This window comes from Prorops nasuta, unplaced genomic scaffold, assembly GCF_024137725.1.
Source record: "Prorops nasuta isolate Cenicafe-Biocafe unplaced genomic scaffold, Cenicafe_Pnas_1.2 PNAS00005, whole genome shotgun sequence".
In the NCBI taxonomy this organism is placed as follows: Eukaryota; Metazoa; Arthropoda; class Insecta; order Hymenoptera; family Bethylidae; genus Prorops; species Prorops nasuta.
The window spans coordinates 9,272,122-9,547,196 of NW_027116802.1; the positions used below are offsets into that span (position 1 = coordinate 9,272,122).

Genomic DNA, 275,075 nt, shown 5'->3' on the forward strand with positions numbered 1-275,075 from the left:
GAACGAAAACCTCTGCTCAATGCGTTCGTGTGTACGGATGAGAGAGCTACAGCTTTATGCATGCAACCTTAAATATATTTGCTGATCTTTCCGGTCCATTTATACAAAAATTCGTGCAGCCTTGAACCAACAAGGTGATTTTTGTCGAGCCAGAGGACGAAGGAGAGGAAGGAACCGGATTGGATAATGAAAATCTATTGTTAGACCTTTTAATGCTGATTTTTAGGTTTGCCCCCGTCTCTCCAGGGTAAACTTGATACTTTTATATATGTGTATAATTAAAAATCCGTGAATATTTCAATGAAAAAATTAATTTTCGTATAGTGCGCCAAGACGAGTAATAAATATATATAGTTGTATACCGGTAACGAATCTCGAATAAAATAATCTTTTATTCTTGATAACCTTTCGATGGTAAGAGCCGAGTGAAAAACATCATAAGGATTTGATTGTTAAAGTCATTCTCCCGTGAAGAATTGTGATCGATTTGGCACGAGTTAACTGGACGCCTCGTTTGGTCAACAAGGTGATTTTTGTCGAGTGCGCGAGAAGGAAAAGGAGGAAGAAATCAGCGTTGATAATGAAAATATAGTAGTATTGGTGACGGGGTGCTAATGGAAAATTAGGAGGTAGTGCGGAGGGAGCCATTAGTGAAACACGCCTGGTGCACTCGTAGATATCCATTAATCACCGACATAAGCGCTCGGCTCGGCTTTGCTCGACTAATTGTTGGCTTTAAGTGCGAAAGGCATGACAAAGGCGAGTCCTTTTATCGCTGTCAGGATATACGTATGCTCCCCTTTCGAGTGAAATCACGCTGTGAAATGCGATTTCCATCGGTTTCGCGCCAGGAAGTGATTGGCAAGTTTTCTTCGCTCTCCTTGCCTTACCTGCAGCACTTCTATATCATTATTCAGAGTGTGTGCGTGAGAGAGAGAGAGAGAGAGGTGTCTGTTTGACTTTGGGATAGTCAGCTGGTATTGGCAAAAGACCAGCTGCGGAGAGACGCAGCTCGAGTAGAACGAATGAAAATCATTAGTGGTGTTGAGCGGACAGAATAGATGACCTTGTTGCATGGCTTTGCATCGACGAAAGCTCAATGGGAGAATCCGCTGTGATAAGAGGAAGAGGAAAATAGCAAAAGGACGGAGCTGATCGAAAGCTTTCTAGCAGGATGCGTTGACGCAACGAAACGAAAGTGGATGACAGATCGTCTCTCTGTCAGATGCGAATAGGCGTGCGATGATAGATCGTCGAGCAACGCAACTTTTATTTTATCTGATACTCCTGCTTTCTCTCTCTATCTCTCTCTCTCTCTCTCTCTCTATAGCATTTAGAAAATAGCAGAAGCACGGAATTCTTTCGTTGTAGCGTTAACGAAGAAAAGTTTGCGGCGTCTCGTTGGAGGAATGGAATCGCTGCGCTCGGAGGCTCGCACGGGTGTAGACTGTATATAGGTATAGGTAAGAGCATAATGGCTCGGAGAATGGAAGCGTTTCACGCTTAGTTAAGCATAGTTGGGCACGGCCACCGCTTGTACAGAGTCGGAGTATCGCATCGCGCGCGCATAGGTGTCAACTGGCGTCGGCTTCATTAATACAAAGCTATTCCCAGCGCTCGCGTGGTCCCGTCCAGACCAGCGCGCGTCGTCCAATTTTCAGCGGTCGACTTGATCGCAGATAAAAACACGCCACGCGGCGTGCGACGCTTAAGCGCCGTTTTAATAACATTTCACGGGGATTTTTTTAATAATATGATAATAAAGCGAAATGAAAGAAAACGCTCGAGGGATTATGATCGTTCTGTCACGGGGGCTCCATTCCTTTCCATCTGCCTCCTCGTCCCCCAACCCTCGCTCGGCTTCAATCCGCCACGGCGCGCACCAACTCTTCTCTAATTCTCGTCCTTTCCTTTCTCTCTCTCTCTCTCTCTCTCTCTCTCTCTCTCGCCAAATTCATCCTTCTCCAATCTCTAATTAATTTCCATCGATCGATTGACAAACGGATGACATTTTTTTCTCTTCTCCAGGTTCGATGTATCTCCTGTAGCATAATGCTCCAATAGTTCATACGGGACCATTAGTCAAACGTCCGGACCTGTGAACACGAAAAGACAATTTTCCATTTTAAATCGCTACATTTATCATGCAAGCAGGCGCGTATGACACCACACTGATTTTATTTTATTCCTCGCAACCCTTTTTTCACTCTCCTAAAATTTCTGCCCCACTCGCGCGCGCATACACCTATACCATTTAATTTATCCAGAAAAATTGTCAATTTTTATTCAGCTCCGTAACAACATCAGCCGAAGCTAATATAAAAGCCATACCAGTCTCATAAAGCACGCTTCCATTCATCCGCACTCGTAAACACGCCATGAGAAAATAATAAAAATCGGCAGGCTGCAACATAATATGGCGCAATATGGACCAATATATTTCACTTATTTCTTTCCTACCATAATATCGACTGAGGTATTAGCAGTTTCGCCTTGAACGACCATTTTAATGGCGACCTGGGCATTTTTCTTGAAACTATGGACTACCGGAGTGGTGAAAAAGAGTGTGTTGTTAGTCGAAAGATACGACGGAAGAAATAAAATATAGCGATATGTTGAAGCCAGAGTAAATAATGGCGTTGTTTTGCCGGGTGGGTGAGGAGGAGTGGGGAGGGCTGCTGTGACGCTCGTGGATGCATACGCGTGTAATTTGCATCGTATAAATCGTGTTTCCGGTCGAGCACGCAGTGTAAACACGCCCTTACATTCGCGCCCTTGTCCCTCCTCGCTCACCGGCTCACTGGCAGGAGGAACCAAAGCACGCGGACCATCAGAAAGAACGCTTTACAGTTGCCCAGCTTTGTTGCACGGGCATAATTTATGATTCGATAAATAAATCAGACTTTGCTCGGCAGTGTACGCGCGCGCGCACACTTGTAAGATTATTTTCGGGGGTTACGCCCAGTTTACCACCGACCCCTTTCACTAGACACGGCCTGTGCTTGCTTGCCTGCTTCTCTGCCTGCCTGCCTGCCTGCCTGCTTGCCTGCCTGTTTGCCTGCACAGCCGTTGTGTCCTTTCATCCCTCGTCTCAGCCTCTTTACTAACATTGGCAAATACCAATGGAAAAGTCAACGCGCGTCTCTTACCCGCCAATAATGGGATTTATATTTCACAGTGGCTTATGATATACGCTGGATATTGGCAAAACATGGCATCAACTTTTTATGAGGCCCCCAGCTAACAGAAGCTAATCTAGAGTTGGCCGATGGTGGGGAATTAACATAATCTACGATGCAGCCGTGAATCCACCGCAGCTTTAGCCAGCCTCCCCATAAAATTAGTCTCCTTTAAATTACTTAGTGATTCGACGAGGCTCATTTCCCATGAGTCAATGTATCCGCGTGCCATTCATTTCACCGACGAACCCCTTCACGCTCACCATTCTTCACGGTAGCATCCATATTTTCCATAATTCTCCATGCTATCCATACAGTCGCTCCCTCCTCAATTCCTCCTGCCTCTATATATACATTTATATACCGTTGCTCTAAAAACATCATCAAAAATTATTCATTTTATCCTGAAAAGTTCTCAAACATTACCTACCTGCTCTCTGCTCAAGCTCAGACTCCAAACACGATATTAATATCCTTCCAATGGAGATTGTATGTTGTGACAAGTTTTGGGGGTCGGCGGGGTTCGATTGTGCGAAATGTCGCATCCCCACATCTGCCATTCTCACACTGGACCAACGACACGCTTGAAATTTTGACAAATTACCATTATCAATTTTTAAGACCTTGCGATTCACACAATTTTACTTGCTCGCTTCCCCCTTCGGTGGCCATTCAAGAGACATTAAAAACTTGTCACCTGGGATCTGAAACATAAGAAAAGGTAGAACGTTAAAAGTAAAAATTTATGGAGAAATGGGTTAGGCGTTGCCGTTGGTTGGCGAGGCCGCCGAAGGACGAGGGAGGACGACATTGGAATTGAAAAATACAGCCTTAGGCTGCTGTCGCTCAGACTGATGGCTTCGTGACAGCCAATGTAACGCACGAATTAACGAAATAATTGATTTTCATACCGTTTAAAATAGACGCCTTGCACAAAGGTTGACTCGTTGCCGATCACCGATGATATTTCCATTTCCTGACCCCGGCCGTGGCACAGCTTCAACGCTACTATTAAACAAAACATTCCCCTCCTCCCACCCTTTCTTTTTTCAAAAATTCACGTCTTCCACTTTTCAATCACCAAAAATCCCACAAATGAATTTTAACTTTTCCATTATTCTGCCGCGCTCTGAAAGCATCACGCGTATATACCCACGGGGACATGACCATTCGCTTACCCGTCAATTACAATAATAATGTGGAGTAGTAAACAAATTGTGAAATAATATATATGTATATGTATATATGTAGAATTATAATAGATATTTGAACGATATCATTGGCCAGGCGATGAATGGCCATTGGGATTTATTGCTTTATATATATATGATTCGTTATATTGCTGGAAGACGTGAACACACACACGCACACACACATGTAGGAAGCACGCTAGTCGTGTCCCATAACCTTAATGGAAGAGGATATTCGCGGCTAAAGAGGAGATCAGAAGCACGATGAACGATAAGCGAGAGGAGATGAGAAAAAAGAAGGAGCAACGTAAACTGGAGAGAAGGGGAGAGAGAACAGATTTATATTTGAAATTAGATTAAGCTTCTGCGCTTGAAAGCTATATAAACGCCCTTTACCCCCACCTTTCCAAGGCGTACCTCCGCGTTTCGTAATCCACCGGGAGGAAAGACTCAATAAACCAACCACTCACTCTTTCTTCCACCCAGTCTCCCTCCCAGTTCCTCTTTGCAAGCCACCACCACTACTACCACCACCACCACCACCACCACCACCACCATCACCAGAATCCCCTGACAGTACGTCCTCCTTTCCTCCTTCATACTATAATGGCCACGCCATCCTGCCAGAATACTCGTATGTACGTGAGCTCCCGTACAAACTACCGTAAAATCTCCACTCTTAGAATTCAGAACAACAGAAATGAAAAGAACACTTGCGAAAAATCATTATTATTCCTTTTTTATTAATCGCAGGGGATTCACATAGGAGTTTGCAACACTCCCGCACCAATTCCATATCCATAGCCTTGTGGTCCAAAATTTCTGATGTAGCATTCTAAGAACAGCAACAATAAAGAAAACTCGTTTATTGCATAACTTCCCAATAATGTTCAAAAGGAGAGGAAAATCATGAGCTCACGTTTACAATAAATCTCTCCGCAATTTTCTTGATAAGTGAGGGCTTCCAAGGGCTTTCTACAGCAGAAACAACTGAAGCAAATATTGTGATAAGGTACTCCGGAAGCTATCTTCAAAATTAAAGGATTCAGTTAATCTTAAACAATTGATCATTCCGCTACAAAGGGAATCATTACCTGCATCTCGGCTTGATATACTTTTCTACCGCAACGTTGACAGTCTAAACCTCCGCCGAAACATCCGCATCCTGGTGAAAATTTCGATTGACAAGCATTGTTTCCTCGATTCTGACAGCATCCGGAGTTATTCCTGCGATCGATCAATACGAAATCGGTGATATTGACATGTGTTTGGAAAGAAATATTCTTTACCGACTGGAGGCAGTACTATTGCACGTAGGAAGAAAAGATTTGTAACATGGCTGCTGGGTGGCGCAAGATCTAGGCGAGCAGCATGGGGAGCCACGAGTAGCCGGTGGATGTGACCTGCAGGAAGGCAACGTGCACGGCTTCGTCGGCATGCATATTTGTCCTGGTTTACCACACCCGCCACGACAGCCACTACCGCAACAACCGCCGCCTCCACAATTTTTCTTTTCACCCATGCAAGGCGGCCAGCATCTTTGAGACTTTTCACAAATTGGTGCCGTATCCGCTGCTGGGCAACAGCCTACTCGCCTATTACTCTCTCTCGATGGACATGGACTTCTGCCTCTTCTGCTGGATCTGTCTGAACCTGGACAAGAGGACGGTCTATCCTCGCAGCTTCCACAACCACCGCGCATACGATCTCTCTCCGGAAAATTTTCCTTGGAAACATTCATCTCTGTTCGACTTTTCCCTCCTGCAAATTTGTCCTCTTCCTGCCAAGGGACTAAAGAGTCCTCTGGTCTTTCATATGCCAAATTTGATCGCTCATTATCGTCATTTTTTCTTTCTTCCGCATCCTCACGCCGACTGTAGCAATTTTTCTTTTTGATTCACGCAAAAAACTGGAAGGGTAAGAACTACATAAACTGCGGAAAATTGATCAATTACATTTTGGCTAAATTCACTTAGTACATGGCATCCGGCGTGAAATTAGCCGAAATGTAACCGTATCAATTTCCTGCAGGTTAGATCGATGTTTCTGATAAAACAAACACTTAACATGATCAAGCGGCAAACACCTTCTCTGCAATATGAAGAACTCTGACGTGACGGAAAAATTTTCTTTTCCTCTTTTCCTCCCCCACGAAGCCTCGGCTTTTGCTGGCTGTTTATAATGGATTCCTTACAACTGTAATCATTTTCTGTAGAATATGAAAGGGAAGTGTTCGTGGACAATGACGGAATACTATCAGATTCTGCCGGTTGCACTCTAAAGGACGATCGGCTTGGGGGAAAAAGGCGGAAATAACAGTATTTGCAGTACAAATCGTCCTCGTGCGTTGTAACCGTACAACTGTCCAGCAATTTTCTACAATTACCTGTAAAATAAACCTCATGAAAAACCTTATAAACATAATTTATTAACAAACAGAATTTAAAGCACAAGACACGCAAAAATATTACTAACGACAAGAGAAACAAAAGTAGTGCCAGACTTTGCCAAGGGCGAGTTTTTCTTCGGCAAAATATACTTGGTGATTGCAGCGTGGACAAACTCCGGGCATTTAGCGAACAATTCTAATTTAATATTTGAATGAATCGTCCAATCATCATTTTCCTGCCATTATCGGTAACTTATACTCACTCTCTCCTCTCCTCTCCTCTCCTCTCTTTCTCTAAACCGACTTGTTCCCCTTGAGAAGAAATGAAGCAAGGAAAAGAAAAGATAACGATAAAAAAAAGACAATCAAAATAAACACATAAATCAGATAGAAAATATAGAAATTTAATACGAAGGATACACACAAAACACAATATATGTAAGTCAGTGTGGGTAAGTGTCTAAAGCTAACGACGAACGTTGCCCCTGACTTGGCACTTTGCAATTTGCCGTCAGTATATTACACATTGAAATATTATTGATACTATTGACAATACCAACCCGACCGAGTCATCCGGGCCTGTGTGTTGAGACTGGGCTGTACTGTCATGTATCCAGATCTCAGGTTAACAGTTAGCGGAGAAAACAGGCAGCTTGTTCGAGCGCGCGCGTTCGTATGTATGTGCACTATGCGTCAGTGTGCGTAATGCGTGTGGCACATGGAATATGGGAAGCTTATAGGTTAATTATCTCGGGTAAGAAATTGATTTTAACATCAATGAAGTATGACTAACAGTGATCGTAAATAGGATTTTTAATTGTCGGACAAAAGTGTCATTTGGATACGGAGTTTTTACTTTAATAAACATCTTGGATATCATTCGATACTTCAACCCCCAGCAACAAGGGAGACAACCGAGATTGTCTCAGATTCAGATCAAATTCAGCAGCAATCAGCAACGACAGCAACGTCGACAATCCGCGGCAAACGTCAGGTGACAAAGGCGACTGACTGGCTCACTGGCTGGCCGCCGTACTCCAGGCCGATGCGATCAGCTTCAGCGATATCCACAGAGCCACGGGCTGACAGGCTGAAAGGGGTTAAGTTATCTTGTCATGGCAGCGATAAAGGGCCTTGGTAGGAACATTCCCTACCTGAGGCAGCAGTTCGCTGCCCTCTTAGGAAATACCAGCACTAGCGTGAAATTTATATGTGTCGTCGTCCTTCTCTCCTATTGCCTCTCCTTCTCCGATGATGCGGTTCTTGCCTTAAGTGTCACTCCAGGTTACCTACTGCCCCCAGCTTTCTGGATTTGGACGGCATTTACTTTTTGTTTTCTGGAGATACATTTCTGGGAGGTATGCGCGGACATCCTCACGGTTGGTCTTTGTGGAAAACTGATTGAACCTCTTTGGGGTGCTATGGAAATGATGACTTTCTTTGCCATTGTAAATTTCGGCGTTGCCGTCCTCTCAGCGCTGTTCTACCTGTTTCTCTATATGTGCACAAACGATACCGAGCTTCTTTTTCATATTCACATTCATGGATTAGCAGGCTATATTGCAGGTATGAAATTTTTTTTATTTTGCTTCAAGAATGACCAAGTTTTCCTCTTAATCTTCCTATTTGTCTCTTCAGGTGTACTTGTCGCTGTAAAACAAATTATGCCAGATCACATATTAGTAAAGACTCCTATTGGTAAGATTACTAATAGAAACATACCATTGATGGTATGGTGCATAGGTCTTATATTATGGCTAGTCGGCCTTTTTGAGGGTACCCATCCTACTATGTTCTTAAGCGGCTTGTTAACTTCATGGATCTATCTGAGATTTTACCAGAGGCATACCAATGGTACCAGAGGAGATATGGCTGATAATTTCACTTTTGCTAGGTATGATGCACTATTGGAAATTGTCTGAAGCCAAGTTTTATTTAATTATTGTTGCAGCTTTTTCCCAAATGTTCTACAGCCACCAATAGCGGTAGTAAGCAATACTGTACATGGATTCTTTGTACGAATTGGAATATGTAAGAAAGTAGTTAGGAGGTTTGACATGTCAAATGCCCCACCAGGTTTAATTATCAATCTTCCTGGAATTGATCCACATGACAGTGAAAGACGCAGGTCAGATATCATTCTGACACAATTTCATATATTTGTCAGATTTTGAAGTTATTGACAATTATTTTAATTTACAGACAAATTGCTTTGAAAGCATTAAGCGAAAGATTGAGCAAGGACCATGCTAAGCCATGGCAGCCTGAAAGAAATAAAAAACACTCTCCAGTACCACCGGCAATTTCAATATCAATTCCGGAAAATGCAACACCTAAACCACTTGCATCTCCACTCATTCCACAATTGAATGTCAATATTCACAATCATCCATCTACAAGTACGTGATTAAGTTAGACCGACTGATTTCAATAGCTGTGTATATAATATTGTAAAAAATTTTAAAGAACGTTTCTTTAGATAATTACACTAGATGAATTAATATGGCATATATTCGATAAGATTTTAGAATTCTTTAAAATTATATTTTTTATACATATATATAATAAAGCTTTCAGTTCTTCTAAAGCCAATTTGGCATAAATATCTTTGAATAACAATCAATTTCTTTTTCCTTTCTCTTTTCAAGGGTATTATTTTAAGAGAAAACATGTTTTTCTTTAATAAATGTTTAACCAAATGTAAAGCATTCCCATTGTATATCTCATGAATTACGATTGTATACTGTACAAATGTTATTCTTTTATATTTAAAATTATAGTTAGTATTTTATCTTATTGTATATTATGCCATTTTCAAGTTAAAACTTCAAGAAGCATTTGAGATTCTTAGTCTCAAAATTATTGACCTCTTATTTTATATTAACATATATGACATTTTTTTAAGCATCTATCAGAAAGTATTTTTGTAATAATTTATCATATCCCTACAAAGGGATTCTACACAATGACAATGTATTTCTTAAAATATAAAATTTCAAAATATTTAAATTTAAAAATAATGACAATGGTATTATCAAAACTTAGATCTTTATCGAGGATAATCATGTATACAGTATCTATTTAGTTTCTAAGCTGCATATGTTTATTGAAATCAGTTATCTCTAATATACAAACTTAAAGAAATTATAAAATGTTTGCGACTCATTCGTGATCAGTGATTAAACGAATATTTCATAATCATTTGGCACAATTGTTAATTTAATATTATCATTAAACCTGTATGAAACACTAGTCTTCCAAAAGAACATTTTGCAACCAAAATATTTTGTCAGATCTGAATTATAGACTTTATTCTGTTAAAAATCCATGTTTCTTTAGTACTGTCATGCTTTCCCACAAATGTTGCATGCGAATGAGTTGTAAATAGGAATAACAATTGTAAATTAAGTGCAATATGTGAGAAAAGGAAGGGAACAAGATATTCAAAAGATGCAGTGATTATACTACATAACGATATAGATGTGTTGGCTTAAGATTAAAAACTATTTTTATGTATGATAGAGGATGTTCAAATATATAAAATGTTTGTTATGGGTAATGTGCTGGTCCTGTTCTCAACTCGCGTTAACGATGAATTCTTTAGGTTTATACTGCCGGAGATTTTAGTCAATTAATATTTATTATTGTAAAGTGATGCTGCATGAAGGGAAGGATCGCTATTACGTGTACGAGTGATGATTATTTGACGATTTCATCGTAAAATATATATAGATATATATTCCAAGAAATTAAAATAATTATTCTAACATTCTATGTACATGTTATATATAATTAATTTTGTACATAAGTTATAATCGTTAAAGCCTGTACAATATTAAATTCTGCCAAAAAACTAAGAATCTTTTATTTATTTAAAGATCTGTATGAAGTTCAATGTGGAGCTCATTGCACCAATGTTAATCAGCCATTTAATGTACAAAGCCTATTGCATTAATACAGAGTAAAATGAGTATAAAATATTTACATAATTTCACGTGTCATGCAGATTGAGTAATTTGCAGCAAAATAAAACAAGACTTAGTATTAAGAATAAGTTTATCACAATGCGTAATATACAAATCTTTACAAATTAATTGGAGAATAAAAAATAAAATACATTATTTTTATCTATAAAATTGTTGTTGATGTTGTGACCACTGTGGTTGTGGAGGAGGTGGCGGTTGTGGAGGCGGTGGACCGTACTGAGGGTCCTGCATGTATCCGGAAGGCGACGGCCTTAGGGAGGTCGGCGTTGAAGATACGTATTGCTGCTGTTGAGATTGTGCTACATATGAAACTTGAGCTGGATGCTGTGCCTGTTGATAGTACTGCTGTGTTTGAGAAACAGGTGGAGGAACATTATAGTTACCATAATTCACTTGGCTAGGATGAGGAGGATAATAATGATGGCTTTGTTGATTGTGAATATCGTGAGATGAAATGGTTGTGTCTTGGATCGGTACGGTTATAAGATTTGTTCGCATTGTTGTGTTATTTGGTGGAGGCGGAGCCGAGTTTTGTGAATAATTCTGCATGTTTAACATAGACTGAGGTCTGTGCTGCTGTCTGTGCTCTCCTGATGATTGATTCACCATTGAATTAACTCTTGGGTCATTTCCCATTATTGGCTGGATTATATGAGCTTGAACACCTTTTATTCTAGGATTCTGCATTGGTGCTGTTGGCACTTTTGCAAGCTGAGATTCCATATCTGATTTTGAATGTGTATACTGAGGAGGATCTACTTGCATACCTTGTACAGGTTGTGTTGGAACAGATACATGTCTGTGATTAATATGTGCCTAAAAAGTAAGTTAAGCTATTAAAATATTCTATTCACTGCCTATTATCTTATATTCTTGTGTTATGCCTACTTGTAAGTCTCTTTGGCTTAGATAAGTCCTACGACAGCCAGCATTACCATATCGAGTTCCTCCATGTGTGCACATGAAAACTGTACCCAAACCTGCTTGTTCTACTCTACAAACTTTTTCTGTACAACGTGGGCAAATTTTATCTTCTCTTTTGGCGCAAGATAAACAAAAAACATGCTTGCATGGTATCTAAGTAAAAATAAAAGAATGTTAAGAATAACCTATACAGGGTCAGGCAAAAATATCGAATTCAGAATGCAATATGTCATGGAAAAGTTTTCAATACATTTAAAAATCTATCAGGTGATATCTTTTGTTTAGCCTTGGGTGCAGTGTTGATGGCATTTAAACTTCCTCCTAAATTTTTAAATGGATAGATATATTTCTAATTACAGCCTTAAAACATAATACTCTAAAGGTTAGTATATTATGTACATTAAAGCATTTATAATATATTTAGATTTAAAATCATATATAGGTATGAATTTGGTAAGTACAATATATGGCCGTAACAAACCCAAAAATTTCATAAATACCTAGATTAAATTAGTACATGAAAAAGTATTTTGTGTGTGTGTAAACACTTTTAAAAACAATCAAATAAATATGTTATGACAATTACAGGATTCCAATTAAAATATTTAAATTGACCTAAATATGGCCATTAACACTTCAGTAACACATGATAGATGCTTAAAAAATCTAAAACTATATCCATAACAAACTTCTCTTAAATGTTTAGCTTTTATGATAGTCAATCAGTTCAGATTTTTTGCTAGACCCTATATTTATGGCATAATTTAATAAAAACATATAGCTCTCACCATACGTCCATAAATTAAAATTGGTTTTAAACACTTGTCGCAACAGTGTATCATAGGATTTAAAACTTTTTCTCCTATTAGATTAACTCTATGATCCCATCTCAAACGGAGCATAGGTTCTGGAGGTCCTCTATTGATAGTGGTAAATGTTGGAGCTTCCAACTGAGAGATATCAGCCTCTAAATCAAACTGCTGTTCCATAACTGGTTGTGGTATAGAGGCTGATTCTTGTTCTTCCTGTTCCATGCTGGAATTTTCAGGGGGAATATCATCGGTTGACTGGAGAATATCTTCTTCATCACTTTCAATGACCTATAGAAATTTCAATTATCTCATCATCAATGTAGCTTTAAGAGTGTTTCTTTAAGGGCACACTTGCCTTAGTCTGTTTCTTGGTTCTTCCCCTTGTCCGACCACGGGCACGTCCACGAGCCCTACCCCGCGTTCTACCCCTTATCTTTTTATTGCTATCCTCGTCCATAATTATAATCGATCAGCGCTACATAAGTCCACAATATCTTAATAAACATGCACTTAACAGGAATGCCTATACCGACCAAAAGGACTTCGCGTTTGATTCGGTCTTCGTTCGGGTCTTCGGCAAATCGGTCGGTTGGCTTCGGTGGACTTCGGTACAGCTTGAAGTAAGCTCAAGTAGCTGTTTTTGCTTTATGTGTTATTGCGTGGGTGTGTGATTTCATGTGGGTGTATTTATATGTATACATCAATACATCTGTTATATCTGTATAGTTTGGTTTGGTATCCACGGAAACGATACAAATATTATGATTTACGATACAAGATGGAAGTGATAGAATATAGAACGGGTCGTCGAACCGTTGGAAAATAAATAATATTTCGAGAAATTGACTAAAGATACTTAATTATTTATGTAAAATTACATAAAACCTGTGAATTCGTAAAAATAACCTCTGGTAAAATTAAAAGTATATAGGAACATTAATTATCTTTCACTTGATGTTGCTTTGCTCGGTTAGAATGGTTGAATCATGAATTGTTGTGTAGCTGAATTCATAGTGATTCAAAAGCTGTGCTTTGCCTTTGACTACTTTGACTGAATTGACTGGCTTTGACTCAATTTAATTAACTTAACTCATTGACTACTATTGAGTGTTGATTGATTCACTATTCATTCACTAGTTACTAGTCGCAGACTCGCAGAACGCAGAGTCGCTGACTTCGTTGACTGTTTATTGACTCAAGAAAGGAGAGTCAAGTTCTATCAAACCAATCAATCGAGCCGTATTTAAATTTCGAAAATCCTGCCTCAGAGTCAATTTCCTAATTGTGACTGGGAGTTTTAGTATTTTTAAATATTTATTTAGAGTAGTTTTACTTGTATAAAAATGCCTTGCTGCGGACAGGATGATGAAAATGAACAGAGACCAGACTCTACCTGGGTCAGAGGATGTACTGATATATTTTGGCTATGTCTTTTTATTGCATTCTGGTTTCTTATGGTTTGTAAGCTTTTTGATATTACAAAAGTATTTTATATTATTGTTTAATTGATTTCATTTTATACCTACCATTTTCTTTTGTTAATTAATTAAAGGGTATTACAAACTTTTATTAATGAAATTAATGAATTTTATGTACTGTGTTTATAGATTTTGATTGCAGCTTTTGCCTTAGTTTATGGCAACCCTATACGTCTTATAAATGGATATGATAGTTTTGGTAATGTCTGTGGAATGAAAAATAATCAAAAATTTGGAAGTATGGAATTATCTGGCCAGGACACCAGTACCAAGCCGTTAGTGTTTTAAATATTTTTACTTATTTTATTTTTTGTAGTAAATTATTTTAATGTTTTGTAATTCTAGGTTCTTATTTTTCCTGGATGTAAAGAATGTTAAGCAGTCATTGAAGATTTGTGTGAAAAAATGCCCAAATAGAATGCTCAGTACGATGAAAGATATATGTGATTTTTATGATGACACTGGCTCTCAATTGTGTCATGATAAACCAGGGAGTTCTTTCAGTGTTTGTAGCAGTAACACTGCCAATAAAGTTAATAAAACAGGCTCTTGCCCTGAACTACCAGTATATGAAAGTATTCCTATTCTTAATCGCTGTATACCTAAAGCTGTTAAAGAAGTTAGTGAAGCTATCATAACAAACTTGTATGGTTTTGTAAATTCATGGGATGTTGTTGAACAAATTTTAGGAGATATTTATAAGACTTGGAGAGAAATTTTAGCACTGTCATTTTTAGCATTTGGTATTTTAATTTTGAAATCAATTATCCTTGAAATAAGAGAAGAATAATTCAATAATTAAATCATATTCTTTTTCCAGTTTTATCACTTTTTATGATTGCCATCTTCCATTTATTAATAGCTGTTGTAACTTGGATTGTAACAATACTTGTCACTATATCTTGTATAGGTATAAAACTATAAATAATTCTTTTTTAAATAATTATCAAACAATGTGCTCTATTTTGCAGGTGGTACAGGCTTATTGTGGTGGACATATGTGGATATTAAGAGAACATTGGATCGAACTAACCCAAATGAACTTTTAGAAGAGTCTGTAAGAAACGAAAGAGCATTCCTTGCTTTTGCTATTATTGCGACTATAATTACTCTAATATTACTATTTCTTATAATTATATTGAGAAAGTATAGTTTAAAGCGTATGACTGCATTATTTAAAGATAGTGCAAAGTGTCTAGCAGAATTGCCTGGATTATTTTTCCAGCCAATATTGACTTTCACAGCTCTCATTTTATTTTATTCCTTTTGGGTGATGATTGTGCTTTGCCTTGCAACAGCAAGTATGTTTTAGGATTAAATTAAAAGTATTAAATGTTTATCTGTAATAAAAAATATCTTTTTCATCTTTTAGGTCATCCTGGAACAAAATATGTACAAATGTATAAAAATCATATATTCAGTCCATTGAATTTAAGCTCAGTTGATGGAAAAGAAGTACTAGTTGAAGAAAAACAATTAGATATTTCTCTTGAAAGTTTTAAAAGTACAATTCAACTTTTTTAAGAAAGCAGTTTATAGCTGTTATACAGTGTGTAACAAAAACATCCATATTAGTCATTCTCTTAAAAATTAATCATTTTAAAATGAAATCTATCATGGATGAGCTTTTAACATTTAAGAATTTAACAGATGCTGTCTTTAGCTTAACCTTGAAAGAATTGTGCAAAAATATAAAGGTCAACTTGAATTTTTTAAGTTAAATAATAAGTTTTTCTTTGGATGTATCCATTTTTAATTGGTTAGAAGATATTGTTTGCCACATTTGCGTGGAACCCTTCGTATAATTAAAAAATTATTCATTATTTCAAACTTAGGCCTTGTTGGTACTTGATCATGAAGTAGTAAAGCATATTAAAATTTCAAAGAATATAGCTGGAAAATTTTTTACCAAAGGTTGAGAGAGAGGGATGGGGAACTCCTTAAAAAATGTGTATCTTGTAAATGCTTAGGTTATATGGTAGATTTATATGGTATTCTCGAGAATTCTCGAGATCAGATTCAAAAATATAATAATAAAAAATATACTTTGCAGTATAATAATTGCAAGGTAACTTTCATATTCCCTTTAAAACTTTTCTCAATCTTAAACCAAAGACAATATCAGATAGATTCTTACAATTATTAAAAGTTTGAATATAATGGATACTTTTGCTAAAATGCTAGTCTTTCAGATATTTGATTCGTATGGATAGTCTGTTAAACACTGTACTCTGCAATTTAATCAAATTTATTTAAAATGTTAATAGCATTTACTATTGTGGAGTATATTGCTGCTACGTGGGTGAAGTATATGTGGTGGGTTTACATCTTGGGACTAATTTGGATCTCTGAATTCATAATTGCTTGCCAAGACATGGTGATATCTGGTGCTGTTGCACATTGGTACTTCAGGTACTTTAAGTCAGCCTTGTAATAATTTTGATTTTTTAAAAACCTATTTATACTTATGCATTAAATCTTAGAGGGAAGAATACCAGTGCTTTTCCTGTTTGCTCTGCTATGAACAATTTATGTAGCTACCATTTAGGCTCTGTTGCTTGTGGATCACTTTTAATTACAATCTTTAAACTACCACGCTTAATATTAACGTATTTACTCACAAAGTAAGTTTACACTATACAATTTAATTTTTTAAAAATAGCATACCTTTAAACTTAATGTCTAAATTGCTTTTAAGGTTTGAAAAGAAAAAAGAAACATCTCCGTGCGCCCAGTGTGGCTTTAAATGTTGTATCTGTTGCTTTTATTGTTTAGAACGATTCATTCGATACATGAACCATAATGCCTACACTGTTATTGCAATTGAAGGAACACACTTTTGCAATGCTGCCAGAATTGTAAGTTGAAATAAAATAAAATAAAAATGATAATAAATAATTTATTATGTTTTAGGCATTTACCACACTAGCTAACAATGCTTTAGATTTAGCAGTGATTAATGGTATTGGGGATTTTATTCTATTTTTGGGAAAATGTTTTGTTACTGCTGCTACTGGCAGTGTCGGGTTGCTTTTTATGAAACAGGATCCAAGATTACACTTCTTTGCAATACCCATTTTTGTTACTTGCGTATTTGCATTCTTTATTGCACACTGCATAATTTCATTATATGAAGTAAGAAAAGATAAATCTGAGCTAAATGGCAAAATATTTTCACTAATAAATTATTTCTTTTTTTAGACTGTAATAGATACGTTATTTTTATGCATTTGCGAGGATAAAAATTTAAATGGAGAAAATGGAAAATGGCGTGAATCGGCTTTAGCACAAATTGATTCAAACACTAACTCCAATGGGCAACAATCACATGAATTGTCACCAATGAATGAATGAACTAATTCATACATTATGTATTTTTATAGATCTATTTTTAATCATTATTTTTATCAATGAAAACTCAGTGACAATTTATAGTAGTTTTTTTTCTATCTGTACAAAGATTTTTCAAATCTCATGTTTATGCACATTTTATCGAGATTTAAGGAATATTCCTCAGTTGAATACATTATTTTTTTTACAAATCAACTAAAATATTGCTTCCACAAATTCTTTAAGTGATCAACAGTATTTTATATATATATATATAAACATTTTTAACTGGTGCTTTTTTTAGTAAATAATATACTTAACCATTTAAAGAAATTAATTTTGGAAAGTTTTAAATGTAATGTAAATATTATTTACAGTTAATTTATGTTGCTGATAAATTTATAAGGAGTTGTTTATCTTAATTATTTTTTTAAATAAGTTGTTTATTATAAGCCTATTTTTTATACATTTACAAATTGCACATCACGCAAGTGTCTTAGCTATAATATGAAAATTTTTGAAGAAATGCAGCTGTTATTTTGTATAAGATTTTAGTATTATTAAACTGTATTTAAAAAGATATAAGTACAAAGATAAAATAAATTTGTAGGTATAAAATTAGAATAATCAAGTTATTTTTATTTCATTTTATTAAATTTCACCTTCTTTTTCACAATTTTACCCAAGCCTGTTTTCTTTCTTTTCTTAGACTTATTAGCTATTTCCATTACCGTCTTTTGGGGAGCTGATTCTTTTCTCTCTTCCACTTTTGCTTTCTCTAATGGATCTCCTTTAAATAATTCATCTAGAGGATTTAATGCATATGATTCTTCTGGCTTATTTGCTTGTTGGGCTGCCTTCTGTTCTAGCCTATTGACATATTTTCCAGCAGCTTGTTTGTTTAGTGTTTGTCGAATCTAACAATAGTAATAACATTAGATAAATAGGGGTTTTTCTTCTAAAAGCAAAAAAGTTGCTGATTTTATGTTACTGGACCATAATACTTCAATATTTTACACTTTATTTAATTAAGTATTAGTGGAAACAAATGTCTTTAGTTGTGAAAAAATGATACTTATAACGAAAATTGAATGTTATTGAACTAAAATGATGGAGAATTAGTGCTTTTCAGATATCATTACACATAATAGTAGAAATTGCTATACTTAAAGAAATTAAATGCTATATTCCATCATTAGAAAAAACACTGTTGAAAAAATTACAAAAACTGTCTTAGATCTATAATAGTATTTTTACATTACCTTAGCAGGAGATATATAATTTGGGTTGTCCCACAAAGTTTCTCCTCCAAAACTATTAGTAAAGATTTTCACAGGATTTAAAACAAATCTTGGTCCAATTTCTGCTAATCCACCATCCTCAGTAAGAATTTGAAAATTTCTAAACCATATCCTATTATCAAGGATACTGAAAGTATATATATGATCAAAGAAAGGCTGACTTTTAGGGTAATGATTCGGTACACCAAATATTTGTATCAACAATTCTTTCAACAAAGCATAGTGCGGATGCTTACTAAAATTTTCGTCAAAAGAAAGCAAGGGACGAGAACCTTTTAAACAATTTCCTGTCATTTTTAATTCTCCCATTGTATAAACTGCAAAATTTAAAAAGAAATATTAATGAAAATTACTTAATTGTGAAACTAAAATCAATTTCTTAGAGACTTACTATTTTCCACAAGAAACTTAGCACATGGTCCAAGAGGGACATTTGAAAGCCAAAGATATAAATCTCTTTTCTTTCTACCTTCAAAAAGTATTGATTTATTACAATTTTTTGTATTACAGATTTCATTAATTACTTGCAAATCTTTAACACGTTCCATTTTAGACTCAGGTCTATGATGAGGCATTAAAGTTTTAATATCTTCCATAAGATGACGATGCCTATATCCAATTCCTCTTGTACCAAACACCAAAACTCGTTGCTTATTGGTCCACTTACCCTAAATTAAAAAATATCTTATGATAATTTTTATATTCTATAAAAAAATTAAATGAAAATATAAGTAGAAAAAACCTCAAATTACCATCGTTGCTTGCGGTTACCGCTTTGTTGCTGTAGCGTGCTGTAGCAGAGGCTGTAGCAGCGTTGCCAAGTCCGCCATTTTGAATTACACTACGCTGCATAGTAAGTGGCGAGAACAAAATATACTACTCTACGTGGTATAGCAAGTGTCTAGACTACAAACTGTAGTTTCAACTGGAAGTATACCTAAGATGCGTTCGAGAATGAATGACTAAATATGATTGGTCAATTTGGAAGGACGCTGACCAATCATGAAAAGTCACTTGCAAATTAAAAGATTTCGATTACCGTACCTGCAAAACTGATGATTTGTGCCGAAAATCGTATGCCAATTAACTGAGTACACATAAAATCATATTATTAATTACTTAGGATGAAGAGTAATGTCTTTTATGGAAGTTTCAATCGAGAAAAATTTATCTTTGTTAAGACTTTGATAAGCTGAAATTCCATTTTAACAGGATCGGTCTTTGGCGTCTTGGCTAGTTTCGTTGGCTGTATTAGCTGCTATTTTCGTCATTAATATGATGATGCATATAACAGAAACTCAATAAAATAATAATATGATGTATAGTTTTTCAAAGTTTAGGAAGTAACATAAGCTCTCATTTAAAAATTATTCAACCGATCTTGAATAAATTTTCAACAGTGCTTCATAATATTAATAATTTTTGTATGAAATCTAGCTATTTGTTTTTATATATTTATAAATAAAATATTATTTTTATGCAATGAAAATGAGATGAAGAAAAACATTGTAAGAATAAACATTATTTATTTAAAAGCATATAACTTTTTTACAAATTTAAAGAATTTTCAAATATCGAAGATTCAAATAAAAACTATAGATTAAGTTACAAATTTATATATTCTTTTTAAATTTAAGATAATAATTGAAATATCAGTAAATTACGCAATTTTGAGAAACGGGCGTTACATCAGCATAAAGTATTCTGAATCTTCATCGGAAACACCTTCATTTTCATGATCTGTATTTGATGTATTAAAATTGTACATGCTTTGATTGCAATGATCTATCATATCTGCGGATGGTTCAAATAATTTACAAGTACCACTATTCTTAACACATTCCCACGCAGTCAAATTATTTTTTAATGTAGTTGTCTTCATTTTGTTCCTGTTTTTCGTTTTCGTTAAATTAACTTTACTAAAAAGTCGTTCGCACTCAGCGTTTGAATGAGGTAAGCAAAGCAAGTTTAAAACAAATTGAGATAAATTCGTGTACTTTTGTAGGTCCATAATATCATCATAATTTAATAATTTAACCGAAAAAACATCTATTAACTTTTCATTTGTAATGTCGAGTGGTAGCTGTGCGAAAGGTAGTAGACGCCATTCATCATCTACTGATTGCCTGGTGAAACAGGAAGAATCTAAATTACGAGGAAACATTTCAAAAATAGAAGTTAATGTTGGTACCGTTACATGAAATTGGGGATCAATAGATTTGTGAGGAATAAAACATTCCAAATCTCTCAAACGTAAATCATTAAAATCAAAACGTTTTTATAACTCTTTGCTTGCTTCTTTCAAAAAATTAAACGTATTCAGACGAAAATTCTGTACATGTTCCGCTTGTTGTATTATCTCGGGTTTCTGCAATTCGGTATTTACCTTTAAACCTAAATAAATTTCATTTATTGGTAGAAAATGAAGCTCGTTATCAGGATCTATGTCCTTCACATTCGTGCTGAGAACATAGCTATTGTCCATATAACAAATTAGAATATCTTTAAATAATGCTGCTGCTTGATTGTAAATTAATGGAATAATAACTTTTTCAGACTGAAATAGTCAATTAAATTTTGTAAATTTTGGTAATACCCATTTTAAGAACAAATAATAACATTTCACGAATGGATGAGTAAATTATCTCTGCTGCTGGTAAATGCTGTTCTTCCCACAACTGTGTGAAATACATTTGAAGAGGCTCCCATTGCTCTAAAATTCGATCTACAACTGCTTTTAATGAAAGCCATCGCGTTTGAGTACTATATAACATTTTATGCACTTCAGCATCCAACAAAATGTGAAATTCCTTAAATTGGTGTTGCCGCTTACTACTAAGTTTAAAAAAATTATAAATATTGCGCCCTAAATCTTCACATTCACGTGGTAATGTTTTACAAGCATAATTCGCACATAAATGTGCAGTATGACATATGCACTTCAAAATAGTAATATTAGGACAATCATTTCTAAATCTAGACGCTACTGAATTATGTGAACCCATCATACTATTGCATCCGTCTCAACCAAATCCGGTTATATTTTCTGAAGGAATGTTGCAAACAGTGAATGAATTAATAATATTGTTATATAAATTTTCTGCTGTTTCATTGCTATCTTCATCTCTATAAATTTCAATTAAATCCCATAAGGCGCAACGAATACGTTGTATTTCTGCATCGAAAAATCTAACAATAATGCAAATTACTTTAACATTGGAGACGTCTGTACTTTCGTCTGTCATTATACTGAATTTGCGTTTTTGTAAAGTAATACATAATTTATTATTATACGAAGATGCTATTACACCTGTCATCGCGGTTAATTTTGTTCTTCCCAAACGTAACATTTTGCAAACATCTACATCCTGAAAACAATGTTTTAATAGAGGTAATAGATGATCTACTATACGATACACTATGTTATGTTCTGCAAAGAATCCTGTCAACATTAATTCAATTCTTGTTACTTTTTTTTTGAATTTCTAAAGCAGTTTCCATGGTGTCCAAACTATTCGTGCTACTTGTACGCCTCATCAAATCCAAATGTTTCTTACTTCGAGCGTGTTTTCGTAATGTATGATAGTGTGCTGAAATGGAAGATTCGCACATAGAGCATAATGCTTTCTTGTTGGAAGCGTGAGGCTGAAGCCAATCTTTCAAAGCAGGATCCGTTTCCCAAATCTTTCAATACGATTGACCCCTGCTTTCAGACAGGGCATTTACTGAAAATTCTTGCTCAGCTTCCATTATCAAAATACTTTAAAGAAATATCAACGAAATTGTTACAAATTTAAAAATTAAAGAATGTTAGTAGAAGCGACGAAAAGAGATTTTATGTAACAAACTTACCCCTATTTTTCTGATATATGCTTCAAATGTATTTCACAGATGTTATTGATAATCCACTAATCGAACACTTATTTAATTCGAACAAAGGACGGTTTTACGATACTTTGCTTTACCGCTACAGCTCGTTTTAATCTGGGGATTAAACCATAAACCGTATTTCTTTGGATTACAAAGAGATTTTTATTATTGATGATTTGTATATTCGAGATACCGTCTGTGTCACTAAGCGTAATTGGAATGAAGATGGTAGTTGAATGATGTAGTTTAATTTAAAGCTTATATTTTGCTTTATTTATCACTTTTACTATTTTTAAAAATGTTTTCACACAATTACACTAAACTTCACCAAAGAAATCAGTAAATGAAGAAATTAATTTAAAATAATTATCGATTTTCGCTGATACGCTTAGAGCAAAAACTTAAAAAACAAGATCAAAGACGAAACAGACAAAAAGACATTGCCTAAGGGCTAACGAGGGCTTTTAATGAATTATCCCTCCTTGAGAAGAAAATGAAGGGGTCCATCGTCCACCCTGTGGACCAATCAGATCTTCAGTTTAGCGAATGTTGTTCCTTTGCTGAGGAAATTTTTGGTACACCGAGTAGGGAAGGCTAAGGATATTTTTTCTGGACGGGAAGTACTTCTTTTACGTCACAGGAAGATTTTTCCCAAAAACAAAGTTGGCGATAGCAGGATGTTTGCATCGCAGGATGGGTTTTCGTAGATAGTCATAAAAAAAGAGAAACTCCCGGGTGGCTTATTTGCACCGCAGATGGATTTCCCCGTATGTAAAAAAAGATGTCTGAAAAGGGTAAATTGTATAGACAGTTCTTGGTTTATTGCTCTATAAGCGATAATGCAGGTAGAGAAGGTATAGGGATGCTCTCTTTGCACCCAGGATAGGAATGTTTACTCCAATGTATATTCTATTTAAAATCTATGTTTTAATATAGTTATATCAATAAGTTAAGTTCAATGTCTACCTGATATTCAAATATCATTGCTTTATTTTTTATTTCGTCTAGCTCATATATGGTGATACTGGAGAGTGAGGCAGCATGTAACATTCCACACTTTTCGTTATTCCTGTATATATAGATACTTTATTTAAAGAAGTATGACAATTATTAAGGTGGAAGAGTAATTTACAAATTGTTTGTTAACAATTTTTTATTGTAAAAAGATTCTTTAACATGTGAAGAATATATTCCCAAAGTTTCAAGTGAAAAAAAATAATTTAAGAATCTTTACAAATCTATCGAAGCTATACTCTCAAAACGCATATATGAGATGAAATAAGAAAACGAGTTCGCAGTTTTGTCTTATGCCTTGTTTGGCCTAATAAGCTTTATACATAATTTGCTATTTGAATATTATTCAATACATATATGTACATGTACGGCAAACAGATTAAACTTTGATAAGGATGAAATTCATAAAAGTGTTAGTAAACAGAACTTTTAAGTCCAAAAACTTTAAACGCGTTTTTCTCAAAACGTTTAATTTTTCGCGTCGTGAAATGCAAATAAAAAATTATTTGTCTAATTTACTGGAAATTTTGCAAATACATTTTTTAACTTATTGGCCTCAGCAATAAGCAAAGTATACCTCAAACTTCATTAAAAAAACCATTATAAATAAATTTTTTCTCCTTTTGTTTATAAAAAAAAACGACATTTCTGTTCAAAACAACCTTAAATTTTAATTTTTAGACTTTTTTTTGTTAAATTTCACTATATTGTTATGGGTTTACACTGCGATAAGCATATTCAATCACATTGGTACAACTAAATTTATTCTGTCCTCGTAGAGTTATTTTACAATGTTGAATAGTATAAAATAAATTGATAGGAAACAGGTAGTGACCTCTCCCTTGACCTTTTTATCTAGGTCCTTCTCGAGGTCCTTGAGCTGGGCGCTGAGGGTATTATATGTTCGTTGAGTTTACTTAGTATAGTGTGGAATCGAGGTATCTTGTTGGTGTCCGCTGCATTTATGCTGTTTTTGGGATCAATTGTATTAAGAGAAAATTTATGGCTTGGAATATAATTCCTTCACTTGCTTATTTTATAGGTTTGTACGGTTTCCAACATAAAATCAGTAGCTGTTAACAAACAATTATTATGTAAATAAATCGTTCCGGAGCCCACTAATTCTATGCTGAACTTAGGTTTGTTTTTACAAATTACTTCTAGAATTTCTTTATGCGGAGTTGTAAATATCCATAACGATGGATTAGTCATTGGCATCAGCATTGGGTGAATCAGCAACTTTTAACTTTAATATTAATTAACATGCACTTTACGGCGAATCAATAAATATTTTACTCTTCTTGTAATAAAAATTCTTTAAAAAACAACGTTTTACAGGAGTATCACCCCTTAATAATAATTTACAGGAAAAAGAACTCAGTTGACATTTACATAAATTTATAATCTCCACAACGATCATTTTCACATAAATAAAGACATTTAATTTCAATAAAATTCATATAAACAAGAAAAACAACTATTTATTATACAAGAGTAATAAATTTTCATACTTTTTAAAATTCTTAAAAATTATAAAAAGGATAAACTTTTTACAGCATTATTATAAGGGATCATTCATCCTCGGGATAAAATAAAAGAATAAAATTATTTATTTAATAATGACCAACACGATAATTAAAAATTTATTTAATTTTCAATTTACTAGGTAATTATATATGCATATAAATGCATTATCAGAACAATTTTCACTTCAATATTCTTTACAATGTTCAATAATAACAAACAATTCTAGATAAACTGTCAAAATACACGAGGAAGATAGAAGTATTACGAAGTATTGTTCGTAAGACTATTACTACATTATAGAAAACTAATATACTAACAGAAATTATAGTGTCGTACTACACATCTTATAGCGTAGTATCCGAAATACTGCACATCCTATAGCGTAGTATCTCAAATGCTACATATCTTATAGCGTAGTATCCCAAACGCTACACATCTTATAGCGTAGTGTCCGAAAGGACACTACGCTATAGGATATGGACACTACGTAGTGTAATTACACTACACTTGGCAACGCTGGGCTGTAGCGTAGTCTGTTACGTATTATGCACTGTGCAGTGTGCACTGTGCTGATGGTGCTGACAGTGCCTAACACTGCTGTACTGCTGATCCTCAGACTTCGACCTCAACCGCCATTTTCCGCTAACAGTTAGTTGCCGCTAACTTAGCAGTTAGCACTTCAAACTGTAGTGTTGGAAAGTAACCAGCTTGCATATTACAGTAATCGCCAGGTATGGCTTTCCCATAATTTTTCGATGCTTTTAGGAATCGCATTAAAAAGACCAGCTCTTTTACTTCGCGCACCTAACTCATTCGCTTGCTTCGTTCGTATGTATATACTACACTATAAATTGAATCGTGTGTGCTTTCAGCTATAGTGTATGGTAATCATTTTCCATGTTAAATTACAGAGTGAAGCTAGCTGAACCACACACGATTCAATTTTCCACTGAATTCCCACTGTGCAGTGTGCACTACATACACCATAGGAAATTGATTCGGCGACCTTTCAGTTAACTTCACTTCGTACTTTCTTTACGAATTTCAAAGACGGCGATCAATTTTCCACAGTGTCTATACACTATTAAAAAAACTTATAAAAAACTTCGCCTGAGCTCGGTAAATTTCGTTATACACGTCAGATGTAAGCGGGAACTATAAATAGTATAAATGCAGACATTTGTTTAACAGAACATCATTTATTATAACATGCAGATGTCTTAAAATATTTATTAACTACATTTTTTATTGTAAATTAATTGCAAAACAGTATATATAATGACGATATTCACTTACAAAAGAATTATTTTTAAACGGCACTACGTGACACGAATTTTTTAAATGTCACTACACGGCGTGGAATTTTTAAACGCGCATTCATTTTAGAATAAGATCGTCTAATGTATAACAAATATTATTTTATTAAACTGTAGTGAGTTCATTTTATAGTTCATTTAACTTCAAAATAAAATGATGAGAATTATGGGTTAAGAGAGTCCTTGAGTCTTCTACTTTTAATCGTGCAAGCACTAAACACGCACACGCGTGTGCTGCACACTGATCATTTTTACGAGTTTTCTAATTATTACACTTCTTTTACAAATGAAAGCTTTTATTTTCATCACATACAGTATTCCATTAAATTATTGTATTATATAAAATCAATAATAATGAATGAAAATTTACTTAAAATTAATTAAACTGTAACAAAATAATTTATTTTAATTAAATTTACATATATTTATTAAAGAGCGGTAAAATTTTATTAACATAATAATAAAATAGCACGTATTTGATGAAAATAAAACACTACATTACTTTTAATCGCGACTAATGCGAAATAAATGTCAGTGATTATAAAAAGAAACAGCGCGATTTTCTGACAACTCATACGCGGAAATTTGATAGATAAACTGAAACTCGCGCTTCAAAAAAATACCATCCGGGACAGGTACTACTCGTTAAGATTCTTTTTCATTGGCTTTTAAAACGCTAAATTTGCCATATGATATAAAATTGTTAACATTGCAATGTATTAGCATAAGTATTTTCGAAAAAATGGTCAATCCGTACTTGGCAAAATAATCATTTTAAAAGTTGGTGAAAGAGATCCTACTCATACCGATAGCAGTCGCAACTGATTTGCGGAATATCTCAAATTGCAACCAATCAGGTGCGATTGCTAATTAACCCGCCCACAATAAGCGATACCTGTTCCGCATAGCCCTCTCGCGTAGCGGGTATATCAACTCAGTTATCAATTATCCGCGTATCGGTCGTCAGTAGATCCCGCGTTGTAGTTTTTCGTAACCACTGAGTACTGACATTTAGTTTAAATTAGTCGCGATTAAAAATAATTTAATGTTTTATTTTCATCACATATGAGCTATTTATTTTATAATATTAATAAAATTGTGCCGCGTTTTATAAAATTTAAATAAATTTAATTAGCTTTTATTATTTTTATACAAACAATTTAAATTTATTTAACATTTTATTAATTATTATTAATTTCTAAATAAATTTAAAATTCTGGTTAAAATTTTTTAATAGTGTTGTGCAATTATAAGTATTCGGCATTGGTGACGATAAATTGTTTAAAAATTAAACTTAACTTTTCTATAGAATTTCCGCATATATAATTATGTCAAGAGGGAAATTTAAGTAATGCAGTTGGGATATTTTAATAGAATATATAGTAATGAATGCAGTGTGTGATGAAAATAAAAGCTTTTATCTGTGTATAATTCGCGTAATAAATAGAAAATTTGTGACTACAGTCAGTGCGGAGCGTGTCTATTGTGTATGTGGGTGTGAGTGCTGCAGCGAATAAAGACAGAAGCCTCAAAGACTGTTAAAACCTGCCAGTTTTACTTTAATTATATTAAAGTTAAATAAATTAAAATTAACTCTATAAAATTACATGCAATAATTTATTTCTGTTACGGTTAGCGACTTCAATAAAGAGTGAGAGAGCGTGTTTAAAAATGTCACGTCGAGGAGTGTCGTTTGAAAAATCCGAGTCTCGTAGTGTCAGTCGATAAGTGCTCGTCGTGGAGTGCGGTTTTCCCGCGTATTATATGTTGAAATAAAAATCGCGCCGAGCAGTGCTGTTTGAAAAATCCGAGTTTCGTAGTGTCAGTCGATAAGTGTTAGTCGCGCAGTGCGGTTGTCCCGCGTAGTATACGTTGAAATAAAATTCGCGTCGCGCAGTGCCGTTTAAAAAATCCGAGTTTCGAAGTGTCAGTTGATAAGTGTTCGTCGCGGAGTGCGGTTGTCCCGCGTAGTATACGTTGAAATAAAATTCGCGTCGCGCGCGCATACCGTTTGAATAATCCGAGTCTCGTTGTGTCAGTCGTGAAGTGCTCGTCGCGTAGTGCGGTTCTCCCGCGTAGTGTACGTTTAAAAGAAATCGAGTAGCGCACTGCTACTTTAAAAATCCGAGTCTGTAGTGTCAGTCGTGAACTGCTCGTCGCGTAGTGCAGTTCTCCTGCGTAGTGTACGTTAAAAAGAAATCGCGTAGTGCACTGCTGATTTAAAAATCAGAATTTGAAATGACAGTTGTGAACTGCCCGTCGCGTAGTGCTGTTCTCCTGCGTAGAGTGCGTAGTGTACGTTAAAAAGAAATCGCGTAGCACACAGCTGCTTTAAAAATCCTAGTCTGTAGTGTCAGTCGTGAACTGCTCGTCGCGTAGTGCGGTTGTCCCGCGTAGTGTACGTTTAAAAGAAATCGCGTAGCGCACTGCTACTTTAAAAATCCGAGTCTGTAGTGTCAGTCGTGAACTGCTCGTCGCGTAGTGCGGTTGTCCCGGTATTGTACGTTAAAAAGAAATCGCGTCGCGTAGTGCCTTTTGAATAATCCGAGTTTCGTAGTGTCAGTCGTGAAGTGCTCGTCGCGTAGTGCGGTTCTCCCGCGTAGTGTACGTTTAAAAGAAATCGCGTAGCGCACTGCTACTATAAAAATCCGAGTCTGTAGTGTCAGTCGTGAACTGCTCGTCGCGTAGTGCAGTTCTCCTGCGTAGTGTACGTTAAAAAGAAATCGCGTAGTGCACTGCTGATTTAAAAATCAGAATTTGAAATGACAGTTGTGAACTGCCCGTCGCGTAGTGCTGTTCTCCTGCGTAGAGTGCGTAGTGTACGTTAAAAAGAAATCGCGTAGCACACAGCTGCTTTAAAAATCCTAGTCTGTAGTGTCAGTCGTGAACTGCTCGTCGCGTAGTGCGGTTGTCCCGCGTAGTGTACGTTTAAAAGAAATCGCGTAGCGCACTGCTACTTTAAAAATCCGAGTCTGTAGTGTCAGTCGTGAACTGCTCGTCGCGTAGTGCGGTTGTCCCGGTATTGTACGTTAAAAAGAAATCGCGTCGCGTAGTGCCTTTTGAATAATCCGAGTTTCGTAGTGTCAGTCGTGAAGTGCTCGTCGCGTAGTGCGGTTCTCCCGCGTAGTGTACGTTTAAAAGAAATCGCGTAGCGCACTGCTACTATAAAAATCCGAGTCTGTAGTGTCAGTCGTGAACTGCTCGTCGCGTAGTGCAGTTCTCCTGCGTAGTGTACGTTAAAAAGAAATCGCGTAGTGCACTGCTGATTTAAAAATCAGAATTTGAAATGACAGTTGTGAACTGCCCGTCGCGTAGTGCTGTTCTCCTGCGTAGAGTGCGTAGTGTACGTTAAAAAGAAATCGCGTAGCACACAGCTGCTTTAAAAATCCTAGTCTGTAGTGTCAGTCGTGAACTGCTCGTCGCGTAGTGCGGTTGTCCCGGTATTGTACGTTAAAAAGAAATCGCGTCGCGTAGTGCTTTTTGAATAATCCGAGTTTCGTAGTGTCAGTCGATAAGTATTTGTCGTGGAGTGCGGTTGTCCCGCATAGGACACGTTAAAAAAAATCGCGTCGCGCACTGCTGATTTAAAAATCAGAATCTGTAGTGATAGTCGTGAACTGCTCGTCGCGTAGTGCGGTTCTTCCGCGTAGTGTACGTTTAAAAGAAATCGCGTAGCGCACTGCTACTTTAAAAATCCGAGTCTGTAGTGTCAGTCGTGAACTGCTCGTCGCGTAGTGCAGTTCTCCTGTGTAGTGTACGTTAAAAAGAAATCGCGTAGTGCACTGCTGATTTAAAAATCAGAATTTGTAATGACAGTTGTGAACTGCTCGTCACGTAGTGCTGTTCTCCTGCGTAGTGTACGTTAAAAAGAAATCGCGTAACGCACTGCTACTTTAAAAATCCAAGTCTCGAAGTGTCAGTTGTGAAGTGCTCGTCGCGTTGTGCGGTTCTCTCGCGTAGTGTTCGTTAAAAAGAAATCGCGTAGCGCACTGCTACTTTAAAAATCCGAGTCTGTAGTGTCAGTCGTGAACTGCTCGTCGCGTAGTGCGGTTGTCCCGGTAGTGTACGTTAAAAAGAAATCGCGTCGCGTAGTGCCCTTTGAATAATCCGAGTCTCGTACTATCAGTCGTGAGCTGCTCGTCGCGTAGTGCGGTTGTCGCGAGAAGTGTACCTTAAAAAGAATTCGCGCAGTGCCGTTTAAAAATCATTTTTTCGCGAGTGCATAACGTCAGCGTCCTCATCTCCATCGTCATCATAAACGCCATATTCATCGCCATCAACATCACCATTCCCATCTTCGGTATTATCGCAGAATATGTATGAATTATGGCTGGGAATTCGCTGAATGAGTGAGTCCCACGGGTAAAACCGTGGAAATTTTTTTTATTAACTAAAGAATGACCAAAAACCTATCAGTAGGTTACAGTTGGCCATTCTTCGGTTAAAATCATTTCTTGTTTTGTTTTTAATGTTTTTCAGATCCTCCGTATCTTCTATTTCTATTTTGCGCGTATTTTCTGTTTTTCATTAGGTTTAGATTGGCGTTATATGTAGGCTCTTTAGCTTTGTGAATTAGATAGTCATTATAGTTTTCGGTATTAGGTAGGGTATCATTTTCAGGATTGTTAATTCCTTTTAAAATAAAGGGAATCACCTCAACTTCATTTTCCACGGAGATTCTATCTTCCCACATGTCCAGTTCAACTAATAAAGGCACATCTTAATTGAATTAACGTTCACTCTCTCGAGAGAAAGATGCATCTCAATTAATAACTAGAATCAAAATACCATTTTCCCTTTTTTTTTAAAATCGTATGTTTTTGTAGAATCTTCGTATTAAATACCATTTTTGCCAGTTCTTGAAATTCCAAATTATAAAATGAAATATGGAAATATTTTGTTTGAAAAACCTTCCATATTTCAGGTTAAATACTCGTTTTTTCAAAGTTTATTAACATTTCTTATTTTCAGGTGGAGTGGAAGAGGACTATTCCTAGTGGCAAAACAGTCCAATATCGATATATATTCGATATGGAATTCATACCAACCCTGTACCCTTTTCTCCATCAGTTGGAGAAAGACAAACCATTATTTGGAGTCAAACCGTCATCAGAGGAGGACGTACTGACAAATATCCTAATTATTTTTCTACTTTTCATACTTGCTTAATTTTTTTAAATTTTAAGAGGGACAAGTATAGGGCAAGGCTGTCAACGAGTAAGGCTTAATTACCAGTCCGTTTACTTAAGTCCACATTTATTTAAATAATTTCAAGGATAGATAAATTTAATCTTATTATTTTCATTCATTGTTAATTCAAGTACAGCTGTTTATTGAGAAGTGGACTCTCGAGTGTCAACTGGCTCGGGCTGATCCTCCTTCAGCGACTATCAACCCTTACTTACTTTGTCCTTGTGGACTCTCGACGTTGGCTCATTAAGTTCACCTAATAGGGGTCCATCTTTATTGATGTGTAAATCGTTTCCTCGACGTAGTAGTTCTTCGTGTGACAACTCGGATCCACACCAAGGGACAAAGAATGTAAGGGTAATTAGTCACTGAGGAGAGTATCAGTCATGATCTGGTTGACCTTTGTGTGAATTAACATTCACGCTCGAGAGGAGGAAGCTTTTCAATTAACAGCTAGAAAGAAGTAACAATTTAGTTAGTTTCCCTATTCATTCACTTTTTGTAGCATGCTTTATTAATTTATATCTTTGTCTGTCTTTGAAATTCCTAATTAGAATCTGAAATGTGGGAATATTTTCCTTGAAAATCCTTCCACATTTCGGGTTGAATTCTCGTTTTTTTCCAAATTTATTCTAATTTTTTTGTTTGTTTCAGGTCGAGCGCTAGAGGACCATGGATAGTGACCCCGTATCCAATAACGATATAAACCCTATAACGAATCGACACCAATCATGCGCCATTGCCATCCTGGGTTGGAGTGAGTCAAACCATCATTCGGAATCGAGCCGTCGTTGGAGGAAGACGTACAGGCAAATACATTCTTTTCTTATTTCTCATACTTGTTTAATTTATTTTATGTTTTAGGAAGGACGCTTATAGGACAAGGCTACCAAGGAGTAGGAAGTAAACACTCTCCATTTACTTAAGTCCACATTTATTTAAATAATTTCAAGGATAGGCAAATTTACTTTTATTACTTTCATTCATTGTTAATTCAAGTACAGGTGTTTATTGAGAAGTGGACTCTCGAGTGTCAACTGGCTCGGGCTGATCCTCCTTCAGTGACTATCAACCCTTACTTACTTTGTCCTTGTGGACTCTCGATGTTGGCTCATTAAGTTCACCTAATAGGGGTCCATCTTTATTGATGTGTAAATCGTTTCCTCGACGTAGTAGTTCTTCGTGTGACAACTCGGATCCACACCAAGGGACAAAGAAAGTAAGGGTTATTAGTCACTGAGGAGAGTATCAGCCGTGATCTGGTCGACCTTTGTGTGAATTAACATTCACGCTCGAGAGGAGGAAGCTTCTCAACTAACCGCTGGAAAGATGTAACAATTTCGTTAGCTTCTCTGTTCATTCACTTTTTGTAGCATGCTTCATTAATTTATATCTTTGTCTGTCCTTGAAATTCCCAATTAGAATCTGAAATGTGGAAATATTTTCCTTGAAAATCCTTCCACATTTCGGGTTGAATACTCGTTTTTTCAATTTTATTTTTGTTTTCTTTCTGTTTCAGTTGGAGCGGGAGAGAGCCATGGATAGTGACCGCATTTTCCCAATATCGACATAAATCCAACACTAATCATGCGCCATTGCCATCCTGGGTTGGACCAAGTCAAACCCTCACTTGGAATCGGGACATCATCGGGAGAGGACGTACTGGCAAATAATTTATTTTTTTATTTCTCATACTTGTTTAATTTATTTTATGTTTTAGGAAGGACTCTTGTAGGACAAGGCGGTCAACGAGTAGGGCTTAATTACCAGTCCGTTTACTTAAGTCCACATTTATTTAAATAATTTCAAGGATAGATAAATTTAATCTTATTATTTTCATTCATTGTTAATTCAAGTACAGCTGTTTATTGAGAAGTGGACTCTCGAGTGTCAACTGGCTCGGGCTGATCCTCCTTCAGCGACTATCAACCCTTACTTACTTTGTCCTTGTGGACTCTCGACGTTGGCTCATTAAGTTCACCTAATAGGGGTCCATCTTTATTGATGTGTAAATCGTTTCCTCGACGTAGTAGTTCTTCGTGTGACAACTCGGATCCACACCAAGGGACAAAGAATGTAAGGGTAATTAGTCACTGAGGAGAGTATCAGTCATGATCTGGTTGACCTTTGTGTGAATTAACATTCACGCTCGAGGGGAGGAAGCTTTTCAATTAACAGCTAGAAAGAAGTAACAATTTAGTTAGTTTCCCTATTCATTCACTTTTTGTAGCATGCTTTATTAATTTATATCTTTGTCTGTCTTTGAAATTCCTAATTAGAATCTGAAATGTGGGAATATTTTCCTTGAAAATCCTTCCACATTTCGGGTTGAATTCTCGTTTTTTTCCAAATTTATTCTAATTTTTTTGTTTGTTTCAGGTCGAGCGCTAGAGGACCATGGATAGTGACCCCGTATCCAATAACGATATAAACCCTATAACGAATCGACACCAATCATGCGCCATTGCCATCCTGGGTTGGAGTGAGTCAAACCATCATTCGGAATCGAGCCGTCGTTGGAGGAAGACGTACAGGCAAATACATTCTTTTCTTATTTCTCATACTTGTTTAATTTATTTTATGTTTTAGGAAGGACGCTTATAGGACAAGGCTACCAAGGAGTAGGAAGTAAACACTCTCCATTTACTTAAGTCCACATTTATTTAAATAATTTCAAGGATAGGCAAATTTACTTTTATTACTTTCATTCATTGTTAATTCAATTACAGGTGTTTATTGAGAAGTGGACTCTCGAGTGTCAACTGGCTCGGGCTGATCCTCCTTCAGTGACTATCAACCCTTACTTACTTTGTCCTTGTGGACTCTCGATGTTGGCTCATTAAGTTCACCTAATAGGGGTCCATCTTTATTGATGTGTAAATCGTTTCCTCGACGTAGTAGTTCTTCGTGTGACAACTCGGATCCACACCAAGGGACAAAGAAAGTAAGGGTTATTAGTCACTGAGGAGAGTATCAGCCGTGATCTGGTCGACCTTTGTGTGAATTAACATTCACGCTCGAGAGGAGGAAGCTTCTCAACTAACCGCTGGAAAGATGTAACAATTTCGTTAGCTTCTCTGTTCATTCACTTTTTGTAGCATGCTTCATTAATTTATATCTTTGTCTGTCCTTGAAATTCCCAATTAGAATCTGAAATGTGGAAATATTTTCCTTGAAAATCCTTCCACATTTCGGGTTGAATACTCGTTTTTTCAATTTTATTTTTGTTTTCTTTCTGTTTCAGTTGGAGCGGGAGAGAGCCATGGATAGTGACCGCATTTTCCCAATATCGACATAAATCCAACACTAATCATGCGCCATTGCCATCCTGGGTTGGACCAAGTCAAACCCTCACTTGGAATCGGGACATCATCGGGAGAGGACGTACTGGCAAATAATTTATTTTTTTATTTCTCATACTTGTTTAATTTATTTTATGTTTTAGGAAGGACTCTTGTAGGACAAGGCGGTCAACGAGTAGGGCTTAATTACCAGTCCGTTTACTTAAGTCCACATTTATTTAAATAATTTCAAGGATAGATAAATTTAATCTTATTATTTTCATTCATTGTTAATTCAAGTACAGCTGTTTATTGAGAAGTGGACTCTCGAGTGTCAACTGGCTCGGGCTGATCCTCCTTCAGCGACTATCAACCCTTACTTACTTTGTCCTTGTGGACTCTCGACGTTGGCTCATTAAGTTCACCTAATAGGGGTCCATCTTTATTGATGTGTAAATCGTTTCCTCGACGTAGTAGTTCTTCGTGTGACAACTCGGATCCACACCAAGGGACAAAGAATGTAAGGGTAATTAGTCACTGAGGAGAGTATCAGTCATGATCTGGTTGACCTTTGTGTGAATTAACATTCACGCTCGAGAGGAGGAAGCTTTTCAATTAACAGCTAGAAAGAAGTAACAATTTAGTTAGTTTCCCTATTCATTCACTTTTTGTAGCATGCTTTATTAATTTATATTTTTGTCTGTCTTTGAAATTCCTAATTAGAATCTGAAATGTGGAAATATTTTCTTTGAAAATCCTTCCACATTTCGGGTTGAATACTCGTTTTTTCAAGTATATTTTTGTTTTCTTTTTGTTTCAGGTGAGGCGGCGCCGCCTCCCTCCCCGACGGTGTGCCACCTTGTCGTGGTGGGGGGGCTCACTTCTACAAGATCCCTTCCGATTAGTAAATGATTCAAATTAATTTTCTGATCTTTGGGAATCTTGTAGAAGTGCCAAGAGCACACCACACCTTAACGGGAATCCGTATACCAACATTACAGGGCGAAAACTATTTCGCATGCAGCGTCGTCATTTGTTGACGGATTGTAAAGTTATTACAGGTTTTTGGAAATGCCAGAAGCTTATCTACTAAGTTACGTTAGGAAAATTAACAAAAAATGAAAAAAATTTTTTGTTTAAATAAATATATTAACATTATTGAGAAACAACAATTAAATCGCAAAATCCCCCAACGTACTTTACTAGATAATGTTCATATGTTTCCAAAAAGTCCACAAAAATGCAAATCTGTCAAGAAATGACGATGCTGCATGCAAAATAAATAATGGAAGAATTTCGTGTTGGCGACTTCCCGAACACGAAATTCTTCCATTATTTATTTTGCATGCAGCATCGTCATTTCTTGACAGATTTGCATTTTTGTGGACTTTTTGGAAACGTATGAACATTATCTAGTAAAGTACGTTGGGGGATTTTGCGATTTAATTGTTGTTTCTCAATAATGTTAATATATTTATTTAAACAAAAAATTTTTTTCATTTTTTGTTAATTTTCCTAACGTAACTTAGTAGATAAGCTTCTGGCATTTCCAAAAACCTGTAATAACTTTACAATCCGTAAACAAATGACGACGTTGCATGCGGAATAGTTTTCGCTATGTAATGTCGGTATACGGATTCCCGTTAATTATACTATAGTTTTCTTTCCCGGGTTGAATTATATTATTTAATTCATTACTACACTATCTGATGCCTGAGCTACATATGATTTAATTTCCCATTGTGTATATACGAGATAAGCGAGGATGAGTTATACATAGGCGCGCGTATTAGTACTACATAGTACACAGTGGGAAATTGAATCGTGTGTGGTTCGGCTAGCTTCACTCTGTAATTTAACATGGAAAATGATATACTACACTATAGTTAAAAACACACACGATTCAATTTCCCACTGTGTATGTACATACATAGTAAGAGCGCTGGTGTCTTTTTAAAGCAGTTCCTAAATGCATCGAAACATTAGAAAAAGCCATACCTGGCATTGATTGTATCCCGCAAGGACAGAAACTGTAGCGTAGGATCTCGCAGTGAACAGAACTATAGCGTAGGATCCCGCAGGGAACAGAAACTGTAGCGTAGTATCCTAAGGATACTACGCTATAGGAAAATTATACTACGGTAGCAAGGTTGCCAAGTCCGCCATCTTGAATAGTACTACGCTCTATAGTAAGTGAATTTTGATATAAGGAATGCAGACTGCACAAAGTGTACTGCCAGCGGAAATACGTCAGTAGCCATCTTAAATGCAGAACGTAATATATCAAAAATTATATATATTATATTCACAGCCTGTCACCGTGAACGGCGTGAACGAAGACAAATGTTAGTATACGGAAAAATAAAGTGTAATAAAGAAATATTTGATCTATCTGACAGCTGATGTACTTATGGTATAAGTGAATAAATAAAATAAAAATGCTTTTCCTAAATTGATTTTTAATTTTGATAAAATGGTCAAATGTAGCCATTAATAAATTAGGGTGAGTCCGACCAACTCATTTTAATTTAAAGGGACATTAAAAAGTATCACCAACCTTAGAAAAGGAAAATAATTTTATGTTTTAACGTTTCCAGCTTGCACAGGTTATAGTATAATGAATAAGGAATAAAGGAATACAAAAATTGGACCAAAATACCAAATTACCATAGAGGTAAACTTCAACAAGTTATCACTAACTCCGAACCTCGTCATTCCAAATAGTTTTGCTTTTAAGGTAAGTTTTTTATTTTGCGTTATATTCTAAAAATAATATTTGTCAACAATGATAATTTTTTAAAATAAATGTAAAACAAGTTTACGTCAGAAATATAAGCTTATCTTTGAGAATATTTCATAGGATTCCAATTTGAAGCAATTCTATCTAGAAATTGGTTAAAAATTGATTTTTTGAATTTTTCAGAGTTGTATGAAGAATGGACGATTTCAGAGAATATGTTTCAAGATTCTTATTCGAAAATGACAATGCAGAAGAATATTCTAGCGTTGAAACATTTCAAATACATAGAGAGATGATAAGAGATTTATATTGTAGCAGAATCGAAAATTTTGAACAATACATTTCAAGATTTATATTTGAAGATGATGATGAGGAATTTACTTATGCTCAGACATTTCGAAGACCCAGAGTAATAAGAGAAAGAGTTAATTATTTAGAAATATATGATGATGTTGATTTTAAAAAAAGATTCCGCTTATCAAAAGAAAATGTATGTAATTTGTTATCAGTAATTGGACAAAAATTACTTAATAGAACAGAACGGTAAGTAAATATGATGTTAACTTATAGATAGGTTCTGCTTATTGATATCACCCAAGCGAAGAATAAGAAAGTTTATACTTTTTCTGTTTTGTGATTGCAACGTAATTTTCGAACATTCTCAATTAATGAAATTTAATATTTTCAGGAATAATGCAATCCCACCGATAATTCAGCTTCTACTAATGCTTAGATTCGCAGCAACTGGTTCTTTTTTAATGACAGTTGCCGATTTTTGCGGTATTAGTGTAAGTAGTGCTCAAATGATTGTACACAAAGTTACCGCCGCAATTGCAGCGCTTCATACAAAATTCATCAAGTTCCCTAATAAGTCTAATGATATTTTAAAAAGTAAAGCAAAAAATTTTAATCTATCTGGATTCCCCCGAGTCATTGGTGCTATTGACTGCATACATATAAGAATAAAATCTTATGGTAAAATAATGCATTCTATTATACACATTGTATGTAAAAACGAATAATGCTTAAAATATGCTCGTTTTATTTCAGGTGGTGAGGACGGTGAGATCTATAGAAATAGGAAAGGCTTCTTTTCTATTAACGTACAGGCAATAGTAGACTCTAGTTTAAAAATACTTGATTTGGTCGCTCACTGGCCAGGATCGACACACGACGCTACAATTTTTAATAATTCATTTATAAAAATGCGTTTAGAAAATGGCGAATTTGGTAATGGAGTATTGTTAGGGGATTCGGGCTATCCATCGTTACCGTTTTTATTAACACCTCTGCAAAACCCACAAACAGCAGCAGAGACATTATATAACGAAGCACAAATCCGAACTCGATCGATGGTGGAGAGAGCGTTTGGGATTCTTGGTAAACAGTTTCCTGTCCTTACACTTGGATCACGTTTTCGTACACCTGAAAACACTTTACCTTTGATAACTGCTTGCGTAGTATTATTCAATATAACGAGATCAAACGAGGAAGATGTGAAGGATATTAATGTTGATGCTTATAATAATATAGAGAGAGAGCTACATCAGAATCTTACTGAAAACGAAAGAGAATATTTCATTCATAATTATTTTCAAAGGTATTAGTATACAGGGTTTTTCTCTAACAGCGGAACATAGGAGATTTCGTGTTATTTGACTATAGTAAATTTTACTATAGTGAAATTACTGTTTTCCATTTAATTTAAATATTAAACGTAGTAACCAAGATTAATTGAGTAAAATGACATTTATAATGAATAATAAAAGCAATTAAACTAAAATAACTATTAAATTGTAACTATCTACGCTTTTATTAATTATAATAATGTATAGTAAGTGCTTCATTGCTATAGTTAAATAACAATCCTATGTTCCGCTGTTAGAGAAAAACCCTGTATCTCTTGTTTTAATATCTATATTAAATGGAAGTCTCATATATTAAAATGTAAAGAGAACTAAGGATTAAATTTAATCTTCTATAGCCAATGTAACAAAACATTTGAAATTGCAGGCTGTTGTAAGAAAATATTGTTGAACCAAATTCATGCAGATGAGTGAAGGGAACTTTCAGATTACAAAGAACAAAAATGAATGAGAATTTTAGCTGAAGGATGGAACAGTTAATTAAAGTGAAATAGACTACTGTTCGCTGTATATATGAAAAGATAAATGCAGATGTTGAATGGTAAAATATGCAATAATTGTATGAATAACGAAATAAAATTATTAATATTTTAATCTAAATCAGTTCTTTAATCATTAAACAAGAGAATATGAAACTTTGAATAACATTATTAATTTTAAATATTAACTATAATATCACAGAGCTTAACCTTCACTTGATATAATTAACATATTAAGTATTTATAATATCACAGGGTTTAAACTTTAGATCATATAATTAATTAACATAGTAAACATTATTAATATCACTGGACTTTGGTAACAACGAGAGTAAATGTCACATGCAAACAAATTTTAATCGATATCAGTCATAACCTATACTCCTTCGTCCTATTCAACATGTAACTTTTCGTGATATTCATCTCTGGGAAATGCAGTCTAAAACACAAAACTTAAGATGAAAAATACATAAACACCTGTCTTCAATTACTAAAATTATAAACAAAAAACTATTACCAGTGTAGTTGAATGCATGTTTGCTGATTCTTTTAGTTTGACCTCTAACAATTTTACTTGCAATTCTTCCTTTTTCAATTGCATATTTAGAATTTTTTTCTCATAATTTGCTTTTTCTAGTAAATGCTGTTTCATTAAATGAGCTAGCTCTAGTTTGCTTTCTAATAGCAGGTCTCCTTTTATTTTCTTCTTCTTAATCGTTGAATTAACAGCTATTTTATTGCTCAATGGTGGACTTATAGGCTTCTTTAATTGATTTGGAGACCATTTATCCCACTGATTCACTTCATTTTCATCAATTAAAAACTAAAAATGAAATTAAACATGTTTTAATAAAAAGATTTATTAATTTACATATGCTAATTTATACTACGAAATAATAAGTTTTGTCTTACTTGAAAAACTGCATTATCCGCATCATCTGGATCATCAGCCTCTTCTTCAAAATAATTTTCAACTGGAGTATTAATAGAAGACGAAAAACTAGTATCCGAGTCAAATGGGTTATATAAACCATCTACTGATTTTTGTATTATTTCATATGCTTTCTCATATAGTATGTTTGGCTTCACTTCATTTCTACCACCACCTGAAAGAATTGTTATACGTAAACTAAGAAAAATATTATAATTGTTTAAACATTTTAATTACCTGTTTTATATAACTCTTGCTTTAGTTTTGCATAATGTTTTCTGGTATTCGTTTTTGTATTTACCCAGAATGTTCTTAATGACTCACTGTTTATGTGTTGTCCATGCATTCTATAAAATTTTGTACTGATTTCATCCCACGATTTATTTTTCATAGATGTGCTTACAGCATCTGTTTTCTTGTTTTCTATAACCGCCGAAAATTCTTTTATTAACTCTATTATTGTCAGTTTCTTATCAAACGTTAAGTATTCTTTTTTCTTGCTTTCATATTTTGTTCTTAGCTGTTCATTAAGTTCCATCACTACTAGCACATCCAGTTTTATTTACTTCACCAAAGTCCTTATGTATAATAAAAAATTATCATTGTTGACAAATATTATTTTTAGAATATAACGCAAAATAAAAAACTTACCTTAAAAGCAAAACTATTTGGAATTACGAGGTTCGGAGTTAGTGATAACTTGTTGAAGTTTCCCTCTATGGTAATTTGGTATTTTGGTCCAATTTTTGTATTCCTTTATTCCTTATTCATTATGCTATAACCTGTGCAAGCTGGAAACGTTAAAACAAAAAATTATTTTCCTTTTCTAAGGTTGGTGATACTTTTTAATGTCCCTTTAAATTAAAATGAGTTGGTCGGACTCACCCTTAGATTTGGTAATAAATACAAAAAATGCGTTTTATTATAACAAATGAGTTGAGGTAAAATAAACTCAATGTTTTTATATTAATCTGTTAATAAATGCATTTTTTTATTTATTATGGAGTCCAATAAATTAATGGTTATTAAAAAAAAAATTCCTTGTAATGAAAAAAGAAATGAAAAAATTTTAATCTTCACCAAGACTCGAACACGAGCCCACCGCATGATAAACGGCAACCTTACCGCCTGCGCTACAGCGCTCACTTGATGTACCAAGAGCAAAACAGGCTTTTAAAGACTGACTACAATTCTTTCACTAACTCGTCATAAACGATTAAGAATTAGCTGTAATAATAAATACATTTATCTACATAGCATTATTGTACTAAATTTATTGTTTTTAATTTGAAGCATACATTTTGCATGAAGATATGATAATTTAAAACCATTCAGTACTCTATATACAAAACTATTCATATGCTCAACTATCATAAATTAATTAAGTAATATTATAATATTTGTTATATGTAGTCGAATAACTATGATAAACCAGCATATGAATAGTTTTGTATTTAAAGTATTGCATGAACATCCTTAAAGTATCGTATCTTCATGTAAAATGTATGCTTCAAATTAAAAACATAATAAATTTAGTGCAATAATGCTGTGGAGATAAATGTATTTATTATTGCAGCTAATTCTTGATCGTTTATGACGAGTTAGTGAAAGAATTGTAGTCAGTCTTTAAAAGGCTGTTTTGCTCTTGGTACATCAAGTGAGCGCTGTAGCGCAGGTGGTAAGGTTGTCGTTTGTCATGTGGTGGGCTCGTGTTCGAGTCTTGGTGAAGTTTAAAATTTTTTCATTTTTTTTTTCATTACAAGGAATTTTTTTTTTAATAACCATTAATTTATTGGACTCAATAATAAATAAAAAAATGCATTTGTTAACAGATTAATATAAAAACATTGAGTTTATTTTACCTCAACTCATTTGTTATAATAAAACGCATTTTCTGTATTTATTACCAAATCTAATTAATTAATGGCTACATTTGACCATTTTATCAATATTACAAATCAATTTAGGAAAAGCATTTTTATTTGCTTTGAGTTTTTAGGTAAACGCAGCACCACTTCACACGGATAACACGTAAAAATGTCACGGTTAGCGGTAGTCGCTCTTCTTCTAAAGCCAATGTTGCCTGAAGTCCAAATCACACCTATGCTCTCCAGGCATAGTTGTGTTTGTACCGCTTCCCTTTAAATTTTCTATACTCCTGCTGGCTAGCGCTTATCTTCATTTTTGTTGCTAAAAGCTTGATTCTGGCATCACTGCCGTGTGGAACTATTAGTTTGCTAATAAAAGCAGAGGCTTAATTTTAAGAGATTGCAACATATAGTAATTAATATAGATACAATTGTAAAAAGAAAACAAAAATTTTATTTTACATATATTAACTTTAAATAAAATCCCACAAAGTACTGTAAAATATCTAACATGTTATATTATATATCTAATCTGTCAGCTTCTTTATTTTAATATTCATCTCAATTATCACAGTTTGATCCTCAGCGATGACACAGTAACCACATTATGGTGAACCTATTCTTTTTTTTTAATGTTCGATCCACATAGCTTCATCCTCAGCAGTGATACAGTAAACACACGTACATTACTATAATTTAATCTGAAACAAAATCCCACAAAGTACTATAAAACATCTTACATTTTATATTATATATCTATTCTGTCATTTTCTTTATTTATTATTGTATTTACCCAAAATGCTGACTCATTTATTTTAATGTCTGTCTCAATTAACACAGTTTGATCCTCATCAGCGATGACACAGAAACAACATTATGGTGAATCTATTCCTTTTGTTTTAATGTTCAATCCACATAGCTCCATTCTCAGCATTGACATAGTAAACACTTTACAATAATTTAATCTGAAACAAAATCCCAAAAAGTACTATATAAAATCTTACATTTGAAATTACAAATGTAATCTGTCAGCTTCTTTATTTGTATCGTATTTACCCAATGTGTTGACTTGTTTATTTTAATATTCATCTCAATTAACACAGTTTGATCCTCAGCGATGACACAGTAACCATAATATGGTGAATCTATTCCTTTCATTTTAATGTTCAATCCACATAGCTCCATCCTCAGTAGTGACATAGTAAACACATTACTATAATTTAATCTGAAATAAAATCCCAGAAAAAACTATAAAATATCTTACATTTTATATTATATATCTAATTTGTCAGCTTCTTTATTTATTATTGTATTTACCCAGTTTTTTCACTCGTTTATTTTATTATCCGTCTCAATTAACATAGTTTGAATCTCAACGATGACACAATAACCACATTATGTTTAGTCTATTCCTTTATTTTAATTTTGAAAATCTGCATAGCTCCATCCTCAGCACAGTGACATAGTAAACACATTACTATAATTTAATCTGAAATAAAATCCCACAAAGTACCACAAAATATTTATATCTTACATTTTATATTATAAAATTTATTGTTATACTTATCTAAAATGTTCAGTCCTTTATATACTTTTAAAAATTATTTTTATGTACATTTTACAAATTTCGTCACTTTATTTATTCACTTATACCATCAGTACATCAGCTGTCAGTAAGATTAAAACTGTCACTTTATTTCTTTATATTACTTTATAACTTGTGGTATGTATATACTAACATTTGTCTTGGCTCACGGACCATGCATTATGTATTTTGAAATTAGTAATTAGAAATATCTATATTGCGGTCCCTCTACAGTCTCTACCCTCTGACGTATTTCCGCCGACCAGTAGTATCAGCAGCGACTATAGCGTAGTACCCAAAATAGTACTACGCTATAGGATATGTCGCTTTTGGGTACTACGGTAGTACCGAAAGTACTACACTTGGCAACCTTGTACGGTAGTAATACTACACTTGGCAACGCTGGTAACGAGCTCTCTTTTTGAGAGAATATTGAACGTACTGAACTGGAACAATACATTTGAAGTATTTGAACGATTTGAACATTTGGGCATTTACTTACAGGCATTTAAGGAGGAGCGCAGTCCAGCGCAGATATAGAATTTTAAAGCTATGATTGGAAAGTGTGTGCTATCGTGATTTTGTATAATTCTGTGTAAAGTGCAAAAAGACGATTAAGTGTATTAAAAATATTTATTTATTATATTTGTCTAAGTTTAAGAAATAGTAAATCTATGAAACAGTGCATTTAAATAATAAACCGGTAACGCCCCTTCAAATAGCAAAAATTAGTCACCTATGGAATGACATTTAATACATACGAAGATTTAACTAAAAGTAGCTTAATATTTGTATAAAGAGATTATTTAACATGGATAGCAAAGGCAGAAAAATTATAGTCTGTGATAATGGAAGTGGGGTAAGGTTAAACATGTGTAATTAAAAATTATTAAAATTATTCATAATTTTTTAATTTTTACATTAAATATGTTTTACTCATTAATTTACTTATTCTTACAGTTTGTTAAATGTGGTTATACTGGTGCTAATTTTCCAGCACATATATTCCCATCAATGGTTGGTCGTCCCATTATTAGAGCTGTTAATAAAATAGGAGATATTGATGTTAAGGTTGGTTACTTATGTTTAACATAATAAAATATTTGAATGTATTATACATATAAAACCTTAATATAAGTAAAATCTATATATAATTCATTATTCTTATGATTTCCTTATTTAATGAAATATCGTCAACTATTTCACCATTTATAAAGCTTTCATAGGCATGTTATTGCTTCTGTGTAATATGTATGCAAATTGTATTTTTTGCTCTTCAATATAATTAAAAAATTATCAAATTTTTGTATTTTCATAAATTTTTACTAAAGTTTGCAATACATGATGCTAGATCCATACTAGATTACATGCTAAATTTGGAGTGGTGATCGTTGATTAGCTATCTGCATTATTATAACCAGTTACCAGTCAGCATTTCAAATTCAGCAAGTAATTCAACACAGATTCAGTATCTTGTGTTGCCGGCTTCACTTTGCTAATGTTTAAATAAATTTTGTAATAAATATATCACCAGAAATGTAAAGCTAGCTTCTTATATAACATGATATTTTTTATATATTTTTATGTGCTTTTTTAATCACTGAATTTTATTTTATATATTTATTTTTATTAAAATTTTTACAAAAGCTAAAGAATTGCTTTTGCTTGTATTTTTACGTATAAGAATAACATTCAGTGTGCCAATTATTTTTTACCAGCTTTATACATTATTTGCATCATATTTAAATTCATTAAATAACATATTTCTTATGTTTGATTTTGCTATCAATTTATATTTATTTTTTTAAAATGTATTGATTGACCTATAGGTCATATAAAAATGATTACTTTTTATAATTACAAAATTAGTAATGGAAATATTATATTTTCAGCAAGAATATTGCATTCATGTAAGTGGGTTAAATAATTAAACAGTTTGTGAAGGATTTTTTTGTTCTTTTTAAATGTATGAAAGTTCATAATAATATTGATTAACCATCTAACAAATATTTACTTATGAATATAATAATAATTTAAAACAGTTATTAAAGTAACCGTACAGTAATTAATTTATTTTTACAAGTAATAAAGAGTAGATGGACTAAACGCATTTGATTGTGTATAACAAAAATTGGTAACTTCTTAATATTCAGATAAACCTAAATAAGACATATTTTCCAAAAATAAACAATAAATTTTACAATGTTTTTATTCACAAAGTTAAACTTATGTTTTTAACTAATATTACTTATAGTTTTCACAGCTAATAAGTAATAAAACTTATGCTATACAAGACCAACTATAACATGTTAAAAACATAGAGCATGTATCATTTAAGATATTGAAGATAACTTTTATATAATCTTCAAAGCACTTTTTGGTGTCAAATTATAGTCTAAAAGACTTTTTTTGAAAAATGTTTCTCTAAGAAGCTTATTTTTCTAAATATTTTGAAATTACAAGCTGGATAAGTTTCGATTTATATGGTTTTTTTAATTTTATTAGTAGTTTTTATACAAATTTCTAATATATTTGTATGCTTTCATTTGCTCTCGTAGGATATGCTTAACATGCCTGTAAGTTTGTTTGTTGCTAAAACTATTTAAATGTCATTGCATATTATCAATTCTTTTTTTTTTTTTTTGAGTAAAATATGAATATGTAATTATTATAACATATTTTTTTATTTATAATATTTTATTTTATTGTAAGTTTTCATGATATTGAAAAGTAATTTATGGTTTGAAAAATGCATCTAATTAACAATCATAACAATGGAATGATAAAATGTTAAACTAAGAAAATATTTAACAGTTGTATTTATTTTAAGAGTTATTTTATTGTAACCAATAAGGATGAATGCTTGTTCTGATTGAAAATTGATTTTTGTAAGGACTATAATTCATCTTTTTATTATAATAGGATTTAATGGTTGGAGATGAAGCTAGTAAACTTCGATCTATGTTGCAAATAAATTATCCTATGCAAAATGGAATTGTGAGGTAATTTAATAATATTAATAAAGAGTAGTTATTCTTGGTATTAATATTAAGAATGGTATTAATATTCAAATGTTATCAGAAACTGGGAAGATATGTGTCATGTTTGGGACTACACATTTGGAGAAAAGAAAATGAATATTAATCCAAGAGAATGTAAAATTCTACTCACAGAACCACCAATGAACCCACTTGCAAATCGTGAAAAAATGGTGGAGGTAAAATATTTTAATGCACTTATATAATATTCATAAAGCTATTCCAATTATGAATTCTATATTATTATTTCTCAGGTGATGTTTGAAAAATATGGTTTCTGTGGTGTTTATGTGGCAATTCAAGCTGTACTTACTCTGTATGCACAAGGTCTAATAAGTGGTGTTGTAGTAGATTCTGGTGATGGGGTAACTCATATATGCCCTGTTTTTGAAGAATATGCTTTGTCTCATCTTACTAAACGAATTGATATTGCTGGCCGTGATATTACAATGTACCTTATTAAACTACTTTTATTACGGGGTTATGCTTTTAATCATTCTGCTGATTTTGAAACAGTTAGAATGTTAAAGGAGAAGCTCTGTTATGTTGGCTATAATATTGAAATGGAAGAGAAACTGGCATTAGAAACTACTGTTTTAGTAGAATCCTACACAGTGAGTGAAAATGAAATAACATCTTTGATAAAGATAATATTACTTTTACTTAAAATCCTCTTTCAGCTTCCAGATGGGCGTGTTATAAAAGTAGGAGGAGAAAGGTTTGCAGCTCCTGAAGCATTATTCCAACCACGTTTAATTAATGTTGAGGCTCAAGGAATTGCTGAAGCAGTATTTAGTACTATTCAAGCTGCAGATATCGATATGAGAACTGAGCTGTACAAGCATATTGTCTTAAGTGGTGGTAGTACAATGTATCCTGGATTACCATCTAGACTAGAACGAGAAGTTAAACAGTTATATTTACAGAAAGTTTTAAAGAATGATGTTTCTAAATTAAATGTAATTATAATAGGTTTGTTTATAATATTTTAGAAAATAAAAATATATTGTTAATTAATAATTTTTATTTTAGAAATTTAAGATTAAAATTGAAGACTCTCCACGACGAAAGGATATGGTATTTATGGGTGGAGCTGTGCTTTCAGAAATAATCAAAGATAGGGATAATGTATGGGTTATGAAGGAAGAATACGAGGAGCATGGAATTAATATAATAAAAAAATTACATTCATATAAATCGCAGCAATAGAAATCTGTAATGTCTGCAAGCTGTTCAATAAAAATAATTCATAAAAAACAAGGTTACAAATAGTAAATAGTAATTGTATTAGAAACTATTACTTCAGTTATTATAAAAATAATAATCAAGCAAAAGCAATTATAAAATGCAAGGTTGATCTTTAAAATTTATTATATTTACTTTGTAATTTTTACTAAATGTTACTCTAAAATAACATGCCAAGTACATTTTGTAATGGCAACATATAAGAGATTTCATATTATTTGTCTACAGCACTCATACAGAGTTACTATATGTGATTTAACTTGGTGTTAAATGTAATGGACAAAAATAGTTAAAAAAAAAAATAATAATAAATTTTGAAAATTATTATTGTGAAAATCCGATAGAAAACCAGTCCTTTCAGCTTAAACTAAACATGAAAAATTGTAAGTGCGAAAGTCAAATAACATACTCATATGTCATCTTTGGAAAAAACCCAATCCGCAAATCTAGTGTAAACACGACATTAAATCAATATTCAGTCAATATTAGTGAATTTAATTTTGAAAATCATAAATAATAATTATTGTAGGCTTATGAATAGATTGAAAATTTTAACCAGCTATTGTAAAGCTCTTGTAAAGTCGTGGCTTCAAAAAAGTACATAATGTGTTGTACTTTATATTTATATTTATACAAACGTAAATTTACTTTCCAAGAATGTAAATACATAAGTAAATTTATAAAATAGTACACTTACTATTTAAAGTTTCATTATTCAGTATAAAATCTAAATACATATGGTGTAATTGTATTTATTCTCACACAAAGTTTAAAATTTTAAGTGAATATAGTGCTTCTATAGCATTGATTAACTCAGATTCGAAATTCTTAACACAGCTATTTTTAAATTGTAAATTGTCGATCATTGGAGTTTGAGTTAGATTGGTCAGAAATCTGGAATATTTAATTAATTTAACTCACATTAAAACGATTCCTTTCACTGCAATATAGAACAATATTTTCTTCAACAGTAAAGACTGTCAGTTCTGTATTAAAACATTGTATATATTTATCTCAACAATATTTTGTAAACTTACTATTAAATTTTTATACTTTATAACTTATAGTAAAATAATAATAATGTAACCCAATCCACATTTGGTGGTATACATACAGTATTGTAATTTCAATATTGTACGTGAAATAAAGAACTATTTCTTTATCATATATATAAAAATGTAATTATAAGTTAACAAGTAGTAGTATATCATTTTGTTTCTTATATTATTAAATTAGATGCTTACGTTTTAATATACAGATACAGTTTCCAAATTGCAGGTTTCTTTTATATTGTTTTAGGACATTGCTTATACGAGAAAAAGAAAAGTAAAAATAAATCTACAACAGTCTTTATTACGTTTCTTTATATGACGTTAGTATTATATGACAATATACAGAAATCGGCATAAAAATTGTCCATAAATGATCGAAAACGTTTAACATTTTATACTAATTTATACAATTCGTTAAAGTGAATCAACGACATTAATATTAATAAATTCAAGACATTGGCTATGCCGATATGTGCATACATTCTTATTTGTATGTATGTATGTATATATATATATATATATAGGTAGATGGAAAGATAAAAAACAATATTGTTGATATATTTATAGTCTTTCAATTAATTAATTTAACGAAATTCATAAACGCATATGGACTAAAATAAGTTCTTTTATATTTGTACAATTTTAATTTCAAAACATGTTCAACGATCTAGTTAAACATTAGATGAAGAAGTGGTAATAATTTTTAAGCACTGACATCTTATGATTCATAGTTCATATTCACACTTCAAATGTATACGATATCGATGTTTTTTTATATTAAAATATTTTTACAGCTCACATCATACTTGTAGGTCCGAAATATGTTACTTCAAGCACACGAAAAAGTAGCATACAAACCATTATATTGCATTTAATTAGAAGATACTTTCAAAATGTCCACAAATGTAACATTAATGTTCTTGAATAGAGACACACGCAATAATTTTGTCTAATAAAAATTTTAAATTAAATGGATATAGATTATATTTTATTTACACCAAAATGTTTAAAATGTGATTGGTTTATGTTTACATTGATCGATACAAAAATTAGTAAAGCGCTTAAGAAACTTCGGGTATTCTCGTTTATATACCGCACGTAAAACGGATGCAGGTGCCCATCCACCGGGATTGACTGCAAAAAATTTGAAATTAATAACTAAGTCTTAAAATACAGTGTAATGCTGATAATTTAACCTTAAGATAGATATTCACAAAATTATTAACAAAAAATTCTATATAATTTTTTCTTATCTTGCATTGGCGTTTAGATATACTAATTTTTAGTTTAACAAATATCGCAGCACGTTTAAGGAAAGAGCAAGAGGGTGAAAATGCAGACTTTCTATATAGCCATTCTGATCCTCTTTTCTCAACCTTAACTTGACTTTACACTTTGTGACTTGTAATTGGATAAACAAAACAGTATATTTCAACAATCGAAAAAGATAGGGGAAAAAATTTCTAATAAATAATTTTTTATGAGTAGGTTCATGAATAGTCCATGCTTAAAAGAATGGTTACTCATATCAAACAATACACTGTTTGTACTAGATTAAGGAGAAAATTAATGGAATAAAAATTACAAACCGACAGAGCAATAGGTTATTTTGCATGTAAGATTTTCCCTTGTGATTTCTTCTTCTTCTTTAGGGGGGTCAATAAATGTTTGGCATACTAAACAGACAGTTAGATATACTCTTACGCATTTCCCAGTATTCGGCTAAAAATAAACATTTAAAATAAGATATTGTAAAGAAAAAGGGATAATAATAGAACACACACTAACCGGGTAATCTACATGTTCGGTGCTATGATTGCACACTATCCATAGATCTTGAGCATCTTGATCTTGATCGTCGGAAACTCTACGCATATGTGACCAAAATAATGCATCCCTTTGACTAGCTGGCCAAATACGCTTATGCGTCTGAAGGAAAACTAAAGTATCTTTTGAAATATTTTCGATAACTGTCATATCTTCGAGCGTCGCTTCCCATCCACTTCTGTATTCTGGACTAAAGAATATTTCGCATACTTCATGACCAGTAACTCCTTTAACCACGTGACATGCTTTCAAAGGATCAACTACTAAGCCATCTGCTTCTTCTTCTCTTCTATACATTCGCATATCACCATCTTCAGCAAATAATTGCCATCCGCCTGCGCCACCAACACCTAATCGCGCATAATGCAATTGTTGCATAGTTACTTTTTCAATCTACAAGTAAAAATTCATAATTACTTAAAGTTTGAAAAATTATGAAAAAACATGAGAACGAAAAGTAATAATACAATTACCTCTGGCCATAATTTATGTTTTGTTACTGTTGTGGTTGGCATATTTGTTACAGATATAGAAACAGACTTCTGTTTCAAGCGATCCCTTAATTGATTTTCTTCTTCAATTTTATCTAAACCAGTCTCTACTGCATCGTAAAATTCCTCATCACATAACGCACTATGTGGGCCTTCCTTAAAAATGATATAAAAAGATTGTTAATATATATATATATATATAAAATTGATTTGTTTTGTAAAAACAATTTAATAATACAAAAGTATAAACTTTCAATAGATTCTTTTTTAACTTAAAACTCATGTTGAACATATTATTTTAATTGATTTAAATTCATTTGTTTTTTTTCCTAACATTACAATGTTTACAGCTGCTAAAGTAGAAGTGAATATTCGGAATATGATCATTGATTTTAAAGAAAAGGTAAAATGATTTGAGCGGGCTATGATTGAGGGGGGGGGGGGGGGTACGAAGTCTCCCTTATCACGTTTCCACCAATTTCCCTGGATAATCTCTGCTACTGGTTATCTCCACCAATTTTTTTTCTCAGCTCCTTCGGAGTTGAAGTGTCGACCGTGACTAATATAATCCGCGCGTATAATAGATAGGTAAAGAAAAAAACAATACACCGTACGCGAAAAAAATATATACCACGCGCCATATGAAAAATTGTAGCTTCTTCAATTGGAATTTGTTAGTATTAATCTATTTACATATATATATATATATATATGATTTTACTAGTCGAATGATACTAAACATGGTATATATCGAATAATTTTTCATTTAAATAAAATATAAACAATTTAACTTAGAATATTTTGTTTAAACTAAAAATTACCCTATATATGCCGTTTATTGTCATTTGACTAGTGAAATAGTAGTAATGAAATGATATTAATAATTTTAATAATAAATGCTATCGACTTAAAATCTTTTCTAATCATATTTAAGAGTGCATAACTAATGTATAAAAATATAAATGAACTGGTAATTTTAGAGGGTTTAATTTATGAATATATTTATTTTAACATTTTTGCAAAACATTTTGGGCTGTTGTCACAATTAAAGCAGGCAAGTTTCATGTACACCCTAACGGGCAAAAATCTCAAAAACTGTCAATCGAAATTTGCGTTTCCGTATTTTCACCCGTTATGTTTTCTATAAGGCTTGCCTGATTCTACTATGGACAAATAGCCCTTTGAGAAAATAAAAAGATTTGAAATAATAGTAGATTGTTCAAAGTCAAGGAAGAGTTTTTGAACAAGCCTTCAAAATATATTAATAAAAGTCTTATCCACAATTTTTTCCCTCAAAATATTAAAATCAGATATGTATTTAAGAAAATACGGTTGTTTAAAGTTGCAAAACAAAAACAAAATTTGTAAAAATAGAGGGAGGGTCATTTACATCTAATGTGTATACATAATATTCCAGAATTAATGGCTATACCTGAAACACTAAATAGAAAATCCGATTCTAAAAAGGCAGCACTAATACAATTTTTTCGAATTTTATATAAACATGTTTAGCCTCAGTCTCTGCATAAAATATTATGCAATATGGTAAATATTAATAATAATAAAAAATTGTATGAGTTTTCGGTAGATATAATAATAATGATAAAAAAGTTTAATAAGTTATTTTCATATTGCTAATATTTTTCAAATTACATAAAAATCCATCAAAGTATAAATTAATTAAGTTGATGGCCTATTAAGATAATTATGTAATTTGTTAAATATGAGCAATATAATGAAGAGTGTGCAATAGTTTTTCATGAATATAATAATTGAAAAAAAGTATAATAAATATTTTTCTCATTATTGTTATTTATTGAGTTACATAACAATTTTTTAACGACATACATTGCTATGTAACTTCATAAATACTAAATGTATGAAAAAATTCAACAGTTTTTTTGTTGCCTGTTTAATATTCACAAAAAACTGTTGTACATTGTATTTGATATTGTTCATATTTAACGAATTACAAATCATTTGTGTAGGCTATCAACCAAGCAGATTTAGACCCAGATAGATTCGTATGTAACACGAAAAATATTAATATTATAACAAAAATATATTCTACTGTTTTTATTATTTTTACTATATCTAAAAAAATTTATAAATTTTTTTAATATTATTAATATTTACCAACTTGTATAACAGTTTAAACAGACTATTAGATAAAACATAATTGTTTAACATGGTAAATATTAATAATATTAAAGATTATAAGTTTTTTTTTCAAAACTAGGTCTTTTAGGTTTATGGATTGGCCATTATTCAAGAACATTTTGTATATATAATAATACGTCAATAAAACATATAATTTTAGTTTCTTCCAGAAAACAATCAGTAAATTATTTTCAATAAAATGTATATTTTGAGTTTTTGCTTTTCATTTTTTGTCCTTTAAAATTAAAGAAACTAAAATTAAAAAAATATATATTTTTACCAAAACTGATATTCTCATAAAATACTGAACCACAAACGAAGAAGCTGAGATTTCTACAATGAATTTTTTTCTTATTTAACTCTATTCATTATTTATAGGTATTTTTCATTGTAATGAACAAGCTTAAAAATATGTTATTGACACACACCGTACATGATTATGTGCTGAGTTGTATGATGTATATGTAATCTTCTTTATAGTTAATGCAAAGTTTGTAATAATAGTTTTGTAAGATCTAAAATAGCTCACTTCATAATCTGGGCCTCCATGAATCAGAACTCTGGGTCGTGAAAAGTCATTTTGATGCAGAGCGATTTGATCCTTTAGAGTTTTATAAAGTTCTTGCATTTTTTTCTTTTTTTCAAACTCTTTCTCCCATCTTTTTCTCCATGCTTCTTCTCGTTGCATCATTAATTCTACACAATGCTGCAAAGTTGCTAAGACACCTTCACTAGTTGCTTTAAATGTAATTGCTTCTCCCTTAAAATCTACAGATTGCTCAGCTGGATTAAAAGAAAATTCAGCTTTATTATCTAAAATAAAAAGTGATAAAATAATTATATTAGTGTTAACAATTTTGGAAATGATTTGAAAAGAGTTCTAACAACCTCTTTCTTTTTTCACATTTCTAGCATTTTCAGCACAATTATCAAAATATTTTTGAAGAGTATCTACTTGCTTCACTAAAATATCTCTAAATGTTTCAATTTCAGCCAATTTTTCTTTCAGTCCTCTTATACCACGTTTGCTAAGACTACCAGCACTGGCAGTAGACTGTGTATTTGATATAAGTGAAATGGCACTACCATGACGTTTTAAACTGTTCTCACTTCCATAACCAGATTCCGACTGAAGAAAGTAATATTAATGTAACAAGAAAACTTATTTTGTATATTATTTCTTATTTCATATGTATAGTGTTAAAATTTAATATCAATACCTTATAAGACTTTAAAATATCAACCCATCTTTGTCTTTCTTCTGGACTACTAGCTCTCAAATACCAGACTAGACAATCATTTACAGATACGTCAAATCTACATTCATCGAATTCATGGGCCTAGAAAAAATTGTGTTGAACAAATATATAAGGAATAAAATCAAAAGTATCAAGTTTGTAACATGGACACCAAACCTTAATTATCGCTTTATATAAGCTTATGGAACCTCTGCAGCCAAAACCACTGTCCTGTTCAGATTTATAATAAGACAGTGTACCATCTTTGAGAACAATAAATCTTGTTTGCCACCCATGAATATAGTTCGTCCATTTTGATAAAGTACCTTGTAGTTCTGGTACAATAGCCCCATCAGAGCCATCTTCGTCTACATCTTCACTGTACATCTCACTTTCCAAACATTCAGTATCTTCATTATTAAAACGAATAGTTTCATTTTCATCAGCCATTTTTATAAATATCTTTATTCTAGGTATTAAAAGATTGGAGTTTTCTCATAAAAACATACTCCCAAACTTTTAGCTAACACAATCTAACAGATTGATAGCTAATGTTTAATTAGCTATAAAAAATGTTAAGTTTTCTGAATGACTGTGCAAAACACCTCTGACAATTTTGGAAGACATAACCTTGCTCGAATGGTGTTTCAACGTACTTACTATTAATTAGTGACAACTTAAGTTTTATAGTAAATAATTTTAAATTGTGCCAATCATTATAAATATTAATTTGGCAAGTACGACAATCATATAATTACAACTCTTTGGAAAACAATGTCATGTAATTTGACATAGATTTAAAGCAATAATAATGTTATTTTCTTGATCAAAGAATTCTCTTTTCTGTTAAGTTTCGATTTTATCCACCAACTGTCGATAATGTAATAAGAATTAAAAAGCTTGAGAATTGAGATTATATAGCTTTACATTACTTTTCTTTATTTGATTAGAAAAAGATTATGGAAAAAAATGAAAGAATATGTATTAGTAAATAATGTAAGTATCAATCTATATGTATATATATGTATAACCAACATTCACATATTTTACATTCATCCATCGGCCACATGCATCTATCGTATGTACATACATACATACATACGCAGCATACACTGACCGGACGTCACCCGCCCGCATGCGCTCCGCCAGCTTCGTATGTTGTGTTTATATGTATGTATATGTATGTATCAGTTATGTAGTACTCACCCCTTCTCCACTCAAATTTTCTATACTGCTATTGTATAATGTGTTTATGGGTAACGGCTAACTTCATGCAATTTCATTGCGAGGGCAGGGAGACTGGGAGGAGTGGGAGGCTTGATTCAGCTTGATTCCTCTGGGATCTGGCATCACTGGAGTGTTGTGCAACTGTTAAGCAATTCTTTTTAAACTCCTATTACTATTGGATAAAACTGTAAGATCTAAAAGTAATAGCTAATAACATACCTTGTTCTCTCAACAGTTGTTTCTGTTGAATGCCACCACTGAATGTTACGCTGTAAGCTATTATCGAATATCGCTGTTACGCAGTATGCAACGAATTAGAGAAATCTAACCTTAGTTTAAGTAGTTGAAACGTTTCGAGATGCTTAGAGATGTCAACGAAATTTGTAAGTATTGTAGTATTATTCATTAGTATCACATAAAAGTTTTTCATATACAAATGAATTTTAAACAAGGTTGTGCATAATGGAACTAATACGTACTTGTACCGGCTATAACTCGAAATTATTTCTCAATATATCCAGAAAATGCTTTAATAATCAAACAAGATTTATCAGGTATTTGTATGGATTTATATGTATATAAAACATTTGAATTCTATTGATATTCCAAAAGTAGAAAGATTCAATAGAACACTTGAGCTTTTAGATTAGCAGAAGTTGGAAAATTGGAAGCTCCAAAACTACAAGGAAAGTATGAAACTGGTCAGTTAATTTTACACAGAGTATTTGGCTACCGTGGTGTAATACTTTTTCCATGGCTGGCTAGAGTATATGACAGGGACATACCAAATAAAAAAGAAGGGTATGTTTATCATGTTTTTACCAATTAATATTTTAGTTTATCTAACTATACTTTCATTTTAGTAATGAGAGAAATTTTAACAGTGTTGGTAAAGAGGTAAAGGGCAGAGCACACACATTTTATCAAGTTCTAATTGATCAAAGAGACTGTCCATATATCGTAAGTAGAATTATTAACAATTAATGAGACATGATAGAATATTAGATCTTTTGTAAAAACTTCTGTTATTTTTATAGAGAGCACAAACAGAAGGAGTTACATTTTTGGGTAATCATGAAAATAGTCGTAGTTTATATGCCATACCAGGATTAGATTATGTTGCACATGAAGACATTCTACCTTATAAAACCAATGAAAAATCTGCCCTTCAACATGAACTTTTTGATAAATTTTTAAGCTATAATGCCGATAGAGATCCTCCATTTATAGCACAAGACACTCTCTTGGCATGGCAACAAAAAAATCACCCGTGGCTAGAGCTTTCAGATGTTCACAAAGAAACTACTGAAAATATTAGAGTTACAGTTATTCCATTTTATATGGGATGTAGAGAAAGTCAAACTACATCGGTTTATTGGGTATTCTTAATGATTATTTTACTTTTCATTCTGTTAGAAATAATCATTCTAAAGTAATAATAATATTTATATTACAGTGGCGCTATTGTATTCGTTTGGAAAATTTAGGTAGTTTGAGCGTGCAATTACGAGAACGACATTGGAGAATATTTAGCCTCTCTGGTACCTTAGAAACTGTTAGAGGCAGAGGAGTGGTAGGTCAGGAACCAGTCTTATCAAAAACTTTACCAGCTTTTCAATACAGCAGTCATGTAAGCCTGCAAGCTCCTAGTGGACATATGTGGTACTTATTAAAATAATTTTTCAATATGAAAGATTTTTATGATTGATCTACAAAAGTTGAGTAACTTGATATTATAAATGGATAATTAGTACAAGTCAATACATTAAAAATAATTCAGTGTTTTTAACAGGTCACTCAATTTGAGTGATGAATATAGAGTATGTGTTCATAAGTATCCAGATAGAGGTATCTTAAAACTGGCTAAAGATACAAGAAATATTTATACAGCTCTTCATGAAAAAGAAAATGCAACTTACAAAAAATAGAATTTTCATAACATTTGTGAGCCATGGTAGTCATTTTCAGTTTTTTAAATTCAAACCTTTATTTTTTATTGGATATTTTTTTAGCTCACCTCAAAACCTCTCTAAAACTCTATTTTAACTTTTTCATTTCATCCAGTCATTAATGAAATATTTTAATTTGAATTTGCATTGAAGTGAAAACTTAACTGAAGTAGTGTGTGTTGTCACTTTGCATTGTTGTTCACCTACATATTATTTTCCATTTAAAATATCTCGTAAACAACTGAATAAAGTGGAAAAAAGATTTTGAGAAGCTCTCAAAGCAAGCTACAAAAATTTGTGATAAAACGTACAGGATTCATTTAAAAATCTCAATGTGACTTTTGTATCTCAGAAATGTCATAAAAATTCTAAATTTTGTAAATTACATTTTGTTCATTATGAAAAGTCATATCAATATTTTTGATGAAAATTCTCGTATCTTCAGCTAGTTTTAAGATATTTGTCTTAACGTTATATACAAACAACTTATATAATGTTACAAAAAAGTAAAATAAATATTGGAGCCATCAGTATCCTAAGATGGAGAAATACTTGAATTACTCAATGGAATGGTTCTCTAGAGTATGTCATCCATTTGTTCATCATCATAAAACGTCTATTTTGATCAGTCTTTGAAAAATATTAATAATAATATTGCACAAATTTCGTTATAGAAACTAATTACTATTTCTTTTTAAGTTGCAATAGAATAATAAATTCATGCTGAATCGTTAGTTTTTTGTGCCTTAATGAGATGCATAATTTTGCGAAATATTTATGATTCGAAGTTAACGGGATCCTTCATACCGACATTACATAGCGAAAACCGAAAATGTATGTCAACGATACGGCGTTATGTAACGCCTAATTTTAAACACATTATAATATTTCAGTGATGTCGCGATCTGCCTTTTCTAGTAAAATAATAATATTTTCAAAGAAACAATTTTATGTCCAAAAAATTATTTATAAAATAATTTTTTCGTTTATCTTTCAAAAATCTGACTATTTTATCAAGAAGAGCAATTTGCGACATGTCTAAAATGCTATAATAATTTTGAAATAGGTTTTTATATAATACTATATCATTGACACGCATTTGTACTTTGTAACGTATGTATGAGGGGCTTCGTTAATATCATACATTTTTAAATCTGTCAATTAAAATAACAGCAAATTGCACGCATATTCTAGCAACATTTTATTAATTGTGTTTTGGTTTTGAATACCGGTATTATACAAAATTACAATGTTATGCAACTTTTGTAGGATCGATCTTAAACATTTTTTCAAAATATTATATATTACATTAATTTTCTAAGGGGTACATTCAGGATGGAGCGAGAAGATGGATATGCCTTTGATTGCCGAATACCTCCTTTTTCTTTAGAATCTAAAACGGATGAAACAACTTCTTCAAATATTGAAACATAATACTGATGAATTATTGTGGTTAAATTACAAATATTGCTTATTTCAATTTTGCATGGCAATATAAATACATATTAATTAAATAACACAAGTGATATTTCGTAGATTTTATTTATGTGATATAAGTAATTTTAAATGTAAAAATTATATATAATAATTTATAGCTAATGTATAGTATCAAACTATTAGATGTACATTACTTACCTTAGAAACTTCCTATAGTTGAAAAAATTTAATAACTTTTGAACAATTAAATAATTAAATCAAATTTTATTAACGAAATTGCGGGTACGTATATAAAGAAAATCAGTATAAAATTTATTTTAATCATTCTTTGCTAAGTACCTATCAATATAATGAAGTAATTCAAAACCTACTTCTACCATAATTAATAAAATGATCATCCATTCTAATCGAATATGGTGGCGATCGCTCAGGTGCGTTGACAATAGTTCGATAAGCTCTAAGCAATGATTTAACTTTTCATTCATAACCTGTAAAACAAATGAAGCCATTGAATATTATCTAAATTTATATTGATAATGCAATTTGTATTTTTAGCTTACCCGTGTTCGTTTAGCGATACTAAAATATCCACAAGTTGTTTGATATAATTGCTCCAAATCATCTCTTTCCCAATAAATATCTGGAGTATCAAGCAAATCTGATCTTAAGTTAATCAAATGCCTTAAAGCAAATAACTCTCCTTGCTTTCTTAATACTTCCTGGCGGGTCAGCCTAATTTTTCTACCTAACTTCAAATCTTCTGTTATAAACTCAATAGAATTTACATAATGAAGCAGCGATGCTTCCCATATTCCCAATTTTACTGACTGAGCCATTGCATTGGAAAAAGTGTATTTGCTTAAAGTTGAATCTGTATTGCTCAATATGATATCTCCATTTTTCAAATAACTCTTTTTTCTGAAATTTGGTTATATATTAACTTAAATCTGCTTAACTCTTATTTATATATTTTTAATGAATAAAGTTTTATACCCTGAATCGTCATAACAGTAATTCATACTTTCACTCTCGGCGTCGATTAAATCCGAATTATAACTATTCTCTTCGTAAAACTTAAGCATGTCTATAATATTTCTGCTTTCCCTGTCTGACAAATTCCACATAACAACGGCCCCTTCTCGAAAGAAGAAAATTTCTCGTGATTCCTCATTTCCCTCCAAAGGATTAATCACAGCATGAATGACATCCTGTAAAGCTAATGAGCATAAAAAATCATATGTTTTTAAGTAATCATATATTAACTTCATAAACTTAATATTTCTAAATAAAATTTAACTCTAATATGGTCATTTATTTGAACTGATCATTTTGTTGACAACTCAAACAAAGTTTGCTTATGTAATATAAGGAAGGGAAAACAAACAAAAATACATTTAACTTTTTTTAATATAAAATTGTAATTTTGTAAGTATTTTCATGTATATAAACAACTAAGGAATAATTAAGAGCATTGTTCATGGTACGCATACCCGTATTTTATAAATCTACCAGAAATGGACTGTCGTTTGCACCGTCGCCAGAGGAAACACCGCCTTCATTGGCCGTTTCTAATTTTGTTCTATGCAAATGACCAGCCTGTTTATTCACAAAAATTTCATTTTTATTGCCTAAAATGACACCAAAAATCCCCAACTCTGATACTAATTGCTCTAATTTAATCTCTTGACGGCCTGGTACTATTCTATAATTATTTTCTACAGGTGGAAAGATTTTATCCATCAATATCCAAGCTGTCCTTTCTTGTGAATTTCTATTTAATGTCAAGAAGTCTTTTATCTCATTTCCATATTTATTATTAGAGCCTCCCTCCCGTTGTGGCTTTAAGACAAACTTTTCTGGATTGGCAATTGCCATGTCTATTGCTAATTCTCCTTCCTCATCAAAATCCAATGCATATAATCCTAAAAGTGTCAAGCATTGATAAATCATATTTAAGGAGATCCATGACTGAGCAATAATTTCAATCAAGAAAATCTTCTAAACCAGTGAAGATATGTTTTTTTCTACTAAGGAGTAAATTTACTCTACTCTGAATGTTTAAGGGCGCTATAGAGTCAGTTTTTCGAAATTCATAAAAACAAAAGAATTTTACAATATTTTTTTCCTTTTAAATAATTGTGAAAAAGTTAGACTATAGTGTCCTCGGGCAAACGTCAACGAGTTATTGCATGCCAATATAAAGAAAATACTCTTAAAAATTTTGAAGGTATTCTTGACTGACTAATTTAGCTCTTACATGAAAAAAATTATTTTTTTTATTTCCAAAAAAGAAGCAAGGTTTTAGCATCATTATGCGCAATAAACTAAATATTTTGATGAATGGGGAAATTGTTTATTCCCTATATTTTATATTTTCTCAATTCAAGCTCTGTCTCGATCATGGATCCTCTTATCCCTTTGCACTCTACTATCCCATATTAGGGAACATGATATTCTCTGTATGGAACCAGAGTGCAAAGGGTTAAAGTTCTTTAATAATATTCTTTCTTCAATTGTTAAATGTTACAGATTAAAATTCCTACCAACAAATGTTTTTTCAATTTGCTTTATAGCTTTGTCATCCTTTAAAAATCTGACAAGCACACCAGGCTTTGCAAGAGCTTGTTGAATCTTCTTAGTACCAGCTAAATGATATTGTATAGATGGACTTTTTATTGCTTTTGATCTTTCTATGAGTAACCTAACATCCCATTCTTTTTCAGTAGGATATTGAATCGGATCATATCCACTTCTATAGTATACTACTGATATCACAAAATCATCTACTATCAACTCCTTCTTATCATTTAATCTTGCAACACTAGACAATTGTGTCAGACTTTTACGAATAACAGTAACATTAATATTCTGTCTTCTTATTTCAAATTCATGAAAACGCTGATCACAAATATTATATGTAACATCTTCAACAACAAATAAAATTGCGGCTCTGGAAATATTTCATCATTAAGCAAATCCAATTGCATAAAAATGGAATTTAATTTAACAGAATTAGATAAACTAATTTCCATTGTAATAATTTAATAAAATAAAACTCTTACTTAAAATTTCCATATATTTTCCAAGCTTCCAACATACCAGAACAAATCTCTTGCAAAGCACTATTGATTGGAAGGTTCTTAATATCTGTTGAATATCCAAGCTCTTGAAGGATATATTCATGCAATTCTCTTGTAGCTGGTCCAAGCCAGCCACATCCTGAGGCAATAGTATTAATTTCCACTTGTTTACAGCAATAATCAGCTTGAGAATCTTTATTCAGCATTAAATCTGATCTTAGTAGACCCAAACTGATATCTTGTATTAGTCCTTCTTTGTATACAGTTTCATAGATATCAAATAATTTTTTGGTAAAATTATCAACTAATGTAGTTGGCTTTAAAGTTTCTCTTAAAAATTCATAATCGTATGCTACCCTGTGCATAAGAGTATTGACAGAAGTCTGAAGTTCGCAAACCATTTCAAACACTTTTTTAGGAAAATAGGATGGAAAAAGAACAAAAGAGACATGTTGCAACATATATGGCTTAAAATCAGTCTTTGGTCTCATACAGACTCCATTCAACAATGCCCAATCAATAGCTCTGTCTACTAGATCATTAAATTGTTCCTTTGTTAATGAGATTTCTATATGAGATCCCATCAAAAATCTCTTTCTGTGATTCATAATTATTATATAATTTTTGAAATTATTAAATCCAAACACAAGTGTGACCCTCTCATATAAAATCTGATATTTATACGAGAATTTTTATAGATGGCTTAAAAATGCGAAGATAATAAAATCCGGAAACTGGATAAAATTAATAAATAATTCTTCAATGATGCCACGCCCTTAAACTCACAATATCCATTTTAAATAAAAATTAATAAATTTCCCGGACCATTAAAAACAGCATGTCTATTCAACGCTATTGATAATTGATAGCACATCTGTTGGACTTTTCGGAAATGACTAACTTTTTGGTTGGTAACGTGTATAAATACAAACGACTTGTATTATGAGGTTTATATAAGTTTCCTTTCCTTATTTACGTTTATATACACCTTACAGCTTTATTGCCACACATTTTTTTCATATTTTTTAAGAATGGTATTATTCTTTTTTGTAACACTTTCCAGATTACCCTTGTACGTATTTATGACCGTTTTTTAAATTCAGTTATTTGTGATAGATTTGTAGAGGAAACCGTGATGTTTTTGTAGAGGTTATATAAGGTTAATTTGAATTAATATTTTTAAATAATAAAACTGGCTAGATTAATTATTTTCGCACATTTTGTGAGCGTTTCTTCAAAATTATTCATTGCTAAAGGTTTGCAGTAAAACAAGAATTTAGGCAATTTATAAAGCTAATAAAACTAGTTTAATTTTGTGAAATTGGTTGATTAGATTTACTTCAAATTATTAATCGATAATATAATAAAAAAATAACCAGAAATGAATTAGGGTGCATTCCAAATTATGCAAAATCGCACTAATAATATCACGCATACCATGCGCATGAAGTATACAGGGTGTTTCTTTAACGGCGGCAATATAGTATAGGATTGTAGTTATCAATTTTTAATGAGTAGTGTAGTTTAATTATTTTCATTGTTCATTATAAATGTCACTTCTTCTCAGCTTTTTTTGCTTATTACATTGAATACTTAAATTAGGGTGAGTCCGACCAAAACCTGTAAGGTAAAATTTTACCATGTAGGATTGCCAATTTGCTGTGAATTAGCCAATCAGCATATGTGTTTTCGAAAAATTGGCAATCCTACATGGTAAAATTTTACCTTACAGGTTTTGGTAGGACTCACCCTTAAATAAAATATGGTAATTTTGCTATAGTTAGATGATAAGAAATATCTATATATACTTCCGTTAAAGAAAACACTGTAGAATGTAAGTAGTTTATGCGCGCATATGTGTAATTTCAAATAGACTCTATAGTTTTCATAAATTTGTACAATTTATAAATGTAAAATAATTTCATGGTTTAGTGATATTAAATTAATGAAATATAAAATGTTATAATACTGACTAATAAATACAGAAATATGATGAAGTGTAATTATTTCAGACCATTAATGGAAGAAACAGAACAAATCAAGGTGCCTCTGTAACATATATAGATCAATTTTAAATAGGCATTACTAATAAAATCAATGTCAAAAATATGAAGTTTACTATTTAAAGTCCTTCATTGAGCTGTTTCTTTTTTAAACTGACTTAAAAAAAATTAACTTACTATTAGAGCTAATAGTAATTTCCTTAGGTACATATAAGTTATCGTTCAGGAAGCTTTGAATCAAACGTTCTAAGTCATATTCTTCAGCAGTTGCCAATGCCTTTACACTCCATTGCTATAATAAGATATTTAATTTAGGTAATAACAATATTAAAATATTGTCTATTAAAAATAAAATACAATTTTATTTACTGTACAAATAGCTGCATGTTTCTGATCAGTCACTGTTAATCTCTTTCGAAGTGGTCTCTTTTTGATTTGAAGCGAAGAGATTTTATTTATATCTTCTGCCTTTTGATTTAAAGAAAAAACTTTAGTATGAATTCTATTACCAATTTTATATGAACCATTTGTTAACAATTGTGTTGGCAATAGTTGAGTTTTAGTTTTTAAAATTGAACAGCAATAACTTGCAAAATTCTGGCTTATTTTAAAATCAATATTCTTATTATTTTTTAACAAGAATAAACGTGGTATTAATGAAAAATTCATTTTTCTCAGTTTAACAACTTCAAATTCACGTCAAACTCTACTAAAGGTTTACTTAGAATTAATTAGCTTTGTTTCATTTAGAAATACTAATCAGAATAGAAAGAATTTCTGACACTTCTAGTCAAGACATGAGAAGACTATTTCAGAATTTTATAATTTGTTACGTTTTTTAAGTCTATGCTAAATTATTTGTGTGTGCGAATTCTAATTAAAATTTAATGTAACGTTTAAGATATCTTCGACTGTCTCTCTGACTCAACTCTTACTACACGTAGCCATGTCGTTCATGTAGGTTAGGATAGATTGAGATAGATTAGGTGGATTAGGTTCAGTTCACTTTCTAGTTACATGAAAAAACGGTTTTTAAGGTTCTTTTTTGGTTTCGTTTCAATTTTATTTTAGTCATGATACACTACTACATTTTTGTAGCATATAAGTCCTGTTCTAATACATATCATAATTTATTTTAATTGAAAAAGTAATAATAATAAAAATATGTATACAATTTAAGTGTACAAAAAGGTGGCAAAAAATCAAAGATTTTTAGGTCACTAATTATTTTGTCCTTGTCAACGTTTTCAGACATTATCAGCTTTAGCTGTTTTATCATTAATAAAGAGTAAGTTTTTTAAACCTCTTGCAGTTTAATTTTTATAGTCAAATGTGCAACCTTATCAACCAAAGGCTAACCTTATATTCATATAGCAAAGGTGAATTAATATCTATACAATTATTGTATTGCTTACAAATTGAAATCCTAGTATAGCTTTTAGTAATAAAAACAGTAAAAATATACATAATTTTTTTAAAACAAATATTATTGCATACCCATAATTCTCTATTTCTGGTACCGACTAGAAAAACAGAAACTGTTTGGCTAGAAATTATTAATCAGGAAACAACTGCAAGCAGAGCTTTAATAATGGTAATAATTGGCCTTATATTAATTAAATAAGATATATAAACAATTTAATAAGCAGCTTGCAATTTTCAACATTTTAGGTCACATTGAGAATTTTCTAAAACTGTCTTACTCTATCTCTATTGACTATTTGCTTCTAAGTCCATATCTGACCATACAGCTTCAGTTTCACTTTCGTCAGGTGCTTCATCATTGTCATCTGTATCATGCAATCCGTCACCAACATCGTATGTAGCTTGTTCATCGCCAACAGTTATATAATAAGATGAGTCTAGTTTACTTGATGTACTATCTAGACGATGCATACCTTCCAAAGCCCTTCTAGAACTTGGATCCAAACTATTATTAAACAAAAAGAATATAAATTAATAAAGAAAACTTAGATGAGAAAGAGAGAAAGAGGGAGAGAGAGAAAAGTGAAAAAAGGCAAATAGGCTACAGTTCTTACTTTAAAGCGACAGCATAATGATCTAAAGCTTTTTCAACGTTATTAACTCTTGACCAGAGATCACCTAGCATTTGATGAAGCTTGCAAGTTGGCTGAATCTCCACTTGTCTCTCTAATAATTCTATTGCAGCTTCCAAGTTCATTTCTTGCTCATATATTTCAGCTAACAAATATACAGCAGGTAAATAAACCTCGTCTTGAGACAATGCTTCTTCTAAAAGATTTTTGGCTTTTCCTACTGATACAGGGTCCTTCATTAAAACAGAGGCATATAGCTGTAATGAAAAAAATAAAAGAAATCAATAACTGTTATTATAATAAATATTGTTAATATCCTATGAATAATTACAGTTAAAACCCTAGGAGTACGCCCTAGTTGTTTGCAAGATCCACTTGCAATAGTTAAAGCTGCTCTAAGCCTGTGCATTCCAACTAAACAGTCCACCATACCTTTATGAGGCTCGTACCTATATGGCTTTAATTGAACTGCATGTCTAAAGAAAGATAAAGAGTCTAGATATTTTTTCTGTTCCATAAGAATATTTCCTCTAAGAATTGCTGCTTCAATATCATTTGGATTTAAATTTAATGCTTGTGCTGTCAATGTGTTTGCTCTACTAAATTTTCTCATAGCATACAAAGAATAAGCCATGGCTACATAGATTTCTCCTGTACATTCACTGTTTACTGTAATCACTGGAATTAATCTATCCAACTCTTTTATATGATGAATCTTACATAAAACTGCAGCATAAATATCTACTCTGAAATTTTCAATGGATAATTATATAGATAATATATTTTTTTTTTTTATTATTAGTTTAAAAACATTTACCCTTTCATCACATCTGGTTCAATAATCCTAGCTCTTCTTAAACATAATAAAGCATTTTTATCATCTCCTGCATAGTAATAGCATTCTCCCATTGTTGTTAATAAATTAAAATTATCTCTTAGTAAATTAACATTATCTAAAGATCTCAATGTCGTCACAGCATGATTATATTCTCTATTATGAATATGAGCATGTGCTTTGATCCAAGTGTTTAACCAATCTAAATTTAATGTATTTGATGCACAGCCAATAACCAAGGAACTGACTTCAATACCTTTAACTCCTAGAGATAACAGTCCTTCTGCTGCTTCCAGAGCTAAAGGACATTCCCTTAATACTTCCTTGTAAGTTGTAATAGCGGATCGTTCCATTCCTTGTTCTTGAAACATTTTAGCCAATGCCATATTGACCTGTGTATCACAATAACCTTATAGAATTATTTTCTAATATTTTTTAATCTTTTAACTGTACCTTAGCAGTTCTTTGTTTCCCAGGAATACTTTGTAGTACTTGGAGTGCTTCTTGAGGATTTTTTATTTTTATTAAACATAAATGAATCTGATATTTAATATCAATGTCAGATGGTAACTCTTTTTGGTTATCTTGTGCTGGTTTAGCAGTATTTTTGGTTTTTAAAAGACATTTCCTAAACTGCAATGATTTTTTATACAAAGATTCTGCTTTCTTATACTTTCCCATATAAAAATATGAGTCTGCATAGTACACAAAAACATGGAATTTGGCATGTGCTGGTAATAACTCTGTATTGTGTTCACTAAGTGACAAGACTAAATTTGCCTAAAAAACAAGACAGATGTTCAAGTTAAAGATATAAAAGTGAAACCTCAAGTTACAGTATATATAAATATAACTTACCAATGAGATAACATTTGAGTATAAAGATTGGTCATATAAAAGTTTTATCTGTTCATATAACCCTGACATTGCTTTTAGGATTTAGTAATATAAATAAATTATCATTATAAGTTTTGAGTTTTCTCAAATATTTAAACGTCGTAAATAATTTCAAATGTTGGCTTGTGATGCTCGCAATAATTATTTACGTAGTAAAAAATAGATATTTACATCAATATTATCAGGCATGTAATGTAAGAAGGCGAAGCAAATTGAAACAAACTAGCAAAGGAGCAAATAACATGGTAGCATTCAGCATTTCAGTAATAACAAATAGTTGTGCAACTGTTAAGCAATTCTTTTTAAACACATACTACTATTGGATAAAATTGTGAGACCTAAAAGTAATAGCCTATGAGCTGTGTTTCAAAACTCACTACTAGCCCATACATTGTCATACATATACATATACATAGTACCTTACAGCGCTGGTGTCTTTTCAAAGCGGTTCCTAAATGCATCAAAAAAGGGTCTTTTCCTAACGGCGGGACATAGGAGATTTCGTGTTATTTGACTATAGTACTTTTTACTATAGTCAAATTACTATTTTCCGTTTAATTTAAGTATTAATCGAAGTCACCAAGATTAATTAAGTAAAATGATATTTATAATAAATAATAAAAGCAATTAAACTAAAGTAACTATTAAAACTTAACTATCTACGCTTTTATTAATTATATTAAAGTATAGTAAGTGCTTCAATGCTATAGTCAAATAACACAATCCTATGTCCCGCCGTTAGGAAAAGACCCTGTAGTATAATGGTTGTAGCATTCAGCAGAGACAAATGTTGAGGGAGCGGTGTATGTTATTGGCTATTACTCTTAGATCCTATACTTTTATCCAATAGAAGTAGAAGTTTAAAAAAAAATCTGGTAACGTTACTGAGCAGTGAGCTGCTACCTCTGCTGAATGCTACATTAGGTGCTTTCCTTTTACACCAAAACTCAGTTTTAAATCTCAGTTATGTGACTCAGTTGAGTATAGTTTATGTTACTTAAATTGTATACAAATGAGTCGATCAGACTCACTTTAGGAGTAAAAGGAAAGCAACTATTATGTACCAATTTAAAGCCGGTGCCTGTCGCCTAACCGGGGAACCTGGGGAGTGGGGAGTGGGGATAAACAAGGACAAATAATGAAGAAAAAAACATTGATAAATAAAATTTGATACATTGCTTCTTTTTTATTATCTATGATTTTAATTTTATGTGAAATTTGTACAAAGGTTATTTGTATACATTAAGCATTTAAATAATGACATTATTTTTATTACTGTATCAATTTTATCGATCAAACGTTTTCTTAAGTGGTTTGTTTAATTAGAAGAATTACCAGGTTGTTGTGAAATTTGAATGATCCGTGATCGTCGTATGTTGCAGAGTTTTAGACTTATTTGAACTGATTAATAGATTTAATTAATTATTATTTAGTTTTATTAAGGAGCTATGGTTAAGTTTTTTGATTGATTAATATAATTTTGTTAAGTGTGGTTTTTGTTCATTACTGATGAAAATATAAATTTTCAGACTACAAGTTATAGAAAACCTGGTGCAAATAGTAAAAAAAAAGGCATGCCTAAATTTGATTTGACTGAGGAGGAAAAAGCTGATATTAAAGAAGCATTTGATTTATTTGATCCTGATGGAACTGGAAGAATATCTACTAAAGAATTGAAAGTAGCTATGCGAGCTTTAGGATTTGAACCAAAAAAGGAAGAAATCAAAAAGCTAATAGCAGACATTGATCCAGATAGTACTGGCAAATTATCATTTGATGAATTCTTAAATGTAATGTCTTCAAAGATGGCTGAGAAAGACTCTAAGGAAGAGATATTAAAAGCATTTAGACTCTTTGATGATGATGAAACAGGAAAAATAACACTGAAGAATTTAAAAAGAGTGGCTAAAGAACTAGGAGAAAACCTTACTGATGAAGAGTTACAGGAGATGATAGATGAGGCTGATAGAGATGGGGATGGAGAGATATCTCAAGATGAATTTTTACGGATTATGAAAAAGACTAGTCTTTATTAATAAGTTAAGATATTTTATAATTATAATATTTAAAAATAATGAAATAAACATTTTTCTATGTATCAGTTTTTATTTTAGTTTAAGCTTGTTCATTTGTTTCTGCTGAACATACAGCAGTTTCAATCATGGATCTTACCTGTTGAGCTCTTTGTTTGGATATTGCTAAAACGTTAAAGAGTAGATTGTGAGATATTGATAAGCCACCTAAAACAGATAAATTATTAAAAAGATTCCTAAATTCTTAAGAAATCATTTAAAACATACCAGGCTTATGAATACAACAAATGTTATCTTTATTTGTTACAACTACCAGTGTTGCTAAAGCTAAAGACTCTTCTTCATCTGTTGGATCCACAACTAATAATTGACTATCAAAAAAATTTTAATTAGTTATTTGCTAAGAATAAAATTTTTATATAAGAACAACAAAAATAATGAAATATATTTACTTTTCGAATAAAGCAAAGCTTATTGAAACTGGACATGCTTCAAATGGAAATGGTAGCCTGTTATGAGGATAAACAATACTGCCTCCTGTTTCGATTTTATAATCCACTTTTGGTAAAGTAACTAAAAAATTATTCTTAATCAAATATATGTAAAAATTTTATAATTATACAATAAAACCATATTTTTCTTACGTGTTTTAAGTGCTGCTGTTAAAGCACCCATGCAAGCATCCAAAACAGATCCATCATAATTTATACACAATAAATCACAGTATAGTGCCCAAACTAATTTATCTTTACAGATACATAGATTTTCCAGTTTAATTGCTTTAGAATTTAACAAGATGTTGTTAATAAGTGTTGTAGCAACTTGAGCTTTTTCACTAGGAGGGCCTGGACGAAATTTGGGAGAGCACAATGGTGAAAACTCTACATTTGGTATGAGATATCCTTGTCCTGGAGTTTCTGGCTTAGGCACTGCTAATTCCTATGGAATATCATCAAATTGAATCCCTAACAAAAATTCTATAATGTAATACTCAAAATAGAATACTTACAGCTTTAATCCCACATACTACTGTTGTATTACCAATTTTAAATATTGCAGAAGCATCTGCTTTTATAATTGATGAAACATTTACACGTAATGGACGGAATGATATAAATTGCCTACCATCTGGCCTGATGTTATTTGCCTTAAACATATAAAAATGAGAAAAAACTGAAAAATAAATTGTAATTTAAATAAAGCATAGAAATATATATACTCACTAGATGCTCATTTAAATATTTTACAGGATGAATTGTTCTAAAAAGAAAAATGAACAGTAATATAATAAACAATTAAAAATTTAATAATACTTAGATATTTTTGAAAAATATTTTATTTACTTGTATTGATTATCCATGGTAAATCTAACAAAGTAATTTTCCAATCTAGTAAACTAACATAATATACATATAAAATGTCACATTTGTTCACTGTTCAAAATTGAATCATGTTACATTGTAGGGTGCGTTCACGGAGACGCTATTAGCGTTATTTGGCACTATTGCGCAGAGAAAATTGCCTGCGCATTAGCGTTGATAGCACTCCGTGAACACACCTTGTATGTATGTATGCGCATTGTGCATACGATGCATACATATGTATATACATGTACATACATACTGGTCATAACTCATATGTATACTCTCATACTGGCACTTGGCAGCACTTATGAGTTGAGTTCGGAATTAAACTCTTTTCACTCCGACGGAGCTTTCCCTAGAATTCCCTATTCACTCCGTCTAGTAATTCTGTGTCCGGGAGCAAGTTAGAGAGTGAATAGGGAATATGGAAGAGCTGTGATAGCTAATTGCTATTCTATCCCCACTTTTAAAAGGAAAATAGGGGTAAGGATAAATAAGAAATATTAGCACTAATTGGGAGCTCCGTCTGCCTAGTTTAAGCGGGAAAGAAGCAAAATTGACAAATGTTGGTTTCATTATTTTGGAATTAAATTTCAAACGTTTGTTTATATAAATCTAAGGGCCTGATAAAGTAAGTGAAATAAAATTTAAAATAATACAATATCGTGTATAGTTAAAAAATTAATCTTTTATTTCTTTTTAACAGTTGTTATGAATAATGAATTTAGTTCGTGTAGACTCTACCAATTTTAATTTAATTTATTTTGATAAAATAAAAATGGATGTCCTACTGCAAGAAAAAAGTAGTGAGTAGTTTATAAAATTATATTAATATATGGAGGGATAAAGTTGCTACTGGAATTTTTCATTTTTGCTGTACTACTAAATTATTGCAATTAATTGAAAGAAGACAGTTATCAAAATAAATTAAATTAAAATTGGTAGAGTCTACACGAACTATATTCATTATTCATAACAACTGTTAAAAAGAAATAAAAGATTAATTTTTTAACTATACACGATATTGTATTATTTTAAATTTTATTTCACTTACTTTATCAGGCCCTTAGATTTATATAAACAAACGTTTGAAATTTAATTCCAAAATAATGAAACCAACATTTGTCAATTTTGCTTCTTTCCCGCTTAAACTAGTCAGACGGAGCTCCCAATTAGTGCCAATATTTCTTATTTATCCTTACCCCTATTTTCCTTTTAGAAGTGGGGATAGAATAGCAATTAGCTATCACAGCTCTTCCATATTCCCTATTCACTCTCTAACTTGCTCCCGGACACAGAATTACTAGACGGAGTGAATAGGGAATTCTAGGGAAAGCTCCGTCGGAGTGAAAAGAGTTTAATTCCGAACTCAACTATGGTGGCAGTGGTGGCACTTGGCAGTAGTGATGCTCAAGTCATCCAATTATATCGATATTTCATATCATTACGTATTACGAACAGACCTATCGATATATGTTATGTATCGAAGTCAATGTATTGATCTTCGATATATTAGTGCATCAATAATTAATATTTTGTCCACGGCAGAGCGCGACAATCGTTTTTCTGTGAAAGCTGTAAACATATTGAGGTTATTGGAATAAAACTTCTACCATTTATAGATAAGTATTATTTATTTATTATATATAAATCAAATAAAAGAGAACAAGATTCTTTGTTGTTTATATTTTATTACAGATGTCATTTTCTAAAACCCTAGAGATTCTGATCTACATTTAAAGAAGCATACCGAAGAAGAGACACTGATAGCCATCTGCAATCATAGAATATTTTACTTTTCATACAACAGAGGCAGCAGTTAATTTAAAGAGAATACATAAAATATTATATATATATATAAATGAAGTTAACATGTTTTTATGAAATCCAATCTTCTACTGGTAACGAACCTAAAAATAATAATTGTTGCAGGTGTTCGCTACTTAAACGATTCCTGCTTTCTGTAATAATCCTTCCAGCTCTCGAAAACAGTCTTTCACATGGTACTGATGATGCAATTGCTGCTAAGTACCTTTGTCCCAATTTATTCAATGGAGAATTATTAGATTGCCAAAATTTTATAGGGCATGCATCCATCTCAATAGGAGGTTGACTTAAATAAAATTGTAAGTCATCAGGAATTTTATTCAAATGTGCACTAACTTTCTCTTTTGATTTATGTACCAAATTTAGGTGATGTAACCAAAAATTGTTAACATTATTATTTATATTCACACTGACAGAATAATTTTCATCTTTTATATCTGAAATTGGACTATTGTTAATTAGCGCTGCTATATTCATTGTCACTTTAGAGCAAGCTGTTTTGTCATGGAAGTGAATGGATTTAAAACGTGGATCTAAAATCGTTGCAGTAGCCAAAATAGTGTCTTCTTCTATGTTTTGAAATCTTAATTCAATTTGTTGTAGCAAGAGTTGCTTCATATTATTACCTTCCACTGTTTTAGGCTCAGATTGGCTTATAGCTGCTTTTAATGTGTTCACTATAGGTATTGCTTTACTGGCAGTCATATAGTACTCTCCACATATAATCATTGTTGCATCCTTAAACGGCTTCAGGAGTTCTACGAACTCCTTTGAAGTTTGTAGCTCTGTAGCTGTTATCATTGATGGAGCTGCAGGTAATCGTAAAATCACAGAACCAATTTTCTCAGATAATTCAATAAATCTGACTAACATGTCATGTGTTGAATTCCATCTAGTATCTATAGATTGTATCAATTTTAAGTCTGAAACAGCTCGCAGGTTATCCATTGCAATCACCGACTTCTTAAAATATGCTACGATAATTTTAACTTTTCTACAAATGTAGTTAATATTATCGCTTTCTATAACTTTAGAAGGAATCAAATTTAAGGTATGCGCGAAACAAGATAACTGCGTTTCTACGCCAAAAGCATCTTTAACTGCTTTCTTTATATTTGCACCATTATCACATACTATAACTACTATATTAGTAATATTAATTTTCCACTCTTTTACAACGTTTAGCAACCACATTTCTATATATTCAGAGCTATGTCTTTCGGTTAACTCTGTTACTCCAATTGTTATTGATTTGTGTCTATCTTTTTTTATAAAATGAGCAGTCAGTCCAAGAAAAGATTTTGTATTCAAAGGTTCAGTCCATATATCCGTAGTTAAAGATATGTTATCAACATTAGAGAGTTGCACTTTTATTAAATTTGATAAAATGTTGTATTTTTCTTCCATGAGCCTTGTCATTGTACATCGACTTGGAATTTTATATAACGGAACCAATGAATTTACAAAAACTTTAAATCCTTCTTTTTCCACCGTTTGTAGTGGCATGTTGTCTTTAGTTATCATAAATAAAATGTTATTATTTATTTCTATTGCTTTTTTACCACCTTCTACAATCAAATAACAGTAATACCATTACTATATAAATATTTGAATAAAGCACATTTTAATTCTAATGGGGGGGGGGGGGGGGGACATTTTTTATAAACTTTATATTACCTTCAAATGATTTCTGCTTTATTATTTGATTATCGATCCTTGGCTGTTTCCTTTCTAAATTTGAGCCCGATGAAGATTGTATATTAGTAGTATTAGTAATGTTTGCTTTATCCCAATCTGGATCATCTAGTTCCAATGTATTATCCTCAAGCATCTATTATATGTTAAAAATAGAAATTAGATACTTCTATATTAATATTTGTCCCATAAGTGGAAAAGAAACATGAATGTTACCATTATGTTCCTCTTAAAACTTGTATGGTTATTATTTGCAGATGAGGTTTGTATTTCCTCCATATTAATATTTTGATGATATCGTTGAATATGAATTTTCAGATTAGTAGTGTTGTTCCCTTTTACATTTTGTTGACATATTTTGCACTTGCCCCCTGTACTACTTTTAATGAAAAATTTCCAAATTGAACTTCTTGGCGGCACTAAAATAATATATTCAAATTCAAAGAGTTACTTATTATAATTTTATTACAGCATTGCCAATTTACTTTTCTAATTATAGGTAATTATAAGCAGTATAAATAATAATAAAATATAAAATGGGTATAATAGATAAAATGGATTAAATCATACTACTTAATAAGTTAAACAGCTGTGCTAAGGACAGCTAAGGATTAAAGAAAGGAATATTAAGCTGGTGTTAGGAATATATTATTAATCCTGCTGAAAAATGTAAAATAATTTATGTTACAAGATGAAAAATATTAAGTTAATTAATGTAATTACAGATAATTAATCCTCTATCCATATTTACCATTTCAGTATACCTTTGACCTTTATTAGAATGTAATTGCTTAATTCTTTATCTAGTAGTAATATATTCACGAGTGGCAATAAGGCTAATAAATTAAGATTTTTTTATATTTTCCAATTTACTCAGTGTTCGACAGAGTAAGAATTCATCCAAAGTTGGTGTGAGAACAAATAACCTAAGATTCCTAATTATAAGATTAAGCGTTAAAAATTTGATATATTCAAATTATAATATTGATATTCACTGATACAACCAAGTAAAGAATCGATACAAAATATCGATATATTAACATAAAAATATCGATTTTATAAATATCGATATTGTATCAGCATCACTACTTGGCAGTGCTTGGCAGCAGTGTGGCCAGATCGAGGACGTTTCTGTGCGCACAGCGTGGTGGGGACTGGGGATAGAAACCGTCCCTCGATGGCCACACTGCTTGGCAGCACTTGGACTTGGCAAATGGCAGTGTTGGCAGTGAGTGAACCACCAGTGAGAGAAGTCAGTGAACTCTGGAACACGGCCTCAATCAGCTGTCAACGTAAATATTTTTGTTTCATGTAATTTGCATGAACGGAATGGAAGTTTTATGGAATAAGCTTAATATAAGCCGACCACCAAATTGTAGTTGGCGGATGTCGAAGAAAGATTGTAGTAAGTAATATGTACTGACCTTATAATATCACTGTTAACAAACTTCCAATATCTATTAAATTATTCATATTTATTTGACTGTTTTTAGAATTGGATATTAAAAAATTTAAAAGAGTATTAGAAGGGTCAATCCGAAATTTAGAATGTCAAGAAGCTCTGCATACAGAAGCAGCAATATTAAGTAGACTTATTTATCGTATGAAATGTAAATTCAGAAATGACAAGGGACTTAAAAGCATGGAAAAGCTTAATCGAGCTTTGCTTATTTACTTATCGTTAAATCTTGTACAAGAGTATAAATATGTTTATGATTTTATTGACGCAGATGAGAAAGATTATATTTTACCTAGTAAACAAATGATTCAATATCTTCTGGTAAAAGTATACGGTTTTATTAAATTGATGTTACATGTAGAAGAAGTATCTAGGGAAACAGGAAATTTTCTTAAAACAAGAATATCAACAGGACATGCATGGACTTTATCTATAATTGCATATGCAATAGTTAGTAGGATTTGGTAAGATGTTATTGTTTATATCATTTAGTAATTAAATCTTGTTTTGTCCAAGTTCTCATGTATTTGTTTATTTTATAGGATTCTTTCATCTCAGTTGATACAAAAATCGCATGAGTCATACAGAAATCTTGAACCTCTTTTAAAAGAATTTAAACTTGTTGGTACAGTTTGGTTACCTTCAAATTTCAGCTTACCTTATAATTTATCAGAACTTAATAATCTACCATGCATGACCAATATGACAACTAAGTATTAATACACTACTTAAGTAATTAAATAGTTGTTTAAAATACATAAGCTTTAATATCTGTTGTTACTTTGGCAGGTCATTTCCACACAAGAACTTACAGAGTATATTATTTAAATTAATTCAGCATCAAGAAGAAATTTCAGAAAATAATTCAACAGATATAAATACTAACGTTTCTTTAGATGCAACTCATAATATGGAAATAGAACAAAATGATCAAGATACGATAGAGATTACAGATGAATGTGGAGGTGAGCTTGAAATGTACACATTTTGAATGATATAATAATAGCATATTTTATTTTTACTTTTTCTGAATATTTCAGAAATACTAGACAGGAATATTTTAGTTGTAACCAAACCTGTAAATAATAATCCACAAAAGATTAAAAGAGAAACAAAAAAGGAAAAATTATCATTACCCGATGATCTAGATTTTGTAGATGATTGTGGAGAAGCAATAGATAGAAATGATTTTAATAAAAGTAACACATGTTTTATGGAGAAAAATTTGAATACTAGCAAGGTGTTAAATAATTATACAAAAAAATCAAGGAAAAAATCATCCATGGAAATATTAAATGTGAAATCTACATCAGATTTGAGAAAACTGCTTGATTATGAGTCATTGCCAAATATTGATAAGCTGCAGTGGAATATAATAAAAAATAAAAGCAAAATATTCTTAAAGAAAATAAAAAAATGCACAAATGAAAAGGAGAAAAAAAAATTGGTAAAACATGCAATAAACTGTATAAAAAGATGGACTAATGTTAATGCAATTGTAAAATAAAGAAATATTTATTTTTAATGTATAGCAGCAATTTTATTTTTTCACCTAATATAAGTAATATAATAGTAGAAATTAATCTAACAAATAAAAGCGGTTTCATCGTTGTTTCAAGATAAATTTTTATTTCAATATACTTACAATAAATACATTTATTTTGATAGACTAATATTGATATCAATAAATTTTTGATTACTGAATACATTTGAATAGAAATTCCTAATGAATGTTCACGCGAAATGTACTAAGTTCTTGGCCATATACAGATTGCATATTATGAAATGAGAAAAATGATAAGGCGTAAATCAATTTTGTAATTATACATATATACAGTGATAGATCATTTACAATGGAGAATAAATTTGCAAAAGAATGATGTGTTATGTAAAAATGATCCCTGAGTTTTTACCGATTCACATTGAAATAAATTATTACAATACTTGTCGAAGCTATCGCTCATAAAACGAATTCACTGAATAAATACAAAAAAATCAGATTCAGCTTATTAGATCATTATAATATATGTGTTTTTTAAATTATTAATAATGAACAGCTGTTGTTGTATTAAAGAATATACAAAGATTTAGCATCAATTTGACTTAGTTATGGATTCATGGGTACTTTTATTTATTGTACAGTAAGCATCTGTGATTATGAGTTATAATCAGAATTTACATGAAATGCATATCTTCGGGATCTTACCAAAAACTTGAGGCCAAAATTAGTCTGCCGTTTACGCATATTGTTGAAGCAGCAGGCTCGAAACTGACGAGTGCCGCAAGTATCCGCACATTCGCGACCGCATTGGTCGCAGGAAAGTGTTTCGCCAAAAGTCCATAAGGCGCAAACTAAACAAAATGTTTTAATTCTCATAAAATTATTCAATTCTTTCGTTTATTAGAATCTAAATATTTTTGTCATGCTACTTGTATTATTTTTTTGTACAATTTAAATAAATACATGCATTCGAATATCTATCTATAAAAAAATTTTCGAGTGAATAAATGCCAATCATTATTATACATAAAAGAAAGATTAAATCAGATAAGAGTATATTTTTATCCCTTAATTGTAAAAAGTAATAATTAAAGGAATAATATGAGTAAAATAAGGCTCATGCATTTATGTATATTGTAGTGGGATGCCTTGATATCAGTAATGAATGTCAATCAAGCAATTATAAGTTATCCTTCTTATCTTCAGTTAACTCGATCAACGCAAAATTTTCTCCCACTTGCTTAAACTTAGGAAGCATGACTTGAATCATTTTATACTTTATCGTTTGTCAAGCCGGTGATTGTAATACATTAAACAGCAAAATTATCATTTTATCTCGAGTTTATTATTTTTCCCTTTTATCACATCCTGTAGATTCGACCAAAATTCAACGTACAATATTAACGAAAGCTATTTCTATGCATAATCCAAACACGTCGATGTAGCTAATATCTTAAATAATGTATACATGAAAATGAGAATGTTTCCTTCAGTAGTATATAGTTTGAAAAAGAAAGAGTGTAGTATCATAATTATAATATTTATAATAAATACGGTACATTAATGGAAAAATAAATTTCAATAATATATAATAATAATTTATACTGATTGTACAATGACTAGCATCGATTTTGCTTCCGAGATTAGAAATAGCATGAGAAATAGAGATTGTCTAAAACACTCTAATCGTCAATTTTTCGGCAGAAAAATCGATGCAGAACAGTGTAACGTCATTCATAAAATAAATAAAATTAAAGCAAAGTACTTTATTCATATGGCAAGGTATTATCAATTAAGACATTTTTATTTAGTATATATTTAGTGAAAAGATATTCTCAAGATTAGCTATTGTTTAAATTTATTGTAAATGGTAGTTTCAGTGATTAATATTAATTTCAATCACAATAGAAAGCAATAATAGTTGATTATTGCACGGTCTGATCAATTAAGTGACAAAGACCAATGACAGATCCGTCGACCAAAAATAAATTTATGGTGGGTTAATCGGCTTTTCCAGTGATAGAGATATTATAATAGTTTACATTAAATATGCAATTTTTTATTATAAATTCAGTATTGTTTCGACGACTTGAGTCAGATATTGGAACAAAAAAAAAAGCGGAAAATATTAGATATTGAATATTTATTCAGAGAGAAGAAACATTGTACAAAAATGAACAGCAAAACCTTTCTAATTTCCAATAATTGCGAAATTCCATGAGTTCGACAAATCTAATATTTGTGATTATAAATCGGGAATAATTGTCCTAAAGCAAGATCAATATTGAAACTTTAATAATTGAAATGAAAAATAAAATACGTATTATAAAATTAAACGATTGTGTGTGTGGTGCTATCTTTTCAATTTCGTTTTATACTACTTCACATTGAAATTAAGAAAAGAGAAGCAATGCAGAGTTAAAGAAAGACATTAAAACAGGCCTCAGATTATAATAAAATAAGTTCTTAATAGATTGAAAGAGAACAATTTTTTTAATATACACACATAAAAATGATAAAGCATTGTTTACCCGTCAAAAATATAATTAAGTAAAAGTGCCCCATCATACTTTAGCTGCCCTCTTCTTCAATTATATCGATCGATGTAAATCTGCTAAAAATATTAAATGAAAAGTAATACATTTTATATACATAATAATAAAGCTACCATTAAGAATTTTACTATTGAATTCAACTAAGAGGAACATTTTTTCTATAAAATATTAATAAGTTTAAGGATTTGTAATGTAAAATGTAAGATCAAGTAGAGCTAAGAGGAGTAACTAAATATTTGCTCCAAATAATCAAACAATTTGACACTATTAATCACTAATCACATTCGTCAAATCTTATATATTTAATTAAGTTTAATTTAAAAATAGTAAAAAAGTTATAATCAATATTTATACAATTCAATATTGATTGAGTAAAACATTGGATAATGAAAAGAAAAATTCAGATTGCTATTAATAATTGTTTCGACAAGTGGGTTGAAGTTTTAAGTTAGAATATTGGCAACGAGAGTACTCACCTACCCTTTCTTTCACAGGGAAACGTTGAGATGCAAATGACAATTTCCTCTGGGGTATTGCCTGTTTCTCTCGAAAAGATCCTTCCCCCACCAGTCAGCTCGTTTCGCCCTTCCAAAGAACACGCAAACGCATTCGGGATACCTAATATTTCGATCTTCTGGATCCTCCCATACTAATACTGATGAAATTTACTTTCATTCCTTATGTTATATATGACATAGCAGTAGGTGTAAGGCAAGTAATATACACATATCCAATATAGGGTTTTGCACAGTTTTTATTTCTAATTAGAATTTAAATTTTTGTACTGTTTAGGTATTCATATTTTTAGTCATATACATATAATATATTCTATTAAAAAATATGCGTAGTAATACGCTTTGAGTTAGGGGGATGAAGGGCTAGTTTTCAAGACAATAAAATTACTACAATTTATCGTTCATCATCTTTAGTACAGGAGTATCAGTTTTAGAATTATTATAACATCTCTCTCATAAAAGAGGACGTTCTTTTTCTATCGGTGTACAATATATATATATATATATATATTAGATCAGCTTGAGAAAGCTGTATATTCTATATAACGATTTGTTAAATGCAACATTAAATGCTCACACTGATTAGTAGAGAGATATAATCAATAAGAATTTATTCCTCTCCTTTAGGATAATAAACGAGCCTCTTCCTACGTCTGTACTCCGTTTCGGGAATCGATATCTCGCAATCCATAATAAGAGGCTCCTCGGAATTAGGGATGATCGTCTGGTAAGATTCCCGATAGCGAAAGAGGTGGTCGTTGTAGCGATTGCTAACTGTGATTCTGATTTCATTGCTGACAATTTCCTGTTCTTGAACGTAAAATGTCAAATGGGGACGCGGCCATGCGTCCGTGGCCACGCACTTTAGTCTTATGTGAGTCTCGTTGTAAGGACTCGCGTCGATTGTTAAATTACTCTCCGGCACTGAAAACAAACGAGCAAGATTAATCAAACGAGTCGCAAGGTGTTTCTACACAGAAAAAATGCTTTATTCAAATAAATCTTTCATTTAATACTCCCAATCAAATAATTTACTTAGTTTCAATATTGAATAAACAGAGAATTGATTCGAATCAAATTTAATCCATTTAATTAAAGTTTATTATTATCAAGTAAATAGTTTAATTTGGATAATTCAAATTATAACTTATTCGAAAAAAATATGTATGTTCTATACAATTTTTCTTTCTCTTACGTTTTTTCAAATATTCTTACCGTAAACTATCATTTTGTTAGTCTTAGTCACATCTTCCATTGAAGTGCAAATACTACAAACGTATTCTCCACTCATTTCAATGGTAACATATTTCAAGTGAATTATGGAATGCGAGTAAGGTCGATTAAGATTCTCCGGGGGATATTCCGCCACTCCTCTCAAGATCCCTGCGTCTTGGGGTGGCACTAAAAATACATTAATTTATTCAATAAATATAGCTATGTATATTTTTATACAGCTTTAACGAAAGACAAATCTTTGATACTCGGTGGGATCCATTGGTAAATCTGATTTTGATCGTGGAACCACTTTACCACCAACCCCCGATGGTGTTTTGGAATTTCATAGTTGCAAATGAGGTCCACTGGTCCCGTTCCATTTCTCACTACCATAGGAATGTCGAGTTTCTTTATCGATGTCGTATGAGCACCTTGCAAAACGTCATTAAAAAAATTCATCAATATTTATAGACGGAGGGAAGGATTTAATTTTTCCAGTATATTTTAGTGGTAGCAATGACAACTATAATATTACAAAAGAGGGAGAGAGAGAGAGAGAGAGAGAGAGAGAAGAGCGCGGTACGGGACGTTTCGAATCAGTTTGGAAAGATGCGAGCGTTTTACCTTGAAGGAAGAAAAGTAACGTAGTGATCCATTGGAGATGAGGGGTCAGCTGATCGAAGACTAACATTTCCTTCGAAGCTCTCTTTTCAGACTGATGCACAATTAAATACAGTTGGCCTATCTTCACTCGACTGATGTGACATGAAAGACTGCGCAGCCTCCGATATACAGGCTGGATATACTTCAAACGGCACCTACATATATATCTATTCATATTATGAATGTGTAACAAACGCTAAATTATTACCCCCTCCCTCCAGCCACCGCTATAAATTAGCGCGCCGAGATTTGCAAGAAGAGGGCTCTGAAAAGTCTCAGCTATTCCTCTGTCAATAAAAACGATGAGACTTTTCCTATTAGGAAAATTATACTTTGGGAGAATCGCGTGATGCATTCACTTATTCGTTGTTGAAGAACCGCAACGAGACAATGGATGGAACCGGTATATCGTAAACGATCATGCTTCTGGATAAACCGTGAATAATTAGTGTTTAAACGGAAATCCTTATTAGAATCGATCAAATCGCGTGGAGGATATCGGGGCTCGTCATTTTGGGTAGTCGAATATCGAAGCTATAAAATTGTAACACTTATATATAACAGTAACGCATTGCTTCAGGTGTAGAGAGATCGGTGAAAATCCGGTTCTTTCAGTTGCATGGCTTGTTCATCGTTGAAGGATCCCAAAGAGACAATGCTTGGAACGGTATATCATAAACGATCTCGTGTTGCGAATAAACCGTGAATAATTAGTGAGCAGATGACAATCGTTATTAAAATCGGCCAAATCACTCGGAGGACGTCGAGGCTCGTCATTTCGAGTACGCGTATATTAAACTTGCTAAACTGTAACACGTAACACGTGTTTCAAGTGTACGGTGATCAGCGAAAATCCGGTTCTTTGAGACTCGCAGGAGTATAAATAACAAGCGGCATCAAATAATCGACGCTTATGCAACTTATCACGTAGTTGTTGAATGGATAAGCTCGTAAGGCCCACGATACAAAGATTCAAGCCGACCTTGCTGTATTTCAGCAATGATCATCCTTCGGGATTGTTATTACAGTGCATGGCACTTCTTTTTTCTCGTGTGTCGATTTTTGTCATTTAGTTATGCACGTGGATCGGTGGGTGAAAATCATCTTTGAACTTTGTAATCGATGCTTTGTAGAATTCTGTTAAGATATTCAGATCCAAGCAACTTCTTTGAATACATTTTTCCCTGAACCTTAGATTTCCCCATGTTTCCTTGTAATGTACAGTGCTAAGTCGCAGGACACGTAAGATCCAGTCGATAGTTGGCATCTGTGCAAGTTATCGCGAAACAGGAAAAGACTATAGGAGCTGCCTAGACTAATACTCGGACGCTTACCGGTACTTGCTCAGTTTTCATCTAAACCGAATGCGGAAAAGAATACACAGTACCGCTTGATATAGAATTAATAGTAGATATTCAAGAATATTAATTGAAATCAGTCAGGCGTTTTCATCTGCTCTGGAAAGATGCCAAAGTTTCTCGGTGTTTGCCTTCCGGCAATTTTTGCCCTTTGTTTGTTCTCGGGTAAGTTACATCGTGTTCTTAACATCAGTACCCTTTTGATCTTACTTAAGATTTTTAAAGATAAAAAAAAACAATTTTATTATTAAAAGGTGTGGGTTTTTCTATTTTTATTCGTTAATCGACTAAAGCTTCTATGTAAAGAAAACGATATTTATTGGATAAGCCGGATAAAACAATTTAGTCTATGGACATAAAATTTTCTCTAACTTTTGAACCGCGAGAGGTATCAATTTTTTACATAAAACCTTATCGTAGCGTCTTCCGATTTACTGTCAAAAAAGTCTTTGTACAAAAAATTGATATCTCTTCTGATTACAAAGATGGACAGAATTTTATGTCCATGGTTTGGGTAGTTCTATCAAGCGGACCTGTATATATATATATATATATATATACTCTTCGAGTACCTATATATACACAAGAAAATCAAGATAGACGATAAATTAATTCTTGCATTTACGGGAAACAAATTGATTGTGTTGTTTATACCGAGTAAATTATTAGCTTCGTCCGGTTTTCTGCAAATTCTATACTACTCGTTGTTGTAGCATAGCATTTCCCGAGACGCTTATACGATGACCATGAACAGACTTTTATTTTTACATGAATCCACTCGTTGCTATTATTAGTCTCCTGTCAAAGTTGAGAAAGTGTTATCACGCGAGCTATCGATAAAATCTGTATGACTTTATTGGAGGGAGAAATTTTCGATTAATTGAAGCGAGAGAAAAACTTGTATTGGAAAATTGCTGATAGATTCTTTAGGAGGAAAATTTTGACGTGATAGCATATATTTCCTTGTGGTTTTCTCCTATACGCAATAATTAGGTTTCTTTGATAACGAGACGTTATCTTAAACGGGAAGAAAGAATTTCCTCTGTTAAATTGTATCGCAGAAATAAATTGGAAAAAATATAATGCTTCTTTAAAATAACGTCCAGTAAATAGTCGGTAAAACTCTGATTTCTCGTAGGTTTAAAGGCCCAAGAGATCGAAATGACGCCAAATGTGAAAGAGATGGTGTTGGAGGAAGGAAATATTTTGCAAATAAAGTGTACTGGCGATAGTCCGATCGTTATGGCTTATCCAGTGTCGAAGGAAGATTCCGTAAGGTTCATCAATTTTTACAGATATTTTTCAGGTTATTGTTGTTATTATTTCTCAGGTCGTTACTTCTCCGGTGCAAGTGAAGAAGAGTGCGCAGGAGGGGAAGTATACAGTGTCACTGGCACGACTTCGCACGGTTGCGGGGGATACGGGGTGGTACGGTTGTACCTTTGATACGAATGCGTTGGATGACAATGAAACGATGTCGAACCAAAGTGCACGGATCTACGTATACGTCAAATGTAAAGATCTTTCTTAAATGAAAGAGCAACAAATTTCATCATTAATAATAAATACTGATTCTCAACATTTTTTTATCATGCAGCTGCACAGATTTTATTTGCTCAATTGCCAAACGTCGTAGAAACATCTACGGGAGACAACGCGATTATTCCGTGTCGTCCCACCTGGCCAAACGCTACGATGAACTTGACGAGAAACGACATAGAGACACAACAAGTATTCTAGACAAATTTCGGAAAGAAAAAATAAGCTGCATCATAATTCCTAATTTAATTATTTTTTTAGCTATTATCACTAAGCGCGGAAAACATTAGCTACGATCCAAAAGTTGGCTTTACTATTTTTGACGTCACTGTCAACGACACTGCATATTTTCTATGCTCTTTAATGTTCAACGGAAAAGAATACTCCGTATCTTATTTCCTCATAGTTTTGCGTTAGTATAGATATTTTTTGTTTATTAAACTCGTGAAAAATTCAGCGATTTTTTCCCTATAGATAATTCTTTGTTTTTAAATACTAAATTTTACAGAAAAGCCAATTATAAGATTGACACCTCTGGCCAGTTTTTATGAGCCGAAGCAACTGGCAAAGTTTAATTGTGTATCCAGGGGTTACCCCGAGCCTCTAATAACGTGGAAATTTTTGAGGTGTCCCAATTATCCTTCGTTCAACGATTCTTTGGAAATCGAGTTGACTGTAAATAGAGTTTTATATATTTTCTTCATTGTTGTTCTTATGGTTTAAATTTTATAACACACTTATCGTATTTTAGAACTACACGTCGGAGCCCATTACTTGGATTAAAACTCGACCAAATGTTGGATCATTGCTAACATTTCCTATAGAAGTTTCTGGTGTAATGACTTGTACATCTTGTAACACAGAAGGATGTATTTCCACGAGCAGTCCTCTTCTAGTTTCAGGTATAAGTAATACACACGTTTACTATATATCTAAAACGTTCAAAAATACAGATTTTTATATCGAAGAAAAAAAAAATTGTTTTATTAGATGGGAAGGGAGCTTTTGGTATCATAGAATCAGAGAAAGAAATTATCGAGGGTGACAATTTGCAAATAATATGCGCCGTCTCCGTATACAATTATACAAACGACGTTCAGTGGGCGAATAAAGACAACAATTTCCTTCAAGAAACTGGTATTTATTAAAGATTCCTATCTCTTGCATGATTCATATTCATTGGTTTTTGTAGGAAGATTGCAAGTAGCCTACGAAGCCACCCCATTTACTTACAGATCTATTCTGAATATTACAAACATTAGTAAATTAGATTCAGGCATCTATATATGTAGCTCCACGATGCTTCACAATAGTACTATTAAAAAAGAGGAATATTATTTGGAAGTTCAAGGTAAGAATATAAAATTTTCTTGACTTGCGTAGAGAAGTTTAATCAATGATTGATTAATTCAAAGATCCTGTGAAGCCCACGCTATTAACAAACATGAATGGAAGCGTTATAAGTATAAATATTGGTACCGACGGACACACAGCTATGGTATTCAGATGTATCAGCGAAGGTAGGCCTACTCCAAATATCTCCTGGTACAAGGTAAATCAAAGTAATTAATCGTTTGCCCGCAAAGCCATTTCTTGTTTATTTTAACACTTTACAATTTTTCTAACAGGACGATAAATTAATAACAACGAACGACCAATACGTATTATCGAAAAAAAATCAAGAACTTCAGATTAATTATTGGTTAGAGTACAATGCTGGCACGTATAAATGTCGTGCGGAAAATCGTTTTGGACGTCGAGAGGCTTCGCAGCAAATATCAATAACAGGTATATACGCAAATAATTCTGGTAGAAATGCAAAAGAAGACCCTTAACAATGAGATACCATTTTGCAACATTTCAGGCAACGAGTGGACTTTGGAGCTGATCATTCCAAACGTTCTTTTGGTAATTGCAGTGATAGTATTGTTCATTTTCGTAACTATCAGGATTCGTCGTGAGAAGGTACTGGTGAATTTTGTGTATCTCTAATGTAAAAGTGGAGAGTAGCGGGCATTAATGAAATTTTTTGTAGAAACTGAAGAGAGAGTTAAGAGAGGCAGGCTTAATGAACTTCGAGGAAGGAGCACTGCTTTCTCTAAATCCAGATTTGTGCGTAGACGACCAAGCCAATCTGTTACCCTACGACAAAAAATACGAATTTCCGAGAGATCGACTAAAATTAGGTTTTTATTCATTTTTTCATTATATACCAATCAAATTGATATGCTAATGAGCCTTTTGTGTAAACAATGAAATTACAGGGAAGCAACTGGGTGCAGGTGCATTTGGCGTTGTGTTGAAAGCGAACGCTTTGGGAATCACCGAGAAAGAAGCAGTTACGATAGTTGCTGTAAAAATGGTGCAAAGCACTACTGATCCAATGTACATCAAAGCTCTCGCCAGTGAATTGAAGATACTGATACATCTTGGGAAGCATTTGAACGTCGTTAATCTACTTGGTGCTTGTACCAAAAATATCATTAAACGTATGACTAAGTTTTGATCGGTATATTAAAAGCTTTGTTGCGCGCGATTATATAAATAAAAATAAACTTTTTCATATAAATAAACTTTCGTTCAACAGGTGAATTGTTGGTAATAGTGGAATACTGTCCTTATGGAAATTTGCACAATTATTTGCTGAAGCACAGAAAAACCTTTATAAATCAAATTGATCCTGAAACAGGAAAATTGAATACGGATATTGGTCGTGAAACGCTCGAGAAGTACAATAAGATAATGAGGTATTAATTATAATATAATTAAATGTAACCTTTATTGTTAATCAGGCATCGAGAGTTAAGTGTCGCTTACCCTTAATTGTTATCTTCCCATGAAATTCTTAGAGAGAATCCTGATGCGATTTTGAAAGATTCTGCCAATTCGAAAAGCGGAAACACAGCAACTTATGTATGCGTCCAAAGTTGCAATTCCGATACTGTGCTACTGAAAAAGAACGAGCCTTACGCGCCAGCCTCTTTATTATCCCAACTTGATTTGAAGAAGCAACCAGGATGGCGATCCAATTATAGTGGAGACTATAATCTTAAAAATTTAAAACCAATTTGCAGCCAAGACCTCTTATCCTGGTCGTTTCAGGTTGCTCGAGGAATGGATTATTTAAGCGCACGAAAGGTGATCATTCCGCTTCGTTTTATCTATCGTTCCTTCGCAATTCTCTAAGAAAATAAATAATCGACAGAATCAAAAACTGATATAATTTTACAACAGGTTTTACACGGGGATTTAGCAGCTAGAAATATTTTGCTCGCCGAGGATGGCGTGGTGAAAATTTGTGATTTTGGTCTGGCTAAGAATATGTACAAGGACGATAATTATAAAAAAACAGGAGACGCACCTTTGCCAATAAAGTGGATGGCGATTGAGTCAATTAGGGATCAAATATTTTCAACGCAATCCGACGTGTGGTCCTTTGGAATTGTCCTGTGGGAATTTTTCACTTTGGCAAAAACTCCTTATCCTGGTATGGAACCTATTAAGCAATATCAGAAACTTTTGCAAGGCTATAGGATGGAACAGCCAGAGTTTGCTACGAAAGAAACGTATGCTTTATAAATTAACAGCAAATAGTTCATTCTTATAGAGTTCTCAGTCTTAATAATCTTTTTAAAAATGGTCCATTCTTATACAGATACAACGTAATGTTGGAATGTTGGAAAACTAAACCGGAAGCTCGACCAAGTTTTCCAAAATTAGTGGATGATATCGGTGATTTATTGGAGAAGAGCGTGAAAACGGTAAGAAGCTTGCTATCTCATTATGAATTATTGTGATATTATTAATGATTTTTTTTTGTTTCTTATTAGTATTACATCACGCTAAACGAGCCATACATGGACATGAATCGAGCCAAATTCGAATCAGGTCAAAATGATTATTTGTTGATGATGTCCGCGCCGGATCATTCGGCTTTAACTTCGATGAAAGAAGACAGTCGTCATTCGACCTTGGAAAGGAACACTTCGAATTTAAAGGATGCTGCGGAGATACCGATGCTGAGAAACTCTATGGATGACTTAAAACCAAATGCTATAGATATTCAAGAAAACGCTGACAAGTTACAAAAGGTCCAGTCGAAAACGAATCCGCCACTTTTTAAAAGGCAGGATACACTCAGCTTGAAAAACGAATCGCCAAAATTAAATTCCAGCTCTAATCTATTAATGGATTCGACGAGTTCAAACATGAAAATAGATTTGCCTGTAATGAATCATTATGATGATTCCCCAAGAAAGAATCACAAAGTTCTAGTGAATAACGCGGATCAGTTGGAAAATGGAATTGGCTTAGAATCATCCGATTTGGAAAATGAGATGGAGCATACGAATAGACCTAATTATGCAAATTTTGAGACACCAGTTGATCTTCCAGCACAAACGATAAAAACAACTTATGTTAATATTCCTAATCAGACAATTAATAATGTAAGAGCACCCGTCACAATTAATAATTCAAGCTACTTAGGAAGGAGCGATAACATTGTGCAACAAACGAAGTTGTAGTTTCTTTATAAATGTTTACTTAATTTTGTATAATTATTATCTTTTCTGCGTTTGATCTCAATTCTTACTATATTCGATAAAATCGGTAATGCTCACGGATGATACAAGTTTTAATTTATTTTTAAGTATTACTCTATCGAGATTATACTTGTAGTCGATAATTCTTTGCCTTGGACAATGATTCTTATCGAATGTCAAGTTGATAGACTATTATGAGCAAAATTCTAAGAGTATTATAACGCTGATTGTGATACCCTTTAACTTATTTACCTCATATAACTATTAAAATTCAGTTAGTATTATCTAGCGAGTAAAATTGAAAAATCAGAAAATGCGGTAGCCATAGAAATATTGTTTCACACCAAAGCTTCTTTTACCTATGGTAAACTTTTATATTCTCATTGTACTAAATCAATAATATTAATCATTATAAATATAGAAATAAAATTTATAACAATTTACTGTGTTTTTATTCCTTTTTCAATATAATCGTCGTACAACTTGATTAAAGACACTGGTGTTCGCGGAGTGACGATGGATAAAGCAGCTTTGAAATGCTCCTTTGTAATTACCGAAGCATCCAGGTCTTCTTCGAGAGCTTTCATAGCTGCCTCGTCGCAAATCGCTTGGATTTCTGCCCCGGAGTATCCATCGGTGAGCTCGACTAAGTCTTGCACAATAACGTCTTCGTTGACTGGCATATTTCTTAACTTGATTTCAAAGATTTCTTGTCTTGTCTCGAAATTGGGTAATGGCACATAAATAATTCTGTCCAACCGGCCGGGTCGGAGCAAAGCCTAAATAAAAGCATTAATAAAATAACTATGGTATTATGAAAGAATAATTTTATTAGTGCACCTTGTCAATCCTGTCCGGTCGATTAGTGGCAGCTACCAAGGTTACATCCCCTAATGCTGTTACCCCATCAAGTTCTGTTAACAATTGGGCTAAAACACGCTCTTGAACGCTGCTTCCATTTCCATTTCCCGAAGACCTTTCACCACCAATTGCATCGATTTCATCGATAAATATTATCGAAGGTGCTACTTGTCTAGCTTTTCTAAAAACATCTCGTACAGCCTTTTCAGACTCACCAACCCACTTTGAAAATAATTCTGGACCCTATATCATTGTACAAAAGTAAATTTCAGCTTCGTGAGACAATTTATAGTTGCTACAGTAATACACAATATAATGCTAGGAATCGTCTCACCTTGATATTTAAAAAGTTCACTTTACTTTCAGTAGCCAAAGCTTTGGCAATCATAGTTTTTGAACAGCCAGGTGGGCCAAACATCAGTACACCTCGAGGTGGTTTTATACCCATACGTACAAACGCCTCCGGGTGCCGTAAAGGCCATTCCACAGCTTGTTTTAACTTTAACTTTAAGGTTTTCTGACCACCAACATCTGTCCATTTTACATTAGGTACTTCTACCAAAACCTCTTTCATGGCTGATGGCTTTGTTACTTTTAAAGCATTATTAAAGTCTTCTAATGTCACTAAAGTATTATCCTTTACTGCATCTGTATCACCCTTGTGACCTCGCTTTACGGCACTCATTATAGCTTCGGAACATAAGCCATATAAATCAGCACCAACGAATCCATGAGTTATAAATGATATGTGTTGTATATCATCTTCCGATAAGTCATTCGGTACTTTTAATAACAATTTCTTCAAAATTTGAATCCTGGTATTAGGATCAGGGACATATATCTCAAACTCTTTATCCAACCTTCCTGGTCGCCTGAGCGAAGTATCTACAAAGTCAGGTTTTGAACTTGTAGCTAAAATAAAAACATTATCACAAGTGCTTTGAAGCTCATCAAAAATTGTTACGAGAGTAGCCAGTACTCTCCGTTCGTGATCTGTACTTGATGTACTTCTTTTTGGGCATAGTGTATCGATATCTTCAATTAAAATTATACTTGGCGCTTTCGACTTCGCATCGTCAAAGATTTCAGCCAGTTTTCTCTCTGTTTCTCCAATTGATTTGCTATAAATATCCAAGCTATGTACCAATGTAAAATGAACATTGTAAGTTGAAATTATGGCTTGGGCCATCATAGATTTTCCAACACCAGGCGATCCATACAAAAGAATGCCCTTATTGATGTGGAAATTAGCAAAGCCTTTGCACTTATTAAAGCCAATATCAAAAATATCCTTAATATCTTGAATGAGGTGATCATAGCCTCCAATATCCTCTATTTTATACTTAATTCTATTAACAATTCCATCTTCTTCTTTCTCAGCTGAATCAAGTATAACCCATTTAGTTGAATACATTGCTTTGTAAAATGTTGTTTCTGTTTGATTATCAGCAGATAGCTTAATTCCCTTTAGCATATCTGACAATTCTTCCGTACTTTCTTTACTCTGTACATTTTTCCCCTCTGATATAGCTTTTACAATTTCATAAATTAATTTCTTTCCATAATAGGGTATACTTATTTTATTACCACAAGCAAATATTTTTCCCTCATTAAAATTTTTTATCAAAATATATAATTCTGTGCTTGCTTGTGATTGTGACATGGAATGCTTTCCAATACAACGAATGGTGAACTCAGCAGCAAGGAAAATTGGTGCATCCAGTTTTTTTATCATAATTGGACCCTCTAAGCTATATAATTCTATTGCTAAAGTCACAAAATGAATTAAATATTAGCTATGGAATTATGCTTTTTGAATACTTTCCCATTTTGTTTACTTACCACTTTTGGTTAGGGAAACACTTAGTAAGGTTTTATCACTGGTTGGCCATGCAATTTTTATTACAACTGCATTCTTTGCATTAATAATAACTGAATCTCCAATGCCAATATCGCATAGTTGTAAGGCTGGCTGTGACAGAAATACCAAGTCATTTAATTGCCTATCAGATAAATTCTTTGGTGGAGCTGTGTTCCAAGAAAACAAAAATATTAGTAGCTACAAAATAGAAATGAATTATTCCATATAATGAATATATTTACCTTGTGACGTGTATGTTTCAACAGTACTATATAAAACATTATTTAATATAAAGCTGTGATTCCAATTTGTAATGGATGGACAACCATTCTCATGAATAACCGAATCTTTTTGCATAAAAAAAGCTTGACACTTCTCGCAAGTGTTCCATTGTGATAAACTTTTTCTTTGCTTTGAAGACATGTCAAAAAAAAGAATTGAAGATAGTCAAAAAGAATGTATGTAGAAAACTTTACGGGAATACATATATTAGGTTATGGGCATGGCTATGATTAAATGGCTATAAATATAGCACTATGTAAATATAACCTTAAAAATTGGTAACATAAAAACTCACAAGTAGTGACTTGATTATAGTTTAGTTAGGTGAACTACATTTTACATTTAGCGTTTAATTGTGATCGATTGGTCTAACTCTGAAAATAAATAAAAGTTAATATAAATTTTGTATTCAAATAATAAATATGATTTAAATTTTTAACACAAATAACGATGAAAAGATGTCACTGCTTAATAAGAACGGGAATATTTCATTTTCTTGAACTCTTCTATTTACGATTTTATATGAAACAATGTACTTAATTTTTATAGTCGACTGTCGTGCTTAATGTTATTATGAAGCAATTTCTTTAGACTTATGGAAGTGTAAGAGAATTTTTTAATCTCTTTTAAAGACGAATTAACAAAGTGACGGATTTTCCAGAAACAAACTAATTGAAAAATGTTAAATTGACAACATTCCACTTATCATTTTTATACATTATACTAGTAGTGTTTTTTCTTTCAAATATTTCATAAAAAAAATCAAAATGTTTGGTAAAGAAGCTATTAAGCTGATTCAAGAATTGGATCTATTTGAAGATATTCGACCTTTCAATGTATGAATACTTTTATTTTACAATATTTCTGTAGACTAAATGAATACTTTTTAATTGTTTATAATTTCAATTGTACTGTTTATTTTATAGGAAATAGCAATGCGAGATGCACTTGAAGAAATGAGAAACCTCTATCAAGCGAACCTGGATGATGGGTATAACAAAATCTTTTAAATAACTTTCATTAAAAAGAATATTATTTTAGTAATTTAAAAAAATTTATTATTATAGTCAAGCTATAACAAATGAAAATAATTTAACATTAATATCGTCAGTAAGATTTCGACACACAGCACTGCTAAGAAACAAGAGATGCGTACTAGCATATTTATACAATCGAATGAAAAGATTAAGACAAATGAGATGGGAAATAGGCAGCATTTTACCACCAGAAATTAGTACAAATTTATTAAGTTCAGAGATTCAGTGGTTTAATAATTACAATAAGATCTTAGCTACTTACATGAGAAGTATTGGTGACAATCATGGCTTAAATCTAACTGCGAATATGACACCACCAAAATCTCTTTACATAGAGGTAAAAAAAATATATAAAAAAAGTAAATTATATTTTGTATCACAATACCTTTATAATGTTTCTTTTTTTTTAAAGGTAAAGTGTTTATCAGATTTTGGTAAATTAGAAATTGAGAATGGACAAACTATTACTCTAAAAAAAAATACTTACCATCTGCTGCCAAGGGCAATGTGCGAACCTCTTATTAGACAAGGAATACTGGAGCATCGTGTTACTTAATATATATTTACAAAATTTGCATGAAACATCTAAATTATTTACAAAACTCTTTCTCTGTATGTTAAATATTTCTCTTTAGTTTGTATAGTTATAGCTAAACCTCTCACTATACATTCCATGATTAAAAACTGAAATAAGGGAATTGATTAGCTCTAGATAACTATATAGTTTTCTTTTAAAACTTACTATAATTTATTTTGTAATTTTCTACAAGTTTATAATCAGTAATAATATAAAATGTGCAAGAAAATGAAAAGTGTTTAATTTGTTGTTTAATTTTTTAAACAACTTTAAAAAGAGTACATGTTATCATTAGTGACTGATTATAGTTATACGGCACGCTGAGGAACAATCGTCATAGATAATTCTAAATGATTTCAGTTACAAAATTTGTTCTACATACGTATATTGCGATAAATGTTTATTTTGAGAACACGTGTGTGTAGGGGTAGACCCTCCCCCTTTCCGCTCTCAGGGTACCGTTACAAATGGTTGTCAAGGATAAAAGGGATTTCGGATACATAGGTATGGATTTAAAAATTTATGAGCCTGCATCCATATGCTGGTTAATTAGGAATTTCCCGCCTGAGCTCCAAATCCGTCACATAGTATGACACTACGTGCAAATTTGGAAATTTTGTTAACCATCGATTTCGTTCCAGTCTATACGGCAAAGCAGTCTTCATCCGCTTTTCGAAGGGTCTACCAGCCGACACATTTGGCTCAATCAGTACGTTTCCTTGGTAGTATTCTTATTTTCTACTGTGACATCTCATAGTTAAAAGCTCAAACCTTACATTTATTTATCGAATTAAATGTAACTGTGTTTTAAACTATATATAAACAATTTTTTAATTCCATTCTGCCTAATTATTACGTAGTGATAAAGTCTTTTCGTGATATTCAGTTACTGATAAGCAAAAGTTTTTCGTCGTGTGCAAGAAAATACGCGCTGATAGTCTGTGGAAAAAGAGAGTTCAGGCAGGACAAGAAAAATAATACTGCTCATCAGGTGACACGCGGTTTATCAGAACGCTCGTGCAGGTAAGCGTTTTACGACATTTTTTTATTCCTATTTCTTTCATTTTTTTGCAAAAAGATCAATTTATTTACTGCATTATGTACATTCACCATTAGCCTCGCTTTTTCCTGAAATGTAGTCGCACACTTTTATCCTATATCGTATTATTGGAGGCTGCAAAATCAATCAAGTGCGATCTGTTAGGCAGTTTGTTCAAATTTAGCAAAGTAAGAAGGGTTGATGTAAAGGACTAGACAAAATATATAGACAAAATGTGATATTTTTGTGCCTGATTATTCGAATACGTCGATCGTTCCTTCAGACTTTAACGTGATGTGCGTATCAGAGTAAAATGCATGGATTGATGGAAAAGTCGGGAAAAGCTTTAGCTTCTTGTTACAATTGAATACTTTTTTTGGTGCGACACTGCGACAGAGTAATGACTTTCCCTATTCTGTTGTCATTGAGTCAACGTACTTCCCGGTTTCTTGTATGCGATTTCTCAATGTATTAACGATTTTAGACATACGTACACGCGCTCCTTTCTCAGGTATAATTAAGACAGGCGTGGATTCCTTAAATAATAATCTCAAAATGAGAAATTTATATTTGTCAGTAAAATAGCAATTTTAGGTTGAATTGGAAAAAGGTCATGCAAATTTGCTAAAAACGTGCATAAATAAAAAAGAGAAGTGTTTATTTGAGATCGATGAAAGTGGGATATCGCATGAAAAAACCCAAGTATAATCAGGCATACTAATCCGTCCGTATATGCAGTTTGCCCAAGGCGGGACAAATACGTATATCTCCTATATATATCTTCACCAAATGAATAATTCTAGTACAGCGATAATGAAACTGGTCGTCTTTATCTTCTTTTAGGGCTTACACAGATAAGCGCGTGAGAACAACGTGTATTTTGCATTAAACTTTTTATTCTTGATTAATATTTATGATAATAATTCTGTTATATATACTTTTCGATCAAAAGTTTTATTTTTGAGAAATAGTATATTTACAAAATCTTATAAAAGTTTATTGACCGATATTTGTATTAACATATGACTTAAAGATTTCTCTCCTGATATCACCGGTGCATTTTGAATTTAAAGACAACTCGGCACGCTTGAAATGGGGAAAAGCCGGTTTCTATGAGTAGCTGAAAACCTGTAGTATTTGTTGAAACTAGAGCGCCACATGGACGGTCGAACAATACACTTTAAGTTGGAGTAAACAAAGGAAACCTGGAGTCACTAGAATATATAGAATTATCCTTTTGACGTTTATATTTTGACAGTCTTTCAGTTTTATTATCTGATCGGTATACATAAAGTATACACAGTGCAGGTATACTACGACTGACCATTGTCATATCAATAGAGATAGATCTATCCCAAGCCCATATAAGGGAAAATCCCAGCCCCAAACAGTATTAGACCATATTAGGTTAAGACAAAGTCTTTTGTAAAACCCAAAGAATTGATAATAATCAACTAATAGTTTCAAGGCTTTCGAACAATAATTACGGAAAATCCCAAATTTGTATAAGACTTCCGTGTATAGTTTGATATAATAGTCAAAATTTATACTGACCTCTCGTCCGAAACGTTCCCTTTAAAATTTACCATTGACAAATTTTATGAAATTTGTACATTAACCATTTTTAATACCGATTATTATTAGCTGTCATCGGGATTCCCAATGATTTATCATCGAAGATAGAGAGAAAATATTTGTAATGTAATTTCTCTTTTGTTTTTCTTTTAAAGAATATTTCTTATTATTCGATTCTCAAGGTTAAGTGATTATTACGTTACGTGTCGAAAGAATAGCTGAAGAAAAATTCTCGCATTGAATTTCGCGCTTACGGCAACTGTGGTGCAAACTTCCAATAAGATAACGCTTTAATACGTAACAATATTATAGTATCTTATTTCAAAATTTTATTATAAGGAGTTACTCTATATTTAATTCTCTACTGCACACATACGGATTATTCATTTCATTGATAAAAACAACATGGTTATTCACGGTTAGACTATATGTAAACAATAAAATTTACTCATTTAATTTAATAAAGTTATCTAAAATAATTGTAATTAAAAGAAACCGGTAGAATGTGTTATCTTGACAATGATATTGTTTTTTAAATTTAAAATATACATATGAATTAGATACAGTTAATCAATAGAAAATATTTGGTATAAAAAAGGAAAAGAAATTGTGTATCTGTGGAGTTCTTCATCTTCTCGTGTATATTAATAAAAAAGTCTATTTAAACTGTTGACCAATTTCAGAAAAAGTAGGTAGAATAAAAATGTATTGTTTAAAATGTGGAACGTGATCTGCGTTAGATTTTAAGAAAAGGGCTAAGGAAAGGGGTTGATAATATATAAACAATAATAATAGTATTGTATACACATTTTAAATGCAACATATGCAAGCGAGTTAACAGGAATCCGTATACCGACATTACAGGGCAAAAACTATTTCGAATGCAGCGTTGTCATTTGTTGGCGGATTGTAAAGTTATTATAGGTGTTTGGAAATGCCAGAAGATTATATCTACTGAAGTACGTTGGGCAAATTAACAAAAAATGAAAAAAAATTGTTATTTAAATAAATATATTAACATTATTGAGAAACAACAATTAAATCTCAAAATCCCCCAACGTACTTCACAAGATAATGTTCTTACTTTTCCAAAAAGTCGACAAAAATGCAAATCCGTCAAGAAATGACGATGCTGCATGCGAACTAAATAATGGAAGAATTTCGTGTTGGCGACTTCCCGAACACGAAATTCTTCAATTATTTAGTTCACATGCAGCATCGTCATTTCTTGACGGATTTGCATTTTTGTCGACTTTTTGAAAAAGTAAGAACATTATCTAGTGAAGTACGTTGGGGGATTTTGAGATTTAATTGTTGTTTCTCAATAATGTTAATATGTTTATTTAAGTAACAATTTTTTTTCATTTTTTGTTAATTTGCCCAACGTACTTCAGTAGATAATCTTCTAGCATTTCCAAAAACCTATAATAACTTTACAATCCGCCAACAAATGACAACGCTGCATGCGAAGCAGTTTTCGCCCTGTAATGTCGGTATACGGATTCCCGTTAAACCAATTCGGAACGGAGTAATAGGGGTTATGCTGGGTTTTCCCATTTCCCTCTCTTCTTGGTGAAGCTCCAATGAGAAGCGAGCAAGAAATCAGCCTGCGCATGCGTGGAATTCTCGTTTGATCAACGAACGAAGGAAAAAAGTTTTTTTCAGTTCAGTTCAGCTCGATCCAGCGTGTGTCAGTGTGGTATTAGGTTTTCGAACGTTCTTTTCTACTGTATTATCGAACGAGTAAATTGTTGCCAATAATAATTAATTTTCGAGAAAGTGCTATAGAGTATATCGGATTATTTGGGGGGGATTGTCTTCGTGTGATCGAGGATAGAGGAAAATTGGAGAAATGAAGGATAACGAATAAAGTCAGCACAACGAACGATTCCGAGACGAGAATACGAAACGATTAAACATAACCTAGAAGCGAGGATTTTCGGATACCCGTCCGTAGGCAGTCTGGAGCTGTCATTCGATTTCTCGGTTTGTCAACATATGGGGGAGAAAGTTTCAAGGGAACGAAGAGGGAAAAATTGAGGCTTTTGGCGAATTATTTTGGCGGGATTTGAATTTGTTAATACGTGGCATCAAGGACAACAGACAATGGAGGAAAATGTTGCAGGAAAGTGTCAAAAGCAGCAGGAGTCAAGTCACATCGATTCAGGCTTTATGTCAGGCAGCAATTTGCAGTTTAGTTCTGAGATAGTTCCTGAAGAAAGCAACGTTGTGGTTCAGGAACGAATGAGGGACGACAGCTTAGTAGATCTTGGCCTCAGTGAGAGCCTAAGTAATCTCACCCTGAAAAAAGTCAATCTAAATCCACTGTCCATCGAAGTGGAATCGGAACCCATTTATAAGCTGGCAACTCTCAATAGCAAATGTGAGGATGACTCTAAGATCAGGGAGCATATCTTATCTCGACTCACCGATGAACCATGGCAGCTTTACTATGCACAAGACGATGAAGGCGATACGTAAGTGTCAAGTCTACGATTAATAATAATTACTAATAGCTTTTTTTTCTTTACATTGATGCAAAATGCACCTATTAATAGGGGATGAACGGGTAATGATGGTTACTCATAAATACACAAAAATACATATTCCATAGGCGTTTACCCACTTTCTTCGTCTTGCTCTGTACTTATCAAAATTATTGGTAACGACACGTATCATTAGTCGCTTCGCAATTCAAATTTACAGCTGTGTTTTAGTTTCGTGTCTCGTTGATATAAGATTTCATCGAAATAAAATAAAAGATAAATGCCAAATTTCATAATGTATTTAAACGAGAATTTTATGTGCATTTTGCCTAATGTTCAGGATAGTAATATATAACTTTAATTGTGATAATAATTTCTATTTTTTTGTATATATATGACTGTTTACTTGTTAGTGCATTTGAGCATAATGAGAGTCAGGTGAGTCCGCAAATTAGCTGCGATAGAATTGATTACCTAATAATTTATAGGTATTAATATTTCATCCAAAAACAGAAAGAACATGTCGAACTTTCCGAAAGACTACTCGATCGTCTGGCTTATAACGGTAGGATAAAAATGTCTATTATATCGCCTAAAAAAAATCGGCCTCGCAGAGCGCTCTGAAGCCGCTCGCAAGTCGCTCTGAGAGTGCTCGCAGTTGTGTTGGATTTAGGCTCGTATTGTGTCGTTTTCGGTATTATTGCGAGCGGATTACGAGTGCCTTGCGAACGTCTTGCTAGCGACTTACGAGCGACTTACAAGTACATTGCGAGCGCCTTCCCTTGCGAGCGAATTGTCAGCGTTTTGAGGGCGTCTTGCGAGCGCATTACTAATGCGAGCAGCTCGCGAGACGCTAGCAATAGTACCGGAAACGACACAACGCAAGCCTAAATCCAATATAATTGCGAGCCCACTCAGAGTGGCTTGCGAGCGGCTGCAGAGCGTTCTGCGAGGCCGATTTTTTTTTAGGCGGGATGCAATGAATTCCGTAAGAACAATTAAATGCAATACCCCGATTAACTTCATGTAGGCTGTAGACTCATGTAGACTGCTGTGGGTGATACACAGAAAACTATTTTATGTGTTTACCATGCGTATTCTGATTACATACAGGGTGATCACCATTGCCCTAATGTCTGCGTAAAAAGTTATAAATCTGTGTCTTTTCTGAACTATTATTATTTCCAAAGTTGATTGGGAAAGTGCTCGAAAATGATATCAATTCATAGTTAAATAAGTAAATTTTGATATTAGATTGTTACAATAAAGATTTTATTTGAAAATAATTTTTTATTTTAATTCTCGCTTAAGTGACTCCTATTACCCCTTTCTCCCCTAATTCCTTAAAAAGGTAGAAGAAAATATCACAGATAATTATGTCGCAAAAGAGTTACGTCTTGATGAATACTATTATAAGCAATTACGAAACGTTCCCATGTGTGTGTGGGACGAAAAGAGAACAAAGGACACGTTTCTTTCATACTGCAACGAAGTTGTCACGACGCGAAAACGTTAAACAAACTAAATATCCATCTTCTTTACGCTTCAAGTGAAATGAATGTATCCAAATATCTGGTTTTGATAGTGTTGATAAATATCACTGTTTAATTCAATGAAAGGCGCGTATTTCATGCGCATAGGAAGGATCGTGCGAACGTAAATTGTCCTTGGGCTAGATCGAAACGCTGCTCATACTAATGTAAATATTTACTTGCACGTGTTTATCACATATATTTGCATTTTCGCTTACTGCTTGGAACTTTTGACTGTCTCGCTATAACAGCAAAGATCGCGGCGACTTCTCTAGCTCCGCTTTTATACTTTCACTACCTATATTTAAACAAACCTTTCTCATACATCGATAAAATCAATTTTTGTCAAGAAATTAATGCCTTGCAGTAAAATTATGTACTATAAATTAATTAATAGGAACTTTACATATGTTTGTGTGTGTGTATCCAATAATGTCAAACTCTAGATTGATGAGATGACATCGATGTAGATTGCATAACGATTGATAAAAGTATACTGTTATCTTTAACCAGATACTGCAATTAATGTTAAAGATATTATAGCTATATAACATAAATTATCAGTTGAGAACAAACTTAGAGAATTACCACACGCCGCGGTGAGCTACAACTTTATCATTAAAAAAGGACTACACAATTAAACTTTGGATATACGAAACCTATAGCCGAGAAATATTGCTCGCATCTGATGTAAGACGTAAATATTTGCTACATTTTTCTTAAACGAATGAATAATGCTGACCTTGCAGTGTAAAAAGTCGAGCAATAAAAAAGTGAGGATTTTGGGCATAAGGAATGAAGATGTTGGGAATTCCCGAGAATATTTATTTCTCTCGGTTATTCTCAGCTGTCGCTCTGTCGTTTATGGAGATGCGTTCCAATTGAAAAGCGCGAGTTTCTCTATAACTATAAATACTAGTTTTAGGTTGTAATTAAATCAAATAGAAATAAGCGTTTGATAATTAAGATAGACGCAAAAACGAAGGTTTAATTAGTGAGGATTTTTAAATTGGATCGAAATAAAATAAGTAAGAGGAGAAAATGAAGAAGGACGCTTTTTCTGTTTCAGCCAGCTTCACATTGCGATAGTACAAGGATTAGTGGAGGCAGCCATTAGTTTGATCAGGATGGCGCCACATTCGTGCCTGCTGAACATCACGAACGATGATAAGCATTCACCACTGCATCTTGCAGTCCTCACGAGGCAACCGAGGATCGTGAGGGACCTAGTTCTGGCAGGAGTGACTCTAGCACTGAGAAATTTCCGAGGAAACACGGCGCTTCACCTGGCCTGCGCCATTGGAGATCTCGCGTGTGCCAGAGCTCTCACCGAGCCATTGTCTCCTATCGAAAGGAACAACTTGCAACACACACCTGGCAAGAAAGTTCCCGCGCTTCCGCAGAATCTCGAGCAGAGGAACTACAATGGTAAGTTCCCCACAGTAACGCCGCCAAGTCTTAAAAATTCACTCAACACTACGATAAACTTTCTTCATTCAATTTCGAAAATTCGTCATACACACTGAAAACATTTTTCAATCGATGAACAATTCTTTATAGGTGTTGAAATATTTCTCTCAGTGTATGCATTCAGTATACGTAATTATTATAATTTATACCTGCGTGCTGAGTTTATATTTCGCACGTGCTTTTCTATAAAATTAATAACAAAATTCTCCGTTTATTGATGGAATTTATATAAATCCCTTGATTTTAATATTTCCTCTGTATTCCTCTAAAGCGTTGGAATTTATTTTGTATATAGTGTACGCAAATGGAATTTTCATAACGGTTCTCTTGCGAAATCGAAGGGGAATTTTGATACGACGCCTCTGTTGTGTCCGAGACTGTTGTTTGTCGAACCCTGTGAATCCCGGCGAGAAGGATGACGCTATGCGGGAATTCCGAGGGTATTAAAAAGACGTGGAGTTTCACGTTAGGAGATCGGCTGGCCTGGCCCGCGATTGGAAAAGAGAAAGACGTGGAGAAATGTAGCTTCTGTTTGGACTGCGATTTTAGGAAGAAAGTAAGAGAGGGGAGGAGAGTTCGCGAAGGATGAGAGTTTATGCGAAACCTGACGTCTTCGTAAATGGGAAAGCCTGCTGACTACACACTATTCCTCCCAACCGAATGAAATTCTTTGAAATCCGACTGGAAATAACGTAAAATCGCGCTGGACTTCTTTGTCCCAGTCGTTTGTCTTCTGTATTTCGCTAATATCATTATTTATCGAATGTCTCTCGTTATAAAATACACAAAATTATCAGAAGAAAACCCCTGGATATTTGCAAGAATCTGCCAAGCACTGAAAGATTTCGATTAGAGAGTAGAGATAATTTTATGCAAATATTGTTTTTTTCTGCAGATTGTTTATTCCATGCCAAAGTAGCTCAAGATCTTTCTTTTTGCAGTTATGAAAAGTTTCGAGTTGACGTAGTCGTTTGTTTTTCAATCGCTGAACGTGAGAATGCTCACTTATCAGACGACGTATTTCATTATGCGTAAAGGCTTTAGGAAATCCCCGAGTGACAGTCTGCTTAATGCTACCATCGCGTGATCGATTACAAATCAAACTGATTTTAAAGAAGAGGCTACGGTAAACAAGTGCAAGAATGTTTTCAAGAAAGTACATATACCACTGATACTTCAATATAAGATATAACGCTTTCCTATCTCGAAAGAGATCTGTTAATTGGAAAATAATTGGATAAATATAATACCAATTGTTTCTTCCACTCTTCATAAACCCTTGGTCTGATCTGTATCCAAATTACTACTTTAATTTTCACTTATCAAAATTTCTCTTCTACCACACTGCATTATGAAAATTTTATGTGTGTGTACGTGTGATTTAACAAATTCTTGCAGATGAATTCACAGTGAAAAAAATGTTTTAACCAATGAACAAAATTCGTTTTAACAATGAATTCTATTCTTTGATGTAACGAAAAGTGTTAATTGGACGAAAAATTTTTTCAGTAGAGGAGCGACGTTGATGCGAAGGTTTTCATGACGCGAATTGTCAAACGAATGATGGGAAGGTTAGATCGAGTTTGATAGAATCGAACCGGTTGATAGTTCGAAAGTATACTATTTATTTGGTTGTGCGACAAATTTGTACGCAATGGAATTTAAACGGTTCGTCTGCGAATGCGTCGGAGAGCAGAAAGGGTTACATCACTCGGTGGCCCGTGCTCCAAGAGAGAGAGAGACGCTCGAAACTGTTAGCTGGCTGAGCTAGCAGATGTTTTTCATATATAAAAATACCGTCGGGACTATTCGCGCGTCGCGATATTCTCGCCTCGCTCGCGGGAAACCCCACATTGGCGTAGACACACGCGCGCCTTACTCTTCGTGCTTTCACCCTTAATTCATTCACAATTTCCTGCTCCACTCTCCAGCCAATGGGTATTTCCGAGACATTAAAGCTTCTACATGTTTTCTCTACCCATTCACTGTTCCCCGTCATAAATTCACACTGCACGCATACATATAGACATATATACAAAAACCTAACCTTTCTCTCTCTCTCTCTCTCTCTCTTTCATTCTATTGCAAAGTCTGTGAATTATCTCTTATATCTTATATTTTCCTTGACCAATCGTAACTTCTCTCAAGTGCTGCTTCTATTTATCTTGATTATCATACCTTTTTATACTCTGGTTTTTTTATCAATTTTTCCTACTCTTGTTTTCCTCTTTCACAAAATTATCCGTATTCGTAAAATTTATCGGGTATTTCCAAGCGATAAATGTACGATTCTTAATTGTCAATATATATCTTTATTGAATGATCGTTTGCGTATTTTCTATAATAGTCTCTATTCAGTCGTGAATCAGCAGCCAAATATTTTTCCTGTTTTGCTTGGGAGCGAAAGGGATCGAAAAGTATTTTAAAATGAGTCTGACGTGATTTCTGGTCAAAATTCTTCTTAAATGCGCTTTCAATACCACGTAAGAATTTTTATACTACGTGAGATAGTAGTGGTTATCTTTTAACACCTTATGCATGAGTGAAAACTCACAAGGTTTTATTGCAATGAGCTCATTTTCTCAATTGTACTCTTATGAATTGTCATTAAGTATTAGCAATAGCAAGGAAGAATTATTCCTCGAGTCTCTAATTCTCGGAAAGATACGTAATTTTACTGGTACACAGTTGCCAATGAACAAACGATGAAAGCGATCTTCGAGTGTTTTATTTGTTGTTTTAAAATAGTTTTCGATGATTCTCGTTAATCTCCATAATCTCCTAGCTATCCATAGTGCAAATACGACCATGATTCATTACTAAATTAATAGGCTTACTCATATATCATGATACTCCACACTCGATGCATAAATTGTTGGTAAAAAAAATGTATTCATTATTCCTGTTAATTTATTAGTTTCTTTCGCACTGTTTTTATCTCGTCTGTACGTTTAAGGAGATAAGCATTTTGAAAGTCAATTATTGAGATTCAAAGCTTCTTCGTGGTTGAAGCAAACGTTTTGCTTAGAGAATTGATCGTTAATGAATTCCACCAATGAAGACGATTTTAGTGGTTACAGGGGGCAGGCCAGTTAAATTTAGTAATCGCTTAGATCGGTACGAACCTAGTTTGGACCTTAGGACGCCAGCCAAATCTCCGGCAATGATTCACTTTGGCTTCCTAGTTCTATCTATATCTTACCGAGGCATATATGACGTTAAATATTATTACTAAAAATATTTACGGTTTGATACGAGCTATCCGAGCTCGACCATGCGATCATACAATTTATTATTATGGGATATACAGATAGATATTAATTTTAAGGGGCGTCCAGCGTGGGAAAAAGGAAACTCGCAAGTAGTTTTACGTACATTCACGATTTCCCCATTTGCAATTTCTTTTAAATTCGCAGATATGATTTTTATTTTGCAAAATTTCATTTGCGAGTCTATTTATAACACTGTCTGTAATATTTTAACCCCCTAATAGAAAAAAATCATATACTGTTTTGTTAATTGGCTGGATGAATCGGTGGCCCATTTAATCTACAATTATTATGTTGTTGCCCGCAAGTAATAAAAATATTTTATGATATATTAGAAGAGTTTATATGTTTATTATTTTAATTAATTATCAGTATCATATTAGACCTCTATTCCAATCATTTCAGGCCTATAACACTTTGCAAGCCCTTCCATCACTCGCATATGAGAGCGTGGCCACAGTATTACACGCGTGGTTATAATCGCAGGTAGAGTCGCAGATAATATCGTAGATAGTGTTGTAAATAGACTCACAAAGTAATGCAATTTTGCAAAAGTAAAAATCATATCTGCGAATTTAAAAGAAATTGAAAATCAGGAAATCATGAATGGACGCAAAACTGCTTGCGAGTGTGAAAATAATTGGAATAATTTGCCGCGGTTTGCATAGATAAAAAAGATGAACATGTTCAAGTTGTTCAGTAGCCCAGTGGGTAAAACTTCAGTTAGCTGAGTATGAGGATCAATCGGTTCCAAGTTCGCGTCCCATTGCAGACAAAAAATAACATTTATGCATTAAAACATGTGTATATGTGTTTAGTTTGTTATACGTAGGAATAAATTAAAGTAAACAAATTTGTTTAAATTTTTTTTTGCGATCGGAATTAGAATCGCAAATAGAATTACAGATACTGTCGCAACTAGTGTCGCAGATAGTATTTGTTAATACTCTCGCGGCTTGTAACAATCTGCAATACTAATGCAAATATTATTGTTTTATAGGCTCGTGAAGTATCGCAATTGAGAAATCGCAATATAATTTCGGTGATATCCATACAGCACCAAGTGCCTTTAAGTCATCTTTTAGACCTATTTTAATCAATTGAATGACTAAAAGATGTCTATAAGATAACTTTTAGTTAAGTGTACTGTATGGGTAACTATTTGCGATCGCTCGCGACTGAATCGCAAAACAATTTGCGAGTCTTTTTTTTCCACACAAAATATCTTATTTTTTTTCGAGAAACGGCAGAGTCTAATATTAGAAATTTTATTGGTTGCAGGTGAAATGTGCTTGCACATCGCATCCTCGGGAGGCCACGTGGACTTGGTCCGGCTCCTTTTACGAATGGGTGCTGATTTGGAGGCTCGTGAAGCTCTTTCTGGAAAAAATGCATTGCACTTGGCAGTGGAGCAGAATCGACGATCCGTGGTGACCTTTCTCCTGCAAGAATGTAGGCCTTGCTTGGACGCTCCAACTTATGCAGGTTTAACTGCTTACCAGCTTGCTCTGTGCCTTGACCGGCAACTCGCTAGAGAGCTTGTTAGGCTTGGTGCAACGCCCAAGCCGTTACCAGAGTCCGAATCGGAATCCGAATCTGAACCTGAAAATGCATCCGAATCCGACCCTGAGACGGATGTCAGCAAAGACAAAGACTCGAAATATTTACCTGGTATCAATAGGCTTTGTCAAAATACTGTTCAGCTTCGAGCCTAAAATTGTACCATAAGGATCTTTTGCTTACTCTACACACTGGCTGTAATAGTTAAAGGATTTCGTGTAATTTGAGAGTATTTCACAGGATCGTTATCTAAAATAGACATAAATTATGAAGAAATAATCTTTGACACAGTACAAGCAGGCGATTATCAATTGTCTTTGACCTGTTGAAACGTTAAATTGGTGAAACTGTAAATTTAACAAGAACCAAAACATTCTAAAATTCTTTTTATCATTGTTAAATGTGGGCCAGTATAATTTTTTACTATTATAAACAGTGCTATAAATAATAAGATATAGCATTGTAAACCTTTACGAATAACGAAATCCTAAAAATAGAACCAGCGAAAGTAAAGGTTAAAATAATTAATATTGAGGTTACGAAATTATATAAGAGATGCGTGTCTCGATGTGTAAATATATATAGATGCAGCAGTTGAATCGTTAAATCATGAATAATAGAAGCGAATTTTATACATTTCATGATCTAAGTTAAAACAATACTTTTGCTTCACAGTAGTTGAAAGATATATATGTGTATATATTTAATAATAGGAGAAATTAGAAATAATTCTACAATTATAATATTTATGCGCGGATTAAAAAAATGTACGAATTATTTGTATTAAGAGTATTCATTTACCACCAGTCCTATGTACATAGCCATTATTCGTTATTTGAAAATTGTATATTATTGATACTATATGTAATAATAGCTCTATATTATTTTAATATATCTATAACGTATGCCCGTTTCCATTGCTATACTCGCTATTTAAATTTATTAAGTGATGTATTAAGATATTATAACGATAAAATGTCATACAAATGACTACTAATAAATGTGAGACTTTGGTATTAAATTGGATTATTTATATTATACACGTTGTAAGAGATTTGACCCGGTATGTATTCCAAAAAACGAAGTCAAGAAAGGTTGAAGGAAAGAAGGATCAGAAATAGATTGCGCAACCAAAGTTGTATACGCAAATTGGTTATTTGTAACTCTATAGGAGAGCAAGCGAGCAAGGTCTTGGTTATAATGTGAAGACAGTGCCATTAGTGCCAATGCACTCCAAAAAGGTAATAGGGAGCAGGGTCCCTAGGTTGGATGAAGTCATGAGAAAGGGACCTGGCGAATGGCTGGCGGCGGTTGGCGCGGCTCGCTGTCTTAAATATATATCAAGCAAAATTTAACTAACGAGAAACGCTACGCGAGTTAGCCACCTGGCGGCGTTGCGCCGAGCTGTGAAGAGGAAGAGAGACGGAGAGTGCGTTGTCGACGTTGTCGAGGCGCGCGAGAAACACGAACTGTTCGCACGAACACACCTCCAATCTTCAACACACGTATATCAAAGGAATTTGTAATTATTTTAAGTCAATTAATTATTCTATTAAATTATAAATTATTATATGATATCTATTTATTTTCCTTTACATTTACAAACAAATACATCACGAACTTTTGCAATAATTATCTAATTTCAATTTTCTAATCATTTAGTTGGAATAAATTAGACTGAGGTTGATTTGAGCTTTATAAAAAAGAATTTCCTGATATCACGGTATTGCAGACATAAAAATGTAGAGCAAGGACCTGCTAGCCGCTATTTTAGGCGCTTAGCCTGCAGAGCAGACTCAATATTCTAAGAAGTCTACAGACTTTTTCCTTTTTCGGCTAGTCGTCTGGCTTATGTTTTACTCTGGTTCCGGGATAAATTTAGATACGTCAAATGAGTGGGGGTCTTATGGGAATCGTCTAAGTCTAGTCATTTCAGGCACGTATCCGAGAAAACTTATTATAGCGGTCCAAAAAGGCAACATTTATAATGGATCTCTGGGAAAGCTTCCTTGCTATTTTTTCTAAGAAATTTCAGTTACAATGCATCTTATAATTATATTCTTCCAATTGTTAATTGTAAAACTTGAATAACCATAAATTGAATAATTTTTATTATTATTTTCAAAGGACAAGATAATAATTTTGACCCTATTTTAGATATTTATTAATGTAAAATTACTATTGTAAATATTGATACATTGGTGAAGAAATTGGTAAAATGAGTAAAAGAAACACAATTTTCTTAAAAATTTAAATTTCCCGCTTTTAATAGATGGCGCTAATGTTTTATTCAGTATAGTCGGTGTATTTCACCATGATTTTAACCGACTTTAATCCAATAGCTCAAATCAACCGCTTTTCAAAATTTTAAAGTTACACCACCTTAGGAAAGGAAACTTCAAACTGATTTTGCTTATTAAGTTTTTTATGATGTCTGCCAGACTAGATGAGCCAAGAGAGATTTTATCTATTTTAAATTCTTTGGGATTCATTGGAATAACAGCCCCTCAACTAAAAGCATTTATAAAAGGTAGTTTTCATTGCTTATAAAGTTTAACTCTTTATGTTTAATTTAATCATGTCATAAAAATTTAAATGATAAATTTTTGTTATTTAAAGATCTAAAAACTTATAGAAAAATTAAAGAACGTGAACGTCAAGAATGGAAAGATGAAGCAAAGAAAAAAATACTATCAGCAAATCAGTGTGATATTAAGGATATTATAAATGTTATAGGAAAAGAATGCTCATGGAATTCTGAATACACAGGAACATCTGATTTCTCCAATAATTGTGATGAGACTTCATTAATTGAAGTCAATATACAGTGTATTCCCAAAAAGGAAGAGCAAATAATAAAACAGTCAAGCTGTACAAAAGCAGTCCAAGTATGTACTAAATCCAAACAAGATGTAAAACATTCACCTGAAGTTAAGCTATATAACCAGAGCAAGACTGATATACAAAGCACTTCAAGAAATATTGATGGTAATAAGTTTAGAATACAATGCAATAGTTTAAATTCAGTGGAAAATAATTCTCAGAGTAATAAGGAAAACCATTTGAGAAACAGTTCACCTGTAAATAGTAGAGTTAAGCCAATAGATTCTGGATACAAAAGTGTAGCTAGTGGTAGTAATTTAAATGGAAAGAGCAGACTTCATTGTAAGAGTACATCGTCAGATTTACACGATGTTAATAGCATACCAAGTATTCCACCTATCTTAGTTTCTTCTCGTCCTAAATCATGTAAGCTTAAAAATAATAACTGATTTTAAAGGAAAGATTGACAGAACTTTGTACTTAATATTCTGTTAATAGTTATAAGGCCATGGAGGTTACAGAAGGAAGCTCGTAAAACTGCTGTTAAAAAATGCGATCCTGTTGCATTGTACCATAAATATCAGGAAGAATGGAAAAAAATTAATTTTCCTGGGGAAGAGAAATATGCAAATGTAAGATGGGCTATACGTGAAAAGATGCTTGGAGTTGATCCTGCACCAATGGTAAATGTTAAATAGTTTGGAAAAAGTAAAATATATTAATGGGTGATGATAAATAATCCAAATCTAATTCTGTTTTTAGTCACTTTCAAGGAGAAAAATAAGTACAGGCACAATTGATAAGAGATAATTAATGTATTATTGTAGATATTGGAATTTATTAACAATACTTTATAACATAAGAAATGACAATAACCTTACTAGTTGAAGATTGCAGTACCTGTTAAAATGAATAAGCAACTCTATTTTTTGAATGGAATAAATTTAATAGTTTATACAGAAGAGAATGATTTTTAATAACTACTTTATAAAATAGGAATACTTAAAATTATTTTATTGTTGATTGACCCGGAACTTAGCCATTAGCTTACAGCTATCCGTTCTATGCAATTGGAAGAGAAGTTTATCTTCAATCTCTCTTGCTGCTTTTTTTGTTAATACTAAAGTATTATGCTTTAGCATGCTATAAACATTTAAACCTGCAAATAATGCATTTCAAATGTAATTTCAGAGATACAAATAAATAACAAAAGAATAAAATATGCATACCATATACTGGCATCAAATTTACATGACCTAGATCATTAGTAGCAACTGTTATATTTCTTGGCATATAATCATCTACATCAATGAAAAGAACTGATGGTCCCCAATTTCTCTCTTGAATCAGTTGTTCTATGTAAGATTGGTCATCAGTTGGTATTTCCAAATCATTTATAATATGCAAGTCGTCTTGTGCAAGTTTAACAGATAGAGTCGTTATTAATCCATAAACACGGGTATAAAATGGTAACATATAGAACCAAGTTGTAGGATTTCTTCTACCAAAACAGGTTCCACCTTTTGACCACAATGGTGATCTTATACTTCCATGACGTGCTCTACCTGTCCCTTTCTGTGGCCAAGGCTTACGACCACCTCCTCTCATTTCAGCTCTAGTTTTGTCATTAGCGAAATTCTAGAAATGACAATGTTGTATAGAGAAAAGAAATTGTTGAAATTATGATATCTAGCTACTCAAACTTACCACTCTCCTGTAGTTTCTTTGCCACCTAATATTTAGAAAAATTAAGTCTATTCTAGGTTGAGCACCAAATATATCAGAATGTAGAGTAACGAGTCCTAATTTATTCTCTTGTATTGTGTCCAAATTCTCAAGCCAAAGTTCACGTGGTTTTGTCAAAGGTGGACCTTTATAAGGATATTCTTTTTTAGAAATGACAGGCGTTATTTCCTTTCTTACAACTTCATTTTCGATTGCGGTACAATATTTTAAGGTTTGAGGGAAAGATGTTTGCATTTTACTAAATAATTGTCTAAGAAGAAGAGCCATTTTATATATTATTCTTTTTTAACACTTCTCCATCAAATTTTACATAACCCTACTTTGTTTACCAATATCCCAATCACGAACTACACTTGAGCAGGGACGCAATGTGAAATGAAAGGGTTTCGGAATTGTTTCGGGATTATTATAGCTTCTCCATAGTTATATTACTCTAGATGGAGCTGCTGAGCTTGTCGAGTGTCGATATTATCGACAAATGCCAGAAATTTATATAAAAACACTTTAGAATGAACGCAATACGCGCTTTCCTGAAACAAATGAAGATTTTTTTTTTTTAATTATAAATATTACATGATATGTTAACTTATAAAATATTCCCTAATCAAGATACTTAAAAATTATAAAATGAAAAACTCTTTGTAGCTCGTACTTTATTATTAGAAGAGAATTTAACACAAAATTTATTACTCCAAAACATACTTTTAATTAGAAAATGATTTTTTTAAATTAAATTGCGTGTGTGTGCTGTAAGGTAGAGCAGTAATTACATATGTTACAATGGAAGATATCAACACTTAATATATTTTTATTACATTTTGGATATATGACCCATAAACCAAATACTTTTTTAGGGTAGAATTTAAAACAAAATAATATTCTTTAAGGGGAAAACGTTATGTTTTAAGTACTCGAGGTTAAGAAAAATTACAAGCTGAAAGCTCGCAGGATAAAATGGTTGAAAGGAAGGAAAAGCAAACTTATCAAAAAGATAAAAGGTCCGCAGTGGAAGAACAGGAAAAGGAAATGGTACGGTTTGGAAGGTCCGATGATATAAAATGTATGTATCGAAACAGATATATTTACAGATTTACCTGGCTAAAAAAGAACGAGGAAGAGAGAAGCATGAAAGAGATTTCGAAATGGTTAGAAGCCAAAAACGGAAAGGGCTGACATGAAACATAAAAACTTATTCTAGGTGAAGTATGGGTGGGGAGCGGAGAGATATCGAAAAAGATAGAAATGGAAGGTATTTGAAATTCGGTGAAATAGATAAGGGATAGTGGTAGCAAAAGGGGGGGGGGGGGGAGTGAGCTTTCGGTAGGGTGGTATTTGGTAGAAGGGGTGGGGTTATCGGGGAGAATGAGAGCGCGGGGTGAGCATGAAAGAGAGGGAGAGGGAAGGATAAGGGATGTTCGGGGCAAGCAGAGGGAGGAGAGGGAAAGAGAGGATGAACGGGGCCAAGGGGTTCGAAGAGGGTGGTTTGGGCCGGCCGGCCAGTCGTGCTGTGGCGCTTACCACGGCAGCTTTCGCAGCTTCTCTGCTTCCTCGCGAATCTCGTGATGTTGTTAAACAAATTTCATCAGTAACTATGCGACTTGTCTAAATTGTCGAGCAAAGGTAAATCACTATATATCATAGACTGGGGGATAACATAGGGTAGAAAGCTTACATTGTTTTTCTCTCTCTCTCCCTCTCTCTCTCTCTCCCATCTTTCTCTGTACGAAACAGTGATTAATAATTGTGCACCGAGAAATCGGTTTTTCCGAGTTCAGACCTGAAACAGTTGTTTGATCTCCCTTTTGTCAGAAGAGATGTGTGGTGCCTGATCTCTCCCAACGAACTGCTGTGAATGATAACGAGCCACAAGCTTCACCAATCATCAATAAACACTCCTTTCGACCCATTACATCGTTCATAGACTCTCGCTATATAATATTCTTATTCGCCAATGCACATCGTGTACGTCCCCGTTGTCATCGTCAAATTCATTCGATTTTCCTATAAATTTTCCTCCTGTACTCCCATCCACCGAAAACTCTCTCTCTCTCTCTCACTCACTCACTAACTGTTATGGTCCTTCGGTTCATTCGATTTCACTGTAAATTTTCTCTTCCTGCCCTCAAAGGTCTACTGTACCTTGACACAATTTCCTACGGAATTGCTAGCCGCTCTTTTTATCTCTTTCCCCCTATCCCTCTCTCTTTCTTTCCCTCGTCCTCTCTCTCTCTCTCTCTCTCCATCGTACCATCTTTTTAACGAAATTAGTCGAGGATTCTGGTGCATCAAGAATCTGTGTATACAATTGCAAAAATAAGATCTGTAGTAATTTTCTCATTTTTCCATTTTGCGTATATCCTGGTGACTGAACGAAGAGCCGGCGACGACGCCTGTAAATTAACGATCGACGATTCGATCAGATAGGAATTTGCAGGATAGAAATTGTAGCGTACCTTTTCTATTTGGGCCATTGGAGAAATTAGGATGTGCGATAAAAACACGATTCTTCGAATAGACGGGATTTTAATGGTGGGTATTTCAGCGATTGCTTGGCGATACACGAGATTGATATAGAAATAGCCATTAATTCCTCATCCATAGTGAATTTGTTGTCAGCGAGGCAAGATAATCGAATAATCTGATATAGCATATATCTATGTGGTTTGGTACAATTCGTTAAATACGAGTTAGATCGATCATTCGTCCATCTTTATGGACAAAACCCAATCGAACGTTATCTTAATTATATTCACTCGAAACAATTTCTATCGAAAGTGTGCGAGTAGAAAATAAGTGATGGAGTGAGGGAGGAATGGGTGGGGGGGGGGGGGGGATAACGTTTGCTGCACTAAACGTCTTTTAGTATCTCATCAAGCCATTCATGAAAAAGTAGTCTTGCTATTTTCCAATGATGGGGATCTTTCAGCGATGCTTCCATGAACTTTCACGGCAATTTCCAGCAAATTAACCTGACCTTTCGGTATTACCCTAGCAAGTGTGCCAAGAGTGACGCTCAGAGTCTGAATAAAAGAGGAACAGAGAGAATGCGCGATACTTTATCAACACGTAAATTTAGAAAAATACGAACGATACTCTGCAAGAATAGGATAAAAATAGAAGAGAATTCTTGAGAAATGTTGTACGTATCCGAAGGCCTTCTCGAGCTTTAGTGGTACCACACGTTTAGCAAATAGACCCTTGAAAAATTGTACGTTGCGTTACAGGTGAACGTAGGTAAGGAGGAAAGAGAGATTCGACGGGTTCAAGCTGTTCGAGAAGTAGCAATTTCCCGTTTTATCTCATTTTTTAAATAAGACTTATAAACGAGCAAATCTTCGTCCTTGGAACATGGATATACGTGAAATAGATCTTTGTAAAATTGTAGATTACGTTACAGATATAGACGTAGGTGCAGGAGAAAAAGAAGTATAGGGGTGGAAACTGTCAGAGAAGTAGCAAGTTTTCGCTCAACTCTGTCTTTGGGACAAACCTATAAACGAGCAAATCTTTGTCCTTGAAACATCTTTATAAATGGATCAGATCCCTGACAAATTTGACGTTACGGGTAAACGTAGGTACAGAAGAAAAAAGAAAGATTCGAGGAGTCGAAGCGGTTTGAAAATTAGCGAGTTCTCGCTTCACCCCGCGGCTTTTAGATAAGACCTATAAGCGTGCAAACCTTTATCCTTGGAACTTGGACATACGCGAAATAGATCCTTGAAAAATTGTACGTTACGTTACAGGTAGACGCAGGTGAAGAAGAAAAATAGGTGGAAGGAGTTGAACTGTTCAAGAAGTAGCGAATTTTCCCTCCCCCTGTCTTTTAGATAAGACCTATAAACGAGCAAAAATGTTGGTCCTTGGAAGTTTGATAATATACGTGGATCCCTCGGCGTAATCGGATCCTTTGCTCCGGTGGAAGAAATACTGGGCCTAGGAGGGACGGTTCGTTATCGATTTTATTTCCATACTGCTGTATACAGCATATACTACGGTGTATATATATATATATATATACTTAGCGATTTGCATGCAGAATCATGAATGGGAAAATTGGTGGGACCAGGCGGAATCCTCGTGTTCGCGCAGACTTTTAATCACCGAAATCATCCCTGTCAGGCTGGATCGACCTGAATTCTCGACGGCTATAGCTATAGCTGGAAGATCCCTGCTGGAGTGTCTCCTAAATCCTTTGGAAATTTCCTACGGGATTTTGTCATATTCCAGGCGGATGGCACGTGAATTCCCTGTCGAGTGGGCCATTAGTTACGAGACGATCCACGCGCAACAAACTGGTATTACGCTCTTAGATTATAATTAACCACGTATATAATCTCGCCAGCTGCCAACTTTTGACTGACCGAGGGAGAGAGAGAGAGAGAGTACCCTTTCTACTCGTGTGCTAAATCCAAATGCTCCATACGATGTATTATATATCTCTGCTCTCTACTTCTTAAAGCTCGCTGTACCGTACCTCCTACCTCGCTTTTTGTCTTTCAATTCCTGCTAAATTTGCTGCAGCCCGTCCTTTCGCACGGTCCCTCTTTAAACGATGATTGATCGTTCGTGTTCCTTTACGCGAGGTCTATGAATTTGCACTATTTTACCGTTATGTGCAGCGAACGCATTATCGCGAACCGGAGAGAAATGAGTAACGACCGAACTGTGCATGAAAAATAAGTCGTGCCTCGTGTGTTTCGTGCAGCTAGCTTTCGAAAAAGTATATGTGAGTGCATGGATTCTTTCGATTTAGCAAAACGTTCGGAGGAAAAAAAGGGGTGCGCTTCGGTTTATCCGTCGCGAGCTGACAGATGCGAGATTATGTTCGAGTATATGAGAGAGAGAGATTACAGTAGACAATGAAAGTTTTTGGAGAAACGCCCTGAGGGAAATAGGGAAGAAAGGTCCACGAGGATACCCAAGAGAAGATATTGATTTGTTTTTGTTGCACACAGACCCAGTGAAACCTCGGTTGGCAAATCTGTGTCAGATGTATTCGGCTATTGCGTCAAATCGGTGTTCTTCTAAAATCGCCACGATGAGCTTTTCGTTTATTTTTCATCACCCCCCCCCCCCGCCCTTCCCTCCTTTCCTTCTCTTCTACAGCACCCGATCCTCCCAGTACAAGTGAAATCCTCTTTACGGTAACCGCCGTCGACTCCTGGAATTCATCCCTCAGAAATGATCAATTTGCAAAGGATCATCGACGGAAACTCGTTGAACAGTCGGAAGAAAAATTGAGAGCTAGAAAATCATAGCGGAGAGCTAATTCATTATTTTCTGTTCCACCGACATTCGTCTATTCATAAGATAATTTCGCTTGCATCATTAGTTGCTATATATATTTCTTTTATCCTTCCTTTCTTCTTTTGATGTTAACCTTTTTAGCCTCCGTCCATTCTCGTCCTTTTGAAGAGGAGAAAAAGCTTGCTTAATTCCTCAAGAGCATCAGAGTCAAGAGGTCGTAATATTTTTTCTTTCTGACAAATTTCAGCTCCAGGCGTGACTGGAATGAAGAGGAAAATGGAACTGGAATTCGCATGGTTTTGTCATCTACCGGCTTATTACCGGGAAACGCATAAATCTGGACGGGGATCGGTGCTGGTGCAATAATGGTATTATAGAATTTTCTTCTTATACATATTTTGCATAGTTCCTATATATATGTATAGATAAGAGAAAGATCGAATAAAGACAAAATTTCGAAATATCGCGTATCGTCTTCGTCGAGGAAGTTTGCAGCGATCCTTCGTACGTGATGAATGAAGAAGTAGCTCGCTTCGGAAGGGTGAACAAAAGCCGTGGAGATTGATGAGCCTTCCGGTTGGGGGCGATATTTGAGCCATGCTCTTTTGCCTGGCAAAGCGACTAATTAGTAACTTTGCGCTACAATAACCACTTTGCTCAATAATTTACCACTCTCCCACTGCAATCGAGCCACCTCAATTTCCACAATTTCAGCAAATATCACTCCGGTAGACCTGCGACCGTACGGTTGACGTTCTATGCATTCAGGTGAGACGCTGTTTTCAATGCGGATTTACCAAGACCTTTTAAACGAGATAAATTAAGTGCATCTAAGGTGGAATATTAATGATTCGAGGCTCTCCCAAGGATCGCAAATAATTAATCGGGCTCGCGGAAAGCAGAGGTGACGTTGGCTCAGCCAGCTTGTTAGACTGGCAGTAATTAAAATTTATTAATTATTTTTGAGTGGCGAATGGAAAGAATATGGGAAGAAAAGAGAGATGGTCGTTGTTAAATGAACAGTGTTGAGGGGAGGAAGAAAAAGAGGAAGAAATGTGCTGGGTTTAGTGCTGCACAAGTCTGGAGTAGAACCGTGCAACGTGAGTTAGAACTCATTTTCTAAAGTGTCGGTTACGAGTTACTTTGAGCCTCGTGAGAGATTCGTCTCAAGATTCTCTCGTTTCTTCGGTGAATGTGAGAAAACGCGAAGAGAAGAAAGGTGAGGGTCGTGTGTTTGCGTGTATGTGTCAATGAAGCCTGCGGGAAGGGAAAAATGGTGAATCGCGCGGGAATCATGCATCGACGAGGAAATAATGTGAGAGGGTGCTAGACGGTGGTAAAAATTAAAATTAGAGGTAATTCGGCTGTAAAGAGGGGTGGGGCGAATAAACGAAGAAGAGGATGAAGAATATGATAAATACCATCAGTATTGGGAAAGAAGCATATATGTATACATCTGAGAGAGAGAGAGAGATAGCTATTAGAAAACCGAAACACGGTGAAAAAAAGTCAAGAGATATTGTTAGGAGTGAGGAGTTTATCGAAGAAAACAAAAGAAGAGTGTCACGTAAGGACCGTGGATGCAATATAGTCCTCAGTTATTGGCATTTGAGCATTGACAGAAAACGGATCGATCTTCGCAGACTGAATGGGGCGAGAGAGGGTGAGAGAGTAAGTGGTTAATAAGAAAAAGGAGAATAGGATCGAGGGAGCTGAAAACTGATTCGAAATCTGTGAATTTTCCTCCATCTCTGTAGAAGGTATTTTAATAACTATATTAGTACACAAATTATCTCCAAGGTGTTACATTGGTAATGGCGGTGCCGTTGAATATATCGCATAGCCGTTTCCGCTTTTCGGACTAATAATTTTGCGGACAACTTCCTGTCTATGATTGCCGAGGAAACTATTACCAAACTTGCGTCTTACATTGGCTGATCGATCGTGCTTTCTATAAGCGTCTACAAAGACATTTTGCGAATGGAATTTCAAGCGTTTATAATCGTGGGATTTTCCAGCGAAAGTATATATATATATACTGTCTACAATTTAAGTACCAAGAGTCAGTATCGACGTCATCTTTCTCTCTCCCCCCCCCCCCCTTAACCTGCATGCTTGGCCGAAAAAACTATCGCGTATTTCCACGTTTATAAACGTATTTGGAAAATCCGTTTTAACCGGAGGGGTAAAGCCTGTTTTACAAGCTCGCCATAAACTTTTAAGTTAGTTTCTCTCAGGCAGCACGATACTTGATTACTCAGTCCAGAAGCGTAGTCCTGAAATCGAGTTTAAACGCGCTCGAACCCGTCTGTACCGTGACATCCCTTTCCCCTTACGATTTTTGCCGCGCAGCTTATCACCGATTCTTATTTCGCAATCGGGACAGCAAGAAAACTAAATGCGATTAACTGGAATGGTTTTTCGCAATTTTTTCAAGAACGGAGGAGGGAGGAACGGCAAAGCTAAGCAGAATTGATTTTTTCGCAATTATAATCGTGCTGGAAACCGTCTATATTTTGACATCCCTTCCCCTTACGATTTTGCCACGCAGCTTATTATCGATTCTTATTTCGCAATTGGCATCACGAGAAAACTAAACGGGATTAAGCGAAATTGATTTTTTCGCTATTCTAATCGCGTCCGAAACCGTCTGCATCTTTACATCCCTTTCTCCTTACGATTTTTATCGCGCGGCTTATCATCTATTCTCATATCGCAATCGGAGTATAGCAAGAAAACAAGAAAGAATTAAGCGGGATTGATTTTTTCGCAATTTTTTCAACAGGGAGGATGGAGGGGGGCAAAGTTCACGCGACAATGGTACTCGGAGCCTGGAGGATTGGCTGGGGAGGGTTGCAGGGTCGCGAAAAGAGCGTTTGTCCCAAATTCCATCCCTCCGTCAGTCACGGCAGTGGGTTGAAACGTCGAGTGCTGCGAGGGGGGAGGGAAACTCTTTATGTATACTATAAACATGTGTGTGTGTGTAAGAGGAAGAATACGTAAAGGTCGTAATTTAGGAAGTATAGGGAACAAAGCTCACGAGTGTTCCATTCCATGCTTATTTCTTTACTGGTGCAGAATATATATATATATACATATACACACCGTCCTATATAACTACCCCTATAATTAAACAATATGTCCTGTAATTACCCCGTCTAGCGTTAATTATTAATTACTGCCAAATATATATGAATTATATATAAATGACAAATAAATTCGAGCCCTTGCTCACTCTGTTGTCAGCGTAGAATACACACCCTCTTGGAACTTTACCCTTATAATTAAATGATTCGTCTTGTAATCACCATTTGGCGTTAATTACAAACTACTACCAAATATTCGTTATATATAATATAAATAAAAATTAAATTCGCATTTAAGCAGAGATTTGCCAGGATGTACAGGGTGTTTCAGAGTTTTCTTGTGTTTTCAGACGTGAATAATTCTGGAGTTTGGACGAGTTGGAGAAACGATGAAATGACACGAGAATACTTATAGCAGCAATTAGCCTAGAACGTGCCCGTAGCCGATCCAGTAGCTGTAGAGGGGTGGAGGGGTGCGGAGGGGTGGAGGAGAGGACCGAGAGAGAGAGAGAGAGAGAGAGAGAGTGTGAGAGGACCAGCGTAGGATTAGAGTGTGGAAACAGCGCGATGTAGAGTAGAGTGCAGTAAATGACGAGACTACTACTCGCGGGAGGAAGTTGGGAGCTGGTTGGTCCCTCCAGGACTCGGCGCTTCAGGCTTGAAGCAATTCCGGGATTCCCCGAGCCAATGCAAAAAGTTGTTCCATTGTACGGATTAAGCGAGGCGTTGGGGATTCAGGAGACGATTCTTTCTCCTCCCAGAAGGAGCCGGAAGTGAAGACACGCGCACGATTAATGGCAAATCTCGATTCTTCCAGTCACAATAGTTTCTCGTGACCTCGCAGTGTCTCGCGCTGGAATCGATAGACGCACAAGGCAGCTTTCTGTGCGTACTTCTTCATATATATATATATATATATATATATATGTATAGTATATTATACGTTCTTCGTCCTGTCCTCTCGCAATAACTCCATCGAGTTTAGCCTTGACGGCTGCTTCCTTCCGTCTGCGACCTCGCCACCCCTCCCCATACACACGTACATGCACGCCCATACACAGAAAGCAGAATAATCGGCCGCGACTGCTCCAAGAGCGTTGCGTGATCCACTCGACTTCTGCATGGCGTGAAGCAACGACTTCATTCACTCGGCCAGCCCAGCATCGAGCGCAACACGGAAGGACTTCCGGCGAATTTCAAACACCTACAAATTGCTTGGAGAACCCTCTTCGCCAGATTCGAACCAATCGACTCGTTACTCATCGTCCCTCCCCATCCACCCCTCGCATAAATACAGACCTACATAAATATAAGAGGAGAAAGAGTAAAAAACAGGCAATTAACTTTATTATTTTTCTCCCGATTTCTCGCGCGGACCGGTGTGCTTCGGAGACTCGAGTTATTCCTCGACAAGAGAGAAGCCGAGCTGCGGATGAATAGATTATTTTTGGAGAAGCCTGGTGGAAAGGATTCCTTTTAAAGAGAATGTTAAATCTGGATATTGCGGAGGGGGGAGAAGGCCGACTGCAGAAGAGGCGTTAATTTTTCATACGACCTGGACACGGTGCAGCGCTCCACATAGAGAGCAGGATCAATCTTAATTTTCCCTGTGACGTCTGGAAATGACTGGAAATAAGATTTTAGGGGAATTGAAGCGACGGGAGTAGGTACGGCAGAGCTTTGTCGAATGAAGTGGCTAAAAGTGGATCGCGAGTTTATGCCTCAAGTTTCTTCTGTCTAGACGTTTGAGAGGACGTTAAAAGAGCTTGGCACTAATGAAAATAAAGTCAAAGATCCGGGGAGATAAGGAATAAAAACGCAAAGGGGTGGAAAGGGCCGATTGCTAGATCGAGGGGATAAGCGAGAGGCAGCTCCTTCCTTGGGCTATCAGTGGAACAGGCTGCCACCTGGCTCGATAATCCCCCAAATCCTGGAAATGAAGTTCTCCGGAAGATCATCCCGAGTGAGAAATTTGTTGGTGAGTGGAGAAGCTTGAAGAGGCGCGACGGCCTGGAAGAGGAGGAGGTGGCTAGGGCTGCTCCGGAGAAGAAAGGGAGCAGGGAGAGGTTTGAACAAAAATGTACCACCATTTTATCAGGATGTTGCTGCTGCTGGTCTCGCTTGCGGAGCTACCGGGAACGATACGCTCGAAAAGTCCCGTGGAACGTGAGGCCGTTCTGATACCAGGTGACCTTGTCTTGGGTGGGCTTTTTCCTGTTCATGAAAAAGGTGGCTCTTCCTGCGGACCCAACGTCTACAATCGCGGGGTCCAACGTCTCGAAGCCATGCTATTCGCCGTCGATCAGATTAACGAGGAACGAAAAATATTGCCAGGTATTCTTTCTTCTTTATATCCATTATGTATACATTATCTTGCTTTTTCTTCATCCGTCATATTTGTCTCGTCTTTTCAATTCTGCTATTGATTCCATCGCTGTTTATGCCACAGTGAAATAGCTATTGTATTAGTCAGACGTATTTTAAATTTCAAATAAACAAAATCTTGATTTATATTTGAATAAATTATGCTGATTTGTCGAATAATGACGGAGAGACGATATATAAAAGAAAATATTTCACTTTTATATTTGTATTATGGGACATTTTATTGTACCTATATTTTTTATTCTGCTTTTCGAATTTACCTTTTCTCCCAAGACATTTTTATTTTCCCTCCATTTTATTTTCCTCGGAGTTGTATTTTAGTCGTTGCAATATAATCTAGCAATGTACCATGTTGGTGGTTTTCATTTATTTCAAGATACTAAGACACTCATTTTTCTCGTATAATCGATCGTTTTGTGGTAATGAGAACAAGTTCATTTTTAAGCAAGTTAAAAACATTACTTTAAAGAAATCGAAATGGCGAATCGAGTGAAGTATATTTTAATTATTAAGGCGACTCTTTAAATGATAACATTTTTTATAAAATGTAAATCAGGTTCAAAATCATGAATGAAAATATACAGATAATAAAATGATCTCCGATGCATGCATATAAAGAGAAATATTTTCTTTTACATCATGTTTTAATCATTATTCGATATATGTTTCAGCATAAATAATTCAACCATAAAACAGGATTTTGTTTATTTCAAATTTAAAACACGTTTGACTAGTACATTAAATATCTTACAATATGTATACTCTATACTACCTTAACTCGATGAAAAATAAAATTAGGCTCATCTAAGCAGTACACATATAATAAATGCTCCTCTCCAAATTTTCCATTTCGTCGATTCATAAATTATTGTTAAGCACTCATCTGTGTTTATCACTGCAACGATGACTAATGGCCTGAGAAATTGAAAGATTTTATTCTCCGTTATAGGAATTTTCCTGCTTATTTAAAATCACTCGTCTTATAATTCTTTCAAGAGGCATCTGACTTTTGCAGGTCAATCCTCGTTAGATGATCCTAAAGCGTCGATATTTTCATATTTTTACAGGAAAGCCTCGACGGCATTTATCGATTGGATTTTTCTTTTTAAGGAAAAATTTTTGCACGCTTCGGTTGTTCATCCCGCATATTTTCCCTGAAAAATATTTCAGTTTTTCTCCATAAATTATTCATGATGGAGTCGTTACAATCGCGCGAGTTTAGCATAAAGCAAAAGTTAATGAATGCTGTGGATGATGACAGGTATCAGTGTTGGGGTGCACATTCTCGACACATGTAGCAGGGATACCTACGCTTTGAACCAGAGCCTGCACTTTGTCCGTGCGTCCCTATCGAATTTGGACATCAGCGTGCTAGAGTGCTCGGATAAATCGACCCCGCGTGTCAAAAAGACTGCCACTGCCGGTCCAATTTTCGGCGTGATTGGAGGTTCCTACAGTTCCGTGTCGTTGCAGGTTGCCAATTTGCTGCGACTATTCCACATTCCACAAATTTCACCCGCTTCGACCGCAAAGGCCCTCAGCGACAAGACCAGGTACTTCTCTATTAATTAATTTCAAGCCTCGCGTCCCATTTTCATCGAACGAATAATCTGTTAAAATTCCTCATCGTAAATCTATATTATAATACCAAACCCCCCTATATATATTAAAAATCTAAAGAAAGCAGTGTAATATATCCAGAATAGAGAAAGAATTTAATACATTATATCCAGTATAATAAATCCTGACGCGAACGCGATTCGCATTAAATTAGACGAATCGTCGTATAATGTTTGTTACTAGGAACTTTGGTAAATAAATTTACGCTATAAATAATATATAATATAAAAAAATATATATAAAGAGAGAGAGAGAGAGGGAAAAAGGTTTTGAAATAAGGTGTGAAATGTTTGCGGGTAGGTTCGATTACTTTGCGAGGACAGTGCCACCGGACACGTTTCAATCGATCGCACTGGTGGACGTGGTGAAAAGTGCAAACTGGTCGTACGTGTCGACTGTTTATTCGGAGGGAAGCTACGGAGAGTACGGAATCGAGGTGTTTACACGAGAAGCAACCGAGAGGAACGTGTGCATAGCGGCTGCGGTAAAAGTGCCGAGTGCCGCGGACAGCAAGGTCTTTGACGAGATCATTCAGAGGCTGAGTAAAAAGTCCAACGCCAGAGCCGTGGTCCTATTCACGAGGGCTGAGGACGCCAGAGGAATTCTCGAGGCAACCAGGAGGTCCAATCTGAGCCAGCCGTTCCAGTGGTTGGCCAGCGATGGCTGGGGCAAACAGCTGAAGCTCGTGGAGGGCCTCGAGGAGGAGGCCGAGGGTGCCATCACGGTCGAGTTGCAATCCGAGAACATTCCAGGCTTCGACGAGTACATGGCTAGCTTGACACCGGAGAACAACAGGAGGAACCCCTGGTTCGGCGAGTACTGGGAGGAATTGTTCGGCTGTGTCCTAAAGAAAAATCTCCCGCTGGTCACCAACCGTAGCCTCACCGTTTGCTCCCCCAAGCTCAGACTGATCCCCTCCATGGGCTACGAGCAAGAGTCCAAGGTCCAATTTGTAGTTGACGCTGTCTACGCCTTTGCACTGGCCCTGCACAATCTTCAACGGGACACGTGTGCCAAGAGCGAGGCTCTTTGTCCCGCGATGGCCAACTACGACAGAGGAGCCTTCTACAGGAACTATTTGCTGAACGTGTCCTTTGTCGGTAAGTCCTCTTAGGGATATAGATAATAACGCGATTCACCCCCTTCTATCTTTCAACCTCGGACTCTCCTTAAAGCTTTCGCCATTCTTAAAATGACACGCGCGAATCAAGCAAAGCGTCAATTTTGTTCTTCGATCAACCATATATTTACAGGTTTTTCTTTAGTTACAGCGGAGATTCTTGGAGGTATTCTTCATGGACAAATCTTCTTATCGTTTTTTCGTATTTCAAACTGCTCTATTCGTCACTATAGGTTTCCATTATGTTGATAATACTAACGTTTTCTATACTATCTTTGCTGCACATCGTCAACCGAAACAACGAACTGTTACTTTATTTCCAATCATATATATATACACACATGCATAAATGGATGGATATATACTTTGATTTAAATATATGCGCGTTCCTTCCAAATATATATATATACACACTATGTCTCGTGTGTCTTACTTTACTTTTCTCTCCAATTATATACATATGTTCCTGTGTTCGATTACAGAGACTCTATAAGAACCTTTTTAAATCTTCATCTCGATCCAGTATTTGCACCAATTTAATATTTCACAATATACGTTTCCATCACGTAGATGATATATCCATTTTTTATATGATTCTTGCCTCGCTTCGTCAGCAGAATTAAAGAATCATCCCATCTTTCCCAATTATCGATAATACAATTAGACGATAAACACAATTCTGTCTTAGTATTCCATGAATATGTCGTGTCCTTTATCGATAAACCCTCCATTTCATTCTGAGAGTCCTTGGAATTTCGCAATCTTTCTAAAGATACACTTTGTCTTGTGTGTGATTCACTTTACTCCTCCAATTATATTCATATATTCCTGTATTCGATTACAGAGGTTCTTTCAAGTCCTTTCTATATCTTCATCTCAATCTAGTATTTACACCAATTTAATATTTGGCAATACGTTTCCATCACGTAAATAATAGAATCCTTTTGTATACGATCCTTGTATATACTGCGCCTCGTCAAACGAATCAACGAATCATTCCATTATTTCCAATCATGGATATAAATGGATGGATACGTATAGTTTTGTTTAAATATATGCAATCTCTTCAAAGATGCACTTTGTCTCTCGTGTGCTTCACTTTACTCCTCCAGTGATATTCATATGTCCTAGCTATTTTCGATTACAGAGGCTCTTTGAGGTCCTTTCTAAATCTTCATCCTAATCCTGTATTTACACCAATTTAATATTTGACAATACGTTTCCATTACGTAAATAATGCATCCCTTTTGTATACGATTCTTGCACTGCAACTCGACAACCGACTTAACGAATCATTCCATTATTCCCATCTATCGGTATAAGCGAATGGATTCGAGCTTCTATGTTTAAATAAACATTCGCAATCCCTCCAAAGACACACTTTGCCTCTCGTATTTCATAATACTTCCTCAATTGTTGGAGTATAGCGGAGCCTCTTTGAGGTATTTTCTAAATCTTGCTCCCGATCCACTATTTAAATCCGTTTAACGTTCGACAATACGTTTCGTCAAGTAAATAATACAACCCTTTAGTATACGATCCTTATACCGCATCTCGTCGACCCACTTAAGGAATCATCCCATCACTCCCAACCATCGATGCAAACCAACAGTGACATACATATATATATATATATATGTACCTCCCTTCAAAGATCAAGATTGCAATTCCATGGCGAACGATGTCGTAAAATCGTATAAACGCCAAAAAGCATGAAGGAAACGATAAAATACTGAAATCGATTAGGGGCGTTTTTAGCTGAAGGCTTCAAATACAGAGGGAAATATTGTTTTGCTTGACATGATAGCGTGACGTTAATCGATTGGTTATAACGTAAACTAATTCTCCAAAAATCAAATATAATCGGAAAATATACACGACCGGATGTAACGAGTGAAAAAACAGAAGTCAATTTTCATTTCCTCTGGTAAATAGAGAATAGGTTAAAAATATTTCCTATGAAAAATCGGACGTGGTTTTAACGTTGTTTTAATCGATCAAAAGTGTCGATAAACACTTGGAGGGTAATGTAATGATTTAACGAAGAGAGCGCGTCTAAGTATTCGACTGGTAGATAATTAACGTCAACCAACTGCAATTCACTCTCGGTCTGGGCAAGCTGCTTGGAGGTATCGTTGCGTGGGATGAAAGTACCGCAGCGTGTCTATCAAAAATTATAGTGCATCACGAAACTGAGGACGTCCATAAAAGAGACGCGTGCGCGCGGTACACACGAGGAGTTTTCTTGAAACAAACGGGCCAACGTTATACCAGTCAGACCAGTGTGTCACGAAAGCACAATTAAGGGGAACGATGCATTTGCTGTATCGATTCTTGAAGAAAAAAAATTAAAAAAAAAAAGAAGATAAAAGAAAGTATAGAGCATGTTTTTACGCCAATAATGGCAATTGCGTTGGCACGATAAGAATTAAGGACGTTACGTGTATAAATTCCACGAGGATTTCCAGGCTACAGGAGCCGTTGTACACCGATATCGTCGTGCAATCGCTTTTTCTATCGATCCGCGCGGAGCTTCCGTTGTTTCTCGTTTTTTCTTATCCCCCCCCCCTCCCCTCCTCTCACCCCCCGAAAATTCCACACACACAGATCTCTCAAGATACTCCCCGATCTAGTAAAAAGAAATCCCTCGTTCGATCCATTTCCTTGTCACGTATACCTATATAGAATGAAATACGATTACTGAATTAGATGTGAAATATCAGGACTCCAACCATTAAACTTCGTCTCGACGTCTATATACATGTACACGTGCTATGTGTGTGCATACAGCTATCAGAGCGTCCGTGTGCGTGTGTGCACGGAAAATGGAATTGGTTTCCGCTATTATTTCCGCAGTGCGTGAAAGTTGGAAATTAAAAGCAAAATGAGATCGACAAGGTGGAAGCTTATATTCAAATGGAATCTCTTGTTTAAGCTTATTGCAATTTACAATAGTACCTCGACCATTATTATACAAATATTCGCATGAAACGTGTATAGTTTTCAAGCTTTATGAATCAAGTTGATATTTTTAATTGCTTTGACTCCAAAATTTATATATGTATATACATAGTATATACAGCCAGGAGAAAATAATAATCTAGGAGAGAGTTTTTTGGGCGTGGAGGGTTTTGGGGCAAGGATATATGGTTTATTTTGCAAAAAGAGAGAGAGAGAGAGAGAGAGAGAGAGAGAATGTCTGGAATTGGACCGGTGTGCCTCATCCATGGCACTCTCGCAGATATCGATTTGCTTAGGGAGGACATGTACATGCATATACATATACCTACCAGAGTATATAGTTACAGAGGTTGAGGTAGTGCGCGAAATGCGGCGGAGATAATGGCTCGCGCTCTTCCTTCAAGCCTTTCGAGGGACTTTAACCCGCTGCTTTATAAATCGTTACTTCCTTCGACTTACTTTCTTTTTTCCTTCCTCCACCCCCAGCTGCATCATCCACATTCGAAAACTCTCGTAACAGCCCCTTTTTACGTCCCGACAAACAGAATACACGCATAACGACGCGTCGCACAAACGAGCGACGAATAATTTGCAAATTTATCCGCTCTACGCCACTGCACACAATTTCTTTGCTACCTCGTATATGCACTCTCCATATACACATCTATCTTGTACAACCTTAGGCGTTAAATTTCCCGCGCAAACTTTATTAATTCTTATAAATTTCCCAGTACGTAATCGGAGGAGAGATTTAAAATTGAAAGAATTTTTCGCAGACTCCGCAGGCAGCCTGGTGAAGTTCGACGAGCACGGGGACGGCTTGGCGAGGTACGAGATTCTCAACTTCCGGAAATCGAGTTCCGGAAATGGCGCTAATGGGTATCATTACGGGGTAAGTAGAGTTATTTTTCTTGATTTGCCCGTTTTTTTATTTGCACGATTAATTAATATTCGTACGGGAGCTGGGGGAGATATCCGTTGACTGAGAAAACAAGCGCCACTTTAATTCGATCCCACGCGGGGGAGTCGTTTCCCGAAAAGTTCATTTTGCACAAGTGCGCGTTACGCCTCAAAGGAATTGGAACGAGCGCCATTCGATCTCCCCGGGAGCAATCGCTCTGCGAGAAGGAACGCTTTCAATTTGAAAAACTTCGTGAGCAGGGAGCTTGAAAATATTTCGTCCAATAGGAAAATAAGCAAGGGGATGAAAAACCAGTGGAGATTAGTTTCATGTCAAAATTATTCTTCGTCTCCGACTAATTTCTGCCACGAAAATCCCTCGTGGCGCATTTAAATCTTATTTTCCGTGTGGCAACGGCTCACTGCGATTTTATTTCGTTGCAATGTGGCGCAGAGGTAGCTTTAACATCTGTCGACCCACGAGTATATGCTCCCTGCCAGACGCCAGGTCAGGTCAGTCGTAAATAAAAACCGCATTTTACTCCCTTTTCCACTACAGCCCCATCCCCGCTCCCACCTCTAAAGCAGCGATTCCCGCGACTTTGACGAGCCAACCGCAAGCCACCCTTTTCCTACAAGCACTCGCTATTGAAATCCAGCTCCAAATCAACTTCTCTCATATATATATATATATATATATATCATCGGTTATATAAGCTCAACATTAAACTGGGTATTACAAAGTTAACAGGATTTAAAGGTTGGTGATCCGACAGGTGGTGGGCAAATGGTACAATTCCCTGGACATCCGTATGGAGGAGCTGGTGTGGGCCAGGGGCACCAAGGACATTCCCATTTCAGCTTGCTCGTTGCCCTGCGAGCCAGGTATGATAAAGAAGCAACAGGGTGACACTTGTTGCTGGGTTTGCGATCGGTGCGAGGAGTACGAGTTTGTGTTCAACGAGTACACCTGTATGGACTGTGGACCCGGTTACTGGCCCCACGAGGATAAGCGAGGATGCTACCAGTTACCGGTGCACCATATAAACTGGAGTAGCGCGTTCGCCATTGCACCTGCAGTCATCTCGTCCCTGGGGATCCTCCTGACCTTGGCCGTAGCCTGCTTGCTCTTCCACCACAGGAATACCCCGGTAGTCCGGGCTTCCGGTCGCGAGCTCACCATCATCCTACTCGCAGGAGTCCTGGTATGCTACCTCAACACCTTCCTACTCCTGGCTACACCCACCACCGTCACCTGCATCCTCCAGAGATTCGGCGTCGGCGTCAGTTTCAGCGCCGTTTACGGCGCCCTCTTAACCAAAACCAACAGAATCGCAAGGATATTCGACTCAGCCTCGAGGTCCGCCGTCAGACCGAAATACATCAGCCCCACCTCCCAGGTCTGCATAGCTGCGGCCATGATAGCCTTCCAAGTGGTCCTCACCCTGGTCTGGATGATCATCGAGCCCCCGGGTACGAGGTTCTGGTACCCCGACAGGAAACAGGTCATCCTCAAGTGCAATATCCAAGACATGAGCTTCCTCTTCTCGCAACTCTATAACGCTGTCCTTATTCTCATATCAACCATCTATGCTGTGAAGACTAGGAAGATACCGGAGAACTTCAACGAGAGCAAATTCATCGGTTTTACGATGTACACCACTTGTATCATCTGGCTGGCCTTCGTACCGATCTACTTTGGTACCGGAAATTCCCACGAGATCCAGATCACTACCCTCTGCGTGGCCATCAGTCTGAATGCCTCGGTCACTCTGATTTGTCTCTACTCGCCCAAGGTCTACATCATCCTCTTCCAACCTGACAAAAACATGCGCAGGAAGGTCACTAATACTTTCAAGAAGCATGGCAGTAGCACCGGAACTTCCTCTGTCACCAAATGTCAGTATACTGTTCTTTTTTATTCCGACGATCGTAATGCCGGTTGGCGCGCGACTCTTTAGTTGAATTCCTTCTGGCGAGGAATCCGAGCATTATGAGGAAGCACAGATATTCTTTTGTTTCAGACATCGGCTGTGAGCTGGTCAGCGAGAGTATGCCCCTTCAAAGCGCTTTGACAACGGCCGTGCAAACGTCAGTGGGAGTGACAGAAATCTCTCTCACGTCGAACACGTCCAGCAAAACCAATAACGAGCAGGTGGCTCAGCTTTAAGCAAGTGTTTCGTCACTCGTCTCCTGCTACCTTCATCGTCTCACACTGGTTTCTCATTAAGATCAAACGGGGGCTGCCAAAACGCTGTTAAAAACTTGTACAGAGAATAGAAGAATCGATCGGGAAGTTCTGATGCGCTCGATATATAGTTGCGAAAACGTCAATTGAACCTCTGCATAATACTGCAATTTAAAATAACGGCGTCACTAAATAATTTCTCACATAATCAAGAATGCAAAGATTCGCGAGTAAAGACGGATAATTCCATTAAATCATTGTCGAGGGAAGATACGGGAGGGGGGAGGGGAGGGGAGGCAGGAATTGTGAGAAGAAGAAGAGACTGAAAATCTGCATAGAAAGTATGGAATAAATTGTGCATATAGTTATCAAAGTACAAGGACTAAATTAAAAAGTGGAACACGATTAAAGTATTCTTAAGGCGTCGAGGAAAAAGTTCAGATACGAAATAACTATTTCCAGTCACAAGATCATATTTAAGAAGCTAGACACACGCGTTTGTGAAACCTTGACCAGCCATGGACAGGGGGAAGCGAATTCAAATCTCGAGAAGAATATTTCAAGCCTTCTCAAAGCCTGGGAATCGTCGGATCTTTCGATGCGTCATCATGCCGAGCTCCGTGTTTCTTTTCAAAAGCCTCCTAATCGAAGCAGCTCTCGACAGTAATTTAGTTTCTCTATAGGTCAAAGCTTTGCACCCTCGATCTCACAAATGTTACCGAGATTGCGCCCGAAGGTTTCTCTCCGGTTTAACATTTTTCTTATCGAGACTCTAATCTCTCTTTTTCAAAGCCAAAATAGTTTTGAAAATCTGATAAAAATGTCAAGATTGTATTACATTGGAAAATTCTCTCCTAGAATTTTTACGCAGCTTTCTCCGAACTCGAGTGTTTTTTACGAGCACGCGAATGGGTACTCTTTATTGGTGGGGGCAGCGGAGATAATAAATACCCGACATTTATTATCATACGCCTATTGTAGAAATTGTTGATAAATATCGGCAATGGTCAATTAACTTCTCGATGCACGACAATAAATTTGCTCATTATTCGTCGTGTCCGTCGATCGGCGCCGCCACGTGTCCGTGGACAAGGTTCGCACGTTGTATAATAAATTAATTAATTAATTAATTAATTAAATAAATGTAAGAGTAACTGATCCACTAGACGAACCGTTTCTTAAGACTACAAAACATGATAAAGTAGCATTTCCAATGTGATAAAACTCAACAATTTTAGATGTGTGTAATCTGTGTTACGTTGATATATGAAAATAGTTGAAAAGAGGAGTAAAAGGATTGATTTGAAAAAAGAAAAACGTTGTTATGGGGTATAACATGGTATAATATAAATTCCAAGATGGAAATTTGTTATGGATATGTGATAAGATTTAAGTTGCGTGATGGCGTGTTAACCGAATTATTCGTGATAGCTGTTGGTGTCTGAAAGAAGAAGAAGAAGAAGAAGAAGAAGAGGAGGAGGAGGAGCTGAAAGAAGAGGAAGAAAAAATCCGATTCACTGTGCCAAGAAAGTTTTGTTGGTGTTTTCGCCATGTCCAATCTCTTGGATGAAAGTTGGGCGTATTAGCCGGCTAGAATAAAAGTCAGAGAGTGATCCTTTCTTGCCATCACTGCTCATCCATTATTATTGGAAGGGCGTTTCCACCAACAAAGGATATCATTCATTAATGACTGTTGTCGTTATTGTTACTGTTAATGTTCTCCTCGTAAATGATATATCTACATATATGTATGTATATTTACAGGAACGTGTATACGTGTATATACATGTGAATCAAGTGTTAAACTTGAACGCAAATATAATTCGCACTCAAAAATCACAAAACTTTCGTGATCTTTCGGGTGGTTCTGTATTCTCGTTAAAAATCAACGATTATTTATCGATACTGAAAAGGAAGGGGGATGCATGAAAATGTCATTTTATGCTCACCAAGAGCTTTCAACGGCCTGTAACTATAAATTTTCAATAATGCCTCAAACAAAATTATCATCCTTTGTCAATTATCCTACGGTCCTTTAAAACTACAATAATACACAGTATACATATATGTATAACTTGTATATAAAGTGACCATTCATCCTCCAACTTTTCTTTCTCTTACTGTGTTACATCTCTATGCATCGTTTAACATGCATTCATTGTTTATCAACACAATGAAAACATTCATTTCCTTAATAATATTGTACAATATACGTTTTTATACATGCTCTGAATATTTTCAACACGATACACATTTTTGTTTTACGTAAATTCAATTCATGACTAAAAGTACAACCCATATATATTGAAGATTATATATATATATATATATATATTTATGTCTGGAAAATATTGTTTCGAAATATTACAAACATACGATTGAATCAGATAGTTTTTAATACCATTCCAAAGATAATTATACATAATACTTATATAAGTATACCTTTTTTCTACTTACACTAAATATTATTTTTTAAGAAAAGACAAAACGAAGCGAGCAGATTACCCGTTGCGAATTGTTTTGCATAACGTTATGACTTGAACAAATACTTTAAATGCTGCAGGTAATAAAATTGTTAATCGCCATCATTTGCATTTCATTGATTTTGTACTCTTTGTTCTGCTGGAAAACGTGAAGTATTCCGAGGTATGCGGTTATGTATTGTTATGTTTTTCTTGCTATTGATAAATGTGTATTGAATATTAGCAATTTAAAATACCGACAATAAATACACTCGTTGCTTTAAAAAATAAAAGCTAGTGGAATAAGTTTAATTCACTCAACGCTCGTAGCTGATGAAAGCCAATATAAAGTTCTCCACGTGCATACAATGTTTCGTTATAATTAATGAAAACTAAAAGTTTGTACGGCTTCAGTTGATTGAAAAAGGATCAGTTTTGATGGTTTCAAGTAGGAAAATGTTTGCAACAAAATATTCAGTTGCAAATTTACATAAATTAAAAGTTAATCAAACAGGTCGTCTAATTTTACAATCTTTCATTTATTGTTTTAAACTGATCATCATTTTTCATCAGATCAGGAACGCTTTCTCATATACATTTTCTAAAATAAACCTCCGTCTGAATCAATGCACGAATAGTTTATTCGATCGTGTTTAAACCGAGAGAAGTTGATGTATGATTTGTTACGTTTGCTATATTGGCAAATAGATCGTATTTATAATGAGAAATCTCAACATCAGAGGTCGTTTGCATAAATCCAATCGCTCGTACCAAAACTGCAATATTTCTTAAATTCGATTAATTTTTTTCTATTTTTTTTTTTTTTTCGTCAAATGTCGTAAACATCTTACTACATACATATCATGTGTGTATCGAGAACTTTTATTTTCTCCGATCGATCCGAATTTGGAATTTCTTAGCTATACGATAATAAAACAATTTCTCTAAATTACGTATCATCGATCATTATTAAATCAGTCGTTTTTTAGGCGAATCGGTCATTAATATTACCGCTTATGTTCCAAATCGAAAGCTCAAAATATCGATAAAAGGTAAGTTTGTATACATTTCATTTAAATAGAACTAGCCCGATGGAAGAGAAACTCGGAGAAACTGGAGGATATTCGATTATTTTCAGTTCCAAATCCCTACTAGCCTTAATCTCTCTTTTATCTAAGTAGATTTATAGCCTCAGGGGAAGGAGAGGGGAAGTTTAACGCTTTCTTACATGCATAACTCGCGAGCAGCTTAAAGGACAATCAGCTTTTCTTAATTCCTTGCACTCTAAATGTTTCATATAGGATTTATAGACGCAGCAGTCGAAGATCAATAGCGAAAATGTGCAGTATGCGGCAGATGAGGGGTAGGATGGGGGGAGGGGATGGCAATTTTTGTCGAGCGCGATGCTGGGCAATAGGTCGAAAATTACCACTTTGCCACGCACTCGAGCCGAATAATGAGCGACCAGAGGCAATATTGGCCTTTTATGCCCATCTTCGCATCACCATGCTCATGCGAAACCTTGAACGCTCCAGGTAAAATCTCAATATGCACATAATTGGTCCTGCACTGCTCTTAATCAATTCTACCAAGCAAATTCCGCATGCCTCTGCGACGACTTTATTATGAAATAAAAGGACCCGAATTAAATTTTATGATCGATCTACATTACCCGAGTTAAAAAATTCATTCAGACCACTCTATCTATATATATATATATATATATATATATAGTAACAGAAGATAAACGTTGAGTGCCCTTAGCAGCTATGCGAGAGACCGCTTAATACGTTAAAGTACCAATCCTGCTAAAAGCAATTAGCAGAGCCGACTGAAGATAATTAGAAAATCATTAATGAAGTAAAGAGCCTGTACTTTTGTCCCATAATTGTTCGCGACGCAAGTAGCTGTTTGCGTGCTCGCTAAACGAAACCGTTGCGTAGTTTTGTCACTTACCGTTTGTTTTGTAGTAACGCGCTTTTGTCTAATCTTCGAGCATTCACTCAGACAAATTTTGCAGCCAGAAAACGTTTTTCATTATAAAATGAATGAAATTGATTGACATAATGAACAAATTTATTGATAGAATGAATAATTCATTATATCGATATATTTGCTCATTCTTTCGATAAACTTTTTTTATTCTTCTAATGATAAATGTTTACTGGCTGACAATTTTCTTTCTGTGTTAATTGTTGTTTGTTCAACCTATAATTATCAATTAACGTAAATCTTATACGGTATAGTGTACTTATAATGCCATTTGTTCACTTCTTCAATCTTATAGTGTTATAAATGCACTGTAAAATTATTATTCCATTGACCGTAATTGTTACTTAGAAATAATATATACAAAGATAACAAATTTGAGAAATGATTCATATATATATATAGCTATTTGCGTAACAGTATTTCTATGTTGACACATTTTTGTAATTGGTTTCTTTTTTCGTATTTGTACAGTAAACTGTGTGATAACGTCATCTTTACCTACCTTACCCTATATATAAATAATAGATTTTGATCGAACAAGTATATAAGCCTATATTAATACAGAAGAAAGGTTATAGCCCAGTGTGACGTTGATTATAAAAAATTATCGAAAATTATAGATACTTGTTAGCAACATTTAACGCATTTTCATTAAGCCACTTTTTTATAAGAAATGAGTAGACAAAAAATCTCTGAACGTATTTCAAGCGGTGTGCGCGAGACTATATATAAGCTATAAACAAAAATAATCTTATTTTAACGAAAGCTGGTTTGCATCCAATTCTTCGCAAGCCGCATAATAATGGCTTCGGGTCGACCCGAGCAAGAATATTCATGATTCACGTAAACAGGCTAAAGTAAGAAAAAAAACCAAAGGAAAATCTTTTCCAAGAAACTTTCTTAAAATTCACAAAACCACTTATTTTCCTCTGCACCGCTCATATATTAATATCCGGTATTCTTTTCTTTATCATAACGCAAGATTACAGCCTTGTACGAGGGTCAATAAAACAGGATTAAGAGAGAAATAATAAAAACGTAAAATACAATTAGTAATATTCTGCATGAGCTTTGGTTAGAATTGCGACTTAGCATGGTAGATATTTTGAAATGAGATCAATCGGCTGTGAACTAATTCGAATAGTTGTATTTAAAGAAGCTTGACTTATTATTCTACAATATACATTGAGTTTTACGACAAATAACAACGATTATAATTAATTCTTCTAAAATGATCTTAAACAATTCTTATTTTAGTCTTTCTTCAAACCCAATCTTCTTCTCCTGCGCAGTACGCAGTGGGCCTCTTTTCCCCCACCACTAGTGGCGCGTTTTCTCTTTCACCAATGATTTTTAATGTACTAGTACACGCCGGTTTATTATTGAGACTCTGGGACTGCTTAGTTTTTGTTGAATTCAATGATATAGTTCGGTTGTGTGGTCATTCTCCACAAGTGCTGTATTTACTTATCTGTCGTACGGTCTTTATCAGTGCTATTGACTTATACCGTTGCATAATCATCGCGGTCACGACGTTTCAGTATCCATGATTAAATATTCGAACACACTTGCTGCGTGTATTCCAGTACGATAATAAGCATACATACGATTGTCGAGCACTCGTGCTCGACCTCGCTTTTCACCATTAAACCAGACCTTTACTCTTCAGTTGTTGCTCGATTAATATCGCGTCAAATTACACTTTAATGTGACTTGTGATTATAATTGACAATTGTGACTTACCTGTCAATGGCTTCCACTTTGCGACTCTGCACCTTGCAAATTGTGCAATTGGTAATGAAATCCCGCAAAACACATCTCCTATATATACACGTGCAAAAGCACTCATTCGTGCTCTTAAATAGTTATTAATCAATGCCAATCAGTCATCGGTCGATTCCAATAAAACCTGAATTTTTCGTTAAAAAGAGAATACGTGACGCATATAAATTTATATTTGTGCGTGAATTCTCTCGGTTATCGGCATGATAAATAAATTATTTCTGTCGAAATTCTAGTCGTGCTTTCACATTACGATCCATGCGGATGAAGAAATTCAAAAGCCTGGTGTTTACATCCGATAATACTTTTAAAACATAAGTTTACTTACTAAATTATATTATTAACAAATGTATTTGAAATCGAGATCTGTTTTCTGAAGGATTGCGCGGTGCCAGTATATATATATAATACTTGAATGTTAAATAAAATTTGTATTAATCTTTAGAGCAAAAATGTGTGCAAACCGAACTGCCGGTACATGTTTCTTAGTGCAGTTCGACCTGGAACTATCGTCCCTTTCAAATTGTCGGATATCGGAGAAGGTATTCGTGACGTGATAATAAAAGAATGGTAAATGTATAAGCATATATATATATATTATACCCGTATAACCTCTCGGAGCAACATTGTACTATTAAAATTCACAAAATATAAGTTTTAAAGGAAAGAGAGAGAGAGAGAGAGAGAGAGAAAACAATTGTTTTACTATATATAGAAACGAAGGGTACTTAATACTCTTTATAAAATGCTATTTCCGTCATCTCAAATCCAAACTTCTCATAATGTGGATCAGTAATGAATAAAGCGCGAAATTTAAATCCAGGTGAATGAAAATCTAGGAAAATGGATATTTTTTACTTAATAAACTTTTGCTCCAAGATATACGGATATAGTAGTATTTACGAGCACGAAAATGAAATTGTTGCAATTATAGGTATGTGAAGCTTGGTGACAGAGTGTCCCAGTTCGATAACATCTGCGAAGTACAGAGCGACAAAGCGTCTGCTACTATAACAAGTCGTTACGACGGAGTGATCAGGGCTGTGCATTACAAAGTGGATGATGTGGCCTTAGTGGGTAACCCCCTAGTGGATATCGAGGTGGAGGAAGAAATTACCAACGTGGACGAGTCAGTGAAGAAATCTGTGAGGAAAGAAAGAAATGAAGAGACTGACTCGCAAGAAGGACATGATATTAAAGTAGAAATTAATTCCAATAAGGTACTGACCACACCTGCAGTGAGAAGATTGGCCATGGAAAACAATATTAACCTAAAAGACGTTCCTGCCACCGGCAAGTCAGGCAGAGTCTTAAAAGAAGACATATTAGTTTACATGCAGGATCTTTCTCATTCGTCGAGTATAGAACGGCCTTCCATAAGGACCAATGAAAAAACTGTATTGGGCGAAAACATGCCAGTGAAAAAATATGCAAAAGCCATGTGGAAGTCGATGACTCAATCTTTGGTAAGTTTTCGATTAGTTGTTTCTGATTAAATTAATATTGGAAGATAGGCAAATTGGATTTAGAGGAAAGAGTGTATGGGAATTTATTATGGTAGATTAATAACGATACAGCCGACTTTGGAATAAAGTGACGGTTGCTAAGGAGTTTAAATTTTTTTATGACCAAGTCACTGTGCAGCTAAAGAAGGAAATAAAGAACGAAGTGGGTCATTTCAATGTGGTAGCATTTTACATAAAGACGAGTCAATTACAGGAACTACGAAAATAGATGGGAATTATCTTTGATAATTATCGGAAGCTTATTAATTACCGCTTTCTACTATCTGGACATTTGGAAATTTGATTTGAACGATAAATTAATTCTGAATTGACTTTGAATATTAGTCGCGCTTGATGGAAATGCTATTTCGCCTTTGTTAGAAAGAGATCTTGCGTTAAAATGTTTGGAATAAGGAAAAATTAGATGGATTACCGCATATACCAAGCAAGCTCTTCAACAATGATTAATCTAATGTTATAATAATATATAGCACTCTGTATTGTTACAATTGATATATTTTGTACAGTTCAGAGTTTTTTTTAGTTTTTATATTTCGATAGTCTAGTACAAAGGCAATTCAATATCCAAACAGATAGCTTCTTAAATCTTGCTATAATTTTAATGCTCAGCTTGAAATCCTAGTCTTTCAACTCTTCTAGAGTTAAGCTGAATCTTTTGTGCAGTTGTAATCCCTCTTTTTTGAACAATGTACACGTCACGCGATTTATCGCTATGAATCCTAGGTGATGCTGATTTTATGGGAAAATTGAATTTGGATTTTACAGAGCATACCTCATTTCGTATACAGCGACGAGTGTAATGTTAGCAAGTTGGTGAAGTATCGCGATGAGGTGAAGGATACGCTGAAAGAGCAAGGAATTTCTTTGTCCTTGATGCCGTTTTTCATTAAAGCAGCATCCAGGGCCTTGGAGCGAGTACCAGAATTAAATGCATGGCTGGACGAAGATGCCCAAAACATCAGAATTGTTAAAAGTCACAACATTAGCATCGCAATGGACACCCCGGAGGGCTTAATTGTGCCAAATATAAAAAATGTACAAACCTTGAGTATTGTTGCCATAGCCAAAGAGCTTAACAGGCTACAGGCACTTGGAAAAATTGCCTCGATACCACTCGCTGATTTATCAGAAGGAACATTTTCTTTATCAAATATTGGAGTGGTAAGAAAATATTTACTGTAAATCACACATATTTCTAAATATGTAAATGTAAATACTTAAACTGTTATTGATAGAAAAATAATTTTAGATTGGAGGAACGTATACAAAACCAGTTATTCTGTCTCCTCAAATAGTAATTGGGGCTTTAGGAAAAATTCAAAAGTTACCGAGATTTGACGAACTGGAAAAAGTTTATCCGGCAAATGTAATCGCCGTTAGTTGGGCAGCGGACCATCGAGTGGTCGACGGTGTTACAATGGCAAAGTACTCCTCTATATGGAAGTATTACGTGGAAAATCCAATGCATCTACTATTAGGGGCATAATTTATATTTTTGTCTTAATGAAATATCAATTTTCTACCATTCTCGTATCTTTTTTATACTTACTTTAAAGTTAAAATAAAAATGATATTTTTATGTAAATATTAATTTATTACTACCTTGTTGTCTTATCGACAAACACATTTAAGCAAAATGGTGAAATATTCGAACCTTTCAATTACCTAAAGAAACAGTATTATATAAATTTAAATTGATCATTGTGTTGTGCTATCTTTTGTTTCCTCATGTTTACTTACTATTATGTCATCTAAGTTTAGATTATTTTTTGATACAATATAACTATTTCATATCTTGTCTCATTATTATTTACTCAAACAAATCAATTTTTTAATTATTCATGATATTATAATACATATATAGTACCTATATAGTACCTAAATAAATAACGACCAAGTATAAAGTGTCAATAAAGTAAAATCTATCAAACAATTTGTACATAAATATTGATTTATTGCATAGGGGTAAAATACCATAAAATTCAAATAAATTTCATGATTAACCATTGCTAGTCTATCATGAGCATTTTGTACATCAATTCTTTAGATTAGAAAGTACACAGCTTAATTTTGTCGAATGACTAATGTATCAAACGTATATTATACTTGTATCATAAAATACCAGTATTGATTTGTCTATTTTATTTTTCTCTTTTAACAATATAATGTCTGTTATATTTATTATAATCATTTATAATATTATCTTGTTTATTCAAGCATATCGGTATAACGAGAAAAATTATAATAGGTTTTTAACACAATGAAGATGGGTAAATATCGTGATAAAACTCTTGTTAGTAATTCATGCATCTTATACACAATATTTCACATAATAATTATTTATCGTTTTAGTATTATATTTTAAAATAATTTTGCTCGAATACCGTCTTCAACAAATTAATGCATTCTTGCCTTTTTGCATCCATTTATCATAGCTACCAAATCATTTTGTATAATTTGTGCTCTAGTAATTTATTAAAATAAAGTCAGTCTGTTCAGTAGAAGATCTCATTACTATATTTACGCTAATGGTCCGAGAAACATTTACTAGTATTAAAGTCTATCATTTGAAACGATACGCTTTTTTTTCTTTATTCTACCAGAAAGAGAGTTTTTAGTTTTTGTTAGAGGTATCCTTTATTCTAACTTAAATGCAACACACACCCTTACGCCTTAAATATACGACAAGCTATATGCTCACGTACACGTGAAAGACCAAGTACAACCTTATAATGTAATACAGTTACAAAAAATATACGTTCATCAAAAACCGAAGGAAGTCTATATAAATCATAGAACGTATAATATAAAATGTTTTTTATCTAAAGCTCAATGGAAGAGATCCGATACATTTTTTGTCATTTTATTTTATATGCGTTTCACATATAAAAATGTGATTTTTTTTATATGACTAGGTAAATGTTATTGTAAATTATATGAGAAGCTTAAAAGACGAAAAAGCTATAGCGTCTGTAAATCAATAATAATTACGATAATAATCATACAAAAATATGTAAAAGTAGTTACCTCTATAAACCTTTGAAATCCATTCAATATTAACTTCGAAGCTAAATACTTAATCAATAATTATATATATATATATATATATATGAGTAAAAATAACAATACATTTAAGAAGCAATATATCGTTATTATAAAAATTTAACGTTATTAAAACAAGAAATTTAGCTAAATACTAAAATTATTGGTAAATACATAAGGGTCAATTAATCATTATCATTCTGATACAAAAATATAACATTTTTCTATCGAAATCAGTTTATATGTATAGCGCAATTACTAAAAAAAGTATTTCCATCATATTTTGTGCTATTTGATAGTTTATATTTTTAATTAGCGCTATTATGCATTGCTTCTAATTTAAAAAAAAACAGCAACTTATGATTTTAATGTCTATAACACTGGCAATCGTATACGACCGATAAATGATTCCTACAATAAATCATAATTTCCATGTGACACCACAGATAAAAATTATTAATAATACTACAAAAAAAACTGAAATTGTAAATAAGTGAAATGTGCAAAAAATAATAGTAATAATAAATAGCACAGTTTTTAAGCTTTTAATTTACCTGTAAAAACAAGAAAGAGGCAATTAATATAGATGTAATTTTATAATGTCTGGTAAAAATTCTAACAAAACTAAGTTCGCAAATCATAAATTATTGAGCAAAACCAGAAGATAAAGTTTATTAAAAAATGCTTAACTTAATCTATCCGTTACGTATTATAATGATACCATAGTTAAAACTATGTATGTGTGTATGTACCGGGTGGATGATTAACTATAAGCAAACCTATAACTTATGATAATATAATTGTAAGAAAAAACTTATGTACCCCCCTGTATGTGTGTGATTTTGAAACATAGCTCTTGCTGGAGAAACTATTGAGGAATGAAAATAACTTAATTCGAGGCGTCACATTAGTTTAAGTAACATTCTAGTGATCTCACTAATAGAAACAGATCGGCGATATGCTTTACCAAGTAGAAGAGTCGAATTAAACAATTTTTAATCCTCAATAAATTCTTCATTAACGGCTATATTTAAGCGGTACAGGAACTGCTTTCTTAAAATTTTTGATGCTATCAAAATTTATCGGATTGGCCATAAGAAACCAGCTACCCGGTATACTATAAATATTATTATGAAAAATACGGCACATAGAAGAATATTTTTCTTTTCAATTTCTTGTTTGCTACATGAACAAGGCTCCCACAGTACACCTAACTTCTATCTTCTATCATTCTAACGGTTATTTAAAGTTATAATTGTTACCTTAAAATATTTTCAAAACGGAAATTGCCTCAGAACTATACTTGCTATTCTGTTTTGTTTCTTTAATAGTAATAGTAATAGTAATAATAATAATAATAACAATAACATGTGTTTCTTGGCAGTTAGAAATATATACTAATATCACCAATATAGGATAGCTATACTTTTTCTTTAACATTTAAACAACATCTATTACTCATATATAAAATTATCTCGATTTTTTAAACTATACATATTAAACATTGAATTGGCATACATATTATGCTGAACATTAAATTAAATTTTTGAGAACGAGAAGAGCAACCGTGAAAAATAATTCGGATGAAAGCATTGTTACATAAGGTTTGATTTTTTTAAGTAAAATAAAACATTTGTGATAAAAAATCGAAAGCTGTGAGAACCCCATCTAACGGCCGTATATAAATTTGTAGTATATGTTTATGTATATATATATATATATATATTCAGGTATACAATTAATAAATAGTCTTCAATCTGGCACATCAGTTCTTATAAAAGAGAGGATGCAAGTTTCAATACAAATGAATAAAACCCAATATCGAGAGCTAATGAATTGAAATGTGCGTCTATCGTTAGTACATATTTTGTTTAAATGAAATGATTATTCTAATTGTACGTAGGTATTCAGTCAGAATTGTTTAATACGTTATTTAGGAATTTATAAGAATTCATTGTGAAATAGAAAATTATTGGTGGCGACTTATCATCATTGACACTATAGCACCAGTTGCCCGAAGAACAGCAACAGCATTATTATGATCTGCTTTGGTGAAATCAATACCATCCACTTCTAAAATTTTATCACCTGGTCGAAGAGTGCCTTGAGCCGGACCATCAGGATTTACTTTTGTTACAATAATTCCCTAAACATAAATTAAATAATATTATAGCAAAATTATATTATAACTAAATTTAATAAGAGTAGAAAAATAAAACGTCTTACGGTTTCAGCCCCTGCTACACCTCCAGCAATGCTAAATCCAAGCCCTGGATTTTTCTTTATTTGAACAGGGAGCTATAATAAAATACATCGATTTCCATATTAATAATAATTAATGAGAAAAACCGTATTATTAATATTTACTTAGCATACCACATTAGCGTTTTTATGAGGGCCAAACATCCATTTAAATCTCGGTTTTTTATCCAAGAAATCAGATTTATTAGCTTCTAGATTGTTCAAAGTAGAATATTTGTTAAGCGATACAGGGGTACTTCTACCGGAGTTAGTATTAAGTTTAAGATCATTAAAATGTTCAGTAAGCTGTTCAATTTTCACCGAGCCATCGTGTATTTCTGTACCACTTATAGTGATATCGGATGATATATCAGAAGGAGCATCATTTTCAAAAACGTTATTACCATTAACTATTTTTTTCGAACGATCTTGATACCTTAATTGAATAGAAAGTGGACTTCGATATTTTTTCCCTGTAATTGGAGACGTTGGGATACAAGATTCATTCAATACTTGTGAAGATTCGTTACTTTCCAATGATAGAACCGTACTTCCATTTAACGGATCGTTATTCGTATTTAGATTCTCGAAATGCTTTATTCTTGATATAGGAATTTTGCTTGGTTTAAAACATCGATCAGTTTCAAATAATAATTCAGATTTAAAACTTTCTGATGGTATTTGTGAAGCATCAACAATATCGAAAGAATCTGGCTTCTCATTATTCGTCACATTATTTAATACCTCTGTATTATTTATTGTATTATTTTTATTTTGCGAAATAACTTGTCTATCAAGTTTACTCAATTCGACAATGTCAGAATTTTGAGATTGATCTTCCTGTAGGAATCCATTTGTTTGAGAAATAGTACAAATTTGTGAAACCAAAGTATGGTCATGCTCAGGATGAGATACTAAAATTGATAGATAAATGTTAATCTGCGAATAAACGGACTACTATTAATATAAACCACTATTTCGTCGGTAGTATTACCACAATTAAGTTGTTGAAAAAGAACAGCATTTTTTGAAAAAGCCGCAGCAATATGATACGGTGGAGGTACTGGAGGTATTTCATTCATTTTTATTGGAAGAATATTTGCATGTTCAGAAATCCTAACGTCAGCGGCCAAAGATAAATTCTTAAAAGGTTCGGCAAGAGTTTCTGATTCCACAATCTTTGCTGTATTTGTTTTGCAGTATTCATCAGGCTTCCACGTTGAATTTACATAATCTGCTATTGTTGGGCTTTCTATAAGATAGTCTGATGTTGGATTACGAATATACTTTGCTTCTCGTATATCAGGGCTCTTCTCTTGTGCAAGAACTGTTTTAGCTGCTTCATCAGACGATTCTTCCGAATTAACGTGCTCTTCAGGTTGATCACTCGTAATATTACGGTTGAAATTCTTTGATAAATAATGATCAGCTGATGACATAGGTGAATGGGTATTCTAAAATGTGAGTACAAAAAACGGTTACAAACACTCGAGAATTTTATCATTTTTAAATTTTTTCTACTAACTCTTTGATCATGTACACACTGATGTTGTAAATTACGTGCATGCCTAGCAAGATTACGTAATTCTTTAGGATAGGGAGTTGGTGCTCGATGAAGTTGTCTTGGTACTTCAGACTCAACATCAGCAGCAAAACATATTTTTCTTCCAGTTCCGATTATTGAACCTGAGATTGGTCCTATAGCTTGAGCCATTTCTAATATATGATAAAAAAGTGAAATAAAAATATCAACTCATAATCTGTTGTAATAATAAGTAATAATTTCAATATACTTTGAATAAAATTATACACCCTTTAAACAGAAAAGAGAAATTCAAAATAATATTTAACTTGCATGTTTAATTAATTTATACATTACCATCTTAGTCTTCATTTTCATCAATATTATCCACTAGCAGCATTAAAATAATTTAGCAATAATAGAAGAATAAGGGTTAAAAAATGAAATTCAAAAAGGTTACTTACGTTCCAAATCTTGACGTGGTTTTTGAGGCAGCATAAAACAGCTTAACACCATCATATCCTCTTCACAGTTAAATTCTTGTTGTAGTGGCACCAATGGTTGACTTTGATTGTCGCTTAGCCATAATGCTTTTAAATTAGTTAAATTCAGCATGGACACTGGTAAAAATTTTATACAATTATTTACTAAATTTAATACTCTCAACGACGATAAGTGACCCAGTTCTGGCGGGATTTTAGTAAGATTATTTGATCGTAATGAAAGTAGAGATAACGCGCTACAGCTTCCAATTTCTGGCGGCAAACATCTTAAATAATTATTGTCTGCATTTAGACAATGCAGTTTTCGCAGAAGACCTATAGATGATGGCAAGTATTCCAGAAAATTCTTAGTAACTATAAGCTCCTCCAAACTTGACATCTGTCCAATGTCATTTGGCAGTGAATTAAGTTGATTGTCATCAATTTTCAATGTCACTATTGTGTTCAAGTAACATAGTGAGTCTGGCAATTGATATAAATCATTTGATGACAAATTCATAATAGATATGTCTCTCCATCCCTGTATTTCAGTTGGTAAAAGTTGTATTGCATTCATAGTACAATCAAAGTGATTAAGACGATATAATTGCTCAATGTTATTTGGTATACGTCTGATATCATTCCCATCTATCCATAGTTCTGTCAAACTAATAAGATCACCTACTATTTCAGGCTAAAACATAGTAAACAATATAATTTATAATTTCAGTTTGACAATTGTTTGATTATTGAAGAATGAATATCCAAAAATAAAATACTACCAGCTCAGTAAAATCATTATTGCCAATATCAAGTCTTTGTAAATTCACTAAACGACTCATACTTTTGGGCAAAGTCATCATATTGTTTTCTCTTAATTCAAGAGTTTTCAAAGCAGAAAGTCTTCCAAAATTGGCTGGTAAATATTCAATATAAGCATCATTTAAGTATAGTTCTCTTAAACCAACAATATGTGTGATAGCATCTGGGAAGCGCTCAAATGGATTGACACTGATATCAATTGATCGAAGATTTTTACATTCCTTTATACTGTCTGGAAGCTCTTTTATATCTAAAGAAAAATGGTCAATATATTTTTGATATGTCTAAATAAGTATCAATTTGAAATAATCGATCTTTAACTAACTATTTTTGCTAAGGTCCAAGTATTCTAAGTTAATTAATGATGCTATGGCGGGTGGTAGTGTACTGACTTCATTGTCACTAAGTGACAATACTCTTAGCTCATGACATTGAAACAGAGGTCTTGGAAGATCCTTGATCTATAAAAAAAATATGTTACTTTATTGCATTAATTTGATAGCCTTTAAGAAACTTACTCTATTGGCATCCAAATATAATTTTTCCAATGTTCTTTCATATATGAACACATCAGGTGGTACATCATAAAGATTACAATGATTCAACTGAAGTTCACAAATATCTTCTTCCTGAGCTCTTAAACATGTAGCGCACTGCCACCAAGCACTACCCATTTCATTTACTACTAAATAATTGAAAACAATTAGCCAGAACATAATTAGAATGTTATAAAAAAAAAAATAATTTTTGATACAATATTTTTATTTTTATTAAATATATTACCTTTGGTCTTTTAATGATAATCCTGTAGCACCATTGAATTCAAGTTTAAATTTGGAAAATTAGTTATTAATCTGAATATTTATAGTTTCCACAAATTAAGCTTCACTCCCATTAAAATTATAAAAATCGTGCAGCCATAATAGCTTTGTTAAGTAATTTTCTTCGTGTTGGTCGAATAAGTGAAATATTCTTCATGAGCGTCATTTCGAGTAAAACTATAATTTATTTATAAATTAAACCATAGGTTTCAACTTTAGACTTAGAGTATTCTTCATCACAAACAATTCTATTAAATTTAACAATGATAAAAATTATAAGTTGTTATCTTGATGCTAGCTTAGCTAGCTGTCCAACTATTTCTTCAACTTATACGTTCAGAATCGCAAATGATTACAAATTAACAATTCTATGTAACAATAATACTAATATTTAACAAATGTAATGAATACTTAAATACCGATAATATTACATTGGTTATTATTGACGTGATTGACGTATTCATTTTAACAATATAGGGATAATTTACGGGTTTATAGGGAAATAGTAAAATAGTTCTCTTTTATCTACCAACGTTTATAGTTGGCAAGAATGCCCATACCCAACCAAATCTGAGTAACCAAACCAGACGAATAAACCGCAAATGTGCGCAAAGCAAACATCCTGTAATCCTGTAAACAGCGGCTAAAACGTCCATGTTGCGGCATGCGGCATGTGATCCAATTGGATCATTTGGATCCATGTCCTGCATCAGTCAAGTTCAATCAGTCCATTTAAAGCAATTTCTCCCTTCATCTCTGCTAAGAGTTTATCAGTGAGACAATGGCTTCCAAAAATCAAATTTTCATGGAAGAATATGGAGTGACGAATGTAAATTTATAAGCAAATATTATCGAAATGATTAATTTAGTGGTTCAAGGGGGCCTATAGGATCATTCTCCTTACCCCAATTACAATGAAGAATTAAATAAAATTAATTTAGTATATATATCTCTTAAAAAGTCAATTATATAATTATGTTTTTTAGGGTCCAGAACACTCTGGCTATAGAGTATCAAAATTTTGGAGCTTCGAAAATTTTAAAAGAGTAATGTATTAATCATTTTAAATTTTTATGCTTTATTAATCTTAAAATTGTCAAAAAAAACATAAATTTATGAACTGTTGCAGGATCTTAGGATTAAAGTTGTTAGAGAATCAAAAGATAAAAGAGAATTGGAATTTGACATAATAGGTTGTTCTGCTGCTTTAGCCAATGCATTTCGGCGAATACTTTTAAGTGAAGTACCTAGTATGGCGATAGAAAAAGTTTTTATTTTAAATAATACAAGTATAGTCCAAGATGAGGTTCTTGCTCACAGGTATATTTGCTGGATGGTATTACTATTTACTTTTTTATAATATAATGTGTTTATTGCAGTAAAATTATATTCTAGACTAGGACTAGTACCATTGAAAGCTGATCCACGTTTATTTGAGTATCCTTCTGATATTGATAAAGAGGAAAACGAAGTTAGCGATCAAGACACATTACGATATGAAGTAAAAGTAGCTTGTGCGTGGAATACACAAGTTTCCAAAGATTCTCGTCGTCCAGATGATATATATAAAAACAATAATGTTTATAGCAGAGATATTAAATGGGTTCCTATTGGAAGACAGGCAGATATTTATCCAAAAGCTGCAGAACAATTAGGTGTATTAGAAGATGATATACTTATATGTAAAATGCGACCTGGACAAGATATTCATGCTTTTATGCATGCCGTAAAAGGAATTGGAAAAGATCATGCAAAGTTTTCTCCAGTAGGTTTGTACTCACTTGCTTGTATACTTTTTGTTTGATCACTACCATTCTCTTTGATAATGATAGTAACAATGCTTTTTATTTAGCTACTGCATTTTATAGACTATTGCCAGATATACAAATTTTAACATCTGTAAGAGGAGAAGCAGCTGACAGGTTAAAAAGCTGCTTTAGTCCTGGGGTTATAGAAGTTGTAGAAATAGAAAAAGGAAATCCAAGTTCCAGAGAAGCTAGAGTTAAAGATCCACGATATGATAGCTGTTCCCGTAATGTTTATCACCATGAAGATTTAAAAGATTGCGTTCAGTTAGGACGCGTGACGGATCACTATATTTGTAAGCAAATGGTTTTAAAAATCTCTACAAATTACAAAATTAATTATAAATAACTTTTCATAATTTTTAGTTACAATTGAGTCTGTTGGAGCATTACCATCAGCTACTTTGTTTATTGAAGCCATAAAAGTTCTTAAAAATAAATGTAAAACGTTTTTAGAGGAGCTTGAAAGTTTCAGTACTTAACAGTACTTAATGATAACTATAAATGACGTTTTTTTTTATTATTAATAAATTGATTTTTAAATGACGTATATTGCCTTAATTAGTCTGCGACAAATTCTTTTTAATTATTGCGCATATAAGAAATATTTTTCTTAGAAACACTAATTGCTAGTATATGCTGCGGGAAATTGATTCATGTGTGGCTCGGATTCGACAGGTTCGGCTTACAGAGCTGCCAGAAACGAATAATTTCCTATCTTCGCCATGCCTCCCATTCCCTATGTAACACAGAATGAAATTCATAGTTAAAAAAAGAAATTAACTATTTCTGGCAAGCTTGTTTAGCTATGTCTCCCTATACGTATGTATTGTATATTTTCTTTTTATTACACTTCGGTATCAGTGCAATAAGCTAAAACATGAAAACGTATGTTTGTCTACTTCAACTTCAATTAATTAAATTACACCAGTTCGCCCAGTTCAGTATTGTGGCGTGGTGTGGCGTAAAAGAACAAACTCTTTTCCACTCTAGCCAATAGCCATTATTTTAGTTTTTAAATTAAACCCCTTTAAGTTTAACTCTTTAAAAAAGCCAAAAAGGGGCGCTTATATCGGTAGAGTGAGGTAGACGAAGACTTACTGAAGTTGGCTACATAAACCAGACGAAAAAACAAAAATGGTTGAGGTTGAGTGAGATAAAAACTAAAGAGACATAACCGTCATAACCAAACATAACCTTGAGAAATATGATTAAACAAAATTTTAAACGAAGAAACTTATTTCATTCTTATAAATTGTAATAAATGGATCATGAAGAAGAATTTTTAAATTTATATTTCATCCAAGTTTCACAACTGTGCGCCGATAAAGCTAAAGAATCAGTTGTAAGAGAATAAAAATAAGATAATACCATTTTAATTTTCATTCCATTAAAATATTTTTGTTTATTATTTAGGATAAAGAAAGAGAATTATGTAAACAAGCTCAAATGGGTCCATGGGGTATGCTTCTTATGCATCTTCCTCAAATAGCTGTAGCAGAACGATCTTATGCAGATTTAGGATTTTTGCATACCAAAAATAAAGGCTTTCTTAGAAAAGATGTAATTAATGAATAATCTGTTATATTTATTATACGATAACTATCTAGGTCTTTTACAGAATTCTTTAAGAACTGTTTATGAATCATTGAAATCAGATTTAAGAAGATTGGATGAAATAACTAGAGGAACAAATACCATTGGTGCCACTGTCGCAGAAGTTTCATTTCAGCTTTGTCAGTTTATTACAGCAAGGATACAGTTAATAGATTTGTTAGTATGACAACAGAACCTAATTTTTATTGATATGAAATCTGATAAAGTATTATTTTACAGCTATGAAAAAATGTATAATATGAGTCTAAATAGTAAAATTATGAAACACCAAGAATTGCTGTTATCGATAGAAACAATAGTAGAGGGACATTTACTTTCTTGTTCTCATTTAGCATTAACACCAATAAAAACAGCTCTTACGTAAGTTAAAAACTATTTGTAATTTTTGACAATTATGATTTATTCATTTTGAATTTTGTCATTAGTTTAGAGTGCGAAATATTAGTCCAATTAATAAGGGCACATGTTGAAATTCAAAATTGGTGTTTTTTGCCAAGTCTTATGGCCCTGTATGGTGCTCAAGCCCGAATGACTGCTTGGGAGCGTACTTTGCAAAGCAAGGAGGTTTTTTATGCTTATTCTAACTATATAAAGTTCAATAAAATTTTAAGAAATTTGTTATTTTGTATCTGGCCATACAAGAGTCTAGCTACAAGGGTATCAAAAGTACAATTTTCCTTCTTTCAGTCTTGGAAATTGGGTTTTGGTGCAACATTTCTTAAGGCAAACCAGCAGCCTGCCTTATTTTTGTGGTTAGTCAAACTAAAAAATGCTATTTTAGCTAAGTGCTCTTTATATTTTCATACAACTTTGAGTCAGCAAGCTAGCCCTGGAGAAATGAGAAGCATAATGAGTAAACAAAGTATAGATTATTATCATAAGTAGGTTTTTTATTTATTGAAGCTACATTCAAGATAATAATAATATTCATAAAAATAATTTTAGAATGCAAAGTTTTCAAAGAAAGCATGATATCTTGGGAGTTCTCATAGTTTTTGATTCAGTAGGAATTGAAAATTCAGGCCCAGGATATAGACATCCTCGTCGAGATACAGAATTGTCTGAAACTTTTTCCATAGTTGTCAGTTGCCCTAGTGTAAGTATTAATTTTCTTTTAATTAACAAGGCTTATTAAAATAATTATAAACAATTTTATCTTTTGCTTTAAACAATTATAGAATTTTGTGCAAAGAACAATTCATTGGAGTAATATCCAAAATAAAATTAAAGAACGTTATTCAGAGCTCAGTTTAATGGATAAAATAATCTACACAAAAAGCTTAGAGGTATGATAATCAGAAAAAAGTAAAATAATAAGTGCCACCAAATTAATATTTGTTATTTTAGGATTTATGTACTTATGCAATGGTGAATACAGACCCAAGAATGACATTTATATGTATATATGAAACTATTAAACAGAAAGATAAAGAAAGTCATGTAACAGCGTTTATGACAGATCTATGCACACAACTTAAGTGTAATAAAACCTATGAGTGTTTGAAGCTATCTAAATAAAATTAATAAATAATATGTTTTATACCTATTTTGCACTTTTAAGAAATATTTATATTTGGTAATTATTTCTTCTATAAAGTATATAGGTGGCTTATAAGTTAACAAATCTATTTAATCCGTCAATGGACGCGCGGGATGTCCAGAGTACTCCAGAGCACCCCAAGAATAGAAATCTATCGGTAAATTAGCGAAAAATTTTTGCAATCACTCATAAATATTAGCGACTAATTAATAGAAATAACTTAAAGGCATGCAACCGCTATCGTATACCAAAGGGAACATCGCATAGATGATATTTATTGAAAAATAAATCTGAATTCGTAAATATTTTATGTCACGTAACGAAAAACAAATGGGGTGTTTACGGCATCCCATTCGTGTTATATGCATAAAAGAAACAGCGCCTATTGGCGGGTTAATTGTTGTTTATTTAACTATAATAAAATATTATTTTTTAACATAATTTACTAGCATATATAATTGCCCTTGTAGCTCCTGACACTTAAAAACAACTTTCAAACATTTTTCAGTATTTAAAATTACTGTCGAAATAATAACTTTACTTTAAACTCTTTCAAGCAGCAAGAAATATGGCGGTCGGAAAATGGCGGGATATCGGCGTCGTCAAAGTTGTAGGAAATTGTAAAGTGGTTGAAATAAATTGTTTATTTAACACGATATTTCACTAAGCGTTTTTCCTTTATTAATTCCTAATCAGTCTTCTTCACACGTGTGGGATTAAGATAAGATCCCAAGTTACACAAAAGAGAGAACAAGAGGTCATTAACTCATTAGGACCTTATATATATGTATACATGGTAATACATGCGAGGTCAATTACATATATACATTGTTTTTTCCTGTGTGTGCATCTGCATGGTATAGTTGATGACATTAAATGGCTTATAGTATGTAAATTAGGTGCATGTAAGTGTTGCCAACCCAAAATCCAAGGTTGAAGTCCGTTGTTGTGTCAGCACTGGTCGACGCCATGTTGCTTGTTCGTGCTGCCACAAAGTAGCGACACCAGCGCCACCTAGGAACTCTGAGATTTTTTGAGGAACTATAACGCTGCCCCACTTCGCCTATGAGAGTGTCTCCCACTCCCCCGGCCCCCCTGGTTAAGCCAGAAGCAAGTCCCGGACAGCTCAGTCAGCTCACCACGACAAATCTCCGATTTCCAATAATATTTATTGATCAGTCTTTTACGGTTAATAACGAATTAGAAAAAAATAACTTTTTCGAACGATTTGAAAATCCGAGATAAATTTAAAAATCCCCCCGAACGTTCCCATAAGCTTAATAAAAGAGGTCAATGTCCGGGGAAAAGAGGACAGATTGCAACCCTACGTACAGTTTAAAACCTATTAAAGTTTAAGATGGAATGCAAAGTTTCAACCAAACCTAACTCTAAATGCTGCTTTTGTGGTTTTAGTGAAGACAATGAATTTAAATATGGGAAAAAATATGAATATGATAAAATTGTTACTCATTATTATTGTTTGGTAATTGTTTTAATAATTTCTTAATTTTAAGCTTATGCTTAATTGTCTTTTCATTTATTTTTTTTTATTTAGTTGTTTTCCTCAAATATGGAGCAAAAAGGAACTGACAATCAAGGTATCTTAGGATTCCTTAGATCAGATATAGACAAGGAGCTTAAACGAGGAAAAAAATTAGTAAGAAAATATTCTATATTTTATTCTATCTCATTATGTAAAACACTATATATTTTATTTGTTTTTTGCAGTATTGTGTTTATTGTAAAAAAAATGGTGCTACAGTTGGATGCTGTAACAGAAAGTGTAAAAAAATATTTCATTTTCCTTGTGGGTCAAAGACTGGCTCTTTGCATCAATTTTTTGGTGAATTCAGATCATATTGTAAAAACCATAGGCCAAGTCCAAAAATCGATGAAAACATAATAGCAGAAGCAAGAGTGTCTTGTAATCTCATTTGCTACATATGTTACGACCAAGTTGAATCTGATGATTCTATTGGTACCTTATGGGCTCCTTGTTGTAAAAAGAATGCATGGTTTCACAGACAATGTGTCCAGGTGAATAAATAAATAATAAAGTAAGCTAAATATAATAAAGATATTTATGTATAATTAACTTTTTAGCAATTGGCTATGAGTGCTGGATATTTTTTCAAATGTCCTCTCTGTAATAACAAAAAGACATTTCAAAAAGCAATGCTTGATAATGGCATATTTATTCCCAGTCAGTGAGTAAGACTTTGTGACATATTAATTAACTTTTTTTTTTGCAAATTGTTTTATAAACGCCTAATTATTTTCAGAGATGCATCCTGGGAGTTAGTACCTAATGCATTCCAAGAACTTTTATATAGGCATAATCGATGTGACGCTGAAAAATGTTTATGTTCAAAGGGTAGAAAATATACAAGTAGTAATCAGTAAGTTAAGGTTAATTTAAATTTTTACTGAAATTAATCATCATTAAATTATTTAAAAAACATATATTTTCAGGAAATGGAAATTAATTCTTTGTAAAACTTGTGGTTCACAAGGAATTCATGTGGAATGTGGTGCTTTGAAGACAACTAATTCCATCTGGGAATGCACTGAATGCATTCTTATTCTGAAGGGGTCAGAAGTGAAACAAAGCCACTTACCTTTAAAGGATGCAAATGACAATGAGTAAGAATAATCAATTTTTTCAGTTTTATTAATGAATATATAAAAAATAAGCAATAATCAATATATTATATTTATAGAAGTAACTTAGAAAAGAATGAATCAGACTCAGATTCAAATTCTTATATATCTGTTGGTGAGGAAACGCCTTCTCCATTATCAATTTTGAGTTATAATCCATCACTCGCAGAGTCTTTAAATATTAAACTTCTGCCTGGTCCAAGATCATTTAAATTAAAGCAGTTGCGGGAAAAACAAGCTTTATTTAAAAAGTTAAACACAAATCTTATTCAAGAACAAACAAGTGATTATGAGCACTCACGTTCAGAAAGTAAAGAGTCTGATGCTAATTTTGTGACTACTATCCTGGTAAATGCTAATGAAAATGAGAAAATTGAAATTAATAGAACTGTAACTAAATGTAAAGTGGAAGAAGATGTTATTATGATTGAGAGTGATGACGACATACAGGTAAATAAACAAGTGAAACGAAAATTCATTTTTAATTAACTGACTTTGTTTTAATTAATACAAATATAAATTTGCAGATTATTGATATCAAGAAAAATACAAGCCTTACAAATATCATAGATCTACCAAAAGAAGTTACTATTTCCAATTTAAAGGACCCTGAAAATAGCTTATTGTATCAAGAAAATTTAGAAAATTGCATTTCATCAGTGAATAGTGACCCTACTATGAATATAAAAATTACTGCAGTTACTTCATTAGCACCAAATATGTTTAATAGTATACCACCTCCGTTTTTTGACAACAGTAATACTTTGGAATGTTCAACTTCGTCAGCCAGTACTAGAAATGAAAATTTTAAAAGAAAATTGGAAAACTCCCGTAATTCTGATATATCTTTAGATAGTACGAAAGTATCGTTGAACAGTTATTTTAAGAAAGTTCGGTGCGACGATAAAACTGACATTCTTACCGATGTCAAAGCACATCAAAACAAAGAAATACCTTCATATTATTTCAATAGTATTATGAACGAAAAAGAGAAGCGAAAGGTGATTGAAGATTTAAGTTTATCAAAGATTTCAAAAATTGATGATCGAGTATGTAGGTTTTTAAATGGTGGAAATTTAAAAACTACGGAAAATGTATATAACAAATGCAATCTTAGGGCTCAATCAAACATTCCCGAAGAAAATGTAAGTATTCCGTTTTTAATTAAGATAAGAAGCTAAATATATTATTAATTTTATCAAGCTTTAAAAAAGCTTGATAGGATTCTCATATAATTTCGACAAGCTTAAAACTTTAATCTAGGATGTCATTTATATTTTACTTGAAATAAGTTTATTGCTAAGATACATTCTTTTTTAATCTACATGCAAAACGAGTCTAGTATTTTTTTTAGTATAATCAATCAATGACCAATTTGAAAATCCTATTGAGTAATCTATATTAGAAAATAGAGTTTTAGCTTTAAATGGTTTATAGCATAGTTCTATTTTATGCGTCACATTGAATTTTGTTAATATATTACCTAAAGGTTAAATATTTAATTTTCGTAAAAACTAATCAGTCCTGAAAAGACCTACCCGCTTATTAAAAAGCCGCCTACCTTTACCTGCGCTCCAGTCTATCTCTTGCAATTCTAACAGTGTGACGGGGATACAGGAACTATACCTGTTGAGTCGAGATTTGACCCTTCCACGAGATACACGCTTCGGCCCTATCGAAGAAGGTCGTCATTATCATCATCAAAAAATTCAAATTCAAGATATAATCAGTCCATTACTGAACCCTCAAGTTTACAGTCCACAGAAACCAAGTATGTTTAAATACTTTAGCATCTCAATTATATATATATATATATATATATTTTTGTGCAGAGAAATTTAATATAAAATAAATTATTAATAATTTTAGCTTACCCCAAAGTTCCAGATCTGGTTTTGAAACCTTTGAAGTCACAAATAACCCCAATAACTGTGATCAACCTCGAATGATCCCAGAATGTGTTCAATTAAGTGATCTCAACTTTAGAATTTTAAATCCAAATAAACTAAAGGTATAAAAAACATAAATAAACTAAAGTTAAATAATTTTTATGTATAAATTGTTAATTTTTTATCGGAAGTTTTTTTTTTTATTAAGATGATTCTTTATGATATGTTCTCCATTGATATTAATTTGGATATGGAGATTAAAAGTGAACCTAATCAGGAATATGAAACATTAGAAAATATGCAAACAAAAAATGAAACACTTGAAAATGAAACTAAGCATCAAATATTTGATCAAACACAATGTAATATGGAATATGATTTTAATCAAGCTAAGCTTAAAAAATCTCAAAAGGAAGATGCAAAAGAAAATTTAAATCCGGACTCATCCATGCATGTGAATGATAATCTTAATATGATTTCTAACCAATTATTTTTTAATTTCTTAAATAATTCCGCTGGTGAGCACAGTGGTGAGAATGTAAAAACATTTTCTAATTCTATCTCGGAGTCTGAAAATGAAACAAAAAATATATTAGTAGATAGCGAAGAAACACTAAAAGACACTAACAAACAAAGTATTTGTGACGAAACTTCAGTAAATAACGATAATGGATATTATCAAATTGCTTTAAAAACTGCTATTAATTGCAAAAATTATTTAAGTAATATTAATTTCCTTAAAAAAAGTAAGTAAAAAACAGAACATTGAATAATTAATTAAAAAAATAATTTTCAATTTCTATATTACAGAATAAGTATTTAATTTGAAAATGCTTCATCATTTCATGGAATCAAGAACTGACTGATTTCCAAAGGATGGAATGAAATTATAAAACATTTTCTAGCAATCAATGTAAATAATTAAGTGAAAAAGTATCTGACATCATCTTCCAAAATTTAAAAGCAATAAAATATATTGTTTTTATATACATAATGAAATAGTAGAAAGTAGCTATTGTTATTTAATATTACTATGCCATATTATTTATTTTATATAAAAGATATATTCAATATAGCTGATTTACATTCATTGTTACTCTATCTAAATTTCTGAAAGTTTAAGTTGCTTTAAAACAAAATGTAAATAATACTATGAAATAGAAATAAATTAATAGGATTAAAAGGTTCATATGAATAATAAAATCCCATTTGGTGTGACAAAATCTATTACACTGTTTAAAAATACATATAAAGATTAAAACAAGTTATAAATAATTTTAAAGATGTATTGTTTTTACATTTGATCGGCAAAGTTTTAATAGCTTCTGCCAAATAATGTATAAAATTTAGGCTTTTTTTGACAACCAGGATGAATACACTTCATTTTATCTAAAGACGTTGCTGCTTTTGGTTGTTGAAAAGGTATACAAAGACTTTTTGCACCCATTGACAATGCTCCAAGCTCTTCACCGGCATCTTGCCTTTAAGCGGAAATAATTTTATTAATTTAGCGTATATAAAAAAATAATTTTCATAAAATCTGGTAAGAAATATACCTAGCACTATCTGTTTTGATATTATCTTCACAGGATGGTTCCCCACAAAATGGCGATAAAATCAGGTTTTTTTTGTTAAGTTCAGAGCAGAAATTATCCCACTTATCTAATTGTACTATATGTTCATTTAGCTTAATTCTGGCCCTGAAATCAATAAATTAACAATTATTTTGATTTGTTTTTTGAATTCAAACTTTTTTAAAGAAAAACGCTTGCCTTTCTAGCATGCTCAATTGAATATCAGCCAGCAATTTATGTAGCTCCTCAACTACATTAGTTCTACCAACTGCAACTCTTTGTGAATTATCTCTGCGCACAAAGGTCACTTGATTTTTTTCAAGATCTTTTGGACCCAATTCAATTCGAACTGGCACTCCCTTCAGTTCCCAATTATTAAATTTCCAACCAGGTGTTCGATTACTTCTAAAATCAGCTTTTATCCTAAGATTGGTATCATTATTAAGTTCTTCTAATAATTTATTGCATTCTTTTGATAAAGATTCCCTTTGTTCCAATGTAGTATTTGCAGTAATCCCACATGGTACAATTATTCCTTGAATTGATGCAATATTAGGTGGTAATACCAACCCTTTATCATCTCCATGTACCTAAATATTGAAAATAATTAGGGCTGGCTTTTCTATCAATTTTTAGATATCTTGATCAATTTATCCGTTTGGTAAAGTTAAAAAATTGAGTAGAATTTACTACAGTTAATAACTTTTATCAAATACATAAATTTTACCAATGGGTGGAAAAACTAGCCCTTGCTCACAATAAACATACATATTAGGGTGGTTGTTAAAAATGATGACTTTTATTTTGATCGCATAATATCTCTTATATACACTCCAAAAAATTAAATAAATATATATTCCCAATTTTTAGGATCTGACAAAAATTTCTAAAAGGACCCGCATACTGATTATTTTATCCCATTTAAATTAAATAATACAGGTTTTTGACAAACCTTCAAACTTACTTTTGCTTCATAGTATGTTTCATCTAAAAAAAATCCAAAACCATACAAATCTCTGAAGAATAAGCGATAGTATTTATCGAAAATTCGAGTACATTTTTATTTACACACATAAAGATAGACATATAACCAAAAATCAATTTTAGGTTTAATTTCGGTTAGTTTCAATGATGTATCAATTTTTATGTATGCAAACGAAAATTTGCTCAAATTTTGTAAAAATACTACCGCTTATACTTAAGATATTTATATTGGATTTCTGGAATTTTAGGGTGAAGCATACTCTGAAAAAATATAGGTTTAAAGGTCTGTCAAAAAACTGTGTTATTAAATGAGAAAAAACAAGTAGTTTGTCAGTCGTCTTAAAAAAATTCCTTAGAGCCCTCACTTAGGGAAAATTTATTTATATTTTTTTAGTGCATTTACGGAATTTTTTAATCATAATAAAAAACCGTCATTATTAACAACTATTGTATCCATATATATTTAAGATACCCTACTTGAAATAATATGGATAAATATTTTTTAAGATCACATATGAAAATGTGTTTTAAATAAAAGTTTTAGAGTCTTGATAGGGGAAAATAAAATAGCATTATTATTTTTACCTTGAAAGGTCATTTGAAAGCCAATTTAATTTTTTTAAATGGCTTCCCTTATTTTTTCTTATACATAATTATAACCTATTTCTAGTCTTCCAAAACACTAGAATAATGTACCATACAATTCAACTGTTTATGAAATATTTTGATAGGTGATAAAAGGTTAATGAGCTACTACCAGTACATAACTAATAATCATGCAAACCATTTCCGCCCAACCCACGTCTACTTCAACTTCAAATCCAAATATGTCGTAAAAGTCTGAATTAACACTAAACTACTATTTAGTAGGCAAATGACCCTTTTTAAATGAAAACACACGCGTATACAAAATTTTTCATTACATTTAATGTTAATTGGTATATTATTTAAATGTTTTAGAAAGCTTTGGAAATAAATTATAAAAACATGCAATAAAATATAGCAGGTATTATTTAAGATATTAAATTTACGTTTGCACGACTTTTCAAGATTAAACAAATCGTACGCCATCATTGCTCCCACAAATCCATAAAACTTTTATTTAAATCATATTTTCGTAGCTCCTCTTAATATATATTTGACCATACCATTTCAAATAGGACTGCCTAAATATATTTACTTAAAAAAAAAAAACGATTAAATTTATCTATACCATTATCATAACTCCTATGGTTCTTGTAGTCAGTCCCCAAGAGTTTTGGTATACAAAAGTTTTTTCATCAGTTTCAGAGGCCCCCTCAACTTGAATATTAAACATTTTCGAGAAATTTTGTCCAAGATGATGACTAGTTGCACCTTGAATAGCTCGACCACTGCAATCTATGAAAGCTTCTACTGTAGTCGTGTAATCACCACCGGCAAATTTTTCTTTCTCAGTTTTTCGTCCTTTAACCACAGGGATTGCTAATAACTTCTCGTATACTCTCGCGTAAAGATCAAGAATCACCAAAACTTCCTCATCTGCTTCAGCTTTTGTTGCAAAAGCAGTATGGCCTTCTTGCCACAGGAATTCCCTCGTTCTCAAGAAAGGTTTCGGGTCTTTAAATTCCCATCTCTAAACAAAAGAAAAGTAATAATACATTTTTTTAATTTATTTTGTTAATTTTTTTTGTGAAAATTTTACTTACCACGACATTATTCCATTGATTCAATCGAAGAGGAAGCTCACTATCAGATTTCAGCCATTTAGCATAAGCTGGGTACATAACAGTCTCACTGGTAGGTCTGATAGCAATCGGTTCGGCTAAATCTGAATCCCCACATTTAGTTACCCAAGCAACTTCAGGTGCGAAGTCTGCAATATGCGCCTTTTCCTTTTCAAGCACAGCTCGAGTTACAAAAATTGGAAAGTAACAATCCTGAACACCTAATTCCGTGATAAAATCATCAATATACTTTTTAATTATTCTCCAAATAGCAAAGCTCCATGGTCGAAGGATATAACAGCCTGAGACATCATAGTATTCAATCATCCCACTCTTTGTGATTACTTGAGAATACCATTCAAAAAAGTTTTCATGTTTTTTCACCTCAAGACCTAATCTAGTACCCGTTTTGGCTGCTTCAACTTCTTTTTCAAAATCTTTTTTCGCTTTTAACATGGACTTTGCGTCAACGGATTTTTTATTCGATTTTGCATCAGAAATTTGTTTGGAATCATCTGTTGAAGGTTTCCATTCCTGGCCAGTTGCCATTTTATACTCGGTTTTTAAACTCAAAAGAGCTTTGACCTCTTTATCAATAAGATCTTTAGCAGCTTTTTCACCTTTCATATACCTTATTTTATCACCTTGCTTTTTAATGCTATCTGACAATTTATCACCACTATTACTTGCTCTTTCAGAGGCTTTCTCAGTTTTAATATCCTTTGCAGAATTTGTTGGTTTCCATTCTTCACCAGTTGCACTTTTATAGTCGTTCTTTAAACTTAAAAGTGTTTTGACTTCTTTGTCAATTATATCCTTTGCTACTTTTTCAGATTTTAATTGCCTAATTTTATCACCTTGTTTCTGAATTTCCACAGATAATTTGCCAGTTTCGACATCATCCTTATTTAAAGTCTTAATATTTGTAGTAACAATTTCCTTGTTCGCGCCCGGTTTCCACTCTTCACCAGTTGCACTTTTATAATCGTTCTTTAAACTTAAAAGTGTTTTGATTTCTTTGTCTATTACATCCTTTGCTGCTTTTTCAGATTTTAATTGCCTAACTTTATCACCTTGTTTCTGAATTTCCGCAGATAATTTGCCAGTTTCGACATCATCCTTATTTAAAGTCTTAATATTTGTAGTAACAATTTCCTTGTTCGCGCCCGGTTTCCACTCTTCACCAGTTGCACTTTTATAATCGTTCTTTAAACTTAAAAGTGTTTTGATTTCTTTGTCTATTACATCCTTTGCTGCTTTTTCAGATTTTAATTGCCTAACTTTATCACCTTGTTTCTGAATTTCCGCAGATAATTTGCCAGTTTCGACATCATCCTTATTTAAAGTCTTAATATTTGTAGTAACAATTTCCTTGTTGGCGCCCGGTTTCCACTCTTCACCAGTTGCACTTTTATAATCGTTCTTTAAACTTAAAAGTGTTTTGATTTCTTTGTCTATTACATCCTTTGCTGCTTTTTCAGATTTTAATTGCCTAACTTTATCACCTTGTTTCTGAATTTCCGCAGATAATTTGCCAGTTTCGACATCATCCTTATTTAAAGTCTTAATATTTGTAGTAACAATTTCCTTGTTCGCGCCCGGTTTCCACTCTTCACCAGTTGCACTTTTATAATCGTTCTTTAAACTTAAAAGTGTTTTGATTTCTTTGTCTATTACATCCTTTGCTGCTTTTTCAGATTTTAATTGCCTAACTTTATCACCTTGTTTCTGAATTTCCGCAGATAATTTGCCAGTTTCGACATCATCCTTATTTAAAGTCTTAATATTTGTAGTAACAATTTCCTTGTTGGCGCCCGGTTTCCATTCTTCACCAGTTGCACTTTTATAATCGTTCTTTAAACTTAAAAGCGTTTTGACTTCTTTGTCAATTACATCCTTTTCTGCTTTTTCAGATTTTAATTGCCTAATTTTATCACCTTGTTTTTGAATTTCTTCAATAATTTTATTATTGTTAGAAATATTTTGAGTGTTGTTACATATTACTGTCCAATTCTCTCCAGTTGCTGCTTCGTAAGCTGCTATCAAATGCTTCATGACTTTTTCTTCGTTAATAATACGTTTTGATTGGTTTAGTTTTAATAATGTATCATTAAATGATTCTAAAAGTTTTTCTATACCTTGACCTTTCTTAGAATTTACTTCTTTGTTATTTTTTACAGTTTTTGATTTTACTGCTACTTTATTTTCTATTGCTTTACTTACGTCCGCATTACTAGATGTTGCATGGCCATCTGGGATATGAAATAAGATAATTGGTCTTTCCTTGAAAGAAAATTTGCTGATAGGCTCATAAGCAACATCGCAACGGAAAAATCCTTTTCTCTGTAGTTGAATAATTTCTCCTTTTTTCACACTTTTCAATTCCTGTTCTCCTATCAACTTTACCTCTTTTCTCGTATCTTCCTCAATGTAATCTTTAAAGTTATCATCTTTTCCTAAAACTGGCTTATTTATTATGTGTTTAAAGTATACTGCATAACAAGCTGTTACCAAATGTTCAGGCTTTGAAGATAACCAGGTAATTTTTGCAGTATTCTTGTAATTTTTATCTTCCAAGTTTAGTTTAGCTTTCACTTTAACTATAGAGCTATTATTTTTGTCTATTTTCATTATTAACAAATTGCCCCAATTAATGAATGTTGTATTTTGTCCTTCAATTAGTAAACCAGCATCAGCCTTCTCAATAAACACTGTATGGTTTGTGTAAACTTTTTTTGTTCCTATTGTGACATCTTTGGGATGTTTTTGTGCAATCAAGCATTCCTCTTTAGCATCCATCACCTCAACAGGTACTAATTCATCTGAGTTTAATGCTGTATATCTAACAGCAATAGGATCTATTACCTTTTTATTGAAAGCCCATATCTTATCCCATTCCATAAAGACAACTGACCTTGAACTACCTTGAGCAATAATAAATTGTTTTAGGCCTTCCACAGTCATTCCTCTTCTTAATATTCCTCGTACAGTTGGAAATCGAGGATCATCCCAACCATCTACTAAACCTTCATCAACAAACCAAGTTAATTTACGTTTAGACAATACTGTATTAGTCATGTTAAGTCTAGAATATTCCCAAATGTAGGGACGACGTAGATCTAAAGCATCAATAAACCAATAAAATTGGTCATCTCTGTCATGATACTCAGTGGTTCTCAATGTATGTGTTACGCCTTCAATAGAATCAACAATTGGACATGCAAAGTCATATGTAGGATAAACCTTATACTTTGTTTCAGTACGAGGATGGGGTTCAAGTTTGCATCTGTAGATAGTTGGATCTCTTAAACACCCATTTGCTGATTCATAATCAATCTTTGCTCTCACACAGCATTTTTGTCCTTTTGTAGTACCCTTTTTCATTTCTTCCCATAATTCTACATTTTTATCAACTGAGTTATTCCAATTAATTGATTTTAGTTTTTGATCCCTTTGCTCTTTCATAGCTTCTGCTGGTGTATCATCCACATAAGCTTTACCTTCTTTAAGTAACTTTGTGCAGTAATCGAGCATAATGTCAAAGTAATCAGAAGAATGAGTAAAATAGTTTGGCTTAATTTGTAATAGTTCTAAGTCCTCCAATATAGCCTTCTCAAAATTTTCTTTTTCTTTAGCGGGGTTGGTGTCATCAAACCTCATAATTAACTGACCTTTAAAAGCTACTGCATAATATTGGTTTAATAGTGCTGCCTTTGCATGACCAATGTGTAAATAACCACTTGCTTCTGGAGGAAAGCGCACAATAACCTATAACAAAATATTTTAATTTAATGTATCAATACATGCTATTATTATTTAAGGAAGATAAATTACTTTGCCTATCTCTGCTCCTGGTAGCTCAAAAAATTTCCCTTCCTGCTTTTTTAGTGAGCTTGATAATTGGTGATTATCCTTTTTATTTGTGAGAGAACTATTCAACTGAGTTCTATTTTCTTTAATGGAAACCATAACTTTCTTTATAAAATAAAGGTCTAGTAACTGTTTATACCATCTTTCTAAATTAATAAATTTCTTTTCATAACTGTCTAAAAAGTTTTTATCCAACAGAGCACAGAACACATGAATATCTGCTATAGTTAGCCTTTTAGCCACTAACCATGTATTTATCAATAATATTTTATCCAAGTATTCAAGTACATTTTGTTTTAATACTGAGTCTCCTAATGGGCCAACAGTATAGGAAAGCCAATGATCAACATCAGTTCTAGCTACAATATCTAATCCACCTATAATTTGTATAAACAATAAATAATAATAATTCATAACACCCTTAATTTAAATAAAAAAACTTAAAAAAATATTTATTAACCATATAACTCAGAGTCTATAGTTCTTCCAAAATATCTTGCAATTTCATTACTTGTCTCTCCTAATGATTTGTCATCTTTATCTAATAATTGTACACTCCCATTACTATTCCATTCCTTACACCATTGAATATTGATGCAGCCATCCTTTTTAGAGTTTATCAATTGTGCTATGGCCAATGCATCTATAAATACAGAAATAAAAAATATGAGTAAATAGTTTCTGATCCATTAGAAAAACATGAAGTACCATGTATTTAATGTTTTGACTTTCACTAATTAATATTAATTCTCTAACTTAGCTTACATAAAACATCTGGTACTATGTAGGATTACATATACTTCATTGATGATTCTTAACCTATAAAAGATCAATTTAAGTTTAACATGACTGATATTACCTATAGCAGGCCTAGCCGAGTTCAGCAATAATTTGAAGCTCATATTTTGGAAAATGTTTATTGTAAGATTGATCGAGCTTCGCGAAGCAAAGCGAAGGTCGATCAAAATTATATGAATAGGCACCGTGCGCGAAATAGAACGAGAACGATAATGAAAGTGAAGACTGTGAAGTATATTGGGATCTGACATAGTTGAAGCGCTCCAAGCGGTAAAAAATGAAAGCAGAGGAAGCCCGGGTTTTACATTGATTCTTATGGATATTTTTCAATAAATTGCAATTTATTATTGAAAACCTTAAAACTTTTGAATTTGGGAGAAAAGTTTGTACAGATATTCTCCATCGAAATCATTATAACCCTCCTGTAATTTCAATAGACATTTAGACACTTAGGCACTTCTGCGCCATATTGAATTTTCTATATATCTATATATATTGACTCCGCCCACGTGTCAGATCCCAATATATGTAAGTGAAGCAAATTAGTGAAAAATCAAGTATGCAGTGTATGCACCTACATACTACATACATACTATGTATATACTATACAATATGTATGTATATATGTACATACATACATACAGTTTCGGCCATTAATCTTGCGTCAGGCGAGGGGAAGTAGAAATTAAAGGGGTGAAGGGATATCTAGGGAGTTTGTCCGTAGCTGTCAAATGGCGCGATTAACCCTCAATTATGGATTGTAAACAAAAGTAATATTTTCGGAAAACGATTGCGGAAAAGAAGGAAGAATTTTAATACATAACAGAGAAGAAGAAATATATCAAATGAGTATAAATTAATAAAAAAAATGAAAATTATTGTGAATTTTTAAGAAAATATACTTTGTGGCTATTTTATTTTTGTTACAGGTGAAATCCTGTTATGATGGCTTTCTATTAAGGAAAAAAGTTCTTATAAACAAATAAGTGCAAAAGCATTAAGATATGAAGTATTTCTGTGTGGCCCAGTCATTTCGATAATTGTGACTTAATGTTATGATAGTGAATGTGTAAGCGATTAGTGTATATACAACAAACTCTTATTGTAAATTTAATAATCTTGTATGACAATGTTTTAATTGCTATTATTTTAAATTAAAGCTAGTTTAATTAACATATTATTTTTATTTCATCCCTTTCACAAAATTCTAAACACACATGGTAATTACCTATTCTTGTAGTAGTCATATATTCGTTAAATTACTTACAGAATTACAGCTGTTTATATTTGTAAAGCATAGCTGTTTGTTGCAATGATTTTTATTATTCAATGTGAGACAAATTGCATTGGGTTTAGGCAAATGTCTTATTGATCCGCCACATCCTTCCATATCTTATGTAATATTTATTTGCCTTGTTAGTTCTTTCTTTTAGTTTTCAAAATATACCAATATTTTTTTGCTATTTTTATATACACTCAGATATGGCTATTCTATTGAATAATTAATCTTATAAATGTCAAGATGATTGGTAAACCATTGTTCTATTAAATTTGAAGAATGAACACTTGAATTATTTTACTTATAATGTTTGGCATCTCTTCCATAGGATTTATATTTGAGAGGATGTTGTTCTCCAGTACATTTAAGTATACTGCTGAAATCATCTTGCTTTTAGCTTCAAATAATTCACATTTGGATATCCTTCCTCAATATATAATACATATTTTGTTAGTCCTATTTGTTTGTGAAATTTATCTGTTCTAAAACCTTAATTAATCCAGTTACTAGATATATAAAATATCATTTGCAAAGAATTGATATCTTTCTATCAATCTTAACAATATCATAATAGATGAAATGAAATAAGTATTCTATATTCAAAATGGATATCCATGCGTGTAGTTGGAAAACTATTTGAAGCTGAAAACAAGATGAACTCAGGAGTAGTATTGTCAGATCTGTGTGTATGTATAAATGAATAAAAAATTAATGTTATATGTTGTAGACTAGAAGAAAATAGTGTAACAGAGCCAAATAAATGTCGCATAAGATATGGAAGGATGTGGCGGATAAATAAGACATTTACCTAAACCCAATGCAATTTTTCTCACATTGAATAATAAAAATCATTGCAACAAAAAGCTATGCTTTACAAATATAAAACAGTTGTAATTTTGTAAGTATTTTAACGAATATATGACTACTACAAGAATAGGTAATTACCATGTGTGTTTAGAATTTTGAGAAAGGGATGAAATAAAAATAATATGTTAATTAAACTAGCTTTAATTTAAAATAATAGCAATTAAAACTGTCATACAAGATTATTAAATTTACAATAAGAGTTTGTTGTATATACACTAATCGCTTACACATTCACTATTATAACATTAAGTCACAATTATCGAAATGACTGGGCCACAAAGAAATGCTTCATATCTTAATGCTTTTGCACTTATTTGTTTATAAGAACTTTTTTCCTTAATAGAAAGCCATCATAACAGGATTTCACCTGTAACAAAAATAAAAAAACCACAAAGTATATTTTCTTAAAAATTCACAATAATTTTCATTTTTTTTATTAATTTATACTCATCTGATATATTTCTTCTTCTCTGTTATGTATTAAAATTCTTCCTTCTTTTCCGCAATCGTTTTCCGAAAACATTACTTTTGTTTACAATCCAAAATTAAGGGTTAATCGCGCCATTTGACAGCTACGGACAAACTCCCTAGATATCCCTTCACCCCTCTAATTTCTACTTCCCCTCGCCTGACGCAAGATTAATGGCCGAAACTGTACATACAATCCGTTTGTTTCTTTTCACTGCACTATTGAACTAATGCAATTAGTTGAAATAAGACAAACATATGTTCTCCACTCTATACTTATTGCACTAGTGCAGCAAACAGCCAAAAAGAACAGACCTAATATCGGGGTAGCTCTGCGGTTGAGCGATCGATATTCGATGTTTTTTAAAAGTGTAATCGATTTTTTAAAATACACAATGAATCGACACAGAATCGATGTTTTCCGTGACGATATTTTTTTTCGATACGGCATACAGCTAAATCGCAGCTATGTATACATATACATACAGGGTTTTATCCTAACAGAGAAGCATAGGAGATTCGTGTTAGTTGACTATAGAGCCGTGGAGCATGGAATCCGAGAGCCCTCATTGGTCAATTCCGTGTAGTGCCAACATAAAATAGGTCGTTGCCAACAGATTTTGTCTCTAATGCTTCTCGTAAGTGGAAATAGCAGAAATGTCAAAAAAGTGAGGTTACTAAAGGTAAAAGTAAATATTAATGAAGGGATAATAATAAAGGGTATGTGACAGTAAAAATAAATATGATGTAAAGTCAACTTTAATGTTCAATGTATTAAATAATATTGATTAAGTGTTTTTTAATGTTCAGTTATCTGTTGTAGTGAAATTAAGAGGCTTCGCTTTAGATATGAATGGAGCGAGGAACCTGAAGAAGATGATTAAAGTAAAGTTTCAAGCGATGGAACTAAGAATTTTGAAGGATATGATATTGTTACGAGACCTCAATTCCTGAACAATTTTTCATTGGTGGTAGAAAACAGTAAGTTGAACCACATAATTTAATTTGTTATATTTTGTAAGTCATAATATAATAAAATGATTGCAGGTAGACTGTAGATTATAATTCCAAGTTTTGCTAATTGCGGCAAAGGTTTTTTGATAAATGTGCAGAAGGAAGAGTGATTTCGATTGCAGCTGCAACGATGCATTACAATAGTTGCAGGGATGTATACAATTTCTATTATCACAATTAATAGTATTTATTATGTAGTTTGTTTCAACCATTAAAGAGAGGCATATTGTATTTAAAGCTACGTAAACTAATTAAGATTATAATTTTGTACATTTACTAAAACACATATTCTTTTACAGAGCCATAGCTGGAAGGTACATGAGCTTTTTATCAAGATTCTATGGATTCAGCGGCTTATGATGATTCAGTATAAGAGGTTTATACTCTGGATGTGGGATGCAACAATTTTCATGTTTGGAATACATCAATTCCTGGCTGCAGTAAACTTTGTATTGGCAATTGTGTAAGTATAATAAATATTTTGAAAAATAATTAAATATAATATTACAAAATCTCTCACTTCTCTTTACAGTTATTTTTGAGTTTTCCCTGACTTGATGAAGCACACAGGATGAAGCTAAAGAAGCTATGGTACAAGCTAGGACAGAGCAATAACATTTGTACATACAATTTCTCAATAGACGTTCCATGAAGAAGCTCTGATTTTTAGATCTGTAGGATTATTTGCCAGTATAAACTTCTACCATAATTGATTATAATTTTCATATTACATTGTACACAAGCTTACAAGATGAAATTAATTAATGTAGTTGCTCACTATCTAACTAAGATAAATGTACTTAAGAATTATAATACTATTACTGAATCAATGATTTGTCATCTGTAATTTTGATTCATCAATTTAATTTGTAAAAGATATGTTTGTAACTATATAAATAAATAATAATTTCATGAATTTAATTAAAACATTCTTTATATTATAATAGCTGTAAAACAACCGATTCATTCATAGAGGGGGGGGGGGGGGGGAGTTCTCTCAAACAAAAATCCTACAATTAATTATAATAATGGGTTTTTATTTTTAAATCTTACAAAATACACACGGATATTCACTCAGAATACAATAATTACTCTATGTTTTAATTACTCATATTCATACAAGTAAATTAAGCGCATATTCTTCGTCCACGCAAAATCTCATTCCTCTCATGATTTCCATTTGCGATTTATTTCCATTTGCTCTTTTCCAAAAGTTACAGACACTCTATTGACTCACATTCAAATCAAATGATACATTTTTTTTTTTTTTTTTTTTTTTTACGCTGGAGGGAATCCGTTGAGGACTGAGTGCAGGAGTCTTCTCTTTCCTGCTGTGCCGTCTTCGCTAGCATGTTTTCAGTCTATAAAACGAAGACTTGATCTAAGCAGAAAGAGACATACCTGCTAAACCACTCCAGCGGCATGCAAGCTCTACACAGCCATGTCGTATCACGATATTACCATGTAGGGCCGCGCCGGTCGCTATGAATCGCGCCTTCCTTTCTCAATTCTTATTCTAATCTCGATCAAAAATTTGCAATTAAAGATATTGCTCGAAGAGGCCTCCAGCAACTGCATAACAAAGCTCTATTCGCTTTTCAAAACAGTGTAATACATTCTGCAGTTCTGTGGGTGTAATACTCTCGCACAACGCAATGATGTTCTCCTTTAGCTGCTCTACGGTCTCCATCTCCATATTGTACAGCTGGTTTTTTATGATTCCCCATATTCCAAAATCTAGAGGTGCTAGATCAGGGGATCTAGGAGGCCATTCAATTGGACCATTTTTCCCAATCCATCTCCCAGGATATTTCTGGTTCAAATATTGGGTAACAACTCTAGCTGTGTGGGGTGGAGCTCCGTCTTGCTGGAATGTTATCAATTCCGCCTAAAATGTAAAATGAAGTAGCAGAATATTATTAGAAGCTTCATTCCTTAAAATAATGCGTATTTTAAGAATTTATAAAGAAAATTACATTGGTGGCCACGCTTTGGACTCTTACGTTAACTTCATCTGTTAGCATCTGCAAATACTTATTGGCGTTTAAGTTACCCTCGATGAATATCGGGCCGATTATTTTATCCCCTAAAATGCCCAGCCAAACATTAAGTTTCTGCTGGTATTGCGTATGGGATTCGATATATTCATGAGGGTTTTCTTTTGACCAGACTCTCGTATTTTGAATGTTTGGGGCGTGGACCAACACAAACGTGGATTCGTCCGAGAATAAGATATTCTTCGTAAAATTGCAGTCAAAGTCCGTTTTCTCCATTATAATTTTACAGAAAGTATGTCTCCTTTCGTAATCGGCCTCTTTCAATTCCTGGCATCGAAAAATTTTGTACGCACGAAACTTTTCTTTTTTAAGAGTCTTATGAACCGAAAAAATAGAGACTCCGGTTTCCCTACTGATGCTAGAGAGTGATTGACGGGGATTATTGGTGACCGAATCTTCTATACGGTTTTTAACACTATCAGACAATGCTCTTGCTGGTCGTTTATGCTTTACGTGGGTACGATCCAAGCAACCGGTCTCCTCAAATTTCTTAATCAATTTTATAACCATACTGCTGTTTGGTGCCGGACGGTTTGGAAATTCCCTCTGGAATAAATCTTTAATATCCCTTGAGGATCTACCACCGTAATACCACTTGACTATTTGTATTTTTTCATTTACATTCATTTTACACAACTGAAAGTTCCAATAATTTATTAATTTTATACAGAGATATAAAGAAATTCATTCATTTTTAGCTTGAACATATTGTAATCTTAATAGTGTAATACTTACATAGCAATTTTCCTAATTTTATTAATAACTATTTGACAACAATTCGGTATAACCACGAAAATGATCGAAGATAAACAAATGAAAAAACGAATCCTGCACCAAGCACACAAACACACAGAACACACACGTTTTTTCATTTGTTTATCTTCGATCATTTTCGTGGTTATACCGAATTGTTGTCAAATAGTTATTAATAAAATTAGGAAAATTGCTATGTAAGTATTACACTATTAAGATTACAATATGTTCAAGCTAAAAATGAATGAATTTCTTTATATCTCTGTATAAAATTAATAAATTATTGGAACTTTCAGTTGTGTAAAATGAATGTAAATGAAAAAATACAAATAGTCAAGTGGTATTACGGTGGTAGATCCTCAAGGGATATTAAAGATTTATTCCAGAGGGAATTTCCAAACCGTCCGGCACCAAACAGCAGTATGGTTATAAAATTGATTAAGAAATTTGAGGAGACCGGTTGCTTGGATCGTACCCACGTAAAGCATAAACGACCAGCAAGAGCATTGTCTGATAGTGTTAAAAACCGTATAGAAGATTCGGTCACCAATAATCCCCGTCAATCACTCTCTAGCATCAGTAGGGAAACCGGAGTCTCTATTTTTTCGGTTCATAAGACTCTTAAAAAAGAAAAGTTTCGTGCGTACAAAATTTTTCGATGCCAGGAATTGAAAGAGGCCGATTACGAAAGGAGACATACTTTCTGTAAAATTATAATGGAGAAAACGGACTTTGACTGCAATTTTACGAAGAATATCTTATTCTCGGACGAATCCACGTTTGTGTTGGTCCACGCCCCAAACATTCAAAATACGAGAGTCTGGTCAAAAGAAAACCCTCATGAATATATCGAATCCCATACGCAATACCAGCAGAAACTTAATGTTTGGCTGGGCATTTTAGGGGATAAAATAATCGGCCCGATATTCATCGAGGGTAACTTAAACGCCAATAAGTATTTGCAGATGCTAACAGATGAAGTTAACGTAAGAGTCCAAAGCGTGGCCACCAATGTAATTTTCTTTATAAATTCTTAAAATACGCATTATTTTAAGGAATGAAGCTTCTAATAATATTCTGCTACTTCATTTTACATTTTAGGCGGAATTGATAACATTCCAGCAAGACGGAGCTCCACCCCACACAGCTAGAGTTGTTACCCAATATTTGAACCAGAAATATCCTGGGAGATGGATTGGGAAAAATGGTCCAATTGAATGGCCTCCTAGATCCCCTGATCTAGCACCTCTAGATTTTGGAATATGGGGAATCATAAAAAACCAGCTGTACAATATGGAGATGGAGACCGTAGAGCAGCTAAAGGAGAACATCATTGCGTTGTGCGAGAGTATTACACCCACAGAACTGCAGAATGTATTACACTGTTTTGAAAAGCGAATAGAGCTTTGTTATGCAGTTGCTGGAGGCCTCTTCGAGCAATATCTTTAATTGCAAATTTTTGATCGAGATTAGAATAAGAATTGAGAAAGGAAGGCGCGATTCATAGCGACCGGCGCGGCCCTACATGGTAATATCGTGATACGACATGGCTGTGTAGAGCTTGCATGCCGCTGGAGTGGTTTAGCAGGTATGTCTCTTTCTGCTTAGATCAAGTCTTCGTTTTATAGACTGAAAACATGCTAGCGAAGACGGCACAGCAGGAAAGAGAAGACTCCTGCACTCAGTCCTCAACGGATTCCCTCCAGCGTAAAAAAAAAAAAAAAAAAAAAAAATGTATCATTTGATTTGAATGTGAGTCAATAGAGTGTCTGTAACTTTTGGAAAAGAGCAAATGGAAATAAATCGCAAATGGAAATCATGAGAGGAATGAGATTTTGCGTGGACGAAGAATATGCGCTTAATTTACTTGTATGAATATGAGTAATTAAAACATAGAGTAATTATTGTATTCTGAGTGAATATCCGTGTGTATTTTGTAAGATTTAAAAATAAAAACCCATTATTATAATTAATTGTAGGATTTTTGTTTGAGAGAACTCCCCCCCCCCCCCCCCCTCTATGAATGAATCGGTTGTTTTACAGCTATTATAATATAAAGAATGTTTTAATTAAATTCATGAAATTATTATTTATTTATATAGTTACAAACATATCTTTTACAAATTAAATTGATGAATCAAAATTACAGATGACAAATCATTGATTCAGTAATAGTATTATAATTCTTAAGTACATTTATCTTAGTTAGATAGTGAGCAACTACATTAATTAATTTCATCTTGTAAGCTTGTGTACAATGTAATATGAAAATTATAATCAATTATGGTAGAAGTTTATACTGGCAAATAATCCTACAGATCTAAAAATCAGAGCTTCTTCATGGAACGTCTATTGAGAAATTGTATGTACAAATGTTATTGCTCTGTCCTAGCTTGTACCATAGCTTCTTTAGCTTCATCCTGTGTGCTTCATCAAGTCAGGGAAAACTCAAAAATAACTGTAAAGAGAAGTGAGAGATTTTGTAATATTATATTTAATTATTTTTCAAAATATTTATTATACTTACACAATTGCCAATACAAAGTTTACTGCAGCCAGGAATTGATGTATTCCAAACATGAAAATTGTTGCATCCCACATCCAGAGTATAAACCTCTTATACTGAATCATCATAAGCCGCTGAATCCATAGAATCTTGATAAAAAGCTCATGTACCTTCCAGCTATGGCTCTGTAAAAGAATATGTGTTTTAGTAAATGTACAAAATTATAATCTTAATTAGTTTACGTAGCTTTAAATACAATATGCCTCTCTTTAATGGTTGAAACAAACTACATAATAAATACTATTAATTGTGATAATAGAAATTGTATACATCCCTGCAACTATTGTAATGCATCGTTGCAGCTGCAATCGAAATCACTCTTCCTTCTGCACATTTATCAAAAAACCTTTGCCGCAATTAGCAAAACTTGGAATTATAATCTACAGTCTACCTGCAATCATTTTATTATATTATGACTTACAAAATATAACAAATTAAATTATGTGGTTCAACTTACTGTTTTCTACCACCAATGAAAAATTGTTCAGGAATTGAGGTCTCGTAACAATATCATATCCTTCAAAATTCTTAGTTCCATCGCTTGAAACTTTACTTTAATCATCTTCTTCAGGTTCCTCGCTCCATTCATATCTAAAGCGAAGCCTCTTAATTTCACTACAACAGATAACTGAACATTAAAAAACACTTAATCAATATTATTTAATACATTGAACATTAAAGTTGACTTTACATCATATTTATTTTTACTGTCACATACCCTTTATTATTATCCCTTCATTAATATTTACTTTTACCTTTAGTAACCTCACTTTTTTGACATTTCTGCTATTTCCACTTACGAGAAGCATTAGAGACAAAATCTGTTGGCAACGACCTATTTTATGTTGGCACTACACGGAATTGACCAATGAGGGCTCTCGGATTCCATGCTCCACGGCTCTATAGTCAACTAACACGAATCTCCTATGCTTCTCTGTTAGGATAAAACCCTGTAGATTGTATGTATATAGTTTATTGCCTTTCGCAAGCGGGAAACTGATTCAACAGATTCAACTGATTCGCGAGTTTGTGTATGGTTTGGCTAATTCTACTGCACACTCTGGTTTTTAAAATTTTATTATCATAATAACAAGTAAACTTTGGACGAGTCTGGAGCGAACCTTATTTAAAACTTGTCTAATAAATTAAGCAAGGTTAACTATTAAAAAATTGAAATGTGTAGCGTTAGTGACCTAAACGATTATATGAATTCTTTGAATACAAATGTTGATGCAAAAATAACAAGTTTATCATACATAGAACGTTTAATACCAGATTTAAAAGGCTGTCCATGCATCATTTTATATAGAAAGGTAGTCTTTGTTTAGTACTTGTTACTTAGAAAATCTATTATATTAAAGTGATCAAAATTTCAGATTTTAGAGGAAACCTCTAATGTTAATAATTATGCCTGTCAAGATAACAATAAAGTGGAAAATGCTAGTGGTACTGGAAACTTAAATATTAAAATTTTAAATTAATAAGAAAATTAATAATCTCATTATAATATTTTAGATCTGAATGTAACTGGATCACCTTTAAAATATTCTTTTTTTAAAGCAAATTTGGATGATACATCTATGATGTATAATAAATCTTGGAGAACTGATGAAGAATATTATTTACCTTTTGCTAGAGAAGAAGCTTGGTAAATATGACACACAAAAATACATATAACAGACTAATGCATAATTTATATGAATACCTGTACAGTTACCTAATAAATTTGGCAATGAGATATCTTAAACAAAGTTCTATACCAATTTTTATATTATGTGATGGTAAAGACTCTCAAAAAGCACTATTATTAGGATATATTCCTGAGGGTAAATGTGGTAATACTATACTTGTTACTTATAAAGGATTAAAGACCATTTCTGATATACAAAAAGATGTAACAGAGTACTGTAATGATCATAAACTTATTTTAAATAGTATTCTTGAGGTATGTTTTTTATATGTATGTATGTTTAATTTTATTAATACATAATAATAGTTATAACTCTTTTTTAAGACTACAACAGATTGCTATTGCATGTTCCAATTATTTGGAGAAAAACAAGATATTTTTGATAAGTACTCAAATATTGATGGCACATTTGAAGGTAGTATTAGCTTAGAAATATCAATAAATAAATTGATATTCGATATATCTTCTGAAATTACACAAAATAATTTAGTAAGTAGATTAAGTGCCTTACTCCTAAGAATTGTTTATGATTATAATTTATTATGTTCTGTTAAGGTTGTCCAAATAATACCAAATACATGGAACTCTTTACAAGAACTATGGAAGCAGTTGGTTATGCTGGATAAGTATTTGCAGATTAGAGAAATGTTTTGCTTATCAAATGAAAAAAATAAACTCAAAGCAGAAGTTTTAGAATTTCCTAAGGAATTTACAAGTTTGTTTAAAGAGGTACAACAATATAATATTGACTGTTTTGTGTATTATAAAATACAGTGGTTATAATTATATTGCACTTATTGTTATAGCATTATGAAAATATAATAGAAAAAATCCGTCTAATAGAAGAGGACACTAATTTAAACAACTTTGAAGAATTTATGTTACTTAATGACAACAAAGAAGATTGCAGCAATGAAAGTACTATGACACTCAATGAATTTATAAAACTCGTGTACAATAGGGATAATAGAGACTTTATAGACATGTTATGGGAATTACTTATTAGTAAGTATATTGAAAAGAATATAAAACAATCAATATGTTAATATAATTAAGAACAAGTTAAATCATTTAATTTATAAAAATTATTAATATAGAAACTGAAAACTATAAAGATCTAGTATGTTGTTTAAAGGAAATATTTAAAAAAATAAATAATAGATATAAACCAGAGGTTGGTATTTATAATATGATTAACATTTAATAAATAAATTGTTGTTATCATAAAATTATTCAATTGGTTTCAGACTAATCAAGTTAAAGCTGCAGAATTCATGAAAATTATTTCAGATTTAGACAAATACGAATTAAATGATTTATTATTAAGTTCTTCATCTTTAGAATTGGCCATTCACAGTGGTATTCAAAAACTAAGTATGGATTACACTCATTTAATTATGAGAACTGGTTTTATCAATTATTGTAATATGCAACTGTTACTTCCAAATATATCTGTAACCAAATATAATTATGATGTTTATAGGTATGATTAATTATATTGCTCTAATCATGCTTTATAGTTTTTTAAAATCATATTTATTTAAGATGAATCTTTAATTGAGCTCAATTATATAAAATTGTTTTTGCAGGGAAAGATTATTAGCCTTGACACAAATCCATTTGTGTTACGAATTTATGCTATTTATACAAGAACATCTGTATTGTTCAATGGAAAATTTGCGTACATTATTTGATTATGCTGCTAAGTATATAATATCTAAAAATTCACCAGTAAAAGATATGGAGAGTGTACTTGAAAGAAAATTTTTTGAGTTAACAATTCCAGTGCCAAGTTCATTTATTAAAGATGTAAATAAAAGGTAATGTGGTTTTACTAATAATTTTAACACTAATGGTTCTATTTAATAAAGTTATAAATGTCCAGATAAGGAGTTGAAGAAGAAAAATAGAATAAATATTTGTTTTAGATCACTTAGTACTTGGCGGGCTATTTTATCTTCTACATCACGCTGGACGAAGATGACAACAACTACTTATTGCAGCCAAAAACCTATATTTCCGCCAAATGTATATTGCGAGAGTATGTTCTTTTTCTTATACTTATATTATACACATTAAATAAAAATTAATTGATATTTACTTTTTCAGATTATAGCGCTGATAAGGAAATGTACTATACGATAAACACTTTAATGTCGTTTGATAAATTTTAATTAATACGAATTTTAATTTGTATTTTATTCCTTTGCAATAAATTTGTTTTAAATACATGATGAAAACTTTTCACTAAATGAGCATTAATCGTAATACCTATTCTTTTAGTTCTTCATAGTCAATAAACAATTGTTATTTGTTATTTACTTAAGATATAAAACATTTGTTTTCCCCTTTGTAAAGGAAAAAGTTACACCTGAAGAAACGTTGCCGTGAAACATATGTCAATAATTATGATGCCTATATAAGTTTGCATTTTTAGAATGCATGTGATAAAAGTTTTATCATGGCTGCAAAGCTTCAATTATCGCTTTTATGCTTTTTATTTTACTCAGTTTCAATTAGCTGTAAGTATAAAATAAAAAAAGAAAGAAAATGCATGTCTTAATTATTGTTAACCAATGATTCTACCAATTTTTCAGGGGCATCGGAACCTACATGTTATGATGAATTAGGATGTTTCTATAATGATTATCCATGGAGCTGGTTACTCAGACCATTTCCGGCACCTCAGGAGCCGAAGAAAGTTAACACGACTTTTCATTTTTCAAATCGGTATGGTCCTAAGATATTACGTGCGTCCAGAAAAAACTAAGAAATCTTATATTTTTAAATTTGTATATTTCAGAAACAATCCAAATGCAGCTTATTTCAAAACATGGCCTACAATAGAAATACCTGCTGGATATGATGCAAGAAAACAATCATTTATATTAACTCATGGTTTTTTCAGTTCACATGATGTTGCCTGGATGAAAAATATAACGGACTCCATCTTACAAAAGGCAAATACTAACATTTAATTTCTATAACAAAAAATTGTAATAGCTTTATCACCAACTAACCAACAATGTTTTATTTAGGTTGATGCAAATGTATTTACTGTCAATTGGGCCTCAGGAGCATCTACTCTTTACTCACAAGCTGCGGCAAACGCTAGAATTGTAGGATCGGAAATTTCACGGTAAGATTGAATGTAAGAATCGTAATTTAAACGGTGCATTAATGATACGTTTTGCGGCTTTTAGAGTAATTAAGTTTTTGGTGAAAAAGACAAATACCGATATCAGAAAATTCCATTTAGCAGGACACAGTTTGGGCTCTCATATTATGGCTTATGCTGCTAAAAATACTACAGGAATACGTCGTATAACCGGTAATTTAATATGATTTAATGAATTCAAATTGTTAGTAATAATATAAAATGATTTTGTTATAATTATAGCTTTGGATCCTGCACAGCCAGGCTTCCAAAGGCATGCTAAAGAGGTGAGGTTGGATAATAAAGATGCAGAGTTTATTGATGTTATTCACACTGATGGCAAACCATTCTTGCCATGCATTGGTTTAGGAATGTCGAAAAGTGTTGGGGATGTGGACTTCTTTGTTAACGGTGGAAAATACCAACCAAATTGTTTAATCGATGGAAAGGACTTTAATATTACTAATCTGCTCGACCTTATCGAACTTCCATTTGAACGTAAATTTTATTTGTTTTACAATTTATTTTTAATAGGCAATCTCATCTAAAAGGTCGAAAAAAAGTCTAATTTTTATCAATTTGTTTAAAAGCAATGGTGGGTCTATATATTTATAAGCAATTTAGATGTCATTTATAAGTTAAATTATAGAAAAAAAGAACAGTTAATGAAATTGTCCCCTACCGCGTCTCCACACTGTCATAGGAGCATCGTGTATACGATAGCGTTCACTTTATTACCTTCGAAAGATAAAATCCCTTTTTTTATTTTAAAACTAAAAGAGATCAATACTCTTTAAATAAATTAGAAAGCTAAAAAAATTAAAAGTTATTGTTTCTAAAGAATTTGAAAAGACCAGTCATTTTTAGACAATTTCATTGAACATTTTTTCTATATTATTTTTTATTGTTCTTCTAGTTCATTTAAAAAGAATCTAATTAGCTTTCATTTAAGACTAAATTCAATCTAAACAATTCATTAGATTTATTTTCACATTGCACATAAAGTACCGCAGCATAGTACAAGTAATTAATTACTAAGGGCCGGTGCGAGATGGAAAAATTCATGGCTAGAAACCTCAGAATTTGAAGACAAAAAAGCAGTTTTTATGTTCAGGAGCTCGAAATGAAGACATTCTGAGGTAAAACTGGGTAAATTATATGATAATTTATCACCTTCACATGGGATTGGCGTCTACCTAAGATGATCACTGCTTTTTTGTTTGCAAATTCTAAGGTTTCTAGTCCTGAATTTTTCCATCTCGCATCGGCAATTTTTCTTTAACAGTAAGGTGCAAAATACTGACATTACTACTGAACGGTTTCACTTGAAATTTTAGCTATCAGAAAGCAATGGTATCTGATGACCAATTTTAGTTTCGTTAATCACTATTAAACTTTTAGAGACATACCTTTTGGGTAATACAATGAAATTTTAAAATAACGTTGTTTTTGAAAAGTTGATTTCAGGTGAAAGCGTTTTTTACTGTCGGTATACGCCTTCCCATTAATGTTTTTACAAAATATTTCGGTCTGCAATACAATATGAAAATAACAAGTATCTAAACAGCTCATAAATATACTTTCATTATTGCCATTAAATAAATTCATGCTATTATTTGTTTGTCAAAATAAGATTTTACTCTTAAAAGTATAATTACATTCAACATTGAAAAAATTAATGTAAATTTTACAGTTATGCTCAATTTGGGTAGCTGCAGCCATACTAGAGCTCCGAGGTATTGGGCATCCTCTATAATAGATAATCAATGTAAAATGTGGGCCAATCGTTACAAAGATTCAGAGGCTCGTATTAAATTCACAGATTACATAGTTCACGACAAATGTGATGCTCACCTTTGTACTAAAATGGGTCTTGATACTCAAACATTTCCAGCACGTGGTAATTTCGCATTAAAGACTAATGGAGAATATCCATTCTGTAGTGAGTAAAGAATAGAGAATTTATTCAATTATTATTTATATGTTCTAGCAAAATAATTTTTTGTTTTTCCACTTTCCAGTTAAAAATAAGGAATCTGACAAGCAAATGAAACCTCTCCTTGAAAAACCAAATTCTAAATCTTTCTTCGGTAACCAGTTTGTATCAGGGCATTAATGATTGTCTTATCACTTATTAACTTTAATGTTAATTGTTATTTAAATTAATTAAAATAAATACAATAAATGGTTTTATTATGTATGTATTTAATTTATAACTGTTAAAATAAACATTTTCAAAGCATCTTGTATAATTACATTAGAGTAGTAAATGTATAAATATATTTAGATTTTATGAGTGTTTTGTACTCTCAGTCATTAAATTTCACACTCGTACTTACTACTTATTTTTCATTTGCATATATATATATATATATATATATATTTGTTAAATAATTAATTATAAATAACACATATATCATTTAAGAACTAGCATGAATGTACAAAGATTTGAAAACTTAAAATAAGTTTAAAAGTAGGGATGAGCACAACATTATAAGTTTAATTATTAATAAACTACAATAAAATTACATTTAATTCTTGCCTTATAAGTAGAGAACTAATAATTTACAATAATTCTTTATATATTGCGGTTACTTTGTACCAATTAACTAGTATGATTTAAGACTAATGAAATTCACTTGAAGCTTAAATTAAAAACTTGTTTAATCTTCTATAATGATTGAGATTACTGTAAAACTATTTTCATCCATTAAATAGGTTGATTTTATCTAAATAAATAGAACTCTTATACTACTTGATTTAATAAAATCGTTGATATAGTAGTAATTAAGAGGAAAATAAATTTTATTTAATAATACTCTAATTGATAAAAAAGAAGCTCCTAAAATATTATTGTAGTTTGATAGAGTAAGAAGTAAGTACATATTATGAACAATGAATAAGGCATAAAAATGTTAAATATTATTATTAATATTATTTAACAATGTTAATAGCTTAATATTGTGATGTATCAGTATCCTCAATACCGGATAAACTTGCTTGCTCCAATACTTGTAAAAGCTTTTGCATTTCTACAGAATCTGTTGAATTGTCAAGAGATCTTTCAAGAGCTCTTACATAGGACATACACGTTCTTCCTTCACGATCAAGATTTTGTGGGTTTGCTTTATGCTGTAATAAATAATAAATCAATTATAAAAAAAAAAAAGAATTAAAGGAGTTTATACCCATATTAAAAGCTGTGCCATAGCCAAATTTCCTGTTGCACAGGCAAGGTGCAGTGGGGTTCGTAAATCTTCAGCACTTACAGACATATTAATGTCTTCATAACTGCACCTTGTTAAGCATAATGTGAATGCTCTCATATCTCCCCTACAACAAACGTATTTATAATAATTATTAATATTTAATCCTTTTTTTGCGAGTAAATGCAAGAAGTGCAAGCTTACCGACAAACTGAATCAATCAGTAATTTTCCCATAGAAATATTCGGATTGATTGGTGGTAAAAACGCTTTATCTTCGTATTTCCATCTAATCCATTGCTCTTTTTCTTCTCTCAAGGAATCTGATGTTGGCTTTTGCTTTCCATTTATGCAATATTCCCAAATGCTATTTGCTATGTCATTACCAAGGGCCAACATTACACCAAGTTGACCTGCACTATAAGTATTTATTTATCACATTTATTACAGATATAAAGGTATATAAGATTAATCTTTATTTTCATCCTCATATAAAAAACAAAACCTTTAAGAGGTCAAGTTTAAACCATAGATTCAATAATAAATTTGAAGTAAAAATAGTACAATACATAATTGTTCTATTTTCAATTATTATTAAAATATATATTTTTTTAATTAACTAGCGGATAGGCAAAGTAAAGGAAGCGTAAGAAGAGTGTGAGAAATTGATTCGTATGTAGTTAGATTAACTTTATACTTTACGTATAGCTGATACACTACACTATGATCCGAATTATTTTAAGATATATTTCTCCTACTTTAATCTTTAATAACATTATTATGGCTATCTTCATTTGTAGGTAAGTGCTAAACTGAGCTAGTTGAAGTTTCAGCTTAGTTCCGTTTAATAGTACGGGTTTTAGCCGAATCACACATGAATTAATTTTCAACAGCATATTTGTGTATACTTTCTTTAACTTGCACAAACTCTCACTAGCCGACTGAAAAGTGAAGTACCTCAACAATAAATTGAGGAAAAAAGAATATATTTTACTTCTTAATTTCAAATTTTTTAAAGAATTTATATTTTAATTTTATCTCTTTAAAGAAATACGTGTATAACAAATTGGTAAATTCAGCTAACAGTATCACGTAATTTTCATGGGAAAGTATAAAATTACTCTAGATTTATAAAATCAATAATGATACTTACGACCAATCATCCAAGTCTAAAGATCTCACTTTTGATATATGTGATCCTAGATTTCTGTGAATACCTGAGCATTCTATACACACTAAGACGCCCAAATTTAAACTTGCCCAGTCTGGATCTGAAAGATTTAAGTTATTATAATTTTATAACTGCTAATCAAATGTAAAAGCGCTGTTATAGAAATAAAAAAAGTAAAAATTTACTAGGTGCTCCACAGTCAACGCAAGCATCGTTACCGGATACTTTATTCTTGATACAATGTATCTTGAAAGCATCAGTCTCATTTCTCTTATCGCCGTCGCTATTTTGTAAACTAGACAATATTTGTTGCTCGATGGCTGTTATCCAGCTATCTCTCTCTTCAGCACTAGTAGCTTCAAAATGCCATGTTTTATTTTCGAGTGATATTATAGAAAACTCAAAACTATCTTCTGCTTGAATGTAGAAAAAAAATTAGATAACATAACCAACTAAGTACTTTACATATTTATTATAGGAGTACCTTGGGTATTTGATAGCTTAGAACCTTTTGGCGTTTTTCCTGGCACTTTAACAGTTACATATTGAAGCAATATTTCTTTCCCATTAGTATCAACCATGTAATCCTACAAATAATTAATTAACAAATACTTCCTATGAAGCCATCAGTGTATATTCTTTGTTACTTACATGCAAACTTGAGTGATATGTTAAGCGACCATCCTCCAATAACGTGACATATTTTTTTTTCCATTCTTTCAATGATTTACTGCTTCTCTTGAATAAATATCCTTGCTTAACTGGTATTTCCCTGCCTATGCCCATTTCACCCATATTATATTTTTCTTTTTTAGATGGTGTAAATATGTTTGACTTTCGCCTAAATTTCCTTATGGTTGTGGGTGTTAAAATTGAAGATCTTAATTCCCCATGTTGATTTTGCACATTGTGAAAACTGTCATTTATTGCTGCTGGTTCATTTGGTAAGTTGTTCTCTTGAAAGGAACGTAAATCATCTTCTTTTTCAGGAACCTGTATATTTAAGAAAAATTGATGAATCATGTAAAAAAATATTATTTATATGAAAAGAGGAATTTCAAGTTACTTGTAAATTTTGATGAGAGAGTAAACCACTCCTGTCAGATCTTTTTATTTTTAGAATATCTCCATTTCTTTGAGAGATTTTAAAATTCTGTTGAAAATGCTATATATGCAAAAATATGTTTTTCATTCGCTTCTTTTTGTATCAAGTTTAAGATTATTTACTTACATTTGGCTTAAAAAAATTGGTATTTTCAACTTCTTTGGCTAGAACTTGTACACACTTAGGCATCGTTGGGGCTAAATATTTAGAATCACCTTCTATCTGCTGTCCATTGCATCGAATATTTTTCATAGATGTATTTTGTATAATCTTCTGACAAACTATAAATTGAGATAGTATAAAGAAATATTTTTTAAAAAAACAAATTATAAGCTTACCATCCTGAAAAACTCTATCAACATTTAATCCATAAATAGCACATGTTTCATAATAAGGACACCTTAAGTCACAAGCCAGTTTCCTTGGTCGCATATCTTTCACAACACGTGGATTGCTATCATTAATTGAATCTAAAATAAATGTAAGAAAGTTTTGTTAAAATATCCCTATTTTACAATTAAGCAAAAAGGAAAAATATTAAAATAACTGACCTTGTACACCTACAAGTATTTTTGGTACGTCAGCCATATTCCGAAAAGAACACATTCTGTTATAAAAACTGCAGACAATTGAAAAACTCTCCTCATTTTCTAAACTAAATACAAGTAGCAAAGCATCTATCCAAGTAGAGAACTACAACCAAATTATTATTAGTAATAAACAATTTGTTCATATAATTTTAAAACGAAAGTTTTAAAATTATAAAAATTGTACCTGTGATTCTGGTACTCCTCCTTCATCTCTAATTAATAACAGATGGCTCTGGTCATTAATAAATACTTCTTTTTTAAAACGTCCTCCTTCTGGAGATTCTTCATGCATGAAAGATCCTGTTAAATACCGGTGAACTAAAGCTGATTTCCCACAATCTGAAGAACCAATAATGCCCAAATGTAATTCTGGTACATCTCTTGCCAACGTCCATTCATGGCTGTTAACAAATGAATCTAAAGAAAAAACAATTGATTTGAGAAGAGCTAGTATTCTTAAAAGAAGTATTTACAAAAACAGCAAGTATAAAATACCTTCAATAGCCACAACATGTTCACGAATTTGTTTTGCAATATGTGTATCAGATATAAGATCTATTAAATCATAAATGGCATAAATAGAAGGATGCACACTTTCAAAACGTTGTATTTCCTGCCTAATAGCCAAAGAGTGATCATGTCCACTTTGGCTACTTGTCATTTTTTCAATTTACTTTCAATTTATTCAAACAATTGCAACAAATCACCAAATAAACATGATGTCAATTTGCATTATTTATGTAATCAATATAACATTGCATAAACATCAGGTGGTCATTGGTTAACATATGTCAAATATAAATATTTATAAACATTCGTAATTGAAACAGAAAAACAGGTTATTTTATTGAATTTCTTAAAACCGTAAAAATCAGCAAAATGTGAGCTAAAACTGCAATATCTAACCCCGACCTCGCCTGATGAATATATACCAGCAAAAAAAGCAATAAATTGTTCTTTCTCGCGAAATAATGTACACTAGTGCACAAAATGTAGAAAATTCACATTAGAACTAGAATAGCAAATGGCAAACCAATGGCAAACCAATGGCAAACTGCTTGCCAATTGCCATCTGCTCTGCTGATCCTCCTGCTCACTCCTGCAGCCTGCTTGCTTAGTGCTTGCTCTTTCAGTTCTCTCAAGTCTCACTCAGTCAGTAGTCTCTCTCTCTCTCTCTCTCTCTCTCTCTCTCTCTCTCACTACCACTAGTGTGGGTGGACCAGTGTGGACTGTGGACTGGTGTGGCTGTGGTGGACACTGTGGACGCTGTGGACCATGGACTGGTGTGACTATAGTGTCCTTACACCTTGAGAAAAAGCGACGTCGCCGACGTCGGTCGTCGATAATCGTCATATCCGGTTAAGTTAAAAACACCTCTACATATGTATATGTATAAGTTGAAGTTGGACTAGGATAAACTGGGATAAACTATACATAACCCCAATAAAAACATAATTAAGCTGCACGTTGTTACAGTATGTACTTACAACGCAATTCAGTAAGTAGTAACTAATGTAGGATGTTGGGGAACAAATCAGGCTTATTAGAACTATAATTCTCATAGACTACCTTATGCCTTAGACTACTGATTGAATTTATTTTACAAAGTTTAACAAAAAATAAAAAGACAGTAAGATTCATATAACCTAGTGATACTTGCCTTTCGAATTTAAAAAATTGAGACTTAAATGTATGATTCAAAAATACTTTATATATAGTAGCTATTAAAAATACTAAACTTTAATTAACATTATATTAAATATTGTTGATAATTACATAAAGTTGCAAAGAATTCACTGTGATCGCAAGCTAGGTTAATGCAAATAAGTACATAATTTAATCTTCATAACTTTATTCACGAATAAATATGACTTTTATTACAATCTATTAATTTACAGAGCCATTAAATAGTAGCATAACTGTTATGTTTAAATATTTTATACACTGTTGCATATATATCATAGAAATCTAAATATAAAACTATATGAAACTTAAATTCTGGAGAAATTATCCATATACAAACTTTTTGAACTTCCATTGTATTAATTACTTTAAATTTCGCTATCAACATTTGGTATTTGACATAACATATAGGTTTTAAATGAATTTATTATTACCCAATACGTGTTAAATTCATCAGAGTCTTAAATAAGCTGAATTAATGATTTGACTTATTGTATAGTTTAAAATATTTTCTATGCCATAGAAAATATGAGAGATAGAGAGAAAGATCATCTTATGTGAAATATCTTTGATGAATAAAGTTTTCCACATGAGTATAATGTATTCTTCAAAATTTATATGACTTGAAGCATGGTATCACTTTAGAATAAAAATCCTTTTCACCAATAACTAAATAATAGAAATTATTTCAGCTAATTGCAGCAGCAAAATTTTCTACTTTTAAACTTGCCTATGTATAGTGTATTATCATCAGTTAAATTTTTTTTCCATGTTATATATAAATAAATATACCTCTTTATTTGTTAAAGACTATGCATCTTTTCAAAATAATTGTCATATTTAATTAACTGTTAACCTGTTGGTCAGAAATGATTAAAGTTTAAACATAATACACATTAACTGCTTGTACTCATATATCTAATATACTTATATATTTATATTTATCTTTTAATAAAAATTTATATTATAAGATTATTTTATTAGTTTTTAGTAAATTTATTACAAAGATACTCTTCTTTAAAAAAAATAGTGATATAAACAACCAATGGAGAAAATAAATGGTAGCTTAGTACTGAAATTATTTTTCAATTTTTTGCATTACTATTAAATTATTGTAATTAAATCTGTGATTGTTATAAAAAAAAGCATATAGAACAATAATCATTTAAATTACCAGAAAGATTTCTTTAGAATTATAAAAAAGTACTTCCAGCTAAAATCATCAAAGATGAATACTATTTTCTGCTAATCTTTACACTTGCATCTTGTTTCTTAAATAAATAAATAACAATTTTTTTATCTCTTTTATCGTAATATACAATTAAAGCTTATACAGTTTTACTGAAATTATTGATTATATAATTATTGAATATAGTTATTAAGGAATTAAGTTCTTTTTTTTGTAAAATTTATTAGGTCAGAGATTTAAATATAAGTATGCTATTTTCAAAATTTTTACAATGATTTACTACTCAAAAATAATTAACAAATAGGTTGATTTATAAATAATCTATGATTATTTATTATAAAAAAAAAAAAAAAAATACAATAAAAACTCAGTTTATTTTTTTACGCAAAGTAAAGATGTACTTTAAGTGAAAAAAGTATCTTATAACTGCTAGTACTTTTCTTTTCAAAATAGTTAAAGTTTAATATATATGATAATTTTGTGTTCTATCTTTCATCTATAAAACACATAACATGAAAACTACCTTTTCCTTCTTCTTAATATATAAAATATTTTGAAAACGACTACATTGGTTTAGAGGTGATTTTATTACTTGGGAAGAAATCTTTTCTTTATATCGTGTATGAATTGAGTTTATTATATTTGTCATAGCTTATTTATGGCTTGTAAAATCAGAATTAAATTTTTTTGATATATATACAAAGATACACATCTGATCATATGTATTGTAAAACTCTATTATCCTATCTTCTCTGGGATGCATGTCAAAGTAATTTATTGTTTATTAACTTTGCTTCGGTCATTTCTCTCTAGAGTACTTTACGTGAATAGCGTTAATTGTTTTCGCCATATTGTAATTTCTACCTATATTTTATGTAAATATGAAAAGAATCATAAACTTATAATGTTAAGAAAATCTATTTCAGCAAATATATAGTATCATTTTTCTATGGAAATAAATGAAAGTAGTTACTGACTTATATTACTCTTATATTACACTTTATTACACTTTTACCAAAATAAGTAACTCATTAATCGAATAAAGATAAGTGTTTTTATAAATAAAATGTAAGTTTTTAATAATATTAAAGCCATACTCTTGTATTACAAGCATTTTGAGAAATGTTTGTTTTTTTTGTGCCAATTTATACATTTTTTCATCTTTGACTATATGTAGTGTATTGAATAATTATACTCAATATTATAAACACTTAGTTTCGCTATTATAATAAAATTATTACTCATACGCAAATATGTGTATTCATATATATGTATATATTTCTGTGTAATTACACAGATCTATACACTCATATACTCATAGATATATTTTATTCAAGCAAATATTTACTGTCTCTTGATGCATAATTAAGTTATGTTCATTAAATTAATATGTAAAATATCTTGTATTTTTTTGTATTTTTCTTTTATGACAATGTTTTTAATCAACTAGTTATTTAAATTGTTTAAATTAATTTCAAGCTTTCATTTTGGGATAATTATTTGAATCTTATTGTGAGGACGTCTTGCTTTATCAATCAAAATGAAATTATTCAAAAGTAATTGAAGATACGAAAATATAACATATGATCCATTATGTCATTTAAATGTGTAGTTTTAAGAATTAACTTCAAACCTCATTTTATGTGTCTTGATCACTGCTTGTTGAAAATTCAGTTGATGAACGACGACTCGATATCGGAGATGTGGATGAGGATGATGAAGAAAAAGAATTTGATGACGAAGAAGAATTTGATGACGAAGAAGAAGAATTGGATGAAGAAGATGTGGATAATATATTTCCGTTAGTTCCGTTGGCTGCTCTGTTCCAAATGCAAAGGATTTCATTTATTAGTATATCTATTATTTATGCAGGATATAACACAGTCAGTTTAAAGGTATTTTTAATTTTAAATTGTTCTCCCAATAGTTTCACTAGAATATTTTTTATTGACTGCCTCATACCCTGCATATTAATTAATTATAATAATGTAACGAGAGGAGCCTTTTGTTTTTTACCTGAAAAGAGCTGCTAAGCTGGAACCAACGGTATCTTGATTCGTTTCTGTTGAATTTTGATCTCCTAAGCTTTGTCTGCATATTGGGCAAGTACCATGCTACATAGAAAATTTAACAGTCAAATATATATTCTAAAATTAAACATAAAAGTAAAATTTATATATTCATACCAATTCTAACCAGGGTACAATGCATGGTGCATGATACAAATGTTGACAAGGAAGCTGCCTTACTGGTTCAGAAAGAATAAAATCTTCCCAACACACAGAACACTTCAATTTACTATCTACAATTAAGAGACAATCCTATGATTAATAAAAGATTTTATGAATACTATTGGTATTTTTGATTTTATTGAATTACCTATTTGAATCTGGGATACATTTATAGTAGGTATTTCATCAATTTGATTTTTTGGTAATGGTGGTGGCCCAGTTGTATCCATCTGATTTAACAGCTGTGTAACAATTGCATCTAAGCCGTCTCGTCCCCATATATAATCTCCAGGATTTCTCAAGAAAACTCTAACATTGGATCTATATTATTTTTGATAATTTTAATAATACCAAATAAAGATAAATGAACTGATTATAAGACCTGAGCGAATAATTATGGATAATATTGAAAAAAGTTTGAAAAAAGAATTAAACATAGTTATATAATATTTATCTGTAAGTGCCTAGGTAAGTAAATAAAAATTGACTAAAGATACAAGAAATCTTTAACAAAGATATTTACACAACATTTTGTAGAAAGAAAGGCAATTTAAAATAATAGAGTATTCACAATATTTCTGAACTATGTGGGTTGCCCTAAATTTTTTAAAAAGAAGAGTTAATTTCTTATTATACATATATTTCTACAACTTATCTTAAGAGCTTTCTCTAAATGACAATATATAGCTACCAATTGATCCAGACACTTTGAACTGAAATTGTATAAAAGTGTACAGGTGTGACTATTCTTATGTTTAATTTTTATTCCAAATCACTTGTGAACATTTAGATTAAATAATATATTTACATAGTGTTTTGAAAACCTCTTAAAATAAGCCATAGGAATATATATAACAAAAAATATGTTCCTATTAATATAGTCCAAGATGATCATTACTTCTCAAAAATGTAGTCCTATTCAATCTTTTCTTAAATTGCATTTGACACTTCATCAAGATTTACTTATATCTTCAGCAAAATTTAAAAGGAATTTATCTAGACACTTATAGTTAAATAGACTTTATACAAATGCAGTAGGTAAATGCTTATTTTTTTCCTATACATCTAAAGTATAGCAACTGCTTAAATTATATCAAGTGCTTTAATGATTTTGCAGAAGACACACACACACACACACAAATATGTTATTCTACATACACAGGTGGCTCTCCATCCTGTGAAGCTGGCTGTCTTGGTCCTATACCAGAAAGATTTACAATAAGCTCTGGAATGAAATTTTCAAGTGCTACTCTCAGAGCTTCGTGTTGCATTGTGCGATTCCTGAAAACCAAATACTAAAGATTATTTGAATCTTATTAATGGAAATCCATTTACTGATATTACAGAGCTAAAGTCTGTTTAGTAAATTGTGGCCACATTTCTTGACGGATTTTAATGTGATTGGTTAGTTGTGGTAACGCAAGAAGCTTATAGAGGTAAGTATATTGAAAAATTTGTGAAAAAACGAAAATGAAAAATTGTTTAAATCATTCTATTGAGTTTTTAAAAACCATTCATAAATTGAAATATTTTTTAATGTACTACCCTAGATAATCTTCATGCCTTTCTTAAGAACCTAATAACATGAAGATCCTTCAAGAAATAAGAATATGTTATATTCTAAATACATAAATTAACAAATTTTGTAAGAGATATGAAGAGTTAGTAAAGCAGAGTAAACTGCTTTTCAGCCCTTCATTTACTTCACCAACATTCTTTATTTATTTGGCTAGAATGTAGCATTGTCAGGTGTTACCAGATCTTCGTGTTATTAGGCTCTACAAAAAAACAGCAAAATTTTTTACGGCAGTAAGTTGGAAATTACTTTTATTTATAAATGGTTTTTAAAATATCAATGTAATTATTTAAACTATTTTATTTTTTGTTTTTAAAAAATTCTTAACGTACTTTCCTATATAATCTTGTAAGGTTTTCAAAGCCATCTAATAATGTTAATATCTGCCAAATAATATAGCCACAATTTGCCAAATAAACTTTTGCTTTGTAATGTCAATATATATATTCCCATTAACAAACAATTATAACCAAAATATAAGATACTAGATACCGTGTGGGAGATCCGACTCTTCTAAATACTCCACCTTGGCTTGTACCTGTTTGAGAATTACCTTCAGGAAATCGTGTTGTTGTATACATTTCAATCCAATCCAAAATCTTAAAAATCAATTACATAAACATAAAAAGCAATTTTTCATTTAATTTATAAGACATTATTTAATATTTTACTGTAGAAATCAGATAATAACAGATTACTTACATCATTATACTGATTTACAGATGATTCAAAAGGGCCCATATTATTTCCATAATCTGTTTCCATTCCTGAGCTCCTGTCGCTATCATCATTTTCTAATTCTTCTATAAAACCACTTGCACATTGTGGACAGGTATAGTCCTATTAAGATTAATTTATGAAATTTAATACTTAAGTATTTATAAGACAACAAATTTATAATATTTTTATATATGTTACTTTGTATAAATAGAAATAATGCTGATTAAAATTATCTTGGTAATTGTGAACTAATCAGCTTTATTTTGTCATTATTCAATAGTAAAAAGAATATTATTTACAAGGGTTTGTATAAAGATCAAGTTATCCACATTAGAAAACTTGTCTAAGGAGACAAATAATTCAAATCGAAATAGGTACGTTTTTTAGTGCTTCAAATGAGATTTTTATTTTTGATAAGGTAATAAAAGATTGTATGCAGCATAATTATGCAATTATACATAAAACGAACAGTTTTACAAAATTGAGGCTTCTCTTTTAAATTCTTTGAGAATAAATTTATAAAATTGAAATATTGTATTGTTTTCAGAGGTAAGGAATGGGGGGGGGGGGATGGGGGGGGGGGGTACAATCTTTACACATGGTTAGGTGACAAAATACATTATGGACAATATAATGGCTAAAATATAATAAAACTTAGTTTAAAAAGTCAGTAGATTACTTACTGGGAGTAAACGTTCTATCTCTACACTGCATTTGTGACAAAAAAATCGGGACATCGGAGTCCCATCCACAACGGCTTCAGCCATGTTTTACGTGTCCTTCTATCTTCTCCCCCTTCTCCCTCTCTCTCTCTCTCTCTCTCTTTTCAGACTTCACTCCGAGCTTCCGAACTCCACCGAAATGATCGCGTATACATATTGCGATTGCGAGCTGAAGTACTCCCGAAGTCAGAACTCAGACGGAAATCCGGCGTTAGGGCAGTCCCGGCGCTCAGAGGGCATACACCACAAACCAAATAAACAATTCCGTCTGGTTGATTTGGTTCTGTGAATTCTATCCTACTACTCCTCGTGGTCGTCTTCACACCATCTCACACCAGTTCTTACTTGACTAGCAACAGACGAAACACACAGCTAACTTTACAATACGGTGACTATTACTTATTGTATATGTATACAACCTACACCTATTATGCTACTTACTAGTTTACTACAGTTAGTACTCGCTTATAATACTGACCGACATTACATTTCAATTACAAAACTACACTAGTATTGCTGCGTGGTATTATATTATACTTTACTATACAACAATTACACTACATAACAATAGCCTGTTTGGTCCAGACTATGTTATAGTGTCTATTATTGTGTGGTTCCTTTTTATCAATTTTTATTTGCTATCTATCTTTTACTGATGTTGTATTCGCTATGTGCACACCTACACATTGGCATTTGGCAGTCAGGTAAGAATGTGTAGCTATATACATAAACAAAAAAAATCCGGCAAAAGTAACCAAATTTACCGATAGTCAGCGCTAATACTATGCATATGCATCACTAAACATTCTTACCTGACTGCCAATGTGTAGGTGTGCACATAGCGAATACGCAGTACGAACAGTATGGTAGCTCGAATTGGACATTTACCTACCTCAATTTGTCTTTCTAACGCACTCATAATGATATTAAAAAGCACCAGAAAGTAAAAAGGCGGATTATTTTTAAAAGAATGTTTTATTGAACTGGTTAAGAAACAGATCAAATCCAGTCGAAAATGAAATTTAAAATACTTATTGTAAATAAAAATTTAATTTTCATTAGTTTTTTCTTAAACTTTGTATTGCACAATTTAATTAAAATAACTTTTTCTTTATATTATTATGAATATATATAACAGCTGCTATTTATAAATGTAGACATGTATGCAGTATGGTATGTATTTTATACAAGTCTGTCACTTATACAAAAGCTCCATACAGAGGGTATATGTAAAAATATGCGCATCTTTGTGACTGTAAATAATAGTAACATTTTACATAAAACATTTTCAAAACTTTTTACTATTTGTATTCAGAGAGATATGTTATATAAATTTTTTATATATTTTTTATAATTTAATCGTTGTATATATGTAGAGATAAATACTTTTTTACATGCATGCTTCGGGGTTGGTTAAGTGACGAAACCTACATATATACATATGTAATATGTATTCTAACTTTTGATATTCGATTGTCTTTTATTTGTATTATTAATGATAATATCAAAATTAAGCCGAAATCAGACGATGCTGCATGCGAAATAAATAATGGAAGAATTTCGTGTTCGGGAAGTCACCAACACGAAATTCTTCCATTATTTATTTCTCATGCAGCATCGTCATTTCTTGACGGATTTGCATTTATGTGGACTTTTTGGAAACGTATGAACATTATCTAGTAAAGTACGTTGGGGGATTTTACGATTTAATTGTTGTTTCTCAATAATGTTAATATATTTATTTAAACAGAAATTTTTTTTCATTTTTTGTTAATTTTCCTAACGTAACTTAGTAGATAAGCTTCTGGCATTTCCAAAAACCTGAAATAACTTTACAATCCGTCAACAAATGACGACGCTGCATGCGAAATAGTTTTCGCCCTGTAATGTCGGTATACGGATTCCCCTTAACATTTCTTGTTTCAGCTAATTTCTCTATGAGCTTCTCTCTCTCTCTCTCTCTCTCTCTCTTTCTGTAAGAATCTGTAGTACCACAATTCATACGAAAATTGATTCGATTTTGTATGAGTAAAATGTAAATATTTTCATTTAATTAATCATACAACCCTTCTTTTTAGTATATATATTTCTCTTAGAGTATTTATAATCTTTACCTAATATGATATTATATCTAAGGAGATGATCTAACATATGTAATACTACAATCTACAACTACAGTTTTTGATAAGTGAAAGAGGAGGGGATAACTTTGTGTGAGAAAAAGTCTATTTAGAGCTAGTTTCTTGGGGTTGTTCTTTTTCGCTGCATTATCGAATTTGTGCAATTAATTGTGGCAAATATGTTTTCTCACTCTAACTTATTGCACTAGTGCAGTAAACCGTGAAAAAGAACAGATCTCTGATTTCACTAATGCGGATTAACTTTAATCCGTAGTGAAAGTAGTATAGTTTACACAGTTTACACATCATTATGATCGGTATGGCTGCTATTCATATAGTCGTTACTTATATTTAAGTCCCTTGAGTCTCGATTGCCTTTTTTCTTCCAGTAGTAATAAAAAATATAACTTATTTTTAAGTCGATCTTAAATATATAAGTAACGACTATGAATACCGGCCTATGACCCGAATTTATAAACGGAACTTAAATAAGCTTAGCGCAGTTTTATCTAAGTTTAATTCTCTCTTTAACTTTCAATATAGTGCTAAGTCTATCTTTGTCTTAAGTAATTGCTAAGTTAAAATTCAATCCTATAATTTCTTATTTATTGCTATGCTGAAAAAGTGCCAAGCGGTTATGAATTCGAACACAGGCAATACAGCCCAATGTATAGTATGTAATGTAAGTAATGTTCACTGTTGAAAATTGATTCACGACCTTTTTCAGTTAACTTCACTCTGTTTATTCTATGCGAGCGAGATTCCTCTGATATCTTCTTCTTCTTCTTCTTTCTTTCTATTGGCTTCAATGGCTTCCACTCCTTTGAGTGATGTGCCATGCGCATACTATTGTATAGTTAATGGCTTCTCTATGGCGGGGAATTTAATTTAATATATTAATTTCTTTGTGTGTTTCATAAATTCTACAATTTTTCTGATATTTGTTATATCACATTGACTTATCATGTATACAATATCTTTGTTATTTTCTATACTTTTATCTTCTATTGTTTTGATTATTTCCATAATTATATATCTTTTTTCATCCATTAGTGGGCAATTCCATATCAAATGGGATACAGTTTGATTTTCATTCATGTTACATATGCACACAGGAGATTATTCTATTTTCATTTTATATAACATGTGTTTTGTTGTAAATTGGTTGGTTAACAACTTATTTATTATTGATATATCTTTTCTACTTATATTTAAATTATGAAACCAAGTGTTTCTTTTGAATCTTATTTTATTAAATACTTTAAAGAAGTTTTCCTCTGATTTGTTTGTTGGAATTTTTATTTGTTCTTGGAATTCTTCTAGTATCTCTATTTTTTTAATATTTGTAATTAAGTCTGTGCTTATTAAATTTAAGTAATGAGTTTCTAAATGTGTTAAATTTTTATTTTTAGCAATTTTATCAACTCTTTCATTATTTTGTATTCCTACATGACTTGGTACCCAAATTATGGTTATTGTTACTTCTTCTTTTATTAATTCTTTCAGTAGTAGATTACTATTTATAGTAAAGTAATCCTTTTGATTTTTATAGTTTTCGTCTAGAATGGCTAATATAGCGCTTTGCGAGTCTGATACTATAATGTAGTTCGACTTATGGAAGATTGTTTATTTTTGAGTGTTTTATTATTGCCTTTATAGTTAACCAGATTGCAACTATTTCAGCATTATAGCTCGTACAATTTGAATTTAATTTTGTTTTAATCCAAGTGTTTTTTGCTGCATTATATAAGGCAGCACTACAATATCCATCTTTGTATTTTGAGCCATCTGTATAGTATATCATTATTGTAGGAAAATTATTTTCTTTGATAAATTTTTGTAATTGTGAATTCCATTCACTATTTGGATTTTTGGCTGTTTTACTCCTCTGATATCATATTGGGATCTGACATAGTTGAAGCGCTCCAAGCGGTAAAAAATGAAAGCAGAGGAAGCCCTGGTTTTACATTGATTCTTATGGATATTTTTCAATAAATTGCAATTTATTATTGAAAACCTTAAATCTTTTGAATTTGGGAGAAAAGTTTGTACCGATATTTTCCATCGAAATCATTATAACTCTCCTGTAATTTCAATAGACATTTAGACACTTAGGCTTTCATGCGCCATATTCGTTTTTTCACTTATCTATATATATAGACTCCGCCCACGTGTCAGATCCTGCACACCAACACAATGATAGCGAAGTGTCAATGTATAACTGTATACGTATAAATAAATTACACTCAAAAACTGCGAAAATTGACCGATAGTTTGCGCTGATAGTATGCATATACACCAATATACATTCTTATCTCACTGTCATTGTGTTAGTGTGCACGGTCTCTATACTACATACATACATACTACATACACAGTGGGAAATTCTTTTGTGTATAGTTCTTTAGTTATCTTCACTCTATACATTAACATGAAAATTGATCACACTGAACCACCTGAACCACACACCATGCATTCAATTTCCCACTGTATACTACACTACTACAGCATAAAAATGAGAATTCAATTTCTCACAGTGTATGTATGTATGTATGAACTTGTGAAGTCGGTGAAGTCATTTACAGACACGTTAAGGGGATGCATTGAGCGACTCAAACACTTATTCAAGTTTAACTTCCAAATTATTAGGAATATGTACTTTTTTGTAGAGATTAAATTTACTCTTTTGACTGTACTGAAGCGCGCTATAAACTCGGTTTCTCAAAATTATAAAAAATAATTTTCATAAAAATTATGAATACTTGTAATTTTGTTGGTCATAATAATATTGAAAATTAGGCCTTGTTGCCCGCTAAGGAAAAGTTCTATGACTTATTTGAGACCAAGAAGAAACAAATATATCTAAAAATGTGGAAGATTTTTTTGAAAAACTAAATTAGCTATTGAAAGACAAGTTTTACACTATTTTACGGACGGAGAAGTTTCACAGTGCGTTAGACAAGGACAAGTCTATTAGCTCTCTTCGCTTCAGAAGGGGTACCCACTCTCTCCCCACCATTTCCCGCTAAACAAACCAACTCTCCTACACATAGCAAGGTGTCTGGCTAACGCTGCCTGTCAGTGTGAATCCGTAGCGGAATAGAAGAACAAATAATTATTTGTAGATTTCAGGGTTAGGTTTTCGTATATCCGGCGTTGTACCGCTCTTCCATATCATTTCGGGAGGCTACAGTAAAATTTTCAAAGTATTTTGTCATCTACAAGTCTCAAAAAACTTGAATTAGTTGACGAAAGCATGACTCGTATCAGCCGACGCTGATGCGCTACACAACTTAGTGATCAGCGTCGGCTGCTACGAGTCACGCTTTAGTCAACTAATTCAAGTTTTTTGAGACTTGTAGATGACAAAATATTTTGAAAATTTTACTGTAGCCTCCCGAAATGATATGGAAGAGCGGTACAACGCCGGGTATACGAAAACCTAACCCTGAAATCTACAAATAATTATTTGTTCTTCCATTCCGCTACGGATTCACACTGACAGGCAGCGTTAGACAGACACCTTGCTGTGTGTAGGAGAGTTGGTTTGTTTAACGGGAAATGGTGGGGACAGAGTGGGTACCCCTTCTGAAGCGAAGAGAGCTATTAGGCTTGTCCTTGTCTAACGCACTGTGAAACTTCTCCGTCCGTAAAATAGTGTAAAACTTGTCTTTCAATAGCTAATTTAGTTTTTCAAAAAAATCTTCCACATTTTTAGGTATATTTGTTTCTTCTTGGTCTCAAATTAGTCATAGAACTTTTCCTTAGCGCGCTACAAGGCCTAATTTTCAATATTATTATGACCAACAAAATTACAAGTATTCATAATTTTTATGAAAATTATTTTTTATAATTTTGAGAAACCGAGTTTGTAGCGCGCTTCAGTACAGTCAAAAGAGTAAATTTAATCTCTACGAAAAAGTACATATTCCTAATAATTTGGAAGATAAACTTGAATGAGTGTTTGAGTCGCTCAATGCATCCCCTTAAGCTATATGTGTGAAAAAATTCCCTGTTCTGCTTAGCGCGAGCACGTTACTGTCATAAGGTCTGTTCTCGTTGGCCTACACTTTTAACACTTTCTACACTTTCCGTATTTCTGTCTTTGTCCATTGTACAGTTTCGGCCATTAATCTTGCGTCAGGCGAGGGGAAGTAGAAATTAAAGGGGTGAAGGGATATCTAGGGAGTTTGTCCGTAGCTGTCAAATGGCGCGATTAACCCTCAATTATGGATTGTAAACAAAAGTAATATTTTCGGAAAACGATTGCGGAAAAGAAGGAAGAATTTTAATACATAACAGAGAAGAAGAAATATATCAAATGAGTATAAATTAATAAAAAAAATGAAAATTATTGTGAATTTTTAAGAAAATATACTTTGTGGCTATTTTATTTTTGTTACAGGTGAAATCCTGTTATGATGGCTTTCTATTAAGGAAAAAAGTTCTTATAAACAAATAAGTGCAAAAGCATTAAGATATGAAGTATTTCTGTGTGGCCCAGTCATTTCGATAATTGTGACTTAATGTTATGATAGTGAATGTGTAAGCGATTAGTGTATATACAACAAACTCTTATTGTAAATTTAATAATCTTGTATGACAATGTTTTAATTGCTATTATTTTAAATTAAAGCTAGTTTAATTAACATATTATTTTTATTTCATCCCTTTCACAAAATTCTAAACACACATGGTAATTACCTATTCTTGTAGTAGTCATATATTCGTTAAATTACTTACAGAATTACAGCTGTTTATATTTGTAAAGCATAGCTGTTTGTTGCAATGATTTTTATTATTCAATGTGAGACAAATTGCATTGGGTTTAGGCAAATGTCTTATTGATCCGCCACATCCTTCCATATCTTATGTAATATTTATTTGCCTTGTTAGTTCTTTCTTTTAGTTTTCAAAATATACCAATATTTTTTTGCTATTTTTATATACACTCAGATATGGCTATTCTATTGAATAATTAATCTTATAAATGTCAAGATGATTGGTAAACCATTGTTCTATTAAATTTGAAGAATGAACACTTGAATTATTTTACTTATAATGTTTGGCATCTCTTCCATAGGATTTATATTTGAGAGGATGTTGTTCTCCAGTACATTTAAGTATACTGCTGAAATCATCTTGCTTTTAGCTTCAAATAATTCACATTTGGATATCCTTCCTCAATATATAATACATATTTTGTTAGTCCTATTTGTTTGTGAAATTTATCTGTTCTAAAACCTTAATTAATCCAGTTACTAGATATATAAAATATCATTTGCAAAGAATTGATATCTTTCTATCAATCTTAACAATATCATAATAGATGAAATGAAATAAGTATTCTATATTCAAAATGGATATCCATGCGTGTAGTTGGAAAACTATTTGAAGCTGAAAACAAGATGAACTCAGGAGTAGTATTGTCAGATCTGTGTGTATGTATAAATGAATAAAAAATTAATGTTATATGTTGTAGACTAGAAGAAAATAGTGTAACAGAGCCAAATAAATGTCGCATAAGATATGGAAGGATGTGGCGGATAAATAAGACACTTACCTAAACCCAATGCAATTTTTCTCACATTGAATAATAAAAATCATTGCAACAAAAAGCTATGCTTTACAAATATAAAACAGTTGTAATTTTGTAAGTATTTTAACGAATATATGACTACTACAAGAATAGGTAATTACCATGTGTGTTTAGAATTTTGAGAAAGGGATGAAATAAAAATAATATGTTAATTAAACTAGCTTTAATTTAAAATAATAGCAATTAAAACTGTCATACAAGATTATTAAATTTACAATAAGAGTTTGTTGTATATACACTAATCGCTTACACATTCACTATTATAACATTAAGTCACAATTATCGAAATGACTGGGCCACAAAGAAATGCTTCATATCTTAATGCTTTTGCACTTATTTGTTTATAAGAACTTTTTTCCTTAATAGAAAGCCATCATAACAGGATTTCACCTGTAACAAAAATAAAAAAACCACAAAGTATATTTTCTTAAAAATTCACAATAATTTTCATTTTTTTTATTAATTTATACTCATCTGATATATTTCTTCTTCTCTGTTATGTATTAAAATTCTTCCTTCTTTTCCGCAATCGTTTTCCGAAAACATTACTTTTGTTTACAATCCAAAATTAAGGGTTAATCGCGCCATTTGACAGCTACGGACAAACTCCCTAGATATCCCTTCACCCCTCTAATTTCTACTTCCCCTCGCCTGACGCAAGATTAATGGCCGAAACTGTATAAGTTGACACCCTAAAAAGTGCACAAAGTGTAAAAAGTGTAGGCAACGAGAACAGACCTATAATTCCCTATTGTGGCTTTCACTAGAATGATTATATGTATACTCAAGTCTCAAATGACTCACTTACTGTAGGAAAGTACCGTCAGTCAGAAAATCATAGTAAATTATTTGCAAAAGTTAGCTTTCGAATTAAATTGATATAATTTTCAATCCCTATAAAGAAGATAAATATTTTAAGTTGTTAAATATTTGTAATAAAATATTATCAATGAAGTTTCTTACTAACATGATTTTATAAACCGTGTTTTGTATAAGACATATAAGGTAATGGCAGGGTTAGAAAGCTATGATAGAGTTTATCGGGGACGTTCGAACGATATATGGGAGTCAGAAGCTTTAGCTGATAAGTACCAAGGCCAAGGAATTATCCGACCTTCCAGTATTTCTAATACATCTGTTCACCCTCTGGCTCAAGATAGTCCACCACCTGAAGATGGTATGATCCTTAATTCATTTCTTTTTGCAATGTAAAGTAAAAAACTTGTGAGTAATTCTGCATAATTCAGTAGAAGCTAATTATTCTAATTATAATTAAATAAATCATTCTGCTACAATTGTCACAGAAGCTTTATTGACTTTATAAGATTATTAATATTTCAGATTTAACAGTCAAGAAATGCGTTGGGATAGGCTGTGGCCTGGCAAGCTTAATTACAGAAAACTTACTAATACATCCTTTTATAGTCTTGCGCAGACAGTGTCAAGTAAATCCAGTGTTACGAAGATATCATTTAGTACCTATAACTTTGGTTCCTGTAATAATTCGCTTGCACAAAACTCAAGGTTTAAACACATTGTGGAAAGGAGTTGGTTCTGTTTTACTCGTAAGAGGCATAACACTGGCAGTTGAAGATTTAGTATCTAAATTAACTCCATGGCCAAAGTAAGTAGTTTATTATTATGATACAGGGCATTTAAACTGTATTAATAATCAATTTATTTTAGAGAAATCTCAAATGTACAATCCATGAAAGCATTTTGTCAACATATTCTTTTAAAATGGTAAGTTTCTTTTCGATTATGGCCCTACAGACTAATAATTTATATTTTATCAATTACAAGAAATAATATAGTATGTTATTGAATATTCCACATTAATATTTCAATTTTTAAACAGTGTTTCTATTGGAATTGTAACTCCATTCTATTCTGCATCTTTAGCTGAAACTGTACAATCAGAAATAGCATCTGAAAGTCCTGGTATTTTAGATGTTTTTAGAGATGGTGCTATACGTATAGTAGAAGTTAGCAATAAAGGTAGACTTATTCCAATTTATGCACTACTACCACCAACAATTGCTTATGGAGTAGCAAAATATATATTTGGTCTTATTGTAAAACAATTAACTTGGCGTATAATGGTAAATAGGCATAGGCACTCCCAAGGCATACAGGTATATATTATTATTAAATAACAGTTCTAATAAATAACAAAAAGTTGTGCAGTAAAAAATTGAAGTATCTTACAGGGAGCTTATAGCCGAAATATAATGTCAGAAGCTGTGGAGCAGGACATTGAATTACAATCAACATTGGTTTCAATGTGTGCTTCTGATGTAGTGTTTTATCCTTTGGAAACTATTATACATCGCTTGCATTTACAAGGGACACGTACAATAATTGATGATTTAGACACAGGAAGAAATGTTATTCCTTTGCTAACTGGATATAGCGGAGTTAGCGATTGTCAGCATGCAATAATATCTACAGAAGGTGCATTAGGCTTATATAAAGGTTTTGGAGCTTTAATTATGCAGTTTGCAGTGCATGTTCTAGTACTACGTGCTACCAAATGGATTTTAACGGAAATAAGCGCTATAGTGAAACCAAATCCAATACCAAAGTCTGTGTCAAAGGCAGCTCAAAACACATATAGTGAGATTTAATATGTTTTAAATAACCCTCATTTCTTATAAGCGTGAAAATGATCACGATTGTTGATAATATTATTTTAAAAAATACTTTTTTCATAGGCCCTACTCTTTTGTGATAATTAAGTTTATACAGGGTGCCCTGTTAACTTAGGCTAATTTGAAAAATGTGGATAGGGGAAGAAATTCTAAGAGAAGAAGTACTTAAAATATGTTTGACCTTTCCTGTAGTTTAGGAGAATGAATAATTAAACGTTATGTGTTTGAACTCATTTTTATTTTAAAATTGTGTATAATGTAAAATAGGGATTATAAATTTATTGAACAGAAACTATCAGTTTTAATCTCAGCTTCTCGGTTATTTCGAGCCTGTTTTTATTTGCTAGTTTTTACAAGGTTCACTCGGGGCTCATTTTTCGATTACTAACGTAGACTCAAGTAGAGGCGTCTGTATATTTGGGTATCAATTTCATTCATGGAATCCAATAGAATTCCCCTATCGATCCAAATCGATCGTTGGTATTGTTTTAATCAAGAAACTTTAATTATTCATTACTTCAATACTACAGGCTGGATGAACAAAATATAAAGAACTTCTTGTCTCTTAGAATTTCCTTCCATAGCTGAATTTCTTTATTTGATCATAGTTAACCGAACACGTTGTATATAAAATGTTGTATATAAAAAAGAAATAACGTTATGTATATATTAGGTATAATGCAAATTGTACAATATTCTCTATTGTATCCAGAAGAAGCAAACATGTATACTTTTTACTCTAGTAAATTAGCATTTTGATTGAACACAGTTAACTACATATAGAATATAAAAAAGTCTGTGTGAAAATAAAAGCTTTGTCTATTATTCGTTTTGTTTGATATTTATTATAAAGGATATTTTATACAATATAAATTACTCGCTATGTCCGTATTTAATAAAAGATAAAAATATCCAAAATTCTGTAGGACAACGCGAAAATTCATGTTTATGTTTCGTTTCTTCTGTCAGGCACACACAGCCATTATTTTTTTCAATTCTCACTTGGTGACACTCGTCTTCTAATTTCTAATTGCAAATAAACTCTCTCGCTTTAGCAGAAACCATGGTAAAAGCAATGAAAATATTTTTAGTTCTATTTACCGTTAGTAGCATTGTTAAATAAAAAATTTTTGTTCTCCGCAAATAAATTAACTTTATTTAAAATATTTGTTCTCGATTGTTATATCAATTAAATTTTTTGTATGAATATAATTTGTTAGCAAATGTTTGACTCAATGGAATTGCGTCGTATATTATAAATATTTTGTTAAATTGTGATATCTCGTTAAAGCCTTTAAATTTGTTTTTATGTCAAATTAAAAACAAAAATTACTGAAAACATAAGATTGGAACATAATTTCCTAGCAAACATGAATGCAATCCTGTATAAATAAGTTTTATTTATTATACAGTTAGAATTTAATTCTGCTATTACTTTCATAATCTATTAATCTATTGCTATATACAATATAATACAAAGAATCTTTATCTACCTATAAATTCACATATTCATAGTTTATTTTGATATTTAACAACGCATTAAAATTGCATTGAATTTCGATACATTTTGCTTGCAAGAATTTCACTCCAATACAATTTATCAATAAATGATAATTCAGTAAAAGTAAGTATATATAAATATACTTATAACTTCTGAGAAAAATTGTTTTTTATATATCAAATGGTTAAAATAAGTTATCACTTTAATATATTAAGTGTAATAAACAATGCAAATAAAGATATAAAAATTTCTTTAGTGCCAATAAATAAAAATATAAAATTTAAGTCCGTTATTAAATATATTAGTAACAACCATAATAAACCGAGTATTCCATAAGTAGCTTTTATTATTGCATAGGATGCATATATCAATTAAATATACTTTTGGTTTTTAAATAGCACTAAGACCCAGCAAAACTGAATGACGCAATAATAAAGCTATACATGGAACTACTTATATATGGAAATAAAATATATTCTATTATATATACTCCCGCACTTTTTACCCCCCCCCCCCCCCTCTCTACCAAAATTAAAATCTCATTTGCCCCTACTACTGGAAATTAAACGAAATTTTTCACTTCCTCAAAAATTTATTTAATTAATAAATTTATATGATAAATTTATTAATAAACCTATAATTGTAAGCTATCAAAAATTTCGTCCAAGAAAGAAAAAAAAAACAAAAGTGTTTTAATATGTATTTTTTTGCCAGAAATTGTATTGTAAACAAACAAATTATTCATAAAAGTGAAGAATAACTTGCAGAGCGACCATTTCATCGAAACTCAAGCACGATTCTTATATATTTTAGCAATAACGTTACGATTAACATTTTGTTGACAAATTTATTATAAATTTATTGGCCCTTTGAACGAAACGCGTCACTTTTAAACGTAGATTTCGTTGATGACATATTTTACTTACTGCCATATGTAAGATCCACAATACAATTTTTAATATTTTATATAATCAACTTTTGAGTTGCTGAATGATTAAACCTTTACGCAGGGCTATTTCGCCTTATTAACCTTTGTTAATTATGTACATGCTGCGCTTGTTGTAGCTCTTCCTCGGAGGATTCTCTCCTCCGTACGTATTGTGGCTTTTCTTTCCCTCGCACACATCCCTCGGTTACATGTACCGACATTACATCGCTCCCTGGCACTTCGAACATTGGCTCTAAAAGCAACGATTCCATTATGGCACGAAGACCTCTCGCACCGGTTTTTCTTTCCATTGCCAAAGCAGCTATTGCGTCCAAGGCTTCTGTCGTGAATGTTAATTCCACCTATAAATAACACTGTTTGTGATTAATTTATATCAAAAAACGAGAAATAATTGAAAAATAATTAATAAAGATTACGATTACCTTATCCATTGAGAACAGCATTTGATATTGAGGAATCATTGCATTTTTTGGTTCAGTGAGAATTCTTACCAACATATCTCTACTTAGAGTATGAAACGGTACCAAAACAGGAAATCTTCCTACGAATTCGGGTATCATACCAAAATCAATCAAGTCTCTAGCTTCTACTTGCTTAAGTAGAACGTCTTTTTCTTTGTTATCGTCTTCCGTAGATGGTGACATATTTGCTACATCGGCAAGGCTGGCTGCTCTTCGACCGGGACTCTCGGAGACAGGAGTAGCTCCAAATCCAAGATATTTTTCAGTTTTTCGGCGGGAGATTAATCTATCTAAACCATTGTAAGCTCCAGATGCGACAAACAAAATATTTGTTGTATCTACTTGTAATGTATCCCCACGCAATTTTCTTGAACTATTTTTCTCTGGAACATTAACTATAGTGCCTTCTAGCATTTTTAACATGCCTTGTTGTACACCCTCCCCGCCAACATCGCGCAATTGGTGTATTCCAGGTACTGCTCCAATTTTATCAACTTCGTCAAGGAAAACGATCCCCATTTGTGCCCTTTCTACTATATAATTGGCATCTTGTAGCAATTTTGCAATTACACTCTCTATATCTTCACCAACGTATCCTGCTTGAGTAAGTGTGGTACAGTCACATATGGCAAAAGGAACATCGAGACATTGAGCTATTGTCTGAGCCAGTAGAGTTTTTCCTGAACCCGTTGGTCCAAGCAAAAGAATATTACTTTTTTCTAATTTTAACTGATGTTGTTTACTATCTAATATATCCGATCCAGGTACTGTTTGGCTATTTGATGTTTTTTGCTGCTCGCTATTGCCAGAAGCGTGTTGAAAATTAACCCCTAATGAATTTCCAATGCTTGAAATGTGCAATAAATCTAAAAATAAGAAATACTTGAATTAATGCTCCTATCCCGTTTAATAGCACATATAAAATTTGTTGAAATTAAATGGAGCTTTAGAAAAGAGCAGAGAGGTAACTAAATTTAGTAAAAAATTAATACAAAGCAAATGACGTAAAGTATTCTGACAGCTAATTTAAAAAAATCTAATGTAAAACTATTTTGCTTTATATAAGGTGGGTAAATTGTTATTTACGTGGTTTGAGACCTCTATGAGTGAAGGGATGATTTAATTCTTGAGATCCGGCAGCATTACTGTTAGACTGCATTAATGTTTGTACAGGTAGATTGTTGTAGATACGCTTGTAGTGATTATATACTGCTACACTTAAAACTTTTTTAGCATATTCTTGTCCAACTACATGTTTATTTAAGTATTCAAATATCTAAAAAAAAAGGAAAAAATGAAAATGGCAATAGATTAAACCAACATTATATTTGGTAAAGGAAATAATATTTGACAATATATCTCAGTATACCTTTTTAGGAGGTGGTGGTGGCTTCCTATAAAATCCTTGTTTAGCATCATCTGGCCTGAGCGCTTCTTTTATACTTCTTTTAGAATCAATTTCTGATAAGACAACAAAGAAATGGTGGCATTTTTCACACTTCACAAATCTTGTTGATGCTGTTAGGAAATTACATATTTTTTAGACATTTATAAATGTATTGTAGACTGGATTGGAATTTTTCAGTATTTATGTAGCATATTTACTTACAAACAAATGTTTCAACATGAGTGCATGGATCACCACATTTAGGACAGGTAAGTGTATTTTTTTTCCCACCATTTCCACTCGATGATGCTCCAGTTGGTGGTACATCTTTGCCTCCGGTAGGTGGGTTGGTGGAGTCAGTTGTGGTTTTCCCTACTACATTGGTAGTTGCAATTGTTCTGCTAGCCACTATTCGTACAATCTTATGTACTGTGCAAACAAAGCAAAATAGTACATTTTTACATACATTTGAAAAAATGAAACTTGAATATCAAATTTTCTAGCAGTGTTTTCATGTTATTTATACTAACCATGATTAGTAACATGATTTGATGATGCCAGACGTCCTGCACTCACCAAGCAACAACGAACACAACTCATTTTTGTTGTTTGATTATCTTAGTTTGGCTAGTATATGTATTTCTTTATTACCTTATTTATTGAATTTCGATCTAAAATCAAACAAAATATGTAGAGCTTGTAATTAACTTTAGCAATATTATTTACAATTATCGTTCTTACTGTATTATAATAATTGCAATGGTAATTATATATTGCTCAACATTTGCACTTATTATCATCAATAATATAGATGACATAAATATGTTTGATACATATATAACAACATCTGCTTTTATAATAATAAAACGTAATTACATGTACTAAAATACGTCTATTGTGAAATGAAAAACTGGCATAGCTTTAATATCCCGGAGCAAAATCTCAAATCTTTATCATTTTTACGCACGACAATTTATGCATCTCATTGTGATGTTCGATATTCGTAAAAATAGCAGGGCTACCAAAATATTATGATGTCTATTATGAGCTACTATTTTATGGAAGCCTTGGTTACATTTAGTATTAAGTAAGTTTCTACCGCGAAAAGCAAGCATTTGCGCAACAAGCATTAAAATATTTTGAAAAGATGAGTTACGAGAAAAATTAAAATATTATAAAATAGTATCATGTCCAATTTACTAACCTTAAAAATTTACTTGATTATCACAGTTGATATCGTCAACAACACATTTTATTTCAGACGAAAGTATTAGTAGATATAAACATTTATTGATAAAGCGTAAACAGCTGTCAGGACGTTCAATAATGCAGCTGTACTGACAGCAAAATGATTTTAATATACGTGTTCTGACACATCACATATACAACAAGCGTAGAGGTCCAAATTAAATGCTACTCAAGGTCAAGGGACGTATCCCCCCTCTTTGTAGTTTTTTATTACTATATCCCGGCATAAGCTCTTCTGTTAATTGACAATATATTAGTATTTATTACGTAATTTACCTCAAAGTTCTATAAACAATGTGAAATGCTGTGGTGCGAAGATCTCCTAAAAGTCCCCCTATTTCTTAGACGATCGTCTAATTGACTGACGCACCACCTGTCGGATAAACCACGTTATACGTCAGATAGATAGGTAGTGTGTTTGTATTGAGGGTGGTATATTAATATTGTATACGTGTCGTAACATAATATACAGATCATACACGCAACCATTTTGTGCACTCCCTATTCTCTTCTCTATCATCACACAAGTTTAATTCGAGGTTTGACATATACTACGTATAGCTTACTATTTTTAATTACTTTTATCTATTATGTTATGTTATATCCAACAAATATAACAGGGCAATTTATTTCAATATTTTAAGTTGGCGGCACACGATGCTGGATTCATACTGGATTGGAATGCTGACTGCTGATTGGTTACAACAATTCAAATAGCCAATCAACAATCAACATTCTAAATCCAGTAAGCAATTCAGCAAGGATCCAGCATCGTGTGTCGCTAACTTTACTCAAAATGGCTGATCGAACATTTCATTCATCAAAATAATGCGTTTTTTAGGTTAGTTAACCTATTAATGGACATTTATAAAATACAAGTAATACAGAAAAAGAGTGGTTGAATATGGGAAAAATAGAAATTAATAATGAGGTATGCTAGTTATACTCTTTCATGTTAATAACATTTGCAAAGTTGCTATAAATTATAAAATTTTGTAGTTTTTGTCTTGTGTCAAAAACTATTATTATGTTCTCTTTTTTCTCATGTTTCTTCTATATTACAGATCGTCCTAATGAGACACAATGTTCGTAAGGCTCGAGTGTGCGTAATTAATAAATTAAGTCGTGAAGCAAAGAAATTAAGATCCAAGCATGGAGATGATAAGCAAAAAGAGAAATATAATAAGAAAGCAGATAAGTTTATTCAAGAAATTATGGCTCTAAAAAAAGTTAAGGACGATGACATTTCTAAGTTTGGTATAATTAATAGCAAAGAGCTAAAGGAACTTTTAGAAGATCATTCCTTAGATCCAAAAATACATATTTTAGCTAGAGTAGTAAATGAAAAAAATATGAGTAAACGGATAAGTCAGTTTAAAGAAAAGTTTCCTGATTACAAAGACTTTGTAAATTTAGAAAATAAAAAGAGCATGAAAAGGAAAAACGATTTTGACAAGTCAAATGTTGTTTCAAAATCTGCATCTAAAATACAAAGCGATGGTACTAATGACATCTATAAAAATAATTCAATATTAGATACACATCCTAAAGATGATATAGAAAATAAGCATACTGAAGGTAAAGAAGGTTTACAGTTAAATGATAAGAATATATCTCTTAATTCAAAGCTTAATACTATCATTACAGGAAAGCAATCTAGCACACAATGTAATGCAAAGAAAGAAACTATTAAAAATAGAAAAATCAATGATACTGATTGTGAAGAAATTATGAATACTAATGAAAGCTATACAAACTTTACAGATGAAGAGCAAAGGTTTTCAAAGATGAAAGAGAAAAAAAAATACTGTCAACTTGCTTTAGTAGAGAAAGATACATCTAACCTTCCTAAAATAATAAGTAAAGAAGCTACAGTGAGAAGATTAACTGAAATTGTGAAAGAACAAGATTCCGAAAACGGAGAATTCACAAATTTCAATGATAAACAAGAAGTAGACCAGTGTCTTCCAAAATTTGAAAAAGAAGTAGACGATTTTTTTACGACTGGAGATGGACGCAGTAAATATCTCAGTGTAGTAGTACCTAAAAGCAATGATAATGAAAACGAATTTTCCGATAATAGTTCGAAAAGTATTGGTAGTGTACCAAAAAGAAAACATTTAGGAATTATGAACGATAGATCTTTTAATAAAACGGATAAGTTTAATAGAAGAAGGGAAAGGGGAAGTGAGAAACATGTCAGAATGGATTGGTGTAAACAGAGTTTATCTAGGAATTTGCCTACTAATGTTTTAAAAGATCCGATTGAAAAGCAAGGCAAGACAAATATACATTCTAAAAGAATAAATATGTCGCAAAAAGTGAATAATTATAAGCAAAACGATTGTATTACAAATTTACATCCTTCTTGGGCAGCTAAGAAAAAACAGCAGGAATTAATAAAGGAAGGATTTAAAGGGAAAAAGATTGTTTTCGATGACGATTAAGCACGTCGATATTATTATATTGAAGTGAAATGTAAATCAATTTATATCAATTTTAAGAATTACCATACGTTAAGGTATTTTTTCTAACCTGTTACTAATATTTGTTATAAAATATTCATAGCTATTTGTGTAAATAAAATATGTTTAAGAAAACCTACTTTTATAAATTGTAGCGTTTCTACCACTGAAGTTATGCACAGTATAATTTTGTTTTGGTACTTTTCAATCATATGAAATTTTAGTTGGATCAAAATAATAATTTTTCTTTGTTACAACCTAAAAATTAATTTTTTACAAATTTGAAGGTTTGACATCTAATGTATAATTAAAAAAATTCTGCTATCGATATTTTCGATGATCTTAATTGTTTTAAGCATTCGCTTTTGTTATGCATTCATTTATTTAGGATAGAGGAAAGTGATAATGTGGGGTGAGAAGATAAAGAAACAATTTTCACATTTTCTTCAAATATAATTTCTTTTTTCTATGTATATTATACAAGTTAACAAATCTGTTCAAGTACCGCAAATAACAATTAATATTTGCCACAAGTAAATCCGGATAATCAGCTTAAAACTTTAATTCATATTGACTAACAGTGAAATATTAAAACAAAGAGCTCGATTTAATTAACGAATTAATTTTTTTATTTACTCATATTTTGTTGAGCATTTGTTGAAAATAAAGGATGCTTTCTAGAGCGTTGACGATAGTGCGTAGATAGGAGAGTATCCTAGAGCGTATTCATGAGGCCGATCAAAATCAAAAGGACAGGTTTACGTTGAATCGAGGTGGAAAATGTGTATTACTTTTTTTTAGATAGGGTCCGTTGTTTCTCGGCGTGGGTAACCAGTTGAGAATCGACGGGAAGTCCCTTGCGTCTGCGTACAGCGTCCATATACTTCTTGGCACGGTTTCCGCTGTCGGCCTTCTCGCCAAAGTGGAGATACTCCTCTTCTGTGGAAGGCACCCAGTAAGGGTCCTGCTCGATCACCTGCGAACGACGCAACAGTAGCGTGAGAAACCAGCAATGACTCGCCATGCATTAACTTACGAGTATAGTATACATAATACGAGACGAACGGGACGGTCCGTAAAACTTTTGCTTAGGAATGGATACGAGCCCGTTGCTTCACCTTTTTTCGTTCAAGCTTGAGTCTCGATACTTCGTTTCAAAAACTTACCCACCACCCCTTCCCCTCCCTACCTCATACACCCCATACATCTATATATCCAAATAGTTTCAACGCAGCTTGTATACCGATGTGTTTACACAAAGCAACTTGATAGTTCCAGGGATTTTCATTGGGAATAATTGAAGTGGAAAAAAGAAAACAATAACTTTCATTGCTGCAATATACAGTATTACATATAAACATGACATGTACAAGAGGACCAATGTATTTTCCTTTAACTCTTCGGCACGATTGAACTTCTTCTCATGCTACAAACGGAAACATCCAATCATTTGCAAAGTGCTGCATCGCGCGTCTCGTCAACAGGGCAGATTCAGCAGAGTACCATTTGTTCGACAATGTCAATTTTCGCATCAGCAATTTCACGATTGCGAGCTACTTGCTGTGCGCATTAGTGTCGCTATAGAGTAAACTCGATTTAAAGGGAAGATTCACGAACGTTGATACATATAATTGGTAAAATATGAAGGAGGGACGGGGCGTCGGAGGGTGAATTGAAAGTGGTAATTGTCGAAAATAATGAGACGGACGGGGGGTCGTCGGTTAAAACTGGAGCGAAGAACCGGACAGATCTGGAGCGTGAGGCATTCGCGATGATCTTTTTGTACAATGTGTTTATCACGGTGGAAGGTCGGTCTGTGTCGAGGTTGGATTGGGTTGGATTGGGTTGGATTGGGTTGGGTTGGGTTGGGTTGGGCGTCGTAAGTCGGGATTCTGGAGCGGCTTCGTCTGAAAGGAGGAAGGTGCCTGGCCACGCAACTCCAAACCTTACCATACTGCCTCTCTCCCCACCGCACTTCGAGTCATCGCTCCCTCTCTTTCCATCTTGCCAAGTCCCCTCGCACGTAGAAGAAGAAGAAGAAGAAGAAGCGACTCTGTTCGGCTCGGCTCGGCTCGGCAAGCAGGTGCGCTACCGTATTCCCTGGCCCAACATCGGTCCTCGGGATCCAAACCTTTCAGTCCACGGACAAAACTTATTCCGTCCGGTACCGTCTTGCGTAAGCCGGTAGCACTTCGAATTAGGCCCCTTCTCTCTGCCCCCCTGCCCCTCTTCTCTCGCTCTATCTCTCTCTCTCTCTCTCTCTCTCTCTCTCTACATCCTTGACTATATATCCAAGGTGGCCGAACCATCAATGATGAAAATCTCCCTTCCACAACGACCCGACTCTTCTTCTCTTTTCCCATCTTTGCACGGCAACTGTTTCTTCCTTTTTCTTGTGATTATACTCCTTCCTCCTCCTCCCCCTTCCCCCCTATAATTCTCCCTCGGTAGTATTAACATTTATAAGACACGGACACCTGGCTGAGAAGGCGCGGCCCCCGACTAAAACTTTCGCACTGGTCGCTGAGCAGATGGTAGTCAACACAACTGTTTTTGTTTCGAAGTCAGATTTGTTTTCGCGGTCCTCCGACTCTCCGTCGCCCTTTGTCTGACTCTCTCCCCTTCTCCGCCTGCCGGTTCCTTCGAAGTTCGAGCCTCCATATAGCTATCTCGAGATAGGCAAGAAAGTCCCACTCCAGAAATACCTGCTTACGCGTGCGTGTGTCCTGCGGTGAAAGGTCGACGATCAAGTGTCACGCCTTCCCCTCCCTCTCCCTTTTTTTCTTACTAATGCCAATAATAATCATCCCGACGACGTTCCCGTCCAAACAACTACCTTCAAACCTGCTCGCCTCCGCATTACAGTTATACAGAGATCCCAGTGGCTGCTGCGCCCGTTCCGTCCAAACTCTTAAGGTGAATCCGGACTTGTAACGAAACGGAGTAACGTAATTTTATCAAATATCACCTTTGGATTCGAGGCGATCCATAACATAATGAAAATAAATGTTGGTACGCGACTAAACGTAGAAAAGTTACGTTAATCTACAGGTGCCACATCTACATTTATCTTGATCGATATTTGATTCTTGCGCAGCAACTTGAGTTTTTCTCAATCGGAATGAAGTTTGGATGTAAAGTCAATGATTGGTTGGCGTACCACTGTTGAATTAAAGGAGAAATAGATCTGTGCAGAGGTATATCCTCTCCACAGCCTGTTGCGTCCTTGTTCATTAGGAGCCGCGTCAAGATTTGTATATATCGACTCGGTTAACCTGTCTGCGCCACGATGACAACCGAAGCAGATGCGTGATTTAACGACGTTGATCTGATCTATAACTTTATTTCCTTTCCCCCCGTCCTTAACTCCCTGTGGTTTTTAACGACCTTTTCCCATTTGATTTTCAGTTTGACGTTGCCCTCGATTCTGTTAGATTATCCGACGGAATCCCTGCATGAACAAATGGTACACGAAGAGGTATGAGAAGAGAGTAATGGAAGAGTTGTACTACTGTGTGGTAGTATATACGGAGGTTAAATCATATAGTTAATTTTAGTGAGCAATGCATAAGTTTTTATAGTTTTTACATCACGTCGTTTTAATTTTTCACGCAATAACAGTTTAAAAACACTTATATCTTATGTCACGCTCATTGGTTATTTAGCCTGTATAATATTTTCTCGATACACACATTATATAACAAACGGACACTATTATACTCCTAGTTTTACGTAAATTTGAAAAAATCTTCGGTAAATTATGTAATTGTCATGGGGAACATAATATTATGTAAAACATAGCAATATATTGAAAACATTACAAACGCAGTTTAGGCACAGCTTGTAAGTTTAGACTTCATTTACACCAATCAAGAGTTTTAAAGAGTACTAACGAGAAGCATCAAACAACGTTAATAACGCCATAGCCACCTAGCGTCAGACTCATGAAAGCCACAGCAAAGTTTAATTAATGACGTTTTACAAGAAATTTTACTGTAGCTATAAAAAATTTCTTAATACAAATGCGCTAATATTCTTTACTTTCATTCTGATCTAAATTTCTGTGAACTAATAATTACCGCAATATATATATATATATATATATATATATAGCAAAAATGATATTTAATTGTTATTGCACTATACTCGGTACCACTTTTCCTGTACACTTCTATAAAAATGAGAAAGTAAAAGGAGTATGTATTTATTTAATCCACTACAAATTGTTGGATGTTTTGATAAAGAAATAGTGCAAAGAATAAATTACGGTACAAAAATTGAAATATATCTGAGTTGAAGCGATTATTTCGTGAGATGTAAAAATATGAGAGGAGAACAGTGGAGACCCAGTGAAATTGACTGTGTTTTCTCCGCGTAGACGGATGAACGCCGCAGAAATGGGGAGTACCGTTGCAAAATCTCTGGCGGTTTTTCCACTGAGCGATCTCTCGCGGGATGATCGCGATTTGCTGGAAGCGCGCAGGGCCAATGGGAAAGCCTGATCGATGTAAAGAAAAAAGAGGATAAAAAAAAGGTGCGCCGTTACGAGTCGACACCTTGGATCAGCGGATATCCGGTGGTGTTGCTGGATGTGAGAGGGCCGGATAGCCAAGTTATCGCGCCGCTGCTGATAATTACGCCGGATACGTCCGCTATTTTCTTTCTCTGCCCCTCTCAACCCTACGACCAATCCTACCATTACCCCTTCGATAATTGAATGCCGCCAGAGAGACACTCGATCTGCTCTCTAGACTCTCTTGGAACCCTTCGCTATTCTCCAACATATGCTATTATTGCTAAATCGTTATATATACATATATTGGTTCAAATATAAATAAAACTGGCCGATGACTCTCCCGGAGAGATTGGCGCGGGTGATCGAAGCGGGATGTTGGGTTAGGAAGAAGAAGAAGAAGAAATTGGAAGGAATTAGGGGGAAGGGGACAGAGTGAGACGCGCGCGATAATTCGATCGAAAAAGCTGAAAAAGTCGAGTGGAGTAAAACGTCTCGGAGACCTCTAGGAACTGTGCTCGATGAAGCAAAACCCAGCACGAGAGGCACGAAGAAGCTGCGACGGATCTGCTGAAAGGAGCTGCGGAGCACCGCGAGAGAGCGCCGCGACCGGTTCCTACTTTTTACTTTTTTATCCCCGCTACCTCTCGTCTTTGCTCAGCTTCATTCATTAACTCATTCTTGGTTATATATATATATATATATATATATATACAGGAAGTTCCTGCGGGACGGCGTCGTCGTGCCTCAATGGTGTCTCGCCTGCTTGGTAGTTTGCCCGCTTGTTTGTCTTCCTCTTCTCTCTCTCTCTCTCTGCTTCTCCCTCTTCTTCTTCGTCACCATCATCATCATTATTATCATTTTCTGCTTCTTGCTGATTTTCGACGAGCGTATCACGCCACGGCGTCCTACTTTTGCAGTTCTTTCAGCGAGCCATACGCGGCTGAGAGAAAAATGAGCCTTTCCTTGTGCAGTGTGTATATATATGTGTATATATATATAGGCAGTATAGCAGTGTGGAATTGATGTACGCGGTATAAGGTAGGGGGTATGAAAAGGCGAGCTTTTCTCGAATTGGTCGGAGTACCAAGAAGGCGATTAGCGCGCGCGTTTCAAGTGGTTCTGTCTTCTTTTTTTTGCGCGCATCTAATCGGTCGCAGTGCCCGGAAGCGGTCGCCTTCGCGTTCTTGTCCCGTTGCAAGCAGCATCATCCAGTATCCTTGGAGCTCCTTTCTCTCGCGCTTCCATCCACTCGATACCAGGAAAAAGTCTCTTAGCTTCCTCGTACGTAATAAAAATCACTGCTGCAGTTTTGTGGGATGGCTGTTATAGGTGGTATTGCAGGATAAACTGGACGTTATTTTCTTTGAGATTGTGAATTTCCGGTGGTGCTCCTCGGTTGTATAGAGTATGCTATAGAGAGGACGAGGTAGGGTCACAGCTGGAGGATTTCAATGAGAGGCCGAAGAAAAGTGATTTATACGGTTCCTCGCTGAGCTTCGTAATTGCTCTATGAGATTTGGCAAAGTCATGAAGATCGGCACTGGTTGGTCCCTGCGAGGAAGTCTCGAGTAATGCTGCTGAATAGCCCAAAGGCGAAAGATCCTGTCGGGATAAGAATAGGCAGCAGCGTCGATATATATACCCATAGGGATATTAATGAATCAACGCCCTCGGGCTGCGGCCATTTAATTTTCTCAGCGAAAACAAGAATTAGCCGTCGGACCGTGGGGGCCAGTCGAGCGCGTTGCCGATGCTCTTCTCCTACCATCGGCGATTCTTCGTGGTACCTGCGCGAGAGATACCTGACTCGGGCCCGATCGAGCCTCGCAGGGGTTATACTGCCAGAGCCTGCAGCCTAGCTAGATTGACACGAAGGGACTAACGCTCTAAACCCGAAAACCCATTAAGAGAACTCGGCTGGATCGGATCGACCCTCCCCGCCACTCGTCCAATTGCCAGGAGCCGGATGATTGCACGTTGCGTGGAAGCTAAGCCCTCGTTTTCACCAGAGAGCCAATTCTAAATAATGAAACGGAAAACTATTGATTATAGCTTGTGAGTATACGTTGCCTTGCCATTTCTCCACCCCCCCCCCTCTCTCTTTCTCTCTCACAATTCAATTTCTCGAAACTATATATATATACACACACGTAGAAAGGCACGTACATATAAGAGATATAAAATAAGTTAAAATGTGAAATATATGTGTGAAAAGGCAGGATTTTGGCTGCGGCGTGATCTCGAGTGCCGTTAGGATAGTCATGTGTTATGGAGTGACGGAGGATGGGTAAGAAAAGGGGATGAGAGGGGCTGCGAGAGCTCGCGGTATTGTGAAGCTGTCACCGGTTGTTTGTGCGCATTGTGCGTGCCACAAAGACACCACGGGAGCTTGAAACTTACACCCCGACATATTTGGACGATCCTCGGGAGTATCTCCGATTCTTGAGCTTATGCTAGTCAGTCGGAGATGAGCGTGGATTCCCTGTGCTCCCCGGGGGACAACTTGCTACTCGAGGATCTCCAACGAACCCCCGCGGTGCTTCCAGAAACTTCTCTCGTCTCCTTCTTACTTGCGCTCCCCCCCCCCCCCCCCCCTCCTCCTCCTCCAGTTCTCCCTATTCCCCCAATAGCCCCTTTCGCTACCCATCTTCCAGGGTACTGTATAATAAACGCGCCTCCCACCTCTTTTGTTTTTTTCTCTTCAACTCCACTCCCATAGAACCCTCTCTAACCTCCATATATTCTCTATAATCTATACCATTCCATACAAGAGCAGCCGCAGCAAGCAACGCACAGAAACTCGTATCCTCCTTTAATTTTATCTTCCACCGTCCGGCTGAGAAATACTAGTTCCCTCCGCTCGAACCGCTGCCGCCAGGTTCTCGGCCATTTTGCATATATAGATATGAGCGCGCGCGCTCTCTTCGCTGAAAATAATAGTCCGTCCCTCGCATCACTTTCTTCTTTCCGTTGGTAAGCGAGCGAACGTCCGAGCGCGCGCGGATGTCGTAAATTTTGAAAACAATAACACGCCGGACCATATTTTTCGCCGAGCAACGCCCGTTTCCAGGAAAATCTGCTTCTCTTACGCGTGGACACTCGCAAAAATTGCCTGCGCTACACCTTCTTGGAATCTCCCAAACACACTTTTGTTTCGTTCGCGAACAGTCGAGATTCCATGGTTCCAAGGGTGGAATGTCTGTATACATATATATAGAGTATTCACAAACTCACCTCCCAGTGACTGAAGACCAGCTGAGGACTGGCCAAGCCGGAAGTTTGGGTGCGAAGCTCTCGTGCAAGTTGAAAGCTCTCTGGTACCGGAAGAGTCGCGAGTACCCTGAATTGTCCTCCGAATCCCAAAGCGCTATCAGCTGCGATCACGCGGCCTTGTCTCTTACCGAATACAGCGTAGAGTTTACCTGCAAAAAATGCAAATTTTACATTCGACCAAAATGCGAAGATTACAGAGGAGATATACGCGGAGAAAATTGCAAGAGCCATTCTCGAAGCATTCTTATCAAATTCGTTATGCTTAAGATTATTTTATCGGTGAATATTTTAGGTTATCCTTCTTCAGGAGAGTTGGAGTGCAGGGAGAGGGGAGAGCGATCGGGCTTCGTGAATTGGTGAGATTCCACGAATCGAGAGCCATGCACCGGAAGCCATTTAGTTGCCTCGGAACTAATCGCTTCGATGGAATCACGCTGCTAATGGGCTGCGTTGGATATCCTCTTCGACAACACAGCAATAGGTATGGGTTCAAAACAACGGACCAAAGCAGAAGAGTATCGCGATTCCAGTGTTTTGCTCCCTCCGCTCGTCATCCACCAAAACACAGGCAGTAAATAAATAATACTGTTATTAACGTGCCAGTCAGTTTTATGATAAGATCCGAACAGTTTTACGTATGTGGTATTTTCGAGGGGAAATATAATAAATTCTCAACCGTATACACGCACATATGTATATACATAGCCAGAAGATTTTATATAATTAAGCTGAAAATGAAATATAGTTGATGGGTGTACAAATGTTTCAACGGAGAGATATTAATTGGGTGGATGAGAGGCGAGGCAGGGTGAGGTAATAAATATCCACGAGAAGGTCTAAGCCATCGCTAGTAGGTAGATGGGGGCTTCGGAGAGATAAACTGAAGATCTTTCGGGATCCAAGAAAGAGATGGAGTGCTCTGTAAGGAAGAAGAGGATTCCGTTTCTCGTCCTTCTTTTGCTTCCTGACCTGGGTCTCTCCCTCTCTCTCTTCAGGAGCCTTCGTATCCGAGGAGCTGCTAGCCCGAGATATTTACACCCCTCCCTCTCCCCCTCTTCTCTGGTTCCGTCCAGTTCCTCCCCAGCTACGATCTTCCACTCTTGGAGAGTGGAATGGAGTGTTGTTCTAGAGAGAGAGAGAGAGAGAGAGAGAGAGAGAGAGAGAGTGGAGTGGAGAACGCGTCGAGCTCGTTCGCGTAGCAGCTTCCGGTCGGGCACTGCGGCACCTGTGCGCACCTTCCCCTTTCTTCAGCCCCCTCGCCTGGTTTCATCGACGAACCGCCCAACCGCCCACCATCGCTCGCTCTCTCTTCGGAGGAACGACAGCTTCCCCCGTGGTCTTCTCCTCTATCCGGAGAGGAGCTCTCAGAAAACTCACCGTCCCTCTCCTTTGTTTCACGGCCGTCTCGCTAGATTTGTTCCGAGGCCCGGCTATTCGGTTGAAATAACGTCGATTCGACGATAGACACAGCGGGAGTAAAATAGTGGATGAATCGTTGAAATTAACACGCCACTTTTCTCTTTCTCCCTCGCTCGTAGTCTCCCCCACCCCTCTACCTCTATATTAAAATCGTGTTACCAGAAGGTGCTTTTCGCCTTCGTCATTCCCTTCGACTATCCAAACCCCCGTCCCCCCTCCATAGGTCCTGATCAATGCAAAAAAATGAGCCAAGTGTTTTTCACTCTCATCTCACTCCGAATTCTCAGCTGTTAAATTAAACTTTTAATTTTGGAATTAAGTCCCAAGTCCCTCTCTGGGCTCGAATCTCTCGACGCGAGAGCGAGGTACCGCCGAGGAACGTATCCAACGGTTTGACGACCGTTCGACTTGTTTACGCGAGACCCCCTCCAGTAAGCGATAAAAATCAAGATAAAAAGTGATTAGAATTGTCAACTCATCCACTGATGCATCGCGATGAAGATAGCATTTTTTCTGGAGTTTATTTTATCCTGAAAGATTAAGATCGAGGGAAGGGGTAATCATAAGCGTGTGATAGTTTGGTCGGTGTACTGTTAAACAAGGTTATCCGATACTTCCGGAACGTCGATGAGAAAACGCACGTACGCCATCGTTCATTGGAGCAATTTAATAGCGGAGATGCAGAAGGCGTAAAGAGGATATAAATAGTTATTGCGTTTTATTAATGCCAATATGGCTCGTTCCGATGTAGCGCGTGCGATAGTTGTTGGTAAACAGAAATCTATACAGATATGCACGTAACAATAACATTCATAATATCTATATATATATATTATAAATAAAAAGCAACGTCAATAAAATTAGCAGCATTATTTAAAACCACCCAGCAATACATTCTTTTATAAAAAATTCTTTCACGAGCTTCAAAGCGCAAGTTCTATTTCATTAGCATGAAACTATAAATGCAAGATCTTCGCTGGCCTCGAGGGGCTTTGTTTACGGAAGTGCAATTTTCGCATGTCAAAGCTATCTGACCCAATTACCTTCTATACGAGCTTCAATGCAGACGCGCAATTTAGCTCTAGCTTTGCCAAGCGTGCGTTAAACGTCTTTGGCAGCTTCTTCGTTGAAAACAAGTTTCGCGTTAAATTTAGACTGGCGCGTTATAACAGTTAAATCGAGAAAGATATATAAAGAGACGAGTCAAGTACATTGGGGGATGGGGGATGGGGGTGGGGAGGAGGATTGAGATTGGAACGAGGCGCAAAAGAAGCGTGATGAGATTTATGAATGGTCGATTGTTCCAGTGTTGATGATAGAGTAGGGGGAGGGGGAAGGATGGATTTTTCCCACATTAGCATATATGCGCGTGTGGCGGTTAATCTGGAAAATGAGCTTGCGAACGGGCACTAATGGGAACGTGCGCACGTGGGGATATAAGCCGTACCGGGGAGTCTGGCCGACGGGACACGCACGAGAATCGAGCCTTTCGCTGTAAAGAGGTGAGTGAGGTAAACCGGTGTGTTGTCTAGCTATAGGCCAGAGCGCGCGAGCGAGACTCTGGTGAAGTTGAAGAGGTGGGGGGGGGGGGGGGGAGGGGGGCTAAAGAGAACTGGAGAAAACGAGGGGGAGGAGGTGGCGAGAGGAAAGAGCGAGATGGCGAACGAGCAAGAGAGTAATTTTCTGTTGTTGTCAATGTTACGTACGTGCGCGTGCGTATATGTATGCGTGTGTCTAAGAGCGAGCGAGAGAGAAGGAAGGGCGTTCCGAATGAGGAGCGAGGAGTGAATGGACCGCAGTCCCCATCAATGAAACAGTGGCTCTCAACCAAATTGCTTTCTCACGCTCTCAGCTAGACTACAAACGCGATATTTATCAGTTTCGCTTCGAGTCCACTCGACGAATTCGCATTCTGTCGATTATTGGTCGCGCATGTGTGTTGGATGATTTCTGAGAAGCGTGTCCTTGCGTTGGTACTCATTTGAATATAGTTGCAGGCCGCGAGCGAGAATATAATACACTCGTAAATCTTGGCGCTGTGTCATAATAAAGTGAAATCACGCGTTGCACTCTCTCCATGTACTTCTTATTCCGTTGGGCCAGCTTATGCCAGATTCATGCTCCTCCACCGAATTCTATTCTCATTGTCCCGAGAATCAAAGTTTCCGTGACCTTTGGCTGCAGTGTTTCTTGCAAAACTACGGGGTATATTGCGTTATGTACCGGGTGGTCGGTTATTTATGGTCAAATGTTTATATTTGGATGGTTTGAATAATTGTCAAATAAAATTGTCTAGGGTATTTTTAAATGTTGCTTTCATTGACGAAGGTACTAAGGATTAAAAATTTATTAATTTCAGCATTTGTACTATACTGTGAGGAGAATTCTAGCGAGGTCTAGTCAATAGAGGAGCTGCGCGGATCGCTCTGTAAATTAATAGTTTAGAATTAAGCAATTTTCATCTTTATTTCTTCTTATAAATATTCGTACTGCTTTATTTTATAAGATTGACCATTACTGTTAAATGGTCACTTGGTACATACTTTGATATCTTTGCTTATCTATATATTCTGCATAGCATAACGAATGCTTCGGTGGAAGTTTATTGGTCAACAATCTCGTCTCTCGCTTATTTCGTACAGAAAATTCAACAATATCCTAAATGATCTATATACAATATTATTTTAAGTATGGAGTAACGAAAAAAGGAATAAATAAAACATTGTTTAGAAACATAAACTCATCCGAGAGAGTAAACTGTGAGAAAAAAGAGAGGAGGGTGAGTTCTACACTCGGTGATTAGCCTCAAGAAGAGGCACGATCAATTTATGGAAAAATCAGGCGTATCTTCGCGTCATGAGTTCACCGAGACTTTACGGATCCCTTAAGCCAGTAGCATTCTCTACCGTTAGACTTTATTCTTAACTTTAGAACGGGGCAATGCGTTTGTACGTGGGAACGCGTTGAATCGTGCGGATTTCTAGGAAGAATAGCTCTTCGCAATAGAGATCCATGAACGATCCATGGCTAACAGCTGAACGACGAGCGAACTACACGAGTAATTTCATAATAACACTAAAGCTTCCTGTTTTCTTACACAGAGAAGCCACAAATCCAGTCACTCGGAATATGGGTAAACAATGCGATTAATGCAAAAACTAAATCTATATAAAAAATACAAAATTGTAATTTTATCAATTTTGCATATAACTACACTAAAAAAAAACCCTCAGTAAACATTTTTCATTACAATAATAAATAAAAATGATTCGTTATAACGAATCATGAATAATTTCATTATTCTACAAAGCCTTATTCATTACATTAATAAATCAAGAGAAACGGTAGTTTCTTAACGGCAAATACATATTTCGCCAAATGCTACTGCGTAACAATTAATACAGCAGGTTTGATCGTCCCAATTTTTACACTGATTTTTTCCCCTAATAATGCATTATCATGATTCAAGCGACGCGTCTCTTAAGTAGGTTTTAAACAAGCTAGCAAATGAGACTTTGAACATCAAAAGCGGCTCGCGCAATCCAGAGATCTCATATTCGTTTCTACGATTATGTCAATTATGTCAAAAATAAGATTCTTCTCCTTCATAGTCTCCTCCAATTTCTGGCGAATGTCTTCGCCTTGAAACTGGTCGCTAAAAAATATAACGTCATTTTTGTAGCGCTGCCAATAATGTAGTTACAACGCATAAGCAGTACATGTATGTATATATGCACACACGCGTCCTCTTAATCCAAATCGATATATCGTGATGTGATAATTACTGTGTATAATGTGGATAAATTTATTGAGGTTATATATTATGTTGTACGATTTTTTTTAATTTTCTGAATACATTAAAATACAGTGAGGTTATATATTACGCTGGAATTGTGTGATTTTATCTATAAAATTTTAACAGTTGTGTGTATGTGTTTGTATATATTACAAATGATGTCCCACCATGTTGCAGCCACCACTTTTAATTTTGTCATTTTTTGTTCAGATTAATAATTAACATATTCACAAATATGTAAAATTTAAACCAGAATCAATGTTTTTGATAAAATATATAAGAATTGCCAAAAAAACAGATAAAATTTGAAAATGCACACAAATTTCATCTAGCCCCAGACTTTCAAATCAAAAGTAACACTTTCCAACAACAGAAATACCAATTTTTGAGTGACATTTGTCAGTATATATCTACCTTGAAATAATTAAAAATATAGGAAAAAAGGAAAAATTACTATTTTCTTACAAAATCGTCGCCATATTCGGTACGTAACATTGAATTTTTCTATTCGGCCTTGTAAACTTTAAAGTAAATATTTGCATGCTGCTCGCGTGTTTCTAAATTTAACTACAAATTAAACCGTATTTTTCAAATTAAAATTACAACTGATTTAAAAATAATATGGAAATTTTCACGTCTTTCAAAATTTAAACGATCACGTTCATATAATATGTCGAGATAGTTAAAGAATAATGAGAGAATCTGAAAGAGCACACTTCAAAACCATAAGAACATATGCGACAAAAATTAAGTCTATGTTTTCCATCATTTCCAGTAATCCAAAAAGAAAATAATATTTATGTCGTTTTATATCGAACGGGTTAATCTGATAGTTTATTAAACATCAAAATAAAATCATTAAAACTTACAGAATATAAGAGTCCTTGACACTTTTGCCTTTAGCCGCTGCAAGCACCGAAAAACCAAATACAACACAACACTCGCGTTTGCTGCTGTCAACATTCACTAGTATTGTCATTATTACACGAATTTTTAAAAATTTAAACCCTTTTAACTCCACTATACAAGCTGAACTTCAATATTTAACGTATTTTAAGAGATTTTTAATAATTATTTGATAGAGGTGCGAATTTCGGCGAACTTATTGAAGAAAAGTGATGAAAATGCAGGCCCGCGCGATAAAAATGCGAATTCCAGCCACTTTCACTCGCGAGAATAGAATTCAAAAAACTGTCACAACGGTTGTTTCGAAAAAAAAAACAAGATAGCGGAGGGATATCGGAGCGGGAGAACCTGCTGGCACAAATCCGAAGACGAAACAATATTATATTGAATTTGTACAGAAAAACGCTTTTAAACTTCACTAGACACACTGCACTTCGCTATTATATCTCATTTTGACAGAAATAAACGATTTTAATAGCACTGGACACTTCACTTCGATAATACATCGTATTTTACGAGAGTTTTTGATTATTAATTGATAAAAGTGCGAATTCCGGCGAAATAATGGAGGAAAAGTGGTGAAATCCCACTGGCGCGCGATAAAAGCGAGAAAAAGCAAAAAATCCGTTTGCCCGCGGTTGAGGATTTCAAAAAGGGAAACGCCGCGGCCGCCATGTTGGGAGAAAAATATGGCGTCGGAGTGGGGAGAGGGTAGAACCTGCTCGCACAAATCCGAAAACTGAACTGATACTAGTTTTCGGATTTGTGCGAGCAGGTTCTACCCTCTCCCCACTCCGACGCCATATTTTTCTCCCAACATGGCGGCCGCGGCGTTTCCCTTTTTGAAATCCTCAACCGCGGGCAAACGGATTTTTTGCTTTTTCTCGCTTTTATCGCGCGCCAGTGGGATTTCACCACTTTTCCTCCATTATTTCGCCGGAATTCGCACTTTTATCAATTAATAATCAAAAACTCTCGTAAAATACGATGTATTACCGAAGTGAAGTGTCCAGTGCTATTAAAATCGTTTATTTCTGTCAAAATGAGATATAATAGCGAAGTGCAGTGTGTCTAGTGAAGTTTAAAAGCGTTTTTCTGTACAAATTCAATATAATATTGTTTCGTCTTCGGATTTGTGCCAGCAGGTTCTCCCGCTCCGATATCCCTCCGCTATCTTGTTTTTTTTTTCGAAACAACCGTTGTGACAGTTTTTTGAATTCTATTCTCGCGAGTGAAAGTGGCTGGAATTCGCATTTTTATCGCGCGGGCCAGCATTTTCATCACTTTTCTTCAATAATTTCGCCGAAATTCGCACTTCTATCAAATGATAATTAAAAATCTCTTGAAACCCATAAAAAGCAAACTTCGCCTGTAATAAAAGGCGTCAAGTACATATAAATCGTTTAGCGTAAATAATATAGTAAAATAAAATATTTCACTTAAAAGAATTAGTGAAATCCTAATGTTAAGAAAGTATGTATATTTTTATCTTGGAAAAGGTAAAATTTCGAAAAAGAAAAGTAACTTAAAAGAGTTATTTGCCCGGCCTATAGTGTTCAAACCTGAGTCGGAATCTTACAATACAAGCCTTGCTTCTCGTAAATTCAAAATTTGGCTATTTAATGCCCTTGCATACATCGGTCTCCGCAAGTAACTGATTTGTGCTACTATTTTTTTTGTTCGAAATTTTAAATTTTGCCGCGGTAGAAATATGTATACTCTCCTGACATTAGAATTTCAGTAATTCTTTTAACCGGAATGTTTTAGTTTACTATATTATTTATGTTAGACGATTTATGTACTTGCCGCCTTTTATTACGTGCGAAGCTTATTATTTTGTCGTGGGGTTTTTTCATTACTGTAAACAATGAAAAATGTTTATCGACTAAAAATAGATTTTGAGTGTAAAAACAATGACAATTCCGATAGATTTTTGCATCGAAAATTAAAGAAAGGATATTTTACCCGTGGAAACTGCAGAACCTACTCGATGCTTACTCGGTTCTCAAGCTGGCCACAGTAACTCGATATGAGTGCACAGCATGATTCCGCGTGACATGGACAATGTTTCGAATTTATCTCGCGCATATATGATTACCGATTTCTTGCAGCAGAAAATTTGTAGGCTCGCATGAAAGTGTCGGAAACTCACGGCTCTCGCAGCGCACTTGTCGGGGTGAGTGGAGAATCGTGAGTTTTACGGTGGGACGGAAAGTTGTATGGGGGAGGGGAGGGGGAGAAGGGGACTAGGTTAAAAACAGAAGAGAGGGAGGTTTCTCCCGAGGCACCCACGCGGTTTCGCGAGTTCCGTCGAGGCCCCGAAGAAATGCCCACGCCGTAACAGTGGCTTGCGTGGGCGATCACCAGAGGAACTATGGGTGCCATTGCGAGCATCGAAAACGCTTCGTTTCCTCTGCACTTTCGGCACTCTCCACTTACAGAATTCCTCTCCGCGGGAATTATACAAAAATACATTCTTTCGTTTTCTTTGTGGAAGAATGAGGGAGAAAAATTTCCAAACAGTCTCTGAAAAAATCTCAAGAATTTTGCATCGTTCTTATATTCAAAAGAGATGGGGAAAATAGAGAGAGAAAGAGAGAGGGGGGGGGGGGGGAAGGGAGGCACGCGCAGAGTTGCACACGTTTGGTTGCCCACGTGTAGCAGGATCGAGCGTGTGGGTTCTCTTAGAGCAATGTGTATCCAGGTAAATATTTCGCCCACGCGAAAATTCGTGAGTCCCGAAAATAACGCTGTTACATTGGCTCTCGCGTGACTATCGGTGGTACACGAGCATTCGAGACCTGATCTCGACTGGAGTGAATAAAATATTCATCGGTTATTTAACGCGGAGAGATTTAAAAAGAAAATTCGGTACGCGAGTTGCGAGCTGATGTAAGCCGAGGGGGGACTGGAGAGGGGGGAAGGAGTGAAAAATGCCGACGCTTTGGCCTCTAAATGACCATAAATGGCGGCGATATTTTCTCGGGTAATTTCCAGCGTTAATTAAGAGTACTCGGTGCAACGCGTGAGTGCAACTTTGCGAGCGTAGAAATACGTATCACCCATCCACCCACGTAACGCGCGTTTAACACTCGATTGAAGTTTTCTCGAAATAACAGTTGACAGGTTGCAGTTTAACCTGTATATATGTATACATATAGGAATCATGCATGAATTAAGATGTAGGCAACGGCAGACTCCGTATATATATATGATACTACCGCGTAAAAACTTCAATTTCACGAATATTCCAATTTTATGTAATAAGAATGAAATTCACGGTGCTCCACTGAACCATAAATTTCGTTTATGCATTTGTGAAACTCGTGGATTAATTATATAATTATAATATAAGAGAAGGCGACTGGAAGGGGCGAGGTTTCTCAAGCTGATTATAAAAGTTGGACGAAGAGCGCGAGAGATAAAGTTGAGACACGAAGTTGTGGGTGGACGAGGATCGAAGGCGGACCTTCGTTGGTCCTTGAACATTCCCTTATCGACGAAAAGGTGTGCCGGACTGGCCGAGCTATCAAAGGGCTATTAATAGCTGAAAATAAAGGAGGCAGCGGAGCTCGTGGCTTCAATGGCCCATAATGAAAGTTTTACAAGCTCGGCTGGAGCGAGGACCGATGGTGTTACGCGTAACCAACACCCACAGCATTCCCATTTTAACGATTCCCACCCCGAGTTGCCGCAGGGTTCGATAAAAATCATTACCCCCTCCAGTCAACTTTGTATCATAAACTATATATATATATATATATATATATAACAGAGGAAAAAGTGACACTAGCTGAAATCACTCGATTAAAATGTAATTGGCCATCGAGACTAAAAATACAAATATAAACTGTTGGGCAACATGGATCGAGAGAGAAGGTGATTATATAAAATATAAATTGTATTGAGAGGAACTAAATTAAACTCGCGAGGACTAGTCTGTTATGTAGCACAGCCTCCGTTCAAATCGTACAAATCTATCGGAAGATTAACCGAGCCATCTCGCAGAAGGTACCTGATATAGCACACGATGTTCAAGGGACATCCTTGGCAAGTTCACTGGTCGCGTGGATATTCATGGAGCCTTCTACGAATGTCCTAGGAGTACTTGTGCTATTATAGGGACGTTGTACATAATTTTAGGTCGTTATCGCATTCGCAGTGTGTAAACCGCAGAATGCATAAGAGAATCGCGGGAGAGCGTAACGTGTGTATACATGTATAAATATATTAAGACGAGGAAGACTCGATAAAAGAAAGAGGACGTTTGGAAAAATTACGAGGGTTAAATTGCAGGCTTGGGATGACCTCTCCGTTGTTGTCTTCACCGTTTCCTCCACTTTGTGGGGTGTAACGGGGTTGGAGGGGGAGGTAAGAAACGTTAGTCCAGACACGCGTCTCTGAAGGACGCTTGAGATGGTCCGGTGCTGCGTCACCTCTCCTGCTGCTGCACCTGGCCGAGTGGAGCCAGGAGGAGCGTGGATCGGGCTTAACGACGTAAACGTAAAAGCGTCTCTCGCAAAATCGGTTTGGACTGCCAAAACGGCGAGGAGGCTGGATGTTGTGGATTCCGTCGTGTATATATATATATATATATATATATACGTATAAGTATAGTACTGTGGAAGGTGTGGCGGGAGTAGGGAGGAGAGTGGGGAACGAAAGGACTCGGTGCGCATGGTGCACACGTGCATCGAGACAACCTGTGCATGCATGCAGCGAACCTGCACAGTTGTAGGTACGTAACCCTCTACCGTTCTATATCTGTCCAACTCTCTCGCGCGCGCTCCGTTCGAAGAAGCCTCTTTATCCGATCCAACGGAGAGAGGGAGTAGAATAGGGGGAGGGGGGGGGGGTGGCGAACGGTCAAGATGGAGAAAAGGAGAGGAGAGAACGGATCTAACTGGAAGAGAGGACGAGAGAGGAGAAGAGAGGAGAGAAGGTGGGGCTTTTTTTAGAGGGAGCATGGAGAGGAAAGAGAGGAGAGAAAAAGAGTGTGCCGAGCGCGATAAAGAGGAAGAGCGACGTTTGGCCAAAGAAGGAAGACAAACGCCTTGGGCACGGAAGGTAAAGGCGACGGGGAAGGGAGGGGCTCACGACCTGTTGAAGAACGACGGGGTGAAGGGAGGGGGCAGAGGGTACTAGAGAGAGAGAGAGAGAGAGAAGGAGGAGGGGGGGGGGGAGCAAGAGAGTAGCAGAGTAGCAGCAGGCAAAAAGAAGAGGAAGAGGTTTCTGGGGAGAGAGAAAGGAAGCGGTGGGGGCACCCATTCATGCTTTGCCTCCAGCTTTAAGAGTCCAGTTGAGCTCACGGCATACCTTGGCTGGTATAGCCCGCGCGACGAGCGAACACACCATTCTACTCTCCTCCGTTCTCTCAGTCGCCCTGTGGTTATTCACCTACTATACTAGTAACTCTGCTCTCCGCTCTCCGCGTTCTTCGGACTCCCTTCCCGCTCACCGTTCACTCCGCTCTCACTCCGCACCGGTATCCGCTTGCCTTGCTTTGCCTTGCCTTGCCTTGCCTTGCCTTGCCACTCGCCAATACGTCCACCACACTAACGTACAGTCACTCAAGCTACTCCGCTCCATTCGCTCCATTGTCAACTCGACATTCCTACTTCTCCGATCCAATCGTCTCCCATCGCCGAATATCCTCCAACGATCTTATCGCTTCCCTCTTCCCCCACCCCGCTAACGACCCTCCACCAACTCTTCCCAACCTTTCACCCTCGAGAGAAAAGAAAAAGAAAACACAGCGCTGTGACCTTCCACCTCGCCTTTGCCTTCACCTTCACCCCCCTCCCCCCTCCCCCTCCCGCACTTTTCGTCTCCACGCGTCGAGGCACACCGAGGATACCCTTTGCCCCTGAAAAGGCCAAGAAAAGGATAGGACGGGGCAAAAAAGTCAGCGGAGACCTTGAAGAGAGACCTTGACATTGATCGATCCTGGGATCTTTAGCAGGATCGGTAGCGGTAACCTGGAGGGAAGCTCCGTAGGAGACCTGCCGATGGTACACGGGAAGTGGCGATAGTTGTTGGATAAAAACCCAGTGTCGAGGATAATACGCGGGAAGAGATAGGAAAAAGAAGAGGGACTTTTGCAAAGTTCGCGGGTGTGCGAAATGTGATACACGAGTGGTTGAACGGTGTAACGTAAACGGTGCTGGCCGGTTCGCGAGTTCTGCTTATCTATGTGAGACTTACTTTCTCTTTCTCTTTCTCTCCCTTCCCTTTCTCCCTCCCCTCCCTCCCCCCTTCTCTTCTATCACTGTCAGTCGGTACACCATAGAGGAATTATTGGCGATCGAAAGCGACCGAGAGAAGAAGAAAGTTGATTGATAAAGAGTAGGCGTAAGAGGGAAAGAGACTGGGGATTGGGGTAAAAATGAAGCTGTGTAGGACGATGGAGAGGCTACTGTTGGTGTGTTTACTTGTGATGCATGAGATTCCGAGCAGGGCCCGGGCCAGTCTGCTCGGCGTGGAGCTCGACGAGGCCGGCCAAGAGTTTCTCAATGAGTATCTCTCGCTCGACGAGAGTCGCTATCTGGCCGAACTGCAAGAATTCCAAGACGCGGCGATCGAGATCGATCTGATCGATAGTAAGAAACATCGCAGGCCGCACCAGGAACCGAGAGTTCTCTACCAAATTGGGGTAAGTCTCATGTGAATAATCCAATCGAGGAGAGAGAGAGAGAGAGAGAGAAGAAAAAAGACGCAATAAAACCGAATAAAAAGGCTTCTATGAAAACTCTTTTTACAATCGACAATTCGCTCGAAGGAAATCCTTTAAAATTGTTGGGTAATCGGTGCAAGCGCCTTCCAACGGGAAGTGCTGTTAAGCTAAGAATTTCTCTCTTTTATCTTTCCCCCACCCCCTCCCCTCCCACTCTTTCTCTCTCCCTTTCCTTCCACCATTATTCCAACGATCCTTTTCTGTCAGAACGGATGTTTCGATGACCGTGTCGGCAAGATTTCGTCAAGCATTTGCATTATAAACTTTTCAGCAACGCGTTGCTCTTTACGTACAGCCAACATTTCCAATTTTTCACTTTTGTATAATGTATACAGAAAACGGAGAAGAGACTCGCGTAATCGCTTGGTCCGCATGCGGCGACTAGATTTATTGGCAATGATCACGTGGTAGACTCTCGAATGGATCGAGTGTCAATTGCGCCACACATGTCTTGCCTGCATCTAAAAAATCGATCGCCAACTCGTTAAGCGAGATTCTGCCAGTCGATTGTACACAGAAAACAAAAACAATTGAACCAACGGACTTTCGGTGCAACTGTCTCGTTGCAACGTATTCCTTTCATCCGAATTTCGTGGCCAAGATATAATTGCGCAATGAAAGAAGAAAAAATTCGATTTTTATTTGGCGTATCGAGTTACGAGGGAATAAATCGAATGTAAGCTAAATTTGCATAACACGTGCATAGAAATTTGCGTAGTAAGCGTGGATGGAATATATATGAGAGCACTCGACATCTTTCTCAATGAACTCGTTGAAGCAAAGCGTTGACCCACAGCGTTTGTAATTACATGCGAATATATATATATATATATATATATATAGAGAGAGAGAGAGAGAGAGGAGAATGGTATGCGAGAGGTCGATTTAATTTAGTAGCGATATAGTAAACAGGAAATGGGAGTCTGATAAAGACTTCTGTATCACCGGCTCACCTATATCGTTAACCTGTCGCCATTTCTTATCTCGGTCCTGTCGATACCGTTGCGTAACATTTATCCGGAAGTGGTTGTCACTACGATACAGTCTCGAACATCCGCTAGACCATTGCGAAAGATTAGAAAGGTTGAGAGAAAAGGTTGCTGCTTGACTATCCTCGCGCGAGTACAGGTAAAAGGTCGCTAACGTGTATCAGGAGAATAAACACCTGTTAAATATTAGTATTGGTATATGCTATATACATATATATATATATATGTATATAGCGTTTCGCTAGCTCGAAAATCAACACGCCATTCGTTTCACGCAAACTTTTTACCAAACGTATTTTATTCGGTCATGGTCAATTCCACGAGAGAACACGAGTTTCTCGATAAGAATTGCGCGTGTTCGTTTAATAAACTTCGCTCCATGAACGTTAGCCTATATTTGCCTTATCGAATAAGATTCTTTCTTTCGCGGAACCTTCAAGGCTCTCTGCTGCCCGACATTCGCCGTACAAGCATAAACATTTCTCAATCTCGAGACTCGCGTGTATGTATTGTCCAAGCTTATTTGCCCGAAATGATCGCGTTAGTCGTGCGAACAGTTGTACAAGGCGCTCGCTTTAATTGGCCAAAGAAGGCGAACGTAAAAATTAATTTATCGTCGCTCTCCGGGAGACACGAGTCTCTCGCATTCGACCTTTCCGAAACTACGTTTTGCTTACATCCACGAAGGTATACTTCCCACCGAGCAAGGGCGTTCGCAGGAGAGTGCAAACCAGTGCACTTGCACTCCCTTAGACTCGAAAATACAATGAACACAAATGTAAGAAGCATTGTGCAACAAAACTTTGCACTTTCCTGGAAAAATCCTACGGACGCCGTTGCCATAGAGCGAAACAAATGTAAACAAAATAACGAGGTAGTGTAATCTGTCAGAGAGAACTCGACACAATATTGTATGGTAATGGAACATTAATCGTGTAGTTTTATTTGTCATATCGAGAGACGAATATAGGTTTCACAGTTTTTCCGTTGGAACGTTGAAGAATGATTAATGCATTAAAGGCTGTAGAGGATAGGGAGAAAAGCGCGCGTGAGAGAGAGAGAGAGAGAGAGAAAGGGACGAAGGTATAATAAATCGCAAATGCAATTTGAATTTTGAGGGATATACGCGAGCAATCGTTGATTACACGTTGCTCTGCTACGAGAGCAATCAAAGTACTTGGCGAGCTCGATTTAGCATTGTTTCGCGCAAGTACTCGTCCGAGCGATTTCCGCTCGACCGATGCGTTTATTTCTCAAAGGCTACGGTGCTTTCTAGCTCTGCGCGACATTCCGTGGATGCAAGGGGTTAAGTAATGCGTTGCTTGGTTCCCAACCGACCGTCGTACTAAAAACTCGTCCGCCCCCCCCCCCTCCCTGCTTTCTTTCCCATTGAGAAGTGGCGCCCACTCGCGAGCCAATCAGAGGCTCGTCGATTCCATCGTCGAGCAGAAAACTCAGGCGATCGGGGGACTCTGGGTGCGTGGAAAAACCTCGAGTGGACTATGGACGCTGCACTTGTGCAACGAGATCCATCAGCAGAATCACGCGTGTCGCCAGCTCAGGATTCTCATAATTTTTACCGCGAGCAGGAGGAATGTCGTCGCATCGCCGTTTTTCCCTACATGAGTCGACGACGCGATAATAAATCTGAAATCTCGAGTTTTTCTCGCCTCCGGCGGCCAGATGCCAAGTAAACAGACGCTCTTCACGAAAATTGGGCAATTTCGTGGTAAACGCTCGTTCCACAACAACGAATTCATTCGAATCGAACCGAAACGTTTACGTTCGGCCAGATTTCTTTCCTGCCCCGACATCTGCGGGAGTTTTGATTTTTTGCGTGGCTCTTTTTGTTTTGCGCATGCGTGCTGCCCATTAGTCACTGGAGAGGGCGTTGGAGCTTTCGCACGGTGACAGCTGTGCGCGTCAATTGTGCGTACTACGTGCCATCTGGTCACGGGCTTTTGGGACCACCCACGCGCAATTAGGATGCGCACCACGTGGAAAAAATCCCGCCGCTTTATTTCGACCACCTGATCCCCCTGATTCCTCCTCCAGCCCCTCGCTAATGGGCATGATAAAAAATCTAACGTTTCTTCCGAAACATTTCTCGCCATCGATTCTTTATTATAGTTAGCTCCCTCGATGTGTATTTTTCAACGTTTCTTTATAATTTATTGCGGCATTATTTATATTTACAAAATTGCTTATATTTACAGAGAGAGAGAGAGAGAGATTGGATTGAGAAATGAAAAGGCGGATAAGGAGGGGGTGAAGAGATTTATGTCGGTGTCTCGAGAGGACAACTGTCAGGTGGGTGTATCGGATGCACCGGCATTGATGGTGCTCGCAGACTGGCATCACTGCTGGAACGTTAGACGCGAGCAATATCTCTTTCCTGCCCCCTCCGACGGTCATCTGCAGGCTAAGCGTATCCCGAGTGCCAGGTGTCATGTTCATTGCGGTCGTGGGAGAAGCGAGAGACGCGTGAGAACTTCCGGATGGTTCCCTGGCTCCTTCCGGTCCTCTATTATTCCATTTTAGTTTACTGCCACCGTTTCGACTGCTCTCCCTGCTCAAGGTTTTTGCCCATCTCGCTAATGCCTCGAGACCGAGCGAGATGGAATAAGGAACTCCTGCCGAGAAAAGATCGCACCACTGCCCAATTATCCCATATATATATATATATACCACATTCATTTCTTCTCTCCTTCCCTCTCTACTTGTATACATACATACATAAATACAATGTGCTTTTTCCTCGAAGAAACACAAACCATCATTGGGTCAAGGCTGTTCGACTCGTGACGATCGAGCGAGGCAAGCTTGTGCAATTGAAAACTGGCTATAAATTGAGAAGCGTTAGCGATTAATTTTCTTGAGCAACCGATGTAACAAGGGAAGAATTTTCAAGTCTCCCCCCCCCCCCCCACCAACCCACTCCCACCTTTTCTTCATTGTTGGAGATACGATGAAATTTCTCTCTCCCGTATAGCGTCGCGTCGTTTTCCTCCATTTCCTTTGGGACTTTTCGCAACGCGTCCCACGAGAGCGCGCTTCGCAATCCATTCTTATACATCGCGTTGGTTCATTCAGTGTCCGTCCATTGACGCGCGCGCGCTCCTTCTCTATCCCCCCATCCCCATTAGGCTCCCCCTCCCCGATGCACTCGGAGCTCTCCCTCGTCAGCCTTCCCCCAATCCCCCCTGTTCATGCACGCATTTTTCTCGCTCGCTCCTCGCCTCGCTCGAGAACCTCGTCCGTCTATATAGTATACGTTCATTCATTCGCACTCGCATTCACAAAAGTCATTCACTCGGGGAATCTGGGTCAACGCGTGACTTCGCTCGCGATAACGAGCAAACTCAAACTTTTCACCTCTCGACGATTCCTCGCGTTCCAACAGCTCGGCGAGTGGCAGGCCATCTTTCTGAATAATCGAGGCTTGCGGCTGACCGCGACCGGGCCGCGGTGTGTACTACGTTGCTTCAACGCTAATGGAGTTTGCGCCGGCGTTAATCGAAAAAGCGCGAGGGTACAGAAATAAGAAAGGGGGGAGGGGGGGGGGGTGGAGAAGGAAAAAAGTTGACAAACGAAAGCGACGTAGCGAGAAACGGGAGTCGAAACACTCGATGGTAAAACGACGGAAAGCCATTTCCTAGATAGAGCGTCGTTGCTCCGACGCTTGTATAAGTGTGAATGCGTCTCACCACGCGCACAGGTTACCTGTCACCTTGCACGTTTCCCTAGATATACATATATATAGTACACCATAATACTCCTATATAGCAAAGATTTCTCTCTCCAGTCTCTTGGGCAAAAGCAAGTTTTTTTTTCCGTACGACTAGAGAGATAAAAGGCGGGGGGTGTGCGGGGGTTTGTTTATGGAGTAATTAGTGGAACGAGGGGGTGGTTAATTGAGCAAATCACTAGGTAAGAGGCAGGGACACGCGCTTGTAACGTTGAGCCGAGCCGGACAGGACGTGCGTGATTGCCTCATTGACCGGATTGACAGTCTTTGAATGGAGCACTTACGAGGAGAGGCAGACTGTCCTTTCGCGCGGGGGTTCGTATGTAGAATCGACGTACGTGTAATTGCAAAACGCTCATGCTCATGCGGACGTTGCTTATAATTTGTTAACCGCCTTCCATCGCCGCTAAACAAGCTAGATTACATTCAAAAACATCGACTCGTCAACCGTCTACAATTGTTTTACACACTCAAATGACTTGTAGGTTGGAGGAGTAAACACTCGCTATACGTGTATATATAGCGAGTTATTATTTTATACACTTCATGCCTCCGGATCGTCTCTCTCCTGCCAACATAAACATCTTTTCCCATCTTCTCCGCCTCGACCAACGAGCACGTAATAGGCCTAATGGCTTTATTATTATATCTCTCCAACCGAACCGTCGGGATCGATCGTTACAAGCCAGTACTCGTCTCGTAATACGATCTTGCAATTGTGAGAAAACCTCGTAAGCGACAATTCGACGCGCAAATACACACACACGCGCACACACAGGAGACACGCATTTTCTCTCGGCTCGATGCAGTTTGCGAGAGAGATCGCTCGAACGAAAACAGAAAAATGGTGTGTAAGAAAGGTGTCGAGTCTGCGACTCGCGAGTTGAGAAATTCTCATCGGGTTCTGCTGCTGCTGTTTGGCAAAAGAAATCGGCTGTAATAAAGAAATTCATAGTCGAGTAAAAACTGGGTAAATTACGAGTAATTATAATCATTGTACGTAGACGATTGGAATGTGGCAATGCATCGTTCGTGCTGTGGTACATACATATAAATATAGAGACGCGGAGCACTACAAGGCGAAAGAACGCTCGCCTCGCGAGTCGCGACCAGTTTCTTTTGTTTATTTTTCAATGCACGCGAGACTTTGTCAAACTTACAACCATTTGTTCCGGATCCTAATGTTTATGTTTACACACACACACACACACAGTTACTGTATAGAAGATACGCTCGAGTATTTATCACCTGTTGATTTCTTTTTTTGTATCTTTCTCATTTATACATGTATATTACATGACAGAGACGAGGAAATGCAGGAGAATCGTAGGAAATTTTGCCTCTCTTGGCATATTCCATTCATAGAGAGAGTATAGTGGCATTGAGCAGCAAGAGTTGGACGAGTTTCTTCCGTTTGGTTTCGTTACGCTTCGTTCTCTGTTCCGTTTCATTCCGTTCCTCGGGATTCGTCGTCTCCAGCCGAGGTAAGAAAAGGTGCACCGCTAAGAAGGATGTTTTGATCCGTAATCCTGGGACCACGTGGTGGCTGGCATTGTGGACTCCGGAGTGGGGTCTTCCGGCTCATTCACCGGACGACTTCCGCTATTTCTTAAGGAAGCCTATTCAGCCATTATTTCACTGCCGGCGGAGGACTGATTCGGCCCATCGCTCGCTCCTCAGCCTTTTCTGAGCATCGCGTGGCGGGAAAAACCCCTTCACTTACAATCTTTACCTGCTTAGCCAATCGCGTATTTTCTATATATATATATATATATATATATATATATATATGAGTGTGTGTGTATGCTAAATATCCTCCTGTTGTACACGATGCGTTAGCTTAATCACTCCACGACACGGAAATATTCTTTTTTCGGGATCCCCTTCAATACCTTAATTGCGAAGAGAGAAGAGAAAGTCGAAAAAAACTGGCCACGTGTGGCGAATCGAGAAAAGGAAACCTGTCATCGGGACAAAAAACGGAACTTTGAACGATCGATGGAACGTTTCATTAATTTGCCCATGACTACCGTACTGTATATATAAATATATATACAATTTGCAAATTAGAATTCGTTTGTCCATTCCAACAAATAACTTGTTACGTTTCTATAATAAAATTAAGAAAAATTCTCATTGAATACAATAAACGTTTTGTTCTTTAGAAGTAATTTGAAGAATCTAAAAATTTATGACGATTTTGATCGTTTTTGTTGAATTCCTTGGAATCAATTTCTGCGAGATCTATCGCTTTTGTGAACGACGGCTTTCACGATCGAGGCATCTGAATGCAAGATCTGCTTATCCTTGAAACGCAGAAAGCATTCGTTCTCCCGTAGCGTATTCAGTCGAGCGATCGAACCTATTCGAAAAAGTCACATAACGATTATTATACTTGGTGTTTTTTTTATATGCTTGCAGCGGAAATTTCCATGCAATTTTTAAAAATCCATCAATCTTACGCGAGCTTTGTCAATAATAACGTTAAGGTTGAAATTCGACTGGAACATATAGAAACAATTAGAATGAGAACCATGCGTACGCAGGGTTTCTCATACGTTCATCGCACGTAGCATTATTATTCTTACGTGACGTCGTAAAGCGTAGAAGCGAACCTATCGATATTTTATTTATTCCTACAATGAAAAAACAGTTTGACTTTGAGACAGATTGCGAAAGCGGTCATATTTAATACAGCGAATTGGTCAGGTTTATCGAGTTGGCAAACTCCGAGTGAAAGTTGTTTACGCGACGAAGGTATTCGTCAATTTCAATTTGCAGGAATATTTTTGAGGAAAATAGCGGAGGTTGATTGCGGGCAATCAGCCAGTGAGTTCCGGGCGAAATGTATCTCGTGCAACCTCGGCTTGTATCTCCTTAAGATTTACGAGCGCATCGAACGCGCTCGTATCGATTGCATCCGGTATCGGGTTTTCAGATACAATGCCAACGATTAAAAATCCACGTCGGGAGTGCTCCGCTCCTCATTTTTCAATAGTCACCTTCTTCGCTCGCCTCCGTTTACCTTGAAACATTTTAAAACGCTTTTCAGACCCACGATCCTCTTTTTTCATCATTATTACATTGTCCAATGTTTATATATACATATATAATACGAGGAACCAAATTGACGAGCACTCTAATCCTTCGAGTAAAACTCTTTCGACACGTGTGAGAAAAATAGCGATAGATAAGACGGTGAATGTAAGGCCGTGCAACTCTAAATCTATTCATAATGAATATGCATTGGCATATTGTTCGTCTTTGGAGAAACGTATATATATATATACGTGTTTTTCACGTATCCGTCCAGCCTTGGATTTCACGTGGCAGGAGCTTATAGAGCTATCCGACTGCATTCCAAGAATTCCCGTCTCTTGTAGTATATGAGAAAAGCTTAAGATAGAGGAAGCTGCGACGAGATTCTAAAAGAAATAGTAATTTTCCTATGCAAGGTGCAAGAGCTTTCGGAATTTTATTTCGAAGTCTCGGAGCTTGAAGCAAGATTCGAGTGTATCAGTAAAGTAAACAGTGAGAAGCTTTGGTGAAAGGGGTCTAACCGCGCGTAGTGGGCTAGGTGTTTCAGGTTACTTCCGGTAATTTTAGTTATCTCTTTGTTAGAGTTTGCGTGCTTGATAAATGGAGAAGATGACTGAGCACATAGGTACACAAGAGTACAATGAACAAAGATGGTCCTACGTAAACCCAGTAGCTGAAATCTGTTTAAGTTGGAGCGCCTGGATCAAGATGAAGAGGCGGCAGGCAGGCAGGCGAGCGAGCGAGCGAGCGAGCGAGGCAGTGGTATAGAGGTAGACAGGCAGCGACTCTTGGGAGGTTGAAGAGAAGAAGTAGGAGGGGGAGGGAGGGAGATGATGGTTTACGAGCAGAAGGTGGGTTAGGCAGTAACTATATAGTGTACCGGTAGCCGAAATCTGCTTATGTTAAGGCGACCGAATCAAGATGAAGCGGTGGATGATGTAGGAGGGGGGGGGGGGGGGTAGGGGGATACCAAAAGAACCAGAAGAAGGAAAGAAAGATGGGCCGAAGGAAGAGCGGAGAGAAAAAGAAGATGGTTTACGACTGGAGGTCAGACTCTATAATAGGTATATACATATACACACTGAGAAAGAAGCTAAAGGCTTGATCCAGCAAAGCTATCTCTTCTACGAACGTCCAGCTCTGAAATTCGATAAAACGATGAGTTTCCTTCGTATTGTGCAACGGAGCATGCAAAAAGGAGCTCGATCGATATCGACAAAAAATTAGGCGGAACAAAGGGAGAAGAGGACGGTGTTTTGGTTTAGTCCGAGAAGTCAGTGGAGCGGGGGTCCCCCCTTCGAGGAATTTCTTCTTTCACGATTCTTCTCGTTACGGGACGACTCTGCGTCCTGCCAGAGCGGAATAGGATGGAGATTATCAAAGTACAATAAATTCAGAACTGAATGTCGCGTTCGGCAACCTTCGGCAAAATCCGACCGAGTTTACGGCCGGGCATAAATCGTCCTACCGAAACGCTCGGCAATAAACACTCGTAATACCTCGGGCGACCTTGATTCCTCGGTCAATACCACGGTGGCTCGTCAATCATTATTCCCACTGGATTTTCCTACTCGCTCGCAAACTTCTCGAAATGGGAGAAAAAGCCAATTCCTCGGTACAATCGACGTCCTCCACAAGGTCTTCGCAAAATTTTACTGTTATACACACTGTGTGTATATATATATATATATATATATATATATATATATACAAGCAGTATTTGTTAAGAAAGAGGAAGAGGCTATAGGATATAAACGCGACGCTGAGGATTATTCGGAGGGTGGTGCGTGAAGGTGGTTATTGGACCGGAAGTCAAGGGCCCCCGAGTAGCACGCAAGCAAAAACACCTCACTGGACCACTATACGCCTCCCCCCCCCCCCTCCTCCACCAACCTCTACCACCTCCTGCCTTCCTGTCGTACTTTTTTCACTGCTAACCTCCTACATTTTTCTCTACGTTTTCTTCCACGGCCTACTTCTCCTTCTTGCACATCCTGTCACGCTTGAAATTATCTCCAACATATGTCCCATTCCTCGAACCATAATATTTTCCTCCGAGCTCCTCCGGCATTGCGCCATAAAAGAGCGCATGGCAGCATAAATAAATACTCGTAGCTGATCAATCAAATTTCCATTCTCGCTGGTGCACTTTTGCCATTGCTGCGCGCTGGCCAATGAGATATTCATTTAGCAGTGGTCCCGTCGGCCCTGCTCGATCCGCATTTCTCATGATCTCCTGCAGCCTGCACACGTGTGTACGCCTGTAAAAATTCTCTGCAACTCGCGAGCGAGCAAGCGCAGCCGAGCTGAGTTACTCCTGGCGCCTAAGAGCCGGCCCTATTCAACTCCCAGTCCACTGTCCAGTCGAGTATTTCAAGCTACGCAACGCTCCTCTTTCTCTCCCTTCGACGCGATAATGCAAATATACTTTCCTCCTGTACGAGTCTACACACTCCTTTATCTTTACTCCCAACCTTCTTTCTCATTACCTCTGAATTTCTCTCCTACCTAGCTTCTTCATTCTCCATTTTCCAGAATTACTCGATAATGATTTTTAGAATAACCGCGAATATCCATCGTTAGATTCAGGTTACTCCAGTAAGAAACCACTCGATGATTATTTTAATCAAACTTGTCGCATTGTAGACGTGGTATTATAATTACAGAGACTAATCGATTTAACAATATGTGGAGTTAGAGTTTAATATGGAGCTCTGTATTTTGCGTATTAACTGGACAATTAATTTTCAAGATAATTGCGAATATATACACTGTTAGATTCAGGTTACTCGAGTAGGAAGCCCGATGGTTGCTCCAATCAAACTTATCTAACTCTATACGTGATACTCTATAACTATCAGAGTAATCAATTTAACGATATTTGGATTAATTTTCAAAGAAGACTCTCGAGGTTGCGAAACATCGAGGAGAATCGAATTCCCGGAATTAATTCTAAATTTCTCTCTCCTACCATTTTCACTCTTCAATTTACATAATTATTCAAAAATGATTTTCAGAATAATTCTGAATATACCCAATAGCGAATTCAAGTTACTCGAGTAAGAAACCCGATGAATGCTCTGATCGAACTAATCTAACTCTAGCCACACGTTGGTATAATAATTATACAAAATAATCGATTTAACAATATACAGAGTTATGTTCAAAGAAGCTTTCCATGTTGCATAATTTCTCGAGAATTAATAATTATTAGGATATTAGCAAATATACCCACTGTTAGATCGAGATTACACGAGTAAGAGATCCAACGGTTGCTCCAATCAATCTAATTTAACTCTAGCCACGCGTGGTATTGTAATTACAAAGAACAATTGATTTAAGAATATTTCTAGCATTATATATTAAAGTGAATCTCTCGATTTCGCAGGACAGCGAGGAGGAGCTACCAGAATGTTCGGATCGCAGCGAGGTTTGCAGCAAGGTGGATCTGTACGGTGCTCCATGGGTCGAGAGACAGTGCAGGTGCCCGGGTGGACGTACCTGTCCGAGCAGCTTACACGCGGACGACGGACACACGATTGTCGACAAAACTCGTCAGTATAAACTGTGCGAGCCCGTCAAACGTCTGCCAATCTGTCGTTACTTCAAGTAAGTATACACACATTTACGTGTGTGTGTGTGTAGTATATACACATTAAAGTAGGCACGCAGCAACGAGGCAGCAGCCTCTTCCTGTCGCACCACACTGCCTCGTGAACAGACTGAATAAAAGTAGCATTGGTTGCTCGATCGAACCACTCCCCGAGGAAATTGAATTTCAAATGCACAAGCTGCTAGTAGTTATATATATATGCTATGTCGAGTGGAATAGAATTTCACAAAATATCACTGCTCCTCTATATTAATAATCTATTACTAGAATTCATAAGTGTATGTATATATATATAACATAGAATCTCTTTTTCAGAGACGTAACATGGACTCTGGCTCCTGGAGGGGGTCCGGCCAACGCGACTGTACAGCGAGTGCACTGCAGATGTCGACCTGGCAGCGTGCCATACCTGGTGCGCAGGCAACCTCACAGATCCAGCGACGGTAGCCCCGGGTTCATTTATGCTTTTGCTTGTTCCCCCCAGAGCGTGAGTTGACACTTGATCTTTTTTTTTACCATAAATATACATGAAAGAAGAGGAAGTGGAAAGAATGTACGCTGTGTATGTAGGAAAAATTTGCAGGATTTTCATTGAAATTGCAGAGGCTGAGATGCCAGCACAAGGAACCGTGCAGATTGTTCACTGTGCGCAAGAGGCGCAGCTCGCAATTGGAAGAGGTGAACGCATCGCCGTTGTGCCAATGCCCGAAGGGTCACAGGTGCCCGAGGAGGCACACGGATCCTGGCTCCTTACCAGCGCGTTCCTACTCGGGCGTCCTCGAGATCAAGACTTACAGTGGATACTGCGTGCCCTCGCACCATCCCGAGCCTGTATACACCATCTGAGTGCTCGAGTCTCCACACAGTATCCTTCCAGAAGCTTCGAGATCCCCGTGCACTTGCCCACGGCCACCACTGCTTCGCTCTCCTTCCCCCCCCCCCCTCCTCCCTTCCCTTCTCCACCCGCCCCACGTTATTCTCAAACTAAGCCCTGTCCTCCACGACCCTATTAACTGGCCAATTCTTCGTTCTCCTCCGAGAAATGTGGCAAAATCAAATTGAATCGCTGGAAACGCGAAGAGGAGAAAATCGGTCCCTGAGCGAGCGAGCGAGCGACGCATGAAGAAACCGGTTGGTTCCGATCTGTTTTACCGACGCGCAACGGACCACGATCGTTACCTGTCTTACCGACCGAGAATCTCAACCGGCAAAGAACCGGAAGGTAATATTATCTCGTCACCGCGATTGCTCGATGCTCCGCTGGCTCTCGAAATCTCACCTGAAATTCAATCGTGCGTTCTTTCGTCCTTTTATCCCTTGAAACGTGCCACAGCGAGGGGTTATATATATATATGCTATATTGTAGTTGCGCACAGCGGAGGAAAAGAAGCGCATGGGCAAGTTTTCGATGTTTTCTTCCTTCTTCCTTCCACCTTGTTAAGTTTCCATTCTGGACTTTTTTGTTTATGTTAGGAGGGAAACGCGTCCCGCCGAAACGCGGCGGGATCGTACCAAGAGCTTTAAATGTGACGAGATTTATGTTATCGCTACGTCACGCGGTGTTATACTGTTCGTTTACACAGATCTATATTATACTTGTATAGAGACGGTGCGTAAAGCACTACTTTTGGAATTTTTTCATGTTTCGCTATTATCATTATTATATAATTAATTTTATAATTACCATATTATTATTATTATATACCTATTAAAACCAGCAAACACTCCTAAAATAGAATGTTGCCAGATTCATATTATATTCATTATACTATTTTATTATTATTATATTTCAAAGTTCATGTTTAATTATTCATGCCATTATTTTTAATATTATTATTATTATTGTCTGTAAATATTTAAGTTATAATATCATATTACCATAACTAATATTAACGATTGTATGATGGATGAAAAGTCGGTTTGACATCGGCGTTACTTGTGTTTGTATAATTTACTTTAATTTAATAAAGTATATCGCGATACTGTTGATTCTTACTAGTTTTATTTTCACTGGTTTTTGATTATCAAAAATAGATAGTGTACTAGTTCGTGCTTCATGTTAGCGATCGATACCACAGCCGATAAAGAAGCTCACAAATCAAACGTGTAGCTTGTAGGAAAACATAAAGGTGGCAATACTTTGTTATATTTTCCTGCATAAATTCATCAAATGTGCGTCTTATCTACCTGATTTAAAAATGTAGTTTAGAGAAGACGGAAAATCTATAATTGCAAAAGGGTTGACAAAATTCACGAAAGGGACTGACTAATTCAAGAGGACCTAATTTGCTTGGAACAGTTTTGGTGAGAGAAGATGAACAATTGATTTGCAGTGAGATAACACGGATGCAACAGGGTTTAACGAGGGAAATGGAAAATAAATGGTTAGCAGTTGATAGTAAATCCCGACTGATTGGAAATAATCGCAATTTGAAGAGCTTTAATTGCAGCTCGCTCGAAACTGCAATTACGCTAATTGAGGAAAAGCTGATAGGTGATAATACATGTATCGTGGTTTAATTCGTGATGTAGAAGCGTATAAATGTTAAAGAAGAGGTGGTCGTTTGATTAACGATTCTTCGACTGTTTTCATCGGTGACTATATTTTCGAGTTGACACCACACGGAGCAACGTCGTTATTTAATGCTGCAAGGGATGGAAAGTCGGTGCATAAAGGAAAATCGATGTCACAGAGAAAGTTCCTACGGTCGGTACAGAGATTTCAACGCGCGCTATCTATATCTGTACCTCCATCCTTCTCTTCTTCTACGTCCCTCTCCTCTTTCATCTCTTCGAAGCACCACTACCTTCTTCGGCCCTAACCTACGCTTAACCTCTGTTCCGCACTTTCTCGTACGGTGCATCACTGGCATCGATTAATTATACGACCGGCCTTCCACTCGCACAAAAATCATGATTGCAGCCTTAACGCGGTACCGCGAAAACTCAACAATATATCTGAAAAAACCATCTGCATATTCTCCTAATTATCGATAGTTCCACAGGAAAGAATTCTCTAAGAAAAAGAGAGATTTATATACATATATATATATATATATATATAGGAGAACCTGTCTGATCGACCATTAGGAAATTTAAAGCATAATGAAAGTATGTAAACTAAGCTGTTTCACAAACACTCCAACAACAATAATCTTATAAATTTTAATCTCTGTGGAAAAGAATCTGGTAGTCTTTCAAAGCAACCGGAAGTTGATTTTTCCTCCCACGGTAAATATAATCGGCCTACATGCATGGGGAGAAAAATTAAGGCAAACCTAACGCTGTTATTACTTCCAAATGATTTCTCTTTTCTTCCAGAGTCAACTCGTGAAAACTCCAAACATTTATGACCTGGGCTTAAACACGAGAGAGAGAGAGAGAGAGAGAGAGAGAGAGAGAGAGAGAGAGAGAGAGAGGAGCGTGTCTTATCTCCTCCACACGATGAACCGCAGCCGTTCAAGTTGTGAGATTATTTCGAAAAAGTCCAATCTCCATCTTGCGCGTCCAGCTCTCGTCAGAGATCATCGGTGCACCTCTTGTGCACTTGGTAAAATGGTGAAATTGATTGACAGTGGGAATGTAGACATTAGAAATAAAGTGGCAGGTGCGGTTGGAGTGATTTGATCGTATAACACGAGCGATTTTATCAGTCGCGTGATAGACGACGCGTCGGATACTTTGAGGTAAATCGTTGATTCAGAGACATCATTGAGGCGTCCGTATAGTCTCAATGATGAGGTAAGCACAGTTTACGCTTGGTCGAGCACGAGAAAGGCCAGTAATTTCGGTATGGCTGTCACTAAGACGGTACCAATGCCAATGTTCGAACCCGTTCGTCTGGAAGACCCGGGATATAATTTCAATCAACGGTTATGCTACTTATATAGAAAATAACTGTTGGTACTTACGACTCGTGGCCTCTCCCCCTCCCTCTCCCTCTACTTGGCCAATCCACACGAGTGCCGTGCGCTTCGCAAAGCAGGATAACAGCCCATTATTTTAACCAGTCCAGCGTTAAATTTATTCGCTCGTCCTGGCTCGCTCAAGCGAGGGCCTTACACTCCTCGGACATTCTGTGTACATTGAGCAGGAAGCCTCCGATTGCTGATTACGTGAGATATGGGATCGATCAATCGACATTGACTCGTCCTCTATTGAATCGTAACGCGTTTTAAACACGAATCAACATTTTCTTGCCGAACGTTCAATGTCGATGAGTCGAATTTTTTTCAGCAATCTCTGCTGCTCCCAATACTACACTATATCTATAGTTTCCCAGGTAATATCCATTGTCCATTGTTGCGGTTATTAGAGGATCTATTTCGGTATCAGATCCAAGCGAAACTCTCCATTTGACAAATATGTTGTAAGAGTGCATATACAGGGTGTCCCGCGAACGATAGCCATGCCAATACCATCGGATAGGGGACAAAAATCTAAGTAAAAAAGTTGTAAAACCTTTTTTCCTAGCACCCTTCGTTAAAAAGTTATTTGCAATTAAAGATTATCGATTACAGTAGGTCTTCTTTAAGAGGAAGATTGTTTTGGTCGCATTATAAGGATGCTAAGATTCTGTGAATTAGAATATCAAGAAAAACACAAAGCCAAACATCCACTTGAGACTATTGTAGTGGTTCAAGGCCGATCGGCAATGCGAGTGTGCCATAAAAACAATCAAAACATAAACACACCACAGGCTCAAGTGGATGTTTGGCTTTGTGCTTTTCTTAGTATTCTAATTCACAGAATTTTAGCATTTTTGGCCTTATAATGCGACCAAAACAATCTTCCTCTTTAAGAAAGGCTACTTTAATCGATAATCTTTAATTGCAAATAACTTTTTAACCAATAGTGCTAATAAAAAAGTTCTCAGAACTTTTTTATTTAGATTTTTGTCCCCTATCCGATGGTATTGTCATGGCCATCGTTCGTGGGATACCCTGTATATATATATAGAGAGAGAGAGAGAGAAAAATAGGAAATAGGAGCACTTTCGCGTGAGAGTTCAATGGCAGAAGCCAGTACGAAGATATATAGGAATTAGTTGTAACAAAAGAAGCGTGTTTATTGCAGATGTGTGAATTGAATTTAGCGACAGGGAGGAAAGTTAAAAGTGATTTATGCTCGTGCGAGTCTTGTAAAATTCAACGGGCTGTGATTTATCCGAGGTTACCCGTCAGAATGTAACAAGTGAATAAATTAAAGGGCGTGAGAGGCATTAGTCTTGATGAATGCATCAGCGACAAATGTATTCTTTGAGAGAACTTGAATAAGCCTGTAACACGAATTTCTGACGTGGAACACCCACCACAATATATGTATATATACACTTGCAAATATATATATAGGAAAGTATCTCGTATCACGACACAAGTGTGAGAAGCAGGAAGGTATAGAATTGTCTATGAGAACGTCATGCTCCATCACTGTATTCCGTTGCATTCGTCGTTGCATCTGTTGCTTAAAAATCCATCGATAATTCACCCATACGATGATAAAGTCTCTAGTGACAACGTGAGACAGGAAAACACATTTGCATTTTGCTCCGGCGCGTATATATACATTTGTTACTTCAGGCGACAAGTAATAATCTTTTTAGAGAAAAATCTTGTAATTCGTGGCGTAGGATGAAACGAGATACTTCGGGATAGCATTAGCTATATATAAAAGGACTAAAAAAATTTTGAAAAACCAAAGAATTACGACGGAGTATATATGCAGTGTACACATATACGTATGTGTGTATAGATAAGGACATTTTAAAAACATTTAAGTTTTGTGGAACTTTGAATTATTGACCAAACAATAATTCATGTATACTTTGGTAGGTCATCAAATACTTTTAAATTATTGCAGAAAAGCGATCAAGATGATTTTGCATCAATTTTAAGTGTTTTGAGAAAAGTACTCGTTGATTCATATTACGGAAATGATTGTAAAATAAAAACAATTTTTGAAATTATTAAATTTAAAAAAGAAATGTAACGTGGGGTACTATTTGTAGCGTTTACTTTGAACCCTTTAGATTTGATGTTTCTATAATTAGAGACTACAGATTTTATTTTCCTTCATGATCTATAGGTGTGTCCTTCCCCTAATTATATACCCTGAACGTATAATATAAAAACTTGTGAATTTGTTTTTTACAATATGCTATAAACGATGGTTTATTGATTTAGGAAGATGTGATATACTTCCCATAAATAAATAATAAATCGCATGTTGTATAAACCGAAACATAAAATCAGCTGTTATAGAAAAATGTGCTTCAATTATTAGTGAAGAAATTGTCTTTTTTTCATAAAGCTGTGGCGAAAAATGTTTACAAATAGACACTTTTGGCTAGCACCAAAATAAAAAACTAGACTATTCGTTAAAAACTTTTATTCTCTCTTGAAAAATAGTGTAATAAACTGCCTTCAAATCGCTAAAGCTGCTCACCTGTTCTACGCTACAGTCTATTAAATTTATTTCTTTCGAGAAAAATGTTTGTGTAAAAAACTATCGCAGAAATGTTTCCTGAGCCTTGATTCTTTTACATTATTAGGATAAAATCTTGTAAAATTAAAAGATTTGTCGGGTCAAACGAAACCATATTCAATCTTGTAACGTGGTAATTTTTTAATTTTTACTTTATAAAATTGAAATAAAAAGAAAAATTACGAATAAATTAACTTTTACGAATTTATCGTATTTTTAAGTGTATAATATATGTGTAGACTACTTTTTTTATACATAAAATAGGCAATATAAAATAATTATGAATATCAGAAACATAACAAATTAAACTTAAAACCTCGAATTTCTTTGTGAGTATTTTTTCCCAAGGGGGGAGAACGTCATTAAGTTTCCTTTTTTCATTATAAGAGTTAGGAATCTATAGTATCAGAAGAGTGCTCATTGATTTCCATCGAGCTTTCATACTTTCATAGCAAAATGTCAACGATTTGTGAGATTTCCTCATGTATAAAGAATTGCATGAACTTGAGCGAAGCGAGAATAGCCGCTAGGCATAGTTTTCAGTTTTCAATGAATCCGTGAAATTCGCCGGGGGCTTCTTGCAGCGGGGAAAGAGGAAGTGAAAAATAATTAGAAGTGTAAAAAATTGCGGAGAGTTGGCCGGAGGAAGAATAAAGGTGCAGCGTCACGGGACGTGGATGTTTTGCCGTTTGTCAATCAATGTGTTTTACACCCGCGGAATTCTCGCAAAGGCAGCACGCTACTGCGGCTTCTAATCAGAGGGGGAAGATAGGCGGATCTGACTGCCGGGTCTCTTTGCGAGGAGGAGCGCGCAAGAAGAGGATAGCCGCCATCTGAAAAAACAGTTCAATTTTCAGTTAACAGGTATTACGTAAAATCCGATCCGCCGAACCAGATAAATACGAAAAAACTTGGAGACCAGAGATCCGAGGCTATTTGCTACATTATTATCCACTATTATCTAGGCTTTTTACACGCGCTTGTCCTTGAGTGTGTTGGCTTGGACTAAAATTAGGGGTTGAGGCGTACTCGAGGCAATTAGATGAAAAAGTACAAAGGGTAAGGAAGGAAGTATAACGAGAGGGAAGGGGGGGGGGGGATGTTGCACAATGGAGTGCGAGAGGAAGCGGAAAACGGGTAAGGAAGGAGGAGAGGAGAGGAGAGGAAAGGAGAGAGAAAAGATCCTGGAGGAAAGTGGCGCGGCGATGGAGCGAGTCAAGCAGCAAAGCGGATCTCCAGGCTCCAGCTATAGTGTCATCGTAGGGCACGCTATGAGAAGCCAGGAGACCGACGACTATAAGCGCGCTCAGCTTTTACTCGCCTCTTTGATCTACCCCGCCAAATCTCTCTCTCTCTCTCTCTGATCATCGCTTCCCTAATCTCCACGATAACCGATCCCGCAAATTTCTATTCAAGAAATTTGATTTTATATCCCTGCTGTGTACTGTAATCATACCAATCACAGCTAACTACAATCACGATTCTCCCTTTCATCGACTTCCTTCTCGCCTGCAGCAGCTGCATTTTCACCTCTAATATACACATAACCGTCAAAATAACGCTTCGAGTTTCGTTAACCACTTAACGAACGATGAATCGTGCACGAGTCAATTATATTCCAGACTATATCGTGTAACTTTGTCGTTATCCCGCAACATCTTGATACCAGCGTTTGTTTGTAGTTGTGATTATTAGTTGGACGAGATTACGTAATAATTATATTGTTAGCGATTGTTTTTAAATAGAGTAGGTGCTTGAGAAGAAAAGTATTTATGCAGTGCAGTAAAGCAATATAGGAAAACAATGGTTTGATCGTATTCTAAAAATGATTAAACCGCATACGAAGTTGAGACTTAATATTCCTCTGCGGTCTGTTTATATAGTTGATGCTAAAAAATACTTTAAACAGTGCTTTTCATCACGCGGATATTGCTATTCCTTGAAATATTTCCGCGCGATGTTTCCGTGCCAGTGCATTTCAGTAATTCCGCAGCTTTCGAGTATCCGAATAAACAGGTATTTGAGGCGTGGAAGTACATATTCAACACTTTAAACTCTGAAGGATGGATTTATTCGCGGATTATAATTTTAGACTACATATATAGGAAGAAGCATATCGAGCAAATTTAATAAGGTTATAAGGTATAATATAGTATAGAGAAGAGCTATTACAGAAATAAAAAAATAACTGAGATTTCAGAACCGTTCTGCGTTTAATTCAAAAGTAAACTGATAGGTAGAAAAATTGCCCGACATCGGCATTTTAGTTTTAATATTTGTACGGACGAAGGGAAAGCGTTATGACACTTAAAAAAGAACATGAAAAGATAAGGCGAAAATACTAATTAGCAGGAGCACCGTGCAAGCCTGGCGGATAAAGGGAGCAGGAAGCGCAAAATTACAGCAAATTAAAAATGAAATGTCTCGTTTTTGGTGCGCAACGTTATTATGGGAAAGAAAAAGGTGGGAGGCGATACCAGATAAAAACGTTGATGGCGTTGCTGATATAATGCTCATGTGACTGCGGCATGTGGACAAAAATACTAGAAAAAACTATACTATTGCATTGTTAACGGTATACATATAATTATAATATAGTCCTTCGGTAGCAATAATGCCATCAAAATTCACAACCGTTTTATATTAGCTCGTTAAAAAGATCCGATTACGTAACATTAGAGCAATACCTTTTTTTTACTCGTTGACAATTTCAATATCAGATGGAACTGCTTCGAGCGGTACATATATAATAATATAATAATATAATATATATACCGGTCAAAATCTATGCAGAGGAGAGACAGGATAAAGTGTTTCTTGGTTCGTTGTTTGGATATCGGTTAAGAAAGATCGCGATGGCCTCGTATATACTATAAGGTACCTGCAACCTCGCAGCCTAATTGGCCACGTACGGTACAGCGTGAACCTATGAACACGCGAGTGCACCCTCACAGTAGAATAACAGCCCGCCACACACACCAAACGTCAGTCGATTTATTGAATACCATTTGTTTTACGAGCGTCTCATCGAGAATAACCAGATAAAATCCAACTCCACGTTTTATTACATTTTATTTACGACTCGTTTGTACTAGACACATACTCTCGTCCACGCTACTTCAAGCTTATAATATTCTATAAATCCGATCGAGCAAATTATTCTTAAACGATCCTTTAATAATTCTAATAAACTCCCCTCGATATGCTTTACGACTCTAGCATTCGTAAAATAACAAGCATTTGTGCACGACGTACCAATACACGCATTGCTAACACGTTTCATGAATTAATGTTAATTTCTGATTCCAGATTATATTAATTATTACGGTTAAGTTTGCTAAATAAGTAAACACATTGACTAATCCGGTTCGGTCAATGCGATATTAACCTATTTTCACGCTCACTCGGTATACCAATCATCGGTACAGATACAAAAGAAAAAAGAAAGAGGGTCAAAAGATCTAATTTCCCGAATTAGCTGTTGATTCAGCCCGGAGTTCATTAGTCGCTCTCTGCTCCAGATGTCTGAAATGGGAAAAATTAATAAGCGAGAGAGACGAAATATCTCTCGCACCCTTTGAAAAAAGAACTCATGCATGACTTACGAAACGAATGAAGCCGAGCCGAGGATAGACTCGGCGTTATCGATTTCACAGTAGAATTCAAGCAGAAAAATGAAGAGGCTTCGTTTGCCATTTATCGCTTATTATTTCCAGAGCCGTTCGCGTTTCAAAGGTTAAAGAGTTTGCATCGTGATCAATGAGGATACGTTGTTTTGATCCTGTTGATGGACTTGAGTGGTGGGATATAGCGGAAAGGTGTTCCAGATGATGATGAAGTTGGGTGGGTTTGATAAGAAGAAAAGCTTCTGGAGGCGTGGGAGAGGAAAGATAGGAACCTGATCGTGTTCACACGATATACTTTTAACAGGGATTGGTTTTCTTTGTTTTGGCACTATATATACATATATATATATGCACGCGTATATAGAGGAATTCCGGTAGGACCGGTCGGCGTTTTCTTAATGCCATCCTGCATCCTTGGTTGGTCTCTCTTCTTGGCCAATCCTACAGGTTGATCGCTTATTCGCGCCGTATAACGAAGACGACGACGACAAAGTAGAGGAAGAAGAAGAAGAAGAGGAGCAACAAGCGAGATCTCTCACACGCGTACGCATCTGTTTCTCTGTGCCGCCGCGTCGCATCGCGTCGCGTCGCTTGAGATGCGAAAGTACAGAACCGACATGAACCGTCGTGGATCGAGCGTGCAGCGAGCTATATCTCCTCGGTGATCTTGTCCAAGCTGCTTGCTTTCAGTAATTTCACGTATGTACCTGCTGCACGAATCCACCTCCATATCGACATTTCAATGGGAATCTATAAGCTATCGCACGAAACGTATTTGATGAGTCCGGAGAAAAGCGGCAACACTTATAGGGAAACGTCATTATTCCATTTCGCATTTGCCCCGGGTCGAAGGTCACCCTATCATCCCGACTCATCTCGGCATTCTATTACATTACATTAACGTAACGGAGCAAATCGTCTGAAAAGTAAAACATCCGTTTTACAATATATACCGTTCCTTTCTCGACGCTTAACACGTCATTCTTTAGAATTTATTCATCTTTTTGCCTGGAATTACCGATGATTCTTCTCAACGACGTTTCATTCTTATTAATTCCATCAAATACTCTTTGTAAGTGTGTATGTAGGGCAAGTGGGAATTTTTTCGAATTCGATAAGATATCGAGATAAATTGTTCGAGATAATAGCTTGTAGTGTGTTTCTTCGTTTGAATCAGATATGGTTTCCTTTAAATTATTATGTTACACCTACATATACAGTAGTTATCAAAGTGTGAGATTAAATAATGTATCGTTGCACGTGACTTCGTATCAAACAAACTTCATCCGCTTCTTCGATGTTTTTATTATCCATCGAGTATACGAGACTCGTTTATTCGCTATGTGGAAAAGTAATACTAATAAGTGTAATTAATCATTGTCAGCTGTGATTGAAATAATAAATCGATGATAATTAGATAAGAACGATGAGAAAGTGTGAATTGTTACTGCATACTAGCATAAGAAAGGTAATATATTAATTAGCCTTTTTTCGTCAACATGTATACAGCTAGCACTATTATAATAACGCTGTAAGTGTATATACATATATGTATGTATATATATATATATATATATATATATATATATATATTTGTGAAATCAAACTTTCATAATTGACCTTAATAATGATTTTAGCCTATTTGACTACGAGTATAACTTCGTATAAAGGACATTAAAACAATATTTGTTGCAGTCAACAACTAACATTGCGTATTTGATTGGCCTGTACGTGTAGGTCGTGTTCGAAATATTTAACTACCCATCTTCCCCCCCCCCCCCCTGTCCACCCTTCTCAATCCAGTGAAATAAATGAAAAATTCTGTGCAACTTTTGCAATAATATGTAAATAGCCCATATCCAACGACTGATATCTTAATCGAGGCATCTTTCATCACTTTCAGTTTTATCGAAGAATTCCTAATCCACTAATGAGCCTAACGAAGCTTCTTAAAGAGATCGAGGTACCGTTATTCGATCGTGTAGGTGGGGAACGGATCGTAATAGGTTTTGATTAATGAAATAACAATAATAATAATAATGATAGTATACACCAGAGTCGTTTGAGCATTAAAAATGAAGATAAGGTAATTTTTGGACCTGGATTTGATAGCGCATATTTTTTTCGAGCAACTGGTTTGATCGAGCTGAAAAAAAGGGGAGAAGAGGAGCGTTTGAACCGGTCGTCGATCCTCGTGTCTAATAGTTGGAGGAATGCGAATTCTACGGTTGCTGCGGTGGTGGCGATGGTGATGGCGATGGAGATGGCGACGGCGAAGGTTCTGCAATAGCAACAATTAGGACGCCGCCGTCACGGTGAATAGAACTGGAATAACCGATGGAATCAAGAGGAAGCTGGACGATTGGCTCGGCTCTCGATCGTTTATTCCTCGTCGAACACAGAAATGCGGCTAAGAATCTGCACGAGAAAAAAGACCGAAATACACCGTGTAAAACTGCCCTATTTATTAATTGTACCCAGCGTTTTCATCATCTTACAGAACATTCTGCTAATGCAATTTTACTTTTTCATTATTCCCAGAGACTATCTTTGAATTTTATATGTAATTCTCTAGAAAGAAAAAATGTTAGAACAATGGATGAAAGTACAGCGCGAATGTTCTTTGTCTCTCTTCCTTTATCTATTTAAAAATACTCAGTTGTTATCTCTTCGCATGTAACTCCCTTTCACAAAATTTTCTTCTCTCTGAATTATCTCTGTATTATATTCAAACAATTTTTATGTAAACATTTCTATAAAGCTAAGTACTTTAACAATCCCTCGGTACAGTATACTCACCTCCCTTTGCGTTTTCACCACTTGTGTTAATTAACACGGCAAAATTTCAATTCATGTGCGTAGAAAAAATATACTCTAATTAGCACGTGCATCATAATAGAAAAATGTAACAGATTTTATTTAAAATTTTTAGTAAAAATTTTTACTATGTTAGAGCGTTGAAAAATTGGTAATTGAAAATTTAATTAGTTAAATGTTTTCTAGGCGAACCTCGTGCAATTGTTTGTACATATGAATTTCAGCTCGACATTTTATATATGCTTAATAGTTATATTTAGGCTTCGACATTGGTATGCGTAATATTGGTGTCCGTGTGCACGAAGTGTACAATGGGGTCGGTCGAGCGTTACCAAATTGTAATTACCTTAATTCTATAGACGATATGGTATAGATTTACTCATTATATATACATGTATATAGGTATATACACTTGGCAACTTGATATCGACCCGAAAACCCTAAACTGAATATAAAAGGCCTAGAAACTTTATTGCTTTTATTCATATCTACAAAATTATTACTGTTCGAAATTTTCAAAACTCACGCCTTATTATTGTGCATTTGCTAAACCGAACCACACAATCACGAGGTTTGGATTATTCGAACTTCAAGCAGCATATTCGATAGCTTATGTTAAACAATGTAGCAAAAGCAACAAAATTCACAATGAATTCCACCCAGAATCAATCCCTTCATCCAGGATTTTGGGGTCAGCATCGACTATTAAAATTGAGAGGGTTCCTTTTTTAAAAGGTTAACAATACAGTACTAGATATTTCATGGTAAAGTAGTGTGAAGAATATTTGTCAAGTTGCAACATGGGAATATATAATGGATGACACATATTATAAGAAGTAAAGATTAATTTGTGTGTGTGTGTGTGTGTATGGTGGAAGAGCAGTATGTAGATTGCAGAGTGCGGTAGCGGAAGTAGAAGAAAAGGGGTATCTCTGTTGGATGATCTTGGATGGGTAGGTCGTGGCTGTGGCGGTTGTGAAGCCGGTCGGTCCAGTGCAACCGGTCTTGGAGTCTCAGCGCGCTACCTACTTCTCATCAGAATGCTAAAGCATCTAACGAGCTGACATGTTCGGCTGATGAGGATTGCTTGCCATTATCTACAGTGGCTCCATCGAGGGTCACTGCCTGACATTGCGCGCCCTTCATCCTCCCCCCTCCTTTACGTCATATCTTCCATCGTAGCCACTCGCTCATTTCAGGCCTTCCCGACACGTTAAAACCTCGCGTTTTATACCCTTTAGCACTTAAACTCTGCCACCACGCGACACCACTCGTAATAGCAATAAACAATATTATAATATCATTAACTGGTTGCTCGCTGCACGAGGAGTAAAAAAACCAGGACGAGATAATACAGAGATGGACGAGTCGAGGAAATGGCATTTTTTTGCTGTCTGGGAGGAAGTTTAACTTTTCGTCATGTGATCTTCCCGTGGCTAATTATAATCAGTAAATTCGTGCAATTACATCTTCCAGCGAAAAAGAATGTGCCGAGGGAGGAAAGAGATGTGTGGGATGACGATGAGGCAAAATAGCGGGAGAGATATGTGCGTAGAGGGCACCGGATGCTTTCAGGGAGGCGTTTACGTCGCCAGGAGCCGTGACCGTGATATGCCACGTAGGTATATAGGAGATAAAAACCTCTTGCGTTATTGTATGTTATATTTAGAGGATACCAACTTCTTCTTTGTCTTTGATTCTCGTTCTTATACACGCATGGCGATATTCTGCCATCGGTGTATAAAGTGAAAATAAAAGTCGTGCTTTTAATTTCATCACTCGCGTATTCACTAGAGAATTATTTTCACAAGATTCCTTTCTGGTTTATTGTAATTTTAACATGAATTTTGGGTCGAGGCACGATGACGAGTTTTTCATTTGAAAAATTGATCAAGTAAACAGATTAATTCTATATCGGAGAATTATCGTAAAGGATTACATTGATTTAATATATTTGATATAAATAAACGCGAGGTATGGTAAAATAGGAAAAACCGTAGAAGGATTTCCAGGTCAAGCTGTCCTCTTCTTTATCAAAACCATCGATTGCACACGCGGAACGTGGCGATCCAGCAGATCCAGCCAGATCTTGGGACCGATCGAGTCTCGCGTTCTACATGTGACACATCCGTTACCAGCGCCAATCGGAAGTCGTTCCAAGTAGAATAGACGCGTTCCAAGTCAGCCAATATATAAGCTGTATGAGACACACAGCTTTAATGAATACCAATTAATCAATAACCCAATTAATCCCTCCCCCCAATGACTTCATCTATGCACATTGATGACTGCAAATCTTAGGCCTCCCTGGTAAAATTTAGTGCCTTCGATAATTGCTTTTCTCCGTTTCGTTATTAATATTTTTAATAAGAACCAATAACAAGACGATCTTTACATCAGCTGATATATAAGCTTCATAAGAAATTGTTCAAATTAATACTAATTCACCACGATATCTCATTCACTCCCCCCTCCCTTGACTATTATATCTTACACATAAATTTATGCAAATCACAGAGTCCAATATATAAAATATTGTGTTTGAAATACCTGTGTTTTTCTCTATTTTATTATTAATAATATTAATAAAGATCAATAACAAGATCTGCAAATTAGTTGATATATAAATTATATACATAAGAAATTGTGCTTAAATCAATACCAATTAAACGACAACCTATTTATTTTCTTCCCTCTCCCCCAATCAATAAATCTACGTATATCAAATCTCTTTAATATTTCAATGTTTGCAACAACAGATTTTCTCTATTTTATAATAGATAAATTATTAGTAAGTATCAATAACGAAACGATCGCGACAAAACGGACACCTATATGTTTTCAAGGTTAAGGAAAAGAATGGTGGGAAAACTGCAGCTGGAAAGATTAAAATCTTATACGGGTATTGGTTTTTATTGGATTGAAAGTAGATTAATGCGCTATAGTTTACACTCAACTGGAATGAGATACAGCAAATGCATGGCACACGTGGCAGGAATTCTCTCGGAACACATTGCATTGCCTTCCAACCATGTCGGATTTCGATATGCGAGTTCATTTGTTAATAATATTGTATTCTTCAGCAAAATAATTATCGTTTTAATATGACTAAAGCTGTACGTTAAATTACAAGGAATAATTGATGAATAGTTTTGATAAATTTAGTTTAACTCTCGCTTCAGCAATTAATTTACATTTGAGTACAAGCGTCATACGTAGGTTTGCATTGAATTTTATTCACTCGTAAGTGTAACAAAGCCAAATAGTCACGTAACACACTCGGGCACGCGCGTTCACTATCGCGGGCTTGCTACGTGTATGCGTGCCTCGTCATAACTCGCGATTCCTGACCTACTCGACGCCTTCGTTTCCACTACGCCAATGCAAAGCATTGAAACCTTGAACCTCTGGCAAAATAATTCAGTCGGGAGCAACTGCATATTAAGCTCTATATATATAAATTAATTTTAATTACAATCTTGAATTTATACACTTTTTGCAGGATTATAATGGTCTAATATAATCAATGAACAATTAATTACAAATAAGAACATAGCACCTCCCTTATCAACGCCAGACACTTGAGATTAATCTCTATAAAAGAAAAACAATAATTGATGTTTTCTTTCAGTCAATTAATTTGTAAAATTGTTACATCGCTGCAAGACTAGATTTGCTTGAATAAGCGAATAGATAAGCTTGAGTTGATACGAGTCGGATCATTGGATAGAGTATAAATACGTTTTGGAGAATTTTTCACAGGAGGGGGGAGGGGTGGGGGTGATCGAGAGGCGCGTAAGTGCGTGTGGCTGACGTTCGCTCGATGTAAGCCAACCGATTCTGCTTGGTTTGGCGTATAACTTCTTGAGATCTAGCGTAGATACCGATGGGCGCCGATGGGAACTAGAGCAATTTCATGCTCGATACATTTTTCTACTGTCATTGTGTGGGAGAAAGAAAGAGTGAGAGAGGAGGGGGGGGGGGGGAGGCTTGCTCTTTTGCACAACTTGCTTTCTTTCTCTCACTCTCCTCTACCACCACGTATTTATCTCGAGGGATTAACCGCCGCAACCGTTTCACTCATTTCATTTGTTCCGCAAGAAAGAAACATGTGGTTGTATAAAAACTATATTGGTTCTTCGTATACATTTAATACCTGTTTTACGCTCTGGCTCTGAATGAAAAATTATTGATCATTCCAATTAAAGGAGAGAAAATTTATCGAGTTATATCTAAAGGTACATATAAACGTTATTGGAAATGGATTTTCTTGAAGCTTCATTGATTATTTATTATGATTGTTATTACGTATATATGTTTAATACTGGATACTCGATGGTACTAGATCTTCGTGTGCCACATAAAAGCAGGATAGGAGAGGATAAGAAAGAGATTAACGCGTTATACAAGAGGATAAGTAGGGGATCAGCTTCGGAATTCTCGTCTTGTGGCAAAGCTCCGCTGAGAACTTTCGTTTCACGACGATCCAAACAAACAAAAGTAGCATCGATGCATTTTAAAATGCGTGCACTTTTCCTGCTGCTAACAACGGACACGTGATTCTTTCATTTTCACGCTTATACCAGCGTACCGAGCTTTCTCTCCATTCAATTCTTATAATTATTTACATTTTTTCCATAAATTAGGTATAACAACATCAAGGATAGTCGATCCTTCTTAAAAAAATAATTTCAGGCTTTACGGGATTTGTTGTGTAAATTCGTACCACGTGTACTATGATGTATTAAGATTTAATTAAAATTTATTTCGGTAGAAGGAAATAAATATAAATTGTTGACGTATTTATGACTCGATGAAAGAGCTTACTTATCGTTATGAAGAATCTCCAGGTTTAATATAATGTAGGAAGATTGTAGGACGTTATTCCTCCACAACTTTCGCTCGGCAATTCTCCACACACTCTACTTTACCTTCAGCCGATGGACCGAATAAACGAGATTTATCTTTCCTTTCAATTATGAGATTTCTTAGGCCTAATGCAATATATTTAATGAACGTTTAAATGTAAAAGTGAAACCTATCTGCCTCCTATATATATATATATATATATATATATATATGCAACGTTAAACATTTGACGTAATAATCAAAGGAGCAGAAGCAGTTTGTATATACTTATGATGAGAGATCAAATGAAATTGGATAGAACTACGGTGACACTCAATAGCCTTTGTGACAAAGTTTAATCAAGAAGATAGTTCTGTATACCCTGCTTTGTCAAAGATTGAATCTATATATTTCTATATAGATCAAGAGAAAATCCTCTTCCAAGAAACAAACAAAAGTTAAGAGCATTTTGCCACGGACAAATATTTAAATCAATTATTGCTTTACGATTTTCTTTACTATCGGTATTATCCATAGAGAGCGTACACTGAACGTCGATTGGTAGGAGAAGTTTGTGGTCGATTCGGCATAAAAGTAATAATTTGGAATAGCTCGCGAGACCGCGAAGAAGACAGTTTCCATTCGATACGGTTAAAAGCATTCATGCATGTGCATGCTTCAACGCCAACAGTCGATTTCCAGTGGCGAACCGCAAATACAACATTACCCCTTCTCAGCATTCTGCACAAGCTGGTAGAAAGAGCGACTGAAAAAGCAAAAAAAGAAAGCATTTCAGCACGAGACATTGGATGTATAGGATCATTAGCCGCACAGACGCAAACACGCGAGAAAAACACGCGTGTACATATACTCGTATGTATATATAATAAGGGTGAATAAAAATGACGAGTGGTGCGGTAAAAATGGCGAATGTGTAATATTTCATAATTGAAGAAGGCGCGATCGTGGTGGTAGCTCGCGCGCGTGAAGCAGAGAAGGCGAGAGGAGGAAGAGGAAGAGGAAGACTCGAGGTGGTAGCGAGCAGGGAAACGAGTGGCTCGAGTGCAGAGCGAGGAAGCGAGCGAGTATTAAGAGCGGGCACGAGTCGCGAGGATTGGCGGAGATGCGGCCTAGGATTCCGAACGTAGTCGAGCGGTTTCTGGTTGGTTGGTAAGTGGGACTAGCGGGGACTCATAGGCAGGACCCCTCCTACGAGAAGCCGCAGTCTTACTCGAACCCCGAACCCATCATCGCGCGGGTTACCTGACCAACGCACGCACCACCTATTTCTTCTCTTCTCTTCTTCTTCTTCCTCTTCCTCCTTTTCTCTATCTCTCTCTCTCTCTCTCTCTCTCTTCTTTTTCTTCCTCTCTTCTCCTCTTCCTCTTCTCCGCCCTCGCACAAGCTCGTCGCTTCGCGTCTCCGTACGTCGTCGCGTCCTCGCGACCTCCGACCGCATCGAAGAGTCGCTCAGCGCGCGCGCGCGCGCCTCGCGAGTTTCGCGCGATTTTCCGCCTCCGATTGAAATCCTGCGGACCGAGTGTGATCCTTTCTTACACGGAGGAACGCGCGATATAACCTCCTTCTTCGCCTTTCGAGGGAAAAGTGTCGCGAGCAGCGAGGGGAGCAGGAGGAGGTGGGAGCTTCTTCCGCCTGACCTTGGGCTCGATCCGAAGGACGATTCAGATACGACGCCCTGTCCTTCGGATCCTTTCGAACCTCCACGGAATAAACGCGGCAAACTTGTCCTCTCAAGGACTTGGACAGTGTTCCAGGAAAACTCGTTCTTTTCAGGAGGCGAACTATTACCTATATCGTGCTTCAATTCCACCTTTCGCGCAGGTAAACTTTTCTTAACAATTTTTCTATCTACATAAATGTATATATATATGCACAGTAGGATGTTGAAAATGAAATATTTATCATTGGAAATTGAATGATTCTATCTTTGTGTGCTGATATTCGTATAGTGTAGTACATGGATTTTACCTATAAAGAGTACAGAGTGAATTGAACTGAAATGTTAACGAATCAATTTCCCGCATTGTATTATAGTGGCTGCTCCCGTAGGAAGTAGCGTGTCTTTGTGGCTGTATCGTAAGATCGTCATTTGTTCTATCGATTTCCGTACACGTGTATCACGAACACACGTTTCTGCTCTACCGTGTCGAATCCCTATCAGACGAAACATTGTTCGTACACGATGCACGTTTATAAACGTTTCCAAGAGAAAATTTGGTCACGAGAGATTTTCTCTTTTCAGGAGAACGATATATTTATTGGGCGAAAGTAGCTTCTTATTATTAAGAGCAATGCGTATTCGGTGAAGAATGGATCTTGCGTGTATGTGTATGTGTGTGCGTGTAATTGCATTTACAACGTGCGTTGACCGGTAATGCAGGCCAAGAACCGCTGCTGAAAATCTCTCGCGGATGATTTTATCAGGGAGCGGAAATTTATCGGTTTATATATATACAGGGTGAGGCACTTAAGCCGCCCCAGAATATGGATGCAGAAAGGTGCGTATCTCTTCACCTATAAAAGATATTCAATTTTTGCATAGAACCTTTCTGAAAGCAAATAACAAGAGGCTTCGAAAATGTCCTATGGAAAAATTGAATATCTGTTATAGTTAAAGAGATACACCTCTTTCGGCATTCGTATTCTGGGGCGGCTTAAGTGCCTCACCCTGTATATATATATAAAAATGGGAAAATTGTGTAGGTTTTCTTGGATTGCTTTCCACCTTTTTGCTATACCGTATTATTACATTTCCTTCTTAAATTAATTTTCCTTTTTTTATCCTGTAAATTTTCCAATTCCGACATTTGTCGCGTTAACGTCAAAAAATCATTTTAAAGTTTGATGAGTATATCCGATAGGATAATTATTCATAGTCGGGAAATTGTTCGGTACGAAGGTATATATATATATGTACGAATCGATAAAAAACTTGCACTGGTTTTTGTCACTTATTTTACACCTTATCGTTACCTTATTTTAAGAGTTTCCATTTGTTATAAATTCATTTGGTACTTTTTATTCAGTGAATTATAAAAAACCCTCCATTTATCGCGTTAGTATGGCAACATTGTTTTAGATTGTAACGAGTATATCCGAAAGAAAGAGGATTATTGGTAGTGAGGAAATTATTGAGGATTTTTTGCGGAGGAGCAAAAGAGAAGTGAGAATCCGGTAAATTAGCGGGTAGGTGGGTGGGCCCTCTTTATACTTCTCCCGCGCTTCTTGGGGTAACAAGATATTTCTTAGAATGACGTTTCGATCACGATCAAGATTGCTAGTTTCTTGTCCGTCTCCACTTTTTTCCCGCCCTTTTCTTCTATTTATTCCATCCGCCTCGCTCGATTCTTGAAAAAGCTTTCGTTCCGGTTGACCAGACTGCATAAATTCTATTCGCCTTTGTAATTGCATCAACTCCATCGGAACCCTCCGTTCTCAAATCCATTTTATTTCCAGCGATAGGCCGAAGCGACAGTCACGACTTGCGCCACCATTAGAATCGCGATTAGAAGCGAAAAGAGGCGCTCTCTCGGTGCACCTTTACCCTCGCGAATTCCACGTTGAGATGCCTCGTCCCTCCGCGTAATTATCCTCCGAACCTCTACTAAAATCAGTTTAGAGGACTTTTTCTTTTCAAATAAACGGTCATTTGGCATAAATAGCTATTTCCGTGTGTTTTGCAGCCTCGGTAAACGTTTGCCAATGTCTCGTGAAAACGCGTACAGCCGATTTGGCGAAGGTCCGTTATGTCGGCCAGCTGCGCTGCGCGCCGTGGAAACCGGCAGCAGCGTAAAATGCCTCTATGCCTACCTTCCCCGTCTCTCTCTCTCTCTCTCTCTCTCTCTCTCTCTCTCTCCATATATATATATATACCTACGCTAACCGTAAAAACCTCCAGAATCGTGTTTATTAACGAGCCGTGCAACGAGGATAATTACTGTGATTTTGGTAATCTTCCAAACTAGCCAAACTAATAGCTGGCTATTCTGCAGTTTCCTTTCCTGGACTAGTAAAGCGAGGGATATAAGCACGCTGCGCAATTACTGTGGACTCTATGGCGCACGGTAACATCATGGCCGATCAGCAAACTTCCTATTCCCTACTGTCTCGCGTGTCCTTGACTACTTTTTGCCCCTTGAAGAATGCCCCACAAACGCCTCTCCCCCTATCCCACTGCGAGAAAACTGCGCAATCTCGCGTTGGTGTGCTAAAAACTTGAGATTCGAGTGCACGCGCTTATACCGGACAAATGATATTGCTTCGAGTACGTATATAAGTACGGGAAACTCGATGCGGAGCATTTTTCTACGTTTTCATCCCAATTGGCTTCTTTCTACCATGCACCTATATGTAAAACGAAACGTTTACAGCTCTCTGTTTCTATCAAACACAGCCTTAAATGCTCTCACGCAATTTTTTCCTCTTATCTCCGTGAGTTACGCGATGTGACGTTGAAAGTAAAAATTCTGCTCTGGAGGAGCACACACACATATATATATATATATATATATACGAATCTTGTTATCTCAATCAGCTAAGCTTCCAAGAAAATAAATATACGGTATAACTGTGGCGGATTCGTATCGTGCGGTGATTTCTCACGCAGATCCCCCCCCCCCCTCTCTCACCTAAAGATTCTCGTGGCCCATCCGGAACAATCGTCATTCTGTGACTCGCGCGAATATTCTCACTCGCGCGATACACCAGACCAATATTTATTTCACGCAGATAGATAATCAAGTATCGCGCTACAGCGCTGTTGTTGTTACAATCGTCATTCTGCGATTCGCTCGAATATTCTCACTGGCGCGATGCCAGAAAGATATTTATTTCGCGCTGATAGATAATCGGGTATTGTACAGCGCTATTACTCCGCTTGATAAATGGATATTGTATAAAAGCTTCAATTTTCTACCGTCTAATTTCTGCAGAGATTTGCAGCTACCTAGGAGTCTCATTGGCGAGCAAACAATGAGATTTTAAATGTTGCTTTACGAGGGTATTGTTTAATAGTGGCGAGAGGAAGAAACGGCAGAAAATCTGCCAGGTAAACCAGCTCGAAGCCATATGTAAATCTCTTTTGAGTTTAAATCAGCCGCTGGATAGACGTAAGTGGGTAATGCTTACGCGCGTTTCTTCGCGGTCATTCAAGAGCAGTAAAACCTCTCGTAAAAATATGCTAAATTGCTGGAGCTTCTGATAATATCTTTCTTCTTGCTTTTTATCTCATTTACATTTCTTCATTGAAAAACTCGATAACTATTTTCTCCTTTCCCTCCGTTGAGATCCAAGGGAGGGGGGGGGGGGAGGAGCGGAGCTACGATCGAAGGTGGAATCGTTGAGTGAACAAATAAATAAAGAGGGAGGGGGGAGGGGAAAGGGCGAGCCTGGGATGACGTATGTCACTCCGAAATGAAAGAAGGCGAGAATCGTGATGAATGAGTTTAAGGGGGAGGGGGGAGGGGGGGGTGTGAGAGGAACACGAGGTCCGAGAGAAATGATTAATTAAAGAAACATGAAAGGTAGGAATCGCGAGTGTAACAGTAAAGAAGATCCTGTGTCGTCGGTACTCGTGGTTGTAGATAAATCACGAGGCAAAAGCGTGTCGTGGCTTTCCCTGCTCCTTTGGTCCGCTTATTCTGGTCCTCCGCTACCGACCGTGTGTTGGACCAATGCGAGATACGGTGGTTGCTCGCCTCGTACTGCGCGCCACGGGCTTTAATGAATACTACCGAGATTGCTGGCCGTGATCAATCGAAACCATAGCCCGTGGTCCTGTGATTCCGTACCTTGGCGGCTCGTTTAATATACATATATATACCCAACGCGTCAGTCGAGCCAAGTACGCGACCTTGCAATTGCGCGCCTTCGCTCAACTTGTCTTCTCTTCATGTCCGTTTCTTATTACGGTGAGAGAAAGGGAGGAGGGGGAAGGGGGAGGGGGGGGGGGGGGTAGTAGAAGTAACGGCCCCGCGAGGAATGTACCGGCTCTGTGACCCAATTCTGCCACCACTAGCACCTTCCACTGTCGCGAGGCAAGCTAATTATCATTGCATCTCTAATGTCGAATGAAGAAAAGCTCCGTCGAATCTTTCCTCTGTAATTATTTCTCTTTCCTAACCGGATCTATCAGCCAGGCGGAAGTTCCCATACCGTTAATATGGAGCTTCTTAAATGTTCCACTGTATCGACTGCACAAGCTTCGCTTTTCTTCGTTTCTCTCACTAACGGAAGGAAATACGTTTTCCATCTTAAATAAAGGTCTCTCGCTGTTACACGTGCAGAATATTTTGCTTTACTCTCGAGGAACAAAGAATTTTTATTTCTGTATGATTCCAGACTTTTTTTTTCCTCTATCGAGATCGAGTGAAAAGAGTTTATTAAATAAGAAGATTTGGTGTTAGGGAATTAGCAGTAGAAGAAATTATTTGTTCCAGTGTTGCCAAATTCGAGGCTTTCGACGCGAAAATAGAGGAAAACTCGAACGAGTATATATACGTAGCATCTCGATTTATGATACTTGATATATATATATATATGCTATACAGGAAGTCTTTTACCGTTAATGAACTTTGTATTTCCGCTTCAATTCTCCTTACGTATCTAATCACAGTTATATTGGATGTTTAATAATTGTATACCTTGTATGAGCGCTGTTTCGCGTTTATCGAGTTTCTCACGTAAATGAAGCAGTGGAGACTCGCGAATGTTTGCAAATTTTTATATTCTTTCCGCTACGACTCGAGATGGTTTTCATGGGTGTAGAAAATTTCAACGCGTAAAATAAACTCGTGACACGCGTTACACATGGAAAATTTCTATCGAGTATAAGAGGGAGGGGGGGGGGGGGGTTGGTTTGAAAGGGGAAGCAAACGGAAAAGGAGAATCGACGCGGTTACACGCGAGACGAGGATGATAATAACGAAGGCTGGCGTAAAAATAGCTTCTAGCCGCGAGTAATAAAGTAGATAATAATGTATAGCATTAAATAGGAGAAGGCAAGCTGTTACGTTCTAGCGGAGGTACATGCAGCAAGTCTGGGCTATGGAGCATCGCGGTATGATTTATCGCTAATTAAGTCGGTTCGCGATTAAGGACCGTAAGGGATACCGATAAAAATCACTGCGAAGGAAGAGAGCAGTGTGCGCGCGGCACGGCGCGCGGATTGTGTCGAAGGAAAGTGCGCTTGAATTTCCCTGGAGAAAGACGCTTCATGGTGAAAAAAATTGCGTTACCGTTAAGGGAACCCCGTAACGTAACCACTCTTCGTGGTCCACGTATGTTGGAGCATCCTTCGTCCGACGTGAAGCGTGTGATATTTCGTACATTTTTCAGAGGAAAACTTCATCTCCGCGAAAATTCCTGTATTTATTTCCATTAAAAACTTGTGCCAACTGTAATAAGTTTTAGATCAATCGTGTAAAACCTCGTTGAATTTTGTTCGCTTTGAACGTCATTCGAGCGAAATTTTTCTTTCGAGGTTATGGTGTACAAATTTGTTTCGCGAGATAATGGTGTCTCGCTTTATTATTATTATGCATATATATATATATATACGTAAGAAGTATTTTGATACCAAGAAGCTGTTAGAGCGTAGCTGTAGCGAGAAAAAGCGCGCGTGAGATTCGTTTCATTTATGAAATACCGTTAAGGGGGGCCCGTAAAGTTTCTCACTGGTCCAGACCGGACCGGTGGTGTCTATGCTCGCTATGGCCAGACGAATGAACAGCTGAATGGGGAAACGGGAAACGCGAGAAAAGTGGTATTCGAAATTCGGAACGGGATCCTGAAGAATTTTATAATCCAGTAGATTTTTGCAGTGGAGGAGCGATATGTGCGAGCCAAGTGCAGGAGAGAGGCCTAGATTTTCAATAGTCGAGATGCCGGTCACCGGCCACCCGGTATTCCAGGCATCGAATAAGCCTCGTGGCGATCCTCGTCCGCTCTAAAAAGGCTAATTCAATGTAAGCGTTGCGTTCGAAGCGACTAGTCGAGCCGCGCTCGCCCATCTATCGAACCTCCCTACCGAGAGAAGACGAAGAGAGATTTGTAGGATACGCTTCATCGGTCTACCGTTTCCAGCCAACTTCCTTCCAATTCCTCTTCCTCTTCCTCCCTACATTAGTCATCTGGCTACTCTAATTCCCCGATAGCCCACAATGTTCAAAGGACGTACTCGATGTGTCCAATGAATGCATGAGGATATTTTCAGAGCGTTCCAAGGATATCCCTAGGGTATTCGTGTTATTGGGCTTACCGTATTTTAATACGCGGAGAATCATCCTTTCGAAGAAACTCAAAGCTTCGGCAAATTTACGCTCGGCTCGCTTGGAAAAAAGTTCCTTCGAGAGTCCAATCGTAACTATATGTATATGTGTATATTGAGAAACCTGATTTGACGGAGAAACGACTCTCGTGGACTCCATATAGAATAAAGAGTTCTTTTGTGTCTCGTACAAGAGCGTCCCGCGTTTATATGACGTAATCGAAACGGTTGGCTGCTCGATGCGTGCTGCTTGCATGGCGCATCGAAGAAACGGTACCTCCAAGCCATAAGTGCAATCGACTGTCGCGTGCTGTTACGCGAACGCCAATTTATAGTCCGATCGATCCTATAGCCATATCTTCGAGCTGCAACGCCTCTTTCGCGAAGAGAGAGAGAGAGAGAGAGAGAGAGAGAGAGAGAGAGAGGAGAAAATCTCGTTGTGACAGTCTTGCTCAATGCAGTTGTATCTTTTGTTGTTTACAGAAGTGGAGTGGACAAGGGCAAAACGAGGGAAAGGAGAGAAGTGTGAGGTTAGAAAAAATGTCGGTTAGAGCGTGGAGTTTGTTGCTGGTTGTGACGCTGGCTGGATGCTTGGCGGTGCCAGCAACGCAGCAACAAGGACAGAGCAGCCGTGGTGCTGTGCGAGCAAAACAAACAACGCCCCTTCCTCCGAGCACATTGTCGTCATCCAACACGACTCCGCTCTCCTCCACGGTGACTCAAAAGCCTACCACTGCCAAATCCTCGTCGACTACCACCAAGCTCGCCACAAAGATTACCAACAAAACTATATCCAAATCCACCACCAAGACTACGAGCAAAACTACGCTGAAAAGCACTCCCAGCACCACGACGACAACCACGAGCACTACGACCACTAGAAAACCCCAGGAAGAATCCACAACTGGCGCGTCCACAACGTCCGTGAAGGAGACCCGGGAATCAACCGGAAAAATCCGTCCGCAAATTAAACTCACTACCAACTACACTAGCGCCAGTGAGGTAAGTGCACTCTCGGCGCGTCGAAGAAGCTGTACAGCGGTGCCCACAGTGGCCATAGTGGTGTTAGCGTGTATACAGAAATTTGTATCCATGCTTGTGTCCGATATGGAACTCGGCGCGTTTGCACACAATGCGCTCGAGTTTCACGCAAATTCCCCCAGTTTCCATTATACTTGATTAAATTGACGTGGCAGCCCAAGTTCGCGTCAATGGAAGCTCTCTCCTATATCTTCGCTCGAGATTAGTTCCATCTTGTACGTTAATTCAATGCTATCCGATACAGTCTAGTCCAATGGAAGTCCTTTCCTATCCGACTGACAGATCAATGCGGGGAAAACTCGATAAATCTGGCCAGGTAATATCGAGTCGCTCGTTTTTCGCAGCTTATACACGCTCTGGTATATATGACGTCACGGAAGCAAATTTCCGTTGGCACGGATTGAAAGAAGGAAGGACCGTGGCTTGATTAAAAGGAGCGTCTACTGATCGTGGTTAAGAGGATACGAGTAGGAGAACGATGGAGAAGGGCTTTAATGAGATAAGAGAAATGGGAATGGAAGGAGTGAAACGGGTGTAATATAGGTGGAAGGTGTTTTTGCTGGTGCGTTTGGTTTCCGGTTGAGCGAGTGCAATCAGGAATCAGGACTCGCGCATCCTTTGCGATATACGCCAACTTGTTTGGTTTTGATTTCCATCGTTCACACGTAAAGCTGGCACTGTGCGCTTCGCCGAGGGATACGTGCACGCACGCGCTTAATTATTGTGATTGCTGGCTCACGGAAGATCGCGGAAGATTTCTACGTTTTCCTTCTCGTAATCACTGGAGGAGTACAGATGAGCGCCCTCGCTTGTACAGATACGGCTGAGCCTTTGCGATAGGACATATATATATATATATATATATACGTTTTGCACAGGGAAAGACGAGAAGCAACGTTTGTTTATCCAACTGAAAAATCAGAATTAGGAGAGAAGAAACTCTGTGTAAGTATGTGTATATATATATATATATATATGTATACAGTAGCGTATATGGAAAATTGCAAGAGGGAAAAGTACACGAGTCGAGCGTTGGTATTAGGAAGAGTAAGAACGGCAAGAGCGACGGAAGAAACGTTGAAGGAGGTGGGGGAGGAAGGTTGAGGAGATCGTAGCACGTGGCGCTTGCTACTTTCCAGGTCGACCCGACCCATATGGCATTTTTTCACCAGCTTCTCGAACGCACTTGGTGAATCTGGGTCCCTTTCTACTTCCATCCCCTTCCTCTTCCCCTTCTCTAACCTTTCGTACTACGCCGGCAAGCTATGTGTATACACTTATATATATTTCTCTCTCTCTCTCTCTCCTCCATCCATCTCCACCAACGCTCTCTTCCATCGTTATGCAAACTGCTCCTTTTCGGATTGTTGAATCTCCGCATCGACTAATCGATCCTTCCTTAATCGTTCAACATACTCGGTTTCAAGGTAACCAGGCCATGCGACTTTATTAACGTTTCCCTCAAATTATACACCTTTATTATATAATTATTCCTTCAATTTTCCAACAATTAACCTACAGGCTAACTCTAACTTGCAATCGTCCTGTCAAATCCCTGCTAATAATTTCTTGATAATTCTTAAGTAAATAACCGTATAGATATATATATATATACCGGAAGTTGCACGAATCCTTCTCTCTCTCGTGCAAACCCTTTGGGAGATCCGTGAGGCTCTGGTAAAAGTTTAAAAATTGTAATTCAACCGTAGAGGTTTTTTGGACGAGATAAAAATTCTGGCGGACGTTTAACGGAATTTCGCGATAAGCTATGGTCACGGCTTCTTGAATATCTGGATTATCCATTAGGAGGATAACTCGACAGTGATACGGTTTCGCATGATTTGCTATAATTTACCAATCGCGCTGTATCATGTATCGAGTCGATTCACCGAACGGAATAATACGGACTAGAAATG

At 34.9% G+C, this 275,075-nt stretch overlaps 41 protein-coding genes and 3 long non-coding RNA genes across 83 annotated transcripts in view; 23 read left to right on the forward strand and 21 right to left on the reverse strand.

Moving 5' to 3' along the window:
* Positions 1-5,104: 5,104 nt before the first annotated feature.
* LOC136773302 (muscle LIM protein Mlp84B-like) lies at positions 5,105-7,422 on the reverse strand. 7 transcript variants are annotated; one of them, XM_066726867.1, is made up of 8 exons: positions 7,319-7,373; positions 7,022-7,070; positions 6,845-6,954; positions 6,437-6,755; positions 5,659-6,243; positions 5,464-5,596; positions 5,289-5,397; positions 5,105-5,204 (listed from the first exon to the last, which is right to left on the reverse strand). In XM_066726867.1, exons 3-8 carry the CDS (start codon positions 6,939-6,941, stop codon positions 5,128-5,130), a joined length of 1,320 nt encoding a protein of 439 aa, XP_066582964.1. In that variant the 5' UTR covers positions 6,942-6,954; positions 7,022-7,070; positions 7,319-7,373; the 3' UTR covers positions 5,105-5,127. The 7 variants fall into 7 exon arrangements, 5 of the variants coding, with proteins under 5 accessions (XP_066582964.1, XP_066582963.1, XP_066582962.1 ...); XM_066726866.1 differs by lacking the exon at positions 7,319-7,373 and adding an exon at positions 7,183-7,301; XM_066726865.1 differs by lacking the exon at positions 7,319-7,373 and adding an exon at positions 7,183-7,301 and having other exon boundaries at positions 6,845-7,070.
* A 13-nt stretch (positions 7,423-7,435) lies between these two features.
* Positions 7,436-9,482, forward strand: LOC136773305 (transmembrane protein 115). Its single transcript, XM_066726871.1, has 5 exons — positions 7,436-7,512; positions 7,590-8,324; positions 8,397-8,652; positions 8,710-8,886; positions 8,961-9,482. Exons 2-5 carry the CDS (start codon positions 7,874-7,876, stop codon positions 9,163-9,165), a joined length of 1,089 nt encoding a protein of 362 aa, XP_066582968.1. The 5' UTR covers positions 7,436-7,512; positions 7,590-7,873; the 3' UTR covers positions 9,166-9,482.
* A 1,314-nt stretch (positions 9,483-10,796) lies between these two features.
* On the reverse strand, positions 10,797-13,050 carry Hakai (E3 ubiquitin-protein ligase Hakai). Of its 2 annotated transcripts, XM_066726870.1 has the most exons (5): positions 12,836-13,050; positions 12,457-12,768; positions 11,633-11,821; positions 11,128-11,560; positions 10,797-11,043 (listed from the first exon to the last, which is right to left on the reverse strand). In XM_066726870.1, exons 1-5 carry the CDS (start codon positions 12,935-12,937, stop codon positions 10,883-10,885), a joined length of 1,197 nt encoding a protein of 398 aa, XP_066582967.1. In that variant the 5' UTR covers positions 12,938-13,050; the 3' UTR covers positions 10,797-10,882. The 2 variants fall into 2 exon arrangements, with proteins under 2 accessions (XP_066582967.1, XP_066582966.1); XM_066726869.1 differs by having other exon boundaries at positions 10,797-11,560.
* A 129-nt stretch (positions 13,051-13,179) lies between these two features.
* Ctl1 (choline transporter-like protein 1) lies at positions 13,180-17,910 on the forward strand. Its single transcript, XM_066726863.1, has 11 exons — positions 13,180-13,937; positions 14,088-14,233; positions 14,304-14,701; positions 14,779-14,868; positions 14,930-15,259; positions 15,331-15,462; positions 16,226-16,370; positions 16,442-16,582; positions 16,657-16,816; positions 16,872-17,093; positions 17,160-17,910. The coding sequence occupies exons 1-11, from the start codon at positions 13,824-13,826 to the stop codon at positions 17,310-17,312; spliced, it is 2,031 nt and encodes a 676-aa protein (XP_066582960.1). The 5' UTR covers positions 13,180-13,823; the 3' UTR covers positions 17,313-17,910.
* Positions 17,911-17,920: 10 nt separating this feature from the next.
* Positions 17,921-19,441, reverse strand: LOC136773306 (ribosome biogenesis protein BRX1 homolog). The gene is made up of 4 exons (XM_066726872.1): positions 19,342-19,441; positions 18,981-19,257; positions 18,551-18,906; positions 17,921-18,205 (listed from the first exon to the last, which is right to left on the reverse strand). Exons 1-4 carry the CDS (start codon positions 19,342-19,344, stop codon positions 17,927-17,929), a joined length of 915 nt encoding a protein of 304 aa, XP_066582969.1. The 5' UTR covers positions 19,345-19,441; the 3' UTR covers positions 17,921-17,926.
* An 832-nt stretch (positions 19,442-20,273) lies between these two features.
* Positions 20,274-21,594, reverse strand: LOC136773838 (uncharacterized). Its single transcript, XM_066727750.1, has 3 exons — positions 21,199-21,594; positions 20,915-21,146; positions 20,274-20,833 (listed from the first exon to the last, which is right to left on the reverse strand). Exons 1-3 carry the CDS (start codon positions 21,592-21,594, stop codon positions 20,274-20,276), a joined length of 1,188 nt encoding a protein of 395 aa, XP_066583847.1.
* Positions 21,595-37,300: 15,706 nt separating this feature from the next.
* Positions 37,301-39,719, forward strand: LOC136773435 (putative nuclease HARBI1). Its single transcript, XM_066727125.1, has 5 exons — positions 37,301-37,524; positions 37,711-38,070; positions 38,216-38,502; positions 38,578-39,127; positions 39,541-39,719. The coding sequence occupies exons 2-5, from the start codon at positions 37,724-37,726 to the stop codon at positions 39,548-39,550; spliced, it is 1,194 nt and encodes a 397-aa protein (XP_066583222.1). The 5' UTR covers positions 37,301-37,524; positions 37,711-37,723; the 3' UTR covers positions 39,551-39,719.
* Positions 39,720-39,783: 64 nt separating this feature from the next.
* Positions 39,784-41,372, reverse strand: LOC136773436 (uncharacterized). The gene is made up of 5 exons (XM_066727126.1): positions 41,235-41,372; positions 40,821-41,161; positions 40,565-40,758; positions 40,170-40,475; positions 39,784-40,091 (listed from the first exon to the last, which is right to left on the reverse strand). The coding sequence occupies exons 2-5, from the start codon at positions 41,119-41,121 to the stop codon at positions 40,044-40,046; spliced, it is 849 nt and encodes a 282-aa protein (XP_066583223.1). The 5' UTR covers positions 41,122-41,161; positions 41,235-41,372; the 3' UTR covers positions 39,784-40,043.
* A 1,238-nt stretch (positions 41,373-42,610) lies between these two features.
* Positions 42,611-43,642, reverse strand: LOC136773651 (uncharacterized). Its single transcript, XR_010822663.1, has 3 exons — positions 43,508-43,642; positions 43,245-43,416; positions 42,611-43,152 (listed from the first exon to the last, which is right to left on the reverse strand). It is a non-coding gene; the product is annotated as an uncharacterized lncRNA (long non-coding RNA).
* An 841-nt stretch (positions 43,643-44,483) lies between these two features.
* On the forward strand, positions 44,484-49,832 carry Arp2 (Actin-related protein 2). Of its 3 annotated transcripts, none has more exons than XM_066727787.1 (8): positions 44,484-44,895; positions 44,997-45,107; positions 45,929-45,946; positions 46,959-47,038; positions 47,118-47,253; positions 47,329-47,688; positions 47,755-48,033; positions 48,107-49,832. In XM_066727787.1, exons 1-8 carry the CDS (start codon positions 44,848-44,850, stop codon positions 48,281-48,283), a joined length of 1,209 nt encoding a protein of 402 aa, XP_066583884.1. In that variant the 5' UTR covers positions 44,484-44,847; the 3' UTR covers positions 48,284-49,832. The 3 variants fall into 3 exon arrangements, with proteins under 3 accessions (XP_066583884.1, XP_066583883.1, XP_066583885.1); XM_066727786.1 differs by lacking the exon at positions 45,929-45,946 and adding an exon at positions 46,595-46,612; XM_066727788.1 differs by lacking the exon at positions 45,929-45,946 and having other exon boundaries at positions 44,485-44,895.
* A 146-nt stretch (positions 49,833-49,978) lies between these two features.
* Positions 49,979-56,034, reverse strand: cert (ceramide transfer protein). The gene is made up of 8 exons (XM_066727784.1): positions 55,265-56,034; positions 55,070-55,189; positions 54,738-54,978; positions 54,379-54,662; positions 51,672-51,845; positions 51,160-51,591; positions 50,961-51,093; positions 49,979-50,505 (listed from the first exon to the last, which is right to left on the reverse strand). The coding sequence occupies exons 1-8, from the start codon at positions 55,535-55,537 to the stop codon at positions 50,378-50,380; spliced, it is 1,785 nt and encodes a 594-aa protein (XP_066583881.1). The 5' UTR covers positions 55,538-56,034; the 3' UTR covers positions 49,979-50,377.
* Positions 56,035-56,350: 316 nt separating this feature from the next.
* On the forward strand, positions 56,351-59,789 carry POLDIP2 (DNA polymerase delta interacting protein 2). Of its 2 annotated transcripts, XM_066727789.1 has the most exons (8): positions 56,351-56,457; positions 56,550-56,697; positions 56,767-56,868; positions 56,960-57,115; positions 57,178-57,274; positions 57,352-57,693; positions 57,771-57,976; positions 59,586-59,789. In XM_066727789.1, the coding sequence occupies exons 3-8, from the start codon at positions 56,777-56,779 to the stop codon at positions 59,695-59,697; spliced, it is 1,005 nt and encodes a 334-aa protein (XP_066583886.1). In that variant the 5' UTR covers positions 56,351-56,457; positions 56,550-56,697; positions 56,767-56,776; the 3' UTR covers positions 59,698-59,789. The 2 variants fall into 2 exon arrangements, with proteins under 2 accessions (XP_066583886.1, XP_066583888.1); XM_066727791.1 differs by lacking the exon at positions 56,351-56,457 and having other exon boundaries at positions 56,540-56,697; positions 57,199-57,274.
* Positions 59,790-59,934: 145 nt separating this feature from the next.
* LOC136773859 (glutathione synthetase-like) lies at positions 59,935-65,075 on the reverse strand. The gene is made up of 7 exons (XM_066727783.1): positions 64,961-65,075; positions 62,763-64,829; positions 62,244-62,650; positions 61,233-61,622; positions 60,694-60,916; positions 60,261-60,618; positions 59,935-60,188 (listed from the first exon to the last, which is right to left on the reverse strand). Exons 2-7 carry the CDS (start codon positions 63,386-63,388, stop codon positions 60,018-60,020), a joined length of 2,175 nt encoding a protein of 724 aa, XP_066583880.1. The 5' UTR covers positions 63,389-64,829; positions 64,961-65,075; the 3' UTR covers positions 59,935-60,017.
* A 674-nt stretch (positions 65,076-65,749) lies between these two features.
* APC7 (anaphase-promoting complex subunit 7) lies at positions 65,750-68,826 on the reverse strand. The gene is made up of 6 exons (XM_066727785.1): positions 68,534-68,826; positions 68,129-68,455; positions 67,658-68,067; positions 67,172-67,586; positions 66,823-67,097; positions 65,750-66,713 (listed from the first exon to the last, which is right to left on the reverse strand). Exons 1-6 carry the CDS (start codon positions 68,600-68,602, stop codon positions 66,494-66,496), a joined length of 1,716 nt encoding a protein of 571 aa, XP_066583882.1. The 5' UTR covers positions 68,603-68,826; the 3' UTR covers positions 65,750-66,493.
* Positions 68,827-69,696: 870 nt separating this feature from the next.
* On the forward strand, positions 69,697-70,670 carry LOC136773315 (uncharacterized). Its single transcript, XM_066726892.1, has 2 exons — positions 69,697-70,023; positions 70,102-70,670. Exons 1-2 carry the CDS (start codon positions 70,021-70,023, stop codon positions 70,606-70,608), a joined length of 510 nt encoding a protein of 169 aa, XP_066582989.1. The 5' UTR covers positions 69,697-70,020; the 3' UTR covers positions 70,609-70,670.
* On the reverse strand, positions 70,659-72,069 carry LOC136773314 (exosome complex component RRP43-like). 2 transcript variants are annotated; one of them, XM_066726890.1, is made up of 7 exons: positions 71,949-72,069; positions 71,829-71,865; positions 71,615-71,752; positions 71,250-71,544; positions 71,058-71,178; positions 70,873-70,976; positions 70,659-70,812 (listed from the first exon to the last, which is right to left on the reverse strand). In XM_066726890.1, exons 1-7 carry the CDS (start codon positions 71,963-71,965, stop codon positions 70,688-70,690), a joined length of 837 nt encoding a protein of 278 aa, XP_066582987.1. In that variant the 5' UTR covers positions 71,966-72,069; the 3' UTR covers positions 70,659-70,687. The 2 variants fall into 2 exon arrangements, with proteins under 2 accessions (XP_066582987.1, XP_066582988.1); XM_066726891.1 differs by having other exon boundaries at positions 71,615-71,778; positions 71,949-71,997.
* A 1,571-nt stretch (positions 72,070-73,640) lies between these two features.
* On the reverse strand, positions 73,641-76,433 carry LOC136773633 (E3 SUMO-protein ligase ZBED1-like). 3 transcript variants are annotated; one of them, XM_066727434.1, is made up of 6 exons: positions 76,243-76,433; positions 76,062-76,151; positions 75,708-75,910; positions 75,474-75,627; positions 73,880-75,364; positions 73,641-73,743 (listed from the first exon to the last, which is right to left on the reverse strand). In XM_066727434.1, coding segments are annotated over exons 2-6 (1,881 nt in total). In that variant the 5' UTR covers positions 76,063-76,151; positions 76,243-76,433; the 3' UTR covers positions 73,641-73,705. The 3 variants fall into 3 exon arrangements, with proteins under 3 accessions (XP_066583531.1, XP_066583533.1, XP_066583532.1); XM_066727436.1 differs by lacking the exon at positions 76,062-76,151; XM_066727435.1 differs by having other exon boundaries at positions 75,708-76,151.
* Positions 76,434-76,624: 191 nt separating this feature from the next.
* Positions 76,625-78,479, forward strand: LOC136773634 (uncharacterized). Its single transcript, XM_066727437.1, has 5 exons — positions 76,625-76,896; positions 76,985-77,414; positions 77,493-77,663; positions 77,740-77,915; positions 77,991-78,479. The coding sequence occupies exons 1-5, from the start codon at positions 76,812-76,814 to the stop codon at positions 78,455-78,457; spliced, it is 1,329 nt and encodes a 442-aa protein (XP_066583534.1). The 5' UTR covers positions 76,625-76,811; the 3' UTR covers positions 78,458-78,479.
* Positions 78,480-81,752: 3,273 nt separating this feature from the next.
* On the reverse strand, positions 81,753-83,636 carry LOC136773466 (uncharacterized). The gene is made up of 4 exons (XM_066727163.1): positions 83,361-83,636; positions 83,003-83,167; positions 82,737-82,922; positions 81,753-82,445 (listed from the first exon to the last, which is right to left on the reverse strand). The coding sequence occupies exons 1-4, from the start codon at positions 83,572-83,574 to the stop codon at positions 82,132-82,134; spliced, it is 879 nt and encodes a 292-aa protein (XP_066583260.1). The 5' UTR covers positions 83,575-83,636; the 3' UTR covers positions 81,753-82,131.
* A 1,138-nt stretch (positions 83,637-84,774) lies between these two features.
* LOC136773498 (platelet-derived growth factor receptor alpha-like) lies at positions 84,775-91,255 on the forward strand. Its single transcript, XM_066727225.1, has 19 exons — positions 84,775-84,922; positions 85,896-86,029; positions 86,088-86,271; positions 86,355-86,488; positions 86,558-86,708; positions 86,805-86,971; positions 87,048-87,198; positions 87,287-87,433; positions 87,489-87,647; positions 87,712-87,848; positions 87,925-88,084; positions 88,161-88,261; positions 88,332-88,482; positions 88,561-88,785; positions 88,884-89,043; positions 89,146-89,434; positions 89,531-89,862; positions 89,952-90,057; positions 90,127-91,255. The coding sequence occupies exons 1-19, from the start codon at positions 84,865-84,867 to the stop codon at positions 90,820-90,822; spliced, it is 3,642 nt and encodes a 1,213-aa protein (XP_066583322.1). The 5' UTR covers positions 84,775-84,864; the 3' UTR covers positions 90,823-91,255.
* Positions 91,256-91,269: 14 nt separating this feature from the next.
* LOC136773499 (ATPase family gene 2 protein homolog A) lies at positions 91,270-93,996 on the reverse strand. 2 transcript variants are annotated; one of them, XM_066727226.1, is made up of 5 exons: positions 93,805-93,996; positions 93,544-93,729; positions 92,036-93,468; positions 91,681-91,944; positions 91,270-91,619 (listed from the first exon to the last, which is right to left on the reverse strand). In XM_066727226.1, the coding sequence occupies exons 1-5, from the start codon at positions 93,983-93,985 to the stop codon at positions 91,281-91,283; spliced, it is 2,403 nt and encodes an 800-aa protein (XP_066583323.1). In that variant the 5' UTR covers positions 93,986-93,996; the 3' UTR covers positions 91,270-91,280. The 2 variants fall into 2 exon arrangements, with proteins under 2 accessions (XP_066583323.1, XP_066583324.1); XM_066727227.1 differs by having other exon boundaries at positions 93,544-93,673; positions 93,805-93,975.
* Positions 93,997-94,549: 553 nt separating this feature from the next.
* LOC136773501 (DNA replication complex GINS protein PSF1-like) lies at positions 94,550-95,881 on the forward strand. Its single transcript, XM_066727228.1, has 4 exons — positions 94,550-94,680; positions 94,771-94,835; positions 94,912-95,218; positions 95,294-95,881. The coding sequence occupies exons 1-4, from the start codon at positions 94,612-94,614 to the stop codon at positions 95,435-95,437; spliced, it is 585 nt and encodes a 194-aa protein (XP_066583325.1). The 5' UTR covers positions 94,550-94,611; the 3' UTR covers positions 95,438-95,881.
* Positions 95,882-99,752: 3,871 nt separating this feature from the next.
* Positions 99,753-109,915, forward strand: cact (NF-kappa-B inhibitor cactus). Its single transcript, XM_066727389.1, has 3 exons — positions 99,753-100,549; positions 103,160-103,518; positions 108,111-109,915. Exons 1-3 carry the CDS (start codon positions 100,179-100,181, stop codon positions 108,542-108,544), a joined length of 1,164 nt encoding a protein of 387 aa, XP_066583486.1. The 5' UTR covers positions 99,753-100,178; the 3' UTR covers positions 108,545-109,915.
* A 788-nt stretch (positions 109,916-110,703) lies between these two features.
* Positions 110,704-112,114, forward strand: Hyls1 (Hyls1 centriolar and ciliogenesis associated). Its single transcript, XM_066727038.1, has 4 exons — positions 110,704-110,919; positions 111,009-111,638; positions 111,711-111,895; positions 111,975-112,114. Exons 1-4 carry the CDS (start codon positions 110,817-110,819, stop codon positions 112,020-112,022), a joined length of 966 nt encoding a protein of 321 aa, XP_066583135.1. The 5' UTR covers positions 110,704-110,816; the 3' UTR covers positions 112,023-112,114.
* A 110-nt stretch (positions 112,115-112,224) lies between these two features.
* mRpL4 (mitochondrial ribosomal protein L4) lies at positions 112,225-113,328 on the reverse strand. Its single transcript, XM_066727039.1, has 3 exons — positions 112,920-113,328; positions 112,442-112,850; positions 112,225-112,371 (listed from the first exon to the last, which is right to left on the reverse strand). The coding sequence occupies exons 1-3, from the start codon at positions 113,223-113,225 to the stop codon at positions 112,226-112,228; spliced, it is 861 nt and encodes a 286-aa protein (XP_066583136.1). The 5' UTR covers positions 113,226-113,328; the 3' UTR covers position 112,225.
* A 1,140-nt stretch (positions 113,329-114,468) lies between these two features.
* Positions 114,469-135,689, forward strand: mGluR (metabotropic Glutamate Receptor). The gene is made up of 9 exons (XM_066727317.1): positions 114,469-114,578; positions 118,453-118,573; positions 121,642-122,958; positions 123,033-123,625; positions 124,938-125,229; positions 125,597-126,396; positions 130,154-130,269; positions 131,054-132,176; positions 132,302-135,689. The coding sequence occupies exons 4-9, from the start codon at positions 123,370-123,372 to the stop codon at positions 132,445-132,447; spliced, it is 2,733 nt and encodes a 910-aa protein (XP_066583414.1). The 5' UTR covers positions 114,469-114,578; positions 118,453-118,573; positions 121,642-122,958; positions 123,033-123,369; the 3' UTR covers positions 132,448-135,689.
* A 2,409-nt stretch (positions 135,690-138,098) lies between these two features.
* On the forward strand, positions 138,099-141,863 carry Dbct (Dihydrolipoamide branched chain transacylase E2). Its single transcript, XM_066727968.1, has 5 exons — positions 138,099-138,713; positions 139,147-139,271; positions 139,636-140,167; positions 140,993-141,388; positions 141,477-141,863. Exons 1-5 carry the CDS (start codon positions 138,669-138,671, stop codon positions 141,711-141,713), a joined length of 1,335 nt encoding a protein of 444 aa, XP_066584065.1. The 5' UTR covers positions 138,099-138,668; the 3' UTR covers positions 141,714-141,863.
* A 275-nt stretch (positions 141,864-142,138) lies between these two features.
* Lap1 (leucine rich repeat containing protein 7 lap1) lies at positions 142,139-149,662 on the reverse strand. The gene is made up of 10 exons (XM_066727965.1): positions 149,120-149,662; positions 148,855-149,021; positions 148,662-148,797; positions 148,297-148,586; positions 147,497-148,208; positions 147,036-147,226; positions 146,505-146,964; positions 145,646-146,424; positions 145,496-145,567; positions 142,139-145,415 (listed from the first exon to the last, which is right to left on the reverse strand). The coding sequence occupies exons 2-10, from the start codon at positions 149,008-149,010 to the stop codon at positions 145,239-145,241; spliced, it is 2,973 nt and encodes a 990-aa protein (XP_066584062.1). The 5' UTR covers positions 149,011-149,021; positions 149,120-149,662; the 3' UTR covers positions 142,139-145,238.
* A 120-nt stretch (positions 149,663-149,782) lies between these two features.
* Polr1C (RNA polymerase I and III subunit C) lies at positions 149,783-151,588 on the forward strand. The gene is made up of 6 exons (XM_066727969.1): positions 149,783-149,986; positions 150,144-150,203; positions 150,287-150,477; positions 150,553-150,926; positions 151,010-151,258; positions 151,329-151,588. Exons 1-6 carry the CDS (start codon positions 149,939-149,941, stop codon positions 151,442-151,444), a joined length of 1,038 nt encoding a protein of 345 aa, XP_066584066.1. The 5' UTR covers positions 149,783-149,938; the 3' UTR covers positions 151,445-151,588.
* A 241-nt stretch (positions 151,589-151,829) lies between these two features.
* On the forward strand, positions 151,830-154,099 carry LOC136773961 (KICSTOR subunit 2-like). Of its 2 annotated transcripts, XM_066727967.1 has the most exons (9): positions 151,830-152,307; positions 152,379-152,525; positions 152,584-152,735; positions 152,799-152,939; positions 153,005-153,143; positions 153,267-153,460; positions 153,525-153,675; positions 153,758-153,865; positions 153,927-154,099. In XM_066727967.1, exons 1-9 carry the CDS (start codon positions 152,227-152,229, stop codon positions 154,095-154,097), a joined length of 1,284 nt encoding a protein of 427 aa, XP_066584064.1. In that variant the 5' UTR covers positions 151,830-152,226; the 3' UTR covers positions 154,098-154,099. The 2 variants fall into 2 exon arrangements, with proteins under 2 accessions (XP_066584064.1, XP_066584063.1); XM_066727966.1 differs by having other exon boundaries at positions 153,005-153,460.
* Positions 154,100-155,229: 1,130 nt separating this feature from the next.
* Positions 155,230-159,831, forward strand: LOC136773350 (G2/M phase-specific E3 ubiquitin-protein ligase-like). Of its 6 annotated transcripts, none has more exons than XM_066726962.1 (12): positions 155,230-155,602; positions 155,675-155,776; positions 155,848-156,156; positions 156,223-156,326; positions 156,402-156,518; positions 156,592-156,762; positions 156,840-157,230; positions 157,308-157,925; positions 158,382-158,551; positions 158,650-158,791; positions 158,878-159,415; positions 159,480-159,831. In XM_066726962.1, exons 1-12 carry the CDS (start codon positions 155,477-155,479, stop codon positions 159,482-159,484), a joined length of 2,793 nt encoding a protein of 930 aa, XP_066583059.1. In that variant the 5' UTR covers positions 155,230-155,476; the 3' UTR covers positions 159,485-159,831. The 6 variants fall into 6 exon arrangements, 3 of the variants coding, with proteins under 3 accessions (XP_066583059.1, XP_066583060.1, XP_066583061.1); XM_066726963.1 differs by having other exon boundaries at positions 158,662-158,791; XR_010822598.1 differs by lacking the exon at positions 159,480-159,831 and having other exon boundaries at positions 158,398-158,551; positions 158,878-159,014.
* Positions 159,832-159,877: 46 nt separating this feature from the next.
* GluProRS (Glutamyl-prolyl-tRNA synthetase) lies at positions 159,878-168,019 on the reverse strand. Of its 2 annotated transcripts, XM_066727627.1 has the most exons (8): positions 167,663-168,019; positions 167,264-167,446; positions 166,768-167,180; positions 162,916-166,701; positions 162,441-162,842; positions 160,442-160,833; positions 160,226-160,369; positions 159,878-160,150 (listed from the first exon to the last, which is right to left on the reverse strand). In XM_066727627.1, the coding sequence occupies exons 1-8, from the start codon at positions 167,850-167,852 to the stop codon at positions 159,985-159,987; spliced, it is 5,676 nt and encodes a 1,891-aa protein (XP_066583724.1). In that variant the 5' UTR covers positions 167,853-168,019; the 3' UTR covers positions 159,878-159,984. The 2 variants fall into 2 exon arrangements, with proteins under 2 accessions (XP_066583724.1, XP_066583726.1); XM_066727629.1 differs by lacking the exons at positions 167,264-167,446; positions 167,663-168,019 and having other exon boundaries at positions 166,768-166,949; positions 167,051-167,134.
* A 1,776-nt stretch (positions 168,020-169,795) lies between these two features.
* Zwilch (zwilch kinetochore protein) lies at positions 169,796-180,524 on the forward strand. 2 transcript variants are annotated; one of them, XM_066727043.1, is made up of 13 exons: positions 169,796-170,414; positions 177,789-177,918; positions 177,982-178,051; positions 178,121-178,253; positions 178,319-178,550; positions 178,620-178,784; positions 178,851-179,024; positions 179,102-179,300; positions 179,393-179,469; positions 179,543-179,778; positions 179,885-180,115; positions 180,224-180,336; positions 180,405-180,524. In XM_066727043.1, exons 2-13 carry the CDS (start codon positions 177,811-177,813, stop codon positions 180,467-180,469), a joined length of 1,803 nt encoding a protein of 600 aa, XP_066583140.1. In that variant the 5' UTR covers positions 169,796-170,414; positions 177,789-177,810; the 3' UTR covers positions 180,470-180,524. The 2 variants fall into 2 exon arrangements, with proteins under 2 accessions (XP_066583140.1, XP_066583139.1); XM_066727042.1 differs by lacking the exon at positions 169,796-170,414 and having other exon boundaries at positions 177,549-177,918.
* LOC136773453 (uncharacterized) lies at positions 170,777-172,145 on the forward strand. 4 transcript variants are annotated; one of them, XR_010822627.1, is made up of 4 exons: positions 170,777-170,935; positions 171,039-171,196; positions 171,263-171,692; positions 171,762-172,145. It is a non-coding gene; the product is annotated as an uncharacterized lncRNA (long non-coding RNA). The 4 variants fall into 4 exon arrangements; XR_010822630.1 differs by having other exon boundaries at positions 170,787-170,898; XR_010822629.1 differs by having other exon boundaries at positions 170,835-170,962.
* LOC136773393 (uncharacterized) lies at positions 176,114-177,473 on the reverse strand. Of its 4 annotated transcripts, none has more exons than XR_010822610.1 (4): positions 177,361-177,473; positions 177,063-177,220; positions 176,567-176,996; positions 176,114-176,497 (listed from the first exon to the last, which is right to left on the reverse strand). It is a non-coding gene; the product is annotated as an uncharacterized lncRNA (long non-coding RNA). The 4 variants fall into 4 exon arrangements; XR_010822607.1 differs by having other exon boundaries at positions 177,324-177,464; XR_010822609.1 differs by having other exon boundaries at positions 177,297-177,411.
* Positions 180,525-180,756: 232 nt separating the features above from the next.
* Positions 180,757-183,667, forward strand: LOC136773840 (inactive pancreatic lipase-related protein 1-like). Its single transcript, XM_066727751.1, has 8 exons — positions 180,757-180,817; positions 180,893-181,025; positions 181,099-181,255; positions 181,334-181,434; positions 181,499-181,626; positions 181,696-181,950; positions 183,146-183,394; positions 183,474-183,667. Exons 1-8 carry the CDS (start codon positions 180,757-180,759, stop codon positions 183,566-183,568), a joined length of 1,179 nt encoding a protein of 392 aa, XP_066583848.1. The 3' UTR covers positions 183,569-183,667.
* A 488-nt stretch (positions 183,668-184,155) lies between these two features.
* On the reverse strand, positions 184,156-188,610 carry CenG1A (Centaurin-gamma-1A). 3 transcript variants are annotated; one of them, XM_066727592.1, is made up of 13 exons: positions 188,019-188,610; positions 187,708-187,940; positions 187,485-187,626; positions 187,272-187,403; positions 187,060-187,214; positions 186,895-186,981; positions 186,480-186,821; positions 186,313-186,415; positions 186,014-186,244; positions 185,811-185,928; positions 184,863-185,075; positions 184,641-184,785; positions 184,156-184,584 (listed from the first exon to the last, which is right to left on the reverse strand). In XM_066727592.1, the coding sequence occupies exons 1-13, from the start codon at positions 188,182-188,184 to the stop codon at positions 184,408-184,410; spliced, it is 2,244 nt and encodes a 747-aa protein (XP_066583689.1). In that variant the 5' UTR covers positions 188,185-188,610; the 3' UTR covers positions 184,156-184,407. The 3 variants fall into 3 exon arrangements, with proteins under 3 accessions (XP_066583689.1, XP_066583687.1, XP_066583688.1); XM_066727590.1 differs by having other exon boundaries at positions 184,157-184,584; positions 186,895-186,993; positions 188,019-188,609; XM_066727591.1 differs by having other exon boundaries at positions 184,159-184,584; positions 186,014-186,241; positions 186,895-186,993; positions 188,019-188,608.
* Positions 188,611-190,793: 2,183 nt separating this feature from the next.
* On the reverse strand, positions 190,794-195,744 carry Iru (E3 ubiquitin-protein ligase Iruka). Of its 3 annotated transcripts, none has more exons than XM_066727603.1 (8): positions 195,606-195,744; positions 194,905-195,042; positions 194,695-194,801; positions 193,785-193,907; positions 192,775-192,935; positions 192,582-192,697; positions 192,412-192,509; positions 190,794-192,215 (listed from the first exon to the last, which is right to left on the reverse strand). In XM_066727603.1, exons 1-8 carry the CDS (start codon positions 195,687-195,689, stop codon positions 192,035-192,037), a joined length of 1,008 nt encoding a protein of 335 aa, XP_066583700.1. In that variant the 5' UTR covers positions 195,690-195,744; the 3' UTR covers positions 190,794-192,034. The 3 variants fall into 3 exon arrangements, with proteins under 3 accessions (XP_066583700.1, XP_066583699.1, XP_066583701.1); XM_066727602.1 differs by having other exon boundaries at positions 190,797-192,215; positions 192,775-192,947; XM_066727604.1 differs by having other exon boundaries at positions 192,055-192,210; positions 192,775-192,947.
* Positions 195,745-195,895: 151 nt separating this feature from the next.
* Positions 195,896-206,839, forward strand: LOC136773717 (mitochondrial outer membrane protein SLC25A46-like). 4 transcript variants are annotated; one of them, XM_066727600.1, is made up of 7 exons: positions 196,182-196,348; positions 196,475-198,446; positions 204,360-204,540; positions 204,705-204,987; positions 205,050-205,106; positions 205,222-205,498; positions 205,574-206,839. In XM_066727600.1, the coding sequence occupies exons 2-7, from the start codon at positions 198,378-198,380 to the stop codon at positions 205,988-205,990; spliced, it is 1,284 nt and encodes a 427-aa protein (XP_066583697.1). In that variant the 5' UTR covers positions 196,182-196,348; positions 196,475-198,377; the 3' UTR covers positions 205,991-206,839. The 4 variants fall into 4 exon arrangements, with proteins under 4 accessions (XP_066583698.1, XP_066583697.1, XP_066583696.1 ...); XM_066727601.1 differs by lacking the exons at positions 196,182-196,348; positions 196,475-198,446 and adding an exon at positions 195,896-196,032; XM_066727599.1 differs by having other exon boundaries at positions 196,182-198,446.
* ClpX (Caseinolytic protease chaperone subunit) lies at positions 206,837-211,884 on the reverse strand. 2 transcript variants are annotated; one of them, XM_066727594.1, is made up of 7 exons: positions 211,517-211,884; positions 210,843-210,983; positions 210,535-210,741; positions 210,295-210,443; positions 210,024-210,201; positions 208,887-209,791; positions 206,837-208,805 (listed from the first exon to the last, which is right to left on the reverse strand). In XM_066727594.1, exons 2-7 carry the CDS (start codon positions 210,910-210,912, stop codon positions 208,551-208,553), a joined length of 1,764 nt encoding a protein of 587 aa, XP_066583691.1. In that variant the 5' UTR covers positions 210,913-210,983; positions 211,517-211,884; the 3' UTR covers positions 206,837-208,550. The 2 variants fall into 2 exon arrangements, with proteins under 2 accessions (XP_066583691.1, XP_066583690.1); XM_066727593.1 differs by having other exon boundaries at positions 210,012-210,201.
* Rlb1 lies at positions 211,870-214,177 on the forward strand. Of its 3 annotated transcripts, none has more exons than XM_066727596.1 (3): positions 211,870-211,969; positions 212,402-212,491; positions 212,625-214,177. In XM_066727596.1, the coding sequence occupies exons 2-3, from the start codon at positions 212,465-212,467 to the stop codon at positions 214,005-214,007; spliced, it is 1,410 nt and encodes a 469-aa protein (XP_066583693.1). In that variant the 5' UTR covers positions 211,870-211,969; positions 212,402-212,464; the 3' UTR covers positions 214,008-214,177. The 3 variants fall into 3 exon arrangements, with proteins under 3 accessions (XP_066583693.1, XP_066583692.1, XP_066583694.1); XM_066727595.1 differs by lacking the exon at positions 211,870-211,969 and adding an exon at positions 211,996-212,099; XM_066727597.1 differs by lacking the exon at positions 211,870-211,969 and having other exon boundaries at positions 212,325-212,491; positions 212,625-213,138; positions 213,208-214,177.
* Positions 214,178-214,466: 289 nt separating this feature from the next.
* The window catches only part of LOC136773361 (elongation factor-like GTPase 1), a 100,359-nt gene continuing 39,750 nt past the window's right edge, over positions 214,467-275,075 (reverse strand). Inside the window, exons 5-6 of the mRNA XM_066726991.1 lie at positions 221,776-221,963; positions 214,467-215,001 (exon numbers count right to left, since the gene is read on the reverse strand). Of these exons, the coding sequence (XP_066583088.1) occupies positions 214,813-215,001; positions 221,776-221,963 (377 nt within the window). The 3' untranslated portion in view covers positions 214,467-214,812. The remainder of the gene's footprint in view (positions 215,002-221,775; positions 221,964-275,075) is intronic.
* aos (protein argos) lies at positions 224,564-248,046 on the forward strand. Of its 2 annotated transcripts, none has more exons than XM_066726995.1 (4): positions 224,564-224,735; positions 245,833-246,053; positions 246,373-246,544; positions 246,661-248,046. In XM_066726995.1, exons 1-4 carry the CDS (start codon positions 224,646-224,648, stop codon positions 246,901-246,903), a joined length of 726 nt encoding a protein of 241 aa, XP_066583092.1. In that variant the 5' UTR covers positions 224,564-224,645; the 3' UTR covers positions 246,904-248,046. The 2 variants fall into 2 exon arrangements, with proteins under 2 accessions (XP_066583092.1, XP_066583091.1); XM_066726994.1 differs by lacking the exon at positions 224,564-224,735 and adding an exon at positions 233,251-234,587.
* Positions 272,650-275,075, forward strand: part of dsx-c73A (doublesex cognate 73A) — a 37,035-nt gene continuing 34,609 nt past the window's right edge. The window contains exon 1 of the mRNA XM_066726993.1: positions 272,650-273,120. Within this exon, the coding sequence (XP_066583090.1) occupies positions 272,659-273,120 (462 nt within the window). The 5' untranslated portion in view covers positions 272,650-272,658. The remainder of the gene's footprint in view (positions 273,121-275,075) is intronic.

Excerpts from the sequence above, each read along its gene's own strand:
- CenG1A (XM_066727590.1), bottom strand. The coding sequence starts at position 188,184 with ATGACAAGTAGCCAAAGTGGACATGATCACTCTTTGGCTATTAGGCAG. Across the intron at positions 186,822-186,894 it reads TCTCTCATCAAAATTTACAA|GTTCCTGAAAAAGAAGATGA; the intron begins GTAACTTGAAAT and ends TTAAATATACAG. Across the intron at positions 184,585-184,640 it reads TGGCACAGCTTTTAATATGG|CATAAAGCAAACCCACAAAA; the intron begins GTATAAACTCCT and ends TATTTATTACAG.
- Ctl1 (XM_066726863.1), top strand. The coding sequence starts at position 13,824 with ATGCCTTGCTGCGGACAGGATGATGAAAATGAACAGAGACCAGACTCT. Across the intron at positions 16,817-16,871 it reads TTTGCAATGCTGCCAGAATT|GCATTTACCACACTAGCTAA; the intron begins GTAAGTTGAAAT and ends ATTATGTTTTAG. Across the intron at positions 17,094-17,159 it reads GCATAATTTCATTATATGAA|ACTGTAATAGATACGTTATT; the intron begins GTAAGAAAAGAT and ends TTCTTTTTTTAG.
- LOC136773859 (XM_066727783.1), bottom strand. The coding sequence starts at position 63,388 with ATGAATCACAGAAAGAGATTTTTGATGGGATCTCATATAGAAATCTCA. Across the intron at positions 60,619-60,693 it reads TACTGTTATGACGATTCAGG|AAAAAAGAGTTATTTGAAAA; the intron begins GTATAAAACTTT and ends ACCAAATTTCAG. Across the intron at positions 60,189-60,260 it reads GTATCGCTAAACGAACACGG|GTTATGAATGAAAAGTTAAA; the intron begins GTAAGCTAAAAA and ends TTTGTTTTACAG.
- LOC136773436 (XM_066727126.1), bottom strand. The coding sequence starts at position 41,121 with ATGGAACTTAATGAACAGCTAAGAACAAAATATGAAAGCAAGAAAAAA. Across the intron at positions 40,759-40,820 it reads GCAAGAGTTATATAAAACAG|GTGGTGGTAGAAATGAAGTG; the intron begins GTAATTAAAATG and ends CAATTCTTTCAG. Across the intron at positions 40,092-40,169 it reads ACATGCATTCAACTACACTG|ACTGCATTTCCCAGAGATGA; the intron begins GTAATAGTTTTT and ends TTTGTGTTTTAG.
- Arp2 (XM_066727787.1), top strand. The coding sequence starts at position 44,848 with ATGGATAGCAAAGGCAGAAAAATTATAGTCTGTGATAATGGAAGTGGG. Across the intron at positions 47,039-47,117 it reads ATGCAAAATGGAATTGTGAG|AAACTGGGAAGATATGTGTC; the intron begins GTAATTTAATAA and ends AAATGTTATCAG. Across the intron at positions 47,254-47,328 it reads ATCGTGAAAAAATGGTGGAG|GTGATGTTTGAAAAATATGG; the intron begins GTAAAATATTTT and ends ATTATTTCTCAG.
- LOC136773838 (XM_066727750.1), bottom strand. The coding sequence starts at position 21,594 with ATGGGTTCACATAATTCAGTAGCGTCTAGATTTAGAAATGATTGTCCT. Across the intron at positions 21,147-21,198 it reads TTCGTGAAATGTTATTATTT|TCTGAAAAAGTTATTATTCC; the intron begins GTTCTTAAAATG and ends TGACTATTTCAG. Across the intron at positions 20,834-20,914 it reads GGAACATGTACAGAATTTTC|ATTTGGAATGTTTTATTCCT; the intron begins GTCTGAATACGT and ends TACGTTTGAGAG.
- Hakai (XM_066726869.1), bottom strand. The coding sequence starts at position 12,937 with ATGGACGAGGATAGCAATAAAAAGATAAGGGGTAGAACGCGGGGTAGG. Across the intron at positions 11,822-12,456 it reads TTTTAATTTATGGACGTATG|ATACCATGCAAGCATGTTTT; the intron begins GTGAGAGCTATA and ends ATTTTTACTTAG. Across the intron at positions 11,561-11,632 it reads TAAGCCAAAGAGACTTACAA|GCACATATTAATCACAGACA; the intron begins GTAGGCATAACA and ends CTTACTTTTTAG.
- LOC136773501 (XM_066727228.1), top strand. The coding sequence starts at position 94,612 with ATGTTTGGTAAAGAAGCTATTAAGCTGATTCAAGAATTGGATCTATTT. Across the intron at positions 94,681-94,770 it reads AAGATATTCGACCTTTCAAT|GAAATAGCAATGCGAGATGC; the intron begins GTATGAATACTT and ends TTTATTTTATAG. Across the intron at positions 94,836-94,911 it reads CAAGCGAACCTGGATGATGG|TCAAGCTATAACAAATGAAA; the intron begins GTATAACAAAAT and ends TTATTATTATAG.
- Iru (XM_066727602.1), bottom strand. The coding sequence starts at position 195,689 with ATGGCTGAAGCCGTTGTGGATGGGACTCCGATGTCCCGATTTTTTTGT. Across the intron at positions 195,043-195,605 it reads AGATAGAACGTTTACTCCCA|GACTATACCTGTCCACAATG; the intron begins GTAAGTAATCTA and ends TAATCTTAATAG. Across the intron at positions 192,510-192,581 it reads TTGTACCCTGGTTAGAATTG|CATGGTACTTGCCCAATATG; the intron begins GTATGAATATAT and ends TTTTCTATGTAG.
- Rlb1 (XM_066727596.1), top strand. The coding sequence starts at position 212,465 with ATGGGAAAAATAGAAATTAATAATGAG. Across the intron at positions 212,492-212,624 it reads AAATAGAAATTAATAATGAG|ATCGTCCTAATGAGACACAA; the intron begins GTATGCTAGTTA and ends TCTATATTACAG.
- aos (XM_066726994.1), top strand. The coding sequence starts at position 234,321 with ATGAAGCTGTGTAGGACGATGGAGAGGCTACTGTTGGTGTGTTTACTT. Across the intron at positions 234,588-245,832 it reads GAGTTCTCTACCAAATTGGG|GACAGCGAGGAGGAGCTACC; the intron begins GTAAGTCTCATG and ends TCGATTTCGCAG. Across the intron at positions 246,545-246,660 it reads TTGCTTGTTCCCCCCAGAGC|AGGCTGAGATGCCAGCACAA; the intron begins GTGAGTTGACAC and ends TTGAAATTGCAG.
- Zwilch (XM_066727042.1), top strand. The coding sequence starts at position 177,781 with ATGTGTAGCGTTAGTGACCTAAACGATTATATGAATTCTTTGAATACA. Across the intron at positions 179,301-179,392 it reads GTTATGGGAATTACTTATTA|AAACTGAAAACTATAAAGAT; the intron begins GTAAGTATATTG and ends TTATTAATATAG. Across the intron at positions 179,470-179,542 it reads ATAATAGATATAAACCAGAG|ACTAATCAAGTTAAAGCTGC; the intron begins GTTGGTATTTAT and ends AATTGGTTTCAG.
- Lap1 (XM_066727965.1), bottom strand. The coding sequence starts at position 149,010 with ATGGGTAGTGCTTGGTGGCAGTGCGCTACATGTTTAAGAGCTCAGGAA. Across the intron at positions 147,227-147,496 it reads ACCACGTCAAGATTTGGAAC|AAATGGCTCAAGCTATAGGA; the intron begins GTAAGTAACCTT and ends ATCATATATTAG. Across the intron at positions 146,965-147,035 it reads AGTGTGTACATGATCAAAGA|AATACCCATTCACCTATGTC; the intron begins GTTAGTAGAAAA and ends CTCACATTTTAG.
- LOC136773306 (XM_066726872.1), bottom strand. Across the intron at positions 18,907-18,980 it reads TAAGTTTCTTGTGGAAAATA|TTTATACAATGGGAGAATTA; the intron begins GTAAGTCTCTAA and ends TAAATTTTGCAG. Across the intron at positions 18,206-18,550 it reads ATTATATATCTCCTGCTAAG|ATTCGACAAACACTAAACAA; the intron begins GTAATGTAAAAA and ends TACTATTGTTAG.
- ClpX (XM_066727593.1), bottom strand. The coding sequence starts at position 210,912 with ATGAGTTGTGTTCGTTGTTGCTTGGTGAGTGCAGGACGTCTGGCATCA. Across the intron at positions 209,792-210,011 it reads TCATAGAGGTCTCAAACCAC|ATTTATTGCACATTTCAAGC; the intron begins GTAAATAACAAT and ends TCTTATTTTTAG. Across the intron at positions 208,806-208,886 it reads TGCTGTTCTCAATGGATAAG|GTGGAATTAACATTCACGAC; the intron begins GTAATCGTAATC and ends TGTTATTTATAG.
- Dbct (XM_066727968.1), top strand. The coding sequence starts at position 138,669 with ATGGCTTCCACTTTGCGACTCTGCACCTTGCAAATTGTGCAATTG. Across the intron at positions 140,168-140,992 it reads AGTCGATGACTCAATCTTTG|AGCATACCTCATTTCGTATA; the intron begins GTAAGTTTTCGA and ends TGGATTTTACAG. Across the intron at positions 141,389-141,476 it reads CTTTATCAAATATTGGAGTG|ATTGGAGGAACGTATACAAA; the intron begins GTAAGAAAATAT and ends AAATAATTTTAG.
- LOC136773302 (XM_066726867.1), bottom strand. The coding sequence starts at position 6,941 with ATGCCCGGAGTTTGTCCACGCTGCAATCACCAAGTATATTTTGCCGAA. Across the intron at positions 6,756-6,844 it reads CTACTTTTGTTTCTCTTGTC|GTAATTGTAGAAAATTGCTG; the intron begins GTTAGTAATATT and ends TTTATTTTACAG. Across the intron at positions 6,244-6,436 it reads GGTGTTTGCCGCTTGATCAT|TCGGCGTGAGGATGCGGAAG; the intron begins GTTAAGTGTTTG and ends AAATTGCTACAG.
- APC7 (XM_066727785.1), bottom strand. The coding sequence starts at position 68,602 with ATGTCAGGGTTATATGAACAGATAAAACTTTTATATGACCAATCTTTA. Across the intron at positions 68,456-68,533 it reads ACTCAAATGTTATCTCATTG|GCAAATTTAGTCTTGTCACT; the intron begins GTAAGTTATATT and ends CTTGTTTTTTAG. Across the intron at positions 66,714-66,822 it reads CATTATGCTGTCGCTTTAAA|TTTGGATCCAAGTTCTAGAA; the intron begins GTAAGAACTGTA and ends GTTTAATAATAG.
- LOC136773840 (XM_066727751.1), top strand. The coding sequence starts at position 180,757 with ATGGCTGCAAAGCTTCAATTATCGCTTTTATGCTTTTTATTTTACTCA. Across the intron at positions 181,026-181,098 it reads ACTTTTCATTTTTCAAATCG|AAACAATCCAAATGCAGCTT; the intron begins GTATGGTCCTAA and ends TGTATATTTCAG. Across the intron at positions 181,951-183,145 it reads TATCGAACTTCCATTTGAAC|TTATGCTCAATTTGGGTAGC; the intron begins GTAAATTTTATT and ends TAAATTTTACAG.
- cert (XM_066727784.1), bottom strand. The coding sequence starts at position 55,537 with ATGGCTGATGAAAATGAAACTATTCGTTTTAATAATGAAGATACTGAA. Across the intron at positions 54,663-54,737 it reads AAATGTGAAAAAAGAAAGAG|ATAATAAAGCTGAATTTTCT; the intron begins GTTGTTAGAACT and ends TTTTTATTTTAG. Across the intron at positions 51,846-54,378 it reads ATGGAGGCCCAGATTATGAA|GAAGGCCCACATAGTGCGTT; the intron begins GTGAGCTATTTT and ends ATCATTTTTAAG.
- Polr1C (XM_066727969.1), top strand. The coding sequence starts at position 149,939 with ATGGCTTCCAAAAATCAAATTTTCATGGAAGAATATGGAGTGACGAAT. Across the intron at positions 149,987-150,143 it reads AAGAATATGGAGTGACGAAT|GGTCCAGAACACTCTGGCTA; the intron begins GTAAATTTATAA and ends TATGTTTTTTAG. Across the intron at positions 150,478-150,552 it reads GATGAGGTTCTTGCTCACAG|ACTAGGACTAGTACCATTGA; the intron begins GTATATTTGCTG and ends ATTATATTCTAG.
- LOC136773466 (XM_066727163.1), bottom strand. The coding sequence starts at position 83,574 with ATGAATAGATATATATGTAGGTGCCGTTTGAAGTATATCCAGCCTGTA. Across the intron at positions 83,168-83,360 it reads GTTACTTTTCTTCCTTCAAG|GTGCTCATACGACATCGATA; the intron begins GTAAAACGCTCG and ends ACGTTTTGCAAG. Across the intron at positions 82,446-82,736 it reads TAACAAAATGATAGTTTACG|TGCCGGAGAGTAATTTAACA; the intron begins GTAAGAATATTT and ends GTTTGTTTTCAG.
- POLDIP2 (XM_066727789.1), top strand. The coding sequence starts at position 56,777 with ATGGAACTAATACGTACTTGTACCGGCTATAACTCGAAATTATTTCTC. Across the intron at positions 57,116-57,177 it reads ATACCAAATAAAAAAGAAGG|TAATGAGAGAAATTTTAACA; the intron begins GTATGTTTATCA and ends CTTTCATTTTAG. Across the intron at positions 57,275-57,351 it reads AAAGAGACTGTCCATATATC|AGAGCACAAACAGAAGGAGT; the intron begins GTAAGTAGAATT and ends TTATTTTTATAG.
- cact (XM_066727389.1), top strand. The coding sequence starts at position 100,179 with ATGGAGGAAAATGTTGCAGGAAAGTGTCAAAAGCAGCAGGAGTCAAGT. Across the intron at positions 100,550-103,159 it reads CAAGACGATGAAGGCGATAC|CCAGCTTCACATTGCGATAG; the intron begins GTAAGTGTCAAG and ends TTTCTGTTTCAG. Across the intron at positions 103,519-108,110 it reads CGAGCAGAGGAACTACAATG|GTGAAATGTGCTTGCACATC; the intron begins GTAAGTTCCCCA and ends TATTGGTTGCAG.
- LOC136773435 (XM_066727125.1), top strand. The coding sequence starts at position 37,724 with ATGGACGATTTCAGAGAATATGTTTCAAGATTCTTATTCGAAAATGAC. Across the intron at positions 38,071-38,215 it reads TTACTTAATAGAACAGAACG|GAATAATGCAATCCCACCGA; the intron begins GTAAGTAAATAT and ends TAATATTTTCAG. Across the intron at positions 38,503-38,577 it reads TATAAGAATAAAATCTTATG|GTGGTGAGGACGGTGAGATC; the intron begins GTAAAATAATGC and ends GTTTTATTTCAG.
- LOC136773350 (XM_066726962.1), top strand. The coding sequence starts at position 155,477 with ATGGAATGCAAAGTTTCAACCAAACCTAACTCTAAATGCTGCTTTTGT. Across the intron at positions 156,519-156,591 it reads AAATATACAAGTAGTAATCA|GAAATGGAAATTAATTCTTT; the intron begins GTAAGTTAAGGT and ends ATATATTTTCAG. Across the intron at positions 157,926-158,381 it reads CAAACATTCCCGAAGAAAAT|TGTGACGGGGATACAGGAAC; the intron begins GTAAGTATTCCG and ends CAATTCTAACAG.
- LOC136773717 (XM_066727598.1), top strand. The coding sequence starts at position 204,140 with ATGTATACTCAAGTCTCAAATGACTCACTTACTGTAGGAAAGTACCGT. Across the intron at positions 204,541-204,704 it reads TAGTCCACCACCTGAAGATG|ATTTAACAGTCAAGAAATGC; the intron begins GTATGATCCTTA and ends TTAATATTTCAG. Across the intron at positions 205,107-205,221 it reads CAACATATTCTTTTAAAATG|TGTTTCTATTGGAATTGTAA; the intron begins GTAAGTTTCTTT and ends ATTTTTAAACAG.
- Hyls1 (XM_066727038.1), top strand. The coding sequence starts at position 110,817 with ATGATGTCTGCCAGACTAGATGAGCCAAGAGAGATTTTATCTATTTTA. Across the intron at positions 111,639-111,710 it reads TTCTTCTCGTCCTAAATCAT|TTATAAGGCCATGGAGGTTA; the intron begins GTAAGCTTAAAA and ends TTCTGTTAATAG. Across the intron at positions 111,896-111,974 it reads GAGTTGATCCTGCACCAATG|TCACTTTCAAGGAGAAAAAT; the intron begins GTAAATGTTAAA and ends TTCTGTTTTTAG.
- LOC136773314 (XM_066726890.1), bottom strand. Across the intron at positions 71,179-71,249 it reads AACAGCAGCACTTAAAACAC|TTACTTTACCAAAAGTGGAT; the intron begins GTAAGAAAAATA and ends ATAATTTTTTAG. Across the intron at positions 70,977-71,057 it reads AGCTTTGCTTTATTCGAAAA|TCAATTATTAGTTGTGGATC; the intron begins GTAAATATATTT and ends TTTTTTTGATAG.
- LOC136773961 (XM_066727966.1), top strand. The coding sequence starts at position 152,227 with ATGGATCATGAAGAAGAATTTTTAAATTTATATTTCATCCAAGTTTCA. Across the intron at positions 152,736-152,798 it reads AGGATACAGTTAATAGATTT|CTATGAAAAAATGTATAATA; the intron begins GTTAGTATGACA and ends ATTATTTTACAG. Across the intron at positions 153,461-153,524 it reads AGTATAGATTATTATCATAA|AATGCAAAGTTTTCAAAGAA; the intron begins GTAGGTTTTTTA and ends AAATAATTTTAG.
- mRpL4 (XM_066727039.1), bottom strand. The coding sequence starts at position 113,225 with ATGGCTCTTCTTCTTAGACAATTATTTAGTAAAATGCAAACATCTTTC. Across the intron at positions 112,851-112,919 it reads AAAGAAACTACAGGAGAGTG|AATTTCGCTAATGACAAAAC; the intron begins GTAAGTTTGAGT and ends TGTCATTTCTAG. Across the intron at positions 112,372-112,441 it reads AAATTTGATGCCAGTATATG|GTTTAAATGTTTATAGCATG; the intron begins GTATGCATATTT and ends CATTATTTGCAG.
- LOC136773498 (XM_066727225.1), top strand. The coding sequence starts at position 84,865 with ATGCCAAAGTTTCTCGGTGTTTGCCTTCCGGCAATTTTTGCCCTTTGT. Across the intron at positions 87,434-87,488 it reads CAATTTCCTTCAAGAAACTG|GAAGATTGCAAGTAGCCTAC; the intron begins GTATTTATTAAA and ends TGGTTTTTGTAG. Across the intron at positions 89,435-89,530 it reads ATTATTTAAGCGCACGAAAG|GTTTTACACGGGGATTTAGC; the intron begins GTGATCATTCCG and ends ATTTTACAACAG.
- LOC136773633 (XM_066727434.1), bottom strand. Across the intron at positions 75,365-75,473 it reads AAAGCAGAAATCATTTGAAG|AAGGTGGTAAAAAAGCAATA; the intron begins GTAATATAAAGT and ends ATTTGATTGTAG. Across the intron at positions 73,744-73,879 it reads GCAACAATTATTATTTTTAG|ATGGCTATCAGTGTCTCTTC; the intron begins GTTCGTTACCAG and ends CTATGATTGCAG.
- LOC136773499 (XM_066727226.1), bottom strand. The coding sequence starts at position 93,985 with ATGTCTTCAAAGCAAAGAAAAAGTTTATCACAATGGAACACTTGCGAG. Across the intron at positions 91,945-92,035 it reads TGAACTTTTTAAATATCAAG|GGTCCAGAATTATTTTCAAA; the intron begins GTGAGACGATTC and ends ACAATGATATAG. Across the intron at positions 91,620-91,680 it reads GACCGGACAGGATTGACAAG|GCTTTGCTCCGACCCGGCCG; the intron begins GTGCACTAATAA and ends GCTTTTATTTAG.
- mGluR (XM_066727317.1), top strand. The coding sequence starts at position 123,370 with ATGTACCACCATTTTATCAGGATGTTGCTGCTGCTGGTCTCGCTTGCG. Across the intron at positions 130,270-131,053 it reads CTAATGGGTATCATTACGGG|GTGGTGGGCAAATGGTACAA; the intron begins GTAAGTAGAGTT and ends GTGATCCGACAG. Across the intron at positions 132,177-132,301 it reads AACTTCCTCTGTCACCAAAT|ACATCGGCTGTGAGCTGGTC; the intron begins GTCAGTATACTG and ends CTTTTGTTTCAG.
- LOC136773634 (XM_066727437.1), top strand. The coding sequence starts at position 76,812 with ATGAACGGAATGGAAGTTTTATGGAATAAGCTTAATATAAGCCGACCA. Across the intron at positions 76,897-76,984 it reads GATGTCGAAGAAAGATTGTA|AATTGGATATTAAAAAATTT; the intron begins GTAAGTAATATG and ends GACTGTTTTTAG. Across the intron at positions 77,415-77,492 it reads GCAATAGTTAGTAGGATTTG|GATTCTTTCATCTCAGTTGA; the intron begins GTAAGATGTTAT and ends TTTATTTTATAG.
- LOC136773305 (XM_066726871.1), top strand. The coding sequence starts at position 7,874 with ATGGCAGCGATAAAGGGCCTTGGTAGGAACATTCCCTACCTGAGGCAG. Across the intron at positions 8,653-8,709 it reads GATAATTTCACTTTTGCTAG|CTTTTTCCCAAATGTTCTAC; the intron begins GTATGATGCACT and ends TTATTGTTGCAG. Across the intron at positions 8,887-8,960 it reads CATGACAGTGAAAGACGCAG|ACAAATTGCTTTGAAAGCAT; the intron begins GTCAGATATCAT and ends TTTAATTTACAG.
- GluProRS (XM_066727627.1), bottom strand. The coding sequence starts at position 167,852 with ATGTCAGATCCCAATATACTTCACAGTCTTCACTTTCATTATCGTTCT. Across the intron at positions 162,843-162,915 it reads ATCAATGGAATAATGTCGTG|AGATGGGAATTTAAAGACCC; the intron begins GTAAGTAAAATT and ends TCTTTTGTTTAG. Across the intron at positions 160,834-162,440 it reads CCATAGGAGTTATGATAATG|GTACATGGAGATGATAAAGG; the intron begins GTATAGATAAAT and ends TTCAATATTTAG.